The sequence below is a fragment of the Ranitomeya imitator genome, chromosome 6 (assembly GCF_032444005.1).
Source record: "Ranitomeya imitator isolate aRanImi1 chromosome 6, aRanImi1.pri, whole genome shotgun sequence".
Lineage (NCBI taxonomy): Eukaryota > Metazoa > Chordata > Amphibia > Anura > Dendrobatidae > Ranitomeya > Ranitomeya imitator.
Genome location: NC_091287.1, coordinates 572,545,432 through 572,797,109, shown reverse-complemented (window position 1 = coordinate 572,797,109; position 251,678 = coordinate 572,545,432). Strand labels below are relative to the sequence as shown.

The 251,678-nt window shown below is 51.2% G+C and overlaps 4 protein-coding genes across 7 annotated transcripts; 2 read left to right on the top strand and 2 right to left on the bottom strand.

Annotated features, from left to right (window-relative positions):
• The first annotated feature begins 32,401 nt into the window (after nt 1-32,401).
• CFAP20 (cilia and flagella associated protein 20) lies at nt 32,402-70,842 on the top strand. Its single transcript, XM_069732136.1, has 6 exons — nt 32,402-32,606; nt 60,111-60,190; nt 67,059-67,170; nt 67,920-68,108; nt 68,198-68,308; nt 70,677-70,842. The coding sequence occupies exons 1-6, from the start codon at nt 32,523-32,525 to the stop codon at nt 70,680-70,682; spliced, it is 582 nt and encodes a 193-aa protein (XP_069588237.1). The 5' UTR covers nt 32,402-32,522; the 3' UTR covers nt 70,683-70,842.
• A 343-nt stretch (nt 70,843-71,185) lies between these two features.
• Nucleotides 71,186-90,556, bottom strand: DGAT1 (diacylglycerol O-acyltransferase 1). Of its 2 annotated transcripts, XM_069732134.1 has the most exons (17): nt 90,367-90,556; nt 85,238-85,325; nt 82,318-82,358; nt 82,121-82,206; nt 81,742-81,794; nt 78,812-78,917; nt 78,529-78,657; nt 78,288-78,362; nt 78,111-78,214; nt 75,861-75,899; nt 74,948-74,989; nt 74,665-74,709; nt 74,470-74,582; nt 74,274-74,339; nt 73,796-73,883; nt 72,022-72,084; nt 71,186-71,951 (listed from the first exon to the last, which is right to left on the bottom strand). In XM_069732134.1, the coding sequence occupies exons 1-17, from the start codon at nt 90,483-90,485 to the stop codon at nt 71,805-71,807; spliced, it is 1,404 nt and encodes a 467-aa protein (XP_069588235.1). In that variant the 5' UTR covers nt 90,486-90,556; the 3' UTR covers nt 71,186-71,804. The 2 variants fall into 2 exon arrangements, with proteins under 2 accessions (XP_069588235.1, XP_069588236.1); XM_069732135.1 differs by lacking the exon at nt 72,022-72,084 and having other exon boundaries at nt 71,663-71,951.
• A 330-nt stretch (nt 90,557-90,886) lies between these two features.
• Nucleotides 90,887-166,164, top strand: LOC138643249 (TBC1 domain family member 20-like). 3 transcript variants are annotated; one of them, XM_069732132.1, is made up of 9 exons: nt 90,887-91,001; nt 100,414-100,602; nt 117,407-117,487; nt 119,505-119,691; nt 119,762-119,863; nt 123,061-123,202; nt 128,935-129,119; nt 145,099-145,174; nt 166,007-166,164. In XM_069732132.1, exons 1-9 carry the CDS (start codon nt 90,938-90,940, stop codon nt 166,022-166,024), a joined length of 1,044 nt encoding a protein of 347 aa, XP_069588233.1. In that variant the 5' UTR covers nt 90,887-90,937; the 3' UTR covers nt 166,025-166,164. The 3 variants fall into 3 exon arrangements, with proteins under 3 accessions (XP_069588233.1, XP_069588232.1, XP_069588234.1); XM_069732131.1 differs by lacking the exon at nt 166,007-166,164 and having other exon boundaries at nt 145,099-146,631; XM_069732133.1 differs by lacking the exons at nt 90,887-91,001; nt 100,414-100,602; nt 166,007-166,164 and adding an exon at nt 116,534-117,310 and having other exon boundaries at nt 145,099-146,631.
• A 23,654-nt stretch (nt 166,165-189,818) lies between these two features.
• Nucleotides 189,819-250,875, bottom strand: LOC138643248 (cytochrome P450 11B, mitochondrial-like). The gene is made up of 9 exons (XM_069732130.1): nt 250,442-250,875; nt 235,099-235,254; nt 234,092-234,291; nt 199,106-199,309; nt 196,887-197,041; nt 192,277-192,443; nt 191,904-191,982; nt 191,267-191,458; nt 189,819-190,031 (listed from the first exon to the last, which is right to left on the bottom strand). Exons 1-9 carry the CDS (start codon nt 250,723-250,725, stop codon nt 189,921-189,923), a joined length of 1,548 nt encoding a protein of 515 aa, XP_069588231.1. The 5' UTR covers nt 250,726-250,875; the 3' UTR covers nt 189,819-189,920.
• Nucleotides 250,876-251,678: the final 803 nt, after the last annotated feature.

Below are 251,678 nucleotides of genomic sequence, written 5' to 3'. Positions count from 1 at the left end.
GCATCAAGAAGATGGACACTTGACTATGATGGATGAACTATGCCACCCACTGTATGGGAAGAAAATGACTTGGGGCGCCGCTTGTTTCTGTCTGCCAACGCCGGTATGCCTGGTAGCGGTGCCCGACCTGTAGTGCTTGAGAGACATAGACCTGCTCTCCATTCCCCAAGAAGGTGGGGTAGAGCAAGTAATATGTGCTCCAAGACCCGGGACAGAAGAACTTTCCAAGATGACATTTGTCATCGTTTACCTGTCCTGTGTACGGGCCCCTGTGGATTCTCTTCTGAAGTGATCGGACGGGTGACCGTGTATCGTTGGCCTTTGTCTCCCGTCTATGGAGTAGCCTCATTGTGTCAATGAAACAACTGATCATCAGGAGGTAGATCTGCTGGAAAGGCTCGTCTGATGGACCAAGGAGGCTACCAGTTCATGGAGGCTGCCGGCCCAAGGAGGCTGCCGGCCCAAGGAGGCCGCCGGACAAAGAAGGCCGCCGGTTCATGAAGGCTGCCATTCCACAGAGGCTGCCAGTCACCTGAATACCCGTGTCCTTAGGCTGCTGTGCATTATTACCTTTTGAGCTCTGCCCCCTTGCTAAAGACCATAAAAATTAGCACTAAATGATGAGTCTAGACCCGAATGGCAGATTTAGTAAAGGCAAAAATGGCATACTTGGAACACAGGGAGTGAGAACAAAAACTGTCCACTTATGAGCTGGTGGCCACTCCTGCTTACACTTGGGTAAAACTCACTGTTCTCGACAGCACATTGGGGTAACTGTTATGAACTGGTGATTTAGAACCACAATGGACCTGGTGATTAAGAGCACACAAAATGACCTGAAAGTTACAAATAATATAGGACGAGCTCTGAGACGTGGGAACTCTGCTGACCGCAATCCCTAATCCTATCACACCACACTAGAAGTAGCCGTGGAGCGCTCCTGACCAGACCTAGGCGCCTCGGCACAGCCTGAGAAACTAGCTAGCCCTGAAGATAGAAAAATAAGCCTACCTTGCCTCAGAGAAATTCCCCAAAGGAAAAGGCAGCCCCCCACATATAATGACTGTGAGTAAAGATGAAAATACAAACACAGAGATGAAATAGATTTTAGCAAAGTGAGGCCCGACTTACTGAATAGACCGAGGATAGGAAAGATAGCTTTGCGGTCAGCACAAAAACCTACAAACAACCACGCAGAGCGCGCAAAAAGACCCTCTGCACCGACTAACGGTACGGAGGTGCTCCCTCTGCATCCCAGAGCTTCCAGCAAGCAAGACAAACCAATATAGCAAGCTGGACAGAAAAAATAGCAAACAAAAGTAACACAAGCAGAACTTAGCTTATGCAGGGAAGACAGGTCACAAGAACGATCCAGAAAGAGCAAGACCAATACTGGAACATTGACTGGAGGCCAGGAACAAAGAACTAGGTGGAGTTAAATAGAACAGCACCTAACGACTTAACCTCGACACCTGAGGAAGGAAACTCAGAAGCCGCAGCCCCACTCACATCTACCAGAGGAAGCTCATGGACAGAACCAGCCGAAGTACCACTCATGACCACAGGAGGGAGCTTGACCACAGAATTCACAACAGTACCCCCCCCTTGAGGAGGGGTCACCGAACCCTCACCAGAGCCCCAGGCCGACCAGGATGAGCCAAATGAAAGGCACGAACCAGATCGGCAGCATGAACATCAGAGGCAAAGACCCAGGAATTATCTTCCTGACCATAACCCTTCCACTTAACCAGGTACTGGAGTTTCCGTCTCGAAATACGAGAATCCAAAATCTTCTCCACTATATACTCCAACTCCCCCTCAACCAAAACCGGGGCAGGAGGATCAACGGATGGAACCACAGGTGCCACGTATCTCCGCAACAATGACCTATGGAATACATTATGGATGGAAAAAGAAGCTGGAAGAGCCAAACGAAAAGACACAGGATTAAGAACCTCAGAAATCCTATACGGACCAATGAAACGAGGCTTAAACTTAGGAGAGGAAACTTTCATAGGAATATAACGAGACGACAACCAAACCAAATCCCCAACACGAAGCCGGGGACCCACACAGCGCCTGCGATTAGCGAAACGTTGAGCCTTCTCCAATGTCAAATTGTCCACTACATGAGTCCAAATCTGCTGCAACCTATCCACCACAGTATCCACACCAGGACAGTCCGAAGACTCAACCTGCCCTGAAGAGAAACGAGGATGGAAACCAGAATTGCAGAAAAACTGCAAAACCAAAGTAGCCGAGCTGGCCCGATTATTAAGGGCGAACTCAGCCAAAGGCAAAAAGGACACCCAATCATCCTGATCAGCAGAAACAAAACATCTCAGATATGTTTCCAAGGTCTGATTGGTTTGTTCAGTTTGGCCATTTGTCTGAGGATGGAAAGCCGAGGAAAAAGACAAATCAATGCCCATCCTAGCACAAAAGGCTCGCCAAAACCTCGAAACAAACTGGGAACCTCTGTCAGAAACGATGTTCTCCGGAATGCCATGTAAACGAACCACATGCTGGAAAAACAATGGCACCAAATCAGAGGAGGAAGGCAATTTAGACAAGGGTACCAAATGGACCATTTTAGAGAAGCGATCACAAACCACCCAAATGACTGACATCTTTTGAGAGACGGGGAGATCCGAAATAAAATCCATAGAGATATGTGTCCAGGGCCTCTTCGGGACCGGCAAGGGCAAAAGCAACCCACTGGCACGAGAACAGCAGGGCTTAGCCCGAGCACAAATCCCACAGGACTGCACAAACGAACGCACATCCCGCGACAGAGATGGCCACCAAAAGGATCTAGCCACCAAATCTCTGGTACCAAAGATTCCAGGATGACCAGCCAACACCGAACAATGAACCTCAGAGATAACTCTACTCGTCCATTTATCAGGGACAAACAGTTTCTCCGCTGGGCAACGGTCAGGTCTATTAGCCTGAAATTTTTGCAGCACCCGCCGCAAATCAGGGGAGATGGCAGACAAAATTACCCCCTCTTTGAGAATACCCGCCGGCTCAGGCAAACCCGGAGAGTCGGGCACAAAACCCTTAGACAGGGCATCCGCCTTCACATTCTTAGAGCCCGGAAGGTACGAAACCACAAAGTCAAAACGGGAGAAAAACAGAGACCAACGAGCCTGTCTAGGATTCAACACAGCCCATTCCGACGTCTGTGTTCTTGCCGTTCAGCTCTGGTCAAAGTCCTACCACATTGCATAGGCTCAGGTTTATGCTCAGATAATACCGCCAAATGGTGCACAGTTTTACGCTCACGTAAGCGTCGATCGATCTGAATGGCCAAAGACATAGACTCATTCAGACCAGCAGGCATAGGAAATCCCACCATGACATCCTTAAGGGCTTCAGAGAGACCCTTTCTGAAAATTGCTGCCAGCGCACATTCATTCCATTGAGTGAGCACAGACCACTTCCTAAACTTCTGACAATATATCTCTACCTGTTATGAAAGGTAATTCAGTGCCACAATGGACATAGAGGTCAGCGCACATACAGTGACCTGGCAATAACCCAAAAAACAAGAACGAGCTCTGAGACGTGGGAACTCGGCACGGCCTGAGAAACTAGCTAGCCTGAAGATAGAAAATAAGCCTACCTTGCCTCAGAGAAATACCCCAAAGGAAAAGGCAGCCCCCACATATAATGACTGTGAGTTAAGATGAAAAGACAAACGTAGAGATGAAATAGATTTAGCAAAGTGAGGCCCAACTTTCTGAACAGAGCGAGGATAGGAAAGGTAACTTTGCGGTCAACACAAAACCCTAAAAAAACCACGCAAAGGGGGCAAAAAGACCCTCCGTACCGAACTAACGGCACGGAGGTACACCCTCTGCGTCCCAGAGCTTCCAGCAAGCAGTAAAAAACAAATTGACAAGCTGGACAGAAAAAAACAGCAAACAAATAGCAATAGAAGGCCACAGGAACGATCCAGGAGGAAACAGGTCCAATACTAGAACATTGACTGGAGGCCGGGATCAAAGCACTAGGTGGAGTTAAATAGAGCAGCACCTAACGACTTCACCACATCACCTGAGGAAGGAAACTCAGAAGCCGCAGTACCACTTTCCTCCACCAACGGAAGCTCACAGAGAGAACCAGCCGAAGTACCACTTGTGACCACAGGAGGGAGCTCTGCCACAGAATTCACAACAGTACCCCCCCTTGAAGAGGGGGGGTACTGTACCTTCACCAGAGCTCCCAGGATGACCAGGATGAGCCGTATGAAAGGCACGAACAAGATCGGGAGCATGGACATCAGAGTCAAAGACCCAGGAATTATCCTCCTGAGCATAACCCTTCCACTTAACCAGATACTGGAGTTTCCGCCTTGAAACACGAGAATCCAAAATCTTCTCCACAATATACCCCAACTCCCCCTCCACCAAAACCGGGGCAGGAGGATCAACAGATGGAACCATAGGTGCCACGTATCTCCGCAACAATGACCTATGGAATACGTTATGTATGGAAAAAGAATCTGGAAGGGTCAGACGAAAAGACACAGGATTAAGAACCTCAGAAATCCTATACGGACCAATAAAACGAGGTATAAACTTAGGAGAGGCAACCTTCATAGGAATATGACGAGAAGATAACCAAACCAAGTCCCCAACCCGAAGTCGGGGACCCACACAGCGTCTGTGATTAGCGAAACGTTGAGCCTTCTCCTGGGACAAAGTCAAATTGTCCACTACATGAGTCCAAATCTGCTGCAACCTGTCCACCACAGTATCCACACCAGGACAGTCCGAAGACTCAACCTGCCCTGAAGAGAAACGAGGATGGAACCCAGAGTTGCAGAAAAACGGTGAAACCAAGGTAGCCGAACTGGCCCGATTATTAAGGGCGAACTCAGCCAAAGGCAAAAAGGACACCCAGTCATCCTGATCAACAGAAACAAAGCATCTCAGATATGTTTCCAAGGTCTGATTGGTTCGTTCGGTCTGGCCATTAGTCTGAGGATGGAAAGCCGAGGAAAAAGACAAGTCAATGCCCATCCTACCACAAAAGGCTCGCCAAAACCTCGAAACAAACTGGGAACCTCTGTCAGAAACTATATTCTCTGGAATGCCATGTAAACGAACCACATGCTGGAAAAACAATGGCACCAAATCAGAGGAGGAAGGCAATTTAGACAAGGGTACCAAATGGACCATCTTAGAGAAGCGATCACAGACCACCCAAATGACTGACATCTTTTGAGAGACGGGAAGATCTGAAATAAAATCCATAGAGATATGTGTCCAAGGCCTCTTCGGGACCGGCAAGGGCAAAAGCAACCCACTGGTACGAGAACAGCAGGGCTTAGCCCGAGCACAAATCCCACAGGACTGCACAAAAGTACGCACATCCCGCGACAGAGATGGCCACCAAAAGGATCTAGCCACTAACTCTCTGGTACCAAAGATTCCAGGATGACCAGCCAACACCGAACAATGAACCTCAGAGATAACTTTATTCGTCCACCTATCAGGGACAAACAGTTTCTCCGCTGGGCAACGATCAGGTTTATTAGCTTGAAATTTTTGCAGCACCCGCCGCAAATCAGGGGAGATGGCAGACACAATTACTCCCTCTTTGAGGATACCCGCCGGCTCAGATACACCCGGAGAGTCGGGCACAAAACTCCTAGACAGAGCATCCGCCTTCACATTTTTAGAGCCCGGAAGGTATGAAATCACAAAGTCAAAACGGGCAAAAAACAACGACCAACGAGCTTGTCTAGGATTCTACCGCTTGGCGGACTCGAGATAAGTCAAGTTCTTATGATCAATCAAGACCACCACGCGATGCTTAGCTCCTTCAAGCCAATGACGCCACTCCTCGAATGCCCACTTCATGGCCAGCAACTCTCGATTGCCCACATCATAATTTCGCTCAGCAGGCGAAAACTTCCTGGAAAAGAAGGCGCATGGTTTCATCACCGAGCAATCAGAACTTCTCTGCGACAAAACAGCCCCTGCTCCAATCTCAGAAGCATCAACCTCGACCTGGAAAGGAAGCGAAACATCTGGTTGACACAACACAGGGGCAGAAGAAAAACGACGCTTCAACTCTTGAAAAGCTTCCACCGCAGCAGAAGACCAATTGACCAAATCAGCATCTTTCTTGGTCAAATCGGTCAATGGTTTAGCAATACTAGAAAAATTGCAGATGAAGCGATGATAAAAATTAGCAAAGCCCAGGAACTTTTGCAGACTTTTCAGAGATGTCGGCTGAGTCCAATTATGGATGGCTTGGACCTTAACAGGATCCATCTCGATAGTAGAAGGGGAAAAGATGAACCCCAAAAATGAAACCTTCTGAACACCAAAGAGACACTTTGATCCCTTCACAAACAAAGAATTAGCACGCAGGACCTGAAACACCGTTCTGACCTGCTTCACATGAGACTCCCAATCATCCGAGAAGATCAAAATGTCATCTAAGAACACAATCAGGAATTTATCCAGGTACTCTCGGAAGATGTCATGCATAAAGGACTGAAACACTGATGGAGCATTGGCAAGTCCGAATGGCATTACTAGATACTCAAAATGGCCCTCGGGCGTATTAAATGCAGTTTTCCACTCATCGCCTCGCTTAATATGCACAAGATTATACGCACCACGAAGATCTATCTTGGTGAACCAACTAGCCCCCTTAATCCGAGCAAACAAATCAGATAACAATGGCAAGGGGTACTGAAATTTAACCGTGATCTTATTTAGAAGGCGATAATCTCAGTGAATCATCCTTCTTGGCTACAAAAAAGAACCCTGCTCCCAATGGCGACGATGACGGGCGAATATGCCCCTTCTCCAAAGACTCCTTCACATAACTCCGCATAGCGGTGTGCTCAGGCACAGATAAATTAAACAGTCGACCTTTTGGGAATTTACTACCAGGAATCAAATCGATAGCACAATCACAATCCCTATGCGGAGGTAGGGTATCGGACTTGGGCTCATCAAATAAATCCCGGTAATCAGACAAGAACTCAGGAACCTCAGAAGAGGTGGATGACGAAATAGTCAGAAATGGGACATCACCATGTACCCCCTGACAACCCCAGCTGGACACAGACATGGATTTCCAATCTAAAACTGGATTATGGACTTGTAGCCATGGCAACCCCAACACGACCACATCATGCAGATTATGCAACACCAGAAAGCAAATAACCTCCTGATGTGCAGGAGCCATGCACATGGTCAGCTGGGTCCAGTACTGAGGCTTATTCTTGGCCAAAGGCGTAGCATCAATTCCTCTCAATGGAATAGGACACTGCAAGGGCTCCAAGAAAAACCCACAACGCCTAGCATACTCCAAGTCCATCAAATTCAGGGCAGCGCCTGAGTCCACAAATGCCATGACAGAATATGATGACAAAGAGCAGATCAAGGTAACAGACAGAAGAAATTTTGACTGTACCATACCAATGGTGGCAGACCTAGCGAACCGCTTAGTGCGCTTAGGACAATCAGAGATAGCATTAGTGGAATCACCACAGTAGAAACACAGCCCATTCAGACGTCTGTGTTCTTGCCGTTCAACTCTGGTCAAAGTCCTATCGCACTGCATAGGCTCAGGTTTAAGCTCAGGTAATACCGCCAAATGGTGCACAGATTTACGCTCGCGCAAGCATCGACCGATCTGAATGGCCAAAGACATAGACTCATTCAGACCAGCAGGCATAGGAAATCCCACCATGACATCCTTAAGGGCTTCAGAGAGACCTTTTCTGAAAATAGCTGCGAGCGCACCTTCATTCCACTGAGTGAGTACGGACCACTTTCTAAATTTCTGACAATAAACCTCTATTTCACCCTGACCCTGACACAGCCAGCAAATTCTTCTCTGCCTGATCCACAGAATTAGGCTCATCGTACAGCAATCCGAGCGCCAGGAAAAATGCATCGATATTACTTAATGCAGGATCCCCTGGCGCAAGGGAAAATGCCCAGTCCTGAGGATCGCCACGCAAAAAATAAATAACGATCCTAACTTGTTGAACTGGGTCACCAGAGGAGCGAGGTTTCAAAGCCAGAAATAGTTTACAATTATTTTTGAAACTCAGAAATTTAGTTCTATCTCCAAAAAACAAATCAGGAATAGGGATTCTCGGTTCTAACATAGAATTCTGAACCACAAAGTCTTGAATACTTTGTACTCTTGCCGTGAGCTGATCCACACATGAAGACAGACCTTTAATGTCCATTGCTACACCTGTGTCCTGAACCACCCAAATGTCTAGGGGAAAAAAAAGGCAAAACACAGTGCAAAGAAAAAAAAATGGTCTCAGAACTTCTTTTTTCCCTCTATTGAGAATCATTAGTACTTTTGGCCTCCAGTACTGTTATGAAAGGTAATTCAGTACCACAATGGACATAGAGGTCAGCGCACATACAGTGACCTGGCAATAACCCAAAAAACAAGAACGAGCTCTGAGACGTGGGAACTCTGTTGACCGCAATCCCTAATCCTCTCCAACCACACTAAAGGCAGCCGTGGATTGCGCCTAGCGCTCCCTATGCAACTCGGCACGGCCTGAGAAACTAGCTAGCCTGAAGATAGAAAATAAGCCTACCTTGCCTCAGAGAAATACCCCAAAGGAAAAGGCAGCCCCCACATATAATGACTGTGAGTTAAGATGAAAAGACAAACGTAGAGATGAAATAGATTTAGCAAAGTGAGGCCCAACTTTCTGAACAGAGCGAGGATAGGAAAGGTAACTTTGCGGTCAACACAAAACCCTAAAAAAACCACGCAAAGGGGGCAAAAAGACCCTCCGTACCGAACTAACGGCACGGAGGTACACCCTCTGCGTCCCAGAGCTTCCAGCAAGCAGTAAAAAACAAATTGACAAGCTGGACAGAAAAAAACAGCAAACAAATAGCAAAGAGGAACTTAGCTATGCAGAGCAGCAGGCCACAGGAACGATCCAGGAGGAAACAGGTCCAATACTAGAACATTGACTGGAGGCCAGGATCAAAGCACTAGGTGGAGTTAAATAGAGCAGCACCTAACGACTTCACCACATTACCTGAGGAAGGAAACTCAGAAGCCGCAGTACCACTTTCCTCCACCAACGGAAGCTCACAGAGAGAACCAGCCGAAGTACCACTTGTGACCACAGGAGGGAGCTCTGCCACAGAATTCACAACATCTACCTCATCCTGACACAGAGCCAGCAAATTTTTCTCTGCCTGATCCACTGAATTAGGTTCATCATAAAGCAATCCGAGCGCCAGAAAAAACGCATCAATATCACATAATGCAGGATCTCCTGGCGCAAGGGAAAATGCCCAGTCTTGAGGGTCGCCACGTAATAAAGAAATAATTATCTTAACTTGTTGAACTGGGTCACCAGAGGAGCGGGGTTTCAAAGCCAGAAATAGTTTACAATTATTTTTAAAACTCAGAAACTTAGCTCTATCTCCAGAAAACAAATCAGGAATAGGAATTCTAGGTTCTAACATAGAATTCTGAACCACAAAGTCTTGAATATTTTGTACTCTTGCAGTGAGATGATCCACACAAGAAGACAGACCTTTAATGTCCATCACTACACCTGTGTCCTGAACCACTCAACTGTCTAGGGGAAAAGAAAGACAAAACACAGTGCAGAGAAAAAAAAATGGTCTCAGAACTTCTCTTTTCCCTCTATTTAGAAGCATTAGTACTTTGGGCCTCCAGTACTGTTATGAACTGGTGATTTAGAACCACAATGGACCTGGTGATTAAGAGCACACAAAATGACCTGAAAGTTACTAATAATATAGGACGAGCTCTGAGACGTGGGAACTCTGCTGACCGCAATCCCTAATCCTATCACACCACACTAGAAGTAGCCGTAGAGCGCTCCTGACCAGACCTAGGCGCCTCGGCACAGCCTGAGAAACTAGCTAGCCCTGAAGATAGAAAAATAAGCCTACCTTGCCTCAGAGAAATTCCCCAAAGGAAAAGGCAGCCCCCCACATATAATGACTGTGAGTAAAGATGAAAATACAAACACAGAGATGAAATAGATTTTAGCAAAGTGAGGCCCGACTTACTGAATAGACCGAGGATAGGAAAGATAGCTTTGCGGTCAGCACAAAAACCTACAAACAACCACGCAGAGGGCGCAAAAAGACCCTCCGCACCGACCAACGGTACGGAGGTGCTCCCTCTGCGTCCCAGAGCTTCCAGCAAGCAAGACAAACCAATATAGCAAGCTGGACAGAAAAAATAGCAAACAAAAGTAACACAAGCAGAACTTAGCTTATGCAGGGAAGACAGGTCACAAGAACGATCCAGGAGAGAACAAGACCAATACTGGAACATTGACTGGAGGCCAGGAACAAAGAACTAGGTGGAGTTAAATAGAACAGCACCTAACGACTTAACCTCGTCACCTGAGAAAGGAAACTCAGAAGCCGCAGCCCCACTCACATCTACCAGAGGAAGCTCATGGACAGAACCAGCCGAAGTACCACTCATGACCACAGGAGGGAGCTTGACCACAGAATTCACAACAGGTAACTGGAAGCACGGAGAGATCAGAAGCTCAGAGGAGACTACACAGCTATAGGAGACACCACCTGAGGCCATAAATCACATTCTTGGGCTGCCCCATTAAGTCTCCGTTAAAAAGGAGGAAGTATTCCAATGAGCCGAGAAGTCGTAATAAAATCCAAAAATATATTGAGAAATAACAAAAAGTGTGAGAAGACAACCAGCAGCACACTGAGCAACGTGGCTCACATGGCTCTGCCCACAAAGGCTTTTTTAAATGCAATAGCAATAAATGTCTGCAGTCATGTACACAAAGCAAAGAATTTTCCATCTTTTTCTACTGGTCAGATGGTCACCATTCACAATTTTATAAACTGCAGGGGTCCTTTATCTCATTGACTGCACATCCTGCCGCATTCAGTATGTTGGATGCATTATCGGACCTCTCAAAAACCGGCAGCACCTGCTTAGCATGTTGATCTCCACAAGGAGAAACGATACTTCTTGGATAACGGTCGGACGCCTCTCACACAGCCAAACCAGATCTCCGCTTTGCACTGACGAGAGGCAGTACCCCCGAAACACAGTGTCTGCAAGTTGAGATTCTGGTTTGGCTATTATGCTAAGTCATGTGACAAGGCTCGTTAAAGGGTCGACATTGACTTGGATTTCTATCTTCCAATAGGTGGCACTAAAGTTCTAACTCTCTCTTCCTATCTGAAGAGACAATTTGTATAATTAGCATATAACCCAGAGGAGCATTGCGGCTTTAAGTCTCCTCATTTCGGCATGCTTAGCATGTCGATCTCCGCAAGAAGAAACTATACTAGGAAAAGAGCATCCTCTGTCCAGAACATCAACCGCGAGAAGCCAAACGGCGAAGACAGAAGTTCCTGGGATATCCACACTATAGAGCCACATGGGCGTCTCCTCTGGTCTATATGTTACAGGCTTCTGTCTAAAGTCTTCACCAGCTTATGGCTTTACTTTTGAAAAAATGCTTCTGTAATGAAGTTTTCCACAAGCTCGGACATATTCTATTTGTCCAGTTTAGTATCTCTTCTGAGCGGCCAACTCTTCAGATGTCACTCTATCCCGGACAAAGACCTCATCACACAGAACATGGACAAAAGCTTTCCTGGCACCGAATAGTCTACCATAATACAATTATAGAATACTAATAAGACTTGTTTCTCACGAACATTCATCACACCGGTGTCATTGGCTGGTACCATAATCATGTTCTCTCTGAACACTGGTAACAGACTAACTTTAATCACCAGATGTCAAGAGAGTTACAGAGCTAATAAAAACTAGACTGTTACTGTCACATGTCTCTTAAAGAAGTCTTAAAGGGATCTTCAAAGACAGGCTATCTTAAAGGAGTCTTTAAAGACACTACCAATATGGGTTCCTGATGGTCATTTGATATCTTAGCACTACAGCCATGGAAATGCTAGCTCTGACAAAGATTTACAACAGGGCCCAGATTATAAAGGGGAAAGGAGCGGCTAACCAAGCTCAGCTGAGGATTTCCTACATGGCCAATTAACCCGTGTTCTGCCAGAAGAAATAAACACATTTAAAATGAAGGAGAAGTGCTTCTTCTCAGCGCTGGAGTAGGAGCAATGAGACACTGTGGTCTTCTGGCTCCACAATATCGTGGTAACTCCATGACACTCAAAATGTCCATTGCTTCACGGCACCTGTCTAATGCACCAAGTACAATGTACAAAAAAGTTTGCACTGTCATGCTAAAGCATGTCAATGTGAAATACATGAAATATGAATAACAATATGGCTTTTGAATATTAGGAAAAATGAATTAGAAGCTTTGCACAAAATTTGTCCAAATGTCTGCCCATCAACAAACTTCAAGGTGGTCTCATAAGACTGATGGGTCCCCTCCACTTACTGTCAATGTTCCTCAGGGCTCAGTCCTCAGCCCCCTCCTCTTACTGTTGGGGTTCCTCATGTTTTCAGTCCCATGTCCCCTCCTTTTACTGTTGGTATTCTTCAGGGCTCAGTCTTTGGCCCCCTCCTCTTACTGTCGAAGTTCCTCAACGCTCAGTTCTAGGTCCCCTCCACTAACTGTTGGGTTCCTCAGGGATCAGTCCTACGTTCCCTCCTCTTTCTGTCAGGGATCATCAGGGCTCAGTCATTGGAGCCTTCCTCTTACAGCCAGGATTTCTCAGGGTTCAGTACTAGGTCCTCTCATATTACTAACAGTGTTCCTCAGGGCTCAGTCCTATGTCTCCTCCTCTTACTGTTGGGGTTCCTCATGGTTCAGTTTTAGGTCCCATCCAAATACTTTTGGGGTTCCTCAAGACTCTTTTAAGTACCTTCTTACTGTCGAGGTTCCAAGGGCTTAGTCCTAGGTCCCCTCCTCTTACTGTCAGGGTTCAGTCCTATGCCTCTTCTTATTGTTGTGGTTGCTCAGGGTTCTGTGTTAGGTTTCCTCCTTACTGTTGGGGTTCCTTTGGGCTCAGTCCTATGCCCCCTCCTCTTACTGTCGAGCTTAGTCAAAACTCAGTTTTATGTCCCCTCCACTAACAGTCTGGGTTCCTCAGGACTTAGACCTAGGTCACCTCCTCTTACTCTCAGAGATCCTCATTGCTTAGTCCTTGGACCTTTCTGCTTACTGTTGGGGTTCAGTCCTAGGTCACCTCCTCTTACTGTTGGGTTTCCTCAGGGCTCAGTCCTCAGCTCCCACCTCTTTCTGTCGCAGCTCCTCAGGATTCAGACCCAGGTCCCCTCTGCTTACTGTGGGAGGACCTTAGGGCTCAGTCTTAAAAATCCTCCTCTTACTGCTGAGGTTCCAAAGGCTCAGTCCTAGGCTTCCTCCGCTTAATGTCAGAGTTCCCCAGGGATCAGTCCTAGGTGCCCTCCTCTTTCTGTCAGGGATCCGAAGGGCTCAGTCCTCGGACCCTTCCTCCTACTGTCAGTGTTGCTCAGGGCTCCGTCCTTGACCCCCTCATCTTCCTGTCGCGGTTCCTCAGTATTCAGTCCAAGGGCCCATCTGCTTACTGTTGGTGATCCTCAGGACTCAGTCCTAGGTCCTCTCTTACTGTAAAGGTTCTTCAGGGCGCAGTCCTAGGTCCTTTCCTATACTGTTGGGGTTTCTCAGGGTTGAGCTCTAGGTCCACTCCTCTTATTGTTGTGGTTCCTCAGGGTTCAGTCCCACATCACCTCCTCTTCCTGTCGGAGTTCCTCAGGGTTTAGTTTCAGGCCCTCTCTAAATGTCAGGGTTCATCAGGGCCCAGTCCTAGGTCCTCTCCTATACTGTCAGGGTTCACCAGAGTTCAGTTCTAGGTCCTCTTCTCTTACTGTCGGGGTTCCTTACTGCTCATTTATAGGTCCCATAGAAAACAAAAACTAATACCATAAAAATAAGTCTTTATTACATCAAGTTAAAAATCAACCAAAACCAAAAAATAACAAAAACAAAAAAAACAGGCAGCTATGAAAAAAGCCAACCTGCAAAAATATCATAGGTGCGGGGTCTGGAAGAAAGAATAGCAACTTTGAAACTCATCAAAGAGAATGAAGACTTTCTAGACAGAACAGAAGCATCTCTACTGGTCACAGAAGGTGCAAAAAGTGTCAGAGAACCTCCAAAAGCAGATGAGTGGAAGCATGTGACCAAAAGAAGCAAGAAGACCATGGAGAAATCACCAACCACACAACTGAAGAACCGATATCAAATCTTTGTAGAGGATGAAGATGGCACACCTAAGAATGAAGCAATACCAGCAAGCAAAAAAGAAAAGGGCACACAGCAACAAGTGACAGCAAAAAGTACAGCCAAGAAGCAACGAAGAGTGGTGGTGGTGGTGGGAGACTCACTACTGAGAGGCACCGAAGCAGCCATCTGCAGACCGGACATAACCGCAAGAGAAGTATGCTGCCTTCCAGGTGCGATGATCAAGGATGTGACCGATAGGATACCAAAGCTCTTCAGCTCCAAGGACGTCCACCCATTTCTTCTGATACATGTTGGCACCAATGACACGGCAAGGAAGGACCTACCGACAATCTGCAAGGACTTTGAAGAGTTGGGGAAGAAAGTAAAGGAACTGGATGCACAGGTAGTTTTTTCTTCTATCCTTCCAGTAGACGGGCATGGCACCAGGAGATGGAACAGGATCCTTGATGCAAACAACTGGCTAAGACGATGGTGCAGACAACAAGGATTTGGATTCCTGGACCACGGTGTGAATTACTGGTATGATGGACTCCTCGCCAGAGACGGACTACACCTCAACAAACCTGGGAAACACACATTCGCCAGAAGACTCGCTACACTCATCAGGAGGGCGTTAAACTAGAAGAAGAGGGGACGGGAAGAAAAACATTAGACTCGAACAAAGACGACCCAGGAAAACATACTCAGAAGGGAGGTAAGAACATTTCTAAAACAATCCACAGCGAGGAGATTGGAACAAAACAAAATCCTCTAAACTGCATGCTCGCAAACGCCAGAAGCCTGACAAACAAGATGGAAGAACTAGAAGCAGAAATATCTACAGGTAACTTTGACATAGTGGGAATAACCGAGACATGGTTAGATGAAAGCTATGACTGGGCAGTTAACTTACAGGGTTACAGTCTGTTTAGAAAGGATCGTAAAAATCGGAGAGGAGGAGGGGTTTGTCTCTATGTAAAGTCTTGTCTAAAGTCCACTTTAAGGGAGGATATTAGCGAAGGGAATGAGGATGTCGAGTCCATATGGGTTGAAATTCATGGAGGGAAAAATGGTAACAAAATTCTCATTGGGGTCTGTTACAAACCCCCAAATATAACAGAAAGCATGGAAAGTCTACTTCTAAAGCAGATAGATGAAGCTGCAACCCATAATGAGGTCCTGGTTATGGGGGACTTTAACTACCCGGATATTAACTGGGAAACAGAAACCTGTGAAACCCATAAAGGCAACAGGTTTCTGCTAATAACCAAGAAAAATTATCTTTCACAATTGGTGCAGAATCCAACCAGAGGAGCAGCACTTTTAGACCTAATACTATCTAATAGACCTGACAGAATAACAAATCTGCAGGTGGTCGGGCATTTAGGAAATAGCGACCACAATATTGTGCAGTTTCACCTGTCTTTCACTAGGGGGACTTGTCAGGGAGTCACAAAAACATTGAACTTTAGGAAGGCAAAGTTTGACCAGCTTAGAGATGCCCTTAATCTGGTAGACTGGGACAATATCCTCAGAAATGAGAATACAGATAATAAATGGGAAATGTTTAAGAACATCCTAAATAGGCAGTGTAAGCGGTTTATACCTTGTGGGAATAAAAGGACTAGAAATAGGAAAAACCCAATGTGGCTAAACAAAGAAGTAAGACAGGCAATTAACAGTAAAAAGAAAGCATTTGCACTACTAAAGCAGGATGGCACCATTGAAGCTCTAAAAAACTATAGGGAGAAAAATACTTTATCTAAAAAACTAATTAAAGCTGCCAAAAAGGAAACAGAGAAGCACATTGCTAAGGAGAGTAAAACTAATCCCAAACTGTTCTTCAATTATATCAATAGTAAAAGAATAAAAACTGAAAATGTAGGCCCCTTAAAAAATAGTGAGGAAAGAATGGTTGTAGATGATGAGGAAAAAGCTAACATATTAAACACCTTCTTCTCCACGGTATTCACGGTGGAAAATGAAATGCTAGGTGAAATCCCAAGAAACAATGAAAACCCTATATTAAGGGTCACCAATCTAACCCAAGAAGAGGTGCGAAACCGGCTAAATAAGATTAAAATAGATAAATCTCCGGGTCCGGATGGCATACACCCACGAGTACTAAGAGAACTAAGTAATGTAATAGATAAACCATTATTTCTTATTTTTAGGGACTCTATAGCGACAGGGTCTGTTCCGCAGGATTGGCGCATAGCAAATGTGGTGCCAATATTCAAAAAGGGCTCTAAAAGTGAACCTGGAAATTATAGGCCAGTAAGTCTAACCTCTATTGTTGGTAAAATATTTGAAGGGTTTCTGAGGGATGTTATTCTGGATTATCTCAATGAGAATAACTGTTTAACTCCATATCAGCATGGGTTTATGAGAAATCGCTCCTGTCAAACCAATCTAATCAGTTTTTATGAAGAGGTAAGCTATAGACTGGACCACGGTGAGTCATTGGACGTGGTATATCTCGATTTTTCCAAAGCGTTTGATACCGTGCCGCACAAGAGGTTGGTACACAAAATGAGAATGCTTGGTCTGGGGGAAAATGTGTGTAAATGGGTTAGTAACTGGCTTAGTGAAAGAAAGCAGAGGCTGGTTATAAATGGTATAGTCTCTAACTGGGTCGCTGTGACCAGTGGGGTACCGCTGGGGTCAGTATTGGGACCTGTTCTCTTCAACATATTCATTAATGATCTGGTAGAAGGTTTACACAGTAAAATATCGATATTTGCAGATGATACAAAACTATGTAAAGCAGTTAATACAAGAGAAGATAGTATTCTGCTACAGATGGATCTGGATAAGTTGGAAACTTGGGCTGAAAGGTGGCAGATGAGGTTTAACAATGATAAATGTAAGGTTATACACATGGGAAGAGGGAATCAATATCACCATTACACACTGAACGGGAAACCACTGGGTAAATCTGACAGGGAGAAGGACTTGGGGATCCTAGTTAATGATAAACTTACCTGGAGCAGCCAGTGCCAGGCAGCAGCTGCCAAGGCAAACAGGATCATGGGGTGCATTAAAAGAGGTCTGGATACACATGATGAGAGCATTATACTGCCTCTGTACAAATCCCTAGTTAGACCGCACATGGAGTACTGTGTCCAGTTTTGGGCACCGGTGCTCAGGAAGGATATAATGGAACTAGAGAGAGTACAAAGGAGGGCAACAAAATTAATAAAGGGGATGGGAGAACTACAATACCCAGATAGATTAGCGAAATTAGGATTATTTAGTCTAGAAAAAAGACGACTGAGGGGCGATCTAATAACCATGTATAAGTATATAAGGGGACAATACAAATATCTCGCTGAGGATCTGTTTATACCAAGGAAGGTGACGGGCACAAGGGGGCATTCTTTGCGTCTGGAGGAGAGAAGGTTTTTCCACCAACATAGAAGAGGATTCTTTACTGTTAGGGCAGTGAGAATCTGGAATTGCTTGCCTGAGGAGGTGGTGATGGCGAACTCAGTCGAGGGGTTCAAGAGAGGCCTGGATGTCTTCCTGGAGCAGAACAATATTGTATCATACAATTATTAGGTTCTGTAGAAGGACGTAGATCTGGGTATTTATTATGATGGAATATAGGCTGAACTGGATGGACAAATGTCTTTTTTCGGCCTTACTAACTATGTTACTATGTTACTATGTTACATATATTGGGTGGGCCTGATAGCCCTAGTAGCCCCTACCAAACCCTACCTGACAGTGGAGGTCGGCACCCTATTAGATGCAAATGGCGCCCCCGCTCCACGGCGGCTAACCCTAAAGACCCTAAAAATCCCTGCTCAAAAGATTTTTGACAGATATAGATCACTTGGTCACAGGCAATAAACCACAAACAACACCCCATGGGCTATATTGGCCCAACTCGTCAATCCGCCTGCTACTACCAGTCACTGAGCAGTCCTTATAATCAGGCCCAACAATTAGGTCACAACATGGTGATAAATCCTGTAAGAACCACAACAATATGCATTCCTTATATACAGTTAGGTCCATATATATTTGGACAGAGATAACATTTTTCTAATTTTGGTTATAGACATTACCACAATGAATTTTAAACAAAACAATTCAGATGCAGTTGAAGTTCAGACTTTCAGCTTTCATTTGAGGGGATCCACATTATAATTGGATGAAGGGTTTAGGAGTTTCAGCTTCTTAACATGTGCCACCCTGTTTTTAAAGGGACCAAAAGTAATTGGACAATTGACTCCAAGGCTATTTCATGGAGAAGTGTGGGCAATCCCTTCGTTATGTCATTCTCAATTAATAATTAGCAAGAGTCAGGGGTACATCCCAAAAACTTGTTTAAAGCAAATCTCGGTATAGGTACACATATACATATATATATATATATATATATATATATATATATATATATATATATATATATATATATATATAGGCATAAGTATTAAATAACAAATATTGGCAGGTAAATCTGAACGGCTGGACAGCCGGTATAGCAATAGCAACCACCACAAGAACACAAAAAAAACGACCAAAGTCAAGATTAAAAATAATGGTAAAATTACAAAAACTTTATTGAATCACAGATTAAAAACAATACGACCCAATATAAGTATACATATATGTATTAGATATTAAAAATTAAAAACAATTGGTATTTATTATTACAAAGGCAAACCAAGTCCACAGTAATAAAATTGCAGAAAGTTGTGGGAGACACTGAAACCAATATATGGTTATCAGAATAAATCGATCAATGTATCTATAGTGCACATAATGGTTTATAAACCGTGAAAAAATGGTTCATGTGAACAAAGTATACCATTGTGAATCACACAATTTATAAAGTGCAAGAATGAAGAAAATTTTAAAAAAAATAGACAAAAAGTAAAAAATTGCATAAATATATGTAAGAAACAAATGATTGAAAGCGTGTCCGAGTGCAAAATTACAGACAACCACAAGGGGTCAGTGTATGCCCACCCGAAGTAAGAAGAGCGGGATCACAGCATTTCTGTAGGACAGAACAGTCAGAGTCCAATAGAAAATAACAGGATAGTAAAATAGAGAGGAACTTACAGGACAGTATCGTATGTGTGCGGCTCCAGGAGGTCGGCGGATCAACATCCAAATCTACCATAAACTACAGAGGGTTCACTGCACGGTGCAGCCACTCATAAGCATCAAGAAGAAAAAGGCTAAAAAACATCTAAAAAAGCCGCACAGTTCTGGAAGAACATTCTATTGACAGATGAAACCAAGATCAACCTCTACCAGAATGATGGAAAGAGAAAAGTATGGTGAAGGCGCGGTCCAGCTCATGATCCAAAGCATACCACATCATCTGTAACACCCGGCGGAGGCAGTGTGATGGCGCGGGTATGCATAAACACGGCGGAGGCAGTGTGATGGGGCGGGCATGCATAAACCCGGCGGAGGCAGTGTGATGGCGCGGGCATGCATAAACCCGGCGGAGGCAGTGTGATGGCGCGGGCATGCATAAACCCGGCGGAGGCAGTGTGATGGCGCGGGCATGCATAAACCCGGCGGAGGCAGTGTGATGGCGCGGGCATGCATAAACCCGGCGGAGGCAGTGTGATGGCGCGGGCATGCATGGCTGCGAGTGGCACTGGGTCACTAGTATTTATGGATGATGGAAAAGCTCCAGTGACATCTCTTGCACTTTGTCCATATAGTAGATCTATCTGGGTTTATAAAGACCTACTGTTAATCTCAGCCTTAATGATAAGCCACTCAAAATGATCTCAGCAATACCCATAATAAATTGCATGTTACACCTTGCCCAAGACATTTTACGTAGTATATGCACCTGTTAAACCATACTCAATGCAGATCAGCCCTTTACCCCCAAGGGTGGTTTGCATGTGATCCCATTTTGGAAACTACACCCCCAAGGAACTTATCTAGATGTGTGGTGAGAACGTTGCACCCCCAGGTGTTTAACTAAAGTTTACAATGCTCGGGCGTGAAAATTAAAAAATCCTATTCTCTCCACAAACATGATCTTTTAGCCCCTATTTTTTTTTATTTTCCCAAGGGTAAAAGGAGAAATTAGACCCCAAAAGTTGTTGTGCAATTTGTCCCGAGTACGCTGATACCCCACATGTGGGAGTAAACCACTGTGTGTGCACACGGCAGAGCTCGGAAGGGAAGGAGCGCCGTTTGACTTTTTCAACGCAAAATTGGCTGGAATTCAGATCGGACGTGTTACAGAACCCCCAGCACCAAGAATATGTTCTGCAGTATATATTATGTATAATAGGTTCCATGTGAAATGCATCAGTCCACAGGCTGCGCCCCTGGTCAACAAGATATTCTCCTTCTGACCTCCCCCACCTTTGTAATTCCCACAGTAAATATCAGCAGGCTCCGGCCCCCTGCGGCTATTGTAATGTACGTCTGGCCTGCTTTTTCTATTGGCCTGCCCTGTGTATCTGTGTTATATATTTTGTGTGCTGTAAATAAAGTGTGTTCTTTTTAGACTGGAAATACGTGGAGTAGCAGTCAGCTTTTATATGCTCTCACGCAATCAAGGAATACCAGCCAGCGTCCTTCATTCAGAATCCAGCAAAAGCAGAGTGGACCTCCTGAAACACGGGGTGGTACTGAAAGAGGTACCCCAGCTTGGTAGACCCTGTTACACTGGTGGCAGACAGCGGGATGTGATACCCCGTCTACAGGAGGAAAGGAATGAATGGAAGACAACTACCAGAAGTTAAAGAGGACTACATTAAAAGATCTGGTGGAAGCCTGAGGGTTAATCACCAGCAACAAAACAAATGCGGATTTGATAGCAGCCATCATGGAACACGACAGTGCAGCGCCCCCCAATGTGAACGTGGAGGACACTGAATTCCAGAGAGAGGTAAAGAACAGACTGGCGTTCTACGGCCCAAACCCTGCAGTAGAGATCATACGAGAGGTGATGGCTGATGTGCGTACTGATCTGAAGGAAGAGATGGCCGAGCGGACCAGGATAGAGCCAGCCAAGATGGAGATGGCAGAGCGGACCAAAGTGGAGCTGGCCAAGATGGAGATGGCAGAGCGGAGAGAGGAGAGTCAGCGAGCAAGGGGAGCTCTGGCCTCCGCCCAGGTACCTTCAACAGTAAGCCGCAAAAAGATCCAGTATAATGCCTTCCGACAGTTGGGGGAGGCAGAGGAAGACATTGATGGCTTTCTGCAGGACTTTGAGCGGCAGTGTACCCTTCATCAAGTGAAGCCGGAGGAACGGGTTCAGATTCTGGCCAGCAAGCTGACAGGCCGGGCAGCGGACGCCTATCGCACGGTACCTGATGAGGACTGTATGGACTATGAGCAGATCAAAGAAGTGATCGTGGCCCGGTATCCGCTGACACCAGAGGCATACCGCCAAAAGTTCTGCAGACTTATAAAATGAGTAACTGATACCCACACTGAATGGGCCTGTAAATTACGGCGGTCACTGCTACAGTGGGTACAAGGGAGCCAAGCAACCACTAAGGAGGACATCCTCCAGCTCTTCTTGTTAGAACGATTCTTTAATGGACTAAATCCCGAGACACAGGAATGGCTTCGGGACAGGCGGCCAATGACTCTTGAGGAAGCCGCTCGTCTGGCCAATGAACATCATGACGCCAGGAGGCCTCAGTTGTCCGGATCAAAGATGGTCACTAGGGGTCCGCCCATGGACCTGGAGGGCCCCAAACCACCGAAGATCGTAGGGGGACCAGCTAGAAACCCGGCCTACCACAGTTCCCCTGGGGCGCGATGCTACACCTGCCGTCAGCTGGGCCACCTGCAAAGACAATGTCCCAACCGGACACCCAGTGGCCAAAGGTGGGAACAGCTACCTTCCGTCGGGCCGCTGTACACTGCTACCAAGGCGAAGCTGACCCGGCATTGGGGGCTACAACTAACCAAGGGGTGGAAGACATGGAGGAAGTGCTGTATGAAGTAGACCCCGTGCAGGCAGCCCGGGCAGATAATCGACAACCGCATCGACAGGTCGTGTGGGTTAATGGGAAACGCATGCAGGGACTAGGAGATTCCGGAGCAACTTTGACCCTTGTGAAGCCTCATCTCGTCCGGGACCAAGAGAAGACTGACCAGACAGTAGCAGTCCGTGTAGCAGGGGGAGCTATACATCGACTGCCCACTGCCAGGATTCACCTGAACTGGGGAGTTGGGGATGGCCTTGTTAAGGTCGGCTTGATGGAGGATTTGCCTGCAGACGTTTTGCTGGGAAATGACTTGTGAACGCGTTGTGTGAACGCTTTAACGGGACGTTAAAACAACTCATTGGGACTTTTACCAGGACCTACAGGGACTGGGAGAAATTCTTGCCTCACCTCCTGTTTGCCTATCGAGAGGTGCCCCAAGAATCCACAGGGTTCTCCCAATTCGAACTGGTATACGGGAGACGGGTAAGGGGACCCCTAGACTTAGTGCTAGAACACTAGGAAGGGGAGGGCATCATAGAAGGGGTACCTATTGTACCCTATGTGCTGGAATTCCGGGACCGCCCACTGGAGCTGTCCCAGGCTGTACGTGGGAACATGCAAGAGGCTCAGCGGCGCCAGCGCGTATGGTACGATCGGAGGGCCAGAGAGCGCACCTTGGAAATAGGGCACGGGTACACTCACCTGGCACAACACAAGGTTGAGACCCAGGATCAGACCCCCCTGCGACAACCCCCCTTCCGCGTCCCTGAGTCTGTACGAGAAGGGATGCGACAGGAGAAACAAGAGATGTTGCGTTTAGGGGTCATTGAAGAGTCGGATAGTCCCTGGGCATCCCCCGTAGTGTTAGTGCCCAAGAAGGATGGGACTACACGGTTTTGCGTAGACTATCGTAAGCTCAAAGAGAAAACAGTGACGGATGCGTATCCCATGCCGCGTGTGGATGACTTGTTAGACCGGCTGGCAGGGGCAAAGTATTTGACCACCATTGATCTATGCAAAGGCTACTGACAGATTCCAAAAAACCCAATCACAAATATTCCGGAATCTCAGAAAAGTATATAAACCAAAACAGAAAACAGAGATCCCTAAAAAATAACTTTTAATAGTATCATTTAAAAAGACTATATTTATCCAAGATATTAATAAAACAGTATTAAATGTACCTAGTGGACCCTAGAACGAACTACAATGAGTCCTACCTGCAGTGGAGGTTGGCACCCTACTTTTCTGCGGTTGGCGCCCCCACTCCTCGACGACTTACCCTTTCAGGCCCTATTAAGGACCTATAATAAAGGAAAGGCTAAATAGGCCCTATTATCAACACCTAGACTAGTACCCTGCCTACCAGTGGAGGTTGGCACCCTAATTTGCTACGGTAGGCGCCCCCACTCAACGGCGGCTAGCCCTAGGATCCCTAATAATCCCTATAGTTCGGGATAGACAAAAAGATTTTGCCCCACAAACACCACCGATACCCGTAGAAGAAAAGAAAAAAACAGAAAAAAATAATATAATAAGACCAAAAAAAACAATGAACTCAAAAATAACGAAAAAAATGTCACTGTACTCAATAGATGTATCATAGAGGGTAAGCCAAAAATGCTATGATGGAAGCAATGTATTTCCCTCCAACCTCCAATGCCAGGTAGGACTCATTGTAGTTCGTTCTAGGGTCCACTAGGTACATTTAATACTGTTTTATTAATATCTTAAATAAATATAGTCTTTTTAAGGCTACGTTCACATTAGCGTTCCGCTAATGTGCGTCGCTGTTGCGTCGGTGACGCAGCGGCGACGCGCCCCTATGTTTAACATGGGGGACGCGTGCGTTTTTTTGTTTGCGTTTTCCGACACGTGCGTCGTTTCCGACGCTAGCGTCGGACGCAAGAAAATGCAACAAGTTGCATTTTTTGTGCGTCCGATTTTCGTCAAAAAAGGACGCACGCGTCGCAAAACGCAGCGTTTTTGCGTGCGTTTGCGCGCGTTTTTGGTGCGTCGCCGACGCACCGGCGCGCAACGCTAATGTGAACGTAGCCTAAATGATACTATTAAAAGTTATTTTTTAGGGATCTCTGTTTTGGTTTATATACTGACAGATTCACCTTAGTCCTGATGCTATTCCCAAGTCGGCATTTGTCACCCCGTTCGGCTTATTCCAGTTTCGAGTTATGCCATTCGGGATGAAGACTGCCCCGGCGACCTTCCAGAGGTGGCTGACCGGCTTCTGGATGGTCTCCAGGACTATGCTTGTGCCTACCTGGATGACATCGCCATGTACAGCGCGACATGGGAAGAGCATCTAAATCACCTAGAGACAGTATTAGACAGGATCCACAAGGCCGGAATCACCCTGAACCCAAACAAGTGTCACGTGGGCAAAGCAGAGGTTCAGTATTTAGGGCATTGGGTGGGAAGTGGGAAACAGCGACCAGAACCAGCCAAGATTGAGGCCATAGCCAAATGGCCCACCCCACGCACTAAAACCCAGGTCATGGCGTTTCTAGGGACAGCGGGGTATTACAGGAAATTTGTTCCCAATTACAGCAGCGTAGCCAAGCCCCTCACTGATCTGACCCGTAAGAACCAACCCCGCCAGGTAACCTGGACCCCAGAGTGTGAGGAAGCCTTCCGCCAGCTAAAGGACGCCCTCACCAATACCCCAGTGTTGGCAGCACCCGATCCAACTAAAGGTTTCCTTGTTCACACAGACGCTTCTATGTTTGGATTGGGGGCAGTACTAAGCCAAGTCGGGCCGGATTGGCAATAGTATGGGCACTCAAAAAGTTACAACCATATTTGTATGGATGACAGTTTTCCCTCCTAACGGACCATAATCCCCTAGTCTGGCTTAATCAGGTCTCCGGAGACAACGCCAGATTACTGCGGTGGAGTTTAGCGCTACAACCTCTGGACTTCACCATCCACTACCGAGCCGGCAAACAAAACGGTAACGCCGATGGACTAAGTCGACAAACGGAACTTGTACCAACCCCATAAACTTCGGTCATCCCCAAACCAATCCGTTAAGGATCAGACTGTGTATGCCGATCGCGTAGCTGAAAAGGAGAGCCGTGTTACAGAACCCCCAGCACCAAGAATATGTTATGCAGTATATATTATGTATAATAGGTTCCATGTGAAATGCATCAGTCCACAGGCTGCGCCCCTGGTCAGAGGGGACAAGATATTCTCCTTCTGACCTCCCCCACCTTTGTAATTCCCACAGTAAATATCAGCAGGCTCCGGCCCCCTGCAGCTATTGTAATGTATGTCTGGCCTGCTTTTTCTATTGGCCTGCCCTGTGTATCTGTGTTATATATTCTATGTGCTGTAAATAAAGTGTGTTCTTTTTAGACTGGAAATACGTGGAGTAGCAGTCAGCTTTTATATGCTCTTACGTAATCAAGGAATTCCAGCCAGCGTTCTTCATTCAGAATCCAGCAAAAGCAGAGTGGACCTCCTGAAACACGGGGTGGTACTGAAAGAGGTACCCCAGCTTGGTAGACCCCGTTACAGGATGCCTTGTCGCGTTTATACTCGCGAAACGTACGTCGGGTTTGTGGTCACATCGTGTTATCCCACTTGATGATGAGCGTTCAGAAGACAGGACATTTCCTGCATTCTGGGCTCTCGGGCCGTGGATGACAGCGCTTAGACAGGCTTCTCCCCGCGGGATAGCATTTTCCTATTTGTGCGACAAGCTGTGGGACACACCTGGCTACCACTTCAACAAACTGTGGACCCTGCTTTTCAATTATCCTGATAGACTACGCTAGTTGGAACCACATGGACCACGGATTGTTCCGCAGAACACCCGCTCTCCCTTTAACATGGGCATAACGCTACCCAGACAACACAGGGTGAGTGTAAAACAGTGTGGCAATGCTTTATTGAACCACAAAACAGGCAGATAACACATAGAATAGTCCCAGCACAGCACCTAAGATGGTGCACATTACAGAGTCTCACTCTTCCTCTGACTCGCCAGGATAATGGCAGCTGTGACTTGAAATCTTCCAGGGTCGACTACCCCATCTGTGGCACGCACACAGAGAGGAGGTAACGCCAAGCATAGGAAGATGACAGTCCATTGAGTCCATACAAGGTACAAGGCCAGTTGATCTGAAGATCACAACTTGGCTTCTCTAAATGTATCCATGGTTCAGCGATGGTCAATGGAGAAGATCTGTATTCATCCAACCGGGGCCAAAAATATCTAGTATGGTTCCTGTAGAATGATAGATCCGTGTCCCTCGTGATGGAGTCATGATGTAAAATGGCTGCTGTCCTGTTATGACCTGGTGGTTAAGAGGCCACACTGAAATGACCTGGTGGCTAAAACGCAACATGGAACGAGCTCTGAGGTGGTATCTCTACTGACCGCAGTCCCTAATCCTAACAACACAACTAGAAATAGCCGTGGGATGTTCCTGACACTCCCTAGACACCTCGTCACAGCCTCAGATATAACTACCCCTAAAGAAGGAAATAGAAAGCTATCTTGCCTCAGAGAAACCCCCAAAAGGAAAGAGAGCCCCCCACAAATATTGACTGTGAAAGGAGAGGGAAATGACGAACACAGAAATGAAATTAGATTTCAGCAAAGGGAGGCCAAAACTAAACTAGATAGACAGAGAGCAAAGGATACTGTGCGGTCAGTATTAAAAACTACAAAATCCACGCAGAGTTTACAAAAATGAACTCCACACCGACTCACGGTGTGGAGGGGCAAATCTGCTTTCCCAGAGCTTCCAGCTAGCCTGAATAAGACATAGCGACAAGCTGGACAAAAGAGACAAAATGCAAAGCAATAGAGTCCAAGCAAATGGACAAACAAAACTAGCAAAACTTATATTTTGCAGACAAGGACTGGCCATATGAGAAATCCAAGGGAAGAATCAAATCCAACCAAGAACATTGACAGCAGGCATGGACTAAAGCCCAGAGCAGGTTTAAATAACAAACCCAGGCAAGGCGATTAGTGAAGGCAGCTGCTACAGCTACCAAACGGAGCAGCAGTTCCACTTGAAACCACCAGAGGGAGCCCAAGGGCAAAACTCGCAAAAATACCATTAGCAACCACAGGAGGGAGCTCCAGAACGGAACTCACAACACTGTCCTGTCTCTGGTCCTATGGATGTCTTGGCAGAATCTCTCTGGCTGTTTCTCTCAGTCTCTATACAGAGGCATGTAACCTATTTTTAGACTTAATAAGTGTCCCTCATTCAGTACTTACATAAAAAGGTAAGAATGGTCATGAGATCAATTAGCATTACGTGATTATTTACATAGTTTTTTCTTCTCTGCTTTCAAACTGAACAAACTGGATCCATAACACAATGCATAATTAGCATATCAGCAAACACTAGCAATCAAGGATAAGAGCACAATATTAGTCCATATTAAAGGTTGACACAAACAAAAGTCTGTTTTCTTGACCAACCAGAAATCAACACTTAAATTTGAAAGTCAACATACAAATAACATTCTATTTTGCTTGGCTTGCTAAAAACAATTGTCTGGTTAATTAAGATACAATGCTGTGTCTCCACACTCAAGTCCCCGTCCTTGCCCATCACAGGAAAATGATCAGGACGGAGTTTAAAGCAATTCGAGCTGCTGGACTCACTGCTGTATGGGGAAGATCTCTGCCCTGGATTCGGGCTAATTCCAGCTGGTACCGTCTCTCCTCCTGCTCCAGCTCTAACGTGGCCTGGGCCTGTCAGTGTTGCTAAATCAGCTGTAGACGTCCCTCAGGATCGTCTGCGTGGAGTTGCCCCAAGGCTATCTGCAGGAGGGGGTCCACACTACTCTGGTTGCGATTGTGGCTGGCATTCACCGGTTGGACCTCTGCAGCTGCACCACCTGCGTCTGGGCTGGCCTGTCCATCATAAGGGCTTTGGTGACAGACTGGTTCTGCGGCACCTTGCAACAGTTCCGCAATCATTTAGTGCCTGGTTTTGCCCGTGGAGTCTCAGCGCACAGAGGGAAAGAGCATCCTTGGTCTGCTGGTTATACCAGGTGTGGTGCAGTCTGCTTCAAAAATAAAAGCCCTTGCCAGGTTTTCCTGAACATTGCCTTGGTCAAATAGCTTGACCAGGCCCACACTTACTTTTACTTTGCCTTGTGACTCACAGGCATCCTGTGAATATGAGTCGCCCCCAGGGCAGTGGGGTATTCGGTACCGGGTCCGGTCGCAAGGGGGATGTCACGGTGACTGCGACCTGGTACGTGGCCCTGGGCCTCAACGTTACAGGGGAACGGTCTTTAAAGGGGCAAATGTTCAATGTCTGTCATGACGCCACCTGTGGTATTCGGTCAGTAGTGGGACCAGCGCTGCGTTGAAGGGGTGCCCTAGGGGATGTTGTGGCAGCACGGGTGTTACACTACCCACAGGTGAAGCGGGGTCCCCAGGGGTCCTATGTTGTGTGGTCAAGATAATGGTATGTGCCGATGAATTAATTTTAGGAGACAAGCTGTAAGTCTTTACCTGGTTTACTGCAGATGGTAGGCCACAGTCCAGGGTACCAGGCACGGGTGATGGTGGTCCGGCCGACTCAGAGACAATGGAGGATTCCCTTGTTCCAGTAGAGGTCTGTGAGCCTTTCCAACTAGCGCCGTTAAAGGTGAGGTCCCTGTTGCCTGAAGCTTCCTGCAGAGTTCTCTATTGACCCTGTCTTAAGACAGGTACCTGAATGACGGGCAACTTGAACCTTTTTACAGGGATTCTATCATGCCCCGGGCTCATCAGGTGCAGCTGCAACTCAGGTGTGGTGTGGGCCAATCACATAAAGTTCTTAGTCCTCCGGTTCTGCCAAATGTCATACAGTTCCACTAAGGCTTCGGGCTCCCGGTTCCTGGCTGCTGCGCTCTGGCTCAGAGGGTGTCATTCTGCTGTTCCCCTCTAAGCCCTGTTCCTCTCCTTTGCTCTTTCCCTTCCGGCTACTCCACATCCAACACCTCAGGTCTTCGTCCTTCCAGAGGCTGCAGCTCCCTCGTGGTTGCCAGGCCTCTCTGTCTGCACTCAGTTCCAGACTTCCTTCTACTTCAGTGTCTCGCTCAGACTGTTCTAACTCCTCCTCCAGGTCAGGATACATAAAGCCTAGAGAAGATCCCCTGACTCCGGGTGCTGAGCTCCCCCTCCTGGCCTGGATTCAGAATGTGTTGCATGTGTGTGCCTTACCTGGTGAAGAGAACTCCATTGCCTCTGAGCATGACATTACCTTCCCTGAAGGAAAAGCAACATCACTGCAGCAACCGGTCACCTGGGGTGCTGCAAATACAAGGCACACCAGCCTAATAGGACTCGTCCGCATCCTGGGAAATATATATCCACCCTCGCATATGATCCCCCTCCCTGCCTCACATATCCCCCTCTGTTCAAACTTGGGTTGAACACATGTCGCCATACAGGGGGGTCGTGGCAGGGCATCCACATTTCCCTGCGATTTCCCCACCTGATGTTCAATGGTGAAATTAAAATTCTGCAGGGATAGAAACCATCTGGTGACCCGATCATTCCTCTCCTTGGCATTCCTCATCCATACCAAGGGTGAATGATCTGTCACCAAACAAAATGGTTGATCAAGCAAATAATAGCGTAGGAACTCCAAGTTCCACTTTATGGCAAGGCACTTCTTCTCCACTACGCTATCATTTTTCTCGGCCGGGGTGAGTTTGCTACTTAGGTGTCATGGTTCGCCGAGCTTGTGGGAAAAGGTAGGTCTAGGGTTAATCTGGATGGGGTGCAGTGGACCCAATTAGAGGTGCAGTAATACTGATGAGCCAGCCAGCCGCTTGGTACACCAGAGCACAGGAGATACAGTCACACATAGGAGATGCAGAGCATCCGGCTGACTGCTTATTAATGACGCCCATACTCTAAGTCTGTGTACACACGTTGCGGATTGGTGTGCGGATTTCTCCACACCGTTTTTGAAAAAATCACTGCGTTTTACCTACGGATTTCCTGCTATTTTTGTGCGGATTTCACCTGCGTTTTACCACCTGCAGATTCCTATTGTGGAGCAGGTGTAAACCGCTGCGGAATCAGCACAAAGAATTGACATGCTGCAGAAAATACAGCGCAGCGTTTCCGCACCATCTGCACAGCACATTTGGTTTTCCATAGGTTTACATGGAAAACAGCTGTGAATCGGCAGCGCCAATCCGCAACGTGTGCACAGACCCTTAGATCGGGCGGGCTGCCCAGTGCGGACTAAAATGCATCCTGTGTGCACAGTGTACCGAGCCATCTGGGCCCAACTGAACCCTGAAAATATCAAAAAACACATAGCAATAGCCCCTTTCACACATCAGTTTTTTGCTATCAGTCGCAATCCGTCAAATTGTGAAAAAAAAAACAAACAGATCCGGCGACTGATGCCGTCCCCGGTGACGGTCACTATGATCCAGTCCCCAGCAACGGTCTCTATAGTCCGGTCCCCAGTGATGGTTGCTATGGTCCAGTCCCTGGTGATGGTTGCTTTGTTGTGGTCCCCGGTGACGGTCGCTATGGTCCGGTCCTCAGTGACGGTCGCTATGGTCCGGTCCCCGGTGACGGTCGCTATGGTCCCGTCCCCAGTGACGGTCGCTATGGTCCCGTCCCCGGTGACAGTCGCTATGGTCCCGTCCCCGATGACGGTCGCTATGGTCCCGTCCCCGGTGACGGTCGCTATGGTCCGGTCCCTGGTTACGGTCGCTATGGTCCGGTCCCTGGTGACGGTTACTATGGTCCGGACCCTGGTGACGGTTGCTATGGTCCGGTCCCCGGTGACAGTCGCTATGGTCTGGTCCCCGGTGATGGTCGCTATGGTTCGGTCCCCTGGTGACAGTTATATGCTCTGGTCCCTGATGATGGTCGCTATGGTCCGGTCCCTGGTGACGGTTGCTATGGTCCGGTCCCTGGTGACGGTTGCTATGGTCCAGTCCCCAGTAACGGTCTCTATAGTCCGGTCCCCAGTGATGGTCACTATGGTCCCGTCCCCGGTGACGGTCGCTATGGTCCGGTCCCTGGTGACGGTCGCTATGGTCCGGCCCCTGGTGACGGTCGCTATGGTCCGGTCCCCGGTGACGGTCGCTATGGTCCCGTCCCCCGGTCGCTATGGTCCGGTCCCTGGTGACGGTTGCTATGGTCCGGTCCCTGGTGACGGTTGCTATGGTCCAGTCCCCAGTAACGGTCTCTATAGTCCCGTCCCCCGGTCGCTATGGTCCGGTCCCTGGTGATGGTCGCTATGGTCCCGTCCCCGGTGACGGTCGCTATGGTCCGGTCCCTGGTGACGGTCGCTATGGTCCGCCCCTGGTGACGGTCGCTATGGTCCCGTCCCCGGTGACGGTCGCTATGGTCCGGTCCCCGGTGACGGTCGCTATGGTCCGGTCCCCGGTGACGGTCGCTATGGTCCCGTCCCCGGTCGCTATGGTCCGGTCCCTGGTTACGGTCGCTATGGTCCGGTCCCTGGTGACGGTTACTATGGTCCGGTCCCTGGTGACGGTTGCTATGGTATGGTCCCCGGTGACAGTCGCTATGGTCCGGTCCCCGGTGATGGTCGCTATGATCTGGTCCCCGTGATGGTCGCTATGGTCCAGTCCCTGATGATGGTTGCTATGGTCCGGTCCCTGGTGATGGTTGCTATGGTCTGGTGCCCGGTGATGGTCGCTATGGTCCGGTCTCCGGTGATGGGCGCTATGGTCTGGTCCCCGGTGATGGTTACTATAGTCCGGTCCCCGGTGACGGTTGCTATGGTCCGGTCCCTGGTGACGGTTGCTATGGTCCGGTCCCCGGTGATGGTCGCTATGGTCCAGCCCCCGGTGACGGTCGCTATGATCTGGTCCCCGTGATGGTCGCTATGGTCCAGTCCCTGGTGACAGTTGCTATAGTCCAGCCCCCAGTGACGGTTGCTATGGTCCGGCCCCCGGTGACGGTCGCTATGGTCCGGTCCCTGGTGACAGTTGCTATAGTCCAGCCCCCAGTGACGGTCGCTATGGTCTGGTCCCCGGTGACGGTCGCTATGGTCCGGTCCCTGGTGACGGTCGCTATGGTCCGGTCCCTGGTGACGGTTGCTATGGACCTCCCGCCCCTTCTCTTCAGTGGTCAGCAGAGTTCCCGGCCTCCTCATCACGCTCAGGCACTGCCAGCACCAAACATGGCGGCCGCTGCGCTCTTGGCCCCGCCTATTCCGGTCATGTGACGCGGGCGGGTCTCCAGGAGACGGAACTGTGTACTGATAAACACAAGCGCGGCAGTGGGCGGGGCCTGCTGTCATGGCTACGATAAGGGACGGAGGAGGCGTCACCCCGGCAACCGCGGCCTAGTGACGTTATAGCAACGCGGCTGCTGCGGAGGAGACGGGCAGAGCGGAGGCAGCACCATGTTCAAGAACACGTTCCAGTCCGGCTTCCTGTCCATCCTGTACAGCATCGGCAGCAAACCCCTGCAGATCTGGGACAAGAAGGTGAGGAGGAGGAGGAGGAGGGTCCGGTGCTATAAAGTGTGTGCGGTGCTATCCCCCCCCCCCCCCAGAGAGTCCGGTGCTATCCCCCCCCTCCCCCCAGAGAGTCCGGTGCTATCCCCCCCCCAGAGAGTCCGGTGCTATCCTCCCCCCCCCCCTATCCCCCCAGAGAGTCCGGTGCTATCCTCCCCCCCCCCCCTATCCCCCCAGATAGACCGGTGCTATCCCCCCCCCAGAGAGTCCGGTGCTATCCCCCCCCCCAGAGAGTCCGGTGCTATCCCCCCCCCCAGAGAGTCCGGTGCTATCCCCCCCCCCAGAGAGTCCGGTGCTATCCTCCCCCCCCCCCCCCTATCCCCCCAGAGAGACCGGTGCCATCCCCCTCCAGAGAGTCCGGTGCTATCCTCCCCCCCCCCCTATCCCCCCAGAGAGTCCGGTGCTATCCCCCCCCCAGAGAGTCCGGTGCTATCCTCCCCCCCCCCCCCCCTATCCCCCCAGAGAGTCCGGTGCTATCCTCCCCCCCCCCCCTATCCCCCCAGAGAGACCGGTGCTATCCCCCCCCAGAGAGTCCGGTGCTATCCTCCCCCCCCCCCCTATCCCCCCAGAGAGTCCGGTGCTATCCTCCCCCCCCCCTATCCCCCCAGAGAGACCGGTGCTATCCCCCCCCCAGAGAGTCCGGTGCTATCCCCCCCCCATCCCCCCAGAGAGTCCGGTGCTATCCTCCCCCCCCCCCATCCCCCCAGAGAGTCCGGTGCTATCCTCCCCCCCCCCTATCCCCCCAGAGAGACCGGTGCTATCCCCCCCCCAGAGAGTCCGGTGCTATCCCCCCCCCATCCCCCCAGAGAGTCCGGTGCTATCCTCCCCCCCCCCCCATCCCCCCAGAGAGTCCGGTGCTATCCTCCCCCCCCCCTATCCCCCCAGAGAGTCCGGTGCTATCCCCCCCCAGAGAGTCCGGTGCTATCCCCCCCCCCAGAGAGTCCGGTGCTATCCCCCCCCCCCCAGAGAGTCCGGTGCTATCCTCCCCCCCCCCTATCCCCCCAGAGAGACCGGTGCTATCCCCCTCCAGAGAGTCCGGTGCTATCCTCCCCCCCCCTATCCCCCCAGAGAGTCCGGTGCTATCCCCCCCCCAGAGAGTCCGGTGCTATCCTCCCCCCCCCCTATCCCCCCAGAGAGTCCGGTGCTATCCTCCCCCCCCCCCTATCCCCCCAGAGAGACCGGTGCTATCCCCCCCCAGAGAGTCCGGTGCTATCCTCCCCCCCCCTATCCCCCCAGAGAGTCCGGTGCTATCCTCCCCCCCCCCCTATCCCCCCAGAGAGACCGGTGCTATCCCCCCCCCAGAGAGTCCGGTGCTATCCCCCCCCCATCCCCCCAGAGAGTCCGGTGCTATCCTCCCCCCCCCCCTATCCCCCCAGAGAGTCCGGTGCTATCCTCCCCCCCCCCCCTATCCCCCCAGAGAGTCCGGTGCTATCCCCCCCCAGAGAGTCCGGTGCTATCCTCCCCCCCCCCTATCCCCCCAGAGAGTCCGGTGCTATCCCCCCCCCATCCCCCCAGAGAGTCCGGTGCTATCCTCCCCCCCCCCCATCCCCCCAGAGAGTCCGGTGCTATCCTCCCCCCCCCCTATCCCCCCAGAGAGTCCGGTGCTATCCCCCCCCAGAGAGTCCGGTGCTATCCCCCCCCCCAGAGAGTCCGGTGCTATCCCCCCCCCCCCCCCCTATCCCCCCAGAGAGTCCGGTGCTATCCCCCCCCAGAGAGTCCGGTGCTATCCCCCCCCCCAGAGAGTCCGGTGCTATCCCCCCCCCCCCCCTATCCCCCCAGAGAGTCCGGTGCTATCCCCCCCCAGAGAGTCCGGTGCTATCCCCCCCCCCAGAGAGTCCGGTGCTATCCCCCCCCCCAGAGAGTCCGGTGCTATCCCCCCCCCCCCCCCTATCCCCCCAGAGAGACCGGTGCTATCCCCCCCCAGAGAGTCCGGTGCTATCCTCCCCCCCCCCCCCCCTATCCCCCCAGAGAGTCCGGTGCTATCCTCCCCCCCCCCTATCCCCCCAGAGAGACCGGTGCTATCCCCCCCCCAGAGAGTCCGGTGCTATCCCCCCCCCATCCCCCCAGAGAGTCCGGTGCTATCCTCCCCCCCCCCCATCCCCCCAGAGAGTCCGGTGCTATCCTCCCCCCCCCCCTATCCCCCCAGAGAGACCGGTGCTATCCCCCCCCCAGAGTCCGGTGCTATCCCCCCCCCATCCCCCCAGAGAGTCCGGTGCTATCCTCCCCCCCCCCCATCCCCCCAGAGAGTCCGGTGCTATCCTCCCCCCCCCCTATCCCCCCAGAGAGTCCGGTGCTATCCCCCCCCAGAGAGTCCGGTGCTATCCCCCCCCCCCAGAGAGTCCGGTGCTATCCCCCCCCCCCCAGAGAGTCCGGTGCTATCCTCCCCCCCCCCTATCCCCCCAGAGAGACCGGTGCTATCCCCCTCCAGAGAGTCCGGTGCTATCCTCCCCCCCCCTATCCCCCCAGAGAGTCCGGTGCTATCCCCCCCCCAGAGAGTCCGGTGCTATCCTCCCCCCCCCCTATCCCCCCAGAGAGTCCGGTGCTATCCTCCCCCCCCCCCTATCCCCCCAGAGAGACCGGTGCTATCCCCCCCCAGAGAGTCCGGTGCTATCCTCCCCCCCCCCTATCCCCCCAGAGAGTCCGGTGCTATCCTCCCCCCCCCCCTATCCCCCCAGAGAGACCGGTGCTATCCCCCCCCCAGAGAGTCCGGTGCTATCCCCCCCCCATCCCCCCAGAGAGTCCGGTGCTATCCTCCCCCCCCCCTATCCCCCCAGAGAGTCCGGTGCTATCCTCCCCCCCCCCCCTATCCCCCCAGAGAGTCCGGTGCTATCCCCCCCCAGAGAGTCCGGTGCTATCCTCCCCCCCCCCCCCATCCCCCCAGAGAGTCCGGTGCTATCCTCCCCCCCCCCCTATCCCCCCAGAGAGTCCGGTGCTATCCCCCCCCCCCATCCCCCCAGAGAGTCCGGTGCTATCCCCCCCCCCCAGAGAGTCCGGTGCTATCCTCCCCCCCCCCATCCCCCCAGAGAGTCCGGTGCTATCCCCCCCCCCAGAGAGTCCGGTGCTATCCTCCCCCCCCCTATCCCCCCAGAGAGTCCGGTGCTATCCCCCCCCCCCCAGAGAGACCGGTGCTATCCCCCCCCAGAGAGACCGGTGCTATCCCCCCCCCCCAGAGTGTCCGGTGCTATCCCCCCCCCCCCCCGCAGAGTGTCCGGTGCTATCCCCCCCCAGAGTGTCCGGCGCTATCCCCCCCCCCCCAGAGAGTCCGGTGCTATCCCCCCCCCAGAGAGTCCGGTGCTATCCCCCCCCCCCAGAGAGTCCGGTGCTATCCCCCCCCCAGAGAGTCCGGTGCTATCCTTCCCCCCCCCATCCCCCCAGAGAGTCCGGTGCTAAACTCCCCCCCCCCTATCCCCCCAGAGAGACCGGTGCTATCCTCCCCCCCCCCCATCCCCCCAGAGAGACCGGTGCTATCCCCCCCCCCAGAGAGTCCGGTGCTATCCCCCCCAGAGAGTCCGGTGCTATCCTCCCCCCCCCCTATCCCCCCAGAGAGTCCGGTGCTATCCTCCCCCCCCCCCCATCCCCCCAGAGAGACCGGTGCTATCCCCCCCAGAGAGTCCGGTGCTATCCCCCCCAGAGAGTCCGGTGCTATCCCCCCCCCCCCCCAGAGAGTCCGGTGCTATCCCCCCCCAGAGAGTCCGGTGCTATCCCCCCCCAGAGAGTCCGGTGCTATCCCCCCCCAGAGAGTCCGGTGCTATCCCCCCCCCAGAGAGTCCGGTGCTATCCCCCCCCCCAGAGAGTCCGGTGCTATCCCCCCCCAGAGAGTCCGGTGCTATCCCCCCCCAGAGAGTCCGGTGCTATCCCCCCCCCAGAGAGTCCGGTGCTATCCCCCCCCCCAGAGAGTCCGGTGCTATCCTCCCCCCCCCTATCCCCCCAGAGAGTCCGGTGCTATCCTCCCCCCCCCCCCCTATCCCCCCAGAGAGTCCGGTGCTATCCCCCCCCAGAGAGTCCGGTGCTATCCTCCCCCCCCCCCATCCCCCCAGAGAGTCCGGTGCTATCCCCCCCCAGAGAGTCCGGTGCTATCCCCCCCCCCATCCCCCCAGAGAGTCCGGTGCTATCCCCCCCCCAGAGAGTCCGGTGCTATCCTCCCCCCCCCCCCCATCCCCCCAGAGAGACCGGTGCTATCCCCCCCCCAGAGAGTCCGGTGCTATCCCCCCCCCCCAGAGAGTCCGGTGCTATCCTCCCCCCCCCTATCCCCCCAGAGAGTCCGGTGCTATCCCCCCCCCCAGAGAGTCCGGTGCTATCCCCCCCCCCCCAGAGAGACCGGTGCTATCCCCCCCCCAGAGAGACCGGTGCTATCCCCCCCCCCCCAGAGTGTCCGGTGCTATCCCCCCCCCCCCCCGCAGAGTGTCCGGTGCTATCCCCCCCCAGAGTGTCCCGCGCTATCCCCCCCCCCCCCAGAGAGTCCGGTGCTATCCCCCCCCCCCCAGAGAGTCCGGTGCTATCCCCCCCCCCAGAGAGTCCGGTGCTATCCCCCCCCCCCAGAGAGTCCGGTGCTATCCCCCCCCCCCAGAGAGTCCGGTGCTATCCCCCCCCCCCAGAGAGTCCGGTGCTATCCCCCCCCCCCAGAGAGTCCGGTGCTATCCCCCCCCAGAGAGTCCGGTGCTATCCCCCCCCAGAGAGTCCGGTGCTATCCCCCCCCAGAGAGTCCGGTGCTATCCCCCCCAGAGAGTCCGGTGCTATCCCCCCCCCAGAGAGTCCGGTGCTATCCCCCCCCCCCAGAGAGTCCGGTGCTATCCCCCCCCCCCCCAGAGAGTCCGGTGCTATCCCCCCCCCCAGAGAGTCCGGTGCTATCCCCCCCCCCCCAGAGAGTCCGGTGCTATCCCCCCCCCCCCAGAGAGTCCGGTGCTATCCCCCCCCAGAGAGTCCGGTGCTATCCCCCCCCCAGAGAGTCCGGTGCTATCCCCCCCCAGAGAGTCCGGTGCTATCCCCCCCAGAGAGTCCGGTGCTATCCCCCCCCAGAGAGTCCGGTGCTATTCCCCCCCCCCCCCAGAGAGTCCGGTGCTATCCCCCCAGAGAGTCCGGTGCTATCCCCCCCCAGAGAGTCCGCTGCTATCCCCCCCCAGAGAGTCCGGTGCTACCCCCCCCCCCCCCCCGAGAGTACGGTGCCATCCCCCCCCCCAGAGAGTCCGCTGCTATTCCCCCCCCCCCCCCCCAGAGTGTCCGGTGCTATCCCCCCCCAGAGTGTCCGGTGCTATCCCCCCCCCAGAGTGTCCGGTGCTATCCCCCCCCAGAGTGTCCGGTGCTATCCCCCCCCAGAGAGTCCGGTGCTATACCCCCCCCCCCCCCAGAGTGTCCGGTGTTATCCCTCCCCCCAGAGAGTCCGGTGCTGTCCCCCCCCAGAGAGTCCGGTGCTACCCCCCCCCAGAGAGTCCGGTGCTGTCCTCTCCCCCCCCCATCCCCCCAGAGTGTCCGGTGCTATCCCCCCCCAGAGAGTCCGGTGCTATACCCCCCCCCCCCAGAGTGTCCGGTGTTATCCCTCCCCCCAGAGTGTCCGCTGCTATCCCCCCCAGAGAGTCCGGTGCTACCCCCCCCCCCCCCCCCGAGAGTACGGTGCCATCCCCCCCCCCCCAGAGAGTCCGGTGCTATCCCCCCCCCCCAGAGAGTCCGGTGCTATCCCCCCCCAGAGTGTCCGGTGCTATCCCCCCCCAGAGAGTCCGGTGCTATACCCCCCCCCCCCCAGAGTGTCCGGTGCTATCCCTTCCCCCCAGAGAGTCCGGTGCTGTCCCCCCCCCAGAGAGTCCGGTGCTATCCCCCCCCAGAGAGTCCGGTGCTGTCCTCTCCCCCCCCCCCCCCCGAGAGTCCGCTGCCATCCTCCCCCCCCCCCCCAGAGAGTCCGGTGCTATCCTCCCCCCCCCCAGAGAGTCCGGTGCTATCCTCCCCCCCCCCCCACCCGAGAGTCCGGTGCTATCCTCCCCCCCCCCCCCCCCCAGAGAGTCCGGTGCTATGCTCCCCCCCCCCCCCCAGAGAGTCCACTGCCATCCCCCCCCAGAGAGTCCGCTGCTATCCCCCCCCCCCCAGAGTGTCCGCTGCTATCCCCCCCCCCCAGAGTGTCTGGTGCTATCCAACCCCCCCCCCCCCCCCCAGAGAGTCTGGTGCTATCTTTTCTCCCCCAGCGTGGCCGCTGCTATCCCTCCCCTCCCCCCCCCAGAGTGTCCGGTGCTATCCCCCCCCCCCCCAGAGTGTCCGGTGCTATCCCCCCCCCCCCAGAGTGTCCGGTGCTATCCCCCCCCAGAGAGTCCGGTGCTATCCCCCCCCGGAGAGTCCGGTGCTATCCCCCCCCAGAGAGTCCGCTGCTATCCCCCCCCAGAGAGTCCGGTGCTACCCCCCCCCCCCCCCAGAGAGTCCGGTGCTACCCCCCCCCCCCCCCCCGAGAGTACGGTGCCATCCCCCCCCCCCAGAGAGTCCGCTGCTATCCCCCCCCCCCAGAGAGAACGGTGCTATCCCCCCCCCCCAGAGAGTCCGGTGCTATCCCCCCCCCAGAGTGTCCGCTGCTCTACCCCTCCCCCAGAGTGTCTGGTGCTATCCCCCCCCCAGAGTCCAGTCCCCATGTATAATGTACACGTCCCCTATAGCTGTATGGTGAAGCTTTCACGTTGCATTTCTGTACAGTGTGAATTGTGATCTTTAGAATGGATTCACTCGTGTTTGGCGCCTATAGATGTGCAGTGTGACTCCATGTATCATCTATATGGCCCCTATATACCGTGCCTTGTGAAAGTATTCACCCCCCTGGAACTTTCCAACGTTTCCCCACATATCAGGCTTCAAACATAAAGATACAAATGTAAATTTCTGGTGAAGAATCAACAACAAGTGGAACACAATTGTGAACTTGAATGAAATTTGTTTATTTTACTTTTTTATGGAAATTCAAAACCTGAACAGTTGGGCGTGTAATATTATTCGGCCCCTTTCCTTTCAGTGCAGAAGTTCATTGTGGATCTCTGAATGATCCAATGTCGTCCTAAATGCCTAATGATGATAAATATAATCCACCTGTGTGTGATCGAGTCTCCGTATAATGCACCTGCTCTGTGATAGTCTCAGGGGTCTGTGTGAAGACCAAGGAACACAACAGGCAGCTCCGTGATACTGTGGTGGAGAAGGTTAAAGCCGGATTTGGACACAAAATGATTTCCAAAACTTTAAACATCCCAGTGAGCACTGTGCAAGCGATCACATTGAAATGGAAGGAGTATCATACCACTACAAATCTACCAAGACCCGGCCGTCCCTCTAAACTTTCATCTCAAGCAAGGAGAAAACTGATCAGAGATGAAGCCAAGAGGCCGATGATCCCTCTGGATGAACTGCAGAGATCTACAGCTGAGGTGGGACAGTCTGTCCATAGGACAACAATCAGTCGCACACTGCACAAATCTGGCCTCTATGGAAGAGTGGCAAGAAGAAAGCCATTTCTCAAAGATATCCATAAACAACAAGCCACCTGGGAGACACCAAACATGTGGAAGAAGGTGCTCTGGTCAGATGAAACCAAAATCAAACCTTTCGGCAACAATGCCAAACGATATGTTTGGCATAAAGGCAACACAGCTCATCACCCTGAAAACACCATCCCCACTGTCAAACATGGTGGTGGCAGCATCATGGTTTGGGCCTGCTTTTCTTCACCAGGGACAGAGAAGATGGATAAAATCAGGGCCGGCATCAGCACCCGGCACAGCGGGCAAATGCCGGGGCCCTGGGGAGAGGGGGGGGCCCACTCACGCTGTCATAGATACAGCTGGGAGAGCAGAGCAGGAGATAACATGCTCTCTCCCCCCACAAAGTCACTGCTGGCTGCCTTCTCTTAACCCCTATGTGCCAGCTCTGACACAAGCATCTTCTCACTCAGTCAGTGCAGCCAGGCAGGCACACATAGGGGTTAACAGAAGGCAGCCAGTGTGACATTGTGGGATGAGAGAGCAAGTTCTCTGCTCTCCCCCCTGGGTGGCTGCAGACAGTGCTGAAGTTTATCAGGCAGATCCCGGAGGAGCTCCGTCCTACCAGTGCCTGAGTGAGTGCTATGGTATCCAGCAGTGGTTGCAGTTGTGGCTCAGTCTGCTGCTCTCTGTCTCCGCTGCCTAAAAATGTGGGTGATGTCTGGAGGAGCAGCTGGTGGGGTGCAGCCTGTAGCCACCCAGCTCTCCCAGAATACATGCATGCTGCACCAAACCTGCACCAGTGGGGTAGGAAGAAGCTTAACCCCTTCCCATCTGTATGAAGGTTATTGCTGAACCTTAAAGATAACAATCCGACCCGCATAAATGGGGTTAACCAGATGCCAGGAGGAAGGGGAGCTGCTGCCATGTGGGCTGTACGTTGGGGCCCTGTGGCCCCAGGCTGGTGACTGGAGGGACTCTGCCCAGTGCTGGCATGTGGGTGATTTCTGCTCCGGAGTCTCAGCTTCTCTCCTCCACATCACACTGTGCAGTCACAGCAACATTGGTTGTGTCTGTCCAGGTCCCAGCAGCTGCCACTGCTCCCACCACGGATATGGCATCACTTAACCCTTCCCCTGCAGCCACCGGCAACAAATCCACATTATTCCTTGATTAAATCAGGTTCCAACCCAATAGAGGAGCAGACATTTCCTGCTGCCATTAGGGTCCGGGAGGGGGTGACATTGGCTGCCCTGCTACTCTGTAGTGGGGGGTGACAAGTGTAACATGGGGTAACGATGATGGAGAAATGCACAGGATAATAGTGAGAGCGACAGAGGGCAGTGTATGGTATGGAGCAGTCAGGGGGTGGGCTGCAGGATCCCCCCATACTGTACATGACTGCTCGGGACAGGGAGGCGTTTAATGAGCTTCTAATGGCGGGGCACTAATTGGGTCATTAGGGTTTGTGGAAAGGATTCAGCATCAGGTCCCTCATTAATGCCCGAGCCGCCTGTTACTTTGTAGCACAGATCTGTTGGGGCCGCAAAACCAAACAACGTTGTTTATGTAGAAAAGTCTTTGTTTCATAGAAAAACTCAAAACAGAAAAGCACCTCTCCTGTATATATACACTGCACAGCACCTTTCCTCCTGTATATATACACTGCACAGCACCTTTCCTCCTGTATATATACACTGCACAGCACCTCTCCTGTATATATACACTGCACAGCACCTTTCCTCCTGTATATATACACTGCACAGTACCGCTCCTCCTGTATATATACACTGCACAGCACCTCTCCTGTATATATACACTGCACAGCACCTTTCCTCCTGTATATATACACTGCACAGCACCTTTCCTCCTGTATATATACACTGCACAGCACCTCTCCTGTATATATACACTGCACAGCACCTTTCCTCCTGTATATATACACTGCACAGCACCTCTCCTGTATATACACTGCACAGCACCTTTCCTCCTGTATATATACACTGCAGAATCTACAATAGCTGTCACTCATGTAAGAAGTGAAATCTGGCATTGTACTATACATTTCTCTGCCGTATCTGTGCATCATAAATCGGGGTATGTGTTAAAGGGGGGGGGGGGGGGGCCCACTGAGACTCTTTCGCCCGGGGCCCTCGAAAACCTGGAGCCGGCCCTGGATAAAATTGATGGGAAGATGGATGGAGCCAAATACAGGACCGTTCTTGAAGAAAACCTGTTGGAGTCTGCAAAAGGCCTGAGACTGGGACGGAGATTTGTCTTCCAACAAGACAATGATCCCAAACATAAAGCAAAATCTACAATGGAATGGTTCACAAATAAACGTACCCAGGTGTTAGAATGGCCAAGTCACAGTCCAGACCTCAATCCAATGGAGAATCTGTGTAAAGAGCTGAAAACTGCTGTTCACAAACGGTCTCCATCAAACCTCACTGAGCTCGAGCTGTTTGCCGGGAAGAACGGGCGAGAATTTCAGTCTCTCGATGTACAAAACTGATAGACCCCAAGCGACTTGTAATCGCAGCAAAAGGGGCGCAACAAAGTATTAAGTTACAGGGGCCGAATAATATTGTACGTCCCACTTTTCAGGTTTTGAATTTCCACAAAAATCTAAAATAACCAATAAATTTTGTTCAACTTCACAATTGTGTTCCACTTGTTGATTCTTCACCAAAAATTTACATTTGGAATCTTTATGTTTGAAGCCTGATATGTGGGAAAAGGTGGAAAAGTTCCAGGGGGCTGAATACTTTCGCAAGGCACTGTATGTGCAGTGATGTCCCCTCGTGTATAATCTATACGGCCCCATAGATGTGCAGTGACGTCCCCTCGTGTATAATCTACATGGCCCCTATAGATGTGCAGTGATGTCCCCTCGTGTATAATCTACATGGCCCCTATAGATGTGCAGTGATGTCCCCTCGTGTATAATCTACATGGCCCCTATAGATGTGCAGTGATGTCCCCTCGTGTATAATCTACATGGCCCCTATAGATGTGCAGTGACGTCCCCTCGTGTATAATCTACATGGCCCCTATAGATGTGCAGTGATGTCCCCTGTGTATGATGTATACGGCCCCCATAGATGTGCAGTGATGTCCCCCTTGTGTATGATGTATACGGCCCCCATAGATGTGCAGTGATGTCCCTTTGTGTATGATGTATGCGGCCCCCATAGATGTGCAGTGATGTCCCCCATGTATAATCTATACGGCCCCATAGATGTGCAGTGACGTCCCACATGTATGATGTATGCGGCCCCATAGATGTGCAGTGATGTCCCCCATGTATGATGTATACAGCCCCCATAGATGTGCAGTGATGTATACGGCCCCCATAGATGTGCAGTTACGTCCCCCATGTATGATGTATACAGCCCCCATAGATGTGCAGTGACGTCCCCCATGTATGATGTATACGGCCCCCATAGATGTGCAGTGATGTCCCCTGTGTATGATGTATGCGGCCCCCATAGATGTGCAGTGATGTCCCTTTGTGTATGATGTATGCGGCCCCCATAGATGTGCAGTGATGTCCCCTGTGTATGATGTGTGCGGCCCCCATAGATGTGCAGTGATGTCCCCTGTGTATGATGTATGCGGCCCCCATAGATGTGCAGTGATGTCCCCCTTGTGTATGATGTATGCGGCCCCCATAGATGTGCAGTGATGTCCCTTTGTGTATGATGTATACGGCCCCCATAGATGTGCAGTGATGTCCCCCGTGTATGATGTATGCGGCCCCCATAGATGTGCAGTGATGTCCCCCGTGTATGATGTATACGGCCCCCATGGATGTGCAGTGATGTCCCCCTTGTGTATGATGTATACGGCCCCCATAGATGTGCAGTGATGTCCCCCGTGTATGATGTATGCGGCCCCCATAGATGTGCAGTGATGTCCCTTTGTGTATGATGTATGCGGCCCCCATAGATGTGCAGTGATGTCCCCCGTGTATGATGTATACGGCCCCCATGGATGTGCAGTGATGTCCCCCTTGTGTATGATGTATACGGCCCCCATAGATGTGCAGTGATGTCCCCTGTGTATGATGTATACGGCCCCCATAGATGTGCAGTGATGTCCCCCTTGTGTATGATGTATACGGCCCCCATAGATGTGCAGTGATGTCCCCCGTGTATGATGTATGCGGCCCCCATAGATGTGCAGTGATGTCCCCTGTGTATGATGTATGCGGCCCCCATAGATGTGCAGTGATGTCCCCTCGTGTATGATGTATGCGGCCCCCATAGATGTGCAGTGATGTCCCCCATGTATGATGTATACGGCCCCCATAGATGTGCAGTGATGTCCCCCGTGTATGATGTATGCGGCCCCCATAGATGTGCAGTGATGTCCCCCGTGTATGATGTATGCGGCCCCTATAGATGTGCAGTGATGTCCCTCGTGTATGATGTATGCGGCCCCCATAGATGTGCAGTGATGTCCCCTTGTGTATGATGTATGCGGCCCCCATAGATGTGCAGTGATGTCCCCCGTGTATGATGTATACGGCCCCCATAGATGTGCAGTGATGTCCCCCGTGTATGATGTATGCGGCCCCCATAGATGTGCAGTGATGTCCCCTCGTGTATGATGTATGCGGCCCCCATGGATGTGCAGTGATGTCCCCTTGTGTATGATGTATACGGCCCCCATGGATGTGCAGTGACGTCCCCTTGTGTATAATCTATACGGCCCCCATAGATGTGCAGTGATGTCCCCCATGTATGATGTATACGGCCCCCATAGATGTGCAGTGATGTCCCCCGTGTATGATGTATGCAGCCCCCATAGATGTGCAGTGAGGTCCCCCGTGTATGATGTATACGGCCCCCATAGATGTGCAGTGATGTCCCCCGTGTATGATGTATACGGCCCCCATGGATGTGCAGTGATGTCCCCCGTGTATGATGTATACGGCCCCCATAGATGTGCAGTGATGTCCCCCTTGTGTATGATGTATGTGGCCCCCATAGATGTGCAGTGATGTCCCCCGTGTATGATGTATGCGGCCCCCATAGATGTGCAGTGATGTCCCCCTTGTGTATGATGTATGTGGCCCCCATAGATGTGCAGTGATGTCCCCCGTGTATGATGTATGCGGCCCCCATAGATGTGCAGTGATGTCCCCCGTGTATGATGTATACGGCCCCCATAGATGTGCAGTGATGTCCCCCTTGTGTATGATGTATGTGGCCCCCATAGATGTGCAGTGATGTCCCCTCGTGTATGATGTATGCGGCCCCCATGGATGTGCAGTGATGTCCCCTTGTGTATGATGTATACGGCCCCCATGGATGTGCAGTGATGTCCCCTCGTGTATGTTGTATGCGGCCCCCATAGATGTGCAGTGATGTCCCCTCGTGTATGATGTATACGGCCCCCATAGATGTGCAGTGATGTCCCCCTTGTGTATGATGTATGTGGCCCCCATAGATGTGCAGTGATGTCCCCTCGTGTATGATGTATGCGGCCCCCATGGATGTGCAGTGATGTCCCCTTGTGTATGATGTATACGGCCCCCATGGATGTGCAGTGATGTCCCCTCGTGTATGTTGTATGCGGCCCCCATAGATGTGCAGTGATGTCCCCCGTGTATGATGTATGCGGCCCCCATGGATGTGCAGTGATGTCCCCCGTGTATGATGTATACGGCCCCCATAGATGTGCAGTGATGTCCCCCGTGTATGATGTATGCGGCCCCCATAGATGTGCAGTGATGTCCCCCGTGTATGATGTATACGGCCCCCATAGATGTGCAGTGATGTCCCCCTTGTGTATGATGTATGTGGCCCCCATAGATGTGCAGTGATGTCCCCTCGTGTATGATGTATGCGGCCCCCATGGATGTGCAGTGATGTCCCCTTGTGTATGATGTATACGGCCCCCATGGATGTGCAGTGATGTCCCCTCGTGTATGTTGTATGCGGCCCCCATAGATGTGCAGTGATGTCCCCCGTGTATGATGTATGCGGCCCCCATGGATGTGCAGTGATGTCCCCCGTGTATGATGTATACGGCCCCCATAGATGTGCAGTGATGTCCCCCGTGTATGATGTATGCGGCCCCCATAGATGTGCAGTGATGTCCCCCGTGTATGATGTATGCGGCCCCCATAGATGTGCAGTGAGGTCCCCCGTGTATGATGTATACGGCCCCCATAGATGTGCAGTGATGTCCCCCGTGTATGATGTATACGGCCCCCATGGATGTGCAGTGATGTCCCCCGTGTATGATGTATGCGGCCCCCATAGATGTGCAGTGATGTCCCCCGTGTATGATGTATGCAGCCCCCATAGATGTGCAGTGATGTCCCCCGTGTATGATGTATGCGGCCCCCATAGATGTGCAGTGAGGTCCTCCGTGTATGATGTATACGGCCCCCATAGATGTGCAGTGATGTCCCCTGTGTATGATGTATACGGCCCCCATAGATGTGCAGTGATGTCCCCCGTGTATGATGTATACGGCCCCCATAGATGTGCAGTGATGTCCCCCGTGTATGATGTATACGGCCCCCATGGATGTGCAGTGATGTCCCCCGTGTATGATGTATACGGCCCCCATAGATGTGCAGTGATGTCCCCCGTGTATGATGTATACGGCCCCCATAGATGTGCAGTGATGTCCCCCTTGTGTATGATGTATGTGGCCCCCATAGATGTGCAGTGATGTCCCCCGTGTATGATGTATGCGGCCCCCATAGATGTGCAGGGATGTCCCCCGTGTATGATGTATGCGGCCCCCATAGATGTGCAGTGAGGTCCCCTCGTGTATGATGTATGCGGCCCCCATAGATGTGCAGTGATGTCCCCTGTGTATGATGTATGCGGACCCCATAGATGTGCAGTGATGTCCCCCATGTATGATGTATGCGGCCCCCATGGTTGTGCAGTGACGTCCCCCGTGTATAATAATAATAATAATTTTATTTATATAGCGCCAACATATTCCGTAGCGCTTTACAAATTATAGAGGGGACTTGTACAGACAATAGACATTACAGCATAACAGAAATACAGTTCAAAACAGATACCAGGAGGAGTGAGGGCCCTGCTGCTCGCAAGCTACAAACTATGAGGAAAAGGGGAGACACGAGAGGTGGATGGTAACAATTGCTTTAGTTATTCGGACCGGCCATAGTGTAAGGCTCGGGTGTTCATGTAAAGCTGCATGAACCAGTTACCTGCCTAAGTATGTAGCAGTACAGACACAGAGGGCTAATACTGCATAAAGTGTATGAGAACATGATGCGAGGAACCTTTTTTTTTTTTTTTTTTTTTATTTTTTTTTTTTTATTATAAATAGGCCTGATGTATACGGCCCCCATAGATGTGCAGTGATGTCCCCCTTGTGTATATACGACCCCTATAGATGTGCAGTGATGTCCCCTTGTGTATATACGACCCCTATAGATGTGCAGTGATGTCCCCTCGTGTATGTTGTATGCGGCCCCCATAGATGTGCAGTGATGTCCCCTCGTGTATGATGTATGCGGCCCCCATAGATGTGCAGTGATGTCCCCTCGTGTATGATGTATGCGGACCCCATAGATGTGCAGTGATGTCCCCCTTGTGTATGATGTATACGGCCCCCATAGATGTGCAGTGATGTCCCCTCGTGTATGATGTATACGGCCCCCATAGATGTGCAGTGATGTCCCCCTTGTGTATGATGTATACGGCCCCCATAGATGTGCAGTGATGTCCCCCGTGTATGATGTATGCGGCCCCCATAGATGTGCAGTGATGTCCCCCGTGTATGATGTATACGGCCCCCATAGATGTGCAGTGATGTCCCCTCGTGTATGATGTATACGGCCCCCATAGATGTGCAGTGATGTCCCCTCGTGTATGATGTATGCGGCCCCCATAGATGTGCAGTGATGTCCCCCGTGTATGATGTATACGGCCCCCATAGATGTGCAGTGATGTCCCCCTTGTGTATGATGTATACGGCCCCCATAGATGTGCAGTGATGTCCCCCGTGTATGATGTATGCGGCCCCCATAGATGTGCAGTGATGTCCCCCGTGTATGATGTATGCGGCCCCCATAGATGTGCAGTGATGTCCCCCGTGTATGATGTATGCGGCCCCCATAGATGTGCAGTGATGTCCCCTCGTGTATGATGTATGCGGCCCCCATAGATGTGCAGTGATGTCCCCCATGTATGATGTATACGGCCCCCATAGATGTGCAGTGATGTCCCCTCGTGTATGATGTATGCGGCCCCCATAGATGTGCAGTGATGTCCCCCGTGTATGATGTATACGGCCCCCATAGATGTGCAGGGATGTCCCCCGTGTATGATGTATGCGGCCCCCATAGATGTGCAGTGATGTCCCCCGTGTATGATGTATACGGCCCCCATAGATGTGCAGTGATGTCCCCCTTGTGTATGATGTATACGGCCCCCATAGGTGTGCAGTGATGTCCCCCGTGTATGATGTATACGGCCCCCATAGATGTGCAGTGATGTCCCCTTGTGTATGATGTATGCGGACCCCATAGATGTGCAGTGATGTCCCCTTGTGTATGATGTATGCGGCCCCCATAGATGTGCAGTGATGTCCCCCGTGTATGATGCATACGGCCCCCATAGATGTGCAGTGATGTCCCCTCGTGTATGATGTATGCGGCCCCCATAGATGTGCAGTGATGTCCCCTCGTGTATGATGTATGCGGCCCCCATAGATGTGCAGTGATGTCCCCTCGTGTATGATGTATGCGGCCCCCATAGATGTGCAGTGATGTCCCCCGTGTATGATGTATGCGGCCCCCATAGATGTGCAGTGATGTCCCCTCGTGTATGATGTATGCGGCCCCCATAGATGTGCAGTGATGTCCCCCATGTATGATGTATACGGCCCCCATAGATGTGCAGTGATGTCCCCTCGTGTATGATGTATGCGGCCCCCATAGATGTGCAGTGATGTCCCCCGTGTATGATGTATACGGCCCCCATAGATGTGCAGTGATGTCCCCCTTGTGTATGATGTATGCGGCCCCCATAGATGTGCAGTGATGTCCCCCTTGTGTATGATGTATACGGCCCCCATAGGTGTGCAGTGATGTCCCCCGTGTATGATGTATGCGGACCCCATAGATGTGCAGTGATGTCCCCTTGTGTATGATGTATGCGGCCCCCATAGATGTGCAGTGATGTCCCCCGTGTATGATGTATACGGCCCCCATAGATGTGCAGTGATGTCCCCCGTGTATGATGTATACGGCCCCCATAGATGTGCAGTGATGTCCCCTCGTGTATGATGTATACGGCCCCTATAGATGTGCAGTGATGTATGCAGCCCCCATAGATGTGCAGTGATGTCCCCCGTGTATGATGTATGCGGCCCCCATAGATGTGCAGTGATGTCCCCCGTGTATGATGTATACGGCCCCCATAGATGTGCAGTGATGTCCCCCGTGTATGTTGTATGCGGCCCCCATAGATGTGCAGTGATGTCCCCTCGTGTATGATGTATGCGGCCCCCATAGATGTGCAGTGATGTCCCCCGTGTATGATGTATACGGCCCCCATAGATGTGCAGTGATGTCCCCTTGTGTATGATGTATGCGGCCCCCATAGATGTGCAGTGATGTCCCCCGTGTATGATGTATACGGCCCCCATAGATGTGCAGTGATGTCCCCTTGTGTATGATGTATGCGGCCCCCATAGATGTGCAGTGATGTCCCCCGTGTATGATGTATACGGCCCCCATAGATGTGCAGTGATGTCCCCCGTGTATGATGTATGCGGCCCCCATAGATGTGCAGTGATGTCCCCCTTGTGTATGATGTATGCGGCCCCCATAGATGTGCAGTGATGTCCCCCGTGTATGATGTATACGGCCCCCATAGATGTGCAGTGATGTCCCCTCGTGTATGATGTATGCGGCCCCCATAGATGTGCAGTGATGTCCCCTCGTGTATGATGTATGCGGCCCCCATAGATGTGCAGTGATGTCCCCCGTGTATGATGTATACGGCCCCCATAGATGTGCAGTGATGTCCCCCGTGTATGATGTATGCGGCCCCCATAGATGTGCAGTGATGTCCCCCGTGTATGATGTATGCGGCCCCTATAGATGTGCAGTGATGTCCCCCGTGTATGATGTATGCGGCCCCCATAGATGTGCAGTGATGTCCCCTCGTGTATGATGTATACGGCCCCCATAGATGTGCAGTGATGTCCCCCGTGTATGATGTATACGGCCCCCATAGATGTGCAGTGAGGTCCCCCGTGTATGATGTATGCGGCCCCCATAGATGTGCAGTGATGTCCCCTTGTGTATGATGTATACGGCCCCCATAGATGTGCAGTGAGGTCCCCCGTGTATGATGTATGCGGCCCCCATAGATGTGCAGTGATGTTCCTCGTGTATGATGTATACGGCCCCCATAGATGTGCAGTGAGGTCCCCCGTGTATGATGTATGCGGCCCCCATAGATGTGCAGTGATGTTCCTCGTGTATGATGTATACGGCCCCCATAGATGTGCAGTGAGGTCCCCCGTGTATGATGTATGCGGCCCCCATAGATGTGCAGTGATGTTCCTCGTGTATGATGTATACGGCCCCCATAGATGTGCAGTGATGGCCCCTGTGTATGATGTATGCGGCCCCCATAGATGTGCAGTGATGTCCCCCGTGTATGATGTATACGGCCCCCATAGGTGTGCAGTGATGGCCCCTGTGTATGATGTATGCGGCCCCCATAGATGTGCAGTGATGTCCCCCGTGTATGATGTATACGGCCCCCATAGATGTGCAGTGATGTCCCCCTTGTGTATGATGTATACGGCCCCCATAGATGTGCAGTGAGGTCCCCCGTGTATGATGTATGCGGCCCCCATAGATGTGCAGTGATGTTCCTCGTGTATGATGTATACGGCCCCCATAGATGTGCAGTGATGTCCCCCGTGTATGATGTATACGGCCCCCATAGGTGTGCAGTGATGTCCCCCGTGTATGATGTATGCGGCCCCCATAGATGTGCAGTGATGTCCCCTCGTGTATGATGTATACGGCCCCCATAGATGTGCAGTGATGTCCCCCGTGTATGATGTATACGGCCCCCATAGATGTGCAGTGATGTCCCCTTGTGTATGATGTATACGGCCCCCATAGATGTGCAGTGAGGTCCCCCGTGTATGATGTATGCGGCCCCCATAGATGTGCAGTGATGTTCCTCGTGTATGATGTATACGGCCCCCATAGATGTGCAGTGATGTCCCCCTTGTGTATGATGTATACGGCCCCTATAGATGTGCAGTGATGTCCCCCGTGTATGATGTATGCGGCCCCCATAGATGTGCAGTGATGTCCCCCGTGTATGATGTATACGGCCCCCATAGATGTGCAGTGATGTCCCCCTTGTGTATGATGTATACGGCCCCCATAGATGTGCAGTGATGTCCCCCGTGTATGATGTATACGGCCCCCATAGATGTGCAGTGATGTCCCCCGTGTATGATGTATACGGCCCCCATAGATGTGCAGTGATGTCCCCCTTGTGTATGATGTATACGGCCCCCATAGATGTGCAGTGATGTCCCCTGTGTATGATGTATGCGGCCCCCATAGATGTGCAGGGATGTCCCCCGTGTATGATGTATGCGGCCCCCATAGATGTGCAGTGAGGTCCCCTCGTGTATGATGTATGCGGCCCCCATAGATGTGCAGTGATGTCCCCTGTGTATGATGTATACGGCCCCCATAGATGTGCAGGGATGTCCCCCGTGTATGATGTATGCGGCCCCCATAGATGTGCAGTGATGTCCCCTGTGTATGATGTATGCGGCCCCCATAGATGTGCAGGGATGTCCCCCGTGTATGATGTATGCGGCCCCCATAGATGTGCAGTGAGGTCCCCTCGTGTATGATGTATGCGGCCCCCATAGATGTGCAGTGATGTCCCCTGTGTATGATGTATACGGCCCCCATAGATGTGCAGGGATGTCCCCCGTGTATGATGTATGCGGACCCCATAGATGTGCAGTGATGTCCCCCATGTATGATGTATGCGGCCCCCATGGTTGTGCAGTGACGTCCCCCGTGTATAATAATAATAATAATTTTATTTATATAGCGCCAACATATTCCGCTGCGCTTTACAAATTATAGAGGGGACTTGTACAGACAATAGACATTACAGCATAACAGAAATACAGTTCAAAACAGATACCAGGAGGAATGAGGGTCCTGCTGCTCGCAAGCTACAAACTATGGGGAAAAGGGGAGACACGAGAGGTGGATGGTAACAATTGCTTTAGTTATTCGGACCGGCCATAGTGTAAGGCTCGGGTGTTCATGTAAAGCTGCATGAACCAGTTACCTGCCTAAGTATGTAGCAGTACAGACACAGAGGGCTATTAACTGTATAAAGTGTATGAGAACATGATGCGAGGAACCTTTTTTTTTTTTTTTTTTTTTATTATAAATAGGCCTGATGTATACGGCCCCCATAGATGTGCAGTGATGTCCCCCTTGTGTATATACGACCCCTATAGATGTGCAGTGATGTCCCCTCGTGTATGTTGTATGCGGCCCCCATAGATGTGCAGTGATGTCCCCTCGTGTATGATGTATGCGGACCCCATAGATGTGCAGTGATGTCCCCCTTGTGTATGATGTATACGGCCCCCATAGATGTGCAGTGATGTCCCCTCGTGTATGATGTATACGGCCCCCATAGATGTGCAGTGATGTCCCCCTTGTGTATATACGACCCCTATAGATGTGCAGTGATGTCCCCTTGTGTATATACGACCCCTATAGATGTGCAGTGATGTCCCCTCGTGTATGTTGTATGCGGCCCCCATAGATGTGCAGTGATGTCCCCTCGTGTATGATGTATGCGGACCCCATAGATGTGCAGTGATGTCCCCCTTGTGTATGATGTATACGGCCCCCATAGATGTGCAGTGATGTCCCCTCGTGTATGATGTATACGGCCCCCATAGATGTGCAGTGATGTCCCCCGTGTATGATGTATGCGGCCCCCATAGATGTGCAGTGATGTCCCCTCGTGTATGATGTATACGGCCCCCATAGATGTGCAGTGATGTCCCCCTTGTGTATGATGTATACGGCCCCCATAGATGTGCAGTGATGTCCCCCGTGTATGATGTATGCGGCCCCCATAGATGTGCAGTGATGTCCCCCGTGTATGATGTATACGGCCCCCATAGATGTGCAGTGATGTCCCCTCGTGTATGATGTATGCGGCCCCCATAGATGTGCAGTGATGTCCCCCGTGTATGATGTATACGGCCCCCATAGATGTGCAGTGATGTCCCCCTTGTGTATGATGTATACGGCCCCCATAGATGTGCAGTGATGTCCCCCGTGTATGATGTATGCGGCCCCCATAGATGTGCAGTGATGTCCCCCGTGTATGATGTATGCGGCCCCCATAGATGTGCAGTGATGTCCCCTCGTGTATGATGTATGCGGCCCCCATAGATGTGCAGTGATGTCCCCCATGTATGATGTATACGGCCCCCATAGATGTGCAGTGATGTCCCCTCGTGTATGATGTATGCGGCCCCCATAGATGTGCAGTGATGTCCCCCGTGTATGATGTATACGGCCCCCATAGATGTGCAGGGATGTCCCCCGTGTATGATGTATGCGGCCCCCATAGATGTGCAGTGATGTCCCCCGTGTATGATGTATACGGCCCCCATAGATGTGCAGTGATGTCCCCCTTGTGTATGATGTATACGGCCCCCATAGGTGTGCAGTGATGTCCCCCGTGTATGATGTATACGGCCCCCATAGATGTGCAGTGATGTCCCCTTGTGTATGATGTATGCGGACCCCATAGATGTGCAGTGATGTCCCCCGTGTATGATGTATACGGCCCCCATAGATGTGCAGTGATGTCCCCCGTGTATGATGCATACGGCCCCCATAGATGTGCAGTGATGTCCCCTCGTGTATGATGTATGCGGCCCCCATAGATGTGCAGTGATGTCCCCTCGTGTATGATGTATGCGGCCCCCATAGATGTGCAGTGATGTCCCCTCGTGTATGATGTATGCGGCCCCCATAGATGTGCAGTGATGTCCCCCGTGTATGATGTATGCGGCCCCCATAGATGTGCAGTGATGTCCCCTCGTGTATGATGTATGCGGCCCCCATAGATGTGCAGTGATGTCCCCCATGTATGATGTATACGGCCCCCATAGATGTGCAGTGATGTCCCCTCGTGTATGATGTATGCGGCCCCCATAGATGTGCAGTGATGTCCCCCGTGTATGATGTATACGGCCCCCATAGATGTGCAGTGATGTCCCCCTTGTGTATGATGTATGCGGCCCCCATAGATGTGCAGTGATGTCCCCCTTGTGTATGATGTATACGGCCCCCATAGGTGTGCAGTGATGTCCCCCGTGTATGATGTATGCGGACCCCATAGATGTGCAGTGATGTCCCCTTGTGTATGATGTATGCGGCCCCCATAGATGTGCAGTGATGTCCCCCGTGTATGATGTATACGGCCCCCATAGATGTGCAGTGATGTCCCCCGTGTATGATGTATACGGCCCCCATAGATGTGCAGTGATGTCCCCTCGTGTATGATGTATACGGCCCCTATAGATGTGCAGTGATGTATGCAGCCCCCATAGATGTGCAGTGATGTCCCCCGTGTATGATGTATGCGGCCCCCATAGATGTGCAGTGATGTCCCCCGTGTATGATGTATGCGGCCCCCATAGATGTGCAGTGAGGTCCCCTCGTGTATGATGTATGCGGCCCCCATAGATGTGCAGTGATGTCCCCTGTGTATGATGTATGCGGACCCCATAGATGTGCAGTGATGTCCCCCATGTATGATGTATGCGGCCCCCATGGTTGTGCAGTGACGTCCCCCGTGTATAATAATAATAATAATTTTATTTATATAGCGCCAACATATTCCGTAGCGCTTTACAAATTATAGAGGGGACTTGTACAGACAATAGACATTACAGCATAACAGAAATACAGTTCAAAACAGATACCAGGAGGAGTGAGGGCCCTGCTGCTCGCAAGCTACAAACTATGGGGAAAAGGGGAGACACGAGAGGTGGATGGTAACAATTGCTTTAGTTATTCGGACCGGCCATAGTGTAAGGCTCGGGTGTTCATGTAAAGCTGCATGAACCAGTTACCTGCCTAAGTATGTAGCAGTACAGACACAGAGGGCTAATACTGCATAAAGTGTATGAGAACATGATGCGAGGAACCTTTTTTTTTTTTTTTTTTTTTATTATAAATAGGCCTGATGTATACGGCCCCCATAGATGTGCAGTGATGTCCCCCTTGTGTATATACGACCCCTATAGATGTGCAGTGATGTCCCCTTGTGTATATACGACCCCTATAGATGTGCAGTGATGTCCCCTCGTGTATGTTGTATGCGGCCCCCATAGATGTGCAGTGATGTCCCCTCGTGTATGATGTATGCGGACCCCATAGATGTGCAGTGATGTCCCCCTTGTGTATGATGTATACGGCCCCCATAGATGTGCAGTGATGTCCCCTCGTGTATGATGTATACGGCCCCCATAGATGTGCAGTGATGTCCCCCGTGTATGATGTATGCGGCCCCCATAGATGTGCAGTGATGTCCCCTCGTGTATGATGTATACGGCCCCCATAGATGTGCAGTGATGTCCCCCTTGTGTATGATGTATACGGCCCCCATAGATGTGCAGTGATGTCCCCCGTGTATGATGTATGCGGCCCCCATAGATGTGCAGTGATGTCCCCCGTGTATGATGTATACGGCCCCCATAGATGTGCAGTGATGTCCCCTCGTGTATGATGTATGCGGCCCCCATAGATGTGCAGTGATGTCCCCCGTGTATGATGTATACGGCCCCCATAGATGTGCAGTGATGTCCCCCTTGTGTATGATGTATACGGCCCCCATAGATGTGCAGTGATGTCCCCCGTGTATGATGTATGCGGCCCCCATAGATGTGCAGTGATGTCCCCCGTGTATGATGTATGCGGCCCCCATAGATGTGCAGTGATGTCCCCTCGTGTATGATGTATGCGGCCCCCATAGATGTGCAGTGATGTCCCCCATGTATGATGTATACGGCCCCCATAGATGTGCAGTGATGTCCCCTCGTGTATGATGTATGCGGCCCCCATAGATGTGCAGTGATGTCCCCCGTGTATGATGTATACGGCCCCCATAGATGTGCAGGGATGTCCCCCGTGTATGATGTATGCGGCCCCCATAGATGTGCAGTGATGTCCCCCGTGTATGATGTATACGGCCCCCATAGATGTGCAGTGATGTCCCCCTTGTGTATGATGTATACGGCCCCCATAGGTGTGCAGTGATGTCCCCCGTGTATGATGTATGCGGCCCCCATAGATGTGCAGTGATGTCCCCCGTGTATGATGTATACGGCCCCTATAGATGTGCAGGGATGTCCCCCGTGTATGATGTATGCGGCCCCCATAGATGTGCAGTGATGTCCCCTCGTGTATGATGTATGCGGCCCCCATAGATGTGCAGTGATGTCCCCCGTGTATGATGTATACGGCCCCTATAGATGTGCAGGGATGTCCCCCGTGTATGATGTATGCGGCCCCCATAGATGTGCAGTGATGTCCCCCGTGTATGATGTATACGGCCCCCATAGATGTGCAGTGATGTCCCCCTTGTGTATGATGTATACGGCCCCCATAGATGTGCAGTGATGTCCCCTTGTGTATGATGTATGCGGACCCCATAGATGTGCAGTGATGTCCCCCGTGTATGATGTATACGGCCCCCATAGATGTGCAGTGATGTCCCCCGTGTATGATGCATACGGCCCCCATAGATGTGCAGTGATGTCCCCTCGTGTATGATGTATGCGGCCCCCATAGATGTGCAGTGATGTCCCCTCGTGTATGATGTATGCGGCCCCCATAGATGTGCAGTGATGTCCCCTCGTGTATGATGTATGCGGCCCCCATAGATGTGCAGTGATGTCCCCCGTGTATGATGTATGCGGCCCCCATAGATGTGCAGTGATGTCCCCTCGTGTATGATGTATGCGGCCCCCATAGATGTGCAGTGATGTCCCCCATGTATGATGTATACGGCCCCCATAGATGTGCAGTGATGTCCCCTCGTGTATGATGTATGCGGCCCCCATAGATGTGCAGTGATGTCCCCCGTGTATGATGTATACGGCCCCCATAGATGTGCAGTGATGTCCCCCTTGTGTATGATGTATGCGGCCCCCATAGATGTGCAGTGATGTCCCCCTTGTGTATGATGTATACGGCCCCCATAGGTGTGCAGTGATGTCCCCCGTGTATGATGTATGCGGACCCCATAGATGTGCAGTGATGTCCCCTTGTGTATGATGTATGCGGCCCCCATAGATGTGCAGTGATGTCCCCCGTGTATGATGTATACGGCCCCCATAGATGTGCAGTGATGTCCCCCGTGTATGATGTATACGGCCCCCATAGATGTGCAGTGATGTCCCCTCGTGTATGATGTATACGGCCCCTATAGATGTGCAGTGATGTATGCAGCCCCCATAGATGTGCAGTGATGTCCCCTGTGTATGATGTATGCGGCCCCCATAGATGTGCAGTGATGTCCCCCGTGTATGATGTATACGGCCCCCATAGATGTGCAGTGATGTCCCCCGTGTATGTTGTATGCGGCCCCCATAGATGTGCAGTGATGTCCCCTCGTGTATGATGTATGCGGCCCCCATAGATGTGCAGTGATGTCCCCCGTGTATGATGTATACGGCCCCCATAGATGTGCAGTGATGTCCCCTTGTGTATGATGTATGCGGCCCCCATAGATGTGCAGTGATGTCCCCCGTGTATGATGTATACGGCCCCCATAGATGTGCAGTGATGTCCCCTTGTGTATGATGTATGCGGCCCCCATAGATGTGCAGTGATGTCCCCCGTGTATGATGTATACGGCCCCCATAGATGTGCAGTGATGTCCCCCGTGTATGATGTATGCGGCCCCCATAGATGTGCAGTGATGTCCCCCTTGTGTATGATGTATGCGGCCCCCATAGATGTGCAGTGATGTCCCCCGTGTATGATGTATGCGGCCCCCATAGATGTGCAGTGATGTCCCCTCGTGTATGATGTATGCGGCCCCCATAGATGTGCAGTGATGTCCCCTCGTGTATGATGTATGCGGCCCCCATAGATGTGCAGTGATGTCCCCCGTGTATGATGTATACGGCCCCCATAGATGTGCAGTGATGTCCCCCGTGTATGATGTATGCGGCCCCCATAGATGTGCAGTGATGTCCCCCGTGTATGATGTATGCGGCCCCTATAGATGTGCAGTGATGTCCCCCGTGTATGATGTATGCGGCCCCCATAGATGTGCAGTGATGTCCCCCGTGTATGATGTATGCGGCCCCCATAGATGTGCAGTGATGTTCCTCGTGTATGATGTATACGGCCCCCATAGATGTGCAGTGATGTCCCCTGTGTATGATGTATACGGCCCCCATAGATGTGCAGTGAGGTCCCCCGTGTATGATGTATACGGCCCCCATAGATGTGCAGTGATGTCCCCCGTGTATGATGTATACGGCCCCCATAGATGTGCAGTGATGTCCCCCTTGTGTATGATGTATGCGGCCCCCATAGATGTGCAGTGATGTCCCCCTTGTGTATGATGTATACGGCCCCCATAGGTGTGCAGTGATGTCCCCCGTGTATGATGTATGCGGCCCCCATAGATGTGCAGTGATGTCCCCTCGTGTATGATGTATACGGCCCCCATAGATGTGCAGTGATGTCCCCCGTGTATGATGTATACGGCCCCCATAGATGTGCAGTGATGTCCCCTTGTGTATGATGTATACGGCCCCCATAGATGTGCAGTGAGGTCCCCCGTGTATGATGTATGCGGCCCCCATAGATGTGCAGTGATGTTCCTCGTGTATGATGTATACGGCCCCCATAGATGTGCAGTGATGTCCCCCTTGTGTATGATGTATACGGCCCCTATAGATGTGCAGTGATGTCCCCCGTGTATGATGTATGCGGCCCCCATAGATGTGCAGTGATGTCCCCCGTGTATGATGTATACGGCCCCCATAGATGTGCAGTGAGGTCCCCCGTGTATGATGTATACGGCCCCCATAGATGTGCAGTGATGTCCCCCGTGTATGTTGTATGCGGCCCCCATAGATGTGCAGTGATGTCCCCCGTGTATGTTGTATGCGGCCCACATAGATGTGCAGTGATGTCCCCCGTGTATGATGTATACGGCCCCCATAGATGTGCAGTGATGTCCCCCGTGTATGATGTATGCGGCCCACATAGATGTGCAGTGATGTCCCCCTTGTGTATGATGTATGCGGCCCCCATAGATGTGCAGTGATGTCCCCCGTGTATGATGTATACGGCCCCCATAGATGTGCAGTGATGTCCCCTCGTGTATGATGTATACGGCCCCCATAGATGTGCAGTGATGTCCCCCGTGTATGATGTATACGGCCCCCATAGATGTGCAGTGATGTCCCCTCGTGTATGATGTATACGGCCCCCATAGATGTGCAGTGATGTCCCCCGTGTATGATGTATACGGCCCCCATAGATGTGCAGTGAGGTCCCCCGTGTATGATGTATGCGGCCCCCATAGATGTGCAGTGATGTCCCCCGTGTATGATGTATGCGGCCCCCATAGATGTGCAGTGATGTCCCCCGTGTATGATGTATACGGCCCCCATAGATGTGCAGTGATGTCCCCTCGTGTATGATGTATACGGCCCCCATAGATGTGCAGTGATGTCCCCCGTGTATGATGTATACGGCCCCCATAGATGTGCAGTGATGTCCCCCTTGTGTATGATGTATGTGGCCCCCATAGATGTGCAGTGATGTCCCCCGTGTATGATGTATGCGGCCCCCATAGATGTGCAGTGATGTCCCCCGTGTATGATGTGTGTCTTATGTAGTCTTTCAGCAGAGGGTGTATCCCAGTAAGAGCCTCCCCTGACTTTGTTTCCTCTGTAGGTGCGGAATGGTCACATCAAGAGGATAACTGACAACGACATCCAGTCCCTGGTCCTGGAGGTGGAGGGAACCAATGTCAGGTGAGTGTCTGCAGGCAGGTGGAGGTCACTGCTTGCACCCAGGATGTGCGGCTCTACACATCACACAGATTAGGGTCACGAGGAGCCGTGGGTTCTCGGAGGCTGCTACAGATCACTGGAGGAGCGCTGGGTTTTCGGAGGCTGCTTCAGATCACTGGAGGAGCGCTGGGTTCTCGGAGGCTGCTACAGATCACTGGAGGAGCGCTGGGTTCTCGGAAGCTGCTTCAGATCACTGGAGGAGCTGTGGGTTCTCGGAGGCTGCTACAGATCACTGGAGGAGCCGTGGGTTCTCGGAGGCTGCTTCAGATCACTGGAGGAGAGCTAGGTTCTCGGAGGCTGCTACAGATCACTGGAGGAGCCGTGGGTTCTCGGAGGCTGCTACAGATCACTGGATGAGCGCTGGGTTCTCGGAGGCTGCTTCAGATCACTGGAGGAGCTGTGGGTTCTCGGAAGCTGCTACAGATCACTGAAGGAGCTGTGGGTTCTCGGAGGCTGTTACAGATCACTGGAGGAGCGCTGGGTTCTCGGAGGCTGCTATAGATCACTGGAGGAGCTGTGGGTTCTCGGAAGCTGCTTCAGATCACTGGAGGAGCGGTGGGTTCTCGGAGGCTGCTTCAGATCACTGGAGGAGCTGTGGGTTCTCGGAGGCTGCTTCAGATCACTGGAGGAGCGGTGGGTTCTCGGAGGCTGCTTCAGATCACTGGAGGAGCGCTGGGTTCTCGGAGGCTGCTATAGATCATTGGAGGAGCTGTGGGTTCTCGGAGGCTGCTTCAGATCACTGGAGGAGCTGTGGGTTCTCGGAGGCTGCTATAGATCACTGGAGGAGCTGTGGGTTCTCGGAGGCTGCTATAGATCACTGGAGGAGCTGTGGGTTCTCGGAAGCTGCTACAGATCACTGGAGGAGCTGTGGGTTCTCGGAAGCTGCTACAGATCACTGAAGGAGCGGTGGGTTCTCGGAGGCTGCTACAGATCACTGGAGGAGCGCTGGGTTCTCGGAGGCTGCTTCAGATCACTGGAGGAGCTGTGGGTTCTCGGAAGCTGCTTCAGATCACTGGAGGAGCGGTGGGTTCTCGGAGGCTGCTATAGATCATTGGAGGAGCGGTGGGTTCTCGGAGGCTGCTTCAGATCACTGGAGGAGCTGTGGGTTCTCGGAGGCTGCTTCAGATCACTGGAGGAGCGGTGGGTTCTCGGAGGCTGCTTCAGATCACTGGAGGAGCGCTGGGTTCTCGGAGGCTGCTATAGATCATTGGAGGAGCTGTGGGTTCTCGGAGGCTGCTTCAGATCACTGGAGGAGCTGTGGGTTCTCGGAGGCTGCTTCAGATCACTGGAGGAGCTGTGGGTTCTCGGAGGCTGCTATAGATCACTGGAGGAGCTGTGGGTTCTCGGAAGCTGCTACAGATCACTGGATGAGCGCTGGGTTCTCGGAGGCTGCTTCAGATCACTGGAGTAGCTGTGGGTTCTCGGAGGCTGCTACAGATCACTGGAGGAGAGCTAGGTTCTCGGAAGCTGCTTCAGATCACTGGAGGAGCTGTGGGTTCTCGGAGGCTGCCTCAGATCACTGAAGCTGTGGGTTCTCGGAGGCTGCCTCAGATCACTGGAGGAGAGGTGGGTTCTCGGAGGCTGCTATAGATCATTGGAGGAGCGGTGGGTTCTCGGAGGCTGCTATAGATCATTGGAGGAGCGGTGGGTTCTCGGAGGCTGCTTCAGATCACTGGAGGAGCTGTGGGTTCTCGGAGGCTGCTTCAGATCACTGGAGGAGCGGTGGGTTCTCGGAGGCTGCTTCAGATCACTGGAGGAGCGGTGGGTTCTCGGAGGCTGCTACAGATCACTGGAGGAGCGGTGGGTTCTCGGAGGCTGCTATAGATCATTGGAGGAGCTGTGGGTTCTCGGAGGCTGCTTCAGATCACTGGAGGAGCTGTGGGTTCTCGGAGGCTGCCTCAGATCACTGGAGGAGAGCTAGGTTCTCGGAGGCTGCTACAGATCACTGGAGGAGCGGTGGGTTCTCGGAGGCTGCTATAGATCATTGGAGGAGCGGTGGGTTCTCGGAGGCTGCTACAGATCACTGGAGGAGCGGTGGGTTCTCGGAGGCTGCTATAGATCATTGGAGGAGCGGTGGGTTCTCGGAGGCTGCTATAGATCATTGGAGGAGCGGTGGGTTCTCGGAGGCTGCTACAGATCACTGGAGGAGCGGTGGGTTCTCGGAGGCTGCTTCAGATCACTGGAGGAGCTGTGGGTTCTCGGAGGCTGCTTCAGATCACTGGAGGAGCGGTGGGTTCTCGGAGGCTGCTTCAGATCACTGGAGGAGTGGTGGGCTCAGCTGCAGATTTCTGGAGGAGAGGTGGGTTCTCTGGAGCTGGTGCAGGTCACTGTAGAAGCATCGAGATCTGGAGGATTTTCAGTCCCTGGTGGAGGGGGGACAGCAGCAGTCTTGTTTAAATGGTTCTCTGATTTTTGGTTTCTGAGAATCTGCAGTTTGGGGGGGATGTCTGTGTCCTGAGCCTGGGTGCACCCCAGATGTTAATAGAATGGTAGAGTTGGAAGGGACCTCCTGGGTCATCTGGTCCAACCCCCCCGCTCAATGCAGGAGTCACTAAATCATCCCAGATAAAGGTCTGTCCAGCCTCTGTGTGAAAACTTCCATGGAAGAATTCACAACCTCTCGTGGTCGCCTGTTCCACTCATTGATCACCTCACTGTCAAAAAGTTTCTTCTAATATGCAGTCTGTGTCTCCTCCTATTCAGTTTCATTCCATTGTTTCTGGTGTTTCCATGTGCAAATGAGAATGATGATCCCGCTACACTGTGACAGCCCTTCAGATATTTGTAGACAGTTATTAACCCCTTCATGACCCAGCCTATTTTGACCTTAATGACCTGGCCGTTTTTTGCAATTCTGACCAGTGTCCCTTTATGAAGTAATAACTCAGGAATGCTTCAACGGATCCTAGCGGTTCTGAGATTGTTTTTTTTTGTGATATATTGGGCTTCATGTTAGTGGTAAATTTAGGTCGATCATTTTTACGTTTATGAAAAAAATCGGAAATTAGGCGAAAATTTTGCAATTCTCAAATTTGGAATTTTTATTCTGTTAAACCAGAGTGTTATGTGACACAAAAAATAGTTATTAACATTTCCCACACGTCTACTTTACATCAGCACAATTTTGGGGAAAAAAATTTTTTGTTGGGAAGTTATAAGGGTTCAAAGTTTATCAGCAATTTCTCATTTTTTCCAGCAAAATTTACAAAACCATTTTTTTTAGTGACCACATCACATTTGAAATCCCTTTTGAGGGGCCTACATGACCGAAAACACCCAAAAGTGACACCATTCCAAAACCTGCACCCCTCAAGGTGCTCAAAACCATATTCTTTTAGCCTCAATTGTTTCATTTCCACATGGGCAACAGGATAAAATGGATCCTAAAAATGTATTGTGCAATTTCTCCTGAGTACACTGATACCTCACATGTGGGGGTAAACCACTGTTTGGGCGCACGGCAAGGCTTGGAAGGGAAGGAGCGCCATTTGACTTTTTGAATGGAAAATTAGCTCCAATTGTTAGCGGACACCATGTCGCATATGGAGAGCCCCTGTGTGCCTAAACATTGGCGCTCCCCCACATGTGACCCCATTTTGGAAACTACACCCCCTGAGGAACTTATTTAGATGTGTGGTGAGAACTTTGAACTCTCAGATGTTTCACTAAAGTTTATAGCGCCCGGGCTTGAAAATAAAAAAAAAAAGTGTTTTTTCCACAAACACGATCTTTTAGTCTGCAATTTTTTATTTTCCCAAGGGTAACAGGAGAATTTTGACCCCCAAAGTTGTCCAATTTGTCCTGAGTATGCTGATACCCAACATGTGGGAGAAACTACTGTATGGGCACACGTCGGGGCTCGGAAGGGAAGTAGTGGCATTTTGGAAGGCAGACTTTGATGGAATGGTCGGCGGGCGTTATGTCGTGTTTGGAGAGCCCCTGATGTACCTAAACAGTGGAGCCCCCCCTCAATTCTAACTCAAACCTTAACCCCAACACACCCCTAACCACAAACCTAAACCTAACACATCCCAAACCCTAATCCCAACCCTAACTTTAGCCCAACTCTAACCCTAATGGGAAAACGGGGGCGGGAGGGGGTGATCACTGAGGCGGGGGGGCGATCACTGGGGGGGCAGGAGGGGGCTGTCAGGCGCGGGGGGGCTGAGGAGATGCAGCAGCAGCAGATGGAGCAGGCAGCAGCAGCAACGGGGGGGTGATCGGGGTAATCACTGGGGCGGGCGATCACTGAGGGGCAGGAGGGGGCTGTCAGGCGCGGGGGGCTGAGGAGATGCAGCAGCAGCAGATGGAGCAGGCAGCAGCAACGGGGGGGGGTGATCGGGGTAACCACTGGGGCGGGCGATCACTGAGGGGCAGGAGGGGGCTGTCTGGCGCGGGGGGGCTGAGGAGATGCAGCAGCAGATGGAGCAGGCAGCAGCAGCGGGGGGGGGGGGGTGATCACCGGGGCAGGGAGCAGAGGTTGGGGGCAAGGGAGCGGAGGTCAGGGGGGTGGAATCGGATGGCGGGGGAGCAGAGGGGAGTACCGGATGGCGGCAGCGATCATGGTCAGGCAATGATCACAGTCTGTCGGTGGCAGGGCTTCCACGGACGGGATGAAACTGGAGAAAGAGGGCAGCCACAGTTTACTCTGTCCCTCCACATCTGATTGGAGCTAGCGTCCATGTGATGCTCCCTCTCCAGTCAGATCTGGGGGTTGACAAAGAGGTCACCAGCAGTGATCGTAGCCGTGGGGGGCTCAAGTACAAGTCCCCTGTACCTGCAGGTCGGGTGACATTTCAGTTAACCTGACCTGCAGGAACGCGATCCCGCCATGACACCACATGGGCGTCACAGGTCACATTGGCACCGACTTTCATGACGCCTACGTGGTGTCACAGGTCAGGAAGGGGTTACGTCTCCTCTTAGACTTCTTTTTTGCAAGCTGAACATTTCCAGATCCTTTAACCGTTCCTCGCAGGACATACTTTGCAGTCTGCTCACCATTCTGGTCGGTCTTCTCTGAACTTGCTCCAGTTTTTCGATGTCTTTTAAAATGTGCCCGGAACTGGACACAGTATTCGAGATGTGGCCTCACCAAGGAGGAGTAGAGGAGATAATGACTTCATGTGATCTAGACTCTATGCTTCTCTTATACATCCTCGAACTGTTTCTTTTTTTGCTGCTGCATCACACTGATAACTCATGTGCAGTCTGTGATCTATTAGTATACACACGTCTTTTCGCACGTGCTGTTGCTTAATTCTATTCCTCCCATTCTATAGATGTCATTTTCTTGCCCAGATGTAGAATCTTGCATTTCTCCCCTGTAAATACCATTCTATTAGTCACTCCCGATTGTTCAAGCTTATCTAGAGCCTTCTGAATCCTTTCCCTGTCATCTCTACTGTAAAGGTACCGTCACACTGAACGATATCGCTAGCGATCCGTGATGTTGCAGCGTCCTGACTAGCGATATCGTTCAGTTTGACAGGCAGCAGCGATCAGGATCCTGCTGTGCCATCGTTGGTCGGAGCAGAAAGTCCAGAACTTTATTTCGTCGCTGGACTCCCGTAGACATCGCTGAATCGGCGTGTGTGATGCCGATTCAGCGATGTCTTCACTGGTAACAGGGCCGTGCTTAGTAACCCGATGTTTACCCTGGTTACCAGTGTAAATGTAAAAAAACAAACACTACATACTTACATTCCGGTGTCTGTCCCCCGGCGCTGTGCTTTACCGCACTGGCTGTGAGCGCCGGCCAGCCGTAAAGCAGAGCACAGCGGTGACGTCACCGCTCTGCTTTACGGCTGGCCGATGCTGACAGTGCAGGAAAGCACAGCGCCGGGGGACAGACACCGGAATGTAAGTATGTAGTGTTTGTTTTTTTTACATTTACACTGGTAACCAGGGTAAACATCGGTAACCCTGGTGACAGGTTCACTTTAAAGTCTGAGTCTTCTCTGGTCTTCCTCCTCTTCTAATCCAAAATTTGCGGATATCCTGATCGCTGCCTCCTAAATTCCCAGCCACCTTTACTTCCTCAACCATTTCCTTCCAGTTGGTAAGAATTAAGTCCAAGATTGCAGATCCTCTTGTTCTCTCGTCTACCGTTTGAAAGATAAATTTGTCAGCAGGAGAAGATAAGAATTTTCTGGATGCATTACTTTTTCCTGAGAGAGATTCCCAACAAGTATTTGGATATTTAAAATCTTCTATGATCGCTATGTCGTACTTTTTTGAGAACAGACACATCTGATGTAAAAGGCGTTCGTCCCTATCTTCAGTTTGTCCAGGTGGCCTATACTAAACACCTACAATAGTGTTCTTTCCTTGTATTCTTACCCAGTTTCTGCAGAGCTACCATTCTCTGAAGCTTGGATCTCTGCAGCAATATATATTTTCCTAACATACAATGCAACACCTACTCCCTTCCTGTTAATCCTGTTTCTAATGAATAAGTTGCAGCCTTCAATGTTTGTATTCCAATCATGTGTATCATCCCACCAAGATTCAGTGATGCCTATGACATCCCATCTCTATTCCTGTGTTAGCAGCTCCAATTCTCTTTGTTTCCCATGCTCTGTGCATTTGCATAGATACATTTTAGTTTGTAGCCAGCTTCTCTTGCTCCTCTATTTTCTTTGTGTTTGTTGTTTTTGTTCTTCTTTTCCCCTTCTAATAACATGGTTCTCAAAAAAGAATTCATTAGCCGCATATTACTTCTTGGCCGTATATTTCCTATCCCATGTTGCTCCAATTTAAAGCTCTTGTGATGTAGCAAGGCAAAGATATATGTTGTATATGATAAGCTCCGATCTTCCTTTTTCAGCACCACATACATAACATGCCCAGCAGACCCTAAGAAAACCCTGGGCATCAAGCTGCCCTTCCTGGTCATGATCATCAAGAACCTTAAGAAATATTTCACCTTTGAAGTGCAGGTGAGCGGCCAGTGTCGATATATTATGTGGAGTCGTCTCCTCCCACCTTGGGGTGACACTGCCAGAGGATGATATATTATGTGGAGTCATCTCCTCCCGCCTTGGGGTGACACGGCCAGAGGACGATATTATGTGGAGTCGTCTCCTCCCGCCTTGGGGTGACACGGCCAGAGGACGATATTATGTGGAGTCGTCTCCTCTCGCCTTGGGGCGACACGGCCAGAGGACGATATATTATGTGGAGTCGTCTCCTCCCACCTTGGGGTGACACTGCCAGAGGATGATATATTATGTGGAGTCATCTCCTCCCGCCTTGCGGTGACACGGCCAGAGGACGATATATTATGTGGAGTCATCTCCTCCCGCCTTGGGGTGACACGGCCAGAGGACGATATATTATGTGGAGTCGTCTCCTCCCACCTTGGGGTGACACTGCCAGAGGATGATATATTATGTGGAGTCATCTCCTCCCGCCTTGGGGTGACACGGCCAGAGGACGATATTATGTGGAGTCGTCTCCTCTCGCCTTGGGGCGACACGGCCAGAGGACGATATATTATGTGGAGTCGTCTCCTCTCGCCTTGGGGGTGACACGGCCAGAGGACGATATATTATGTGGAGTCATCTCCCACCTTGGGGCGACACTGCCAGAGTGCGATAAGTTGTATAGTGGTCTCTGCCCACCCTGGGGTGACGGTCGGTGCGCCGGCCCCTCCAGGTTATTATAGGCTGTCTTTTTTTTTTTGCAGGTGCTGGATGATAAGAATGTGCGGCGGAGGTTTCGTGCCAGTAACTACCAGAGCACCACGCGAGTGAAGCCGTTTATCTGCACCATGCCCATGAGACTAGACGACGGCTGGAATCAGATTCAGTTTAACCTCTCAGACTTCACCCGCCGGGCGTATGGGACAAATTATATCGAGACCCTCCGAGTACAGGTTCGATTGTCAGCAGCTCCCCGTTGCACCTGGTTACCCCAGCGGCTTACACCCTACCACCCTTGTGATGATACTTATTCTTGTTTTAGATTCACGCAAACTGCAGAATTCGACGAGTTTATTTCTCAGATCGTCTTTACTCTGAAGATGAGCTGCCTGCAGAGTTCAAGTTGTACCTACCCGTACAGAACAAGGCGAAAGTAAGTGCACCCAGACTCGTTGTCTATGCCCCTCTCCCACCCATCCGGCTTGTTCATTGCTGTCCCTCTCCCACATGCCTACCCCCTCGCTCCTCTCCTTTGCGCTGATCTTTTTTATCTTGTCTTACAGCCGTGATTGGCGCCGGCCCCTCGCTTTCCCCACCCCTTGATCTTCCTTCTCGTGTCTTACAGCCGTGATTGGCGCCGGCGTTTCTCCCTTGGCTTTTCCGTCCCAGCCTTGCTTTCCCTGCCCCTCCCGCCACCTCGCTCACATCCTTTTGCACTGATCGTCCTTCTCTTACAGCCGTGATTGGCGTCGGCGTTTCTCCCTTGGGCTTCTCCGCCCCTGCCTTGCTTTCCCTGCCCCTCCCGCCACCTCGCTCACATCCTTTTGCACTGATCTTCCTTCTCTTACAGCCGTGATTGGCGTCGGCGTTTCTCCCTTGGGCTTCTCCGCCCCTGCCTTGCTTTCCCTGCCCCTCCCGCTCCCATGCTTTAGCACTGATCTTCCTTCTCTTGTCTTACAGCCACGATTGGCGCCGGCGTTTCTCCCTTGGGCTTCTCCGCCCCAGCCTTGCTTTCCCTGCCCCTCCCGCCACCTCGCTCCCATCCTTTTGCACTGATCTTCCTTCTCTTACAGCCGTGATTGGCGTCGGCGTTTCTCCCTTGGGCTTCTCCGCCCCTGCCTTGCTTTCCCTGCCCCTCCCGCTCCCATGCTTTAGCACTGATCTTCCTTCTCTTGTCTTACAGCCACGATTGGCGCCGGCGTTTCTCCCTTGGGCTTCTCCGCCCCTGCCTTGCTTTCCCTGCCCCTCCCGCCACCTCGCTCCCATCCTTTTGCACTGATCTTCCTTCTCTTACAGCCGTGATTGGCGTCGGCGTTTCTCCCTTGGGCTTCTCCGCCCCTGCCTTGCTTTCCCTGCCCCTCCCGCTCCCATGCTTTAGCACTGATCTTCCTTCTCTTGTCTTACAGCCACGATTGGCGCCGGCGTTTCTCCCTTGGGCTTCTCCGCCCCTGCCTTGCTTTCCCTGCCCCTCCCGCCACCTCGCTCCCATCCTTTTGCACTGATCGTCCTTCTCTTACAGCCGTGATTGGCGTCGGCGTTTCTCCCTTGGGCTTCTCCGCCCCTGCCTTGCTTTCCCTGCCCCTCCCGCCACCTCGCTCCCATCCTTTTGCACTGATCGTCCTTCTCTTACAGCCGTGATTGGCGTCGGCGTTTCTCCCTTGGGCTTCTCCGCCCCTGCCTTGCTTTCCCTGCCCCTCCCGCCACCTCGCTCCCATCCTTTTGCACTGATCGTCCTTCTCTTACAGCCGTGATTGGCGTCGGCGTTTCTCCCTTGGGCTTCTCCGCCCCAGCCTTGCTTTCCCTGCCCCTCCCGCCACCTCGCTCACATCCTTTTGCACTGATCGTCCTTCTCTTACAGCCGTGATTGGCGTCGGCGTTTCTCCCTTGGGCTTCTCCGCCCCTGCCTTGCTTTCCCTGCCCCTCCCGCCACCTCGCTCCCATGCTTTAACACTGATCTTCCTTCTCTTGTCTTACAGCCACGATTGGCGCCGGCGTTTCTCCCTTGGGCTTCTCCGCCCCAGCCTTGCTTTCCCTGCCCCTCCCGCCACCTCGCTCCCATGCTTTAGCACTGATCTTCCTTCTCTTGTGTCTTACAGCCACGATTGGCGCCGGCGTTTCTCCCTTGGCTTTTCCGTCCCAGCCTTGCTTTCCCTGCCCCTCCCGCCACCTCGCTCCCATGCTTTAGCACTGATCTTCCTTCTCTTGTGTCTTACAGCCACGATTGGCGCCGGCGTTTCTCCTTTGGGCTTCTCCGCCCCAGCCTTGCTTTCCCTGCCCCTCCCGCCATCTCGCTCACATCCTTTTGCACTGATCTTCCTTCTCTTACAGCCGTGATTGGCGCCGGCGTTTCTCCCTTGGGCTTCTCCGCCCCAGCCTTGCTTTCCCTGCCCCTCCCGCCACCTCGCTCCCATCCTTTTGCACTGATCGTCCTTCTCTTGTGTCTTACAGCCACGATTGGCGCCGGCGTTTCTCCCTTGGGCTTCTCCGCCCCAGCCTTGCTTTCCCTGCCCCTCCCGCCATCTCGCTCACATCCTTTTGCACTGATCGTCCTTCTCTTGTGTCTTACAGCCACGATTGGCGCCGGCGTTTCTCCCTTGGGCTTCTCCGCCCCAGCCTTGCTTTCCCTGCCCCTCCCGCCATCTCGCTCACATCCTTTTGCACTGATCTTCCTTCTCTTACAGCCACGATTGGCGCCGGCGTTTCTCCCTTGGGCTTCTCCGCCCCAGCCTTGCTTTCCCTGCTCCTCCCGCCATCTCGCTCCCATCCTTTTGCACTGATCGTCCTTCTCTTGTGTCTTGCAGCAGTGATTGGCGCCGGCTCTTCTTCTCCCAGGATTTAGTGTTTTTCTACGTTCAGCAGTTCCCACTTTGCATTGACTTCTAATGCATTGACTTCTAAGTTATGAAACGTTTTGGGCTGAGAGACTCAATCGCAGATGTTTTTGTAATAAATTTGATCTTGCCTCTTCATGTGTCTCGTTCTCATGTGGTGGGGAAGGGTCGAGCCTAGCCGTGAATGCTGGGCTATGTGCTGGCTCATTGGCTGCAGAGACTGGGGGAGATCCCAAAGAGCAGAACGTACAATCGCTCCTGGGTGGAGGTTGGAGGACGGACCACCAGCGTTTGACGCAGACTGTACAGGGTCAGGAGATTATTTTCTGTCATCGCGCGTTTTAGTGTGTGTATAAAAAACATCACTCATTGAACCAAGTGGCAATCTAAGCCCAGGGGCAACTAGCTATGGCCCGAGCTCAGAATTCCCGCAATTTGTAGAGGAGATGGACAATGGATAAATGAATGTTGCTCGAGGCTGAAACTAAACATCTTTAATTTCTCCATTTGCAAAACTTGATTCACTAAAATCTCGTGAAGCCAAAGCTTCTCCCGAGACCAGAAGAGGCTCAGCCAAACACCACAGACAAGACACACAATTAATATTCGGCCTCAGCACCAATGTCACCTCTGTTCCACCCACCTGGTCAGGAACCTGCGGAGACATCCATAGAGGGTCACCTCCCGTAGGTACCCTGCTTCATGACCGGTAGGCACGAGTGATCATAGGCAGATGGCAGTCACCTGCTGGATGCAGCAGAGGTGATGCAGAGACAGCATACATCTCCCCGGACACCGCGAGTGCTGGATTGTACCTTACAGCGTCAAAACATGAGTGCAAAATCCCTCAGATGGGAAAGATCAAAGGACAGAAGACTGTAGAGGTAGTGGACGGATTTTCTAGAATAAGCAGCAAAATGTATGCTGAAAGCAGCTGGGACGGAGGGACTAGGAGTGGTGCATTGTGGGACAAGGGGGCATCTTTTCATCAATTCCCCGCAGATCCTTGATCTTCATAGTACAGATTCCGAGTGAAGACGCCGACTTCAGGAAAGACATCGGGAGCTCCAGTCCATGGCTCCTTCGTCTCCATGACTCTTATGCGCCAATCCCATAGTTTAAAATGTAGTAGTCATGTACATACATGAGAACCGCTATAGGCTGCCCTATGATCAGCGAAATCCACACTGCTGCGTTGCCATAATTCCCTCGTAGAAACCGACCTACAAACCAGGCCAAAGGGATCTGCAGAAAAGAAAGCAAGCTCAGAGCTAGAGAGGACAGCGGAGAACAGGACAAGACAACGCGTACAAACCTGTGACATCATCCCCATGAACGCCCACAGACGGAACATCTTCAGAGGAACGCTGACCAGGTACTGAGAGGAGAAAGGAGATCCAAATCAGGTCAGCGAGAAGGACCGTGATGCCATATACCACAGCACGGGCTCCTGCCACCGGAGCCAGAATAAGCACCTAGACCCAACCCATCAGGCTGCCGGTCTGAGCACAAGCACTTGCCCAGCACCCAGACACCACCGACTGGGCCGCTGCCCGGCACCCAGACACCAGCGACTGGGCCGCTGCCCGGCACCCAGACACCACCGACTGGGCCGCTGCCCGGCACCCAGACACCACCGACTGGGCCGCTGCCCGGCACCCAGACACCACCGACTGGGCCCCTGCCCAGCACCCAGACACCACCAACTGGGCCACTGCCCGGCACCCAGACACCACCGACTGGGCCGCTGCCCGGCACCCAGACACCAGCGACTGGGCCGCTGCCCGGCACCCAGACACCAGCGACTGGGCCGCTGCCCGGCACCCAGACACCACCGACTGGGCCCCTGCCCGGCACCCAGACACCACCGACTGGGCCACTGCCCAGCACCCAGACACCACCAGTCAGGCTGGCAGCCAGAGATCAGTCACTGCCCAGCACCACTGCTCACCACCCATGGGGCTACCGGCCGGAGCCCAGCACCCAGACACCACCGACTGGGCCGCTGCCCAGCACCCAGACACCAGCGACTGGGCCGCTGCCCAGCACCCAGACACCAGCGACTGGGCCGCTGCCCAGCACCCAGACACCAGCGACTGGGCCGCTGCCCAGCACCCAGACACCAGCGACTGGGCCGCTGCCCAGCGCCCAGACACCAGCGACTGGGCCGCTGCCCAGCGCCCAGACACCAGCGACTGGGCCGCTGCCCAGCGCCCAGACACCACCGACTGGGCCGCTGCCCAGCCCCCAGACACCACCGACTGGGCCGCTGCCCGGCACCCAGACACCACCGACTGGGCCGCTGCCCGGCACCCAGACACCACCGACTGGGCCGCTGCCCGGCACCCAGACACCACCGACTGGGCCGCTGCCCGGCACCCAGACACCACCGACTGGGCCGCTGCCCGGCACCCAGACACCACCGACTGGGCCGCTGCCCGGCACCCAGACACCACCGACTGGGCCGCTGCCCTGCACCCAGACACCAGCGACTGGGCCGCTGCCCAGCACCCAGACACCAGCGACTGGGCCGCTGCCCAGCACCCAGACACCAGCGACTGGGCCGCTGCCCAGCACCCAGACACCAGCGACTGGGCCGCTGCCCAGCACCCAGACACCAGCGACTGGGCCGCTGCCCAGCACTCAGACACCACCGACTGGGCCGCTGCCCAGCACCCAGACACCACCGACTGGGCCGCTGCCCAGCACCCAGACACCACCAGTCAGGCTGGCAGCCAGAGATCAGTCACTGCCCAGCACCACTGCTCACCACCCATGGGGCTACCGGCCGGAGCCCAGCACCCAGACACCACCCATCCGGCCAGTGTCCAGAGACAAAAACAGCACCCAGACACCACCGATGGGGCCACCGCCCGGAGCTAGAAACAGCGCCCAGACACCTCATGAAGCCAGCACCTGATGAAAAGTTTGTCCTCAACCCAGACTCCACCTATCGGGCCACAAACCTGTAACAAAGACACTTTCCGACGAGCCACCACCCTGTCTAGAAACGTTATCCTCCACCCATATGCAGGCTTGGACAATGCCCGGCCTTTCTAATACATTGGATCATAATATTATGTTCTAACCTCATGGAAAAAAGCTGAAGCGAAGAAAACAGCCATCTGTGCGGCCCATCTGGGGACACCACGTCTCATCATTGGCTTGTAAAAGTGTCTGAAAGAAACAAAACAGTCCAAGAACTTTATTATAAGACACCATCAATTCTATCCACTGAACCTCTGCCCCACTCATTCATCTCCTTCACTGCCCTGACTGCTGACCATGTCCTCATTGCTCCAGAGATCCTCCGCCATCCATCTACTGACCACACCACTTATCCTTGTTCTCTTCATGTGCCTGACCCGAGAGCGCTCCACACACTCTCTCCTTGCACCGCCCGACTCAATGGCTACCTACTCACTCGCGCATGGTATCGCCCATCCCGACAGCACGCACACTCCCTACTTGCATCACCTGACCTCACTGCAACACACCGCTCCCTCCTCGCCCCACTTTATAGGACAGCGCCCCAGCCATCTTCACCCTTACTCCTCCTCGTACTACCTGGAGCACCATTTGTGGACGGGGATGTTCCAGTTCTGCCAGAAGTAGGTCACCGTTTCAGAGTTCCTGGAGAATCAGATTAGTAGATCGTTATGGATTTTGGCTCCTGACCATTGAGCCACCCCAGACACCATTATTCGATGAGCCCAGAAGTCGTCTGAAGGACTATGGTTGACTTTCGTCCATTATCACTCACCACCAGTCCCTGTAAAACTCACGATCCCCAAAACGCATCAACTCAGCCACAAAGTTCATGGAAGAATGGAAGAACCAGTAGAAGAAGATCAGCCAGATCAGGTGATTGGGGACCTGCACAGAGCAACTATCAGTGGGCCACAAGAATACACATACAACCTCGGGGGCAGAGAGGGCGGGGGAAGACCACACTCACCGCCAACTTCAGAAGCCGCTCAACGACCCTCGAGTAATCCATATCCTAGAGGAGAGAAGACCATGAGCAAGAAGTGAGGCACAGAGGAGACCTGAGTGGCCAAGGACATAACCCATCTCCTGCTGTCTACAGCTACTAATCCCTACAGAGTGTCAGCTCCTGTGGTTAGGACACTAAAAGAACAGGATCAGGATTGACGTTCATGTAAGTGGGGTGAAATAGACGTCACAAGGGAGAGGTAAGGACACCTCGATAATGATGGAGCAAGAAATGCAAAACTCACCCGGAACGGTTTCATGGAGTTCTGAATTGCAGGAACCATCCACTAAAAGACAACACAAGACAATCACACACCGTGTAAACTCCGGCACTGTCTGTACAACACGGCTCTGCTACATTGCCGCCATAGCCCCCAACAGGCCGACGGCTAGGACCGGCCCCTCCACCTTCACGAATTAGCCCCAACAGCCAGGACCAGCCTTTATTATGAGACCCCCAACTGGCTGACTGCCAGGACCGACACCCCCGCCTTGTGTAACTCACCCCCAACTGGCCGAACGTCGGGACTGACTCCTCCACCTTCTCTAATTACCCCCAACAGCCAGGACTAACCCCCACCTTCTCTATTATAAGACCCAAACTGGCTGACCGCCACAACTGACCCCTTTACCTTCTCTAACCAACCCTCCCTAACTGGTCGAACGTCAGAACCAACCGCTCCATATTATCTAACGACCTTCCAACCGGCCAACTTTAGAACCAACCCATCAATCTTATGTAACCAACCGATCGTCGGGACCAACCCCTCCACCTTCTCTAATTACCCCCAACTGCCAGGACCAGCCTTTATTAGGAGACCCCCAACTGGCTGACTGCCAGGACTAAGACCCCTGCCTTGTCTACTCGACCCCCAACTGGCCGAAAGTCGGGACCGACCCCTCCACCTTCTCTAACCGACCAAACGTCAGGAACAGCCAGGACCGACCCCCTCCACCTTATGCAACAGCCCCCCACTGGCTGAACACCAGGGGCAACCCCTCCACCTTCTCATCAGCCAGAGCCAACCCCTCCATCTTATCTAATCACCCCCAAATCGTCCGAAACCCTTCACCTTCTCTAACCACTCGACTGCCAGGAAAGACACCTTCAACATCAGCCACTGTACGAAATGAGAGGTGATGGGTTCATAAACTCACCTGCTGGATCAGTCCAACCAGGAGCTGCATGATGAATAGCTGGACGTGAGGGAAATAAAAGTCAGAAAGAGTAGCAAAATGAAGGTCAGGAGCGAGGGCGGTAGGCAAGGGCAATAAAGCAGGTGCAATGGGGCAGTAGGCAGGTGTGATAGGGCAGGTGCAGAGGGTGGTAGGAGGTGCGATGGGGAAGGTGCACCTGGGGCAGCAGGCAGGTGTGATGGGGCAGTAGGCAGGTGTGATATGGCAGGTGCAGAGGGTGGTAGGAGGTGCGATGGGGAAGATGCACCTGGGGCAGTCAGTAGGTGTGATGGGGCAGTAGGCAGGTGTGATATGGCAGGTGCAGAGGGTGGTAGGAGGTGCGATGGGGAAGATGCACCTGGGGCAGTCAGTAGGTGTGATGGGGCAGTAGGCAGGTGTGATATGGCAGGTGCAGAGGGTGGTAGGAGGTGCGATGGGGAAGGTGCACCTGGGGCAGCAGGCAGGTGCGATGGGGCAGTAGGCAGGTGTGATATGGCAGGTGCAGAGGGTGGTAGGAGGTGCGATGGGGAAGATGCACCTGGGGCAGTCAGTAGGTGTGATGGGGCAGTAGGCAGGTGTGATATGGCAGGTGCACAGAGGGTGGTAGGAGGTGCGATGGGGAAGATGCACCTGGGGCAGCAGGCAGGTGTGATATGGCAGGTGCACAGAGGGTGGTAGGAGGTGCGATGGGGAAGGTGCACCTGGGGCAGTAGGTAGGTGTGATGGGGCAGTAGGCAGGTGTGATATGGCAGGTGCACAGAGGGTGGTAGGAGGTGCGATGGGGAAGGTGCACCTGGGGCAGCAGGCAGGTGCGATGGGGCAGTAGGCAGGTGTGATATGGCAGGTGCACAGAGGGTGGTAGGAGGTGCGATGGGGAAGGTGCACCTGGGGCAGTAGGTAGGTGTGATGGGGCAGTAGGCAGGTGTGATATGGCAGGTGCACAGAGGGTGGTAGGAGGTGCGATGGGGAAGGTGCACCTGGGGCAGCAGGCAGGTGCGATGGGGCAGTAGGCAGGTGTGATATGGCAGGTGCACAGAGGGTGGTAGGAGGTGCGATGGGGAAGGTGCACCTGGGGCAGTAGGTAGGTGTGATGGGGCAGTAGGCAGGTGTGATAGGGCAGGTGCACAGAGGGTGGTAGGAGGTGCGATGGGGAAGATGCACCTGGGGCAGCAGGCAGGTGCGAGGGGGCAGTAGGCAGGTGTGATATGGCAGGTGCGATGGGGAAGGTGCACCTGGGGCAGTCGGTAGGTGTGATGGGGCAGTAGGCAGGTGTGATAGGGCAGGTGCACAGAGGGTGGTAGGAGGTGCGATGGGGAAGGTGCACCTGGGGCAGCAGGCAGGTGCAATGGGGCAGTAGGCAGGTGTGATAGGGCAGGTGCACAGAGGGTGGTAGGAGGTGCGATGGGGAAGGTGCACCTGGGGCAGCAGGCAGGTGCAATGGGGCAGTAGGCAGGTGTGATAGGGCAGGTGCAGAGGGTGGTAGGAGGTGCGATGGGAAAGATGCACCTGGGGCAGTCGGTAGGTGTGATGGGGCAGTAGGCAGGTGTGATAGGGCAGGTGCACAGAGGGTGGTAGGAGGTGCGATGGGGAAGGTGCACCTGGGGCAGTAGGTAGGTGTGATGGGGCAGTAGGCAGGTGTGATATGGCAGGTGCTCCGAGGGTGGTAGGAGGTGCGATGGGGAAGGTGCACCTGGGGCAGTAGGTAGGTGCGAGGGGGCAGTAGGCAGGTGTGATAGGGCAGGTGCACAGAGGGTGGTAGGAGGTGCGATGGGGAAGGTGCACCTGGGGCAGCAGGCAGGTGCGAGGGGGCAGTAGGCAGGTGTGATATGGCAGGTGCAGAGGGTGGTAGGAGGTGCGATGGGGAAGGTGCACCTGGGGCAGTAGGCAGGTGTGATAGGGCAGGTGCAGAGGGTGGTAGGAGGTGCGATGGGGAAGGTGCACCTGGGGCAGTAGGCAGGTGTGATAGGGCAGTAGGCAGGTGTGATAGGGCAGGTGCAGAGGGTGGTAGGAGGTGCGATGGGGAAGATGCACCTGGGGCAGTCGGTAGGTGTGATGGGGCAGTAGGCAGGTGTGATAGGGCAGGTGCACAGAGGGTGGTAGGAGGTGCGATGGGGAAGGTGCAGTAAGTCTCATGCTTTTCAGGGTGGAGAAGTGATAGGTATGTCTCACGAGGGTGGGGCACAGTGACGGTGGGTGGCCGCTCGCTTCCTCTTGTCATCATCCCCTTCTCACCATCTCCAGCAGTCGTCGGAGAAGGAATCTTTTGCGAATCCTCGGGGAACGTGGGAAGTTCAGCTCGTAGCAGAGAGTTGGTGCGAGTGTGAAGTAATAGATATCTGAGGGGTGAAGAGACGCGGTCAGGACGGGGGTGTCACAGACCCTACAGGTGGAGCGACATCTGGCACCCACCTCGGAGCGTCAGATTGCCTGGATACGTCACCTCCGGCTTCCCGACATCTCCGTTCACTTTTCTCATCAGAGGAGCTGAGAGACAAAATGGATGGGAGTTACAGTGCACAGATAAGGCCTGTGCAGGAGCCTCATGCAGACCAGACACATGCCGAGCCGTGGGGGTCCCACGGGGCCCGTATAGACCCGACACATGCCGGACCCCAGGAAGGCTGTAGCGGAGGTACGAGAGCCATCTCACCAGACTGTGTGCGGCTGAGCGCTCGGACCTGAGCCCGTCTCCGCTCCCGGTTCCAGCGGTTTACATCTTTATAGGAATACAGCTTCAGAAACAGGATGGTGTAAACCATGAGGGCAAAAACGGCGCCCACTGCAAAGAGAGGACAAATTGAAAGATAACAAGGCCCCCGAATAGACTCATCTCCCCTCCATAGCAAGATCCTGCGCTCCCGACCAGCCCCCCCACATTACGACTAATCCCAAACCAGTCTCCTCCGCACACCCCCCGACAGGGGTCTTATTACCTGGAGTTATGGACAGCACCATAAAGACCACCAGCACCGGGATGCACAGGATGGCAGAGAGGAGGACGGTGTACAGTACCAGCCCCACACGTTCCGGGAAAGCTCCCTGCAGGGCACACGAGAGAGGCACATGTTACCCCGGGTCAGGAGGCAGCCCCGCCCACATCCTGCCAGTAAGCCGCACCCACATCCCTCCCCAGAGTCAGCTCTTCCCACCAGGCAGCCCCGCCCACATCCCTCCCCCAGTCAGCCCCGCCCACATCCCTCCCCCAGTCAGCCCCGCCCACATCCCCCCGCCAGTCAGCCCCACCCACATCTCTCTCCACCAGGCAGTCATCCCCGCCCACATCCCTCCCCCAGAGTCAGCCCCGCCCACATCCCTCCCCCAGAGTCAGCCCCGCCCACATCCCTCCCCCAGAGTCAGCACCACCCACATCCCTCCCCCAGAGTCAGCCCCGCCCACATTCCCTCACCGAGTCAGCACCACCCACATCCCTCCCCCAGTCAGCCCTTCCCACCAGGCAGTCCCACCCACATCCCTCCCTCAGTCAGCCCCACCCACATCCCTCCCCCAGTCAGCCCCACCCACATCCCTCCCCCAGTCAGCCCTTCCCACCAGGCAGTCCCACCCACATCCCTCCCTCAGTCAGCCCCGCCTACATCCCCTCCCCCAGCCAGCCCTTCCCACCAGGCAGTCAGCCCCGCCCACGTCCCTCCCCCAGTCAGCCCTTCCCACCAGGCAGCCCCGCCCACATCTCCCGCCAGTCAGCCCCACCAACATCCCTCCCCCAGTCAGCCCATCCCACCAGGCAGTCAGCCCCGCCCACATCCCCCCAGTGTCAGCCCTTCCCACCAGGCAATCAGCCCCGCCCACATCCCCCCAGTGTCAGCCCTTCCCACCAGGCAATCAGCCCCGCCCACATCCCCCCAGTGTCAGCCCTTCCCACCAGGCAGTCAGCCCCGCCCACATCCCCCCAGTGTCAGCCCTTCCCACCAGGCAGTCAGCCCCGCCCACATCCCTCCCCCTGTCAGCCCTTCCCACCAGGCAGTCAGCCCCGCCCACATCTCACCCCAGAGTCAGCCCTTCCCACCAGGCAGTCAGCCCCGGCCACATCCCCCCAGTGTCAGCCCTTCCCACCAGGCAGTCAGCCCCGCCCACATCCCTCCCCCTGTCAGCCCTTCCCACCAGGCAGTCAGCCCCGCCCACATCCCTCCCCCTGTCAGCCCTTCCCACCAGGCAGTCAGCCCCGCCTACATCCCTCCCCCTGTCAGCCCTTCCCACCAGGCAGTCAGCCCCGCCCACATCCCTCCCCCTGTCAGCCCTTCCCACCAGGCAGTCAGCCCCGCCCACATCCCTCCCCCTGTCAGCCCTTCCCACCAGGCAGTCAGCCCCGCCCACATCCCTCCCCCTGTCAACCCTTCCCACCAGGCAGTCAGCCCCGCCCACATCCCTCCCCCTGTCAGCCCTTCCCACCAGGCAGTCAGCCCCGCCCACATCCCTCCCCCTGTCAGCCCTTCCCACCAGGCAGTCAGCCCCGCCCACATCCCTCCCCCTGTCAGCCCTTCCCACCAGGCAGTCAGCCCCGGCCACATCCCCCCAGTGTCAGCCCTTCCCACCAGGCAGTCAGCCCCGCCCACATCCCTCCCCCTGTCAGCCCTTCCCACCAGGCAGTCAGCCCCGCCCACATCCCACCCCAGAGTCAGCCCTTCCCACCAGGCAGTCAGCCCCGCCCACATCCCTCCCCCTGTCAGCCCTTCCCACCAGGCAGTCAGCCCCGCCCACATCCCCCCAGTGTCAGCCCTTCCCACCAGGCAGTCAGCCCCGCCCACATCCCTCCCCCTGTCAGCCCTTCCCACCAGGCAGTCAGCCCCGCCCACATCCCTCCCCCTGTCAGCCCTTCCCACCAGGCAGTCAGCCCCGGCCACATCCCCCCAGTGTCAGCCCTTCCCACCAGGCAGTCAGCCCCGCCCACATCCCTCCCCCTGTCAGCCCTTCCCACCAGGCAGTCAGCCCCGCCCACATCCCACCCCAGAGTCAGCCCTTCCCACCAGGCAGTCAGCCCCGCCCACATCCCTCCCCCTGTCAGCCCTTCCCACCAGGCAGTCAGCCCCGGCCACATCCCCCCAGTGTCAGCCCTTCCCACCAGGCAGTCAGCCCCGCCCACATCCCTCCCCCTGTCAGCCCTTCCCACCAGGCAGTCAGCCCCGCCCACATCCCTCCCCCTGTCAGCCCTTCCCACCAGGCAGTCAGCCCCGGCCACATCCCCCCAGTGTCAGCCCTTCCCACCAGGCAGTCAGCCCCGCCCACATCCCTCCCCCTGTCAGCCCTTCCCACCAGGCAGTCAGCCCCGCCCACATCCCCCCAGTGTCAGCCCTTCCCACCAGGCAGTCAGCCCCGCCCACATCCCTCCCCCTGTCAGCCCTTCCCACCAGGCAGTCAGCCCCGCCCACATCCCTCCCCCTGTCAGCCCTTCCCACCAGGCAGTCAGCCCCGGCCACATCCCCCCAGTGTCAGCCCTTCCCACCAGGCAGTCAGCCCCGCCCACATCCCTCCCCCTGTCAGCCCTTCCCACCAGGCAGTCAGCCCCGCCCACATCCCACCCCAGAGTCAGCCCTTCCCACCAGGCAGTCAGCCCCGCCCACATCCCTCCCCCTGTCAGCCCTTCCCACCAGGCAGTCAGCCCCGCCCACATCCCTCCCCCTGTCAGCCCTTCCCACCAGGCAGTCAGCCCCGCCCACATCCCTCCCCGTTAGCCCTTCCCACCAGGCAGTCAGCCCCGCCCACATCCCTCCCCGTTAGCCCCTCCCCATCACTCCACCCCTGGGAGTAGGTAGTCGGCCCCTCCCCCGCCTCCTGGAGCAGGACACCACATTATGTTGCGCCGGCCCTTTAACTGTGGGAATGTAAGGATGAGCGCCGCTCCACTTACCGATGCCAGACGCCGCTCCAAGTGCAGGGACCCCAATATGAAGAGGTTGGACGCTGCAAGAGAGAAGAAGCCGCATCAGACGGGAGGGGGAGGAAACTGCAGAAGGTGGGGTAACGTGAGAAGAAGGAGGAGACCACCAGGGCGAGAGGATCACAAGAGAAGGGGGAGGAAGACCACCACACAAGGGGGGAGGAAGACCGCCAGACGAGGGGGGAATGTGAGCCGAGGGGAGACCACCAGACAAGGAGGGGGGAAACGTCAGAAGGGGGGGAGACCACCAGACTGGCACAATCAGGAACACCAGACAGGGGGAATGGGGGACCACCAGGCAGAGTGTGTGGGGGGTGTCAGCTGACGTTCCCCCGATCAGACGGCTCACCAACCACCAGCATGAGTGCAGGCCAGCTGTAGGGGTCCTTGAGGAAGAGCGAGACCACCTGGATGGGGTCCACCAGTATGCCATACCTGAGGGGAAAGGGCAGCTGTGGTCAATAGCCCCCCGTCTACGGCTCCGCCGGTCATGTGACCTGCACAGGGCGGAGCACAGACAGGATGGCTGCGGGGGGGGGCACTTACTTAATGATGTTCTCCAGGAAGAGGCGCGCGTTCCCCAATACCTGAAACACAAGGACAGATCCTGACTGGTGGGCACAAGTCACATGACTGGAAACGTAGCCGCTGCCAAAAACCCTCCTCCCCCCACCCCCCTTCCAGAGGTCACATGACCATATGAACGGCAAGGTGACTCGTCTACACATGCATAACTCCGCACAGGAGCTGCAGACTCAGAACGGGAGGCTCCAACGTGTAGCGGCCACCGACCACCATAGGGAGGTCCCGGCCGGGGAGGAAGGCGGGAGGCCCGGGCCGGGGAGGAAGGCGGGAGGCCCGGGCCGGGGAGGAAGGCGGGAGGCCCGGGCCGGGGAGGAAGGCGGGAGGCCCGGGCCGGGGAGGAAGGCGGGAGGCCCGGGCCGGGGAGGAAGGCGGGAGGCCCGGGCCGGGGAGGAAGGCGGGAGGCCCGGGCCGGGGAGGAAGGCGGGAGGCCCGGGCCGGGGAGGAAGGCGGGAGGCCCGGGCCGGGGAGGAAGGCGGGAGGCCCGGGCCGGGGAGGAAGGCGGGAGGCCCGGGCCGGGGAGGAAGGCGGGAGGCCCGGGCCGGGGAGGAAGGCGGGAGGCCCGGGCCGGGGAGGAAGGCGGGAGGCCCGGGCCGGGGAGGAAGGCGGGAGGCCCGGGCCGGGGAGGAAGGCGGGAGGCCCGGGCCGGGGAGGAAGGCGGGAGGCCCGGGCCGGGGAGGAAGGCGGGAGGCCCGGCCCGGGGAGGAAGGCGGGAGGCCCGGGCCGGGGAGGAAGGCGGGAGGCCCGGGCCGGGGAGGAAGGCGGGAGGCCCGGGCCGGGGAGGAAGGCGGGAGGCCCGGGCCGGGGAGGAAGGCGGGAGGCCCGGGCCGGGGAGGAAGGCGGGAGGCCCGGGCCGGGGAGGAAGGCGGGAGGCCCGGGCCGGGGAGGAAGGCGGGAGGCCCGGGCCGGGGAGGAAGGCGGGAGGCCCGGGCCGGGGAGGAAGGCGGGAGGCCCGGGCCGGGGAGGAAGGCGGGAGGCCCGGGCCGGGGAGGAAGGCGGGAGGCCCGGCCCGGGGAGGAAGGCGGGAGGCCCGGCCCGGGGAGGAAGGCGGGAGGCCCGGCCCGGGGAGGAAGGCGGGAGGCCCGGCCCGGGGAGGAAGGCGGGAGGCCCGGGCCGGGGAGGAAGGCGGGAGGCCCGGGCCGGGGAGGAAGGCGGGAGGCCCGGGCCGGGGAGGAAGGCGGGAGGCCCGGGCCGGGGAGGAAGGCGGGAGGCCCGGGCCGGGGAGGAAGGCGGGAGGCCCGGGCCGGGGAGGAAGGCGGGAGGCCCGGGCCGGGGAGGAAGGCGGGAGGCCCGGGCCGGGGAGGAAGGCGGGAGGCCCGGGCCGGGGAGGAAGGCGGGAGGTCCGGGCCGGGGAGGAAGGCGGGAGGCCCGGGCCGGGGAGGAAGGCGGGAGGCCCGGGCCGGGGAGGAAGGCGGGAGGTCCCGGCCGGGGAGGAAGGCGGGAGGTCCCGGCCGGGGAGGAAGGCGGGAGGCTCGGGCCGGGGAGGAAGGCGGGAGGCCCGGGCCGGGGAGGAAGGCGGGAGGTCCCGGCCGGGGAGGAAGGCGGGAGGTCCCGAGACCCCGCAGTAGGACCAATGCTTGTGGCACGTGCTCCCCCATTCTGTGCCCTCGGCATCCCTCTCCTGCAACCTGCGCCTCCTCTGCCTCAGGCGATAACATGATGGGGCTGATAAGAGAGGACTCTGACCGCAGATAGCAGAGCCGCTCCCGCGCTATCAGCCAGGTCAGGGTTATCCTCCGCACGTCACATCTCCACCTGCATTCACCACGAGGGAAGGACACGGCCGCCCTATGTAATCACTGCAAAAGCCCCCAGAAACCCACTCACCCCCACTACAGCGATGGCACAGAGATCTCCCCCCCCGGTCACCTCCAGCGATGGCACAGAGATCCCCCCGGCCACCTCCAGCGATGACACAGAGACCCCCCCGGCCACTTCCAGCGATGGCACAGAGACCCCCCCCGGCCACCTCCAGCGATGGCACAGAGATCCCCCCCCGGCCACCTCCAGCGATGGCACAGAGATCCCCCCGGCCACCTCCAGCGATGGCACAGAGATCCCCCCGGCCACCTCCAGCGATGACACAGAGACCCCCCCCCCCGGCCACCTCCAGCGATGGCACAGAGATCCCCCCGGCCACCTCCAGCGATGGCACAGAGACCCCCCCCCCCGGTCACCTCCAGTGATGGCACAGAGACCCCCCCCCCCGGTCACCTCCAGCGATGGCACAGAGATCCCCCCGGCCACCTCCAGCGATGACACAGAGACCCCCCCGGCCACCTCCAGCGATGACACAGAGACCCCCCCCGGCCACCTCCAGCGATGGCACAGAGACCCCCCCCGGCCACCTCCAGCGATGGCACAGAGATCCCCCCCGGCCACCTCCAGCGATGGCACAGAGATCCCCCCGGCCACCTCCAGCGATGGCACAGAGACCCCCCCGGCCACCTCCAGCGATGGCACAGAGACCCCCCCCGGCCACCTCCAGTGATGGCACAGAGATCACCCCCCCGGCCACCTCCAGTGATGGCACAGAGACCCCCCGGCCACCTCCAGCGATGGCACAGAGACCCCCCCCGGCCACCTCCAGTGATGGCACAGAGATCTCCCCCCGGCCACCTCCAGTGATGGCACAGAGATCTCCCCCCGGCCACCTCCAGCGATGGCACAGAGACCCCCCCCCGGCCACCTCCAGTGATGGCACAGAGATCTCCCCCCGGCCACCTCCAGTGATGGCACAGAGACCCCCCCGGCCACCTCCAGTGATGGCACAGAGACCCCCCCGGCCACCTCCAGCGATGGCACAGAGATCTCCCCCCGGCCACCTCCAGCGATGGCACAGAGATCCTTCCCCTGCCTTCTCTGTCCCGGGGTCCACACTCACCAGCATGACGACGCACCAGTTCAGGACCCCCCGGTAATTGTTGTAGCCACTGGCAGAGCTGAGAAGAGACTCCTGGAGCTTGTGACATCTGGAAAGACAAAGGAGGACGGGAGTCACATACTGCGACCAGGGGGAGAAAAGAGGGGGGGACACACTGCGACCAGGGGAAGAAACGAGGGGGGGACACACTGCGACCAGGGGGAGAAACGAGGGGGGGACACACTGCGACCAGGGGGAGAAACGAGGGGGGGGGGACACACTGCGACCAGGGGGAGAAACGAGGGGGGGGGGACACACTGCGACCAGGGGGAGAAACGAGGGGGGGACACACTGCGACCAGGGGGAGAAACGAGGGGGGGACACACTGCGACCAGGGGGAGAAAAGAGGGGGGGACACACTGCGACCAGGGGGAGAAACGAGGGGGGTCACACACTGCGACCGGGGGAGAAACGAGGGGGGTCACACACTGCGACCGGGGGAGAAACGAGGGGGGTCACACACTGCGACCGGGGGAGAAACGAGGGGGGGACTCACTGCGACCAGGGGAAGAAACGAGGGGGGGACACACTGCGACCAGGGGGAGAAACGAGGGGGGGACACACTGCGACCAGGGGGAGAAACGAGGGGGGGACACACTGCGACCAGGGGGAGAAAAGAGGGGGGGACACACTGCGACCAGGGGAAGAAACGAGGGGGGGACACACTGCGACCAGGGGGAGAAACGAGGGGGGGACACACTGCGACCAGGGGGAGAAAAGAGGGGGGGGCACACTGCGACCAGGGGGAGAAACGAGGGGGGGGACACACTGCGACCAGGGGGAGAAACGAGGGGGGGGGGACACACTGCGACCAGGGGGAGAAACGAGGGGGGGGGGACACACTGCGACCAGGGGGAGAAACGAGGGGGGGACACACTGCGACCAGGGGGAGAAACGAGGGGGGGACACACTGCGACCAGGGGGAGAAAAGAGGGGGGGACACACTGCGACCAGGGGGAGAAACGAGGGGGGTCACACACTGCGACCGGGGGAGAAACGAGGGGGGTCACACACTGCGACCGGGGGAGAAACGAGGGGGGTCACACACTGCGACCGGGGGAGAAACGAGGGGGGGACTCACTGCGACCGGGGGAGAAACGAGGGGGGGGACACACTGCGACCAGGGGGAGAAACGAGGGGGGGACACACTGCGACCAGGGGGAGAAAAGAGGGGGGGCACACTGCGACCAGGGGGAGAAACGAGGGGGGGACACACTGCGACCAGGGGGAGAAACGAGGGGGGGACACACTGCGACCAGGGGGAGAAACGAGGGGGGGACACACTGCGACCAGGGGAAGAAACGAGGGGGGGACACACTGCGACCAGGGGGAGAAACGAGGGGGGGAGAAACAAGGGGGGGACACACTGCGACCAGGGGGAGAAAAGAGGGGGGGACACACTGCGACCAGGGGGAGAAACGAGGGGGGGACACACTGCGACCAGGGGAAGAAACGAGGGGGGGACACACTGCGACCAGGGGGAGAAACGAGGGGGGGAGAAACAAGGGGGGGACACACTGCGACCAGGGGGAGAAACGAGGGGGGGACACACTGCGACCAGGGGGAGAAACGAGGGGGGGGGACACACTGCGACCAGGGGGAGAAACGAGGGGGGGGGGACACACTGCGACCAGGGGGAGAAACGAGGGGGGGACACACTGCGACCAGGGGGAGAAACGAGGGGGGGACACACTGCGACCAGGGGGAGAAAAGAGGGGGGGACACACTGCGACCAGGGGGAGAAAAGAGGGGGGGACACACTGCGACCAGGGGGAGAAAAGAGGGGGGGACACACTGCGACCAGGGGGAGAAACGAGGGGGGGACACACTGCGACCAGGGGGAGAAAAGAGGGGGGGACACACTGCGACCAGGGGGAGAAACGAGGGGGGTCACACACTGCGACCGGGGGAGAAACGAGGGGGGTCACACACTGCGACCGGGGGAGAAATGAGGGGGGTCACACACTGCGACCGGGGGAGAAACGAGGGGGGGACTCACTGCGACCGGGGGAGAAACGAGGGGGGGGACACACTGCGACCAGGGGGAGAAACGAGGGGGGGACACACTGCGACCAGGGGGAGAAACGAGGGGGGGCACACTGCGACCAGGGGGAGAAACGAGGGGGGGACACACTGCGACCAGGGGGAGAAACGAGGGGGGGACACACTGCGACCAGGGGGAGAAACGAGGGGGGGACACACTGCGACCAGGGGAAGAAACGAGGGGGGGACACACTGCGACCAGGGGGAGAAACGAGGGGGGGAGAAACAAGGGGGGGACACACTGCGACCAGGGGGAGAAAAGAGGGGGGGACACACTGCGACCAGGGGGAGAAACGAGGGGGGGACACACTGCGACCAGGGGGAGAAACGAGGGGGGGACACACTGCGACCAGGGGGAGAAACGAGGGGGGGAGAAACAAGGGGGGGACACACTGCGACCAGGGGGAGAAACGAGGGGGGGACACACTGCGACCAGGGGGAGAAACGAGGGGGGGGGACACACTGCGACCAGGGGGAGAAACGAGGGGGGGGGGACACACTGCGACCAGGGGGAGAAACGAGGGGGGGACACACTGCGACCAGGGGGAGAAACGAGGGGGGGACACACTGCGACCAGGGGGAGAAACGAGGGGGGGACACACTGCGACCAGGGGGAGAAAAGAGGGGGGGACACACTGCGACCAGGGGGAGAAAAGAGGGGGGGACACACTGCGACCAGGGGGAGAAAAGAGGGGGGGACACACTGCGACCAGGGGGAGAAACGAGGGGGGTCACACACTGCGACCAGGGGGAGAAACGAGGGGGGTCACACACTGCGACCGGGGGAGAAACGAGGGGGGTCACACACTGCGACCGGGGGAGAAACGAGGGGGGGACTCACTGCGACCGGGGGAGAAACGAGGGGGGGACACACTGCGACCAGGGGGAGAAACGAGGGGGGGGACACACTGCGACCAGGGGGAGAAAAGAGGGGGGGGCACACTGCAACCAGGGGGAGAAACGGGGGGGACACACTGCGACCAGGGGGAGAAACGAGGGGGGGACACACTGCGACCAGGGGGAGAAACGAGGGGGGGGGACACACTGCGACCAGGGGGAGAAACGAGGGGGGGGGACACACTGCGACCAGGGGGAGAAACGAGGGGGGGACACACTGCGACCAGGGGGAGAAACGAGGGGGGGGACACACTGCGACCAGGGGGAGAAACGAGGGGGGGACACACTGCGACCAGGGGGAGAAACGAGGGGGGACACACTGCGACCAGGGGGAGAAACGAGGGGGGGACACACTGCGACCAGGGGGAGAAACGAGGGGGGGACACACTGCGACCAGGGGGAGAAAAGAGGGGGGGACATACTGCGACCGGGGGGAGAAAAGAGGTGGGGAGAAACGAGGGGGGGACACACTGCGACCGGGGGAGAAACGAGGGGGGGACACACTGCGACCAGGGGGAGAAACGAGGGGGGGACACACTGCGACCAGGGGGAAAAACGAGGGGGGGACACTGCGACCAGGGGGAGAAACGAGGGGGGGACACTGCGACCAGGGGGAGAAACGAGGGGGGGACACTGCGACCAGGGGGAGAAACGAGGGGGGGGACACTGCGACCAGGGGGAGAAACGAGGGGGGGACACTGCGACCAGGGGGAGAAACGAGGGGGGGACACTGTGACCAGGGGGAGAAACGAGGGGGGGGACACTGCGACCAGGGGGAGAAACGAGGGGGGGCACACTGCGACCGGGGGAGAAATGAGGGGGGGGCACACTGTGACCAGGGGAGAAACGAGGGGGGGGGGGGAGACACACTGCGACCAGGGGAGAAACGAGGGGGGACACGAGGGGGGGGCAAACTGTGACCAGGGGAGAAACGAGCGGGGGACACATACTGCGACCGAGGGAGAGACGAGGGGGGGCACACTGCGACCGAGGGAGAAACGAGGGGGGGCACACTGCAACTGGGGGAGAGACGAGGGGGGGAGGGCACACTGCGACCGGGGAAGAAGCGAGAGGGGGGGACACACTGCGACCGGGGGTGAAACGTGAACACTGCGACCGGGCGAGAAACGAGGGGGGGGGACACACTGCGACCGGGGGTGAAACGTGAACACTGCGACCGGGCGAGAAACGAGGGGGGGGACACACTGCGACCGGGGGAGAAAGGAGGGGGGACACTGTGACCGGGGGAGAAAGGAGGGGGGGGACACACTGCGACCGGGGGAGAGACGAGGGGGGGGGGGCACACTGCAACCGGGGGAGAGACGAGGGGGGGGGGACACACTGCAACCGGGGGAGAGACGAGGGGGGGACACACTGCAACCGGGGGAGAGACGAGGGGGGGACACACTGCGACCGGGGGAGAGACGAGGGGGGGGACACACTGCGACCGGGGGAGAGACGAGGGGGGGACACGGGGCGAGAGGATCCCGAGGTGAGGAGTTGGTGGTTTCTCGGCGCGAGGAGTGGGATCCCGGGGAGAGGAGTCTGGGGGGATCCCGGGGAGAGGAGTCTGGGGGGATCCCGGAGAGAGGAGTCTGGGGGGGGGGGATCCCGGAGAGGAGTCAGGGAGATCACGGGGAGAGGAGTCGGGAGGGGGGGATCCCGAGGAGAGGAGTCGGGAGGGGGGGATCCCGGGGAGAGGAGTCGGGAGGGGGGGATCCCGGGGAGAGGAGTCGGGAGGGGGGGATCCCGGGGAGAGGAGTCGGGAGGGGGGGATCCCGGGGAGAGGAGTCGGGAGGGGGGGATCCCGGGGAGAGGAGTCGGGGGGGGATCCCGGGGAGAGGAGTCGGGGGGGATCCCGGGGAGAGGAGTCGGGGGGGGGGGGGGATCCCGGGGAGAGGAGTCGGGGGGGGGATCCCGGGGAGAGGTGTCGGGGGGGGGGGGATCCCGGGGAGAGGAGTCGGGGGGGGGGGGATCCCGGGGAGAGGAGTCTGGGGGGGGGGGGATCCCGGGGAGAGGAGTCGGGGGGGGGGGATCCCGGGGAGAGGAGGCGGGGGGGGGGGATCGCGGGGGGAGGAGTCGGGGGGATCCCGGGAGGAGAGGGGGACACGGGGCTTCCGGGGTCTGCGGGGGAGGGGCTGGGTCAGTACCGGTGCTCCGCCTCTCCCCGGCCTCGCTCGGGCTCCGGTTCCCCGGGGCTGTGGTTCGCGCTCTGCAGCCTCTGCACCGGCTTCTTCCTCCGCGCCGCTCCTCCGCCAGCCTCCGCCATCTCCCCACAGCTCCGCTCACCCGGGTCACCAGCCTACTAACTCTGCACTCACAACCCTCAGTCTCCACCCACTAAACTGATCCTCCAATCCCATACAGGACAGCTCCATAAACTCCGCCCCTCAGGGAATCAACAATTGGAGGGCCGCACAAGCTCCGCCCCCAAATCGCGCAAACTTTATATCAACACAGAGAAGGGTATAAACTTTAGACCACACCCATAATGAAACTGGCCGCGCCCACCAACTACTTCCCCCCCTGCCCCGCCCCTGTAATGAGACGTCTCCCAGTGCAGTGCATGCTGGGATAAGTAGTGTGGACGTCACGACAGCCATGTGCGAAGTGACGTATATTCTGGGCGGGGATTGTGGGACTTTAGAGATGTTGATTGGCTGAAAGGTTGTGACGGAAGTGGTTGGTCCGTGTGGTATAATTCCTGCTGCACACTGAGCTATGACTGGAGCCGGTCCGGGAAAGGCGAAACTGCGGCGGAAGGTCCCGTGCTCTGGAGGCGCAGGTCTGAGGCCTTACAGAAAGGGGAACTACAGGTCACAGCGGTGTCACAGAATAATAATACTAATACTAGTGTCATAGGAAGGGAGAACACAGTACAGGAGAGAGAGGAGGGGAGGAGAGCACAAGAGAGGAGAAGAGAGAGGAGAGCAGAGGAGAGCACAGGAGAGGGGAGAGCAGAGGAGAAGAGAGCACAGGAGAAGAGAGGAGAAGAGAAGAGAAGAGAGGGGAGAGCAGAGGAGAGGGGAGAGCAGAGGAGGGGAGAGCACAGGAGAGGAGAAGAGAGGGGAGAGCACAGGAGAGGGGAGAAGAGAGGAGAGGAGAAGAGAGGGGAGAGGAGAAGAGAAGAGAGGGGAGAGCAGAGGAGAAGAGAAGAGAGGGGAGAGCAGAGGAGAAGAGAAGAGAGGGGAGAGCACAGGAGAAGAGAGGGGAGAGCACAGGAGAGGAGAAGAGAGAGGAGAGGAGAAGAGAGGAGAGGGGAGAGCACAGGAGAGGAGAAGAGAGAGGAGAAGAGAGGAGAGGAGAAGAGAGAGGAGAGCACAGGAGGGGAGAAGAGAGAGGAGAGCACAGGAGGGGAGAAGAGAGGGGAGAGCACAGGAGAAGAGAGGGGAGAGCAGAGGAGAAGAGAAGAGAGGGGAGAGCAGAGGAGAGGAGAAGAGAGGGGAGAGCAGAGGAGAAGAGAGGAGAAGAGAGAGGAGAGCACAGGAGAGGAGAAGAGAGAGGAGAGCACAGGAGGGGAGAAGAGAGGGGAGAGCACAGGAGAAGAGAGGGGAGAGCAGAGGAGAAGAGAAGAGAGGGGAGAGCAGAGGAGAAGAGAGGGGAGAGCACAGGAGAAGAGAGGGGAGAGCACAGGAGAGGAGAAGAGAGAGGAGAGGAGAAGAGAGGAGAGGGGAGAGCACAGGAGAGGAGAAGAGAGAGGAGAAGAGAGGAGAGGAGAAGAGAGAGGAGAGCACAGGAGGGGAGAAGAGAGAGGAGAGCACAGGAGGGGAGAAGAGAGGGGAGAGCACAGGAGAAGAGAGGGGAGAGCAGAGGAGAAGAGAAGAGAGGGGAGAGCAGAGGAGAGGAGAAGAGAGGGGAGAGCAGAGGAGAAGAGAGGAGAAGAGAGAGGAGAGCACAGGAGAGGAGAAGAGAGAGGAGAGCACAGGAGGGGAGAAGAGAGGGGAGAGCACAGGAGAAGAGAGGGGAGAGCAGAGGAGAAGAGAAGAGAGGGGAGAGCAGAGGAGAAGAGAGGGGAGAGCACAGGAGAAGAGAGGGGAGAGCACAGGAGAGGAGAAGAGAGAGGAGAGGAGAAGAGAGGAGAGGGGAGAGCACAGGAGAGGAGAAGAGAGAGGAGAAGAGAGGAGAGGAGAAGAGAGAGGAGAGCACAGGAGGGGAGAAGAGAGAGGAGAGCACAGGAGGGGAGAAGAGAGGGGAGAGCACAGGAGAAGAGAGGGGAGAGCAGAGGAGAAGAGAAGAGAGAGGAGAGCAGAGGAGAGGAGAAGAGAGGGGAGAGCAGAGGAGAAGAGAGGAGAAGAGAGAGGAGAGCACAGGAGAGGAGAAGAGAGAGGAGAGCACAGGAGGGGAGAAGAGAGGGGAGAGCACAGGAGAAGAGAGGGGAGAGCAGAGGAGAAGAGAAGAGAGGGGAGAGCAGAGGAGAAGAGAGGGGAGAGCAGAGGAGAAGAGAGGAGAAGAGAGGGGAGAGCAGGGGAGAAGAGAGGAGAGGAGAAGAGAGGGGAGGAGAGCACAGGAGAGGAGAAGAGAGGGGAGAGCACAGGAGAAGAGAGGGGAGAGGAGAGGAGAAGAGAGAGGAGAAGAGAGGGGAGAGGAGAAGAGAGGAGAGGAGAAGAGAGGAGAAGAGAGGAGAAGAGAGGGGAGAGCACAGGAGAGGAGAAGAGAGGGGAGAGCACAGGAGAGGAGAAGAGAGAAGAGCAGAGGAGAGGAGAAGAGAGAGGAGAGCACAGGAGGGGAGAGGAGAGGAGAAGAGAGGGGAGAGCACAGGAGAGGAGAAGAGAGAAGAGAAGAGAGGGGAGAACACAGTACAGGAGAGAGAGGAGGGGAGGAGAGCACAGGAGAGGAGAAGAGAGAGGAGAGCACAGGAGAAGAGAGGGGAGAGCACAGGAGAAGAGAGGGGAGAGCAGAGGAGAGGAGAAGAGAGGGGAGAGCACAGGAGAGGAGAAGAGAGAGGAGAGCACAGGAGAAGAGAAGAGAGGGGAGAGCACAGGAGAAGAGAGGGGAGAGCACAGGAGAAGAGAGGGGAGAGCACAGGAGAAGAGAGGGGAGAGCACAGGAGAAGAGAGGGGAGAGGAGAGGAGAAGAGAGGGGAGAGCAGAGGAGAAGAGAGGGGAGAGGAGAAGAGAGGAGAGCAGAGGAGAGGAGAAGAGGGGAGAGCACAGGAGAAGAGAAGAGAGGAGAAGAGGGGGAGAAGAGAGGGGAGAGCACAGGAGGGGACAAGAGAGGGGAGAGCAGAGGAGAAGAGAGGGGAGAGGAGAAGAGAGGAGAGCAGAGGAGAGGAGAAGAGAGGGGAGAGCACAGGAGAGGAGAAGAGAGGGGAGAGCAGAGGAGAAGAGAGGGGAGAGGAGAGGAGAAGAGAGGGGAGAGCAGAGGAGAGGAGAAGAGAGGAGAAGAGAGGAGGGGAGAGCAGAGGAGAAGAGGGGAGAGCAGGGGAGAGCAGAGGAGGGGAGAGCACAGGAGAGGAGAAGAGGGGAGCACAGGAGAGGAGAAGAGAGGGGAGAGCACAGGAGAGGAGAAGAGAGGGGAGAGCACAAGAGAGGAGAAGAGAGGGGAGAGGAGAAGAGAGGAGAGCACAGGAGAGGAGAGCACAGGAGAGGAGAAGAGAGGGGAGAGCACAGGAGAAGAGAAGAGAGGGGAGAGCAGAGGAGAAGAGAGGAGAGCACAGGAGAGGAGAAAAGAGGAGAGGAGAAGAGAGGGGAGAGCAGAGGAGAAGAGAGGGGAGAGCAGAGGAGAAGAGAAGGGAGAGCACAGGAGAGGAGAAAAGAGGAGAGGAGAAGAGAGGGGAGAGCAGAGGAGAGGAGAAGAGAGGGGAGAGCACAGGAGAGGAGAAGAGAGGGGAGAGCACAGGAGAGGAGAAGAGAGGGGAGAGCAGAGGAGAAGAGAGGGGAGAGCACAGGAGAGGAGAAGAGAGGGGAGAGCAGAGGAGAGGAGAAGAGAGGGGAGAGCAGAGGAGAAGAGAGGAGAAGAGAGGGGAGAGCAGGGGAGAAGAGAGGAGAGGAGAAGAGAGGGGAGGAGAGCACAGGAGAGGAGAAGAGAGGGGAAAGCACAGGAGAAGAGAAGAGAGGAGAAGAGAGGGGAGAGCAGAGGAGAAGAGAGGGGAGAGCACAGGAGAGGAGAAGAGAGAGGAGAAGAGAGAGGAGAGGAGAAGAGAGGAGAGGAGAAGAGAGGGGAGAGCAGAGGAGAAGAGAGGGGAGAGCACAGGAGAGGAGAAGAGAGGGGAGAGCAGAGGAAAAGAGAGAAGAGAGGGGAGAGCAGAGGAGAAGAGAGGGGAGAGCAGAGGAGAGCACAGGAGAGAGGAGAAGAGAGGGGAGAGCACAAGAGAGGGGAGAGCACAGGAGAGGAGAAGAGGGGGGAGAGCACAGGAGAAGAGAAGAGAGGGGAGAGCAGAGGAGAAGAGAGGGGAGAGCACAGGAGAGGAGAAAAGAGGAGAGGAGAAGAGAGGGGAGAGCAGAGGAGAAGAGAGGGGAGAGCAGAGGAGAAGAGAGGGGAGAGCACAGGAGAGGAGAAAAGAGGAGAGGAGAAGAGAGGGGAGAGCACAGGAGGGGAGAAGAGAGGGGAGAGCAGAGGAGAGGGGAGAGCAGAGGAGAGGAGAAGAGAGGGGAGAGCACAGGAGAAGAGAAGAGAGGGGAGAGCAGAGGAGAAGAGAGGGGAGAGCAGAGGAGAAGAGAGGGGAGAGCACAGGAGAAGAGAAGAGAGGAGAAGAGAGGGGAGGGGAGAGGAGAAGAGAGGGAAGAGCAGAGGAGAAGAGAGGGGAGAGCAGAGGAGAGGAGAAGAGAGGGGAGAGCACAGGAGAGAAGAGAGGGGAGAGCACAGGAGAGGAGAAGAGAGAGGAGAAGAGAGGAGAGCAGAAGAGAGGAGAGGAGAAGAGAGGGGAGAGCAGAGGAGAAGAGAGGAGAGGAGAAGAGGGGAGAGCAGAAGAGAGGGGAGAGCACAGGAGAGGAGAAGAGAGGGGAGAGCACAGGAGAGGAGAAGAGAGGGGAGAGCAGAGGAGAAGAGAGGAGAGGAGAAGAGAGGGGAGAGCAGAGGAGAGCACAGGAGAGGAGAAGAGAGGAGAAGAGAGGAGAGAAGAGAGGGGAGAGCAGAGGAGAAGAGAGGAGAGGAGAAGAGAGGGGAGAGCAGAGGAGAAGAGAGGAGAGGAGAGGGGAGAGCAGAGGAGAAGAGAGGAGAGAAGAGAGGGGAGGAGAGCACAGGAGAGGAGAAGAGAGGGGAGAGCAGAGGAGAAGAGAGGGGAGAGCACAGGAGAGGAGAGGAGAAGAGAGGGGAGAGCAGAGGAGAAGAGAGGGGAGAGGAGAGGAGGAGAGAGGAGAAGAGAGGGGAGAGCAGAAGAGAGGGGAGAGCACAGGAGAGGAGAAGAGAGGGGAGAGCAGAGGAAAAGAGAGGGGAGAGCAGAGGAGAAGAGAGGGGAGAGCAGAGGAGAGGAGAAGAGAGGGGAGAGCAGAGGAGAGCACAGGAGAGGAGAAGAGAGGGGAGAGCAGAGGAGAGCACAGGAGAGAGGAGAAGAGAGGGGAGAGCACAAGAGAGGGGAGAGCACAGGAGAGGAGAAGAGGGGGGAGAGCACAGGAGAGGAGAAGAGGGGAGCACAGGAGAGGAGAAGAGAGGGGAGAGCACAGGAGGGGAGAGGAGAAGAGAGGAGAGCACAGGAGAGGAGAGCACAGGAGAGGAGAAGAGAGGGGAGCACAAGAGAGGGGAGAGCACAGGAGAGGAGAAGAGGGGAGAGCACAGGAGAGGAGAAGAGAGGGGAGAGCACAGGAGGGGAGAAGAGAGGGGAGAGCACAGGAGGGGAGAAGAGGGAGAGCACAGGAGAGGAGAAGAGAGAGGAGAGCACAGGAGAGGAGAAGAGAGGAGAGCACAGGAGAGGAGAGCACAGGAGGGGAGAAGAGAGAGGAGAGCACAGGAGAGGAGAAGAGAGAGAGGAGAGCACAGGAGAGGAGAAGAGGGGAGAGCACAGGAAGGGAGAAGAGAGGGGAGAAGAGAGGGGAGAGCACAGGAGAGGAGAAGAGAGGGGAGAGCACAGGAGAGGAGAAGAGAGGGGACAGCAGAGGAGAGGGGAGAAGAGAGGGGAGAGCACAGGAGGGGAGAAGAGAGGGGACAGCACAGGAGAAGAGAGGGGAGAGCACAGGAGAGGAGAGGGGAGAAGAGAGGTGAGAGCACAGGAGAGGAGAAGAGAGGGGAGAGCACAGGAGGGGAGAAGAGAGGGGAGAGCACAGGAGGGGAGAAGAGAGGGGAGAGCACAGGAGGGGAGAAGAGAGGGGAGAGCACAGGAGGGGAGAAGAGAGGGGAGAGCACAGGAGGGGAGAAGAGAGGGGAGAGCACAGGAGGGGAGAAGAGAGGGGAGAGCACAGGAGGGGAGAAGAGAGAGGGGAGAGCACAGGAGGGGAGAAGAGAGAGAGGAGAGCACAGGAGGGGAGAAGAGAGGGGAGAGCACAGGAGGGGAGAAGAGGGAGAGCACAGGAGGGGAGAAGAGAGGGGAGAGCACAGGAGGGGAGAAGAGAGGGGAGAGCACAGGAGGGGAGAAGAGAGGGGAGAGCACAGGAGAGGAAAAGAGAGAAGAGAGGGGAGAGCACAGGAGAGGAAAAGAGAGGGGAGAGCACAGGAGGGGAGAAGAGAGGGGAGAGCACAGGAGGGGAGAAGAGAGGGGAGAGCACAGGAGGGGAGAAGAGAGGGGAGAGCACAGGAGAGGAGAAGAGAGAAGAGAGGGGAGAGCACAGGAGAGGAAAAGAGAGGGGAGAGCACAGGAGAGGAGAAGAGAGAGGAGAGGAAGAGAAGGGAGAGCACAGGAGGGGAGAGGAAGCGAGAGAAGGGGAGAGCACAGGAGGGGAGAAGAGAGGGGAGAGGAAGCGAGAGAAGAGAGGGGAGAGCACAGGAGGGGAGAAGACAGGGGAGAGCACAGGAGAGGAGAAGAGAGAGGAGAGCACAGGAGGGGAGAAGAGAGGGGAGGAGAAGAGAGGGGAGAGCACAGGAGAGGAGAAGAGAGAGGAGAGCACAGGAGAGGAGAAGAGAGGGGAGAGCACAGGAGAGGAGAGGAGAGCACAGGAGAGGAGAAGAGAGAGGAGGGGAGAGCACAGGAGAGGAGGGGAGAGCACAGGAGAGGAGAAGAAAGGGGAGGAGGGGAGAAGAAGCGAGAGAAGAGAGAGGGAGAGCACAGGAGAGAAGAAGAGAGGAGAGGAGGGGAGATCACAGGAGAGGAGAAGAGAGGGAAGAGCACAGAACAGAGGGGAGAGGAGAGCACAGGAGGGGAGAAGAGAGGGGAGAGCACCCGCAACCCCCAGCATCTCGCGTTCATATATATTGGCATTCTGGATGCCACAGTTACATGCGCAATGATGAAAGAGGGAGATTTCCTTTCTTTCCCCATCATTCTTCCTCTACCACTGATGTCCCAGCACAGTGGGTGCAATGACATACAGGAGCTTCTCACAAAATCAGAACATCATCCAAATGTGAATTATTTCAGTTCTTCAATACAAAAAGTGAATCTCATATATTCTATAGAGTCATTACACACAGAGTGATCTATTTCACGTGTTTATTTCTGTCAATGGCCTTTTCTTAAAAATCCTTTCCAGGCTGCGGTTATCCCGGCTGCTTGTGCACCTTTTTCTACCACACTTTTTCCTTCCACTCCACTTCCCATTAATATTCTTGGATACAGCACTGTGTGAACAGCGGCTTCTTCAGCAATGACCTTTTGTGGCTTCCCCTCCTTGTGGAGTGTGTCAGTGACGCCTTCTGGACATCTGTCAGGTCAGCAGTCTTCCCCATGATTGTGGAGCTACTGAAACAGACTAAGAACCTTTATAAACACTTAGGAGCCTTTTCAGGTGATTATTGTTAACTAGATTGTGGCCCGATTCTAACGCATCGGGTATTCTAGAATATGCATGTCCCCGTAGTATATGTGCCCGTCGCTGATTGGTCGAGGCAATCTTTATGACATCGTCGCCATGGCAACCATTATGACATCTACGTCGATACTGTGCCCGTTGCTGATTGGTCGAGGTCTGGCGGCCTCGACCAATCAGACGCGGGATGTCTACGTCCTTTATGACATCATCGTCGTTGGGCCCGTCGCTGATTGGTCGAGGCCTGGCGGTATTCTAGAATATGCATGTCCCCCGTAGTATATGGACAATGATGATTCCAGAATTCACGGCAGATTGTGCCCGTCGCTGATTGATCGAGGCAACCTTTATGACATCATCGTCACCATGGCAACCATTATGACATCTACGTCGATACTGTCCCCGTCGCTGAATCAGAAACGTGGGATTTCTACGTCCTTTATGACATCATCGTCATCGCCATGGCAACCATTATGACATCTACGTCGATACTGTGCCCGTCGCTGAATCAGAAACGTGGGATTTCTACGTCCTTTATGACATCATCGTCGCTGTGCCGGTCGCTGATTGGTCAAGGCCTGGCGGCCTCGACCAATCAGATACGCGGGATTTCCAGGACAGACAGACAGACAGACGGAAAAACCCTTAGGCAATTATATAGATTATTCTAATTTACTGAGATGACTTTTGGGTTTCATTGGCTGTAAGCCATAAACATCAACAATAACAGAAATAAATATGTGAAATAGACACTATAGAAAATATGAGATTCACTTTTTCTATTGAAGAACTGAAATAAATTCACTTTTCAATGATATTCTAATTTTGTGAGAAGCATCTAACTATTTCATGCCCACTGTGCCGAGCTTCAGAGCACTCGCTTCTGAGGCCAGAGCAGCGGGGGAACAAGAATTGGGAGCTAATTATTATTTTTTTTAATGTGGGCCCATTATACTGTAAGGCAATGGAGGGCTCATTATATTGGGGGACCATGTAGGTCCAATATAGGGCTATAGGGGCATCACCGTTGGGGAATCATACTGTCACGGATCCCACTCTGTGGTGTCACTTATTCGTCACGTGCCTGCTCTCAGCACGTGACTTGGGGTTGTGCCGGCAAGGGTTAATCTATCTCCGTACTCTCAGTCCAGCATCCAACCTCTGTGCTATGCTGTAATGGGAGCATAAATCACCCACCGACCCAGGCCACACACCCGCTCATACACGCTGCCACTACTCACCGAATACACGGGCGATGAGTCCCGGAAATATCAATACTAATAATGTCTACCACTCATAAGGCTCACACACCTTAGGTTATGGATTCGTTTAGAACATTCAAGGTTCAACTTGTTAAAGTTTTATACTTTAATACAAAAAGGTTCAATGCTTACAGTAAGAAAATGTATAAAAATATGATAATAAAAAGACATACAGCTATGCAAAACAGTATAAAATAACAGGAGAAAACTTACAGAAACATCTAACTTTGTAGTTTGCTTTCTGCTCCCTGAGGTGGGGGGTGAATATGGCGTTGGTGGAACACATCAGCTTCTCAGGCTGCCCTCACATGTGAACACGATTCTATGTATACAGGCCTAATTTATAGCTTTATTCTGGAGGTCAGATTTCTAGACCAGCCCCTCAGGTTAATATCATAATTGCTTGTTTTTGATTGGACCGCGGCCGCTCCCCCAATGAATATATTATTTGCTCTGAGATTCCCTGTGTAAAAGTTCTCACAGATAGAAAGTGTCAGCTGTAATTGACATCTCTCTTCAAAGAGCGAGGAGGTGTCAAATGTTCCCTGTTTTTCTTGTTCCCAGCATGACCCCCTGGCGAGAGTGGAGACAGTAGTCTGCCTTCTCAAGATATGTATGCTGTGACCTTTGTGAGGCCTGCAGTTTCAGGACAGATGTTCAACTACTGCTAGTTACACATATAACCCTAGACATATGTCACTACACACATATAGATATATACATATTTCACCACACATACCTGTATTATTAATTCGAGGCTTCTTATCCTTTGTTACTACACTTATTTCCAGTAATTGGGCCTTGTGCTTCTCACGGCTCTCAGATCACATTATTCCCGGAGGCCCCATTTCTCATTTCTAGTCAAATCCACTTTCTTCATAGACCGCCCTGATGAGTTTGTTTCCACACTAAAAGCTTCTTTGTTATTTTTGTCGATTAAGTAAAATCTTCCTCAATTGTAAACATTTTGTTATAAGTATCGGCTTCCTGTAAGTTTTCACTTTTGTTCTCTGCGCCCCTGCTGCCCCCCTGGAGCAGAGCGCTGACGTATCGTGTATGTGATGTAGGACGCGTCGCTCCGTCCTTGTGATCTTCCCTGCAGGGCACCGCTTGTCTTGGCGGAAGCAGAAGACTGCCCGGATTCATGACGCTCTGACTTGTGACCCTGTGGATGTGGAGACCCTGCGGGAAGCAGCGGTCAGCGAGGGTGGGCTCCTCAGTCAGGAGGTCCGGCGCAGGGTGTGGCCAAAACTGCTGAGCATCAATGTGTTTTGCCTGCCCCCCAAACCAGGTTTGTCTCTTTGTGATCCCTGAGCTGTGGTCGACCATTACAAGGATTTTGCTTATTTCGGGGGTTTGTGTTGTGCTTCCTTTATTATGGGAGGTCTCGGTAGACATCTCGAGAGTGTACATTGGTGTGTGAAAGTATTCGCCCCCTTGGCTTTTTACCTATTTTGTTACATTACTACCTGTGTGAAAATATTTTTGTAATCTGATTTGTGTGTGACGTATCAGCATCAAGTTAGTGATATGAGAAAAATATAGGCAAAAATTTAATTTATGGATTCAAATGACTAAAAAATTTGTATGTGCATACGTTTTCACCCCTTTTGCTATGAAGTTCCTAAAAAAAACAACTGTGGTGCCAGCAATTCCCTTCATAAGTCCCTTGCTTAGTGACATGATGCCTCCCTTTGTGCAGTCACATGTCGGTCAGCATATACACTTTCAGAAAAGGTAAAGGTCACAGAGGCTGCAACACCATTAACAAGAGGCACCACTGGCTAAACAACACCATGAAGACCAAGGAGATGCCCAACCAACGCCACGAAGACCAAGGAGATGCCCAGCCAACGCCACGAAGACCAATGAGATGCCCACCCAATGCCACAAAGACCAAGGAGATGCCCAACCAATGCCACGAAGACCAAGGAGGTGCCCAACCAATGCCACGAAGACCAAGGAGGTGCCCACCCAATGCCACGAAGACCAAGGAGATGCCCAACCAACGCCACGAAGACCAAGGAGATGCCCAATCAACGCCACGAAGACCAAGGAGATGCCCAACCAATGCCGTGAAGACCAAGGAGATGACCAACCAAGTCTGGGACATAGTTGTTGAGATGTGCAAGTCGGGGTTGGGTTATTAAAAAAATATATCCCAATATGTGATGATCCCTAGAGCACCATTGAATCCATTATCTTCAAATGGACACAACATGGTACCACAACAAACCTGCCAAGAGAGGGCCGCCCACCGAAACTATCAGCCTTGGCAAGAAGGTCATTAATCAGAGAGGCAGCACAGAGACCAAAGGTAACCATGAAGAAGCTGCAGAGTTCCCAAGCAGAGACTGGAGCATCTGTCCATATGACCACAATGAGCTGTACGTACACTTCATAGAGTGAATGCTCATTTTGAGTTTGCCAACAGAGATGTGGGAGACTTCCCAAATGTATGGAAAATGGTGCTGTGGTCCGATGAGAACAAAATTGAACTTTGTGGCCACCAATGTAAACACTATGCCTAGATCCAAACCAACACAGCTCTTCACCCCCCAAAACACCATTCTCACAGTAAAACATGGTGGTGGCAGCATCATGCTATGTGGATGTTTTTCGGCACCAGGGACATGGAAAATGGTCCAAGTCTAGGGGAAGATGGATGGTGCGAAATACAGGGATATTCTTGTGCAAAAGTTGTTTCTGTCAGTGATTTACTTCACCTTCCAACAAGACAATAGCCCAAATCATACTGCTAAAGCAACACTTGAGGCAGGGGCGGACACTGACAGCTTGGTGCCCCTGTGCAAGAAATGTGTCTGGGCCCCTCAACATCTATGGCGACAAAGCTACATTATATATATATATATATATATATATATATATATATATATATATATATATATATATATATATATATATATATATATACATACAGCTACACATACATACATATATTACATAGTCTCCTTCATTATGTTTATTGCCGTCCCTTATTATACAGTGCCCTCTCTTGTTAGGTACAGCACCGTCCCTTACATATAGGATTATATAAAGCCCCGTTTTTATTACATACTGTCCTGTCTTGCTAGCTGTATAATGCAATGATGGCTGATAGAGCATGGGAAAGCTTCCTTTCTAATGGAGGAGCTGATGGACTGATCGTCTGGTCACCGGCTCCTCCATCAGCAGTCATTTTATATCTAAAAAGAGAGGGGACTGTGTAATAAAAGAGGGCGCTGTGAATAACAAGAATACACTATGTAAGAGAAAGCACTGTACATAACAGCAGAGGAAGCTATATAATAAGGGATGGCATCATAAAAAGTGACTACACTATATACTGAGGGATGGCACTATACATAATAATCGAGTATACTATACTAAGTGACTGTGCTATACATAAGTGAGTACACTATATACTAACGGGCTGGTTTAGACATAATAAGCGATAATAACATCTTCCTCCACCTCCCCCTGTTCCTAAATTCATTATAAATCCCCTTTCCTCCCATCTCAATCCCCCACACCCCTCATTGTCCTGCCCCTCCACATACCATTATTGTCCTCTCCCTCACCACCCCATCATTGCTTTCGCCCCCACCACCCCATCATTGCCCATTCCACCACCCTATCATTGCCCATTCCACCACCCCAATCATTGCCCATTCCATCACCTCCACCATTTCCTCCTCCCCACCACCCCCATTATTGCTCTTTCCACCATCATTGTCCTTTCCACTACCACCCTCATCATTGCGCATTCCACCACGTCCATCATTTCCTCCTCCTCCACCACCCGTACGGGCTTCCAATAGGAGTGGGGAGTAAGCCATTAAGTCATTACCAGACACTGATAGTGGATTATCTCACAGGAGAGGAAGAGGATCAGTAGTTGACGTTCAAAGAGCCTGATCCTTTTCTCCACCTCTGGGGAGATTTGGGAGGTCCGGTTATACATTTATTGCTCTCTTGGACCTGCAAGAATGATCAAATTGTGTTGATTTCTCTCTAATGTGCACAGAGACCTTTAGGCCGGAATCACACATGCGAGAAACACGTCCGTGTCTCGCATGTGAAACCCAAGCTCTGGTGCCGGTACTTCGGAGCGGAGCGTGCGGCTCCATGTGTTGCTATGCGTCCGCACGCTCCGCTCCACAGTACCGACGCCAGAGCTTGGGTTTCACATGCGAGACACGGACGTGTTTCTCGCATGTGTGATTCCGGCTTTAGTGTGAGTCTCATAGCTGGTCCAGTGAGTCTCCATTGCCCAAGATCCCAAAAACACCAGGAGCTGTCATTGTTGGGGGTAGATACATGGATAGATAATATTTAGATAGAATAGATAGATGTTAGATAATAAATATATAGATAAATAATAAGTAGATAATATATAGATAGATGATATATAATAGACGCTAGCTAGATAATAGATAGAAATGGGATAGATAATATATAGATAGATGATGAGAGAGATGGACAGACAGATCTATGGACAGATAGTAAAATCCCATTTATTGCGCATCTTGTTCCCTGGTTCCATTGCTGCCATATGAGTGCAGCAGCAGGTCGCAGAGGGGATGCTCTGCAGTGGACTGCACCTATAGCACTGGAGAGACCCTGCACACAGCTCTCCTTGAGGACCTGCTGCCAGCCTCCTCCACAGCTGCTGCGCCTCCTAGAAGGAGCCTGGCCATGCTGCATAGGACGGCTACAAAGCTTTGGATGTAAAGTTTTTGTATGGCAGCAATGTGGCCGTTCTTTGTTATGGCATGCCCCCTGCTCTCCTGACCTCCCCCAGCACATTCTCCTGGGACTATAATGTGACTTCACTGTCCATTGGCTTCAGCACATGCAGGGCAGGAGTGTTGTCTGAGTTGAAGTGAAGTTGGCTGCAGAATCATTAAGCCCCCTGCACTCCGAGGATACAATGACACACGCAGCGTCGGACTGGAGTAGTGTGGGCCCACCAGAGAAAATCATTCTAAGGGCCCATGCTTAAGGGGTACTAGCTGCAGAGTCATCCCTTTTTCACTGGATCCTGCATCAAAAAAACGGTCCGTCGGGCAGAGAAAACGTTCAGAGGAACGTTTTTTGCTAGCTACAAAGAGCATCGCTGCGTGGGAACGCCGGTAGGTGAGAATACCGCGATTTTTTTTTTTTTTTTTTACCTGGTTTGTGTTGTGTATGCGTTTTTGCAGCGGAAAACCGCTGCGAAGACGCATACACAACAGGTGCACACAGCTTCGACGGGTCCGTCAGAAAGACGGGCCCAGTGCACACGTTTTCCACAATCTGCACAGGATCCGTCATTTCAACGTCTTGATGGATCCTGTGCAGATTTTGAAGATGGAAGTGTGAAAGTAGCCTTAGTTTCCATCTAGTTAAGCACCCTTACCGGCAGCAGATAATTTTATGTAAAACCTAGAACAATGATATTCTATAAGCACAGAACATAGTAACATAGTAACATAGTTAGTAAGGCCGAAAAAAGACATTTGTCCATCCAGTTCAGCCTATATTCCATCATAATAAATCCCCAGATCTACGTCCTTCTACAGAACCCAATAATTGTATGATACAATATTGTTCTGCTCCAGGAAGACATCCAGGCCTCTCTTGAACCCCTCGACTGAGTTCGCCATCACCACCTCCTCAGGCAAGCAATTCCAGATTCTCACTGCCCTAACAGTAAAGAATCCTCTTCTATGTTGGTGGAAAAACCTTCTCTCCTCCAGACGCAAAGAATGCCCCCTTGTCCCCGTCACCTTCCTTGGTATAAACAGATCCTCAGCGAGATATTTGTATTGTCCCCTTATATACTTATACATGGTTATTAGATCGCCCCTCAGTCGTCTTTTTTCTAGACTAAATAATCCTAATTTCGCTAATCTATCTGGGTATTGTAGTTCTCCCATCCCCTTTATTAATTTTGTTGCCCTCCTTTGTACTCTCTCTAGTTCCATTATATCCTTCCTGAGCACCGGTGCCCAAAACTGGACACAGTACTCCATGTGCGGTCTAACTAGGGATTTGTACAGAGGCAGTATAATGCTCTCATCATGTGTATCCAGACCTCTTTTAATGCACCCCATGATCCTGTTTGCCTTGGCAGCTGCTGCCTGGCACTGGCTGCTCCAGGTAAGTTTATCATTAACTAGGATCCCCAAGTCCTTCTCCCTGTCAGATTTACCCAGTGGTTTCCCGTTCAGTGTGTAATGGTGATATTGATTCCCTCTTCCCATGTGTATAACCTTACATTTATCATTGTTAAACCTCATCTGCCACCTTTCAGCCCAAGTTTCCAACTTATCCAGATCCATCTGTAGCAGAATACTATCTTCTCTTGTATTAACTGCTTTACATAGTTTTGTATCATCTGCAAATATCGATATTTTACTGTGTAAACCTTCTACCAGATCATTAATGAATATGTTGAAGAGAACAGGTCCCAATACTGACCCCTGCGGTACCCCACTGGTCACAGCGACCCAGTTAGAGACTATACCATTTATAACCACCCTCTGCTTTCTATCACTAAGCCAGTTACTAACCCATTTACACACATTTTCCCCCAGACCAAGCATTCTCATTTTGTGTACCAACCTCTTGTGCGGCACGGTATCAAACGCTTTGGAAAAATCGAGATATACCACGTCCAATGACTCACCGTGGTCCAGCCTATAGCTTACCTCTTCATAAAAACTGATTAGATTGGTTTGACAGGAGCGATTTCTCATAAACCCATGCTGATATGGAGTTAAACAGTTATTCTCATTGAGATAATCCAGAATAACATCCCTCAGAAACCCTTCAAATATTTTACCAACAATAGAGGTTAGACTTACTGGCCTATAATTTCCAGGGTCACTTTTAGAGCCCTTTTTGAATATTGGCACCACATTTGCTATGCGCCAGTCCTGCGGAACAGACCCTGTCACTATAGAGTCCCTAAAAATAAGAAATAATGGTTTATCTATTACATTACTTAGTTCTCTTAGTACTCGTGGGTGTATGCCATCCGGACCCGGAGATTTATCTATTTTAATCTTATTTAGCCGGTTTCGCACCTCTTCTTGGGTTAGATTGGTGACCCTTAATATAGGGTTTTCATTGTTTCTTGGGATTTCACCTAGCATTTCATTTTCCACCGTGAATACCGTGGAGAAGAAGGTGTTTAATATGTTAGCTTTTTCCTCGTCACCTAAAACCATTCTTTCCTCACTATTTTTTAAGGGGCCTACATTTTCAGTTTTTATTCTTTTACTATTGATATAGTTGAAGAACAGTTTGGGATTAGTTTTACTCTCCTTAGCAATGTGCTTCTCTGTTTCCTTTTTGGCAGCTTTAATTAGTTTTTTAGATAAAGTATTTTTCTCCCTATAGTTTTTTAGAGCTTCAATGGTGCCATCCTGCTTTAGTAGTGCAAATGCTTTCTTTTTACTGTTAATTGCCTGTCTTACTTCTTTGTTTAGCCACATTGGGTTTTTCCTATTTCTAGTCCTTTTATTCCCACAAGGTATAAACCGCTTACACTGCCTATTTAGGATGTTCTTAAACATTTCCCATTTATTATCTGTATTCTTATTTCTGAGGATATTGTCCCAGTCTACCAGATTAAGGGCATCTCTAAGCTGGTCAAACTTTGCCTTCCTAAAGTTCAGTGTTTTTGTGACTCCCTGACAAGTCCCCCTAGTGAAAGACAGGTGAAACTGTACAATATTGTGGTCGCTATTTCCTAGATGCCCAACCACCTGCAGATTTGTTATTCTGTCAGGTCTATTATTTAGATTTTATTATTTAGACATCTGCCACATACACACAATAGACACGACACATACACACCAGTCACACGCTAGCCACATGACACACTCACGCACCATACATACACCAGTCACACACTAGACACAGGATTAGAGATGAGCGGACCCCTAGATGTTCGGGTCCGGCCGAACAGTTAAAAATGAGACCAGGTTCAGGTACCAGAACAGTACCTGGACCCTATTCATTTGAATGGGGGGCCAATACATCCAGTGTTTACCACTCTGTCAGATGCAAGACAGAGCAGCAAACACTGCTTCTGATCCGCCAGTCAGACAGCTGATGTTCACACGCTGTCAAATGATGTGAGCCCACAGCTGTGATCGGAGGTATAAAGTTTACCTCCGTCACTGGCGTCGGCTAACCTCATCGAGGTTACGGCAAGTCACTGAGGCTATGTTCTCAGCCAGGCCCCTGAACTGCGGTGACCTTGGTGAGATCCCCACTAGCACAGTGAGAAAGTCCCACAGTGCAGAGGCGGTGAACTCACCAATGGGCTTTTTCTCACTCCCCCCCCTCTTCTCCACACAGCCCTGGATCACCTCTTTTTCCACAAAGCTCATCATCCCCCCTTTTCCACACAGCCTCCTCATCATCCCCCCTTTTCCACACAGCCCCCTCATCATCCCTCCTTTTCCACACAGCCCCCTCATCATCCCTCCTTCTCCACACAGCCCCCTCATCATCCCTCCTTTTCCACACAGCCCCTCATCATCCCTCCTCCACACAGCCCCATCATCATCCCTCCTTCTCCACACAGCCCCCTCATCATCCCTCCTCCTCCACACAACCCCCTCACCATTCCTCCTTCTCCACACAGCCCCCTCATCATCCCTCCTTCTCCACACAGCCCCCTCATCATCCCTCCTTCTCCACACAGCCCCCTCATCATCCCTCCTTCTCCACACAGCCCCCTCATCATCCCTCCTCCTCCACACAACCCCCTCACCATCCCTCCTTCTCCACACAGCCCCCTCATCATCCCTCCTTCTCCACACAGCCCCCTCATCATCCCTCCTCCACACAGCCCCCTCATCATCCCTCCTTCTCCACACAGCCCCCTCATCATCTCTCCTCCACACAGCCTCCTCATCTCTCCTCCACACAGCCCCCTCATCATCCCTCCTTCTCCACACAGCCCCCTCATCATCCCTTCTCCACACAGCCCCCTCATCATCCCTCCTCCACACAGCCCCCTCATCATCCCTCCTTCTCCACACAGCCTCCTCATCATCCCTCCTTCTCCACACAGCCCCCTCATCATCCCTCCTTCTCCACACAGCCCCCTCATCATCCCTCCTTCTCCACACAGCCCCCTCATCATCCCTCCTTCTCCACACAGCCCCCTCATCATCCCTCCTTCTCCACACAGCCTCCTCATCTCTCCTCCTCCACACAGCCCCCTCATCATCCCTCCTTCTCCACACAGCCTCCTCATCATCCCTCCTTCTCCACACAGCCTCCTCATCATCCCTCCTCCACACAGCCCCCTCATCATCCCTCCTTCTCCACACAGCCCCCTCATCATCCCTCCTTCTCCACACAGCCCCCTCATCATCCCTCCTTCTCCACACAGCCTCCTCATCATCCCTCCTTCTCCACACAGCCTCCTCATCATCCCTCCTCCACACAGCCCCCTCATCATCCCTCCTTCTCCACACAGCCCCCTCATCATCCCTCCTCCACACAGCCCCCTCATCATCCCTCCACACAGCCCCCTCATCATCTCTTCTCCACACAGCCTCATCCTCCCCCCTTCTCCACACAGCCCCCTCATCATCCCTCCTTCTCCACACAGCCCCCTCATCATCTCTCCTTCTCCACACAGCCCCCTCATCATCTCTTCTCCACACAGCCTCATCCTCCCCCCTTCTCCACACAGCCCCCTCATCATCTCTCCTTCTCCACACAGCCCCCTCATCATCCCTCCTTCTCCACACAGCCCCCTCATCATCTCTCCTTCTCCACACAGCCCCCTCATCTCTCCTCCACACAGCCCCCTCATCATCTCTTCTCCACACAGCCTCATCCTCCCCCCTTCTCCACACAGCCCCCTCATCATCTCTCCTTCTCCACACAGCCCCCTCATCATCCCTCCTTCTCCACACAGCCCCCTCATCATCTCTCCTTCTCCACACAGCCCCCTCATCTCTCCTCCACACAGCCCCCTCATCATCTCTTCTCCACACAGCCTCATCCTCCCCCCTTCTCCACACAGCCCCCTCATCATCTCTCCTCCTCCACACAGCCTCCTCATCATCCCTCCTCCACACAGCCCCCTCATCCTCCCCCCTTCTCCACACAGCCCCCTCATCATCTCTCCTTCTCCACACAGCCCCCTCATCATCCCTCCTCCACACAGCCCCCTCATCCTCCCCCCTTCTCCACACAGCCCCCTCATCATGTCTTCTCCACACAGCCCCCTCATCATCTCTCCTTCTCCACACAGCCCCCTCATCCTCCCCCCTTCTCCACACAGCCCCCTCATCATGTCTTCTCCACACAGCCCCCTCATCCTCCCCCCTTCTCCACACAGCCCCCTCATCATGTCTTCTCCACACAGCCTCCTCATCATACCTCCTTCTCCACACAGCCCCCTCATCATCTCTTCTCCACACAGCCTCATCCTCCCCCCTTCTCCACACAGCCCCCTCATCATCCCTCCTTCTCCACACAGCCCCCTCATCATCTCTCCTTCTCCACACAGCCTCCTCATCATCTCTCATTCTCCACACAGCCCCCTCATCATCTCTTCTCCACACAGCCCCCTCATCATCCCTCCTCCACACAGCCCCCTCATCATCCCTCCTTCTCCACACAGCCTCCTCATCATCCCTCCTTCTCCACACAGCCCCCTCATCATCCCTCCTTCTCCACACAGCCCCCTCATCATCCCTCCTTCTCCACACAGCCCCCTCATCATCCCTCCTTCTCCACACAGCCCCCTCATCATCCCTTCTCCACACAGCCTCATCCTCCCCCCTTCTCCACACAGCCCCCTCATCATCCCTCCTTCTCCACACAGCCCCCTCATCATCTCTCCTTCTCCACACAGCCTCCTCATCATCTCTCATTCTCCACACAGCCCCCTCATCATCCCTTCTCCACACAGCCCCCTCATCATCCCTCCTCCACACAGCCCCCTCATCATCCCTCCTTCTCCACACAGCCTCCTCATCATCCCTCCTTCTCCACACAGCCTCCTCATCATCTCTCATTCTCCACACAGCCCCCTCATCATCCCTTCTCCACACAGCCTCATCCTCCCCCCTTCTCCACACAGCCCCCTCATCATCCCTCCTTCTCCACACAGCCCCCTCATCATCTCTCCTTCTCCACACAGCCTCCTCATCATCTCTCATTCTCCACACAGCCCCCTCATCATCCCTCCTCCACACAGCCCCCTCATCATCCCTCCTTCTCCACACAGCCCCCTCATCATCCCTCCTTCTCCACACAGCCCCCTCATCATCTCTTCTCCACACAGCCTCATCCTCCCCCCTTCTCCACACAGCCCCCTCATCATCCCTCCTTCTCCACACAGCCCCCTCATCATCTCTCCTTCTCCACACAGCCTCCTCATCATCTCTCATTCTCCACACAGCCCCCTCATCATCCCTTCTCCACACAGCCCCCTCATCATCCCTCCTCCACACAGCCCCCTCATCATCCCTCCTTCTCCACACAGCCTCCTCATCATCCCTCCTTCTCCACACAGCCCCCTCATCATCCCTCCTTCTCCACACAGCCCCCTCATCATCCCTCCTTCTCCACACAGCCCCCTCATCATCCCTCCTTCTCCACACAGCCCCCTCATCATCCCTTCTCCACACAGCCTCCTCATCATCCCTCCTTCTCCACACAGCCCCCTCATCATCCCTCCTTCTCCACACAGCCTCCTCATCATCCCTCCTCCACACAGCCCCCTCATCATCCCTCCTTCTCCACACAGCCCCCTCATCATCCCTCCTTCTCCACACAGCCTCCTCATCATCCCTCCTTCTCCACACAGCCTCCTCATCATCCCTCCTCCACACAGCCCCCTCATCATCCCTCCTTCTCCACACAGCCCCCTCATCATCCCTCCTTCTCCACACAGCCCCCTCATCATCCCTCCACACAGCCCCCTCATCATCTCTTCTCCACAAAGCCTCATCCTCCCCCCTTCTCCACACAGCCCCCTCATCATCCCTCCTTCTCCACACAGCCCCCTCATCATCTCTCCTTCTCCACACAGCCCCCTCATCTCTCCTCCACACAGCCCCCTCATCATCTCTTCTCCACACAGCCTCATCCTCCCCCCTTCTCCACACAGCCCCCTCATCATCTCTCCTTCTCCACACAGCCCCCTCATCATCCCTCCTTCTCCACACAGCCCCCTCATCATCTCTCCTTCTCCACACAGCCCCCTCATCTCTCCTCCACACAGCCCCCTCATCATCTCTTCTCCACACAGCCTCATCCTCCCCCCTTCTCCACACAGCCCCCTCATCATCTCTCCTCCTCCACACAGCCTCCTCATCATCCCTCCTCCACACAGCCCCCTCATCCTCCCCCCTTCTCCACACAGCCCCCTCATCATCTCTCCTTCTCCACACAGCCCCCTCATCATCCCTCCTCCACACAGCCCCCTCATCCTCCCCCCTTCTCCACACAGCCCCCTCATCATGTCTTCTCCACACAGCCTCCTCATCATCCCTCCTTCTCCACACAGCCTCCTCATCATCCCTCCTTCTCCACACAGCCCCCTCATCATCTCTCATTCTCCACACAGCCCCCTCATCATCCCTTCTCCACACAGCCTCATCCTCCCCCCTTCTCCACACAGCCCCCTCATCATCCCTCCTTCTCCACACAGCCCCCTCATCATCTCTCCTTCTCCACACAGCCTCCTCATCATCTCTCATTCTCCACACAGCCCCCTCATCATCCCTTCTCCACACAGCCTCATCCTCCCCCCTTCTCCACACAGCCCCCTCATCATCCCTCCTTCTCCACACAGCCCCCTCATCATCTCTCCTTCTCCACACAGCCTCCTCATCATCTCTCATTCTCCACACAGCCCCCTCATCATCCCTCCTCCACACAGCCCCCTCATCATCCCTCCTTCTCCACACAGCCCCCTCATCATCCCTCCTTCTCCACACAGCCCCCTCATCATCTCTTCTCCACACAGCCTCATCCTCCCCCCTTCTCCACACAGCCCCCTCATCATCCCTCCTTCTCCACACAGCCCCCTCATCATCTCTCCTTCTCCACACAGCCTCCTCATCATCTCTCATTCTCCACACAGCCCCCTCATCATCCCTTCTCCACACAGCCCCCTCATCATCCCTCCTCCACACAGCCCCCTCATCATCCCTCCTTCTCCACACAGCCTCCTCATCATCCCTCCTTCTCCACACAGCCCCCTCATCATCCCTCCTTCTCCACACAGCCCCCTCATCATCCCTCCTTCTCCACACAGCCCCCTCATCATCCCTCCTTCTCCACACAGCCCCCTCATCATCCCTTCTCCACACAGCCTCCTCATCTCTCCTCCTCCACACAGCCCCCTCATCATCCCTCCTTCTCCACACAGCCTCCTCATCATCCCTCCTTCTCCACACAGCCTCCTCATCATCCCTCCTCCACACAGCCCCCTCATCATCCCTCCTTCTCCACACAGCCCCCTCATCATCCCTCCTTCTCCACACAGCCTCCTCATCATCCCTCCTTCTCCACACAGCCTCCTCATCATCCCTCCTCCACACAGCCCCCTCATCATCCCTCCTTCTCCACACAGCCCCCTCATCATCCCTCCTTCTCCACACAGCCCCCTCATCATCCCTCCACACAGCCCCCTCATCATCTCTTCTCCACAAAGCCTCATCCTCCCCCCTTCTCCACACAGCCCCCTCATCATCCCTCCTTCTCCACACAGCCCCCTCATCATCTCTCCTTCTCCACACAGCCCCCTCATCTCTCCTCCACACAGCCCCCTCATCATCTCTTCTCCACACAGCCTCATCCTCCCCCCTTCTCCACACAGCCCCCTCATCATCTCTCCTTCTCCACACAGCCCCCTCATCATCCCTCCTTCTCCACACAGCCCCCTCATCATCTCTCCTTCTCCACACAGCCCCCTCATCTCTCCTCCACACAGCCCCCTCATCATCTCTTCTCCACACAGCCTCATCCTCCCCCCTTCTCCACACAGCCCCCTCATCATCTCTCCTTCTCCACACAGCCCCCTCATCCCTCCTTCTCCACACAGCCCCCTCATCATCTCTCCTTCTCCACACAGCCCCCTCATCTCTCCTCCACACAGCCCCCTCATCATCTCTTCTCCACACAGCCTCATCCTCCCCCCTTCTCCACACAGCCCCCTCATCATCTCTCCTTCTCCACACAGCCCCCTCATCATCCCTCCTTCTCCACACAGCCCCCTCATCATCTCTCCTCCTCCACACAGCCCCCTCATCATCCCTCCTCCACACAGCCCCCTCATCCTCCCCCCTTCTCCACACAGCCCCCTCATCATGTCTTCTCCACACAGCCCCCTCATCATCTCTCCTTCTCCACACAGCCCCCTCATCATCTCTCCTTCTCCACACAGCCCCCTCATCCTCCCCCCTTCTCCACACAGCCCCCTCATCATGTCTTCTCCACACAGCCTCCTCATCATCCCTCCTTCTCCACACAGCCTCCTCATCATCCCTCCTTCTCCACACAGCCCCCTCATCATCCCTCCTTCTCCACACAGCCCCCTCATCATCTCTTCTCCACACAGCCTCATCCTCCCCCCTTCTCCACACAGCCCCCTCATCATCCCTCCTTCTCCACACAGCCCCCTCATCATCTCTCCTTCTCCACACAGCCTCCTCATCATCTCTCATTCTCCACACAGCCCCCTCATCATCCCTTCTCCACACAGCCCCCTCATCATCCCTCCTCCACACAGCCCCCTCATCATCCCTCCTTCTCCACACAGCCTCCTCATCATCCCTCCTTCTCCACACAGCCCCCTCATCATCCCTCCTTCTCCACACAGCCCCCTCATCATCCCTCCTTCTCCACACAGCCCCCTCATCATCCCTCCTTCTCCACACAGCCCCCTCATCATCCCTTCTCCACACAGCCTCCTCATCTCTCCTCCTCCACACAGCCCCCTCATCATCCCTCCTTCTCCACACAGCCTCCTCATCATCCCTCCTTCTCCACACAGCCTCCTCATCATCCCTCCTCCACACAGCCCCCTCATCATCCCTCCTTCTCCACACAGCCCCCTCATCATCCCTCCTTCTCCACACAGCCTCCTCATCATCCCTCCTTCTCCACACAGCCTCCTCATCATCCCTCCTCCACACAGCCCCCTCATCATCCCTCCTTCTCCACACAGCCCCCTCATCATCCCTCCTTCTCCACACAGCCCCCTCATCATCCCTCCACACAGCCCCCTCATCATCTCTTCTCCACAAAGCCTCATCCTCCCCCCTTCTCCACACAGCCCCCTCATCATCCCTCCTTCTCCACACAGCCCCCTCATCATCTCTCCTTCTCCACACAGCCCCCTCATCATCTCTTCTCCACACAGCCTCATCCTCCCCCCTTCTCCACACAGCCCCCTCATCATCTCTCCTTCTCCACACAGCCCCCTCATCATCCCTCCTTCTCCACACAGCCCCCTCATCATCTCTCCTTCTCCACACAGCCCCCTCATCTCTCCTCCACACAGCCCCCTCATCATCTCTTCTCCACACAGCCTCATCCTCCCCCCTTCTCCACACAGCCCCCTCATCATCTCTCCTTCTCCACACAGCCCCCTCATCATCCCTCCTTCTCCACACAGCCCCCTCATCATCTCTCCTCCTCCACACAGCCCCCTCATCATCCCTCCTCCTCCACACAGCCCCCTCATCATCTCTCCTTCTCCACACAGCCCCCTCATCATCCCTCCTTCTCCACACAGCCCCCTCATCATCTCTCCTCCTCCACACAGCCCCCTCATCATCCCTCCTCCACACAGCCCCCTCATCCTCCCCCCTTCTCCACACAGCCCCCTCATCATGTCTTCTCCACACAGCCTCCTCATCATCCCTCCTTCTCCACACAGCCTCCTCATCATCCCTCCTTCTCCACACAGCCCCCTCATCATACCTCCTTCTCCACACAGCCCCCTCATCATCTCTCCTCCACACAGCCTCATCCTCCCCCCTTCTCCACACAGCCCCTTTCAAGTTACATCAAATAAATTCATCCTCTGACCACTCACACTGAGTCCTGGGTCTTCATTCCTGTCTGTGCAAGGATCCATTGTGCAGACCCTCATTCCTCTCCTCCCACAGTTCCATAGTGCAGCCCCCTCGGTCCTCTACTCACAGGGCTCCAGCAGCCTCAGTCCTCAGCACAGCGCTGCTTCCTGCTATCAGGTCACTGGTCTGATGGAGGCCCCGCCCCTTCCAGTGACGTCATGCCCTCAGAAAATCCACTCGGTTCTAGACGCTGTGTGCAGCAGTGTGTCACAGCCTGTGGCTCTGTGCTGTGCGTGGCTCTGTGCTGTGCGTGGCGCTGTGCTGTGCGTGGCTCTGTGCTGTGCGTGGCTCTGTGCTGTGCGTGGCGCTGTGCGGGTTATTCTATACCCGGTGCCGGCCGCCTGCACTGCTCCTCAGTAACATGTGATGTGAGGTGAGAGCTTTCTATCACCTGCGGCTGCCGCTTCTATTGATCTCATGAGCACTGCGCAGCTGGAGAGCGGCACCAACACATCAGTAGAAGCCGCAGCAGGTGAAGAGAAAGCTCTCACCTCACATCACATGTTACTGAGCAGTGCAGGCGGCCGGCACCACGTTATGGAATAACACTCACTGCTGGGTGCATGCAATCATAATACAGGACAGAGCAGGAGTCTGGTGAGGGGGAGGGCCCACCGGAGGATTCTCCGATCTCCCGGTGGGCCAGTCCGACACTGGACACACGCACCTATCTCTCCAGCTTCCTCCGCGCTGCAGACTGACAGACAGGACGGATGGCTCCCTGCCCGCAGCACATGAGGGCAATCTGGCCTGGCGCCCTCCGGAGCCAGATAAACTGGCCAGATTGCCCTCGTTATTAGCCGTCCTGCAGGGCCCCCCTCCTCCTCCGGGCCCCTGTGCAGCTGTCCGCCCCTGAAGTCTCGAGGGGTTAAAGTGGAAACGTGTCAATGTTCTGGAGTGGCTAAGGCTACGTTCACACTAGCGTTATGCTAGTGTGCGTCGGGCGACGCAGCGGCAACGCACGCGTCATGCGCCCCTATACTTAACATGGGGGACACATGCGTTTTTGTTTGTTGCGTTGTGCGACGCATGCGTCTTTTTTGCCACAAGCGTCGGACCAAGAAAACGCAACAAGTTGCATTTTTCTTGCGTCCGATTTTCGGCAAAAAACGACGCATGCGTTGCAAAGCGCAGCGTTTTTGCGTGCGTTTTGCCGCGTTTTTGCGTGCGTTGCATCGCCGACGCAGCGGCGCACAACACTAGTGTCAACGTAGCCTAAGTTACAGCCCAGATCTTAATTCAATGGAGAATCTGTGGTCAGACGTGAAGATCCCTGTTCACCAGAGGAAACCTCTAACCTGAAGGAGCTGGAGTAGTTTTACCTCGAGGAATGGGCAAAAATCCCAGTGGCCAAATGTAGAAACTCATAAAGACTTATCCAAAGTGACGGCAGCGATATTTGCAGCAAAAGGAGGATCTACAAAGTACTGACTTTAGAGGGGTGAATATTTTTGCATATTGACGTTTTCAGTTATTTTGTCATATTTCTTTGATTTGCAGTAAAAATAAATCCAAACTTTGACAGCCGTAGACATGTTCTTTACACGAACTGATGTAAATCCTGAAACAGGAAATTCCAGGTTGTGAAGTGGTAAAACGCGAAAAATGCTAAGAGGGGGGTGAATACTTTCCTAAGACACTGTACATGCCACAGAACGTGATCCTATTCCACATATACAGAGATCACTGAGCACAGAGGGCTATCATCTATCAATTATTTTTTGGGAGTGTGTAGTGAGCATGCTCTGTCTTCTATCTAAAGGTCGCTGTGCAGGGAGGGGAAGAGGTGAGCTGTGATATCACCTATCGACATTTCTAGGAGAATGCAGGTGGCATTGTTCTGTGGAGGGGTTATTGTGCATGGAGTAATCTCTGACATCGGTAATGAGCAGTAGGTGATCTTGTTATACTGGGTCCTTCTAATAAGGTGACATTCTGTAATATTCATGTAATGATAACTATTTCCTGTGTCATAAGGACCAGCCATCCGCACCAATCACCCTGACTATAACCAGGTGCTGATGGACGTCAGACGCTCAGTCAAGAGATTTCCTAAAGGTAAATAGTTGGTCTATTTGCTATTTGCAGGTGGAGGGCAGGCGTGTGTGTGTGATCTTGTTTGTTGGATGAAGGTCTGTCATGTATGTGTAGGGTCTCGTTTTAGTGGAGTATTGGCCTATATATGATCTCGTTGGATGAAGGTCTGACATGTATGTGTTGAGTCTCAACATATTGGGTCTGTTTGGTAAGGTGGAGGGCTGCCGTGTATGTTAAGGGTCTCGATGGTCGAGTGGATGGCTGTCGTGTATGGTTTCGTTAATCTAGTGGAGGAATGTCATGTGTCTAGGCTCTCGTTAGTCGGATGAATGGTTGTCATGTACATGTAGGCTGTTCGTTGGGTTGTGAGCTTTGTTGGATGGAATGGTATCGTGTATGTGTAAGCTCTCATTGGTTGGATGAAGAGCTGTCGTATGTGTAGGCTGTCGGCGGTTGGGTGGAGGGTCTCATTGGTTGGGCAGAGAGCGGTCATGTTTGTGTAGGATCTTGTTGGTCGGCTGGAGGTCTCTTGAGTTTATGTAGGGTCTCGGTCGGAGAGAGAGCTGTCATGTATTGTATGTGTAGGCTGTTGGTGGGTCGGAGGGTCTAGTTAGTGGGATGAAGGGCTGTAGTGTATGTGGATGTTGTTGGTCAGGCAAAATGTCTCATTGGTTGGCAGAGGGCTGTGATGTATGTGTACGCTCTCATTGGTCGGATGGAGAATTGTCTTGCATGTTTAGGTTCTTATTGGTCAGATGAAGGGCTGTCGTTGATTTGGGCAGAAGGTCTCGTTGGTTGGGTGCAGGGCTCTTGTATTGGTTAAGCTGTATATGTGTAAGTTGGTTGTGCGGAGGTTCTCATTTGTCGGATGTAAGGCTGTCTTATGTGTATGCTGTCAGTTGGGTGGAGGAATTTGTTTGGGGGTAGGGCTGTCGCATATGTGTAGCATCTCGTTGGTCAGGTGAAGGTCTAGTGTATGTGTGCGCTCTCGTTGGTCAGAGAGCTGTCATGTTGTGTAGGCTGTTGTTTTTTTGGATAGAGGCTTTTTATGTTTCGGTAGTCGGATGGAGGCTTGTATATGTGGACAGTGTCGTTAGTCAAGCAGAGGGTCTTTTTGGTTGGGTGGAGGGTTGTCATGTATGTGTAGGCTGTTGGTTGGTCGGGGGGTCTCATTTTTTGGATGTAGGGCAGTCTATATGTGAAAGCTGTTGGTTATGTGGAGGGCTGTCATGTATGTGTAGAGTCTCGTTAGTAGTTTTAAGGTCTATTGTGTATGTATAGTCTCTCACTGGTCGGAGAGAGGGCTTTCTTGTATATGTAGGCTGTTGGTTGGGTTGAAGGGTTTTGTTAGTCAGATAGAGAGCTGTAATGTATGTGGACTGTCTTATTGGTCAAGCAGAGAGTTTTGTTGGTGGGTGGGCTGTCATGTATTTGTTGTCTGTCATTAGTTGGCCTGAGGGTCTCTGTGGTTGGATGAAGGGCTGTTAGATATGTGTAGGTTGTTATTGGTCTGGTAAAGGGCTGCCACATATGTATAGGCTGCCGTTAGTTGGACAGATGGTCTCAGTGATTGGTCGGATGAAGGTGTATTGTGTTTATGTAGCTGTCATGTATGTGTAGTCTGTTGGTTGAGCGGAGGGTCTTGTTAGTCAAATGGAGGGCTGTAGTGTTTGTGGAGGGTCTTGTTGGTTTGGCAGAGGGCTGTGATATGCTCTCATTGGTCTGAAGGAGGGTTGTCATGTATGTTTAGGGTCCCGTTGGTCGGATGAAGGGCTGTCGTGTAGGCTGTCATTGGTTGAGCAGAGGGCTCTCGTGTATGCGTAGGCTGTTTAGGTGGAGGCTATTGAACAATTGGAAGATTATCGTGTATCTGTAAGCTGACATTGGTTGGGCGGAGGGTCTCGTTAATTGGGTGGAGGGCTGTTGTGTTTGTGTAAGCTGCTGTTTGTTGGGTGGAGGACTGTCTTATGTGAGTGGTATACACTTTCATCCATTGTGGGCAGCCTGTTTTGATCTTATCCCATGTGACCGCTTTCAGGAATGGCGGCGTCAGAGCGTCGTGTGTTACAAGAGCAGCTGATGGACATGATCCTGTGCGTCCTCCGCTCACACCCTGAGCTGCACTATTACCAGGGCTTCCATGATGTGGCCGTCACTCTGCTGTTGACTGTCGGCCTTCGTTTGGGAATCGCCATGCTGCAGACCCTCTCCATACATCATCTCAGGTACGTGCGTTATTCAGATCACCACAGCCGATGTAGTCAGGATATGACATGCTTGTCTTACTTTTGGCAGAGATTTCATGGACCCCACGATGGAGCGGACCCGCAGTGTGCTGAGCTATCTGATGCTCCTAATCCAGAGTGAGAGCCCTGCACTACACCAATTCCTGCTGAGGTGCGCAGCCTCATGGCTGAGATGGTAGAGACCATCAGCATGTAGGGTAGATGTTGCTGATGATCTCCTTAGCCCTGGGGATTGTTATCTCGTGTCATGCGACCACGCTGAGAGTAGACGTTACATAATCAGGGGCACTGACCTTATCTGGGTGTGACGGGGTTTGCGACAGCAGCAAGAGACACCAGGTAGATAGACAATCCAACAAGATTTATTGGAACAGGGAACTGGGATAACACAAATTAAAGTAATTCTGCAGTGTCCGTAATGAGTCCATAATGAATCCACACAAAGGGAGCAGATCCGGGGGCGCCACCCGGCAATCCGACGCCAGGGAAATAGAAATAGTCCTTGAGTGAATTCAATGGCTTCAGCAGATGAGGGACACAACACAGTCCAACGTGGCAGCTTTTTACCCTCCACACTCTGGCACCAGGATCTCGCCTCAGCATAAGATCCCAGCCCTTCCCAAGTCACCTCACAACTGAATCAGCCAACACATGAGTCTATTGTTCGGTGTCCTGGGATCCACCCTTCCATGGGGGAGCGCTCCCCACACTGGTTGTTGACTCATGCCTGATTACATGACAGGTCGGGGGAGGGACACGCTGTTACAACCCCTTCCTCCCTCAATTTGTGTACAGACTAGTGACCTCTATGCTTGTCAAGTACACGTAAACATGGCCGACATAACTCAGAGCTCCTGTCTGGACAATCCATTAGCGTTTGTGTCGACTGCCTCATCTTTATTGTATGGTGCAGTTGTAGACTTAAAGGCGGGCTCCATTTTACCTCCTCTTTGACTTAAACTCTGCTTCCGGCACCCACAAATCGACACTGTGGCTCTCCCACATCATTTCCTAGGACAATATCTGCAGGCAGGCCCCTCATCACCCCAACCACGCATTGCTTGACCCTAAAGCCCAATTCTACGCTTGCTTTTGGGATATTCTTCCATTGGCCTCCAGCTAATTCAATGGTAATCCCAGGTCCATGATATATTGCCTCTGGCCGAACCACTCTGGGATCAGCTATGGTGAGAAATGCCCCAGAGTCACAAAAGCCAATAACTCTCCGACCATCCAGGGCGACCTCCTGTACGTGCTTTCTTTGAGGATTAGAGGAACAGGTGGCTGTGGCCCGCACCACATAAATCCCTAATGGTCGAACATGCGTTTCTGAGCTGTTAGGCAAATCAATTTGTAGCGGTGGCGAGGTGCTTGGTTGTAAATAATTGATAGGCCGATTTGGTGCAGGGTCATTCCTCAATCGACCCTGAGGGCAGGCGTCTTACAGATGCCCAGGCTGCCCCCATCGGTAACAGCTGAGCTGTATCACACTCCTTCCCATGTGCACTCTGGGGACGGAGGTAAGGGAACCTGGAGGTTGATATCCATGTGAAGGTGCATGAGGGGGTTGTTGGGGTTTGAGACCGATTTCTCCCCTGTATAGCTGGGCATGTGGCCTGCAGATGCCCAGGATGCCCACATCCATAACACCTGCGCTCTACTACTTTCTCTCCTTGTAGCATTACAGGGGAAGAGGCAGGACTAGCTGGAAGGTGAGTCACATGGGTATCAACATGAGGTGGTGGTCTAGTGGGACAGCAAACTTTGGGGACTGAAGGACAAGAGACCACTGGTGGTGGGGTGTTGGTAGTTTTTACTCCATCCACCAGTAAATTTTTCCACTGAGGTTTGATGGTGAGAACCTCATCAGCTAGATCAGCAGCTTGCTCCACTGTCACTGGTTTCCTCTCTCACACCCATTCCCGGATCTCAGCGGGGCATCTGGAGTAGAACTGTTCTTTTTGGATGACCTGGAGGAAGACCTCCCAAGTTAAGGCCCCCTCTCCCTCCAGCCAGCGGTGACACACTTGTTTGAGCCTGTGGGCTTGTATCTTGAAAGACACTTCCCCCTCACAGGCTAAGGAGAGGAACTGCGCTCTGTAAGTGTCTGGAGTTACAGCATAATGTTCAAGAATGGCCTCTTTTATCTCCTCATACTCACTGCACCACCGGGGGTAAATAGATCTGTAGGCTTCGGTAGTTGCACCGTCTAAGAGCCCCACCAGATGTCTGACCCGCTTCTTTTCCGGGACTTCCATTAATCGACATTGATGTTCGAAGTCCTGAAAGAAGCCCTCAATGTCACCTGCAGCTTTGTTAAACGGCTTAAAGCCCTTACGGGACACCCTTGGGAATTTCCTCATGGTGGGTGCTGTGGTTACAGTCTGTCTGGAGCTTCTAGCTGCTTCCACCATGCGCTGTCTCTCTTTAGCTGTGCGAATTGCTTCCCTCTTATCTTCTATGGTGGCCTCATCCCCAAGCAATGCCATCTCCTCCTCGTACCACACAACCCACTGACTTTTTGGGGTATTTACCTGCAGCTCCTGTCTTTCCTCCCTTTGCTGTGGGAATCCTTCGGTTCCATCTTGCAGGTAAACTCCTTCCAAAGCCTTAATTAGTTGGTCCTTGGTCAGTCCTTTATAGCAGACTCCTAATTCACGGGCCTTTGGTTGTAAACTCCCCACAGTCCAATTCCTGTATCCTGAGGTTCCGGTTTCAGACATTGATGGGCCGCTGTCCTTCATTCCCTCTGCTCAGACCCCACTGCTTGCCACCAGTGACAGGGTTTGCGACAGAACAGCAAAAGACACCAGGCCGATAGACAATCCAACAAGATTTATTGGAACAGGGAACTGGGATAACACAAATGAAAGTAATTCTGCAGTGTCCGTAATGAGTCCACAATGAAACCACACAAAGGGAGCAGATTCGGGGGCGTCACCCGGCAATCCGACGCCAGGGAAATAGAAATAGTCCTTGAGTGAATTCAATGGCTTCAGCAGATGAGGGCCACAACACAGTCCAACGTGGCAGCTTTTTACCCTCCACACACTGGCACCAGGATCTCGCCTCAGCATAAGATCCCAGCCCTTCCCAAGTCACCTCACAACTGAACCAGCCAACACATGAGTCTATTGTTCGGTGTCCTGGGATCCACCCTTCCATGGGGAGGGCTCCCCACCGGTTGTTGACTCATGCCTGATTATATGGCAGTCCAGGGGCACAGGTCGGGAAGGGACACGCTGTTACACTGGGGCCTAGCAGTGATGAGGGGGTCGCGGTTGTATGGGGTGGGCGGTGGTATAAGACTATTGCGTTACAGCGACTGATCAGTGATGTCTCCCGCAGGTCGCAGGTCGGCTGCATCTTTGCTCTGAGCTGGTTGATCACCTGGTATGGACACGTCCTGAGTGACTTCCACCAAGTCCTCCGTTTATATGACTTCTTTCTGGCATCTCATCCTCTGACCCCTGTGTATTGTGCTGCACAGGTACTGGGGTGCTCAGGGGTGGGGGTTATTGGGGGTGTAAGGATGAGGTCGCCCCTGTGTGTACAGGGGTGGGGGTTATTGGGGGTGTAAGGATGAGGTCGCCCCTGTGTGTACGGGGGTGGGGGTTATTGGGGGTGTAAGGATGAGGTCGCCCCTGTGTGTACAGGGGTGGGGGTTATTGGGGGTGTATGGATGAGGTCGCCCCTGTGTGTACGGGGGTGGGGGTTATTGGGGGTGTAAGGATGAGGTCGCCCCTGTGTGTACAGGGGTGGGGGTTATTGGGGGTGTAAGGATGAGGTCGCCCCTGTGTGTACGGGGGTGGGGGTTATTGGGGGTGTATGGATGAGGTCGCCCCTGTGTGTACGGGGGTGGGGGTTATTGGGGGTGTATGGATGAGGTCGCCCCTGTGTGTACAGGGGTGGGGGTTATTGGGGGTGTATGGATGAGGTCGCCCCTGTGTGTACAGGGGTGGGAGTTATTGGGGGTGTATGGATGAGGTCGCCCCTGTGTGTACGGGGGTGGGGGTTATTGGGGGTGTAAGGATGAGGTCGCCCCTGTGTGTACAGGGGTGGGGGTTATTGGGGGTGTAAGGATGAGGTCGCCCCTGTGTGTACGGGGGTGGGGGTTATTGGGAGTGTATGGATGAGGTCGCCCCTGTGTGTACAGGGGTGGGGGTTATTGGGGGTGTATGGATGAGGTCGCCCCTGTGTGTACAGGAGTGGGGGTTATTGGGGGTGTATGGATGAGGTCGCCCCTGTGTGTACGGGGGTGGGGGTTATTGGGGGTGTATGGATGAGGTCGCCCCTGTGTGTTCAGGGGTGGGGGTTATTGGGGGTGTAAGGATGAGGTCGCCCCTGTGTGTACAGGGGTGGGGGTTATTGGGGGGGTGTGGATGAGGTCGCCCCTGTGTGTTCGGGGGTGGGGGTTATTGGGGGTGTATGGATGAGGTCGCCCCTGTGTGTTCAGGGGTGGGGGTTATTGGGGGTGTAAGGATGAGGTCGCCCCTGTGTGTACGGGGGTGGGGGTTATTGGGGGTGTATGGATGAGGTCGCCCCTGTGTGTTCAGGGGTGGGGGTTATTGGGGGTGTATGGATGAGGTCGCCCCTGTGTGTACGGGGGTGGGCGTTATTGGGGGTGTATGGATGAGGTCGCCTCTGTGTGTATGGGGGTGGAGGTTATTGGGGGTGTATGGATGAGGTCGCCCCTGTGTGTACAGGGGTGGGGGTTATTGGGGGTGTATGGATGAGGTCGCCCCTGTGTGTTCGGGGGTGGGGGTTATTGGGGGTGTATGGATGAGGTCGCCCCTGTGTGTACAGGGGTGGGGGTTATTGGGGGTGTATGGATGAGGTCGCCCCTGTGTGTACGGGGGTGGGGGTTATTGGGGGTGTATGGATGAGGTCGCCCCTGTGTGTACGGGGGTGGGGGTTATTGGGGGTGTATGGATGAGGTCGCCCCTGTGTGTACGGGGGTGGGGGTTATTGGGGGTGTATGGATGAGGTCGCCCCTGTGTGTACAGGGGTGGGGGTTATTGGGGGTGTATGGATGAGGTCGCCCCTGTGTGTTCGGGGGTGGGGTTATTGGGGGTGTATGGATGAGGTCGCCCCTGTGTGTACAGGGGTGGGGGTTATTGGGGGTGTATGGATGAGGTCGCCCCTGTGTGTACAGGGGTGGGGGTTATTGGGGGTGTAAGGATGAGGTCGCCTCTGTGTTTACAGGGGTGGGGGTTATTGGGGGTGTATGGATGAGGTCGCCCCTGTGTGTACAGGGGTGGGGGTTATTGGGGGTGTATGGATGAGGTCGCCCCTGTGTGTACGGGGGTGGGGGTTATTGGGGGTGTATGGATGAGGTCGCCCCTGTGTGTACGGGGGTGGGGGTTATTGGGGGTGTATGGATGAGGTCGCCCCTGTGTGTACAGAGGTGGGGGTTATTGGGGGTGTATGGATGAGGTCGCCCCTGTGTGTTCGGGGGTGGGGTTTATTGGGGGTGTATGGATGAGGTCGCACCTGTGTGTTCGGGGTGGGGGTTATTGGGGGTGTATGGATGAGGTCGCCCCTGTGTGTACAGGGGTGGGGGTTATTGGGGGTGTATGGATGAGGTCGCCCCTGTGTGTTCAGGGGTGGGGGTTATTGGGGGTGTATGGATGAGGTCGCCCCTGTGTGTACGGGGGTGGGGGTTATTGGGGGTGTATGGATGAGGTCGCCCCTGTGTGTACAGGGGTGGGGGTTATTGGGGGTGTATGGATGAGGTCGCCCCTGTGTGTACGGGGGTGGGGGTTATTGGGGGTGTATGGATGAGGTCGCCCCTGTGTGTACGGGGGTGGGGGTTATTGGGGGTGTATGGATGAGGTCGCCCCTGTGTGTACGGGGGTGGGGATTATTGGGGGTGTATGGATGAGGTCGCCCCTGTGTGTACAGGGGTGGGGGTTATTGGGGGTGTATGGATGAGGTCGCCCCTGTGTGTACAGGGGTGGGGGTTATTGGGGGTGTATGGATGAGGTCGCCCCTGTGTGTACGGGGGTGGGGGTTATTGGGGGTGTATGGATGAGGTCGCCCCTGTGTGTACGGGGGTGGGGGTTATTGGGGGTGTAAGGATGAGGTCGCCTCTGTGTTTACAGGGGTGGGGGTTATTGGGGGTGTATAGATGAGGTCGCCCCTGTGTGTACAGGGGTGGGGGTTATTGGGGGTGTATGGATGAGGTCGCACCTGTGTGTTCGGGGTGGGGGTTATTGGGGGTGTATGGATGAGGTCGCCCCTGTGTGTACAGGGGTGGGGGTTATTGGGGGTGTATGGATGAGGTCGCCCCTGTGTGTACAGGGGTGGGGGTTATTGGGGGTGTATGGATGAGGTCGCCCCTGTGTGTACGGGGGTGGGGGTTATTGGGGGTGTGTGGATGAGGTCGCCCCTGTGTGTACAGGGGTGGGGGTTATTGGGGGTGTAAGGATGAGGTCGCCTCTGTGTGTACAGGGGTGGGGGTTATTGGGGGTGTATGGATGAGGTCGCCCCTGTGTGTACGGGGGTGGGGGTTATTGGGGGTGTATGGATGAGGTCGCCCCTGTGTGTTCGGGGGTGGGGGTTATTGGGGGTGTATGGATGAGGTCGCCCCTGTGTGTTCAGGGGTGGGGGTTATTGGGGGTGTATGGATGAGGTCGCCCCTGTGTGTACGGGGGTGGGGGTTATTGGGGGTGTATGGATGAGGTCGCCCCTGTGTGTACGGGGGTGGGGGTTATTGGGGGTGTATGGATGAGGTCGCCCCTGTGTGTACAGGGGTGGGGGTTATTGGGGGTGTAAGGATGAGGTCGCCCCTGTGTGTACGGGGGTGGGGGTTATTGGGGGTGTATGGATGAGGTCGCCCCTGTGTGTACGGGGGTGGAGGTTATTGGGGGTGTGTGGATGAGGTCGCCCCTGTGTGTACGGGGGTGGGGGTTATTGGGGGTGTATGGATGAGGTCGCCCCTGTGTGTTCGGGGTGGGGGTTATTGGGGGTGTATTGATGAGGTTGCACCTGTGTGTTCGGGGGTGGGGGTTATTGGGGGTGTATGGATGAGGTTGCCCCTGTGTGTACAGGGGTGGGGGTTATTGGGGGTGTAAGGATGAGGTCGCCCCTGTGTGTACGGGGGTGGGGTTATTGGGGGTGTATGGATGAGGTCGCCCCTGTGTGTACGGGGGTGGGGGTTATTGGGGGTGTATGGATGAGGTCGCCCCTGTGTGTACAGGGGTGGGGGTTATTGGGGGTGTATGGATGAGGTCGCCCCTGTGTGTACGGGGGTGGGGGTTATTGGGGGTGTATGGATGAGGTCGCCCCTGTGTGTACGGGGGTGGGGGTTATTGGGGGTGTATGGATGAGGTCGCCCCTGTGTGTACGGGGGTGGGGGTTATTGGGGGTGTATGGATGAGGTCGCCCCTGTGTGTTCAGGGGTGGGGGTTATTGGGGGTGTATGGATGAGGTCGCCCTTGTGTGTTCGGGGTGGGGTTTATTGGGGGTGTATGGATGAGGTCGCCCCTGTGTGTTCAGGGGTGGGGGTTATTGGGGGTGTATGGATGAGGTCGCCCTTGTGTGTACGGGGGTGGGGTTTATTGGGGGTGTATGGATGAGGTCGCCCCTGTGTGTACGGGGGTGGGGGTTATTGGGGGTGTATGGATGAGGTCGCCCCTGTGTGTACGGGGGTGGGGGTTATTGGGGGTGTATGGATGAGGTCGCCCCTGTGTGTACGGGGGTGGGGGTGTATGGATGAGGTCGCCCCTGTGTGTACGGGGGTGGGGTTTATTGGGGGTGTATGGATGAGGTCGCCCCTGTGTGTACAGGGGTGGGGGTTATTGGGGGTGTATGGATGAGGTCGCCCCTGTGTGTACGGGGGTGGGGGTTATTGGGGGTGTATGGATGAGGTCGCCCCTCTGTGTTTACAGGGGTGGGGGTTATTGGGGGTGTATGGATGAGGTCGCCCTTGTGTGTTCGGGGGTGGGGGTTATTGGGGGTGTGTGGATGAGGTCGCCCCTGTGTGTACGGGGGTGGGGGTTATTGGGGGTGTATGGATGAGGTCGCCCCTGTGTGTACGGGGGTGGGGGTTATTGGGGGTGTATGGATGAGGTCGCACCTGTGTGTACAGGGGTGGGGGTTATTGGGGGTGTATGGATGAGGTTGCCCCTGTGTGTTCGGGGGTGGGGGTTATTGGGGGTGTATGGATGAGGTTGCCCCTGTGTGTACGGGGGTGGAGGTTATTGGGGGTGTATGGATGAGGTCGCCCCTGTGTGTACAGGGGTGGGGGTTATTGGGGGTGTATGGATGAGGTCGCCCCTGTGTGTACGGGGGTGGGGGTTATTGGGGGTGTATGGATGAGGTCGCCCCTGTGTGTTCGGGGGTGGGGGTTATTGGGGGTGTATGGATGAGGTCGCCCCTGTGTGTACGGGGGTGGGGATTATTGGGGGTGTATGGATGAGGTCGCCCCTGTGTGTACGGGGGTGGGGGTTATTGGGAGTGTATGGATGAGGTCGCCCCTGTGTGTACAGGGGTGGGGGTTATTGGGGGTGTATGGATGAGGTCGCCCCTGTGTGTACGGGGGTGGGGGTTATTGGGGGTGTATGGATGAGGTCGCCCCTGTGTGTACGGGGGTGGGGTTTATTGGGGGTGTATGGATGAGGTCGCCCCTGTGTGTACAGGGGTGGGGGTTATTGGGGGTGTATGGATGAGGTCGCCCCTGTGTATACGGGGGTGGGGTTTATTGGGGGTGTATGGATGAGGTCGCCCCTGTGTATACGGGGGTGGGGGTTATTGGGGGTGTATGGATGAGGTCGCCCCTGTGTATACGGGGGTGGGGGTTATTGGGGGTGTATGGATGAGGTCGCCCCTGTGTATACGGGGGTGGGGGTTATTGGGGGTGTATGGATGAGGTCGCCCCTGTGTGTACGGGGGTGGGGTTTATTGGGGGTGTATGGATGAGGTCGCCCCTGTGTGTACAGGGGTGGGGGTTATTGGGGGTGTATGGATGAGGTCGCCCCTGTGTATACGGGGGTGGGGTTTATTGGGGGTGTATGGATGAGGTCGCCCCTGTGTGTACAGGGGTGGGGGTTATTGGGGGTGTATGGATGAGGTTGCCCCTGTGTGTACGGGGGTGGGGGTTATTGGGGGTGTATGGATGAGGTCGCCCCTGTGTATACGGGGGTGGGGTTTATTGGGGGTGTATGGATGAGGTCGCCCCTGTGTACGTTCTGGGGTCACATCTCCATGTTCTGTCCTCAGATGGTGCTGATGCGGGAGACAGAGGTCCTCCAGGGAGACTGCGACATGCCTAGCGTCCATCAGCTCCTTTCACAGATCCCCTCAAATTTCCCATATGAGACGCTGATTTCCCGCACCTGCAGCTTATTCAGGAGGTGCCCCCCATCTGAACTGGAGGGGACGACGTCTCTACAGCGGCTGAAGAGGTAGGCATGGTATGGTGGGCTGGGGTGGCCGGGGGGTTGTCGGGATGGGATGGCCCGGGGGCTGTTGGCCTGGCGTGGGTGGGTGGTCTATCCTGTTTTCCAATGACCCCACCTTGCATGCAGTACTGCCAGTTCTGTTAATCACAAAATGTAATCAGAATTCATCATGTGAAAGCCTCAGCTGCCTCAGAGCATCTTTCCATCAAAGCTAAAATATGTCTGTTGGGAATGAAACGGGAGCGCCATTATCGCCTCAGGGCCCGAGCTGATGTGAGCTCTGATCCCTCTCTGTGCACGGGCTGATGTGAACGCTCACTCTGATCCCTCTCTGTGCACGGGCTGATGTGAACGCTCACTCTGATCCCTCTCTGTGCATGTGCTGATGTGAGCGCTCGCTCTGATCCCTCTGTGCATGTGCTGATGTGAGCGATCGCTCTGATCCCTCTCTGTGCACGGGCTGATGTGAGCTCTGATCCCTCTCTGTGCACGGGCTGATGTGAACGCTCACTCTGATCCCTCTCTGTGCACGGGCTGATGTGAACGCTCACTCTGATCCCTCTCTGTGCATGTGCTGATGTGAGCGCTCGCTCTGATCCCTCTGTGCATGTGCTGATGTGAGCGATCGCTCTGATCCCTCTCTGTGCACGGGCTGATGTGAGCTCTGATCCCTCTCTGTGCACGGGCTGATGTGAACGATCGCTCTGATCCCTCTCTGTGCATGTGCTGATGTGAGCACTCGCTCTGATCCCTCTCTGTGCATGTGCTGATGTGAGCGCTCGCTCTGATCCCTCTGTGCATGTGCTGATGTGAACGCTCACTCTGATCCCTCTCTGTGCACGGGCTGATGTGAACGCTCACTCTGATCCCTCTCTGTGCACGGGCTGATGTGAACGATCGCTCTGATCCCTCTCTGTGCATGTGCTGATGTGAGCACTCGCTCTGATCCCTCTCTGTGCATGTGCTGATGTGAGCGCTCGCTCTGATCCCTCTGTGCATGTGCTGATGTGAGCGATCGCTCTGATCCCTCTCTGTGCATGGGCTGATGTGAGCGCTCGCTCTGATCCCTCTCTGTGCACGGGCTGATGTGAACGCTCGCTCTGATCCCTCTCTGTGCACGGGCTGATGTGAACGCTCGCTCTGATCCCTCTCTGTGCACGGGCTGATGTGAGCGCTCGCTCTGATCCCTCTCTGTGCACGGGCTGATGTGAGCTCTGATCCCTCTCTGTGCACGGGCTGATGTGAGCGCTAGCTCTGATCCCTCTCTGTGCATAGGCTGATGTGAACGCTCGCTCTGATCCCTGTATGTGCATGGGCTGATGTGAGTGCTCGCTCTGATCCCTCTCTGTGCACGGGCTGATGTGAACGCTCGCTCTGATCCCTCTCTGTGCATGTGCTGATGTGAGCGCTCGCTCTGATCCCTCTCTGTGCATGTGCTGATGTGAACGCTCGCTCTGATCCCTGTATGTGCATGGGCTGATGTGAGCGCTCGCTCTGATCCCTCTCTGTGCACGGGCTGATGTGAACGCTCGCTCTGATCCCTCTCTGTGCATGTGCTGATGTGAGCGCTCGCTCTGATCCCTCTCTGTGCATGGGCTGATTTGAACTCTGATCCCTCTCTGTGCATGTGCTGATGTGAACGCTCGCTCTGATCCCTCTCTGTGCATGGGCTGATGTGAGCGCTCGCTCTGATCCCTCTCTGTGCACGAGCTGATGTGAGCTCTGATCCCTCTCTGTGCATGTGCTGATGTGAGCGCTCGCTCTGATCCCTCTCTGTGCACGGGCTGATGTGAGCGCTCGCTCTGATCCCTCTCTGTGCACGGGCTGATGTGAGCGCTCGCTCTGATCCCTCTCTGTGCATGGGCTGATGTGAGCGCTCGCTCTGATCCCTCTCTGTGCATGGGTTGATGTGAGCGCTCGCTCTGATCCCTCTCTGTGCACGGGCTGATGTGAGCGCTCGCTCTGATCCCTCTCTGTGCACGGGCTGATGTGAACTCTGATCCCTCTCTGTGCACGGGCTGATGTGAGCGCTCGCTCTGATCCCTCTCTGTGCATGTGCTGATGTGAACGCTCGCTCTGATCCCTCTCTGTGCATGGGCTGGTGTGAACGCTCGCTCTGATCCCTCTCTGTGCACGGGCTGATGTGAGCTCTGATCCCTCTCTGCACGGGCTGATGTGAACGCTCACTCTGATCCCTCTCTGTGCACAGGCTGATGTGAACGCTCGCTCTGATCCCTCTCTGTGCACAGGCTGATGTGAACGCTCGCTCTGATCCCTCTCTGTGCACAAGCTGATGTGAACGCTCGCTCTGATACCTCTCTGTGCACGGGCTGATGTGAGTGCTCGCTCTGATCCCTCTCTGTGCACGGGCTGATGTGAATGTTCGCTCTGATCCCTCTCTGTGCATGTGCTGATGTGAGCGCTCGCTCTGATCCCTCTCTGTGCACGGGCTGATGTGAGCTCTGATCCCTCTCTGTGCATGGGCTGATGTGACCGCTCGCTCTGATCCCTCTCTGTGCACGGGCTGATGTGAACTCTGATCCCTCTCTGTGCACGGGCTGATGTGAGCTCTGATCCCTCTCTGTGCACGGGCTGATGTGAACGCTCGCTCTGATCCCTCTCTGTGCACGGGCTGATGTGAACGCTCGCTCTGATCCCTCTCTGTGCACGGGCTGATGTGAGTGTTCGCTCTGATCCCTCTCTGTGCACGGGCTGATGTGAATGTTCGCTCTGATCCCTCTCTGTGCATGTGCTGATGTGAGCGCTCGCTCTGATCCCTCTCTGTGCACGGGCTGATGTGAGCTCTGATCCCTCTCTGTGCATGGGCTGATGTGACCGCTCGCTCTGATCCCTCTCTGTGCATGGGTTGATGTGAGCGCTCGCTCTGATCCCTCTCTGTGCACGGGCTGATGTGAGCGCTCGCTCTGATCCCTCTCTGTGCACGGGCTGATGTGAACTCTGATCCCTCTCTGTGCATGTGCTGATGTGAGCGCTCGCTCTGATCCCTCTCTGTGCACGGGCTGATGTGAGCTCTGATCCCTCTCTGTGCATGGGCTGATGTGACCGCTCGCTCTGATCCCTCTCTGTGCACGGGCTGATGTGAACTCTGATCCCTCTCTGTGCACGGGCTGATGTGAGCTCTGATCCCTCTCTGTGCACGGGCTGATGTGAACGCTCGCTCTGATCCCTCTCTGTGCACGGGCTGATGTGAACGCTCGCTCTGATCCCTCTCTGTGCACGGGCTGATGTGAACGCTCGCTCTGATCCCTCTCTGTGCACGGGCTGATGTGAACGCTCGCTCTGATCCCTCTCTGTGCACGGGCTGATGTGAGCGCTCGCTCTGATCCCTCTCTGTGCACGGGCTGATGTGAGCTCTGATCCCTCTCTGTGCACGGGCTGATGTGAGCGCTCGCTCTGATCCCTCTCTGTGCATGGGCTGATGTGAGCGCTCGCTCTGATCCCTCTCTGTGCATGGGTTGATGTGAGCGCTCGCTCTGATCCCTCTCTGTGCACGGGCTGATGTGAGCGCTCGCTCTGATCCCTCTCTGTGCACGGGCTGATGTGAACTCTGATCCCTCTCTGTGCACGGGCTGATGTGAGCGCTCGCTCTGATCCCCCTCTGTGCATGTGCTGATGTGAACGCTCGCTCTGATCCCTCTCTGTGCATGGGCTGGTGTGAACGCTCGCTCTGATCCCTCTCTGTGCACGGGCTGATGTGAGCTCTGATCCCTCTCTGCACGGGCTGATGTGAACGCTCACTCTGATCCCTCTCTGTGCACTGGCTGATGTGAACGCTCGCTCTGATCCCTCTCTGTGCACAGGCTGATGTGAACGCTCGCTCTGATCCTTCTCTGTGCACAAGCTGATGTGAACACTCGCCCTGATACCTCTCTGTGCACGGGCTGATGTGAGTGCTCGCTCTGATCTCTCTCTGTGCACGGGCTGATGTGAATGTTCGCTCTGATCCCTCTCTGTGCATGTGCTGATGTGAGCGCTCGCTCTGATCCCTCTCTGTGCACGGGCTGATGTGAGCTCTGATCCCTCTCTGTGCATGGGCTGATGTGACCGCTCGCTCTGATCCCTCTCTGTGCATGGGTTGATGTGAGCGCTCGCTCTGATCCCTCTCTGTGCACGGGCTGATGTGAGCGCTCGCTCTGATCCCTCTCTGTGCACGGGCTGATGTGAACTCTGATCCCTCTCTGTGCATGTGCTGATGTGAGCGCTCGCTCTGATCCCTCTCTGTGCACGGGCTGATGTGAGCTCTGATCCCTCTCTGTGCATGGGCTGATGTGACCGCTCGCTCTGATCCCTCTCTGTGCACGGGCTGATGTGAACTCTGATCCCTCTCTGTGCACGGGCTGATGTGAGCTCTGATCCCTCTCTGTGCACGGGCTGATGTGAACGCTCGCTCTGATCCCTCTCTGTGCACGGGCTGATGTGAACGCTCGCTCTGATCCCTCTCTGTGCACGGGCTGATGTGAACGCTCGCTCTGATCCCTCTCTGTGCACGGGCTGATGTGAACGCTCGCTCTGATCCCTCTCTGTGCACGGGCTGATGTGAGCGCTCGCTCTGATCCCTCTCTGTGCACGGGCTGATGTGAGCTCTGATCCCTCTCTGTGCACGGGCTGATGTGAGCGCTCGCTCTGATCCCTCTCTGTGCATGGGCTGATGTGAGCGCTCGCTCTGATCCCTCTCTGTGCATGGGTTGATGTGAGCGCTCGCTCTGATCCCTCTCTGTGCACGGGCTGATGTGAGCGCTCGCTCTGATCCCTCTCTGTGCACGGGCTGATGTGAACTCTGATCCCTCTCTGTGCACGGGCTGATGTGAGCGCTCGCTCTGATCCCTCTCTGTGCATGTGCTGATGTGAACGCTCGCTCTGATCCCTCTCTGTGCATGGGCTGGTGTGAACGCTCGCTCTGATCCCTCTCTGTGCACGGGCTGATGTGAGCTCTGATCCCTCTCTGCACGGGCTGATGTGAACGCTCACTCTGATCCCTCTCTGTGCACTGGCTGATGTGAACGCTCGCTCTGATCCCTCTCTGTGCACAAGCTGATGTGAACGCTCGCCCTGATACCTCTCTGTGCACGGGCTGATGTGAGTGCTCGCTCTGATCCCTCTCTGTGCACGGGCTGATGTGAACTCTGATCCCTCTCTGTGCACGGGCTGATGTGAGCTCTGATCCCTCTCTGTGCATGGGCTGATGTGTCCGCTCGCTCTGATCCCTCTCTGTGCACGGGCTGATGTGAACTCTGATCCCTCTCTGTGCACGGGCTGATGTGAGCTCTGATCCCTCTCTGTGCATGGGCTGATGTGAACGCTCACTCTGATCCCTCTCTGTGCATGTGCTGATGTGAACGCTCGCTCTGATCCCTCTCTGTGCATGGGCTGGTGTGAACGCTCGCTCTGATCCCTCTCTGTGCACGGGCTGATGTGAGCTCTGATCCCTCTCTGCACGGGCTGATGTGAACGCTCACTCTGATCCCTCTCTGTGCACTGGCTGATGTGAACGCTCGCTCTGATCCCTCTCTGTGCACAGGCTGATGTGAACGCTCGCTCTGATCCCTCTCTGTGCACAAGCTGATGTGAACGCTCGCCCTGATACCTCTCTGTGCACGGGCTGATGTGAGTGTTCGCTCTGATCCCTCTCTGTGCACGGGCTGATGTGAATGTTCGCTCTGATCCCTCTCTGTGCATGTGCTGATGTGAGCGCTCGCTCTGATCCCTCTCTGTGCACGGGCTGATGTGAGCTCTGATCCCTCTCTGTGCATGGGCTGATGTGACCGCTCGCTCTGATCCCTCTCTGTGCATGGGTTGATGTGAGCGCTCGCTCTGATCCCTCTCTGTGCACGGGCTGATGTGAGCGCTCGCTCTGATCCCTCTCTGTGCACGGGCTGATGTGAACTCTGATCCCTCTCTGTGCATGTGCTGATGTGAGCGCTCGCTCTGATCCCTCTCTGTGCACGGGCTGATGTGAGCTCTGATCCCTCTCTGTGCATGGGCTGATGTGACCGCTCGCTCTGATCCCTCTCTGTGCACGGGCTGATGTGAACTCTGATCCCTCTCTGTGCACGGGCTGATGTGAGCTCTGATCCCTCTCTGTGCACGGGCTGATGTGAACGCTCGCTCTGATCCCTCTCTGTGCACGGGCTGATGTGAACGCTCGCTCTGATCCCTCTCTGTGCACGGGCTGATGTGAACGCTCGCTCTGATCCCTCTCTGTGCACGGGCTGATGTGAACGCTCGCTCTGATCCCTCTCTGTGCACGGGCTGATGTGAGCGCTCGCTCTGATCCCTCTCTGTGCACGGGCTGATGTGAGCTCTGATCCCTCTCTGTGCACGGGCTGATGTGAGCGCTCGCTCTGATCCCTCTCTGTGCATGGGCTGATGTGAGCGCTCGCTCTGATCCCTCTCTGTGCATGGGTTGATGTGAGCGCTCGCTCTGATCCCTCTCTGTGCACGGGCTGATGTGAGCGCTCGCTCTGATCCCTCTCTGTGCACGGGCTGATGTGAACTCTGATCCCTCTCTGTGCACGGGCTGATGTGAGCGCTCGCTCTGATCCCCCTCTGTGCATGTGCTGATGTGAACGCTCGCTCTGATCCCTCTCTGTGCATGGGCTGGTGTGAACGCTCGCTCTGATCCCTCTCTGTGCACGGGCTGATGTGAGCTCTGATCCCTCTCTGCACGGGCTGATGTGAACGCTCACTCTGATCCCTCTCTGTGCACTGGCTGATGTGAACGCTCGCTCTGATCCCTCTCTGTGCACAGGCTGATGTGAACGCTCGCTCTGATCCTTCTCTGTGCACAAGCTGATGTGAACGCTCGCCCTGATACCTCTCTGTGCACGGGCTGATGTGAGTGCTCGCTCTGATCTCTCTCTGTGCACGGGCTGATGTGAATGTTCGCTCTGATCCCTCTCTGTGCATGTGCTGATGTGAGCGCTCGCTCTGATCCCTCTCTGTGCACGGGCTGATGTGAGCTCTGATCCCTCTCTGTGCATGGGCTGATGTGACCGCTCGCTCTGATCCCTCTCTGTGCATGGGTTGATGTGAGCGCTCGCTCTGATCCCTCTCTGTGCACGGGCTGATGTGAGCGCTCACTCTGATCCCTCTCTGTGCACGGGCTGATGTGAACTCTGATCCCTCTCTGTGCATGTGCTGATGTGAGCGCTCGCTCTGATCCCTCTCTGTGCACGGGCTGATGTGAGCTCTGATCCCTCTCTGTGCATGGGCTGATGTGACCGCTCGCTCTGATCCCTCTCTGTGCACGGGCTGATGTGAACTCTGATCCCTCTCTGTGCACGGGCTGATGTGAGCTCTGATCCCTCTCTGTGCACGGGCTGATGTGAACGCTCGCTCTGATCCCTCTCTGTGCACGGGCTGATGTGAACGCTCGCTCTGATCCCTCTCTGTGCACGGGCTGATGTGAACGCTCGCTCTGATCCCTCTCTGTGCACGGGCTGATGTGAACGCTCGCTCTGATCCCTCTCTGTGCACGGGCTGATGTGAGCGCTCGCTCTGATCCCTCTCTGTGCACGGGCTGATGTGAGCTCTGATCCCTCTCTGTGCACGGGCTGATGTGAGCGCTCGCTCTGATCCCTCTCTGTGCATGGGCTGATGTGAGCGCTCGCTCTGATCCCTCTCTGTGCATGGGTTGATGTGAGCGCTCGCTCTGATCCCTCTCTGTGCACGGGCTGATGTGAGCGCTCGCTCTGATCCCTCTCTGTGCACGGGCTGATGTGAACTCTGATCCCTCTCTGTGCACGGGCTGATGTGAGCGCTCGCTCTGATCCCTCTCTGTGCATGTGCTGATGTGAACGCTCGCTCTGATCCCTCTCTGTGCATGGGCTGGTGTGAACGCTCGCTCTGATCCCTCTCTGTGCACGGGCTGATGTGAGCTCTGATCCCTCTCTGCACGGGCAGATGTGAACGCTCACTCTGATCCCTCTCTGTGCACTGGCTGATGTGAACGCTCGCTCTGATCCCTCTCTGTGCACAAGCTGATGTGAACGCTCGCCCTGATACCTCTCTGTGCACGGGCTGATGTGAGTGCTCGCTCTGATCCCTCTCTGTGCACGGGCTGATGTGAACTCTGATCCCTCTCTGTGCACGGGCTGATGTGAGCTCTGATCCCTCTCTGTGCATGGGCTGATGTGACCGCTCGCTCTGATCCCTCTCTGTGCACGGGCTGATGTGAACTCTGATCCCTCTCTGTGCACGGGCTGATGTGAGCTCTGATCCCTCTCTGTGCATGGGCTGATGTGAACGCTCACTCTGATCCCTCTCTGTGCATGGGCTGATGTGAACGCTCCCTCTGATCCCTCTCTGTGCACGGGCTGATGTGAACGCTCCCTCTGATCCCTCTCTGTGCACGGGCTGATGTGAACGCTCGCCCTGATACCTCTCTGTGCACGGGCTGATGTGAGTGCTCGCTCTGATCCCTCTCTGTGCACGGGCTGATGTGAACTCTGATCCCTCTCTGTGCACGGGCTGATGTGAGCTCTGATCCCTCTCTGTGCACGGGCTGATGTGAACGCTCGCTCTGATCCCTCTCTGTGCACGGTCTGATGTGAGCGCTCGCTCTGATCCCTCTCTGTGCACGGGCTGATGTGAGCTCTGATCCCTCTCTGTGCACGAGCTGATGTGAACGCTCGCTCTGATCCCTCTCTGTGCACGGGCTGATGTGAGCTCATATCTCTCTCTGTGCACGGGCTGATGTGAGCTCTGATCCCTCTCTGTGCACGGGCTGATGTGAACGCTCACTGTGATCCCTCTCTGTGCACGGGCTGATGTGAACGATCGCTCTGATCCCTCTCTGTGCATGTGCTGATGTGAGCGATCGCTCTGATCCCTCTCTGTGCACGGGCTGATGTGAACTCTGATCCCTCTCTGTGCACGGGCTGATGTGAGCTCTGATCCCTCTCTGTGCACGGGCTGATGTGAACGATCGCTCTGATCCCTCTCTGTGCATGTGCTGATGTAAGCACTCGCTCTGATCCCTCTCTGTGCACGGGCTGATGTGAGCGCTCGCTCTGATCCCTCTCTGTGCATGTGCTGATGTGAGCGCTCGCTCTGATCCCTCTCTGTGCACGGGCTGATGTGAACGCTAGCTCTGATCCCTCTCTGTGCATGGGCTGATGTGAACGCTAGCTCTGATCCCTCTCTGTGCATGGGCTGATGTGAACGCTCGCTCTGATCCCTCTCTGTGCATGGGCTGATGTGAACGCTCGCTCTGATCCCTCTCTGTGCATGTGCTGATGTGAGCGTTCGCTCTGATCCCACTCTGTGCACGGGCTGATGTGAGCTCTGATCCCTCTCTGTGCACGGGCTGATGTGAACGCTCGCTCTGATCTCTCTCTGTGCACGGGCTGATGTGAGCGCTCGCTCTGACCCCTCTCTGTGCACGAGCTGATGTGAACGCTCGCTCTGATCTCTCTCTGTGCACGGGCTGATGTGAACGCTTGCTCTGATCCCTCTCTGTGCATGGGCTGATGTGAGCGCTCGCTCTGATCCCTCTCTGTGCATGTGCTGATGTGAGCGCTCGCTCTGATCCCTCTCTGTGCATGTGCTAATGTGAGCGATCGCTCTGATCCCTCTCTGTGCATGGGCTGATGTGAGCGCTCGCTCTGATCCCTCTCTGTGCACGGGCTGATGTGAGCTCTGATCCCTCTCTGTGCACGGGCTGATGTGAACGCTCGCTCTGATCCCTCTCTGTGCACGGGCTGATGTGAGCGCTGGCTCTGATCCCTCTCTGTGCATAGGCTGATGTGAACGCTCGCTCTGATCCCTCTATGTGCATGGGCTGATGTGAGCGCTCGCTCTGATCCCTCTCTGTGCACGGGCTGATGTGAACGCTCACTCTGATCCCTCTCTGTGCATGTGCTGATGTGAGCGCTCGCTCTGATCCCTCTCTGTGCATGGGCTGATGTGAACGCTCGCTCTGATCCCTCTCTGTGCACGGGCTGATGTGAACGCTCGCTCTGATCCCTCTCTGTGCACGGGCTGATGTGAACGATCGCTCTGATCCCTCTCTGTGCATGTGCTGATGTGAGCACTCGCTCTGATCCCTCTCTGTGCATGTGCTGATGTGAGCGCTCGCTCTGATCCCTCTATGTGCATGTGCTGATGTGAGCGCTCGCTCTGATCCCTCTCTGTGCACGGGCTGATGTGAGCTCTGATCCCTCTCTGTGCATGGGATGATGTGAACGCTCGCTCTGATCCCTCTCTGTGCATGGGATGATGTGAACGCTCGCTCTGATCCCTCTCTCTGTGCATGGGCTGATGTGAGCGCTCGCTCTGATCCCTCTCTGTGCACGAGCTGATGTGAGCTCTGACCCCTCTCTGTGCATGTGCTGATGTGAACGCTCGCTCTGATCCCTCTCTGTGCATGGGCTGATGTGAGCGCTCGCTCTGATCCCTCTCTGTGCACAAGCTGATGTGAGCTCTGATGCCTCTCTGTGCATGTGCTGATGTGAACGCTCGCTCTGATCCCTCTCTGTGCATGTGCTGATGTGAACGCTTGCTCTGATCCCTCTCTGTGCACGGGCTGATGTGAGCACTCGCTCTGATCCCTCTCTGTGCATGGGCTGATGTGAGCGCTCACTCTGATCCCTCTCTGTGCATAGGTTGATGTGAGCGCTCGCTCTGATCCCTCTCTGTGCACGGGCTGATGTGAGCGCTCGCTCTGATCCCTCTCTGTGCACAGGCTGATGTGAACTCTGATCCCTCTCTGTGCACGGGCTGATGTGAGCGCTCGCTCTGATCCCTCTCTGTGCATGGGCTGATGTGAGCTCTGATCACTCTCTGTGCACGGGCTGATGTGAACGCTCACTCTGATCCCTCTCTGTGCACAGGCTGATGTGAACGCTCGCTCTGATCCCTCTCTGTGCACGGGCTGATGTGAACGCTCGCTCTGATCCCTCTCTGTGCACAAGCTGATGTGAACGCTCGCTCTGATACCTCTCTGTGCATGGGCTGGTGTGAACGCTCGCTCTGATCCCTCTCTGTGCACGGTCTGATGTGAATGTTCGCTCTGATCCCTCTCTGTGCATGTGCTGATGTGAGCGCTCGCTCTGATCCCTCTCTGTGCACGGGCTGATGTGAGCTCTGATCCCTCTCTGTGCATGGGCTGATGTGACCGCTCGCTCTGATGCCTCTCTGTGCACGGGCTGATGTGAACTCTGATCCCTCTCTGTGCACGGGCTGATGTGAACTCTGATCCCTCTCTGTGCACGGGCTGATGTGAACGCTCGCTCTGATCCCTCTCTGTGCACGGGCTGATGTGAACGCTCGCTCTGATCCCTCTCTGTGCACGGGCTGATGTGAGCGCTCGCTCTGATCCCTCTCTGTGCACGGGCTGATGTGAGCTCTGATCCCTCTCTGCACGGGCTGATGTGAACGCTCGCTCTGATCCCTCTCTGTGCACTGGCTGATGTGAGCGCTCGCTCTGATCCCTCTCTGTGCACGGGCTGATGTGAGCTCTGATCCCTCTCTGTGCACGGGCTGATGTGAACGCTCGCTCTGATCCCTCTCTGTGCACGGGCTGATGTGAACGCTCGCTCTGATCCCTCACTGTGCACGGGCTGATGTGAACGCTCGCTCTGATCCCTCTCTGTCCACGGGCTGATGTGAGCGCTCGCTCTGATCCCTCTCTGTGCATGTGCTGATGTGAGCGCTCGCTCTGATCCCTCTCTGTGCATGGGCTGATGTGAGCGCTCGCTCTGATCCCTCTCTGTGCACGGGCTGATGTGAGCTCTGATCCCTCTCTGTGCACGGGCTGATGTGAACGCTCGCTCTGATCTCTCTCTGTGCACGGGGTGATGTGAGCGCTCGCTCTGACCCCTCTCTGTGCACGAGCTGATGTGAACGCTCGTTCTGATCCCTCTCTGTGCACGGGCTGATGTGAACGCTCGTTCTGATCCCTCTATGTGCACGGGCTGATGTGAGCGCTCGCTCTGATCCCTCTCTCTGCACGGGCTGATGTGAACTCTGTTCCCTCTCTGTGCACGGGCTGATGTGAACGATCGCTCTGATCTTTCTCTGTGCATGTTTTGATGTGAGCACCCGCTCTGATCCCTCTCTGTGCATGTGTTGATGTGAGCACCCGCTCTGATCCCTCTCTGTGCATGTGCTGATGTGAACGCTCGCTCTGATCCCTCTCTGTGCATGTGCTGATCTGAGCGATCGCTCTGATCCCTCTCTGTGCATGGGCTGATGTGAGCGCTCGCTCTGATCCCTCTCTGTGCACGGGCTGATGTGAGCTCTAATCCCTCTCTGTGCACGGGCTGATGTGAACGCTCGCTCTGATCCCTCTCTGTGCACGGGCTGATGTGAGCGCTCGCTCTGATCCCTCTCTGTGCACGGGCTGATGTGAGCGCTAGCTCTGATCCCTCTCTGTGCATAGGCTGATGTGAACGCTCACTCTGATCCCTCTCTGTGCATGGGCTGATGTGAACGCTCGCTCTGATCCCTCTCTGTGCATGTGCTGATGTGAGCGCTTGCTCTGATCCCTCTCTGTGCACGGGCTGATGTGAACGCTCGCTCTGATCCCTCTCTGTGCATGTGCTGATGTGAGTGCTCACTCTGATCCCTCTCTGTGCATGGGCTGATGTGAACGCTCGCTCTGATCCCTCTCTGTGCATGTGCTGATGTGAGCGCTCCCTCTGATCCCTCTCTGTGCACGGGCTGATGTAAGCTCTGATCCCTCTCTGTGCACGGGCTGATGTGAACTCTGATCCCTCTCTGTGCACGGGCTGATGTGAGCTCTGATCCCTCTCTGTGCATGGGATGATGTTAACGCTCACTCTGATCCCTCTCTGCGCATGGGATGATGTGAATGCTCGCTCTGATACCTCTCTGTGCACGGGCTGATGTGAGCTCTGATCCCTCTCTGTGCATGTGCTGATGTGAACGCTCGCTCTGATCCCTCTCTCTGTGCATGGGCTGATGTGAGCGCTCGCTCTGATCCCTCTCTGTGCACGAGCTGATGTGAGCTCTGACCCCTCTCTGTGCATGGGCTGATGTGAACGCTCGCTCTGATCCCTCTCTGTGCATGGGCTGATGTGAACGCTCGCTCTGATCCCTCTCTCTGTGCATGGGCTGATGTGAACGCTCGCTCTGATCCCTCTCTGTGCATGTGCTGATGTGAGCGCTCGCTCTGATCCCTCTCTGTGCACAAGCTGATGTGAGCTCTGATCCCTCTCTGTGCATGTGCTGATGTGAACACTCGCTCTGATCCCTCTTTGTGCATGGGCTGATGTGAACGCTCGCTCTGATCCCTCTCTGTGCATGGGCTGATGTGAGCGCTCGCTCTGATCCCTCTCTGTGCATGGGCTGATGTGAGCGCTCGCTCTGATCCCTCTCTGTGCATGGGCTGATGTGAGCGCTCGCTCTGATCCCTCTCTGTGCATGGGATGATGTGAGCGCTCGCTCTGATCCCTCTCTGTGCATGGGCTGATGTGAGCGCTCGCTCTGATCCTTCTCTGTGCACGGGCTGATGTGAGCTCTGATCACTCTCTGTGCACGGGCTGATGTGAGCGCTCGCTCTGATCCCTCTCTGTGCATGTGCTGATTTGAGCGCTCGCTGTGATCCCTCTCTGTGCATGGGCTGATGTGAACGCTCGCTCTGATCCCTCTCTGTGCATGTGTTGATGTGAGCGCTCGCTCTGATACCTCTCTGTGCACGGGCTGATGTGAGCTCTGATCCCTCTCTGTGCACGGGCTGATGTGAACTCTGATCCCTCTCTGTGCACGGGCTGATGTCAGCTCTGATCTCTCTCTGTGCATGGGATGATGTGAACGCTCGCTCTGATCCCTCTCTGTGCATGTGCTGATGTGAACGCTCGCTCTGATCCCTCTCTGTGCATGGGCTGATGTGAGCGCTCGCTCTGATCCCTCTCTGTGCATGTGCTGATGTGAGCGCTCGCTCTGATCCCTCTCTGTGCATGGGCTGATGTGAGCGCTCGCTCTGATACCTCTCTGTGCACGGGCTGATGTGAGCTCTGATCCCTCTCTGTGCATGGGCTGATGTGAACGCTCGCTCTGATCCCTCTCTGTGCATGGGCTGATGTGAACGCTTTCTCTGATCCCTCTCTGTGCACGTGCTGATGTAAGCTCTGATGCCTCTATGTGCGTGTGCTGATGTGAACGCTCGCTCTGATCCCTCTCTCTGTGCATGGGCTGATGTGAGCGCTCGCTCTGATCCCTCTCTGTGCACAAGCTGATGTGAGCTCTGATCCCTCTCTGTGCACAAGCTGATGTGAGCTCTGATCCCTCTCTGTGCATGTGCTGATGTGAACGCTCGCTCTGATCCCTCTCTGTGCATGGCTTGATGTGAGCGCTCGCTCTGATCCCTCTCTGTGCACGGGCTGATGTGAGCGCTCGCTCTGATCCCTCTCTGTGCACGGGCTGATGTGAGCTCTGATCCCTCTCTGTGCACTGGCTGATGTGAGCGCTCGCTCTGATCCCTCTCTGTGCACGGGCTGATGTGAGCTCTGATCCCTCTCTGTGCACGGGCTGATGTGAGCGCTCGCTCTGATCCCTCTCTGTGCATGGGTTGATGTGAGCGCTCGCTCTGATTCCTCTCTGTGCACGAGCTGATGTGAGCGCTCGCTCTGATCCCTCTCTGTGCACGGGCTGATGTGAGCTCTGATCCCTCTCTGTGCACGGGCTGATGTGAACGCTCGCTCTGATCCCTCTCTGTGCATGGGTTGATGTGAGCGCTCGCTCTGATCCCTCTCTGTGCACGGGCTGATGTGAGCGCTCGCTCTGATCCCTCTCTGTGCACGGGCTGATGTGAGCTCTGATCCCTCTCTGTGCACTGGCTGATGTGAGCGCTCGCTCTGATCCCTCTCTGTGCACGGGCTGATGTGAGCTCTGATCCCTCTCTGTGCACGGGCTGATGTGAGCGCTCGCTCTGATCCCTCTCTGTGCATGGGTTGATGTGAGCGCTCGCTCTGATTCCTCTCTGTGCACGGGCTGATGTGAGCGCTCGCTCTGATCCCTCTCTGTGCACGGGCTGATGTGAGCTCTGATCCCTCTCTGTGCACGGGCTGATGTGAACTCTGATCCCTCTCTGTGCACGGGCTGATGTGAGCGCTCGCTCTGATCCCTCTCTGTGCATGTGCTGATGTGAGCGCTCGCTCTGATCCCTCTCTGTGCATGGGCTGATGTGAGCGCTCGCTCTGATCCCTCTCTGTGCACGGGCTGATGTGAGCTCTGATCCCTCTCTGTGCTCGGGCTGATGTGAGCGCTCGCTCTGATCCCTCTCTGTGCATGTGCTGATGTGAGCTCTGATCCCTCTCTGTGAATGTGCTGATGTGAACGCTCGCTCTGATCCCTCTATGTGCACGGGCTGATGTGAGCGCTCGCTCTGATCTCTCTCTGTGCACAGGCTGATGTGAACTCTGATCCCTCTCTGTGCACGGGCTGATGTGAGCGCTCGCTCTGATCCCTCTCTGTGCATGTGCTGATGTTAGCGCTGGCTCTGATCCCTCTCTGTGCATGGGCTGATGTGAGCGCTCGCTCTGATCCCTCTCTGTGCACGGGCTGATGTGAGCTCTGATCCCTCTCTGTGCTCGGGCTGATGTGAGCGCTCGCTCTGATCCCTCTCTGTGCATGTGCTGATGTGAGCTCTGATCCCTCTCTGTGAATGTGCTGATGTGAACGCTCGCTCTGATCCCTCTATGTGCACGGGCTGATGTTAGCGCTCGCTCTGATCCCTCTCTGTGCATGTGCTGATGTGAGCGCTCGCTCTGATCCCTCTCTGTGCATGTGCTGATGTGAGCGCTCGCTCTGATCCCTCTCTGTGCATGGGCTGATGTGAACGCTCGCTCTGATCCCTCTTTCTGCATGGGCTGGTGTGAGCGCTCGCTCTGATCCCTCTTTGGGCATGGACTAAATTGATCCCTCTGTGATCCCTTTGTGTATATTTTGGGATTCAGATTCAGCCCTTCTCATCACCTCCTCCTGTTATGTCTTTCAGTATCTCCGCAGCGTCCTTCCGCTCCCTGACGATCTCCAGATCCCAGCAGCGGCCAGACTTTGTGCTTCGTCAGCAGGTGATCCCACCGTCTGATATGCTTCCCACTCGGTCTCAGAACACCCTGCTAAAGCTGGCGGTGTGGGGGATTTCTGCTTCCTTGGGGGCTGCAGCTCTCGCTGTCACTCAGACTGCCCTGGAGTGGGGACCGGATTTATTGCTGGGACTTTTCTGAGACTCCAGGACAAGAATCAATGAGCTTATGAAATGGAAGAAGATACAGTGGGTACAGCAGAGCGCGAAAATGAGAGCGGGACTGTGAGGGCAGAAAGTAAGAGAGCAGGCCGTAGGGGACCTGGAGTGAGGAGGTGGAGGCTATCGGGAACCTGGAGTGAGGAGGTGGGGACCTTTGGGGACCTGGAGTGAGAGAGGGCCATCGGGAGTGAGGAGGGGAAACCCACGGGGACCTGGAGTGAAGAGAGGAGACCCACAGGGACCTGAAATAATGGGGAGGGGGTGTGACGGGGACTTGAAGTGAGGGGTTAGCTGATGGGGTCATGGGGTGAGGAGGGGGGGACCCACGGGGTCCTAGAGTGAGGTGGAGTGACGGGGTCTTGGAGTGAGGGGTCCATGGGGACCTGATCCCTCTCTGTACATGGACTGATGTCAGCACACCATGCTTGGCGTGAGAGAGAGGGGCAGAAAGTAAGAGTGGGGCTGGCGGTGTTCTGGAGTGAGAACGGGGCGCCAACGAGGACATAGAGTGAAGGGTGAAGATGAAGGGTAAGGAGGGAGAAGCAGTGAGGCCTACAGAGGTAGGAGAATGTGTGGGGGACCAATGGAGAAGGGGAACAGTGAGAGAGACTGGGGGAAGGAGAGCGTGAGCAGGGGCGGGTCTTGTGGGGGGTCACATGATCATGTAATATTTATGGTTTTTTTTATAAAAATATTTATATTTTCTGTCCGCTGTAACAGCCTTATTAATCTCTCTTCACTGCAGTCTCTGTGGTCATGGGTGCAAAAGTTTGATTCTTATTGTCAGGTAGCAGCGGTCTTGCAGCGGTACTGTCACGATAATATGAATATGCCAAGGTTTGAGTATATACCTAAAAGGTCCATGGGTTTTCAGACACACGCTGAGGGCTTTTCCGACCCCCCTCTTCTCTCGCTGCCTAGAAAAATGTCCTCACTCTCTTAGCCGGCCGGCAACTCCCCTCCCGCTATATAGTGTAATGTTAACCCTCACTAGCTTCACTAATGAATTTATATGGCTTCGAGCTGCTAAGCCAGACTCTGTGTAAAACCCCTCATCCCCCCCTCCCTCTTCATACTGGCTGAAACTGGTATAGCAAGCATGGGATTCTTTTGTTCTTGTAAAGCTAGGCATACTGGCACTGATCAGGGCTAAAGATATAATGATTATGTATTCCGGATGTCCATCGAGAGATCTACAGCTCATGGAAATCGCTAGGAGCTAAACCCAACGAGTTGCAAGGAGCAGATTTTCTCCATAAGCGGGTTATGTACAGTACAGACCAAAAGTTTGGACACACTTTCTCATTTAAAGATTTTTCTGCATTTTTATGACTATGAAAATTGAACATTCACACTGAAGGCATCAAAACTATGAATTAACACATGTGGAATTATATACTTAATTTTAGTTGTTTCACACTTTTTTGTTATGTCTTATATTCTAGGTTCTTCAAAGTAGCCACCTTTTGCTTTGATGACTGCTTTGCACACTCTTGGCATTCTCTTGATGAGCTTCAAGAGGTAGTCACCGGGAATGGTCTTCCAACAATCTTGAAGGAGTTCCCAGAGATGCTTAGCACTTGTTGGCCCTTTTGCCTTCACTCTGTCGTCCAGCTCACCCCAAACCATCTCGATTTGGTTCAGGTCTGGTGACTGTGGAGGCCAGGTCATCTGGCGTAGCACCCCATCACTCTCCTTCTTAGTCAAATAGCCCTTACACAGCCTGGAGGTGAGTTTGGGGTCATTGTCCTGTTGAAAAATAAATGATGGTCCAACTAAACACAAACCGAATGGAATAGCATGCCGCTGCAAGATGCTGTGGTAGCCATGCTGGTTCAGTATGCCTTCAATTTTGAATAAATCCCCAACAGTGTCACCAGCAAAGCCCCCCCACACCATCACACCTCCTCCTCCATGCTTCACGGTGGGAACCAGGCATGTAGAGTCCATCCGTTCACCTTTTCTGTGTCGCACAAAGACCATGAAGGCCCGCTGCACAAAGTCTCCTCTTAACAGTTGTTGTAGAGATGTGTCTGCTGCTAGAACTCTGTGTGGCATTGACCTGGTCTCTAATCTGAGCTGCTGTTAACCTGCGATTTCTGAGGCTGGTGACTCGGATAAACTTATCCTCAGAAGCAGAGGTGACTCTTGGTCTTCCTTTCCTGGGGCGGTCCTCATGTGAGCCAGTTTCTTTGTAGCGCCTGACGGTTTTTGCCACTGCACTTGGGGACACTTTCAAAGTTTTCCCAATTTTTTGGACAGACTGACCTTCATTTCTTAAAGTAATGATGGCAACTTGTTTTTCTTTACTTAGCTGCTTTTTTCTTGCCATAATACAAATTCTAACAGTCTATTCAGTAGGACTATCAGCTGTGTATCCACCAGACTTCTGCACAACACAACTGACGGTCCCAACCCCATTCATAAGGCAAGAAATCCCAGTTATTAACCCTGACAGGGCACACCTGTGAAGTGAAGACCATTCCCGGTGACTACCTCTTGAAGCTCATCAAGAGAATGCCAAGAGTGTGCAAAGCAGTAATCAATGCAAAAGGTGGCTACTTTGAAGAACCTAGAATATAAGACATAATTTCAGTTGTTTCACGCTTTTTTGTTAAGTATATAATTCCACATGTGTTAATTCATAGTTTTGATGCCTTCAGTGTGAATGTACAATTTTCATAGTCATGAACATACAGAAAAATCTTTAAATGAGATGGTGTGTCCAAACTTTTGGTCTGTACTGTATCTATGCCGTGTTTATACTTAAAAGAATCCCCCCCAACGTGGTGCACCTCCTGATCATTGTGTCGTTCGTATACGAGGTTCATACAGGGAGCTAGGTTTCAAAATGGTTTGCCATAACTCTAAGAAAGGGGAGGATCCAGCCTCTGAGGGAGGTCACCACAGGGGGAGTGCCTTGGGTTTGGGCTCGGAGATAACTGAGTGGGACACGAGTCTTTCGGTTTCTTTTGTCCGAGGTCTAGCTGCTAGACAGATGTGTGTTATGCATCTACAGTGCCTTGTGAAGGTATTCGGCCCACTGGAACTTTTCAACCTTTCCGCACATATCATGCTTCAAACATAAAGATACCAAATGTACATTTTTGGTGAAGAATCAACAACAAGTGGAACACAATTGTGAAGTTGAATGAAATTTATTGGTTATTTTAAGTTTTTGTGGAAATTCAAAAACTGAAAAGTTGGGCGTGCAATATTATTCGGCCCCTTTACTTTCAGTGCAGAAGTTCATTGTGGATCTCTGAATGATCCAATGTTGTCCTAAATGCCTAATGATGATAAATATAATCCACCTGTGTGTGATCAAGTCTCCGTGTAAATGCACCTGCTCTGTGATAGTCTCAGGGTTCTGTGTGAAGCATCATGAAGACCAAGGAACACAACAGGCAGGTCCGTGATACTGTGGTGGAGAAGATTAAAGCCGGAATTGGATACAAAATGATTTCCAAAACTTTAAACATCCCAAGGAGCACTGTGCAGGCGATCATATTGAAATGGAAGGAGCATCATACCGCTGCAAATCTACCAAGACCCGGCCGTCCCTCTAAACTTTCATCTCAGACAAGGAGAAGACTGATCAGAGATGAAGCCAAGAGGCCGATGATCACTCTGGATGAACTGCAGAGATCTACAGCTGAGGTGGGACAGTCTGTCCATAGGACAACAATCAGTCGCACACTGCACAAATCTGGCCTTTATGGAAGAGTGGCAAGAAGAAAGCCATTTCTCAGAGATATCCATAAACAACAAGCCACCTGGGAGACACCAAACATGTGGAAGAAGGTGCTCTGGTCAGATGAAACCAAAATCAAACTTTTTTGGCAACAATAAAGGCAACACAGCTCATCACCCTGAACACCATCCCCACTGTCAAACGATCTCCATCAAACCTCACTGAGCTCGAGCTGTTTGCCAAGGAAGAACGGGCAAGAATTTCAGTCTCTCCATGTACAAAACTGATAGAGACAAACCCCAAGAGACTTGTAATTGCAGCAAAAGGGGCGCAACAAAGTATTAAGTTACAGGGGACGAATAATATTGCACGCCCCACTTTTCAGTTTTTGAATTTACAGAAAAATTTTAACCCCTTCAAGTCGCGGCCCTTTTTCGTTTTTGCGTTTTCATTTTTCACTTCCCTCCTTCCCAGAGCCATAACTTTTTTTATTTTTCCGTCACTATGGTCATGTGAGGGCTTATTTTTTGCGGGACGAGTTGTACTTTTGAACGACACCATTGGTTTTACCATGTCTTTTACTAGAAAACGGGAAAAAAATTCCAAGTGCGGTGAAATTGCAAAAAAAGTGCAATCCCACACTTGTTTTTTGTTTGGCTTTTTTGCTAGGTTCATTAAATGGTAAATCTAACCTGACATTATGATTCTCCAAGTCAGTACGAGTTCATAGACACCTAACATGACTAGGTTATTTTTTAACTAAGTGGTGAAAAAAAATTCAAAACTTTGCTTAAAAAAAAAAAAAAAAAAAAAAAAAAGTGCCATTTTCCGATACCCGTAGCGTCTCCATTTTTCGTGATCTGTGGTCGGTTGAGGGCTTATTTTTTGCGTGCCGAGATGACGTTTTTAATGATAGCATTTTGGTGCAGATACGATCTTTTGATCGCCCGTTATTGCATTTTAATGCAATGTCGCGGCAACCAAAAAAACGTAATTTTGGCGTTTCAGATTTTTTTCTCGCTACGCTGTTTAGCGATCAGGTTAATGCTTTTTTTTATTGATAGATCGGGCGATTCTGAACGCGGCGATACCAAATACGTGTAGGTTTGTTTTTTTTTTAATTGTTTAATTTAGGATGGGGCGAAAGGGGGGTGATTTAAACTTTTATATTTTTTATATTTTTTCATATTTTTAAAAACATTTTTTTTTACTTGTGCCATGCTTCAATAGCCTCCATGGGAGGCTACAAGGTGGCACAGCACGATCGGCTCTGCTACATAACGATCATCAGATCGCTGCTATGTAGCTGAAATGCAGGTGTGCTGTGATCGCCGACCACAGGGTGGCGCTCACAGCAGGCCTGCATCAGTAGCCATAGAGGTCTCAAGGACCTCTATGGTTACCTTCCTGATGCATCGCCGACCCCCGATCATGTGACGGGGGTCGGCGATGACATCATTTCCGGCCGGAAGTGCCGGTTAAATGCCACTGTCTGCGTTTGACAGCGGCATTTAACAGGTTAATAGCAGCGGGTGAATAGCGATTTCACCCACCGCTATTGCGCGCACATGTCAGCTGTACAAAACAACTGACATGTCGCGACTTTGATGTGGGCTCACCACCGGAGCCCACATCAAAGGGGGAGACACGACATGCCCCGTACTAGTACAGGGCAGGGGCATGTCGTGAAGGGGTTAAATAACCAATAAATTTCATTCAACTTCACAATTGTGTATTACTTGTTGATTCTTCACCAAAAATTTACATTTGGTATCTTTATGTTTGAAGCATGATATGTGGGAAAAGGTTGAAAAGCTCCAGGGGGCCAAATACTTTCGCAAGGCACTGTAGATGTGTCCCCCTGAGCACATGGTCAGCCAGGAGATGAAATGATCTGAACGAAATGCAAGTGTTTTTTCAACTTTAATCCCATTTTATTTGTAATTGTACTGTACACACAATACTTGTCTACTTTTTATAATATCCTGTTACCTTTTGTAAACACTGCCTCCCTTTTTTTGGATAAAATATATAAAATTGCTAGTTTTGTTTCTCCTTGCTCTATAACGAACTGTCACGTCCTCTGAAGTGAATTACGTTACTAATTTGGGTTGGTTCCAGACCCGGGTCTAAGTAAGCAATCAGAGCTGGTGGCAGCGACTTTGTCCTGTGCATTTGGGAGGCTGTGTGGTGACTGGCGGCGTTGATAATTATTGTTCCCGCCTGAGTGGGAGTAGTTATATCGCCCTCGCTGCAGTGTGCCCAATAGGCAGTACATAGCAGGCAGCCTTTCTGGTGACTAATTATCCTAGGTGCAGTACCCTGACTGACCTGAGGGTAAGGGGGCGGCAGAGAGCTGCAAGTTCCAAACCGGAACTGGGAAGTGGGATATAGATAAATCCCCTTCAGAAAGAACCAGGGGCAACCAAACAACCCCGGTTAATGACAAATTGGTGTGAGTGGTGGGGACGATAAGGGTATCCTCCCCGTGAACTGTGACAGGTACGGTATGGCACTCTTGGTGCGGTGCTCTCAGAGCGGTGCCGGTGAAGCATCCCTGTTGTGGAGGTTTTTCTTGTGGTGGTGTAGGATGGAGGGGCCAGGGCTGCTGTCATGGCCGTCAGTAATCCCTGTATCACTCCCTGGCCCGCTCCCAGCACACGTTCATGTTTCCTTCTCTGAGTATCTCGGTGCTGCTTCTCTGTGTCATCTGGGATCTGTCGGCATGAGAGTGTATTCCTACAGACGGCTCCGCAATTAAAGAGACACAGTCCGGCTTCACTTTAACTTCAACTTCTTTACTTATCACAGCATTATCCAGGGCACAGTCAATTACAGCACTAGGCAACAATCTCTCTGTCCCTTGCCTCTTCTCTCTGCCACTAAGCTTGTCCCCGGGACAGTTCTTTTCCTCTGGTCCCTCAGTGTCCTCAATGCCCAGAATTCCTGCTTCTCGTGGGGGTATTCTCTGCCGTCTCGCCCCGGTCCTTAGAATAGCAGCCCACACAAAAATCTGCCACATATTGGATACCTTGCTCCCGTTCTGCTTAGCCATCTTCCCGTGGCACTGCAGTCCCAATTATACTGCACCGCTATCTCTAGTGTCGCTGTGCCTCCGTCTGTAGTCTGGCCTCCTGGATACTGACTGCTGGGCCCACTCTTCTGTCAAAAATGTTTCGGGGCACGGTGTTGCCCTGGGCTAGCCAGCCCTGTGCTCCACACGGGTGCCCCGGCCCCAACTGAACTAAAACAGGAAGCCCTCACTATCCTCTCCCCACTGTGCCCCTCCTACAATGAACTATGTGTATGCACTAACTGCACTATCTCTATAATGCCCGATCTAGTGGCCAACCTGTGGTACTGCGCCCCTTACACTATACTGGCCCGGGGCACTTGCTTTCCCTAAGGAACAGTGTAGCAATACATGTGAACTATCAAAAAAAAAAAAATATATATATATATATCAGTACACATAAGGTGTAGCAATATTCTTATACACAGTGGTAGTACACTTTGTGTGGCAGTACCACCGTGTATGAACACATTAATGAAATACAATATATACAAACGGGTTGGGGAGATAAAGGAACAATATAAATACCACATCCCCTGCGGTGGTGCAGTGCTCTTGCAGCAATGTGATGTGGCACCTTTGGTGCGATGCGGTTGTGGCGCGGTGTTAGGATGCAGCACTCTTGTCTTGTAGCATTGCGGTGCTCTTGTAGTAGTGCAGTGTGGCGCTCTTGTCTTGTAGCAGTGTGGCGCTCTTGTCTTGTAGCAGTGTGGCGCTCTTGTCTTGTAACAGTGTGGCACTGTTGTCTTGTAGTGTTGCGGTGTTCTTGTAGTAGTGCAGTGTGGCGCTGTTCTCTTGTAGCAGTGGGGCGCTCTTGTCTTGTAGCAGTGGGGCGCTCTTGTCTTGTAGCAGTGTGGCGCTCTTGTCTTGTAGCAGTGTGGCGCTCTTGTCTTGTAGCAGTGTGGCGCTCTTGTCTTGTAGCAGTGTGGCGCTCTTGTCTTGTAGCAGTGTGGCGCTCTTGTCTTGTAGCAGTGTGGCGCTCTTGTCTTGTAGCAGTGTAGCGTGTTATGATCTGGTGGTTTAGGAACAACATGAGACAAGCTCTGAAGGAGGTGGTATCTGTACTGACCGCAAACCCTGAACCTAGCAGCGCAACTAGAAATAGCCGTGGGGGGTACCTGACGCTCCCTAGACCCCTCGGCACAGCCTAAGATCTAACTTCCCCTAAAGATGGAAACAGGAAACCTATCTTGCCTCAGAGAAAATCCCCAAAGGAAAGATAGCCCCCCACAAATATTGACGGTGAGAGGAGGGGAAAATAACATACGCAGAAATGAAATCAGATTTTAGCATAGGAGGCCAGTCTAGCTTGATAGATAGGACAGGAAAGGATACTGTGCGGTCAGTAGTAAAACTCTACAAAAATCCACGCAGAGTTTACAAAAATCTCCACACCTGACTAAAGGTGTGGAGGGTAAATCTGCTTCCCAGAGCTTCCAGCTAACAGAAAAAATCCATAATGACAAGCTGGACAAATATAGAATGCACAGAACAATAAGTCCACAACATGTGGACTGAAATGAGCAAAGCCAGAACTTATCTTTGCAGAACTGGTCAGGAAACCAGGAGAATCCAAGCAGAGATGTGAATCCAGCCAGGAAACATTGACAAGTGGCACAGGCTGAAGAAAGAGCCAGACTTAAATAGCGGAGCAGAAGAGACGATAAGTGGAGGCAGCTGATGACAGCTAACTCCAAGGAGCAGCCATACCACTAGAAACCACAAGAGGGAGCCCAAGAGCAGAACTCCCGAAAGTGCCACTTACAACCACCGGAGGGAGCCCAAGAGCGGAATTCACAACAGTAGCGCTCTTGTCTTGTAGCAGTGTGGCGCTCTTGTCTTGTAGCGCTGCGGTGCTCTTGTAGTACACTGTGGCGCTGTTCTCTTGTAGCAGTGTAGCGCTCTTGTCTTGTAGCAGTGCAGTGCTCTTGTCTTGTAGCAGTGTCGCGCTCTTGTCTTGTAGCGCTGCGGTGCTCTTGTAGTACAGTGTGGCGCTCTTGTCTTGTAGCAGTGTGGCGCTCTTGTCTTGTAGCGCTCCAGTGCTCTTGTAGTGCAGTGTGGCGCTGTTCTCTTGTAGTGGTGCGATGCTGTTGTGGCGCGGTGTTAGGGTGCAGCGCTCTTGTCTTGTCGCGGTGCTCTTGTAGTAGTGCAGTGTGGCGCTCTTGTCTTGAAGCAGTGTGGCGCTCTTGTCTTGTAACAATGTGGCACTCTTGTCTTGTAGTGTTGCGGTGTTCTTGTAGTAGTGCAGTGTGGCGCTGTTCTCTTGTAGTGTTGCGGTGCTCTTGTAGTAGTGCAGTGTGGTGCTCTTGTCTTGTAGCGTTGTGGTGCTCTTGTAGTAGTGCAGTGTGTCGCTGTTCTCTTGTAGTAGTGTGGCGCTCTTGTCTTGCAGCAGTGTGGCGCTCTTGTCTTGTAGCAGTGGGGCGCTCTTGTCTTGTAGCAGTGTGGCGCTCTTGTCTTGTAGCAGTGTGGCGCTCTTGTCTTGTAGCGCTGCAGTACTCTTGTAGTAGTGCAGTCTGGCGCTGTTCTCTTGTAGCGTTGCGGTGCTATTGTGGCGTGGTGTTAGGGTGCAGCACTCTTGTCTTGTAGCGGTGCGGTACTCTTGTAGTAGTGCAGTGTGGCGCTCTTGTAGCATTGCGGTGCTCTTGTAGTAGTGCAGTGTGGCGCTGTTCTCTTGTAGCAGTGCGGCGCTCTTGTCTTGAAGCAGTGTGGCGCTCTTGTCTTGTAGCGTTGCGGTGCTGTTATAGTAGGGCAGTGTGGCACTGTTCTTTTTAGCAGTGCGGCGCTCTTGTCTTGTAGCGTTGCGGTGCTCTTGTAGTAGTGCAGTGTGGCACTGTTCTCTTGTAGTGGTGCGGTGCTCTTGTAGTAGTGCAGTGGCGCTGTTCTCTTGTAGTGTTGTGGCGCAGTGTTAGGGTGCATTGTTATGAATAGGTAATTCAGAACCACTATGGACCTTGAAGTTCAGAGCACACAAGTGACCTGACAAAAACCACAAAACATAGGACGAGCTCTGAGATGTGGAAACTCTGCTGACCGCAATTCCTAAACCTATCAAACCACACTAGAGGTAGCCGTGGATTGCGCCTAACGCTCCCTATGCAACTCGGCACAGCCTGAGAAACTAGCTAGTCCTGAAGATAGAAAAATAAGCCTACCTTGCCTCAGAGAAATTCCCCAAAGGAAAAGGCAGCCCCCCACATATAATGACTGTGAGTAAGATGAAAATACAAACACAGAGATGAAATAGATTTAGCAAAGTGAGGCCCGACTTACTGAATAGACCGAGGATAGGAAAGATAGATTTGCGGTCAACACAAAAACCTACAAACAACCACGCAGAGGGGCAAAAAGACCCTCCGCACCGACTAACGGTACGGAGGTGCTCCCTCTGCGTCCCAGAGCTTCCAGCAAGCAAGAAAAACCAATAAAGCAAGCTGGACAGAAAACATAGCAACAAAAGAAACACAAGCAGAACTTAGCTTATGCTGAGCAGACAGGCCACAAGACGATCCAGGAGGAGGCAAGACCAATACTAGAACATTGACTGGAGGCCAGGATCAAAGCACTAGGTGGAGTTAAATAGAGCAGCACCTAACGACTTAACCTCATCACCTGAGGAAGGAAACTCAGAAGCCGCAGTACCACTCGTGACCACAGGAGGGAGCTTGATCACAGAATTCACAACAGTGCAGCACTCTTGTCTTGTAGCAGTGCGGTGCTTTTGTAGTAGTGCAGTGTGGCGCTGTGCTCTTGTAGTGGTGCGGTGCTCTTGTAGTAGTGCAGAGGCGCTGTTCTCTTGTAGCGTTACGGTGCTGTTGTGGCGCGGTGTTATGGTGCGGCGCTCTTGTCTTGTAGCAGTGTGGCGCTCTTGTAGTAGTGCAGTGTGGCGCTGTGCTCTTGGAGTGGCGCTGTTCTCTTGTAGTGGTGCAGTGCTCTTGTAGTGGTATGGTGTGGGAACATCATGGTGATCGCCCCGGGAAGCATTTCTAACTTGTAGGTCACAGCTATAAGCAATGTTGTCAGTTTCACGCCATTTTTGCAGGTGCACCAAAAACATACAAAAACTAAACCAAAATGGATTTTGCTGGGAAATATGTTAAGGTCCATCCTTTCCAGGGTAATGACTTGTATATAAGGAAAAATATAAAAGCAAAAGTGTTCCTCCACCTCTTGGGCTCTGTTCACACGCAGCGTTTTTGAAGCTTTTTTCAACTTTAACATTGTGTTCAACCAATACAAATGCATTCACTGGGAAATGTCACTGTAACATGTAACAGCCCTAGCCGGCCATGTGGTGTGTGACACATAAGCAGAGCCATCTTGTTTCATTTATGAAGGGGGGACTCTTAGGCTAAGTGCACACGTTGCAGAATTGCCGTGGAAATTTCCGCGGCAATTCTGCGCCTCCTGCCGTAAGTATATCGCATGCGGAATTGGCATGCATATTCCCGCAGAAAACTAGCGTTTTCCAAGCGATCTGTAGCATCGCTTGGAAAACTGATTGACAGGTTGGTCACACAAACATAGTGTTTGACAAGTGTGACCAACTTTTTACTATAGATGCAGCCTATGCCGCATCAATAGTAAAAGATAGAATGTTAAAAAAATAATTAAAAAAAATGGTTATACTCACCTACCGCAAACAGCCGATCTCCTCAGCGGCTTCCGTTCCTATAGATGGTGTGTGCAGGACCTTCGTCATGTGACTGCGACGTCATCGCAGGTCCTTCACACACCATCTACAGGAACGGAAGCGGCCGCGTGCAGCGCTGAGGGGCAGGAACACTCCGGGGCCATGAAAGGTGAGTATATCACGATTTTTTTATTTTAATTCTTTTTTTTTTTTACCAATTATATGGTGCCCAGTCCGTGGAGGAGAGTCTCCTTTCCTCCACCCTGGGTACCAACCGCACATGATCCGCTTATTTCCCGCATGGTGTGCACAGCCCTATGCGGGAAGTAAGCAGATCAATGTATTCCTAGGTGTGCGGAGTCACCGCGATTCCGCAAATTTAATGAACATTCTGCGTTTTTTTCTGGAATATGAATCTGCTCAGGAAAAAAATGCAGCATGTGCACAAAAAATGCGGATTGCATTCTATTAAATAGGATGCTTAATGTGAGCGTTTTTTTCGTGGTTTTATAGCGTTTTTATAGCGAAAAACCGCAAAAAACGCGAAAAATCTGCTACGTGTGCACACGGCCTTAAAGTCACAGAGCCTATTTATATAGGCCCATCAGGCGCCTTTACTATTCTTAAAGGGCCAGCAGTCGGCCCTCGCTGTTCTTGGGGAGCCATCAGCCGGCCATGCGTTGTTGTTCTCATTATTAAACAGTGGGTCCCTTATACTATTATTGTGAATGCAGTGAGTGGCAGGGCTGCCCAAAATTTGGACGTGTAAGGAGGAAGATTGGGCTGCGGGTACCTGCGTCAGGCCGGGTCTGTATCTGTCGAGGCTGTGTCCAGTGTTGCCGGGGGGAAAGAATGGGGAACCGGACAGGTCCCATGACCCGGGGATAGGTGGCGTGGCTAAGTCGGGCAGTGAGCAGGAAGAGCGTTAACGAGCATTGTTTCCCGCCGGCAGTGAGAGCAGAGAGAGGTGTGCGGTGCGCTCTGCGGTTACAGAGGCAGTGCGGAGACGTGCCGGGCAGCGCTTAGGTGAACCCTCCAGTGAGTGCCGCGCGCCCGGCAGAGTGCAGTGCTCGCACGGAGGAGCGGGTGCCAGTGGCCGGACCTGGAGGTGCGGTCGCCACTGCTGATGGATGCGTGGTGGACAGAGACTCCTGCAGCGCTCCCCACTCCGGCTGCACAGATTTATGGACTACGGGCTCAGCGGGAAAAACCTGTGACCGCCCGTTGCCGCCAGAAGCTGGACTGTGATCTGTTGTAATTCATCTGAGCACACCGCGCCGGCCATTGCTCCAACTCCCATCAGACTGTATGTGGATGAGGCCCAGAGAAGACGACGATGAGTGTGGTTCCAATAACAGACTGTTGTTACTTCCCGTGTTTATTAGCTCCCTGCGCGGAGACCATTGCCATCCTTCTTCAGCTTGCCCACGGCCTCTGCATGCACCATCAGCATCACGTCCACTTCCCCATCCCTTGACACGGTCCTTGCCCATTTTAAATGGACTACTAAAATATTTTCCCCGTTCGCTACAAATGGCTGAATTAGGAGCGAACTTCTGTGTGAGCAGTGAGCGTAAAAACACAGTTTTAATTCTCTGGAAAGTAGGTACTTTCTTCTTTTTTTTTTAAAATGTTGTTAATAACTAGGGTAAGACACAGGAAAACAGTTCAAAGGAGCCCAGAAATGCCCAAATTTGTAGCCCACAGATAGAGAAGGCGCCTGACTGAGATACCAGACTGTTCAATATGTGGCCTGGATTTGTTTTTTTGTTTTTTTGCCGACCAAAATTGTGTCAATAAATTATTTGGAGGACTAAAATTGTAATATATTTAGCGCAATGATATGTGATGCGTGTGGCGGACAAAACACAGTGTTAAATAAATCCACTGTAGCTAAATATTTTTTGGGCAGCTAAATCTTATTTAACATAGTAACATAGTAACATAGTTAGTAAGGCCGAAAAAAAGACATTTGTCCATCCAGTTCAGCCTATATTCCATCATAATAAATCCCCAGATCTACGTCCTTCTACAGAACCTAATAATTGTATGATACAATATTGTTCTGCTCCAGGAAGACATCCAGGCCTCTCTTGAACCCCTCGACTGAGTTCGCCATCACCACCTCCTCAGGCAAGCAATTCCAGATTCTCACTGCCCTAACAGTAAAGAATCCTCTTCTATGTTGGTGGAAAAACCTTCTCTCCTCCAGACGCAAAGAATGCCCCCTTGTGCCCGTCACCTTCCTTGGTATAAACAGATCCTCAGCGAGATGTTTGTATTGTCCCCTTATACAGGTCCTTCTCAAAAAATTAGCATATAGTGTTAAATTTCATTATTTACCATAATGTAATGATTACAATTAAACTTTCATATATTATAGATTCATTATCCACCAACTGAAATTTGTCAGGTCTTTTATTGTTTTAATACTGATGATTTTGGCATACAACTCCTGATAACCCAAAAAACCTGTCTCAATAAATTAGCATATCAAGAAAAGGTTCTCTAAACGACCTATTACCCTAATCTTCTGAATCAACTAATTAACTCTAAACACATGCAAAAGATACCTGAGGCTTTTATAAACTCCCTGCCTGGTTCATTACTCAAAACCCCCATCATGGGTAAGACTAGCGACCTGACAGATGTCAAGAAGGCCATCATTGACACCCTCAAGCAAGAGGGTAAGACCCAGAAAGAAATTTCTCAACAAATAGGCTGTTCCCAGAGTGCTGCATCAAGGCACCTCAATGGTAAGTCTGTTGGAAGGAAACAATGTGGCAGAAAACGCTGTACAACGAGAAGAGGAGACCGGACCCTGAGGAAGATTGTGGAGAAGGACCGATTCCAGACCTTGGGGAACCTGAGGAAGCAGTGGACTGAGTCTGGTGTGGAAACATCCAGAGCCACCGTGCACAGGCGTGTGCAGGAAATGGGCTACAGGTGCCGCATTCCCCAGGTAAAGCCACTTTTGAACCATAAACAGCGGCAGAGGCGCCTGACCTGGGCTACAGAGAAGCAGCACTGGACTGTTGCTAAGTGGTCCCAAGTACTTTTTTCTGATGAAAGCAAATTTTGCATGTCATTCGGAAATCAAGGTGCCAGAGTCTGGAGGAAGACTGGGGAGAAGGAAATGCCAAAATGCCTGAAGTCCAGTGTCAAGTACCCACAGTCAGTGATGGTGTGGGGTGCCATGTCAGCTGCTGGTGTTGGTCCACTGTGTTTCATCAAGGGCAGGGTCAATGCAGCTAGCTATCAGGAGATTTTGGAGCACTTCATGCTTCCATCGGCTGAAATGCTTTATGGAGATGAAGATTTCATTTTTCAGCACGACCTGGCACCTGCTCACAGTGCCAAAACCACTGGTAAATGGTTTACTGACCATGGTATTACTGTGCTCAATTGGCCTGCCAACTCTCCTGACCTGAACCCCATAGAGAATCTGTGGGATATTGTGAAGAGAAAGTTGAGAGACGTAAGACCCAACACTCTGGATGAGCTTAAGGCCGCTATTGAAGCATCCTGGGCCTCCATAACATCTCAGCAGTGTCACAGGCTGATTGCCTCCATGCCACGCCGCATTGAAGCAGTCATTTCTGCCAAAGGATTCCCCACCAAGTATTGAGTGCATAACTGAACATTATTATTTGATGGTTTTTTTGTTTGTTATTAAAAAACACTTTTATTTGATTGGATGGGTGAAATATGCTAATTTATTGAGACAGGTTTTTTGGGTTATCAGGAGTTGTATGCCAAAATCATCAGTATTAAAACAATAAAAGACCTGACAAATTTCAGTTGGTGGATAATGAATCTATAATATATGAAAGTTTAATTGTAATCATTACATTATGGGAAATAATGAAATTTAACACTATATGCTAATTTTTTGAGAAGGACATGTATACTTATACATGGTTATTAGATCGCCCCTCAGTCGTCTTTTTTCTAGACTAAATAATCCTAATTTTGCTAATCTATCTGGGTATTGTAGTTCTCCCATCCCCTTTATTAATTTTGTTGCCCTCCTTTGTACTCTCTCTAGTTCCATTATATCCTTCCTGAGCACCGGTGCCCAAAACTGGACACAGTACTCCATGTGCGGTCTAACTAGGGATTTGTACAGAGGCAGTATAATGCTCTCATCATGTGTATCCAGACCTCTTTTAATGCACCCCATGATCCTGTTTGCCTTGGCAGCTGCTGCCTGGCACTGGCTGCTCCAGGTAAGTTTATCATTAACTAGGATCCCCAAGTCCTTCTCCCTGTCAGATTTACCCAGTGGTTTCCCGTTCAGTGTGTAATGGTGATATTGATTCCCTCTTCCCATGTGTATAACCTTACATTTATCATTGTTAAACCTCATCTGCCACCTTTCAGCCCAAGTTTCCAACTTATCCAGATCCATCTGTAGCAGAATACTATCTTCTCTTGTATTAACTGCTTTACATAGTTTTGTATCATCTGCAAATATCGATATTTTACTGTGTAAACCTTCTACCAGATCATTAATGAATATGTTGAAGAGAACAGGTCCCAATACTGACCCCTGCGGTACCCCACTGGTCACAGCGACCCAGTTAGAGACTATACCATTTATAACCACCCTCTGCTTTCTATCACTAAGCCAGTTACTAACCCATTTACACACATTTTCCCCCAGACCAAGCATTCTCATTTTGTGTACCAACCTCTTGTGCGGCACGGTATCAAACGCTTTGGAAAAATCGAGATATACCACGTCCAATGACTCACCGTGGTCCAGCCTATAGCTTACCTCTTCATAAAAACTGATTAGATTGGTTTGACAGGAGCGATTTCTCATAAACCCATGCTGATATGGAGTTAACCCCTTTACCCCCAAGGGTGGTTTGCACGTTAGTGACCGGGCCAATTTTTACAATTCTGACCACTGTCCCTTTATGAGGTTATAACTCTGGAACGCTTCAACGGATCCCAGTGAATCTGACATTGTTTTCTCGTGACATATTGTACTTCATGATAGTGGTAAAAATTCTTTGATATTACCTGCGTTTATTTGTGAAAAAAACAGAAATTTGGCGAAAAGTATGAAAATTTCGCAATTTTCCAACTTTGAATTTTTATGCAATTAAATCACAGAGATATGTCACACAAAATACTTAATAAGTAACATTTCCCACATGTCTACTTTACATCAGCACAATTTTGGAACCAAAATTTTTTTTTCTTCGGGAGTTATAAGGGTTAAAAGTTGACCAGCAATTTCTCGTTTTTACAACACCATTTTTTTTTAGGGACCACATCTCATTTGAAGTCATTTTGAGGGGTCTATATGATAGAAAATAACCAAGTGTGACACCATTCTAAAAACTCAACCCCTCAAGGTGCTCAAAACCACATTCAATAAGTTTATTAACCCTTCTGGTGCTTCACAGGAATTTTTTGAATGTTTAAATAAAAATGAACATTTAACTTTTTTTCACAAAAAATATATTCAGCTCCAATTTGTTTTATTTTACCAAGGGTAACAGGAGAAAATGGACCCCAAAAGTTGTTGTACAATTTGTCCTGAGTACGCCGATACCCCACATGTGGGGGTAAACCACTGGGCGCATGACAGAGCTCGGAAGCGAAGGAGCACCATTTGACTTTTCAATGCAAAATTGACTGGAATCCAGATGGGACACCATGTTGCGTTTGGAGAGCCCCTGATGTGCCTAAACATTGAAACCCCCCACAAGTGACACCATTTTGGAAAGTAGACCACCTAAGGAACTTATCTAGAGGTGTGGTGAGCACTTTGACCCACCAAGTACTTCACAGAAGTTTATAATGCAGAACCGTAAAAATAAAAAATCATTTTTTCACAAAAATTATCTTTTCACCCCCAATTTTTTATTTTCCCAAGGGTAAGAGAAGAAATTGGACCCCAAAAGTTGTTGTACAATTTGTCCTGAGTACGCTGATACCCCATATGTGGGGGTAAACCACTGTTTGGGCGCATGGGAGAGCTCGGAAGGGAAGGAGCGCCGTTTGACTTTTCAATGCAAAATTGACAGGAATTGAGATGGGACGCCATGTTACGTTTGAAGAGCCACTGATGTGCCTAAACATTGAAACCCCCCACAAGTGACACCATTTTGGAAAGCAGACCCCCTAAGGAACTTATCTAGATGTGTTTTGAGCACTTTGACCCACCAAGGGCTTCACAGAAGTTTATAATGCAGAGCCGTAAAAATAAAACAAAATTTTTTTCCCACAAAAATTATTTTTTAGCCCCCAGTTTTGTATTTTCCCGAGGGTAACAGGAGAAATTGGACCCCAAAATTTGTTGTCCAATTTGTCCTGAGTGCGCTGATACCCCATATGTGGGGGGGAGAACCACCGTTTGGGCGCATGGGAGGGCTCGGAAGGGAAGGAGCTCCATTTGGAATGCAGACTTAGATGGAATGGTCTGCAGGCGTCACATTGCGTTTGCAGAGCCCCATATGTACCTAAACAGTAGAAACCCCTTACAAGTGACCCCATTTTGGAAACTAGACCCCCCAAGGAACTTATCTAGATGTGTTGTGAGAGCTTTGAACCCTCAAGTGTTTCACTACAGTTTGTAATGCAGAGCTGTGAAAATTTAAAAAAAACTTTCCCCCCAAAATTATTTTTTAGCCCCCAGTTTTGTATTTTCCCGAGGGTAAGAGGAGAAATTCGACCCCAAAAGTTGTTGTCCTATTTGTCCTGAGTACGCTGATACCCCATATGTTGGGGTAAACCCCTGTTTGGGCACACGGGAGAGCTCGGAAGGGAAGGAGCGCTGTTTTACTTTTTCAACGCAGAATTGGCTGGAATTGAGATCGGACTCCATGTCGTGTTTGGAGATCCCCCTGATGTGCCGAAACAGTGGAAACCCCCCAATTATAACTGAAACCCTAATCCAAACACACCCCTAACCCTAATACCAATGGTAACCCTAAACACACCCCTAACCCTAATTCCAATGGTAACCCTAACCACACCTCTAACCCTGACACACCCCAACCCTAATCCTAGCGGTAACCCTAACCACACCCCTAACCCTAATCCTAGCGGTAACCCTAACCACACCCCTAACACACCCCTAACCCTAATCCTAGCGGTAACCCTAACCACACCCCTAACCCTGACACACCCCTAACCCTAATCCTAGCGGTAACCCTAACCCTAATCCCAACCCTATTCCCAACTATAAATGTAATCTAAACCCTAACCCTAACTTTAGCCCCAACCCTAGCCCTAATCCTAGCCCTAACCCTAGCCCTAATGGGAAAATGGAAATAAATACATTTTTTAATTTTTCCCTAGCTAAGGGGGTAATGAAGGGGGGTTTGATTTACTTTTATAGTGGGTTTTTTAGCGGATTTTTATGATTGGCAGCCGTCACACACTGAAAGACGCTTTTTATTGCAAAAAATATTTTTTGCGTTACCACATTTTGAGAGCTATAATTTTTCCACATTTTGGTCCACAGAGTCATGTGAGGTCTTGTTTTTTGCGGGACGAGTTGACGTTTTTATTGGTAACATTTTCGTGCACGTGGCATTTTTTGATCGCTTTTTATTCCGATTTTTGTGAGGCAGAATGACCAAAAACCAGCTATTCATGAATTTCTATTGGGGGAGGCGTTTATATCGTTCCGCGTTTGGTAAAATTGATAAAGCAGTTTTATTCTTCGGGTCAGTACAATTACAGCGACACCTCAGTTATATATTTTTTTATGTTTTGGCGCTTTTATACGATAAAAACTATTTTATAGAAAAAATAATTATTTTTGCATCGCTTTATTCTCAGGACTATAACTTTTTTATTTTTTTGCTGATGTTGCTGTATGGCGGCTCGTTTTTTGCGGGACAATATGACGCTTTCAGCGGTACCATGGTTATTTATATCTGTCTTTTTAATCGCGTGTTATTCCACTTTTTGTTCAGCGGTATGATAATAAAGCGTTGTTTTTTGCCTCGTTTTTTTTTTTTTTTTTCTTACGGTGTTTACTGAAGGGGTTAACTAGTGGGGCAGTTTTATAGGTTGGGTCGTTACGGACGCGGCGATACTAAATGTGTGTACTTTTATTGTTTGTTTGTTTTTATTTAGATAAAGAAATGTATTTATGGGAATAATATATATATATTTTTTTTCATAATTTAGGAATATCTTTTTTTAATTTTTTTTTTTTTACACATTTGGAAAAAATTTTTTTTTACTTTTTTACTTTGTCCCAGGGGGGGACATCACAGATCGCTGATCTGACAGTTTGCACAGCACTCTGTCAGATCACCGATCTGACTTACAGCACTGCAAGCTTCACAGTGCCTGCTCTGAGCAGGCTCTGTGAAGCCACCTCCCTCCCTGCAGGACCCGGATCCGCGGCCATCTTGGATCCGGGACTTGCTGCAGGGAGGGAGGTAAGACCCTCATAGCAACGCGATCACATCGTGTTGCTGCGGGGGGCTCAGGGAAGCCCGCAGGGAGCCCTCTCCCTGCGCGATGCTTCCTTGTACCGCCGGCACATCGCGATCATGTTTGATCGCGGTGTGCCGGGGGTTAATGTGCCGGGGGCGGTCCGTGACCGCTCCTGGCACATAGTGCCGGATGTCAGCTGCGATAGGCGTATGACGTACTATCCCGTCGGTGGTCATAGGGGCCCACCCCACCTCGACGGGATAGTATGTCTGATGTCAGAAAGGGGTTAAACAGTTATTCTCGTTGAGATAATCCAGAATAACATCCCTCAGAAACCCTTCAAATATTTTACCAACAATAGAGGTTAGACATACTGGCCTATAATTTCCAGGTTCACTTTTAGAGCCCTTTTTGAATATTGGCACCACATTTGCTATGCGCCAATCCTGCGGAACAGACCCTGTCGCTATAGAGTCACTAAAAATAAGAAATAATGGTTTATCTATTACATTACTTAGTTCTCTTAGTACTCGTGGGTGTATGCCATCCGGACCCGGAGATTTATCTATTTTAATCTTATTTAGCCGGTTTCGCACCTCTTCTTGGGTTAGATTGGTGACCCTTAATATAGGGTTTTCATTGTTTCTTGGGATTTCACCTAGCATTTCATTTTCCACCGTGAATACCGTGGAGAAGAAGGTGTTTAATATATTAGCTTTTTCCTCGTCATCTACAACCATTCTTTCCTCAGTATTTTTTAAGGGGCCTACATTTTCAGTTTTTATTCTTTTACTATTGATTATTATTATTATTATTATTATTAATTACTATTTATTACTTATAGAAACATACAGGCCATTAACACCCAGAAACTTATGATGAACTTGCAGTCCTCATTGGCCCCTATCTCCTCCATCTCATGTCCTGATTCTGCATTGAAGCATTACAATGAAACCCTGCAAAGTGCTCTGGATGAAGCTGCTCCTCCTATACATAAAACAACTCGGCACAGACGGCAACAACCGTGGCACACACTGCAAACACGTTTCCTGCAGCGGTGCTCCAGGTGCGCAGAACGTCTGTCGAGAAAATCTAATCTACCCGAAGACTTCATCCATTATAAGTTCATGCTAAAGACATACAATTCTGCCCTTCACCTCTCCAAACAAACCTACTTCAACACCCTCATCACCTCCCTGTCCAATAACCCTAAACGTCTCTTTGACACGTTCCAGTCCCTACTCAACCCAAGAGAGCAGGCCCCAACCACGGATCTCCGCGCTGACGATCTGGCCAATTACTTCAAAGAAAAAATTGACCACATTCGACAGGAAATCATCTCCCAATCTCTTCATACCATGCACTGTCCTCCCTCCCCCACTGCATCTAGTTCACTCTCTGACTTTGAAGCAGTTACAGAAGAAGAAGTAAGCAGGCTCCTTGCATCCTCTCGCCCGACCACTTGCACCAGTGACCCCATTCCGTCACATCTCCTCCAGTCCCTTTCCCCGGCTGTCACCTCTCACCTAACAAAAATATTCAACCTTTCCCTCACTTCCGGTATTTTTCCCTCCTCATTTAAGCATGCCATCATACATCCATTACTTAAAAAACCATCCCTCGACCAAAACTGTGCCGCTAATTATAGACCTGTCTCTAATCTTCCCTTCATCTCTAAACTCCTCGAACGCCTGGTCCACTCCCGTCTTACCCGCTATCTCTCAGATAACTCTCTTCTCGACCCTCTTCAATCTGGCTTCCGCTCTTTACACTCTACTGAAACTGCCCTCACTAAAGTCTCTAATGACCTACTAACAGCTAAATCTAATGGTCACTACTCCATGCTTATTCTCTTGGATCTCTCTGCAGCATTCGATACTGTGGATCATCAGCTCCTCCTCACTATGCTCCGCTCCATCGGCCTCAAGGACACCGTTCTCTCCTGGTTCTCCTCCTATCTCTCTGACCGATCCTTCACTGTATGTTTTGCTGGTTCCTCCTCCTCTCACCTTACCCTTACTGTTGGGGTTCCTCAAGGATCAGTCCTAGGCCCCCTTCTCTTCTCGTTGTATACTGCCCCTATTGGACAAACAATCAGTAGATTTGGTTTCCAGTACCATCTCTATGCTGATGACACCCAATTATACACTTCTGCTCCTGATATCTCGCCTGCCTTTTTAGAAAACACCAGTGATTGTCTTACCGCTGTCTCTAACATCATGTCCTCCCTCTATCTGAAACTAAACCTGTCAAAAACTGAACTCCTCATGTTCTCTCCCTCTACTAACCTACCTTTGCCTGACATTGCCATCTCCGTGTGCGGTTCCACCATTACTCCAAAGCAACATGCCCGCTGCCTTGGGGTCATCCTTGATTCTGACCTTTCATTCACCCCCTACATCCGATCACTGGCTCGCTCTTCTTACCTGCATCTCAAAAACATTTCTAGAATTCGCCCTTTTCTTACTTTCAACTCTGCAAAAACTCTGACTGTTTCAATTATTCATTCTCGTCTGGACTATTGTAACTCTCTACTAATCGGCCTCCCTCTCACCAAACTCTCCCCGCTCCAATCTGTCCTGAATGCTGCTGCCAGGATCATATTCCTCACCAACCGTTACACCGATGCCTCTACCTTGTGCCAGTCATTACACTGGCTACCCATCCACTCCAGAATCCAGTACAAAACTACTACCCTCATCCACAAAGCACTCCATGGCTCAGCACCACCCTATATCAAATGAAAAAGAGTGGTATTCACCTGCGCTGTCTACAAAAACGAACAATAAAATGAAAAATAGATGAATAAATGAATAAGAGAGCACTTACTTAATGAGTAATCATTGGTTATGCAGTGGATGTTGCAATGGGTCCTTAAAGTACTACCAGAATTCAGATATTAAATGGAAATGTGCAATGAAGAGACGTGATCCCTGTGTATCTGCAATTGATGCGGGTATTGTGATGACCACGGTTGCTTTATCTTCAGAGGTTTATAGTAGATGCCCCTGTGCTGGTGGGAGTAGCGCAGGATTCCGTTAGGTTAAGGTAGTAAGATGACCATCAGATGCTGGCTGACAAGGATTATGTGGTGCTGAGTGCGGAGGGAAGCGGTTCCGGAAAGTCTGAGCCACCGCTAGGTGTACCACTATGACAGAGCGGTGGGTTAAGGAGAGAGTGGCGGCAGAAGCCGTGCGACCGCGAAACCTCGCGTGCCCCGGCCGGATGCAGCGCTGAGGTAGCGGTCGGAGAGGGTGGGCAGAGCTGCTGGTGACGTCACCACGCTACGGGGCTAAAGAGGACAGGTTTGCTAGTATAGCTAGTCAGCAAACCAATGCATTTCAAGGGCTCAGGCCCTCTTCATCAGGGTCTACCTTGTGCCAGTCATTACACTGGTTACCCATCCACTCCAGAATCCAGTACAAAACTACTACCCTCATCCACAAAGCACTCCATGGCTCAGCACCACCCTATATCTCCTCTCTGGTCTCGGTCTACCACCCTACCCGTGCCCTCCGCTCCGCTAATGACCTCAGGTTAGCATCCTCAATAATCAGAACCTCCCACTCCCGTCTCCAAGACTTTACACGTGCTGCGCCGATTCTTTGGAATGCACTACCTAGGTTAATGCGAATAATCCCCAATCCCCACAGTTTTAAGCGTGGCCTAAAAACTCATTTGTTCAGACTGGCCTACCGCCTCAATGCATTAACCTAACGATCCCTGTGTGGCCTATTTAAAAAAAAAAAAATGTTCTCATTCACTTTATGCAGTTATTAGCCCTCTGTGTCTGTACTGTTACATACTTAGGCAGTTAACTGGTTCATGCAGCTTTACATGAACACCCGAGCCTTACACTATGGCTGGTCCGAATAACTATAGCATTTGTTACCATCCACCTCTCGTGTCTCCCCTTTTCCTCATAGTTTGTAGCTTGCAAGCAGCAGGGCCCTCATTCCTCCTGGTATCTGTTTTGAACTGTATTCCTGTTATGCTGTAATGTCTATTGTCTGTACACGTCCTGTCTTTAATTTGTAAAGCGCTGCGGAATATGTTGGCGCTATGTAAATAAAAATTATTATTATTATTATTATTGATATAGTTGAAGAACAGTTTGGGATTAGTTTTACTCTCCTTAGCAATGTGCTTCTCTGTTTCCTTTTTGGCAGCTTTAATTAGTTTTTTAGATAAAGTATTTTTCTCCCTATAGTTTTTTAGAGCTTCAATGGTGCCATCCTGCTTTAGTAGTGCAAATGCTTTCTTTTTACTGTTAATTGCCTGTCTTACTTCTTTGTTTAGCCACATTGGGTTTTTCCTATTTCTAGTCCTTTTATTCCCACAAGGTATAAACCGCTTACACTGCCTATTTAGGATGTTCTTAAACATTTCCCATTTATTATCTGTATTCTCATTTCTGAGGATATTGTCCCAGTCTACCAGATTAAGGGCATCTCTAAGCTGTTCAAACTTTGCCTTCCTAAAGTTCAGTGTTTTTGTGACTCCCTGACAAGTCCCCCTAGTGAAAGACAGGTGAAACTGCACAATATTGTGGTCGCTATTTCCTAAATGCCCGACCACCTGCAGATTTGTTATTCTGTCAGGTCTATTAGATAGTATTAGGTCTAAAAGTGCTGCTCCTCTGGTTGGATTCTGCACCAATTGTGAAAGATAATTTTTCTTGGTTATTAGCAGAAACCTGTTGCCTTTATGGGTTTCACAGGTTTCTGTTTCCCAGTTAATATCCGGGTAGTTAAAGTCCCCCATAACCAGGACCTCATTATGGGTTGCAGCTTCATCTATCTGCTTTAGAAGTAGACTTTCCATGGTTTCTGTTATATTTGGGGGTTTGTAACAGACCCCAATGAGAATTTTGTTACCATTTTTCCCTCCATGAATTTCGACCCATATGGACTCGACATCCTCATTCCCTTCGCTAATATCCTCCCTTAAAGTAGACTTTAGACAAGACTTTACATAGAGACAAACCCCTCCTCCTCTCCGATTTTTACAATCCTTTCTAAACAGACTGTAACCCTGTAAGTTAACTGCCCAGTCATAGCTTTCATCTAACCATGTCTCGGTTATTCCCACTATGTCAAAGTTACCTGTAGATATTTCTGCTTCTAGTTCTTCCATCTTGTTTGTCAGGCTTCTGGCGTTTGCGAGCATGCAGTTTAGAGGATTTTGTTTTGTTCCAATCTCCTTGCTGTGGATTGTTTTAGAAATGTTCTTACCTCCCTTCTGAGTATGTTTTCCTGGGTCTTCTTTGTTCGAGTCTAATGTTTTTCTTCCCGTCCCCTCTTCTTCTAGTTTAACGCCCTCCTGATGAGTGTAGCGAGTCTTCTGGCGAATGTGTGTTTCCCAGGTTTGTTGAGGTGTAGTCCATCTCTGGCGAGGAGTCCATCGTACAAGTAATTCACACCGTGGTCCAGGAATCCGAATCCTTGTTGTCTGCACCATCGTCTTAGCCAGTTGTTTGCATCAAGGATCCTGTTCCATCTCCTGGTGCCATGCCCGTCTACTGGAAGGATAGAAGAAAAAACTACCTGTGCATCCAGTTCCTTTACTTTCTTCCCCAAGTCTTCAAAGTCCTTGCAGATTGTCGGTAGGTCCTTCCTTGCCGTGTAATTGGTGCCAATATGTATCAGAAGAAATGGGTGGACGTCCTTGGAGCTGAAGAGCTTTGGTATCCTATCGGTCACATCCTTGATCATCGCACCTGGAAGGCAGCATACTTCTCTTGCGGTTATGTCCGGTCTGCAGATGGCTGCTTCTGTGCCTCTCAGTAGTGAGTCTCCCACCACCACCACTCTTCGTTGCTTTTTGGCTGTACTTTTTGCTGTCACTTGTTGCTGTGTGCCCTTTTCTTTTTTGCTTGCTGGTATTGCTTCATCCTTAGGTGTGCCATCTTCATCCTCTACAAAGATTTGATATCGGTTCTTCAGTTGTGTGGTTGGTGATTTCTCCATGGTCTTCTTGCTTCTTTTGGTCACATGCTTCCACTCATCTGCTTTTGGAGGTTCTCTGACACTTTTTTCACCTTCTGTGACCAGTAGAGATGCTTCTGTTCTGTCTAGAAAGTCTTCATTCTCTTTGATGAGTTTCAAAGTTGCTATTCTTTCTTCCAGACCCCGCACCTTTTCTTCTAAAAGGGCCACTAGTCTACACTTCTGACAGGTGAAATTTAATTCTTCTTCTGGTCGGTCTGTGAACATGTAGCACATGCTGCAGCTCACCATGTAGGTTGTCACATCTGCCATGTTGCTCCTAGATCCTGCTGACTTGCTGTTTGTCTTCCTTCTTGTGGAATCTGCTGTGCTTTTTCCTTCTTGTGTAATCAGCCAAGCTTTCTTGCAATATTGTCCTAGAAGCAAAATATGTGCACCGTAAGGCGCGCGGTTTGGCGATGCTTTCCAAGCAGCTGGTCCCGGCTGTATCCAACGATGATCTTGCTGAGGGAGACTCTTCGCTTTTCCCAGAAGGCACCTGGAATATGCAAATTATCCTCCTCAAGCTTGAATCCCTGGTTTGGCGATGCTTTCCAAGCAGCTGGTCCCGGCTGTACCCAATGATCTTCTTGCTGAGGGAGACTCTTCACTTTTCCCAGAAGGCACCTGGAATATGCAAATTGTCCTCTTCAAGCTTCAATCCCGGGTTTGGCGATGTTTTCCAAGCAGCTGGTCCCGGCTGTACCTTTCTGAGGGAGACTCTTCACTTTTCCCAGAAGGCACCTGGGAAGCTAAATATTTTTTTGGAGCAGCTAAATATTTTTGGGGGCTGATATTTTTTTTGGTCAGCAAAATGGTGTCAAAATTTTTTTTATAAGACACTCCAAAAAATACTAGAGTACCACAAAAAATGCCACAATTTTCTGTAAACTCAGATGTGATGCCTGGGACGGGCAAAGCCATTTAAAATTGCTGGATTTTCACACTGTAGTATTAAAGGGAACCTGTCACCCCCAAAATCGAAGGTGAGGTAAGCCCACCGGCATCAGGGGCTTATCTCCAGCATTCTGTAATGCATTCTGTAATGCTGTAGATAAGCCCCCGATGTTACCTGAAAGAGGAGAAAGAGGTTAGATTATACTCACCCAGGGGCGGTCCCGATCCGATGGGTGTCTCAGGTCCAGAACAGCGCCTCCCATCTTCATTCCATGACGTCCTCTTCTGGTCTTCATGCAGGCGTAATTTGTCTGCCCTGTTGAGGGCAGAGCAAAGTACTGCAGTGCGCAGGCGCCGGAAAGGTCAGAGAGGCCCAGCACCTGCGGACTGCAGTACTCTGCTCTGCCCTCAACAGGACAGATAAAGTACGCCTGCGCTGGAGCCGTGGCTGAAGACCAGAAGAGGACATCATGGAATGAAGATAGGAGGCGCCGGAGCGGACCTGAGACACCCATTTGACCGGACCGCAGCGGGACCGCCCCTGGGTGAGTATAATCTAATGTCTTTTTCTCTTTCAGGTAACATCGGGGGCTTATCTACAGCATTACAGAATGCATTACAGAATGTTGAAGATAAGCCCCTGATGACGGTGAGCTTGCCTCACCATCGATTTTGGGGGTGACAGGTTCCCTTTAAAATGACCTGGCTGTATTCTGCAGTGTCAACAAGCAAATGGAGAAAAAAAGGGGGTCTGGATTGCTTTGGAATAAAATAATCAGGATTAAGGTGCAAAAAAAATTATTCCTAGCCACTGATACCTGGACCTAGATATATATATGTAATAGGAAGCAGCAGCAGACAGTAATGGACCCTCTTGATGTATGCAATATCTATATAGCCACATACACTCCCCTGCCTACCTAGCACTGCAATCTATAGACCAGTAATTAGTCGTTAGAAGGAATGTTGGTTTAGCTGGATATGTGGACTCAATGATGGTAGACCCACACTAACTAATAAAAGCACAAATCTGACCCTAACTCGGCAGCACCTGTCCCTACACTGTCTGATTCCGGAGCTGAATGCGCCAAGCCAGGATGCGTCCGGTCCCTTATAGACCTGATGACGCTGTGCGGCCAGCCAATCACTGTAATACCACAACAAAGATGGCTGCGCCATTACAGTGCATGGCAGACAATCCCTGCATGTTGATTGGCTCTGTAAAGAGCGCCAATCATGCAGGGCGGAGACCCGAGCTCCCTCCGAGCAAACCCAGAAATGCTCGGTGCTCACCGAATACCGCGAATACAGCGATGCTCCCAGGATACTCAGATAACACCCAGGATGCTCAGATAACACCCAGGATCCTCAGATAACTCCCAGGATACTCAGATAGCCCCCAGGATGCTCAGATAACTCCCAGGATGCTCAGATAGCACCCAGGATGCTCAGATAACTCCCAGGATACTCAGATAGCACCCAGGATGCTCAGATAACTCCCAGGATACTCAGATAGCACCCAGGATGCTCAGATAACTCCCAGGATACTCAGATAGCACCCAGGATGCTCAGATAACTCCCAGGATGCCCAGATAACACCCAGGATCCTCAGATAACTCCCAGGATACTAAGATAGCACCCATGATGCTCAGATAACTCCCAGGATGTTCAGATAACTCCCAGGATGCTCAGATAACTCCCAGGATGCTCAGATAACACCCAGGATGCTCAGATAACACCCAGGATCCTCAGATAACTCCCAGGATGTTCAGATAACTCCCAGGATGTTCAGATAACTCCCAGGATGCTCAGATAACACCCAGGATGCTCAGATAACTCCCAGGATGCTCAGATAACACACAGGATGCTGAGATAACACACAGGATGCTCAGATAACACCCAGGATGCTTACATAACTCCCAGGATGCTCAGATAACACTCAGGATCCTCAGATAGCACCCAGGATGCTCAGATAACTCACAGGATGCTCAGATAACTCACAGGATGCTCAGATAACACCCAGGATGCTCAGATAGCACCCAGGATGCTCAGATAACACCCAGGATGCTCAGATAACTCCCAGGATGCTGAGATAACTCCCAGGATGCTCAGATAACACCCAGGATGCTCAGATAACTCACAGGATACTCAGATAGCACCCAGGATGCTCAGATAACTCCCAGGATGTTCAGATAACTCCCAGGATGTTCAGATAACTCCCAGGATGCTCAGATAACTCCCAGGGTGCTCAGATAACACCCAGGGTGCTCCGATAACACCCAGGATGCTCAGATAACTCCCAGGATGTTCAGATAACTCCCAGGATGCTCAGATAACTCCCAGGATGCTGAGATAACTCCCAGGATGCTCAGATAACTCCCAGGATGCTTACATAACTCCCAGGACGCTCAGATAACACCCAGGATCCTCAGATAGCACCCAGGATGCTCAGATAACTCCCAGGATGCTCAGATAACACCCAGGATGCTCAGATAACTCACAGGATACTCAGATAGCACCCAGGATGCTCAGATAACTCCCAGGATGTTCAGATAACTCCCAGGATGCTCAGATAACACCCAGGGTGCTCCGATAACACCCAGGATGCTCAGATAACTCCCAGGATGTTCAGATAACTCCCAGGATGCTCAGATAACTCCCAGGATGCTCAGATAACTCCCAGGGTGCTCCGATAACACCCAGGATCCTCAGATAGCACCCAGGATGCTCAGATAACACCCAGGATGCTCAGATAACACCCAGGATGCTCAGATAACACCCAGGATCCTCTGATAACTCCCAGGATGCTCAGATAACACACAGGATGCTGAGATAACACACAGGATGCTCAGATAACACCCAGGATGCTTACATAACTCCCAGGATGCTCAGATAACTCCCAGGATGCTCAGATAACACCCAGGATGCTCAGATAACATCCAGGATGCTCAGATAACTCCCAGGATGCTCAGATAACTCACAGGATCTTCAGATAGCACCCAGGATGCTCAGATAACTCCCAGGATGCTCAGATAACACCCAGGATGCTCAGATAACATCCAGGATGCTCAGATAACTCCCAGGATGCTCAGATAACTCCCAGGATGCTCAGATAACACACAGGATGCTCAGATAACTCCCAGGATCCTCAGATAACTCCCAGGATCCTCAGATAACTCCCAGGATGCTCCGATAACACCCAGGATCCTCAGATAGCACCCAGGATGCTCAGATAACACCCAGGATGCTCAGATAACACCCAGGATGCTCAGATAACACCCAGGATCCTCTGATAACTCCCAGGATGCTCAGATAACTCCCAGGATGCTCAGATAACACCCAGGATCCTCTGATAACTCCCAGGATGCACAGATAACACACAGGATGCTGAGATAACACACAGGATGCTCAGATAACACCCAGGATGCTTACATAACTCCCAGGATGCTCAGATAACTCCCAGGATGCTCAGATAACACCCAGGATGCTCAGATAACATCCAGGATGCTCAGATAACTCCCAGGATGCTCAGATAACTCCCAGGATACTCAGATAACTCCCAGGATGCTCAGATAGCTCACAGGATGCTCAGATAACACCCAGGATGCTCAGATAACTCCCAGGATCCTCAGATAACTCCCAGGATCCTCAAATAACTCCCAGGATGCTCCGATAACACCCAGGATCCTCAGATAGCACCCAGGATGCTCAGATAACACCCAGGATGCTCAGATAACACCCAGGATGCTCAGATAACTCCCAGGATGCTCAGATAGCTCACAGGATGCTCAGATAACACCCAGGATGCTCAGATAACTCCCAGGATCCTCAGATAACTCCCAGGATCCTCAGATAACTCCCAGGATGCTCCGATAACACCCAGGATCCTCAGATAGCACCCAGGATGCTCAGATAACACCCAGGATGCTCAGATAACACCCAGGATGCTCAGATAACACCCAGGATCCTCTGATAACTCCCAGGATGCTCAGATAACTCCCAGGATGCTCAGATAACACCCAGGATCCTCTGATAACTCCCAGGATGCACAGATAACACACAGGATGCTGAGATAACACACAGGATGCTCAGATAACACCCAGGATGCTTACATAACTCCCAGGATGCTCAGATAACTCCCAGGATGCTCAGATAACACCCAGGATGCTCAGATAACATCCAGGATGCTCAGATAACTCCCAGGATGCTCAGATAACTCCCAGGATACTCAGATAACTCCCAGGATGCTCAGATAGCTCACAGGATGCTCAGATAACACCCAGGATGCTCAGATAACTCCCAGGATCCTCAGATAACTCCCAGGATCCTCAAATAACTCCCAGGATGCTCCGATAACACCCAGGATCCTCAGATAGCACCCAGGATGCTCAGATAACACCCAGGATGCTCAGATAACACCCAGGATGCTCAGATAACACCCAGGATCCTCTGATAACTCCCAGGATGCACAGATAACACCCAGGATCCTCAGATAACTCCCAGGATACTAAGATAGCACCCATGATGCTCAGATAACTCCCAGGATGCTCAGATAACACACAGGATGCTCAGATAACACCCAGGATGCTCAGATAACTACCAGGATGCTCAGATAACACACAGGATGCTGAGATAACTCCCAGGATGCTCAGATAACACACAGGATGCTCAGATAACACCCAGGATGCTCAGATAACACCCAGGATGCTCAGATAACTCCCAGGATGCTCAGATAACTCCCAGGATGCTCAGATAACATCCAGGATGCTCAGATAACTCCCAGGATGCTCAGATAACTCCCAGGATGCTCAGATAGCTCCCAGGATGCTCAGATAACTCCCAGGATGCTCAGATAACTCCCAGGATGCTCAGATAACACCCAGGATCCTCAGATAACTCCCAGGATGCTCAGATAACTCCCAGGATGCTCAGATAACACCCAGGATCCTCAGATAACTCCCAGGATGCTCAGATAACACCCAGGATGCTCAGATAACTCCCAGGATGCTCAGATAACTCCCAGGATGCTCAGATAACACCCAGGATGCCCCGATAACTCCCAGGATGCTCAGATAACACCCAGGATTCTCAGATAACTCCCAGGATGCTCAGATAACTCCCAGGATGTTCAGATAACACCCAGGATGCTCAGATAACTCCCAGGATCCTCAGATAACTCCCAGGATCCTCAGATAACTCCCAGGATGCTGAGATAACACCCATGATGTCCCAATAACTCCCAGGATGCTCAGATAACACCCAGGATCCTCAGAAAACTCACAGGATCTTCAGATAGCACCCAGGATGCTCAGATAACTCCCAGGATGCTCAGATAACATCCAGGATGCTCAGATAACTCCCAGGATGCTCAGATAACTCCCAGGATGCTCAGATAACTCCCAGGATGCTCAGATAACTCCCAGGATGCTCAGATAGCTCCCATGATGCTCAGATAACTCCCAGTATGCTCAGATAACACCCAGGATGCTCAGATAACACCCAGGATCCTCTGATAACTCCCAGGATGCTCAGATAACTCCCAGGATGCTCAGATAACACCCAGGATCCTCTGATAACTCCCAGGATGCTCAGATAACACCCAGGATGCACAGATAACACCCAGGATCCTCAGATAACTCCCAGGATACTAAGATAGCACCCATGATGCTCAGATAACTCCCAGGATGCTCAGATAACACACAGGATGCTGAGATAACTCCCAGGATGCTCAGATAACACACAGGATGCTCAGATAACACCCAGGATGCTCAGATAACACCCAGGATGCTCAGATAACTCCCAGGATGCTCAGATAACTCCCAGGATGCTCAGATAACATCCAGGATGCTCAGATAACTCCCAGGATGCTCAGATAACTCCCAGGATGCTCAGATAGCTCCCAGGATGCTCAGATAACTCCCAGGATACTCAGATAACTCCCAGGATGCTCAGATAACACCCAGGATCCTCAGATAACTCCCAGGATCCTCAGATAACTCCCAGGATGCTCAGATAACTCCCAGGATCCTCAGATAACTCCCAGGATCCTCAGATAACTCCCAGGATCCTCAGATAACTCCCAGGATGCTCAGATAACTCCCAGGATGCTCCGATAACTCCCAGGATGCTCAGATAACACCCATGATGCCCCGATAACTCCCAGGATGCTCAGATAACACCCAGGATGCTCAGATAACTCCCAGGATGCTCAGATAACTCCCAGGATGTTCAGATAACACCCAGGATGCTCAGATAACTCCCAGGATCCTCAGATAACTCCCAGGATCCTCAGATAACTCCCAGGATGCTGAGATAACACCCATGATGTCCCAATAACTCCCAGGATGCTCAGATAACACCCAGGATCCTCAGAAAACTCACAGGATCTTCAGATAGCACCCAGGATGCTCAGATAACTCCCAGGATGCTCAGATAACATCCAGGATGCTCAGATAACTCCCAGGATGCTCAGATAACTCCCAGGATGCTCAGATAACTCCCAGGATGCTCAGATAACTCCCAGGATGCTCAGATAGCTCCCATGATGCTCAGATAACTCCCAGTATGCTCAGATAACTCACAGGATGCTCAGATAACTACCAGGATGCTCAGATAACTACCAGGATGCTCAGATAACACACAGGATGCTGAGATAACACACAGGATGCTCAGATAACACCCAGGATGCTCAGATAACACCCAGGATGCTCAGATAACTCCCAGGATGCTCAGATAACACACAGGATGCTGAGATAACACACAGGATGCTCAGATAACACCCAGGATGCTCAGATAACTCCCAGGATGCTCAGATAACTCCCAGGATGCTCAGATAACATCCAGGATGCTCAGATAACTCCCAGGATGCTCAGATAACTCCCAGGATGCTCAGATAACACCCAGGATCCTCAGATAACTCCCAGGATCCTCAGATAACTCCCAGGATGCTCAGATAACACCCAGGATGCTCAGATAACTCCCAGGATGCTCAGATAACTCCCAGGATGCTCAGATAACTCCCAGGATGCTCAGATAACACCCAGGATCCTCAGATAACTCCCAGGATGCTCAGATAACACCCAGGATGCTCAGATAACTCCCAGGATGCTCAGATAACTCCCAGGATGTTCAGATAACACCCAGGATGCTCAGATAACTCCCAGGATCCTCAGATAACTCCCAGGATCCTCAGATAACTCCCAGGATGCTCAGATAACTCCCAGGATGCTCAGATAACACCCATGATGCCCCGATAACTCCCAGGATGCTCAGATAACACCCAGGATGCTCAGATAACTCCCAGGATGCTCAGATAACTCCCAGGATGTTCAGATAACACCCAGGATGCTCAGATAACTCCCAGGATCCTCAGATAACTCCCAGGATGCTGAGATAACACCCATGATGTCCCAATAACTCCCAGGATGCTCAGATAACTCACAGGATGCTCAGATAACACCCAGGATGCTCAGATAACACCCAGGATGCTCAGATAACACCCAGGATGCTCAGATAACACCCAGGATGATCAGGTAACACACAGGATGCTCAGATAACACCCAGGATGCTCAGATAGCTCCCAGGATGCTCAGATAGCTCCCAGGATGCTCAGATAACACCCAAGATGCTCAGATAACATCCACGATGCTCAGATAGCTCCCAGAATGCTCAGATAACACCCAGGATGCTCAGATAATACCCAGAATGCTCAGATAACACCCAGAATGCTCAGATAACTCCCAGGATGCTCAGATAACACCCAGGATGCTCAGATAACACCCAGGATGCTTACATAACTCCCAGGATGCTCAGATAACTCCCAGGATGCTCAGATAACACCCAGGATGCTGAGATAACTCCCAGGATGCTCAGATAACTCCCAGGATGCTCAGATAACACCCAGGATGCTGAGATAACACCCAGGATGCTGACATAACTCCCAGGATGCTCAGATAACTCCCAGGTTGCTCAGATAATACCCGGGATGCTCAGATAACACCCAGGTTGCTCAGATAACTCCCAGGATGCTCAGATAACTCCCAGGTTGCTCAGATAACACCCAGGATGCTCAGATAACACCCAGGATGCTCAGATAACACCCAGGATGCTGAGATCACTCCCAGGATGCTGAGATCACTCCCAGGTTGCTCAGATAACTCCCAGGATGCTCAGATAACACCCAGGATGCTTACATAACTCCCAGGATGCTCAGATAACTCCCAGGATGCTCAGATAACACCCAGGATGCTGAGATAACTCCCAGGATCCTCAGATAGCTCCCAGGATGCTCAGATAGCTCCAAGGATGCTCAGATAGCTCCCAGGATGATCAGATAACACACAGGATGCTGAGATAACACACAGGATGCTCAGATAACACCCAGGATGCTTACATAACTCCCAGGATGCTCGGATAACACCCAGGATGCTCGGATAACTCCCAGGATGCTCAGATAACTCCCAGGATGCTCCGATAACTCCCAGGATGCTCAGATAACACCCAGGATGCTCAGATAACACCCAGGATGCTCAGATAACACCCAGGTTGCTCAGATAGCTCCCAGGTTGTTCCGATAACTCCCAGGATGCTCAGATAACTCCCAGGATGCTCAGATAACACCCAGGATGCTCAGATAACACCCAGGATGATCAGGTAACACACAGGATGCTCAGATAACACCCAGGATGCTCAGATCGCTCCCAGGATGCTCAGATAACTCCCAGGATGCTCAGATAACACCCAGGATGCTCAGATAACTCCCAGGATGCTCAGATAACACCCAGGATGCTCAGATAACTCCCAGGATGCTCAGATAACACCCAGGATGCTCAGATAACTCCCAGGTTGCTCAGATAACACCCAGGATGCTCAGATAACTCCCAGGATGCTCAGATAACACCCAGGATGCTTACATAACTCCCAGGATGCTCAGATAACTCCCAGGATGCTGAGATAACACCCAGGATGCTCAGATAACACCCAGGATGCTCAGATAACACCCAGGATGCTCAGATAACTCCCAGGTTGCTCAGATAACTCCCAGGATGCTCAGATAACACCCAGGATGCTCAGATCACTCCCAGGTTGCTCAGATAACTCCCAGGATGCTCAGATAACTCCCAGGATGCTCAGATAACACCCATGATGCTAAGATCACTCCCAGTTTGCTCAGATAACTCCCAGGATGCTCAGATAACTCCCAGGTTGCTCAGATAACACCCAGGATGCTCAGATAACTCCCAGGTTGCTCAGATAACACCCAGGATGCTCAGATAACACCCAGGATGCTCAGATAACACCCAGGATGCTGAGATCACTCCCAGGATGCTGAGATCACTCCCAGGTTGCTCAGATAACTCCCAGGATGCTCAGATAACTCCCAGGATGCTCAGATAACACCCAGGATGCTGAGATAACTCCCAGGATCCTCAGACAACTCCCAGGATACTCAGATAACACCCAGGATGCTCAGATAACTCCCAGGATGCTCAGATAACTCCCAGGATGCTCAGATAACACCCAGGATGCTCAGATAACTCCCAGGATCCTCAGATAGCTCCCAGGATCCTCAGATAGCTCCCAGGATGCTCAGATAGCTCCAAGGATGCTCAGATAGCTCCCAGGATGCTCAGATAACTCCCAGGATGATCAGATAGCACCCAGGATGATCAGATAGCACCCAGGATGCTGAGATAACACACAGGATGCTGAGATAACACACAGGATGCTCAGATAACACCCAGGATGCTTACATAACTCCCAGGATGCTCGGATAACACCCAGGATGCTCGGATAACTCCCAGGATGCTCAGATAACACCCAGGATGCTCAGATAACACCCGGGATGCTTACATAACTCCCAGGATGCTCGGATAACACCCAGGATGCTCGGATAACTCCCAGGATGCTCAGATAACTCCCAGGATGCTCAGATAACACCCAGGATGCTCAGATAACACCCAGCATGCTCAGATAACTCCCAGGATGCTCAGATAACACCCAGGATGCTCAGATAACACCCAGGATGCTCAGATAACTCCCAGGATGCTCAGATAACTCCCAGGATGCTCAGATAACGCCCAGGATGCTCAGATAACGCCCAGGATGCTGAGATAACTTCCAGGATGCTGAGATAACTCCCAGGATGCTCAGATAACACCCTGTTATGATCTGGTGGCCTAGGAGCAGCATGTGATGTACTCTGGAGAAGGTGGTACCTATACTGACCGCAGACCCTGAACTTAGCACCGCAACTAGAAGTAGCCGTGGGATGTACCTAACACTCCCTAGACACCTCGACACAGCCTAAGGACTAACTTCCCCTAAAGATAGAAACGGGAAAACTATCTTGCCTCAGAGAAAATCCCCAAAGTTTAGATAGCCCCCCACAAATATTGACTGTGAGAGGAGAGGGAAATGACATACGCAGACTTAAATCAGGATTTAGCAAAGGAGGCCTTGCTAGCTAAAAAGAAAGACTAGTACAGAGCAATATGCGGTCAGTATTAAAACACTAGAAAATATCCACCACAGAAAATACAAATCTCCACATCTGACTAAAGACATGGAGGGTATATTTGCATCTCCAGAGACACAGCTTGGCTGCAAAAAATCCTAACACAGACAAAGCTGGACAAGACAAAACATGAAAATGCACAGAACTATACGGTCCACAACAGGTGGACAGCAAAAACAAAGCCAGAACTTATCTTTGTTGAAAAGAACAGCAAACAGGAGAGACCAGTCAGGGATGTGAATCCTCCAAAAACAATGGACAACTGGCACTGACTAAAGGATAAAGCAAGACTAAATAGCCCAGTCCAAATTGCAATTTGTCCAAGTGGACACACCTGATAAATGCTGCGATCCAAAGACAGCAGCACTACCACTCATAACCACCGGAGGGAGCCCAAGAGCAGAATTCACAACAACACCCATGATGCTCAGATAACTCCCAGGATGCTCGTATAACTCCCAGGATGCTCAGATAACTCCCAGGATGCTCAGATAACTCCCAGGATGCTCAGATAACACCCGAACCTGATCAGATAACACATACTCCGGGTATGCTCGCTCATCTCTACTCGGTACAGAAGAGATGAGGGTCATAACATTCCCGTTTTTCCCCTTCTTTCTCCGCCAGGATCTTCAGAAATTGATTTAGGGTCCCATTACACATTCTCGTAGCCTGTTGGTCTGAGGGTGATGGGGATCAGCTACAAGATGCTGCATGTGTATTTTCTTGCAGAGACTTTTCATCAGCTCAGATATAAATTGGGTCCCCTGTTTAGTTAACATCTCCCACATGAGACAATACAGTCCGTAGGGCATCGGCCACTTTATCGGCCACTGCTCCTGGATATAGCACAGCATAGTCAACAACTGTGAGAATGAAGCCATTGCTAGATGCCCTTTAGTATCCGCAGCCACTCGCTGGGAAAGCTCCTCAATCACTGGCAGTGGTATCAATGGGACTTTTTGGATGTTCCAAGTCTCTCCAACTTTTTGACAAATTGTGCAAGATCAACAGTAATTGGCTATGTCTGTCTCTATATTGGGCCAATAAAAGTTGTATCAAACAGGCGTTAGTCTTTTGTACTCCAAGGTGCCCGGCCAGAGGAATTTCATGAGCAATTCTTAATAACAGCTCCCTGAATAGATAGGGGACAACCAGACGCTTTCCCTGGTCCCAGTGTATTGTCGCCTGGTCAGACCCAGCTGAGATGCATCTCAGCTTCTCCAGACTGGTATCTGTTAGCTTTCTGGAAACCCTGCTATCAGTCTGTAGGCCAAACCATGGTCAGATGCTGAGTCAGCTATTGGGGCCTTCAGTAGGTCTGCCACGTGGGGAGCCTCCTGGGCCATAGTAGACAGTTCTAGCAGTTCTTCCTGAGACTTATCCTCTAATCTAGTCACAGCGGCCACAGTTATAACTAAAAAGGAGAAATGCCAGAAATACCGATTATCCTTCTGTTTCCTTGAGGGAAGGAGAAAATGGATTATGGATCACAAGCAACATCAGCATCCCCCACATGTGAACAACTTTCTTTTGTGCCACCCAGCTTTTTATAGTCCTGACTGTAGGCTGATATTTCCAGGATGACCCAGATTGGTCTGTGACTGGACGATGGGCTTTGTTGTGGCCTTGCATTTCAAGTATCCTGTGTCTCCCCCACTCCTCACTATACAGTCAATAGGAAATATTCTGCCAAGTTACAGATTATTTGCTAGCTCATTTGAAGCACTTAGTCCAGGAGCAGAGGTGCCATGTTTGACAGCTCTCAGTATTCTTCCAGGAGATCCCCCCTCTGGTTCTGAGTTTGTGCTATAAGAATAGGCAGATGTTATGTCCTTTGTGTAGACTGTCATGTGGATGCAGCCTGGACTTCTTATTTTAATGATATTATATATTATAGTTTCCCTGACTATTATAGATTTTCTTTACAGATAGCCCTGGCTTAATAGCGCCACAGGAGTCCAGAGATGGAGGGATGACCATGATGCACGGAACACATGGACTGGGTGTGAACTGTGCTCTATGCTGACGGGCCAATTAAACTTTCTGCATGGGGTTGGACCTGTGCCTGTGAATGGGCAGTAATCCTAGACTGTCAGAGTTGGAAGGGACCTCCTGGGTCATCTGGTCCAACCCCCTGCTCAAAACAGGATTCACTAAATCATCCCAGATAGATGTCTGTCCAGCCTCTGAGACTTCCATTGAAGGAGAACTCACCACCTCTCCTGGCCGCCTGTTCCACTCATTGATCACCATCACTGTCAAAAAGTTTTTTCTAATATCTAATCTGTGTCTTCTGCTTTCAGCTTCATCCCATTGCTTCTAGTCTTTCCTTGTGCAAATGAGAATAATGATGATCCATCTACACCAGGGGTGGGCAATTAATTTTTCAAAGGGGCCACATAAGAAATTTGGACTGTTTATGGAGAGCCGAACCAACTGGCTGATCATAATTCTTAGGCTACAGTGGGGAAAAAAAGTATTTAGTCCGCCACCAATTGTGCAAGTTCTCCCACTTAAAAAGATGAGAGGCCTGTAACTGACATCATAGGTCGACCACAACTATGAGTCAAAATGAGAAAACAAATCCAGAAAATCACCTCGTCTGATTTGGGAAGATTTATTTTGCCAATTATGGTGGATAATAAGTATTTGGTCATTAACAAAAGTTCATCTCAATATTTTGTTCTATATCCTTTGTTGGCAATGACAGAGGTCAAACGTTTTCTGTAAGTCTTCACAAGGTTGCCACACACTGTTGGTGGTATGTTGGCCCATTCCTCCATGCAGATCTCCTCTAGAGCAGTGATGTTTTGGGCCTGTCGCTGAGCAACATGGACTTTCAACTCCCTCCAAAGGTTTTCTATGGGGTTGAGATCTGGAGAGTAGCTAGGCCACTCCAGGACCTTCATATGCTTCTTACGAAGCCACACCTTCGTTGCCCTGGTGGTGTGCTTGGAATCATTATCATGCTGAAAGAGCCATCCACGTTTCATCTTCAATGCCCTTTCTGATGGAAGGAGGTTTGCACTCAAAATCTCACGATATATGGCCCCATTTATTCTTTCATGTATCTGGATCAGTCATCCTGGTGCCTTTGCAGAGAAACTACCCCAAAGCATGATGTTGCCACCCTCATGCTTCACAGAAGGTATGGTGTTCTTTGGATGCAACTCAGTATTCTGTCTCCTCCAAACACAAGTTTTGTTTCTACCAAACATTTCAACTTTGGTTTCATCAAACCATATGACATTCTCCCAATACTCTTCTGGATGGTTATAGGATGTTTCGCCCCCAGCAGTTTGCCCCCGGGTACATTTCGCCCCCAGCAGTTTGCCCCCGTTTGTCCTTGTGGTTCATGAATTCCCATTTGTCATCAATCCAAGTGTCACAAAAGTACTGTACAGAGTGCTGCACTTTTGTGACATGTTAAATCAACTGTTTCCATCTGATGTCACGGGGTACTGCTAGACTGCACTCCGTGACCCAAGGAGCTGCAGCTGTGACAGGTAAGTATCATCCTGGGGACCAAATGCTGGGGATGAAATGTGCGGGGGTGAACTGTACCCAAGGGTGAACTGCTGGGGGTGAACTGCTGTGGGCCAAACATCCAAATCCCCTTTTGGATAATCGAAATGCTCTCTAGCAAACTTCAGACGGGCCCGGACATGTACTGGTTAAGCAGTGGGACACATCTGGCACTACAGGATCTGAGTCCCTGGCAGCGTAGTGTGTTACTGATGGTAGCCTTTGTTACGGTGGTCCCAGCTCTATGCAGGTCATTCACTAGGTCCCCCCGTGTGGTTCTGGGAATTTTGCTCACCGTTCTTGTCATCATTTTGACCCCACGGGGTGAGATCTTGTCTGGAGCCCCAGATCGAGGGAGATTATCAGTGGTCTTGTATGTCTTCCATCTTCTTATTGCTCCCATAGTTGATTTCATCACACCAAGCTGCTTGCCTATTGCAGATTCAGTCTTCCCAGCCCGGTTCAGGGCTACAATTTTGTTTCTGGTGTCTCTTGACAGCTCTTTGGTCTTCACCATAGTGGAGTTTGGAGTCAGACTGTTTGAGGTTGTGGAGGGGTGTATTTTATACTAATAACAAGTTCAAACAGGCGCCATTAATACAGGTAATGAGTGGAGGACAGAGGAGCCTCTTAAAGAAGAAGTTACAGGTCTGTGAGAGACAGAAATCGTGCATGTTTTTAGGTGACCAAATACTTATTTTCCACCATAATTTGCAAAATAAATCTTACCAAGTCAGACAAGGTGATTTTCTGGATTTCTTTTCTCATTTTGTCTCCCATAGTTGAGGTCTACCTATGATGTCAATTACAGGCCTCGCTCATCTTTTTAAGTGGGAGAACTTGCACAATTGGTGGCGGACTAAATACTTTTTTCCCACTGTATGTTCACACGCAGCGTTTTTGCAGCGTTTTGTTTCTGAAGCCAAAACCTGCTCTGTGGGCAGTAAAATTACTACTACTCGTTTGCTGCATTTTATTGGGTGTGGATTACACGTGTGCTTTGTCTACATAACTTGTTTAATAAAGTTGGTTTTATTTTCCAGAAATGCTTTAAAAAGCTGCAAAAACAGTTATTGCATATTTCCAGTATTTTTGCACTTTCTCATCACTTTTTGTGGGTGACAGTGGAAAACGCCGAAAGATCTGAAATGCTGCAGACTAAAAAATGCTGCCGCTCTCAGATTCTCATCGCTTCAGCTCGGACTGGAAAATGTAGCTTTTAATTTGCGTTAAAAAATCCCCCTGCATCTGAACACAGCTTATACTGAGGTTATCAGTTTATGAAAAACAGAAGCCGCTGAGCTCAGGTATTGGATCCAGTAGACATGGCGTCAGTCCACGTGAAGCTGCTGAGCTCAGGTATTGGATCCAGTAGACATGGCGTCAGTCCATGTGAAGCTGCTGAGCTCAGGTATTGGATCCAGTAGACACGGCATCAGTCCACGTGAAGCCGCTGAGCTCAGGTATTGGATCCAGTAGACATGGCGTCAGTCCAAGTGAAGCTGCTGAGCTCAGGTATTGGATCCACTAGGGATGTCGTCAGTCCACGTGAAGCTGCTGAGCTCAGGTATTGGATCCAGTAGACATGGCGTCAGTCCATGTGAAGCTGCTGAGCTCAGGTATTGGATCCAGTAGGCATGGCGTCAGTCCACGTGAAGCTGCTGAGCTCAGGTATTGGATCCAGTAGACATTGCGTCAGTCCACGTGAAGTTGCTGAGCTCAGGTATTGGATCCAGTAGACATGGCGTCAGTCCATGTGAAGCTGCTGAGCTCAAGTATTGGATCCAGTAGACATGGCGTCAGTCCACGTGAAGCTGCTGAGCTCAGGTATTGGATCCAGTAGACATGGCGTCAGTCCACGTGAAGTTGTTGAGCTCAGGTATTGGATCCAGTAGACATGGCGTCAGTCCATGTGAAGCTGCTGAGCTCAGGTATTGGATCCAGTAGACATGGTGTCAGTCCACATGAAGCTGCTGAGCTCAGGTATTGGATCCAGTAGGCATGGCGTCAGTCCAGGTGAAGCTGCTGAGCTCAGGTATTGGATCCAGTAGACATGGCATCAGTCCACGTGAAGTTGCTGAGCTCAGGTATTGGATCCAGTAGACATGGCGTCAGTCCATGTGAAGCTGCTGAGCTCAGGTATTGGATCCAGTAGACATGGCGTCAGTCCATGTGAAGCTGCTGAGCTCAGGTATTGGATCCAGTAGACATGGTGTCAGTCCACATGAAGCTGCTGAGCTCAGGTATTGGATCCAGTAGGCATGGCGTCAGTCCAGGTGAAGCTGCTGAGCTCAGGTATTGGATCCAGTAGACATGGCATCAGTCCACGTGAAGTTGCTGAGCTCAGGTATTGGATCCAGTAGACATGGCGTCAGTCCATGTGAAGCTGCTGAGCTCAGGTATTGGATCCAGTAGACATGGCGTCAGTCCATGTGAAGCCGCTGAGTTCAGGTACTGGATCCAGTAGGCATGGCATCAGTCCATGTGAAGCTGCTGAGCTCAGGCATTGGATCCAGTAGGCATGGCGTCAGGCCACGTGAAGCCGCTGAGCTCAGGTATTGGATCCAGTGGTGTTGACATGAAGTCAGTTGTGCAAACAATTACCGTTGTCAGAATTGGCGTCTAAACCTGGGAAGAGCTCATTCAGATGGAAGGAATTTTCATGCATGAGAAGAACAGTCCTTGTTTCATCTAAGTTTGGTCAGCGTTTCATCAGTTTTTTCCAATGAAAAAAAAAAAAGTTTCTCCATGACGTCTCTGTGCTGGCCGATTTTTATTTTTTTCTCACAGATTTGCATTGCTGAGTTTGATAAGACACTTGGAGCAATACCAGACATGTCTGTGATTTTACAAAGACCACCCAGTCTGCAAAAATAAAAATAAGACATGTGAACAGCCCCCCACAGATGATACTAGGTATGAGTGCTGTCTGTGAAAAACCAGGAGAGAACTCGTACGTGAAAAACTGACGTATGATTAAGCCCTTAAGCAGCTAGGTTTTTATTAAAAAAATTTCATTCGGAGAACAGTGGGTTTTCTAAACCCTCCGAGAGCCATCCCCATCTAGGCCATATCTACTCCCTCCCGCATCTGCTTGGAGCCATCCACCTAGACCTTTGCCAAGAGCTATCCCCACCCCTTCTGAAAGCCATCCCCACCCAACCTCCACCTGGGCCATCTCTACTCCCTCCGGGAGGCATTCTCCCACACCTGGGCCATCTCTACTTTCTCTGGGAGGCATTTTCTCACCTTTCACACCTGGACCATCTCTACCCCTGCCCTGACTCATCCCACATCCACCGTTAGCTATCCCTCCAGACCTTCGCCAAGAGCTATTGCCATCCCTTCTGAGAGCCATCCCCACTCAACCCCCAACTGTGCTTTCTCCACCCACTCTAGGAGCCATCCCGCCAACACCACTGCCTCAGCCATCTCCACGGCTCTAGGAGCAGTCCCCCCCATACCTCCGCCTGTGCCATCTCCACCCCCTCTAAGAGCCCCTTCCCCACCTGGGCCATCTCTACCCCTGCATGGAGCCATCCCAATCTTGCATCTTTCAGGAGCCATTCCACCTTGCCTAGGCCACCCCACCCCATTTACGAATGGGTCTTGTCCACTTGTGGGTATTATGGCCTGACCTGGTTCCTTCCGCTATATCCACCTGTGTGAGGTGTAGGAGTATTCAGGCTCATCACGCTCCTCATTCCGGGTGGAATAATCAGGCAGGATGCACGTCTTATTCTTTATTTATGAGTACGCACTTTCACATACTGGATGTAGGAGCTTACAATGCACCTTCATCGCATGGCTGTGCAGCGAGGGTCGTGGGATCAGATTGGGCGGAAGGTCAGCAGCGGTGGTTTTTCTGGCATCAGGATGAATCTGAAAACTGTGTTTAGGTCATGTTTACACACCGTGTCAATCTGGAAGTTCTTCAGCATCTGGAGGGTGAGAAAAAAACAGGTTACCCTCAAACCCGCAAACTACCTCTCATGACCCAGACATCCATTACCTGCCTGTCATCACTCTTATACCCATCACCCAGACACCCTCGCCCCAGACAATCATCACCAACCTGTCCTCACCTGCCACTTGTCCTCATCCTGGATCCAATTCCACCTCAGCCCGACACCTGTCAAAAGCCAGACTCTTCATCTCAAATTGGTCGCCTGGGCACCCACCTGTCACCTGAAGCCATCTTGATCTTACCCCGAACACCTGTCCTCAGCTGTACTGCTAGCCCCTACAACGCACCTGCCCCATCACCTGCTGCCCTGTAACTTCCTTCCCCTGTGCTGCAGCCACTGTATGCATATACTATATACAATGGACATAAAAGTCTGCACACACTCTATGCCTCACTGTGATAAGGGGTGGTGATGACCGGTGTCTGCTTTACACCTTCTGGGATTATGGCCACAGAGTTCCCCATCGGTCTCGTCCGACAGATCACGTTTCCTACTTTTGGCCGATGTGATGGAGTATTTGGCAGAACATCGCCGACTTATATGTAAGAAAAGGCTACTTCTCCGCCCAACCCAACAGGCCAGAGATTTGAGGAATACGGGAGATTGTGGTCATCTGTAAGACACCACCAGGACTGGCCAGAAATCCCTGCAGCTCCTCTAATGTTGCCATCGGCATCCACTGACAATGTCCTTCTTGTCTTTTCCCCAATATCTAAGGGAAGTCCAGTTCTCGGTAATGTCGCTGTGTTGCCAGATTTCAGCTCTTTCTTGTGACATCTTCACAGTGTCTATGGTAGATCTAATCCCTGTATTTGTCCCTTCTCCTGGCTGACAACTTTCCACACTGAGAACCTTTGCTGTGTTGTCAGCTGTTTACAGGAGAATCCACCGAGAGCAGTGACACTTTCTCTGGGGCCGATCAAAATCACTGGAAATGATGGTGGCCGAGCACTGACTACTATGTAACATGAGGGGATAAGAGGGTGTGTGCACTTTTACAACCACAGTATTTTGGTTTATTTTTGTTTTCCCCTCAGAATGATTTTAGCTTTTCTCACTGAATTTGTACTGATTGTGGGTGATGTTAAAAGGGAAAAAGTTTGGAGATTCTTCTGGCATTTATTGTACATGGCAAAAACCTGGTATTTTATTAGAGGTGTGTAGACTTTTTATATCCACTGTATTCTGTGAGTGCTGCATGGACTTACGTGCATCAGGAAAAGCATCATTTCTGTCTCCGCAATCCTTCTACCAATGCACTGTCGCGATCCAAAGCCAAATGCCAGCGCCTTAAAGTTTGTGTCATCTCGACGCATCCAGCGACCAGGATCGTAACGTTGGGGGTCCTGAAAGATGTGGGAGCTGCGGCCCATGGGATACAGACCTACCTGCACCAGAGTCTGCAAAAGAGGACAGACTATGGCATACAGTGAAAGAAGTGGGTGCTAGATGGGACAGAATTCGGGGTACAGTGCAAGACACTTGCGGGTAAGTGGGACACATGGGGTACAGAGCTAGACGTGGGGTTAGGGGGGAAAGAAGATAGGGCACAGAACAAGATAGGAGTGGTATAGGGGACAGAATATGGAGTAAAACGCAAGTCGCGGGGGTAGAGGGGATGGAATATTGGGGTACAAAGCGAGACATGGAAGGTAGATGGGACAATATGGGGGTGCTGTATGGTGGTTGTGGGGTTGCTGAAGCCAAGATGGATGAGGTGTCTTTAGGATCATATCTTGTAGTGTAGACAGGTCCATGTGGGATTTGGTCTGTATTTGTAGAGTATTTATAGAAGAGCTCTGATTATTTTGGGTATCCCTAATAAGAGAATGGGCAAAGTCTCACCCCAGAGGGAATGTGGTAGTTGTGCAGCGTGATGTCCTTGGTCAGATATCTCTGGACTGTGATCCCCACAGGATACAACCTGAAGACAACCGAGAGCAATAGATTAAACATCTCCATAGCAGGTGCCATCTAGTGGTTATATTATCAGGAAACTAAACTTCTGCTCATGCTCGGGTAGAGGATGAGTCCTCATGGCGTGTGCCTTCTGCTTATATCATGGCATGAGACTCTCCAGCTTTTATTACCTTTAGGACGGGCCACAGGACATCGAGCACTGCAGGACATGGCCTTAACTCCAAGACTGTTTTGCAGGGTTGAGGATACTTGGAAGGAAGACAAGAGTCATCTGTCGAGTGGTAGAGCTGGCACTTACCGCAGCGTCTCCTTGATCGCCCCCTTCAGTAGAGGCATGAGGTTCAGTAGCTGGTTCAAGTCTTGAGGGTTTTGGGCCTCTGCTTTGCGAACCTCATCCCTGAGTTCTCTCTGTACAGATGGATTTCTGGCCAGTTCAAAGAGGGTGAAGAGTAAGGGCATGGCTGTCTGCAGGGGCAAGAAGGCAAAAGTCAGACAATATATTCCCAGGATTGGAGATAAGATGACGGGGAAGAGTAAGGGCATCAGCATCTGTGAGAAGAAGGAAGCACACGTCAGACACAGTAGATGCCCTTGAAACGGTGAAGAGTTAAGGGCAAGGGCATCTGCAGGAGCTAGAAGACTAAAGTTAAACACAACAGATGATGAGTAAGGGCATAGCCATCTGTGAGGATAAGTAGACAAGAGTCAAACACAAGACCCTAAGAAAGGGGATAGGATAAAAATTAAGAGCTTGGCCATCCGTTAGGGCAAGTACATACAACAAGACCCCAAAAAGGGGATAAAGAGTAAGCGCTTCGCCATCTTTGGGGACAAGTAGATACAACAAAACTGCAAAAAGAGAATGAAGTGTAAGGGTATGGACATCTGTGAAGACAAGTAGATAAAACAAAACTCCAAGAGAAGGATGATGTGTAAGAGCTTGGCCATTTCTGAAGACACGTTGATACAACAGAACTCCAAGAAGAGGATGACATGTAAGCGCTTGGCTATCAGTGGGGACAAGTTGATAGAATAAGACCCCAAGAAGAGGATGATGTGTAAGGGCTTGGTCATCTGTGGGGACAAGTAGATACAACAAGACCCCAAGAAGAGGAAGATGTGTAAGGGCTTGGTAATCTGTGGGCTTGGTCATCTGTGGGGACAAGTAGAGACAATAATACCCCAAGAAGAGGATGATGTGTAAGGGCTTGGTCATCTGTGGGGACAAGTGGATACAATAAGACCCCAAGAAGAGGATGATGTGTAAGGAATTGGTCATCTGTGGGGACAAGTAGATACAACAAGACCCCAAGAAGAGGATGATGTGCAAGGGCTTGGTCATCTGTGGGCTTGGTCATCTGTGGGGACAAGTAGTTACAATAAGACCCCAAGAAGTGGATGATGTGTAAGGACTTGGTCATCTGTGGGGACAAGTAGATACAACAAGACCCCAAGAAGAGGATGATGTGTAAGGGCTTGGTTATCTGTGGAGACAAGTAGATACAACAAGACCCCAAGAAGAGGATCATGTATAAGGGCTTGGCCACCCCTGGGCGGTCAAGTAGATACAACAAGAATGAACCCGGGGGAAGATAGAAGAGAAGGCACATCCAAGGTAAACACAAGTCAATAGTTCTTTAATCTGTAAATCTGTATCCATTAAAATGACAAACAAGGGATTTATAACCGACACGTTTCTGCAGAGTCACTCGCCCTTAATTAGGGTATAACACATAATGATTTTATTTAACCCCTTCATGACCCAGCCTATTTTGACCTTAAAGACCTTGCCGTTTTTTGCAATTCTGACCAGTGTCCCTTTATGAGGTAATAACTCAGGAACGCTGTAACGGATCCTAGCGGTTCTGAGATTGTTTTTTCGTGACATATTGGGCTTCATGTTAGTGGTAAATTTAGGTCAATAAATTCTGCGTTTATTTGTGATAAAAACGGAAATTTGGCGAAAATTTTGAAAATTTCGCATTTTGAATTTTTATTCTGTTAAACTAGAGAGTTATGTGACACAAAATAGTTAATAAATAACATTTCCCACGTGTCTACTTTACATCAGCACAATTTTGGAAACAAAATTTTTTTTTGTTAGGAAGTTATAAGGGTTAAAATTTGACCAGCGATTTCTCATTTTTACAACGAAATTTACAAAACCATTTTTTTAGGGACCACCTCACATTTGAAGTCAGTTTGAGGGGTCTATATGGCTGAAAATACCCAAAAGTGACACCATTCTAAAAACTGCACCCCTCAAGGTACTCAAAACCACATTCAAGAAGTTTATTAACCCTTCAGGTGCTTCACAGCAGCAGAAGCAACATGGAAGGAAAAAATGAACGTTTAACTTTTTAGTCACAAAAATTATCTTTTAGCAACAATTTTTTTATTTTCCCAATGGTAAAAAGAGAAACTGAACCACGAAAGTTGTTGTCCAATTTGTCCTGAGTACGCTGATACCTCATATGTGGGGGTAAACCACTGTTTGGGCGCACGGCAGGGCTTGGAAGGGAAGGAGCGTCATTTGACTTTTTGAATAAAAAATTGGCTCCACTCTTTAGCGGACACCATGTCACGTTTGGAGAGCCCCTGTGTGCCTTAAAATTGGAGCTCCCCCACAAGTGACCCCATTTTGGAAACTAGACGCCCCAAGGAACTTATCGAGATGCATAGTGAGCACTTTGAACCCCCAGGTGCTTCACAAATTGATCCGTAAAAATGAAAAAGTACTTTTTTGTTTCACAAAAAAATTCTTTTAGCCTCAATTTTTTCATTTTCACATGGGCAACAGGATACAATGGATCCTAAAATTTGTTGGGCAATTTCTCCTGAGTACACCAATACCTCACATGTGGGGGTAAACCACTGTTTGGGCACATGGTAAGGCTCGGAAGGGAAGGAGCGCCATTTGACTTTTTGAATGAAAAATTATCTCCATCATTAGCGGACACCATGTCGCGTTTGGAGAGCTCCTGTGTGCCTAAACATTGGAGCTCCCCCACAAGTGACCCCATTTTGGAAACTAGACCCCCCAAGGAACTTATTTAGATGCCTAGTGAGCACTTTAAACCCTCAGGTGCTTCACAAATTGATCTGTAAAAATGAAATAGTACTTTTTTTTCACACAAAAAATTCTTTTCGCCTCAATTTTTTCATTTTCACATGGGCAGTAGGATAAAATGGATCATAAAATTTGTTGGGCAATTTCTCCCGAGTACGCCGATACCTCATATGTGGGGGTAAACCACTGTTTGGGCACACGGCAGGGCTCGGAAGGGAAGGCGTGCCATTTGACTTTTTGAATGGAAAATTAGCTCCAATTGTTAGCGGACACCATTTTGGAAGATGGCGGCGCCTGGGGAGAAGACGGACGGACCCCGGCAGGATCGGTAAGTATGATGGGGTTGGGGGGAGCACGGGGGGGTGAATCGGAGCGCGGGAGGGGTGGAACGGAGCACGGGGAGGGTGGAACGGAACACGGGGGGGGGGGGTGGAACGGAGCACGGGGGGGTGGAACGGAGCACCGGGGGGGGGTGGATCGGAGTGCAGGGGGGGTGATTGGAGCACGGGGAGGGTGATTGGAGCACGGGGGTGAGCGGACAAGAGCACGGGGGGGAGCGGAGCACAGGACGGAGGGGAGCGGGGCAGTGTACCGGACAGATCGGAGGGCTGTGGGGGCGATCGGTGGGGTGGGGTGGGTGCACATTAGTATTTCCAGCCATGGCCGATGATATTGCAGCATCGGCCATGGCTGGATTGTAATATTTCACCCGTTATAATAGGTGAAATATTACAAATCGCTCTGATTGGCAGTTTCACTTTCAACAGCCAATCAGAGCGATCGTAGCCACGGGGGGGGTGAAGCCACCCCCCCTGGGCTAAACTACCACTCCCCCTGTCCCTGCAGATCGGGTGAAATGGGAGTTAACCCTTTCACCGGATCTGCAGGGACGCGATCTTTCTGTGACACAGCATATGCGTCACAGGTCGGATTGGCACCGACTTTCATGACGCATACGCTGTGTCACAGGTCGGGAAGGGGTTAAAGCACAAAAAAATCATATGGTGGACAAGCACATGATGTAAGTGCTATTTACAGGGAAAAACGTCAGAAATGCGTCGGTTTTAAATCCCTTGTTTGTCATTATAATGAATACAGATAATAGAACTGTTGACTTTTATTTACCTTGGATGTGCCATCTCTTCCGTTTTCTGCCTGGTTCGACATTGCTGCGCTACACAAGCCTCAGACATGGCACGCTTTGGTCCGATCCTCTTGTCTACATTTGAACTGGTGTGATCAAGGTCCTTCACCCCCTTCATTCCCCCTTTTTTACTAGATACAACAAGACTCCAAGAAGGAGATGAAGAGTAAGGGCTTGGCTATCTGTGGGGACAAGCAGATACAAAGAGAATTCAGGAAAGTGATTCCAAGTAAGGACATGATCCTCTGTGGAGGCAAGTAGACTAGAGTCAAACACGACCCCAAGAAGGGGATGAAGAGGAAGAACATGGAGACCATAATATATTATGTTTGAGACAGGTTACTGTTAACGTGTTCACAATTGTACCTTGAGGTGGCCACATACTGCAGATGACAGAATATCTCCCCCCAAACCACCCAGTGCACATTTTGGGAGGGGAAAGTCCCATCAGCAGCTTCTCTCCATGGAAACAGAGTATTAGGCATGTTTAAAATCAACATGCCTACCCCCATATTTGCCATCGGGGAGAATTGAAACATTACCGTACGCATTAGTCTGCAGAATGTACAATTCATCCTCGCCCCCATGAAGAGCTGCATAGCACCAGCATTGTAAGATGTTAGCTGGTGATCCACCATCATGTTCAACCACCACATAACCAGTTGCAGACCACTAGACCATGAACCCCTCTCACCGTGTCCACTCCTCCAGCCATCAGCTCGGTGATATTGGCTTTTATAGAGTCCAGTGGAAGTTCTCCTTGTAGCAGCAGCTCTGCCATTATCCCGGAGTATCCACGCTCCTGACCCAGACAGAACTCCTGGTAAATGTTCTGGATGCACCGATCCGCTGCAGCGACATCAGGAAGAGGAGAGTGAGATGAGGTGAGGAAAGGTGAGATGGTGCATTCCAGGCAGAGGATGATCTCCAGGACCAGGCAGAGGATGATCTCCAGGACCAGGCAGGGGATAATCTCCAGAACCAGGCAGGGGATGATCTTCAGGACCAGGCAGGGGATGATCTCTAGGACCAGGCAGGGGATGATCTCCAGGACCAGGCAGGGGATGATCTCCAGGACCAGGCAGGGGATGATCTCCAGGACCAGGCAGGGGATGATCTCCAGAACCAGTTAAAGGATGATCTCCAGGACCAGGCAGGGGATAATCTCCAGAACCAGGCAGAGGATGATCTCCAGGACCAGGCAGGGGATGATCTCCAGGACCAGGCAGGGGATGATCTCCAGGACCAGGCAGGGGATGATCTCCAGGACCAGGCAGGGGATAATCTCCAGAACCAGGCAGAGGATGATCTCCAGGACCAGGCAGGGGATGATCTCCAGGACCAGGCAGGGGATGATCTCCAGGACCAGGCAGGGGATGATCTCCAGGACCAGGCAGGGGATGATCTCCAGGACCAGGCAGGGGATGATCTCCAGGACCAGGCAGGGGATGATCTCCAGGACCAGGCAGAGGATGATCTCCAGGACCAGGCAGCGGATGATCTCCAGTACCAGGCAGGGGATGATCTCCAGGACCAGACAGGGGACGATTTCTAGGACCAGGCAGGGATTGATCTCCAGGACCAGGCAGGGGACGATTTCTAGGACCAGGCAAGGGATGATCTCTAGGACCAGGCAGGGGATGATGTCCAGGACCAGGCAGGGGATGATCTCCAGAACCAGGCAGGGGATGATCTCCAGGACCAGGCAGGGGATGATCTCCAGGACCAGGCAGGGGATGATCTCCAGAACCAGGCAGAGGATCTCCAGGACCAGGCAGGGGATGATCTCCAGGACCAGGCAGGGGACGATTTCCAGGACCAGGCAGGGGATGATCTCCAGGACCAGTTAAAGGATGATCTCCAGGACCAGGCAGGGGATGATCTCCAGAACCAGGCAGAGGATGGGGTCCAGGACCAGGCAGGGGATGATCTCCAGAACCAGGCAGGGGATGATCTCCAGGACCAGGCAGGGGATGATCTCCAGGACCAGGCAGGGGATGATCTCCAGAACCAGGCAGAGGAGGATGTCCGGGAACAGGCAGGGGATGATCTCCAGAACCAGGCAGCGGATGATCTCCAGGACCAGGCAGGGGATGATCTCCAGGACCAGGCAGGGGATGCTCTCCAGAACCCGGCAGGGGATGCTCTCCAGAACCCGGCAGAGGATGATCTCCAGCACCCGGCAGGGGACGATCTCCAGGACCAGGCAGGGGACGATCTCCAGGACCAGGCAGGGGATGATCTCCAGGACCAGGCAGGGGATGATCTCCAGAACCAGGCAGAGGATGATGTCCAGGACCAGGCAGGGGATGATCTCCAGGACCAGGCAGGGGATGATCTCCAGAACCAGGCAGAGGATGATGTCCAGGACCAGGCAGGGGATGATCTCCAGAACCAGGCAGGGGACGATCTCCAGGACCAGGCAGGGGACGATCTCCAGGACCAGGCAGGGGATGATCTCCAGGACCAGGCAGGGGATGATCTCCAGGACCAGGAAGGGGATGATCTCCAGGACCAGGCAGGGGACCATCTCCAGGACCAGGCAGGGGACGATCTCCAGAACCAGGCAGAGGACGATGTCCAGAACCAGGCAGGGGACGATCTCCAGGACCAGGCAGGGGATGATATCCAGCACCAGGCAGGGGATGATCTCCAGGACCAGGCAGGGGACCATCTCCAGGACCAGGCAGGGGACGATCTCCAGAACCAGGTAGAGGACGATGTCCAGGACCAGGCAGGGGATGATCTCCAGGAGCAGGCAGGGGATGATCTCCAGGAGCAGGCAGGGGATGATCTCCAGGACCAGGCAGGGGATGATCTCCAGGACCAGGCAGGGGATGCTCTCCAGAACCAGGCAGGGGATGATCTCCAGGAGTAGACAGAGGATGATCTCCAGGACCTAGGAGGACTCACCCTGCTCGAATATAATGTCCCAAGACTTCATATGTTCCCTCCATATGCGGCTGTCTGACAGTCTCATCAGCTGGTAGGGGAAGTAGATCAGTGGGAGCGTGGTCTTTATCATCATCTCCACCGCGCTAATAAACCGCAGGGACTCCTGGTTTGGATGTTCCTCCAGAAGTCCAAGACGTTGCCCATACAAGACGTAACTGCTGGCTGCAAAATCCAATACATGGTGAGAGCCATACATTCACAGGTTATACCAGCTGTATCTATATTTATACATCATGTGATGCCCAGACTATACCAGCTATACCCATATTTATATACTATGTAATGCCCAGGTTATACCACCTGTATCTATATTTCATACACCATGTGATGCCCAGGTAAGGTTATACCAGTTATACCTACATTTTATACAGCACGTGATACCCAGGATATATCAGCAATACGTATATTTATACACCATGTGATGCGCAGGTTATACCAGCTGTATCTATATTTTATCCACCAGTTGATACCTAGGTTATACCAGCTGAATCTACATTTTATACACCATGTGATGCCCAGGGTATACCAGTTGTGTCTATATACACAATGTGATGCCCAGGTTATACAAGCTGTATCTATATTTTATACACCAGGTGATGCCAAGGTTATACCAGATGTATCTATATTTCATACACCTTGTGATGCCCAGGTTATACCAGCTGTATCTATATTTAATACACCAAGTGATGCCAAGGTTATACCAACTGTATCTATATTTCATACACCATGTGATGTCCAGGTTATACCAGATGTATCTATATTTATCACCATGTGATGCCCAGGATATACAAGCTGTATCTATATGTATACACCATGTGATGCCCAGGTTATACCAGCTGTACCTGTATTTAATACACCAAGTGATGCCAAGGTTATACCAGCTGTATCTATATTTATACACCATGTGATGTCCTGGTTATACCAGATGTATCTATATTTATACACCATGTGATGCCCAGGTTATACCAGCTGTACCTATATTTCATACACCATGTGATGTCCTGGTTATACCAGATGTATCTATATTTATACACCATGTGATGCCCAGGATATACCAGCTGTATCTATATGTATACACCATGTGATGCCCAAGTTATACCAGCTGTGAGATATGGGAAAATGATATATAATTGATATCATTTTGAAATTTAATGGAATTCCTATCAAATACAGTTTGGCCCAATATACATGCTCCAAACTCAGCCCCCACCTTTAGCATTTCCCTCTGGCCAAAAGGGAAGTCAATTACACACCAAACATTGGGACCTCATCATCCAGGGAGGGCACTTCCTTGGACAGGGCAAACCAATGGCTTTTTTTAATTAGCTCAAGCAAATAGGCCTTTGAAACTCTCTCGGGAGGGGGGGGGGCAAAATGCATAGACCCTGTGCCCCCCAGCACCAATTCCAGCAAGTATCACAGGGGTGTGAACTCTTGTGCAGTTATCAGCCAACTGGCTTCCTTTGTTGGACTGAGGCTGACAACGCAGATATATATTGGCACTGCAGATCCCAGCACAAGGCTCTGAGATGTTGAATCTAGAAAATGACTTATAATAAAAGAATGCAATATCTCTGAACCTAGCCGAGCACATAATCAGAATCTGTATTCCTTTCCCCACAAGCCCATACCGTGTAGCCACCTCTAGAATTCTGCATTATTGAGTCCTAAAGCATAGCTACCAGAAATTAAATATGGTAGCCGTATTTGGTCTCCCTGCACAGATACAATCCAGCAGAACCCAGTCTGTCTCATTTAGAGCATCGGGAGGAAAGTTATGGGCATCCATGGTTCTGGCCAGAAACCATGCTCTCAGATGTGGGAGGAGAGAGGCTGCACAGCCCAGGGGTTGGCACAGCGTGTGGGAGGGGGCAACCTAGGGGATAATAGGCAGCTCCTCATTTTGGACTGTAGATTATTTCTACTGGCAGGAGACCCATTAGCGGACGCGGCCAGAAAATTATGTAACAAAGATTTGGACCTGTAATTCATCAACGCCTCCCTATGGTCACATGCTACATAACACGGCTATTGTAATCTATCTGCACCCTACTCCTGTACTACACTCCTGACTGTATACTTGTATATTGTTCTTGTATATATATCTGTATCTTTCTAGTGCGCCTTTCCGCGATTAAATATAAAATTAATCTTGGGCTGCTCTTTTATCTCGAATCCCCATGTCTGCATGCTCAGTTGATTATTATATGCTACCCAGGTGTTGGTTTCTGACTCGATATAAGCCTGTTGTTTCACGGGGCTTGTATCTAACTAGCAACAGGTGGCAGCATACCGTCCTGTGTTAGTGAGGAACTCTGACAGTGACGGCCAGGAGGTTTACATATATATCCCCAGCCTGGACTGGTGATATATATCCCCCTCACTGGGGACTCCTCAATAACTCGTATCTATAAGGTAAGCCTCTCTGGCGTCTATTTGAGCTCGGTGCAGTTCCCTGACTGACGGTTTTACGTGCGGTTATAAGATATGGGTGGGAATGACCACTCACATATCCCACCCCAGGGACGTGGTTTGGCAGACAAAATAGAGGCTAGGTCTTGCATTCAGTGTCTGTGGCTGGAGGTGAGGAGACCTCCAGTGTGTGTTGTTAAAGACACCGACCTGAGCGGGTGGACCCGCAATACCATATGGACTATTTGTTTTCAGTTTGTTTTTCACTTTGTGCCTGACGATGCTCTGTTTTATTTTGCCACCCGGAGCCGTTTATGTAGTGAAATAAATTTGCCTGGTCTTTTGCATGAAAACTGTCTCCTGTGCCAACCTCGAGCAGCTCAGTGAGCTCCCTACAATTGGTGCTAGAAGCACGGGCACGAATCCCCAGGGGCAGTGTGACTGCCGCACAGATATTGCATGTCCTGGGTGAAAGCAGCTGCAGGAGAAAAATCTGACAACATGGAGGAATTGATAAGGCAACTCATGCAGGTTAATCTCCACCAACAACAGATATGGCAGCAACAACACGAGCAGCATAGAGAACAGCAGCAGATACAGCAGGAGACAAATAAACTCCTGATGCAACAAATTCAACAGCATCACCGGCAGCAAATAGAACTACTGGCGGGAAACATCCATAGCAGAGAGACCGTCCCAAACCCAAATCGAGGTGATGACTCTCATGTGAAGAAGAAAGTAAGAAGAGCATTAAAAATGATGACCCCTTTGATGACGTTGAGGCATTCCTAGCGGTGTTTGAAAGGGTGGCGCAACAGTAGAAATTGCTTCTGGAGCAGGAGGCGGAGGTTCTGGCACCATATCTAATGAGGCAACCACAGAAAGCTTACTATGACTTGGCGTTGCAGGACGCAAAAGATTACGGCAAGTTAAAGGCTGAGATCCTGGCATGTTTAGGAGTGACTCTAATTGTCAGGGCACAATGGGTGCACGAGGGGGCATATCACAGTGACAAACCTCCCTGGTCCCAAATGTTCGATCTCCTACATCTGGTCCAAAAATGGTTGCAACCTGAATCCTCCTCCCCAGCACAGATGGTGGAGAAGTTTGTCATGGACAGGTTAATACACTCCCTACCAAGGCCGGTGCAATCCTGGGTTGCCCAGGGAGATCTCCGTAATGCCGATGACCTAGTGAGCCAGGTGGAGAGGTATCAGGCCATCGAGAGGTCCTTGAGGAAGCAAGAGGTTGTAGCATCCCCATACTGGGGTTCCCAAAGCGGGGCTGACGCCCAAAAGAGGGGAGCTAGAGCCACACCTGGGGGTGGCCAAGAGCACCAGAGTTAGTGGCCAAGATCCCTTCCCATAGTGTATTTGTTGGAAGTGTCATACCCCTGGCCACATAGCCGCCCGTTGTCCCATAACCACCAAGCTACTGGACTGCAGCACAGGATGGCGCTGCTCATATTTTGCATATCCGGCCTCTAATGTTGCTCCCCAAACGGGAGAGGGACTGCAGGCATGCCCCATGATAGTAAGCAGGGTGCAAGGACTGGTCTGCTGGACTCACGGAGTTTGGTAACCCTAGTGAGGGCCACAATTCCTCATGGGCTGATTCCTGGACAGAGGGTAGGCGTCCGCTGTATCCATAGTGACATGAAGGACTACCTTGTGGCCCAGGTGGTCATAAACAAACAAACTGTGGCACCGAGTCCCATGAGGTCGGCATGATCATGGACCTATTGCACCCTATTATAATAGGGTGGGACTTTATGTTATTTTGGGACTTGTGGGGAAAAAGAAGGACGGCTGGTTGCCCAGACGTCAGCCAGGTTGCTCCGGGAAAAACCTTGTAGCAGGCTGTGAATAACAGGTTTCCCATTTGTGTGCTTGTTATCGATGAGTATGAGGCCCAAGAAAAACGTTGTAACTGCCAAAATCAAGGATTTAACTCTAAAAGGGGCATTTAACAATATAACGGTACTGAATGGGGTAGCCCAAGAGCCGGGGGCTGACACTCGATACCCACATTTTGACCTGAATGGGGAGGTGATACTGTATATTGCATTACCAAGCTGAGAAGGGAGGCAATTGAGCAGTTACTGGTGCCAGGGCCATACAGACGCAAAGTGTTAGGCATGGCCCATACCCATGTGTTAGGTGGTCATCTGGGCATAGATAAAACCCAGGAAAAGATCCTCCAGAGGTTCTACTGGCGTGGTTGTCACCGTGATATTGTGAACTTCTGTAGGTCCTGTCCCACCTGCCAGCTAACCTCCCCAGCGGCCCACTTTCATAGTCCTTTGGTGCCTTTGCCCATTATTGAGGTTCCGTTTGATTGCATAGCCATGGATCTAGTGGGACCCCTGGTCAAGTTTGCCAGAGTGCATCAGTATATCGTGATGATACTGGACGATGCTACGTGATACCCGGAGGCCATTCCACTACGCAACTCCTCCGCCAAGGATATCGTCCAAGAGTTGGTTCAGGTCTTCTCTAGGACGGGGTTGCCAAAAGAGATCCTGATGGACCAAGAAACCATATTTATGTCAAATGTGATGAAGGAGTTGTGCAAAACCCTGCAAATCACACAACTCCGGACCTCAGTCTATCATCCACAGATGGATGGCTCGGTAGAAAGATTCAACAAAACCTTGAAAGCCATTTTAAAGGAGGTCATGGAGAAAGACGACCAGGACTGGGACTTGTGGGGAAAAGGAAGGACGGCTGGTTGCCCAGACGTCAGCCAGGTTGCTCCCGGAAAAACCTTGTAGCAGGCTGTGAATAACAGGTTTCCCATTTGTGTGCTTGTTGGCGATGAGTATGAGGCCCAAGAAAAATGTTGTAACCGCCAAAATCAAGATTTAACTCTAAAAGGGGCATTTAGCAATATAACGGTACTGAATGGGGTAGCCCAAGAGCCGGGGGCTGAAACCCGATACCCACATTTTGCCCTGAATGGGGAGGTGATACTGTATATTGCATTACCAAGCTGAGAAGGGAGGTAATTGAGCAGTTGCTGGTGCCAGGGCCATACATACGCAAAGTGTTAGACATGGCCCATACCCATGTGTTAGGTGGTCATCTGGGCATAGATAAAACCCAGGAACAGATCCTCCAGAGGTTCTACTGGCCAGGTTGTCACCGTGATATTGTGAACTTCTGTAGGTCCTGTCCCACCTGCCAGCTAACCTCCCCAGCAGCCCACTTTTATAGCCCTTTGGTGCCTTTCCCCATTATTGAGGTTCCGTTTGATTGCATAACCATGGATCTAGTGGGACCCCTGGTCAAGTTTGCCAGAGTGCATCAGTATATCCTGATGACACTGGACGATGCAACGTGATACCCGGAGGCCATTCCACTACGTAACTCCTCCGCCAAGGATATCATCCGAGAGTTGGTTCAGGTCTTCTCTAGGACGGGGTTGCCATAAGAGATCCTGATGGACCAAGAAACCATATTTATGTCAAATGTGATGAAGGAGTTGTGCAAAACCCTGCAAATCACACAACTCCGGACCTCAGTCTATCATCCACAGACGGATGGCTCGGTAGAAAGATTCAACAAAACCTTGAAAGCCATGTTAAAGGAGGTCATGGAGAAAGACGACCAGAACTGGGACTGTCTACTACCGTACCTTCTATTCTCCATCAGAGAAGTCCCATGTGCCTCTACGGGGTCCTCCCCGTTTGAACTGTTGTATGGCCGACACGCTTGTGGACTCCTCGATGTAGCCAAACAGACGTGGGAGGCGGAGTCTACACCCTACCGGAGTGTGATTTAGTATGTGGCCCAGATGCAACAGAGGATTGCTAAGGTGATGCCCTTTGTGAAAAAACACCTCATAACACAAGAGGCACGGTCGAGGATATACAATAGTTCGGCAAGGGTGAGACAATTCAACACTGGCGATCGAGTACTGGTGCCCACGGTGGAGACCAAATTCCTGGTCTTGTGGCAGGGTCCCTATGAGGTAGTGCAGAAAGTTGGGGAGGTCAACTACAAAATCCACCAACCGGGGAAGTGGAAGCCTTACCATGTGAACCTAATCAAGCCATGGCAGGGCAGAGAACCTGAAGAAAACCCTTGTCTGCTGGTCTAGTCCAAGGTCAGGGTGGAGGATGTTAAGGTGGCAGATGCCTTATCCCGCTCGCAGAGGCAGCAGTGCTGGGAGGTACTGCAGCGGAACAGAGACCTGTTCTCAGAACTCCTGGGGTGTACGAAGATTATAGAGCATGAGGTTCTGACAGAGCCTCATGTCCAGGTCAACATGAAACCATATTGGATTGCTGAAGCTCTTAGAGAGGTAATCTTGAAGGCGGTAAAGCGGATGCTGATCCTGGAAGTCATCGAAGAGTCCAAAAGTGGCTGATCCAGTCCAATAGTCTTAGTGCCAAAGCCAGATGGAGAATGGCGGTTTAACAACGACTATATGAAGCTGAACAAAGTCTCTAAGTGCGATGCTTACCCAATGCCCCGGGTCGATGAACTGATTGAGAGGCTAGGGCTGGCTCTGTACATTACTAACCTTGACCTCACAAAAGGGTATTGGCAAATCCCTATGTCCCAAGATGCCAAGGAGAAGACTGCCTGTTCAACGCCAGATAGATGATTCCAATACACAAGGATGCCGTTTGGGTTATAAGGCACTCCAGCTACATTCCAGAGAGCCATGGACAGGATCCAGACCCCCCACAAAAGGTATGCAGCGGCCTACCTGTATGACATTGTAATCTTCAACCAGGATTGAGGAAGCCATCTGAACAAGGTCCAGGCCATACTGGATGCTCTATGGAAGGCGGGGGTTTTCTATAAAACCAAAACAAAATGTGCCTTGGGAATGGAGGAAGAGAAGTACTTGGGCTATGTTGTAGGCTGGAGTGAAATGAAGCCCCGGATAAATAAAGTTGAGGCGATCCAGGGCTGGCCACAAATTCTCTCAAAGAAGCAGGTCAGGGCGCTCCTGGGCATTCTGACCTATTACCGCCGGTTTATTCCAAACTTCGCCATGATAGCTACCTCTCTGACAGACCTCCTTAAAGGGACAAAGTCGGTTATGGCTAAGTGGTCTCCAGAAGCTGAGACAGCCTTCCAGGAACTGAAGCTGGTCCTTTGGAAACAGCCGGTGCTGGTAACACCCGATTTCTCCTAAGAAGTTTGCTGTCCAGACGGATGGGTCAGATGTTGGGCTGGGCATGATCTTCTCTGAAGAGGTGAATGATGAACAGCACCCCATCGTGTATCTTAGCCAAAAGTTGTTATCCTGCGAGAAAAACTATTCCATAGTAGAGAAGGAATGTTTAGCCATCAAGTGGGCATTGGACTCTCTAAGATACTACCTCTTGGGCAGGAAGTTCAGACTAGTGTCAGACCATGCCCCACTGAAGTGGATGAGGGAGAAGAAAGGGAACAACACCCAAGTGACCAGGTGGTTCCTAGCACTTCAGGATTTTAACTTCCATGTAGAGCATAGGTCAGGGAAACAGCATGGCAATGCTGACGCTCCCTCGAGAGTCCACTGTTTATTGGCAGAAGGTGCCAAGTCCACCCCAGGTTTGGGCAGGGGGTATGTGAGAGGGTGGCCAGACAAGTCCTTGAGGGGAGATATGTGTAATAGCGGCTGTTAGCAGCGGTGATGTGAACTTGGAAGCATCCTCCAGCACATATAGTGCTTAGAGAGTAATTTGGCCAATCCAGGGCCGGGTTTTACGAGCGGTCATAAGAGATGGGTGGGAATGACGGCTGTTATGTAGGCAATCCAGTGACACAGTGTGCCAGCAATCAGAGCACATACAGTGATCTGACAACAACCCAAAAACAATAGAACGAGCTCTGAGACGTGGAATCTCTGTAGACCGCAATACCTAAACCTATCCTAAGCACAACTAAAGGCAGCTGTGGATTGCGCCTGACACTACCTATGCAACTCGGCACAGCCTGAGGAGCTGACTAGCCTGAAGATAGAAAAACAAGCCTGACTTGCCTCAGAGAAATACCCCAAAGGAAAAGGCAGCCCCCCACATATAATGACTGTTAGCAAGAAGAAAAGACAAACGTAGGGATGAAATAGATTCAGCAAAGTGAGGCCCGATATTCTAGATAGAGCGAGGATAGCAAAGAGAACTTTGCAGTCTACAAAAAACCCTAAAGCAAAAAACCACGCAAAGGGGGCAAAAAGACCCACCGTGCCGAACTAACGGCACGGCGGTACACCCTTTGCGTCTCAGAGCTTCCAGCAAAACGAATTGACAAGCTGGACAGAAAAAGTAGCAACAAAAGCAAAAAAGCACTTATCTAAGCAGAGCAGCAGGCCACAGGAAAGATCCAGAAGCTCAGATCCAACACTGGAACATTGACAAGGAGCAAGGAAGACAGAATCAGGTGGAGTTAAATAGCAAGGCAGCCAACGAGCTCACCAGAACACCTGAGGGAGGAAGCTCAGAAGCTGCAGTACCACTTGTGACCACAGGAGTGAATTCAGCCACAGAATTCACAACAGTACCCCCCCTTGAGGAGGGGTCACCGAACCCTCACCAGAGCCCCCAGGCCGACCAGGATGAGCCACATGAAAGGCACGAACAAGATCTGGAGCATGGACATCAGAGGCAAAAACCCAGGAATTATCTTCCTGAGCATAACCCTTCCATTTAACCAGATACTGGAGTTTCCGTCTAGAAACACGAGAATCCAAAATTTTCTCCACAATATACTCCAATTCCCCCTCCACCAAAACCGGGGCAGGAGGCTCAACAGATGGAACCATAGGTGCCACGTATCTCCGCAACAACGACCTATGGAATACATTATGTATGGAAAAGGAGTCTGGGAGGGTCAGACGAAAAGACACAGGATTGAGAATCTCAGAAATCCTATACGGACCAATAAAATGAGGTTTAAATTTAGGAGAGGAAACCTTCATAGGAATATGACGAGAAGATAACCAAACCAGATCCCCAACACGAAGTCGGGGACCCACACGGCGTCTGCGATTAGCGAAAAGTTGAGCCTTCTCCTGGGACAAGGTCAAATTGTCCACTACCTGAGTCCAGATCCGCTGCAACCTGTCCACCACAGAATCCACACCAGGACAGTCCGAAGACTCAACCTGTCCTGAAGAGAAACGAGGATGGAACCCAGAATTGCAGAAAAATGGAGAGACCAAGGTAGCCGAGCTGGCCCGATTATTAAGGGCGAACTCAGCCAACGGCAAAAAGGACACCCAATCATCCTGGTCTGCAGAAACAAAACATCTCAGATATGTTTCCAAGGTCTGATTGGTTCGTTCGGTCTGGCCATTAGTCTGAGGATGGAAAGCCGAGGAAAAAGATAGGTCAATGCCCATCCTACCACAAAAGGCTCGCCAAAACCTTGAAACAAACTGGGAACCTCTGTCAGAAACAATATTCTCAGGAATGCCATGCAAACGAACCACATGCTGGAAGAACAAAGGCACCAAATCAGAGGAGGAAGGCAATTTAACCAAGGGCACCAGATGGACCATTTTAGAAAAGCGATCACAGACCACCCAAATGACTGACATCTTTTGAGAAACGGGAAGGTCAGAAATGAAATCCATCGAAATATGTGTCCAAGGCCTCTTTGGGACCGGCAAGGGCAAAAGCAACCCACTGGCACGTGAACAGCAGGGCTTAGCCCTAGCACAAATCCCACAGGACTGCACAAAAGTACGTACATCCCGTGACAGAGATGGCCACCAGAAGGATCTAGCCACTAACTCTCTGGTACCAAAGATTCCAGGATGACCAGCCAACACCGAACAATGAAGTTCAGAGATAACTTTACTAGTCCACCTATCAGGGACGAACAGTTTCTCCGCCGGACAACGATCAGGTTTATTCGCCTGAAATTTTTGCAACACTCGCCGCAAATCAGGGGAGATGGCAGACACAATGACTCCTTCCTTGAGGATACTCGCCGGCTCAGATGAACCCGGAGAGTCGGGCACAAAACTCCTAGACAGAGCATCCGCCTTCACATTTTTAGAGCCCGGAAGGTACGAAATCACAAAATCGAAGCGGGCAAAAAATAACGACCAACGGGCCTGTCTAGGATTCAAGCGCTTGGCAGACTCGAGATAAGTAAGGTTCTTATGATCAGTCAATACCACCACGCGATGCTTAGCTCCTTCAAGCCAATGACGCCATTCCTCGAATGCCCACTTCATGGCCAGCAACTCTCGGTTGCCCACATCATAATTACGCTCAGCAGCCGAAAACTTCCTGGAAAAGAAAGCACATGGTTTCAACACTGAGCAACCAGAACCTCTCTGTGACAAAACCGCCCCTGCTCCAATCTCAGAAGCATCAACCTCGACCTGGAACGGAAGAGAAACATCTGGTTGACACAACACAGGGGCAGAAGAAAAACGACGCTTCAACTCCTGAAAAGCTTCCACAGCAGCAGAAGACCAATTAACCAAATCAGCACCCTTCTTGGTCAAATCGGTCAATGGTTTGGCAATGCTAGAAAAATTACAGATGAAGCAACGATAAAAATTAGCAAAGCCCAGGAATTTTTGCAGACTTTTCAGAGATGTCGGCTGAGTCCAATCCTGGATGGCTTGGACCTTAACCGGATCCATCTCGATAGTAGAAGGGGAAAAGATGAACCCCAAAAATGAAACCTTCTGCACACCGAAGAGACACTTTGATCCCTTCACAAACAAAGAATTAGCACGCAGGACCTGGAAAACCATTCTGACCTGCTTCACATGAGAGTCCCAATCATCTGAGAAGATCAAAATGTCATCCAAGTAAACAATCAGGAATTTATCCAGATACTCACGGAAGATGTCATGCATAAAAGACTGAAACACAGATGGAGCATTGGCAAGTCCGAACGGCATCACTAGATACTCAAAATGACCCTCGGGCGTATTAAATGGAGTTTTCTATTCATCTCCTTGCCTGATTCTCACCAGATTATACGCACCACGAAGATCTATCTTAAGGTACCTTCACACATAACGATATTGTTAACGATATCGTTGCTATTTGTGACGTAGCAACGATATCGTTAATGAAATCGTTCTGTGTGACAGCGACCAACGATCAGGCCCCTGCTGGGAGATCGTTGGTCGCTGAACAAAGTCCAGAACTTTGTTTCGTCGCTGGATCTCCCGTGGACATCGCTGGATCGGCGTGTGTGACACCGATCCAGCGATGTCTTCACTGGTAACCAGGGTAAACATCGGGTAACTAAGCGCAGGGCCGCGCTTAGTAACCCGATGTTTACCCTGGTTACCATGCTAAAAGTAAAAAAAAACAAACACTAGATACTTACCTACAGCCGTCTGTCCTCCAGCGCTGTGCTCTGCTCTCCTCCTGCACTGGCTGTGAGCCGGAAAGCAGAGCGGTGACGTCACCGCCAGTACAGGAGGAGAGCAGAGAAGCAGAGCACAGCGCCGGGGACAGACGGCTGTAGGTAAGTATCTAGTGTTTGTTTTTTTTTACTTTTAGGATGGTATCCAGGGTAAACATCGGGTTACTAAGCGCGGCCCTGCGCTTAGTTACCCGATGTTTACCCTGGTTACCGGCATCGTTGGTCGCTGGAGAGCGGTCTGTGTGACAGCTCTCCAGCGACCAAACAGCGACGCTGCAGCGATCCGAATCGTTGTCGGTATCGCTGCAGCGTCGCTTAATGTGAAGGGGCCTTTAGTGTACCAACTAGCCCCCTTAATCCGAGCAAACAAGTCAGATAACAATGGCAAGGTATACTGAAATTTAACAGTGATCTTATTAAGAAGGCGGTAATCAATACACGGTCTCAGCGAACCATCCTTCTTGGCTACAAAAAAGAACCCTGCTCCCAGTGGTGATGACGATGGGCGAATATGTCCCTTCTCCAGGGATTCCTTCACATAACTGCGCATAGCGGCGTGTTCAGGCACGGATAAATTAAATAATCGACCTTTAGGGAATTTACTACCAGGAATCAAATTGATAGCACAATCACAATCCCTATGCGGAGGTAGAGCATCGGACTTGGGCTCTTCAAATACATCCTGATAATCAGACAAGAACTCTGGGACCTTAGAAGGAGTGGATGACGAAATAGACAAAAATGGAACATCACCATGTACTCCCTGACAACCCCAGCTGGTTACCGACATGGAATTCCAATCCAATACTGGATTATGGGTTTGCAGCCATGGCAACCCCAACACGACCACATCATGCAGATTATGCAACACCAGAAAGCGAATAACTTCCTGATGTGCAGGAGCCATGCACATGGTCAGCTGGGCCCAGTATTGAGGTTTATTCTTGGCCAAAGGTGTAGCATCAATTCCTCTCAATGGAATAGGACACCGCAAAGGCTCCAAGAAAAACCCACAACGTTTAGCATAATCCAAATCCATCAGATTCAGGGCAGCGCCTGAATCCACAAACGCCGTGACAGAATACGATGACAAAGAGCATATCAAGGTAATGGACAGAAGGAATTTGGATTGTACAGTACCAATGACGGCAGACCTATCGAACCGCTTAGTGCGCTTAGGACAATCAGAAATAGCATGAGTGGAATCACCACAGTAGAAACACAGACCATTCAGACGTCTGTGTTCTTGCCGTTCAACTCTGGTCATAGTCCTATCGCACTGCATAGGCTCAGGTTTAATCTTAGACAATACCGCCAGATGGTGCACAGATTTACGCTCGCGCAAGCGACGACCGATCTGAATGGCCAAAGACATAGACTCATTCAAACCAGCAGGCATAGGAAAACCGACCATGACATGCTTAAGAGCCTCAGAGAGACCCTTTCTGAACAAAGCTGCCAGCGCAGATTCATTCCACAGAGTGAGTACTGACCACTTCCTAAATTTCTGACAATATACTTCTATATCATCCTGACCCTGGCACAAAGCCAGCAAATTTTTCTCAGCCTGATCCACTGAATTAGGCTCATCGTAAAGTAATCCGAGCGCCAGGAAAAACGCATTGACATTACTCAATGCAGGGTCTCCTGGCGCAAGAGAAAATGCCCAGTCCTGAGGGTCGCCGCGCAAAAAAGAAATAATAATCAAAACCTGTTGAATAGGATTACCAGAAGAATGAGGTTTCAAGGCCAGAAATAGCTTACAATTATTTTTGAAATTAAGAAACTTAGTTCTATCACCAAAAAACAAATCAGGAATAGGAATTCTTGGTTCTAACATAGATTTCTGATCAATAGTATCTTGAATCCTTTGTACATTTATAACGAGATTATCCATTGAAGAGCACAGACCCTGAATATCCATGTCCACACCTGTGTCCTGAAACACCCAAATGTCTAGGGGAAAAAAAAGACTGAACACAGAGCTGAGAAAAAAAAATGATGTCAGAACTTCTTCTTTCCCTCTATTGAGAATCATTAGGTTGGCTCCTTGTACTGTTATGTAGGCAATCCAGTAACACAGTGTGCCAGCAAACAGAGCACATACAGTGATCTGACAATAACCCAAAAACAATAGAACGAGCTCTGAGACGTGGAATCTCTGTAGACCGCAATACCTGAACCTATCCTAAACACAACTAAAGGCAGCTGTGGATTGCGCCTGACACTACCTATGCAACTCGGCACAGCCTGAGGAGCTGACTAGCCTGAAGATAGAAAAACAAGCCTGACTTGCCTCAGAGAAATACCCCAAAGGAAAAGGCAGCCCCCCACATATAATGACTGTTAGCAAGATGAAAAGACAAATGTAGGGATGAAATAGATTCAGCAAAGTGAGGCCCGATATTCTAGACAGAACGAGGATAGGAAAGATAACTTTGCGGTCTACACAAAACCCTAAAGAAAACCACGCAAAGGGGGCAAAAAGACCCACCGTGCCGAACTAACGGCACGGCGGTACACCCTTTGCGTCTCAGAGCTTCCAGCAAAACGAATTGACAAGCTGGACAGAAAAAGTAGCAACAAAAGCAAAAAAGCACTAATCTAAGCAGAGCAGCAGGCCACAGGAAAGATCCAGAAGCTCAGATCCAACACTGGAACATTGACAAGGAGCAAGGAAGACAGAATCAGGCGGAGTTAAATAACAAAGCAGCCAACGAGTTCACCAGAACACCTGAGGGAGGAAGCTCAGAAGCTGCAGTACCACTTGTGACCACAGGAGTGAATTCAGCCACAGAATTCACAACAGTACCCCCCCCTTGAGGAGGGGTCACCGAACCCTCACCAGAGCCCCCAGGCCGACCAGGATGAGCCACATGAAAGGCACGAACAAGATCTGGAGCATGGACATCAGAGGCAAAAACCCAGGAATTATCTTCCTGAGCATAACCCTTCCATTTAACCAGATACTGGAGTTTCCGTCTAGAAACACGAGAATCCAAAATTTTCTCCACAATATACTCCAATTCCCCCTCCACCAAAACCGGGGCAGGAGGCTCAACAGATGGAACCATAGGTGCCACGTATCTCCGCAACAACGACCTATGGAATACATTATGTATGGAAAAGGAGTCTGGGAGGGTCAGACGAAAAGACACAGGATTGAGAATCTCAGAAATCCTATACGGACCAATAAAACGAGGTTTAAATTTAGGAGAGGAAACCTTCATAGGAATATGACGAGAAGATAACCAAACCAGATCCCCAACACGAAGTCGGGGACCCACACAGCGTCTGCGATTAGCGAAAAGTTGAGCCTTCTCCTGGGACAAGGTCAAATTGTCCACTACCTGAGTCCAGATCCGCTGCAACCTGTCCACCACAGAATCCACACCAGGACAGTCCGAAGACTCAACCTGTCCTGAAGAGAAACGAGGATGGAACCCAGAATTGCAGAAAAATGGAGAGACCAAGGTAGCCGAGCTGGCCCGATTATTAAGGGCGAACTCAGCCAACGGCAAAAAGGACACCCAATCATCCTGGTCTGCAGAAACAAAACATCTCAGATATGTTTCCAAGGTCTGATTGGTTCGTTCGGTCTGGCCATTAGTCTGAGGATGGAAAGCCGAGGAAAAAGATAGGTCAATGCCCATCCTACCACAAAAGGCTCGCCAAAACCTTGAAACAAACTGGGAACCTCTGTCAGAAACAATATTCTCAGGAATGCCATGCAAACGAACCACATGCTGGAAGAACAAAGGCACCAAATCAGAGGAGGAAGGCAATTTAACCAAGGGCACCAGATGGACCATTTTAGAAAAGCGATCACAGACCACCCAAATGACCGACATCTTTTGAGAAACGGGAAGGTCAGAAATGAAATCCATCGAAATATGTGTCCAAGGCCTCTTTGGGACCGGCAAGGGCAAAAGCAACCCACTGGCACGTGAACAGCAGGGCTTAGCCCTAGCACAAATCCCACAGGACTGCACAAAAGTACGTACATCCCGTGACAGAGATGGCCACCAGAAGGATCTAGCCACTAACTCTCTGGTACCAAAGATTCCAGGATGACCAGCCAACACCGAACAATGAAGTTCAGAGATAACTTTACTAGTCCACCTATCAGGGACGAACAGTTTCTCCGCCGGACAACGATCAGGTTTATTCGCCTGAAATTTTTGCAACACTCGCCGCAAATCAGGGGAGATGGCAGACACAATGACTCCTTCCTTGAGGATACTCGCCGGCTCAGATGAACCCGGAGAGTCGGGCACAAAACTCCTAGACAGAGCATCCGCCTTCACATTTTTAGAGCCCGGAAGGTACGAAATCACAAAATCGAAGCGGGCAAAAAATAACGACCAACGGGCCTGTCTAGGATTCAAGCGCTTGGCAGACTCGAGATAAGTAAGGTTCTTATGATCAGTCAATACCACCACGCGATGCTTAGCTCCTTCAAGCCAATGACGCCATTCCTCGAATGCCCACTTCATGGCCAGCAACTCTCGGTTGCCCACATCATAATTACGCTCAGCAGCCGAAAACTTCCTGGAAAAGAAAGCACATGGTTTCAACACTGAGCAACCAGAACCTCTCTGTGACAAAACCGCCCCTGCTCCAATCTCAGAAGCATCAACCTCGACCTGGAACGGAAGAGAAACATCTGGTTGACACAACACAGGGGCAGAACAAAAATGATGCTTCAACTCCTGAAAAGCTTCCACAGCAGCAGAAGACCAATTAACCAAATCAGCACCCTTCTTGGTCAAATCGGTCAATGGTTTGGCAATACTAGAAAAATTACAGATGAAGCGACGATAAAAATTAGCAAAGCCCAGGAATTTTTGCAGACTTTTCAGAGATGTCGGCTGAGTCCAATCCTGGATGGCTTGGACCTTAACCGGATCCATCTCGATAGTAGAAGGGGAAAAGATGAACCCCAAAAATGAAACTTTCTGCACACCGAAGAGACACTTTGATCCCTTCACAAACAATGAATTAGCACGCAGGACCTGGAAAACCATTCTGACCTGCTTCACATGAGAGTCCCAATCATCTGAGAAGATCAAAATGTCATCCAAGTAAACAATCAGGAATTTATCCAGATACTCACGGAAGATGTCATGCATAAAAGACTGAAACACAGATGGAGCATTGGCAAGTCCGAACGGCATCACTAGATACTCAAAATGACCCTCGGGCGTATTGAATGCAGTTTTCCATTCATCTCCTTGTCTGATTCTCACCAGATTATACGCACCACGAAGATCTATCTTAGTGAACCAACTAGCCCCCTTAATCCGAGCAAACAAGTCAGATAACAATGGCAAGGTATACTGAAATTTAACAGTGATCTTATTAAGAAGGCGGTAATCAATACACGGTCTCAGCGAACCATCCTTCTTGGCTACAAAGAAGAACCCTGCTCCCAGTGGTGATGACGATGGGCGAATATGTCCCTTCTCCAGGGATTCCTTCACATAACTGCGCATAGCGGCGTGTTCAGGCACGGATAAATTAAATAATCGACCTTTAGGGAATTTACTACCAGGAATCAAATTGATAGCACAATCACAATCCCTATGCGGAGGTAGGGCATCGGACTTGGGCTCTTCAAATACATCCTGATAATCAGACAAGAACTCTGGGACCTTAGAAGGAGTGGATGACGAAATAGACAAAAATGGAACATCACCATGTACCCCCTGACAACCCCAGCTGGATACCGACATAGAGTTCCAATCCAATACTGGATTATGGGTTTGCAGCCATGGCAACCCCAACACGACCACATCATGCAGATTATGCAACACCAGAAAGCGAATAACTTCCTGATGTGCAGGAGCCATGCACATGGTCAGCTGGGTCCAGTACTGAGGTTTATTCTTGGCCAAAGGTGTAGCATCAATTCCTCTCAACGGAATAGGACACCGCAAAGGCTCCAAGAAAAACCCACAACGTTTAGCATAATCCAAATCCATCAGATTCAGGGCAGCGCCTGAATCCACAAACGCCGTGACAGAATACGATGACAAAGAGCATATCAAGGTAATGGACAGAAGGAATTTGGATTGTACAGTACCAATGACGGCAGACCTATCGAACCGCTTAGTGCGCTTAGGACAATCAGAAATAGCATGAGTGGAATCACCACAGTAGAAACACAGACCATTCAGACGTCTGTGTTCTTGCCGTTCAACTCTGGTCATAGTCCTATCGCACTGCATAGGCTCAGGTTTAATCTTAGACAATACCGCCAGATGGTGCATAGATTTACGCTCGCGCAAGCGACGACCGATCTGAATGGCCAAAGACATAGACTCATTCAAACCAGCAGGCATAGGAAAACCGACCATGACATGCTTAAGAGCCTCAGAGAGACCCTTTCTGAACAAAGCTGCCAGCGCAGATTCATTCCACAGAGTGAGTACTGACCACTTCCTAAATTTCTGACAATATACTTCTATATCATCCTGACCCTGGCACAAAGCCAGCAAATTTTTCTCAGCCTGATCCACTGAATTAGGCTCATCGTAAAGTAATCCGAGCGCCAGGAAAAACGCATTGACATTACTCAATGCAGGGTCTCCTGGCGCAAGAGAAAATGCCCAGTCCTGAGGGTCGCCGCACAAAAAAGAAATAATAATCAAAACCTGTTGAATAGGATTACCAGAAGAATGAGGTTTCAAGGCCAGAAATAGCTTACAATTATTTTTGAAATTAAGAAACTTAGTTCTATCACCAAAAAACAAATCAGGAATAGGAATTCTTGGTTCTAACATAGATTTCTGATCAATAATATCTTGAATCCTTTGTACATTTATAACGAGATTATCCATTGAAGAGCACAGACCCTGAATATCCATGTCCACACCTGTGTCCTGAAACACCCAAATGTCTAGGGGAAAAAAAAGACTGAACACAGAGCTGAGAAAAAAAAATGATGTCAGAACTTCTTCTTTCCCTCTATTGAGAATCATTAGGTTGGCTCCTTGTACTGTTATGTAGGCAATCCAGTGACACAGTGTGCCAGCAATCAGAGCACATACAGTGATCTGACAATAACCCAAAAACAATAGAACGAGCTCTGAGACGTGGAATCTCTGTAGACCGCAATACCTGAACCTATCCTAAACACAACTAAAGGCAGCTGTGGATTGCGCCTGTCACTACCTATGCAACTCGGCACAGCCTGAGGAGCTGACTAGCCTGAAGATAGAAATACAAGCCTGACTTGCCTCAGAGAAATACCCCAAAGGAAAAGGCAGCCCCCCACATATAATGACTGTTAGCAAGATGAAAAGACAAACGTAGGGATGAAATAGATTCAGCAACGTGAGGCCCGATATTCTAGATAGAGCGAGGATAGCAAAGAGAACTTTGCAGTCTACAAAAAACCCTAAAGCAAAAAACCACGCAAAGGGGGCAAAAAGACCCACCGTGCCGAACTAACGGCACGGCGGTACACCCTTTGCGTCTCAGAGCTTCCAGCAAAACGAATTGACAAGCTGGACAGAAAAAGTAGCAACAAAAGCAAAAAAGCACTTATCTAAGCAGAGCAGCAGGCCCACAGGAAAGATCCAGAAGCTCAGATCCAACACTGGAACATTGACAAGGAGCAAGGAAGACAGAATCAGGTGGAGTTAAATAACAAAGCAGCCAACGAGCTCACCAAAACACCTGAGGGAGGAAGCTCAGAAGCTGCAGTACCACTTGTGACCACAGGAGTGAATTCAGCCACAGAATTCACAACAGACGGCTCACATATTCCAACCCCAGGGGCGTGGTTTGGCAGATTAAATGGAGGCTAGGTCGCTCATTCAGTGTCTGTCGCTGGAGATGGGGAGACCTACAGTGTGTGTTAAAGACACAGACCTGAGTGGTCGGACCCACAGGGCTATATGGACTACTTACCTGCAGTTCGTGTTTACCTTCAATGTGTGTTGCAAAAGCCACTGACCTGTGCAGGCGGACCCGCAATACCATATGGACTATTTATTTTACGTTTTGTTTTCACTTTGTGCCTGACAAGGCTTTGTTTTGTTTTGCCACCCTGTGTGGTTTATGAAGCTAAATAAACCTGCCTGGACTATTGCATGAAAACCGTTTCCTGTGCCGACCTCAAGAGCAGCTGAGTGGGTGCAAACCTCTACAATATATAATTATATACAGGAGATGCCCAGGTTATACCAGCTGTAAATATATAATTATATACAGGAGATGCCCAGGTTATACCAGCTGTGTATATATAATTACATACAGGAGATGCCCAGGTTATACCAGCTGTATATATATAATTATATACAGGAGATGTCCAGGTTATACCAGCTGTAAATATATAATTATATACAGGAGATGCCCAGGTTATACCAGCTGTAAATATATAATTATATACAGGAGATGCCCAGGTTATACCAGCTGTAAATATATAATTATATACAGGAGATGCCCAGGTTATACCAGCTGTGTATATGTAATTATATACAGGAGATGCCCAGGTTATACCAGCTGTGTATATATAATTATATACAGGAGATGTCCAGGTTATACCAGCTGTGTATATATAATTATATACAGGAGATGCCCAGGTTATACCAGCTGTGTATATATAATTATATACAGGAGATGCCCAGGTTATACCAGCTGTATATATATAATTATATACAGGAGATGTCCAGGTTATACCGGCTGTACATATATAATTATATACAGGAGATGCCCAGGTTATACCAGCTGTGTATATATAATTATATACAGGAGATGCCCAGGTTATACCAGCTGTACATATATAATTACCGTATATACTCGAGTATAAGCCGAGATTTTCAGCCCACTTTTTTGGGCTGAAAGTCCCCCTCTCGGCTTATACTCGAGTCATATACCCGGGTGTCGGCAGGGGAGGGGGAGCGGGGGCCGTGTAATCATACTTACCTGCTCCCAGCGCGGTCCCTGCAGTCCCTGGCTTCTCCGGCGCTGCAGATTCTTCCTGCACTGAGCGGTCACATGGCACCGCTCATTACAGAAATGAATAGGCGGCTCCACCCCCATAGGGGAGGAGCCGCATATTCATTGCTGTAATGAGCGGTGCCATGTGACCGCTCAATTACAGGAAGAATCTGCAGCGCCGGAGAAGCCAGGGACTGCAGGGACCGCGCCGCAGCAGGTAAGGGGAGCGCAGCGCTATAATTACCTGCTCCTCGCTCCGGCTCCGTCTGCAGCGTCCTCTAGCAGTGACGCTCAGGTTAGAGGGCGCGGTGACGTAGTCAGTGCTGGAGACGGAGCCGCACGAGGAGCAGGAAATTATTGAAAGCGCCGGCGTCCTGAGAAGAGAGGTGAGTATGGGATTTTTTTTTTTTTATAGCAGCACCAGCAGCATTATAAGGAGCACCTATGGGGCCATAAAGGTGCAGAGCATATAAGGGGCACAGCATTATAAGGGGCACCTATGGGGCCATAAAGGTGCAGAGCATATATGGGGCACAGCATTATAAGGAGCACCTATGGGGCCATAAAGGTGCAGAGCATATAAGGGGCACAGCATTATAAGGAGCATCTATGGGGCCATAAAGGTGCAGAGCATATAAGGGGCACAGCATTATAAGGAGCATCTATGGGGCCATAAAGGTGCAGAGCATATATGGGGCACAGCATTATAAGGAGCACCTATGGGGCCATAAAGGTGCAGAGCATATATGGGGCACAGCATTATAAGGAGCACCTATGGGGCCATAAAGGTGCAGAGCATATATGGGGGCAGCATTATAAGGAGCATCTATGGGGCCATAAAGGTGCAGAGCATATAAGGGGCACAGCATTATAAGGAGCATCTATGGGGCCATAAAGGTGCAGAGCATATATGGGGCACAGCATTATAAGGAACACCTATGGGGCCATAAAGGTGCAGAGCATATATGGGGCACAGCATTATAAGGAGCATCTATGGGGCCATAAAGGTGCAGAGCATATAAGGGGCACAGCATTATAAGGAGCATCTATGGGGCCATAAAGGTGCAGAGCATATATGGGGCACAGCATTATAAGGAGCACCTATGGGGCCATAAAGGTGCAGAGCATATATGGGGCACAGCATTATAAGGAGCACCTATGGGGCCATAAAGGTGCAGAGCATATAAGGGGCACAGCATTATAAGGAGCACCTATGGGGCCATAAAGGTGCAGAGCATATATGGGGCACAGCATTATAAGGAGCACCTATGGGGCCATAAAGGTGCAGAACATATATGGGGCACAGCATTATAAGGAGCACCTATGGGGCCATAAAGGTGCAGAGCATATATGGGGCACAGCATTATAAGGAGCACCTATGGGGCCATAAAGGTGCAGAGCATATAAGGGGCACAGCATTATAAGGAGCACCTATGGGGCCATAAAGGTGCAGAGCATAAATGGGACACAGCATTATAAGGAGCACCTATGGGGCCATAAAGGTGCAGAGCATATAAGGGACACAGCATTATAAGGAGCACCTATGGGGCCATAAAGGTGCAGAGCATATATGGGGCACAGCATTATAAGGGGCAGCTATGGGGCCATAAAGGTGCAGAGCATAAATGGGACACAGCATTATAAGGAGCACCTATGGGGCCATAAAGGTGCAGAGCATATATGGGGCACAGCATTATAAGGAGCACCTATGGGGCCATAAAGGTGCAGAGCATATAAGGGACACAGCATTATAAGGAGCACCTATGGGGCCATAAAGGTGCAGAGCATGTATGGGGCACAGCATTATAAGGGGCAGCTATGGGGCCATAAAGGTGCAGAGCATAAATGGGACACAGCATTATAAGGAGCACCTATGGGGCCATAAAGGTGCAGAGCATATATGGGGCACAGCATTATAAGGAGCACCTATGGGGCCATAAAGGTGCAGAGCATAAATGGGACACAGCATTATAAGGAGCACCTATGGGGCCATAAAGGTGCAGAGCATATATGGGGCACAGCATTATAAGGAGCACCTATGGGGCCATAAAGGTGCAGAGCATATATGGGGCACAGCATTATAAGGAGCACCTATGGGGCCATAAAGGTGCAGAGCATATAAGGGGCACAGCATTATAAGGAGCACCTATGGGGCCATAAAGGTGCAGAGCATATATGGGGCACAGCATTATAAGGAGCACCTATGGGGCCATAAAGGTGCAGAGCATATATGGGGCACAGCATTATAAGGAGCATCTATGGGGCCATAAAGGTGCAGAGCATATATGGGGCACAGCATTATAAGGAGCATCTATGGGGCCATAAAGGTGCAGAGCATGTATGGGGCACAGCATTATAAGGAGCACCTATGGGGCCATAAAGGTGCAGAGCATATAAGGGGCACAGCATTATAAGGAGCACCTATGGGGCCATAAAGGTGCAGAGCATATATGGGGCACAGCATTATAAGGAGCACCTATGGGGCCTTAAAGGTGCAGAGCATATAAGGGGCACAGCATTATAAGGAGCACCTATGGGGCCATAAAGGTGCAGAGCATATAAGGGGCACAGCATTATAAGGAGCACCTATGGGGCCATAAAGGTGCAGAGCATATAAGGGGCACAGCATTATAAGGAACATCTATGGGGCCATAAAGGTGCAGAGCATATATGGGGCACAGCATTATAAGGGGCACCTATGGGGCCATAAAGGTGCAGAGCATATAAGGGGCACAGCATTATAAGGAGCACCTATGGGGCCATAAAGGTGCAGAGCATATATGGCACAGCATTATAAGGAGCACCTATGGGGCCATAAAGGTGCAGAGCATATATGGGGGCAGCATTCTAAGGAGCACCTATGGGGCCATAAAGGTGCAGAGCATATAAGGGGGCAGCATTATAAGGAGCACCTATGGGGCCATAAAGGTGCAGAGCATATATGGGGCACAGCATTATAAGGAGCATCTATGGGGCCATAAAGGTGCAGAGCATATATGGGGCACAGCATTATAAGGAGCACCTATGGGGCCATAAAGGTGCAGAGCATATATGGCACAGCATTATAAGGAGCACCTATGGGGCCATAAAGGTGCAGAGCATATATGGGGGCAGCATTCTAAGGAGCACCTATGGGGCCATAAAGGTGCAGAGCATATAAGGGGGCAGCATTATAAGGAGCACCTATGGGGCCATAAAGGTGCAGAGCATATAAGGGGCACAGCATTATAAGGAGCATCTATGGGGCCATAAAGGTGCAGAGCATATATGGGGGCAGCATTATAAGGAGCACCTATGGGGCCATAAAGGTGCAGAGCATATAAGGGGCACAGCATTATAAGGAGCATCTATGGGGCCATAAAGGTGCAGAGCATATATGGGGCACAGCATTATAAGGAGCACCTATGGGGCCATAAAGGTGCAGAGCATATATGGGGCACAGCATTATAAGGAGCACCTATGGGGCCATAAAGGTGCAGAGCATATATGGGGCACAGCATTATAAGGAGCACCTATGGGGCCATAAAGGTGCAGAGCATATATGGGGCACAGCATTATAAGGAGCACCTATGGGGCCATAAAGGTGCAGAGCATATATGGGGCACAGCATTATAAGGAGCACCTATGGGGCCATAAAGGTGCAGAGCATATATGGGGCACAGCATTATAAGGAGCACCTATGGGGCCATAATCAAAGGTGCAGAGCATATAAGGGGCACAGCATTATAAGGAGCATCTATGGGGCCATAAAGGTGCAGAGCATATATGGGGCACAGCATTATAAGGAGCACCTATGGGGCCATAAAGGTGCAGAGCATAAATGGGACACAGCATTATAAGGAACACCTATGGGGCCATAAAGGTGCAGAGCATATATGGGGCACAGCATTATAAGGAGCACCTATGGGGCCATAAAGGTGCAGAGCATATATGGGGCACAGCATTATAAGGAGCACCTATGGGGCCATAAAGGTGCAGAGCATAAATGGGACACAGCATTATAAGGAACACCTATGGGGCCATAAAGGTGCAGAGCATATATGGGGCACAGCATTATAAGGAGCACCTATGGGGCCATAAAGGTGCAGAGCATAAATGGGACACAGCATTATAAGGAACACCTATGGGGCCATAAAGGTGCAGAGCATATATGGGGCACAGCATTATAAGGAGCACCTATGGGGCCATAAAGGTGCAGAGCATATATGGGGCACAGCATTATAAGGAGCATCTATGGGGCCATAAAGGTGCAGAGCATATATGGGGCACAGCATTATAAGGAGCACCTATGGGGCCATAAAGGTGCAGAGCATGTATGGGGCACAGTATTATAAGGAGCACCTATGGGGCCATAAAGGTGCAGAGCATATATGGGGCACAGTATTATAAGGAGCATCTATGGGGCCATAAAGGTGCAGAGCATATATGGGGCACAGCATTATAAGGAGCATCTATGGGGCCATAAAGGTGCAGAGCATATATGGGGCACAGCATTATAAGGAGCACCTATGGGGCCATAAAGGTGCAGAGCATATATGGGGCACAGCATTATAAGGAGCACCTATGGGGCCATAATCAAAGGTGCAGAGCATATAAGGGGCACAGCATTATAAGGAGCATCTATGGGGCCATAAAGGTGCAGAGCATATATGGGGCACAGCATTATAAGGAGCACCTATGGGGCCATAAAGGTGCAGAGCATAAATGGGACACAGCATTATAAGGAACACCTATGGGGCCATAAAGGTGCAGAGCATATATGGGGCACAGCATTATAAGGAGCACCTATGGGGCCATAAAGGTGCAGAGCATATATGGGGCACAGCATTATAAGGAGCATCTATGGGGCCATAAAGGTGCAGAGCATATAAGGGGCACAGCATTATAAGGAGCACCTATGGGGCCATAAAGGTGCAGAGCATATATGGGGCACAGCATTATAAGGAACACCTATGGGGCCATAAAGGTGCAGAGCATATATGGGGCACAGCATTATAAGGAGCACCTATGGGGCCATAAAGGTGCAGAGCATATAAGGGGCACAGCATTATAAGGAGCACCTATGGGGCCATAAAGGTGCAGAGCATATATGGGGCACAGCATTATAAGGAGCATCTATGGGGCCATAAAGGTGCAGAGCATATATGGGGCACAGCATTATAAGGAACACCTATGGGGCCATAAAGGTGCAGAGCATATATGGGGCACAGCATTATAAGGAGCACCTATGGGGCCATAAAGGTGCAGAGCATATAAGGGGCACAGCATTATAAGGAACACCTATGGGGCCATAAAGGTGCAGAGCATATATGGGGCACAGCATTATAAGGAGCACCTATGGGGCCATAAAGGTGCAGAGCATATATGGGGCACAGCATTATAAGGAGCACCTATGGGGCCATAAAGGTGCAGAGCATATAAGGGGCACAGCATTATAAGGAGCACCTATGGGGCCATAAAGGTGCAGAGCATATATGGGGCACAGCATTATAAGGAGCATCTATGGGGCCATAAAGGTGCAGAGCATATATGGGGCACAGCATTATAAGGAGCACCTATGGGGCCATAAAGGTGCAGAGCATATATGGGGCACAGCATTATAAGGAGCACCTATGGGGCCATAAAGGTGCAGAGCATATATGGGGCACAGCATTATAAGGAGCACCTATGGGGCCATAAAGGTGCAGAGCATATATGGGGCACAGTATTATAAGGAGCACCTATGGGGCCATAATCAAAGGTGCAGAGCATATATGGGGCACAGCATTATAAGGAGCATCTATGGGGCCATAATGAAAGGTGCAGAGCATATAAGGGGCACAGCATTATAAGGAGCATCTATGGGGCCATAAAGGTGCAGAGCATATATGGGGCACAGCATTATAAGGAGCACCTATGGGGCCATAAAGGTGCAGAGCATATATGGGGCACAGCATTATAAGGAGCATCTATGGGGCCATAAAGGTGCAGAGCATATATGGGGCACAGCATTATAAGGAGCACCTATGGGGCCATAAAGGTGCAGAGCATGTATGGGGCACAGCATTATAAGGAGCACCTATGGGGCCAAAAAGGTGCAGAGCATATATGGGGCACAGCATTATAAGGAGCACCTATGGGGCCATAAAGGTGCAGAGCATATATGGGGCACAGTATTATAAGGAGCATCTATGGGGCCATAAAGGTGCAGAGCATATATGGGGCACAGCATTATAAGGAGCATCTATGGGGCCATAAAGGTGCAGAGCATATAAGGGGCACAGCATTATAAGGAGCATCTATGGGGCCATAAAGGTGCAGAGCATATATGGGGCACAGCATTATAAGGAGCACCTATGGGGCCATAAAGGTGCAGAGCATATATGGGGCACAGCATTATAAGGAGCACCTATGGGGCCATAAAGGTGCAGAGCATATATGGGGCACAGCATTATAAGGAGCACCTATGGGGCCATAATCAAAGGTGCAGAGCATATAAGGGGCACAGCATTATAAGGAGCATCTATGGGGCCATAAAGGTGCAGAGCATATATGGGGCACAGCATTATAAGGAGCACCTATGGGGCCATAAAGGTGCAGAGCATAAATGGGACACAGCATTATAAGGAACACCTATGGGGCCATAAAGGTGCAGAGCATATATGGGGCACAGCATTATAAGGAGCATCTATGGGGCCATAAAGGTGCAGAGCATATATGGGGCACAGCATTATAAGGAGCACCTATGGGGCCATAAAGGTGCAGAGCATATATGGGGCACAGTATTATAAGGAGCACCTATGGGGCCATAATCAAAGGTGCAGAGCATATATGGGGCACAGCATTATAAGGAGCATCTATGGGGCCATAATGAAAGGTGCAGAGCATATAAGGGGCACAGCATTATAAGGAGCATCTATGGGGCCATAAAGGTGCAGAGCATATATGGGGCACAGCATTATAAGGAGCACCTATGGGGCCATAATGAAAGGTGCAGAGCATATAAGGGGCACAGCATTATAAGGAGCATCTATGGGGCCATAAAGGTGCAGAGCATATAAGGGGCACAGCATTATAAGGAGCACCTATGGGGCCATAAAGGTGCAGAGCATATAAGGGGCACAGCATTATAAGGAGCACCTATGGGGCCATAATGAAAGGTGCAGAGCATATAAGGGGCACAGCATTATAAGGAGCACCTATGGGGCCATAAAGGTGCAGAGCATATATGGGGCACAGCATTATAAGGAGCACCTATGGGGCCATAAAGGTGCAGAGCATAAATGGGGCACAGCATTATAAGGAACACCTATGGGGCCATAAAGGTGCAGAGCATATATGGGGCACAGCATTATAAGAAGCATTTATGGGGCCATAATCAAAGGTGCAGAGCATATATGGGGCACAGTATTATAAGGAGCACCTATGGGGCCATAATCAAAGGTGCAGAGCATATATGGCACAGCATTATAAGGAGCATCTATGGGGCCATAATCAACGGTGCAGAGCATTCTATGTAGCACAGTTGTATATGGAGCATCTATGGGGCAATAATGAACGGTATGGAGCATCTATTTTTATTTTTGAAATTCACCGGTAAATGCTGCATTTTCTACCCTAGGCTTATACTCGAGTCAATAAGTTTTCCCAGTTTTTTGTGGCAAAATTAGGGGGTCGGCTTATACTCGGGTCGGCTTATACTCGAGTATATACGGTAAGTGATTTTTCTACGTTAATCCCATTTTATTTGTAATTGTATTGTACATATGATAATTGTCTTTATAATATCTTTTTATACTTTGTAAACACTGCCTACCTTTTTTTGGAGTAAAATATAAAATTACTAGCTTGTCTCTCCTTGCTCTATAACAAACTGTCAGGTCCTCTGAAGTGAATTGTGCTACTAATCTGGGTTGGCTCTGGACCCGTTAATAATTATGAAATCGAAGCTGCTAGCAGCGGAATTTCTCCTGTGCGATCGGGAGGCTTTGTAGTGGCTGGCAGCATTGAAAATTATTGTTTCCGCCTGAGTGGGAGTAGTTATATCGCCCTCGCTGCAGTGCGCCCATTAGCCAGTACAAAGTAAGGCAGCCTTTCTGGTGACTAATTATCCTAGGTGCAGTACCCTGACTGACCTAAGGGTAAGGGGGCGCCAGAGAGCTGCAGGTTCCAAACCGGAACTGGGAAGTGGAATATAGATAAGAAAAAAGGAGGAGAAAGCACTACTGTATTGCCTGCACACTATACCACACAAATATATGCAAAAATATCAAATTTTATTTGGTACACTATGACAAAAGAATAAAACATAAGTAAAATACACAAGCACCCCACTCATGAACCCCCCATCATATATAACATAGAGTCCTTAAGATGCCAACAGGAGAATAATAACTCACATGAATACAAAATAGATAGTTATAATGCACAAAATAGTATATATATATATATATATATATAGAAAAATATCCAACGCACCTAAGACAATAAAGAGATGTAATGATGGGGTGGAAACCCCTAAATACCCCTGAATAGTCAGAGCAGGTATTATCCAACAAATGCCAAAATAGACAAAGCCCCCCAATCAATATAGCCCAAGCTCGATCATAGCCTTCAGATAACAAGCCGTATATAATAAGCCAAAAGCCAGCAGGTCACAACATGTGTGTAATACAGTAAAGGCTGACCAGGGTTAGTTACCCTGTCAACTTTTTGAGGCACACATTCATTGTGGCTTATCCATATTTGGCCCTGGCCAGCCTTTACTGTATTACACACAGCTTGTTATGTGAAGGCTATGATCGAGCTTGGGCTATATTGATTGGGGGGCTTTGTCTATTTTGGCATTTGTTGGATAATACCTGCTCTGACTATTCAGGGGTATTTAGGGGTTTCCACCCCATCATTACATCTCTTTATTGTCTTAGGTGCGTTGGATATTTTTCTATATATATATATATATATATATATACTATTTTGTGCATTATAACTATATCTATTTTGTATTCATGTGAGTTATTATTCTCCTGTTGGCATCTTAAGGACTCTATGTTATATATGATGGGGGGTTCATGAGTGGGGTGCTTGTGTATTTTACTTATGTTTTATTCTTTTGTCATAGTGTACCAAATAAAATTTGATATTTTTGCATATATTTGTGTGGTATAGTGTGCAGACAATACGGTAGTGCTTTCTCCTCCTTTTTTCTTAAATTGTTATTTACTACCGGCTTTTTGCACCTCCCCTTTACTATATCTATTATAGCTGTGCGCTTTTTCCTCAAATTACATGTGGAATATAGATAAATCCCCTTCAGAAAGAACCAGGGGCAACCAAACAACCCCGGTTCATGACAAATTGGTGTGAGTGGTGGGGATGTTAAAGGTATCCTCCCCGTGAACCGTGACAGATTATTGGTGGGATTCCTGACAGAGGGGGAAAATGAGAGGCGTGATGGGAAAATGAGAGAAGTGATGGGAAAATGAGAGAAGTGAGGTGCTGCTGCAGTATGAGGCTGTGTATAGAGAAGAGTGAGGCGCTGCAGGTGGAGGCTGTGTATAAGGTCGCATTCACACGTTCAGTATTTGGTCAGTATTTTACCTCAGTAATTATAAGCCAAAACCACGAGTGGGAGAAATATACAGAAGTGGTGACGTGTTTCTAATATACTTTTCCTCTGATTGTTTTACTACAAGTTTTAGCTTACAAATACTGAGGTAAAAATACTGACCAAATAACGTGTGAACGAGGTCTAAAGGAGAAAAGTGTGGTGCTGCAGAAGAAGTAGGCTGTGTATACGATACGCTTTATTGCAATGGTAAGAAAGGACGTTGAGAAGGCCGAACTTTTAAATTCCTATTTTGCATCTGTTTTCTCTCAGGAAGGAAATGTAACATCAACTGATCTTCACTGTCCTATTAAAGGAATAGAAGATTCCACAATATTTATAAACAGATAGTGAGGAAACATTTACCTAACATAAATGAATTCAAGTCTCCAGGTCCAGATGAATTACACCCCAGAGTACTGAAGGAGATAGCAGAAGAAATTTTTGAACCACTCTCCATAATCTTTGAAAATTCTTGGAGAACAGGAGAAGTCACTGAAGAATGGAGAAGAGCAAATGTTGTTCCTATCTTCAAAAAGGGGAACAAGGTGGACCCAGGGAACTATAGGCCGGTGAGTCTGACATCTATACCAGGAAAGATCTTTCAACAATTTATTAAACAACATGTATGTAAGTACCTGGATAAGAATGAAGTGATTAAGCAGAGTCAGCATGGGTTTGTAACCAATAGGTCATGTCAGACTAACTTAATTTCCTTCTATGGCAGAATCACTGACTGGGTGAATCAGGGAAATGCTGTAGGTATAGTATATCTTGACTTCAGCAAAGCATTTGACAAAGTATCTCACACTATCCTTATTGAAAAAATGACTAAGTATGGAATGGACAAGGCAACTATTAGGTGGATTCATAACTGGCTTAGTGATTGGACCCAAAGAGTGGTCGTAAATGGCTGCACATCCAGTTGGAAGAATGTCTCAAGTGGGGTACCACAGGGATCTGTCCTGAAAAATGCAAAGTACTACATCTGGGCAATAAAAATTAAAAAAGCATATACAGAATGTGAGGAATAGGGCTAAGCAACAGCATATGTGAAAAAGACTTGGGTATACTAATAGATCACAGACTGAACATGAGTCAACAGTGTGATGCAGCAGCAAAAAAGGCAAATGCAATTCTGGGAAGTATTAACAGAAGCATACAGTCTAGATCACGTGAAGTCATTTTTGCCCTCTACTCCTCTTTGGTCAGACCTCATCTGGAATACTGTGTCCAGTTTTGGGCACCACATTTTAAAAAAGACATCAACAAACTGGAGCAAGTTCAGAGAAGAGCGATCAGAATGATGACCGGTCTGCAAACCATGTCCTATGAGGAACAGTTACAGGATTTGGGAATGTTTAGATTGCAAAAAAGAAGACTGAGAGGAGACATAATAGCTGTCTACAAATATCTCCAGGGCTGTCACATTGTAGAGGGATCATCTTTATTCTCATTTGCACAAGGAAAGACTAGAAGCAATGGGATGAAACTGAAAGGGAGGAGACAAATTAGATATTAGAAAAAACTTTTTGACTGTTAGGGTGATCAATGAGTGGAACAGGCGGCCACGAGAGGTGGTGAGTTCTCCTTCAATGGAAGTCTTCAAACAGAGGCTGGACAGACATCATTCTGGGATGATTTAGTGAATCCTGCTTTGAGCAGGGGGTTGGTACAGATGACCCAGGAGGTCCCTTCCAACTCTGCCATTCTATGATTCTAATTAGAGCAATTTTTATCGGTATCAAGTGTTTGCAATTGTATATGGTAGAGGAGTGTGAGGTACTGCCGGAGGAGGCGACTATAAAGGAGAAAAGCTGTGTTGAAAAAAAAATGCTGTGTATAAAGGAGGAGCGTGAGGTGCAGGAGGAATAAGGCCGCCGTTAGAAGTCGTATCGGCAGTCGTTAAGGAGTTAATATTGTGCTCTTAAAAACCTTTTGCTTCAACAAAATGGCTCCGGTTGTGTTCCTTGTACCAGTGCGGGAGCGTTGTTATGTTCAACAGCGACAATTTGTTTTTCTTGTGCGTGTTCCCACACTGGTCCTTGGAACACAGTGGGCCGCGCATGTGCAGATTGAGAGCATTGCTTGCCGATATATGCTAACGCCAGCACCGTTTTATTGAAGCAAAATTTTTCTTTTTTGAAGACCACAATATTTGTTAACAAGATCAATCTTCAAAATGTAAGTCTCTTTCCAGGTATGTGCATGGCCAGCAAGTCAGTGGATAAGGAACAGACCCTGATCAAGCATTATTCTAGCCAATAGAGTTCCACAACACCTTGGAACCACAAGGACTTCCTACGCATAAACTCTTTCTAAAACCTGGAGCACCTATTCTGCTGTTGAGAAATTTAGATCCACCAAAGCTGTGTAATGGAACAAGACTCTTGATTAAGAACCTGTTTACACATGTAATTGAAGCAACCATTTTGACAGAATGTGCCAAAGGAGGGGACATTTTCATTCCAAGAATTCCACTAATTCCATCTGATTTGCCTTTTGGTTTTAAATGCCTCCAGTTTCCAGTTGGACTGGCATTTGCAATGTCCATTAACAAGGCTCAGGGACAGTCCTCGAATGAAATAGGGATCGATTTGCAATCTCCATGCTTTTCTCATGGTCAACTTTACGTGGCCTGTTCAAGAGTTGGAATTGCCAAAAATCTGTTCATCTTTGCACAGGAAGGAAAACTAAAAATGTTGTTTATCAAAAGGCTCTTGAATGAGTTGAAAATAAAATGCTATCAATACTTAGGTAATCGTTTAGTTAATTTGTGTTGCAAATCTGTAGTGTTGAATATATGATGTGAAATGTGTTTATGTGCAATATTATCATTATAATTTGTTATAGCTAACCACAGTTAGGTACTATGCCCGGGCAACGCCGGCCTTTTCAGCTAGTATATAATAATACACAGGAGATACCCAAGTTATACCGGCTGTACATATGTAATAATACACAGGAGATACCCAGGTTATACTGGCTGTACATACAGTTGGGAAAAAAAGGATTTAGTCAGCCACCAATTGTGCAAGTTCTCCCACTTAAAAAGATGAAAGCGGCATGTACTTGACATCATAGGTAGACCACAACTAGTAGAGTCAAAATGAGAAAAAAATCCAGAAAATCACCTTGTCTGATTTTGAAGATTTATTTTGCAAATTATGATGGAAAATAAGTATTTGGTCACCTAAAAACATGCAAGATTTCTGGTTCTCACAGACCTGTAACTTCTTCTTTAAGAGGCTCCTCTGTCCTGTCCTCCACTCATTACCTGTAGTAATGGCTCCTGTTTGAACTTGTTATCAGTATTAAAGACCCCTGTCCACAACCTCAAACAGTCACACTCCAAACTCCACTGTGGTGAAGACCAAAGAGATGTCGAAGGACACCAGAAACAAAATTGTAGCCCTTCACCAGGCTGGGAAGACTGAATCTGCAACAGGCAAGCAGCATGGTGTGATGAAATCAACTATGGGAGCAATAATAAGAAAATGGAAGACATATAAGACCACTGATAATCTCCCTTGATCTGGGGCTCCATGAAAGATCTCATCCCATGGGGTAAAAATGATCACAAGAACGGTGAGCAAAAATCCCAGAACCACAAGGGGGGACCTGGTGAATGACCTGCATAGAGCTGGGACCACCGTAACAAAGTCTTCCATCAGTAACACACTACGCTGCCAGGGACTCAGATCCTGCAGTGCCAGATGTGTCCCCCTGTTAAAGCCAGTACATGTCCGGGCCCGTCTGAAGTTTGCTAGAGAGCATTTGGATCATCCGGAAAAGTATTGGGAGAATGTCATATGGTCTGATGAAACTAAAGTAGAACTGTTTGGTAGAAACAAAACTCGTATTTGGAGGAGACAGAATGCTGAGTTGAATCCAAAGAACACCATTCCTACTGTGAAGCATGGGGGTGGCAACATTATGCTTTGGGGCTGTTTCTCTGCAAAGGGACCAGGACGACTGATCCGTGTACATGAAAGAATGAATGGAGCTATGTATCCTGAGATTTTGAGTGCAAACCTCTTACCATCAGCAAGGGCATTGAAGATGAAACGTGGATGGCTCTTTCAGCATGATAATGATCCCAAGCACACCACCAGGACATGGAAGGAGTGGCTTCGTAAGAAGCATATGAAGGTCCTGGAGTGGCCTAGCTACTCTCCAGATCTCAACCCGATAGAAAACCTTTGGAGGGAGTTGAAAGTCCGTGTTGCCAAGCGAAAAGCCAAAAACATCACTGCTCTAGAGGAGATCTGCATGGAGGAATGGGCCAACATACCAACAACAGTGTGTGGCAACCTTGTGAAGACTTACAGAAAACGTTTGACCTCTGTCATTGCCACAAAAGAATATATTACAAAATACTGAGATGAACTTTGGTTAATGACCAAATACTTATTTTCCATCATAATTTGGCAAAATAAATCTTGCCAAATCAGACAAGGGGATTTTCTGGATTTGTTTTCTCATTTTGACTCTCATAGTTGTGGCCTACCTATGATGTCAATTACAGGCCTCTCATCTTTTTAATTAGAAGAACCTGCACAATTGGTGCCTGACTAAATACTTTTTTCCCTACTTTATATAATAATACACAGGAGATACCCAGGTTACATCGGTGGTGTTTCCAGGGTTACTGACCCTCCAGTGTGAATCTGAACAGGTCGGCATACAGGTCCACAGTCAGGGCGCCTCTTGTGTTCTTGTTTATCCTCCGTTGCATGAGGGACACAAAGTCGGAGGCGACCTCATCCAGGAACGGCAGAAACTTCTTCACCCCCTTCAGGTTCAGAACCTCCTTGTTCATTATTATGCGGTCCGATCTCCAGGCTTCTCCGTTCCTGTGTAGACACAGAAACCAACACTGACAACCTGCCACAGATCTGACCGCTGACCACCCACCACAGATCTGACCACAGACAACCCACCACTGATCTGACCACTGATGACCCATCATAGATCTGTCCGCTGACAACCCACCACTGATCTGACAGCTGACAACCCACCACAGATTTGACCACTGAGAACCCACCATAGATCTGACCAAGAACAACCCACCACAGATCTGACCATGGACAACCCACCACAAATCTGACCATGGACAACCCACCAAAGATCTGACCACGTACAACCCACCACAGATATGACCAAGAACAACCCACCACAGATATGACCATGGACAACCCACCACAGATCTGACCATGGACAACCCACCACAGTTCGGACCAAGAACAACCCACCACAGATCTGACCATGGACAACCCACCAAAGATCTGACCACGTATAACCCACCACAGATCTGACCATGGACAACTCACCACAGATCTGACCATTGACAACCCATCACAGATCTGACCACTGACAACCTACCACAGATCTGACCACTGACAACCCGTCATAGATCTGATCGCTGACAACCCACCACAGATCTGATCATTGACAACCCACCACAGATTTGACCACTGAGTTCCCAGATCAGATCACTGATAACCCACCACAGATCTGACTATTGACAAGTCGCCACAGATCTGACCATTGACAACCCACCACAGATCTGACCACTCACAACACAGACCTGAATCCTGACAACCCACCACAGATCTGATCACCAGATGGTCGGACCAACCCTTCCGAGAGCAGGTACTCACAACAGAAACACGCCGGACTTGTGGTTCCTCATGTCTCTGTGGATGGCCCACGGCTCAATGCTCATCCTGCGGGGAAAGACACCCTCAGACTGGAAGAGTCGCGCCACGTCCTGAGGAAGCAGAATATTAACGGAGCTGTGCGTGCCCAGGTTCTCCCTGCAGAGGAGGAGACAGGGAGGAGGATTAAACACATCTCATGGGGGTCTGGGCCCCAGCACAGGGGCCCTCAGAACTAGTCACTGCCATATACTACGCACACCTCCCATCAGAAGGATGGGCAAAGCCCAAAAGTCTGATGGCCATGATTTATCTGGTGATGGGGATATGTATTCCACTATTTGGCATTAGGAGGGACTTCCAAATGTAAAAGGAAAAACTAAAGCCAAAACGCTCCGTGTGAACTTATGCTAAAGGGGAGGCATCAGTTTTATTTATTTTTTGTTATATACATGTAATTATGAAATAAATAATGTTTCTTAACATTATTCCCTTTAAAAAACTTAGGTTTGGTTTGGTAGGTCCTTTTATAAATCCATAAAACCGGCGCAATAGTCTGACAGCATTATTCCCAGATACCACATGAGTCGGAAAGACCTGCGGCATCTCCGCCATGCTGGTCCCATTTTGTTTTAGCTCTTTCCATCCATTTCATCCTTTTTCTCGGGCCCCCAGACCTGTGTGTTGGGTCCAGCAGAAAAATATTCCGCTTTCCCATTGACTTGCATTGGATTCATTATTCAGTACGAATACACAGATATTAGAAATTATTCATGGCAATTTTCCCGAATCCAAACATTTCACTATTCACTCATCACTAGTCATTATCTCAGTAAATTAGAATACTTTATAACATTAGCTTGAAAAATGATTGTAAAATCTGAAATGTCGTCCTACTGGAATGTCTGTCCAGTAAATGCACTCAATACTTGGTCGCGGCTCCTTTTGCATCAACTACTGCATCAATGTGGCGTGGCATGGAGGCGATCAGCCTGTGGCGCTGCTGAGGGGTTATGGAAGCCCAGGTTGCTTTGACGGCAGCCTTCAGCTCCTCTGCATTGTTGGGTCTGGTGTCTCATCTTCCTCTTGACAATACTCCACAGATTCTCTATAAGGTTAAGGTCAGGCGAGTTTCCTGCAAATCAAGCCCAGTGATACTGTTGTTTGTACACCAGGTATTGGTGCTTTTGGCCGTGTGGACAGGGGCCAAGTCCTGCTGGAGAATTTTTGGAAGTGCATTGAACAGCAAGGTTGATTGCTGCTGAGGGGAAAAAGAAAAAAAAAATTCTTTAAATCTTCAGCAGAGCGAGTGTGAACGGCGGTAAGTGTGACTTGTGATTCAGTGATTTTGGAGTCAGGGAGTTTCCAAGGGAGGAATTACTGAATTGCTGTCTGTATTTTATTAATACTTTGCTATTATTTTTATTTAACGTTTCTGTGTGGTGCAATCCCCATTAGGAAATGTGCTCCACTCTTGTTAATGCCTCCAGTGCACATCTTGCCACATGTATGCAATCCTTGAGCAGCCGGTCGAGGGTGCACACTGCTGTGCGAGATGTGAGCACGTTGTGCATTTGGAAGCCCAGATTCTGGATCTAAATGTGCAGCTGGCAACACTGAGATCCATAGACAATATGGAGAGAAGTCTTCTGCTCACAGAGCAGACGCTCAATGGGATAGGTGAGGGGGGGGATGGTGGGATGGAGCTGCAGGACGGTGAAGTAGCAAGCTGGGTGACAGTTAGGACGCGGGGTAGAGTGAAGAGTGCCAGGGAGGCTAGTCCTGATCTGTTGGCAGATGAGGGGGTGCCAGTACAGGGGTAGCACTGCTGCAGCCAGGCATGTCCTCTGAAAGCCGGAGGAGTGACTGCTCCAGTAAGGAGGGAAATAGGAGAGCAGGGCAGGCCAGACAGGTGCTGGTAGTGGTGGACTACACTATTAGGGGAACAGATAGGGCAATCTGTCACAAAGACAGGGATCGTCGAACGGTGTGCTGCCTACCTGGCGCTCAAGTCCGACACATCGCTGATCGGGTGGACAGATTACTGGGAGGGGCCGGTGAGGACCCAGTGGTCATGGTGCACATTGGCACACATGACAAAGTTAGAGGTAGGTGGAAGGTCCTTAAAGATGATTTCAGGGAATTAGGCTGCAAGCTGAAAGCAAGGACCTCCAATGTGGTATTTTCCGAAATACTGCCGGTACCACGTGCCACGCCAGAGAAGCACCGGGAGATTAGGGAGGTTAATAAGTGGCTCAAGAATTGGTGTAGGAAGGAGGGGTTTGGGTTCCTGCAGAACTGGGCCGACTTCTCAGTTTGCTACAGGCTCTACGCTAGGGACGGGCTGCACCTCAATGGGGAGGGTGCAGCTGTGCTGGGGGAGAGAATAGCTAGAAGGTTGGAGGATTGTTTAATCTAGGGATTGGGGGGGGGGTATTCAATTTATAGGAGGGGAAGATAGTGAAGATAGAGACCTGGGCACAAATAAGGAAGATGGGGGTGGCGGTGGCATGGGGGGTGGGGTCAGAACAGTTAATAATTTAAGAAAGAATAGAGGTACAGAGAGGAACATCAAGTGCATGTATACTAATGCCAGAAGCCTCGCCAACAAAATGGAGGAATTAGAACTAAATGTTGTTGGAGCATAATTATGACATGGTGGGGATATCTGAGACGTGGCTGGATGAGAGCCATGACTGGGCTGTTAACTTGCAGGGCTATAGCCTGTTCAGAAATGACCGTACAGATAAGCGAGGGGGAGGGGTGTGTCTGTATGTAAAATCGTCATTAAAACCCATCCGGCGTGGTAATATAGGGGAATCTAATGAAAATGTAGAATCCCTGTGGGTGGAGATAAGGGGAGGGGGAAAAAATAATAAATTACTGATAGAGGTTTGTTATAAATCTCCAAAAATAATGGAAGCAATGGAGAATATCCTCGTAAAGCAAATAGATGAGGCTGCGACTCAAGGAGAAGTCATTATTATGGGGGACTTCAACTACCCTGAAATAGATTCGGGAACAGAAATCTGCAGTTCCAGCAAAGGTAATCGGTTTTTGACAACTATGAGAGACAATTACCTCTGACAACTGGTTCAGGACCCAACAAGAAGGGGGGCACTGCTAGACCTAATATTAAGCAACAGGACAGACCGCATAGCAAATATAAGGGTTAGGGGTCACTTGGGAAATAGCGATCACAGAATAATAAGTTTTCATGTATCCTTTAAAAAGATGTGTAATAGAGGGGTTACACGGACACTAAACTTCAGGAGGGCAAATTTCCAACGGATGAGAGAGGATCTCGGTGCAATTAACTGGGACGATATCCTGAGACACAAAAATACACAAAGAAAATGGGAGACGTTTATTAGCATCCTGGATAGGACCTGTGCACAGTATATACCGTATGGGAATAAACATACTAGAAATAGGAGGAAACCAATATGGCTAAATAGAGCTGTAAGGGGCGCAATAAGGGACAAAAAGAAAGCATTTAGAGAATTAAAGGAAGTAGGTAGTGAGGAGGCATTAAATAAATACAGAAAATTACATACATTCTGTAAAAAGCAAATCAAGGCAGCAAAGATTGAGACAGAGAGACTCATTGCCAGAGAGAGTAAAAATAATCCTAAAATATTCTTTAACTACATAAATAGTAAGAAACTAAAAAATGATAGTGTTGGCCCCTTAACAATAGTCTGGGTGAGATGGTGGATGAGGATGAGGAAAAAGCCAATATGCTAAATGACTTTTTTTCATCAGTATTTACACAAGAAAATCCCATGGCGACAAAATGACTAGTGATAAAAATTCCCCATTAAATGTCACCTGCTTAACCCAGCAGGAAGTGCGGCGGCGTCTAAAAATCACTAAAATGGACAAATCTCCGGGCCCGGATGGGATACACCCTCGAGTACTGCAGGAATTAAGTACAGTCATTGATAGACCATTATTTTTAATCTTTAAAGAGTCCATAATAACAGGGTCTGTACCACAGGACTGGCGTATAGCAAATGTGGGGCCAATATTCAAAAAGGGGACAAAAACTGAACTCGGAAATTATAGGCCAGTAAGCTTAACCTCTACTGTGGGTAAAATCCTGGAGGGCATTCTAAGGGACGCTATACTGGAGTATCTGAAGAGGAAGAACCTCATGACCCAGTATCAGCACGGGTTTAATAGGGACCGTTCATGTCAGACTAATCTGATCAGCTTCTATGAAGAGGTAAGTTCCGGATTGGACCAAGGGAACCCAGTGGACGTAGTGTATATGGACTTTTCCAAAGCTTTTGATACGGTGCCACACAAAATTTGATACATAAAATGAGAATAATGGGGATAGGGGAAAATATGTGCGAGTGTGTTGAGAGCTGGCTCAGGGATAGGAAACAAAGGGTGGTTATTAATGGAGCACACTTGGACTGGGTAGCGGTGAGCAGTGGGGTACCACAGGGGTCAGTATTGGGCCCTCTTCTTTTTAACATATTTATTAATGACCTTGTAGGGGGCATTCAGAGTAGAATTTCAATATTTGCAGATGACACTAAGCTCTGCAGGGTAATCAATACAGAGGAGGACAATTTTATATTACAGGATGATTTATGTAAACTAGAAGCTTGGGCTGATAAATGGCAAATGAGCTTTAATGGGGATAAATGTAAGGTCATGCACTTGGGTAGAAGTAATAAGATGTATAATTATGTGCTTAATTCTAAAACTCTGGGCAAAACCATCAATAAAAAAGACCTGGGTGTATGGGTGGATGACAAACTCATGTTCAGTGGCCAGTGTCAGGCAGCTGCTACAAAGGCAAATAAAATAATGGGATGCATTAAAAGAGGCATAGATGCTCATGAGGAGAACATAATTTTACCTCTATACAAGTCACTAGTTCGACCACACTTAGAATACTGTGCACAGTTCTGGTCTCCGGTGTTTAAGAAAGACATAGCTGAACTGGAGCGGGTGCAGAGAAGAGCGACCAAGGTTTTTAGAGGACTGGGGGGTCTGCAATACCAAGATAGGTTATTACACTTGGGGCTATTTAGTTTGGAAAAACGAAGACTAAGGGGTGATCTTATGTTAATGTATAAATATATGAGGGGACAGTACAAAGACCTTTCTGATGATCTTTTTAATCATAGACCTGAAACAGGGACAAGGGGGCATCCTCTGCGTCTGGAGGAAAGAAGGTTTAAGCATAATAACAGACGCGGGTTCTTTACTGTAAGAGCAGTGAGACTATGGAACTCTCTGCCGTATGATGTTGTAATGAGTGATTCATTACTTAAATTTAAGAGGGGACTGGATACCTTTCTGGAAAAGTATAATGTTACAGGGTATATACACTAGATTCCTTGATAGGCCGTTGATCCAGAGAACTAGTCTGATTGCCGTATGTGGAGTCGGGAAGGAATTTTTTTCCCCAATGTGGAGCTTACTATTTGCCACATGGGTTTTTTTTGCCTTCCTCTGGATCAACATGTTAGGGCATGTTAAGTTAGGCTATGGGGTGAACTAGATGGACTTAAAGTCTTGCTTCAACCTTAATAGCTATGTTACTATGTTACTATTTCCATCTCTAAAATGCTTGCCGGCAGAGGAAGCATGAAGTGCTCTACAATGTCCTGGTAGACGGCTGCGCTGACTTTGGTCTTGATAAAACCCAGTGGACCTACACCAGCAGATGACATGGCCCCCAAACCATCACTGATTGTGGAGACTTCACACCAGACCTCCAGCAGCTTGGATTGTGGCCTCCACTCTTCCTCCAGACTCTGGGACCTCGATTTCCAAATGAAATGCAACATTTACTGTCATCTGAACACAACACCTTGGAGCACTGACAACAGTCCAGTTCTTCTCCTTGGCCCAGGTAAGACGCTTCTGGCGCTGTCTATTGGTTTTGATGATATTCTAATTTTGTGATAAGCACTTGTATATACAGTACAGACCAAAAGTTTGGACACACCTTCTCATTTAAAGATTTTTCTGTATTTTCATGACTATGAACATTGTACATTCACACTGAAGGCATCAAAACTATGAATTAACACATGTGGAATTATATACTTAACAAAAAAGCGTGAAACAACTGAAATTATGTCTTATATTCCAGGTTCTTCACAGTAGCCACCTTTTGCTTTGATGACTGCTTTGCACATTTTTGCATTCTCTTGATGTGGGGGTGCACACAAGCAAGTGGGGGTGCTACTTCATTGGTATAATTAATTCGGTGCATTGTACTTAATACTCACTGTTGCTCACTGGTGGTGGAGTCGGCATACTCCTCACCCTACAATGCACCTTCCAGATCATCCCCCCAGCTCCATCCCTCTCATTCCTTTCTTTTGAGGTCCACACCATCAGGCTCTTTTGTCCCCTCTCCCTCACAGTAGCAGTCATATACCGGCCCCCAGGCTCACCCACGCACTTCCTGGACCATTTCTCTGCTTGGCTGCCGCACTTCATGTCCTCCGAACTTCCAACCCTTATCCTGGTAGACTTCAACATCCCCATTAACAGCCCCACTTCTACATCTGCATCCCAGCTTCTATTACTAACCACTTCTCTCGGCCTCTCACAGCTCTCAACCTCTGACACACACAAGGACGGTAACACCCTGGACCTGGTCTTTGTTCGGCTTTGTTCAATCTCCTTCCTAGATAACTCACCGCTTCCCCTCTCTGACCACAACATTCTCTCATTCACACTCACAAATCCTTGCTCACCCCAGCACCCTCCTACCTACCACATATTCAGAAATCTACATGCTATTAACCCTCATACACTTTCAGACTCCCTACACTCATCACTGTCCCCAATCTCTTCCTTTTCCTGTCCTGATCTGGCGGTACATCATTTCAATGACACTCTTAGAAGCCCCCTGGACCAAGTAGCTCCCCTCACCCTCAGAACCTCCAAAACAGAGTGAAACAGCCCTGGCTCACAGCGCAAACCCGATTTCTCCAGCGATGCTCTAGGTGTGCTGAACGCTTATGGAGGAAAACACACACACCAGAAGACTTCATACACTTCAAATTTATGTTAAGGACCTATAACTCTGCCCTTCACCTCGCCAAACAGACCTACTTCACCACCCTGATCTCCTCACTATCCAACAACCCCAAGAAACTTTTTGACACCTTTCACTCCCTCCTCAGGCCAAAAGCACAAGCCCCTATCAGACATTTGTGCTGATGATCTAGCCTCTCACTTTATAGAGAAAATAGATAATATCCATCAGGAAATACGCTCCCAGACACTAAGTTCAGTGACTCCCATCCCTCCCTGCATCTCCCCTGGCTCACTCCCCACATTCGATCCCATCACAGAAGAAGTCTCCAAGCTCCTCTCCTCTTCTCGTCCGACTACATGCACCACCGACCCCATTCCCTCACACATCCTGCAGTCTCTCCAGTCGTCACATCTCACCTACCTACAATCTTTAATCTCTCCCTCTCCTCTGGTATTTTTTCCCTCCTCCTTCAAACACTATCATTACTCCATTACTAAAGAAACCCGCCCTCGACCCATCCTGCACAAACAACTACAGACCGGTCTCCAATCTCCCCTTCATCTCTAAACTCTTGGAGTGCCTACTCTACTCCCGCCTTACCCGTTACCTTTCCACTCACTCCCTCCTAGACCCTTCACAGTCCTGTTTCTGCCCCCTACACTCGACAGAAACTGCACTCATCAAAGTGACCAATGACCTGACAGCAAAACGTAATGGTGACCACTCTCTGCTCATTCTTCTTGACCTTTCTGCAGCTTTCGACACTGTTGACCACCCTCTCCTATTCTCTAGGCATTAAGGACACTGCTCTCTCCTGGTTCTCCTATCTTTCTGACCGCTCCTTCAGTGTTCTGTTCTCTGGCTCCACTTCATCTCCTCTTCCTCTCACTGTCGGGGTACCTCAGGGCTCAGTCCTTGGCTCCCTTCTCTTCTCCCTCTACACGGCCCCAATTGGGCAGACCATCAGCAGATTTGGCTTTCAGTACCATCATTATATAAACTGATGATGACCTTTGACACACTCAGTGCAGGAATGAATGTGTGGCATGGATTTATGTCTTTTTACATCAATGAAGGAATTTGCTCCTCAGACTATGTGTGGGCATCACACCACAGAACCAGACCCATTCAGAGGACAGTAAAACATTTAGACTTCCTTATCTATGAACTTTTCCAATATTTATGGACACAACTGTTTATCACTCTCACATAATGGTAGTTCTGCTTATCGTCACCTGTCTTATCTATGGCATTTCTGGGCTGTATTGTGCATAAATATGTGAATCTTCAAAATGTCTATTAGTCTATGCCTGATGAAGGGACCTGGGTAGTCTGGAAAGCTTGCAATTTGTTACCATCTTTTCAGTTAGCCATTAAAAAGGTATCAACCACTGAGGAATCTCAATTCTAAACGTGAAAAAAACAAATCCAGAAAATCACCTTGTCTGATTTGGCAAGATTGGTTTTGTAAATTCTGGTGGAAAATAAGTATTTGGTCACCTAAAAACATGCAAGATTTCTGGCTCTCACAGCTCTGTAACTTCTTTAAGAGGCTCCTCTGTCCTCCACTCATTACCTGTAGTAATAGCTCCGGTTTGAACTTGTTATCAGTATAAAAGACACCTGTCCACAACCTCAGTCACACTTCAAACTCCACTATGGTGAAGACCAAGAGCTGTTGAAGGACACCAGAAACAAAATTGTAGTCCTGCACCAGGCAGGGAAGACTGAATCTGCAATAGGCAAGCAGCTTGGTGTGAAGAAATCAACTGTGGGAGCAATAATACGAAAATGGAAGACATGCAAGACTACTGATAATCTCCCTCGATCTGGGGCTCCAGACAAGATCTCACCCCGTGGGGTCAAAATGATGACAAGAACGGTGAGCAAAAATCCCAGAACCACACGGGGACCTAGTGAATGACCTGCATAGAGCTGGGAACACCATAACAAAGGCTACCATCAGTAACACACTACGCTGCCAGGGACTCAGATCCTGTAGTGCCAGATGTGTCCCTCTACTTAACCCAGTACATGTCCAGGCCCATCTGAAGTTTGCTAGGGAACATTTTGATTATCCAAAAGGGATTTGGATGTTTCGCCCCCCAGCAGTTCACCCTTGGGTACAGTTCACCCCCGCACATTTCATCCCCAGCATTTGGCCCCCAGGATAACACTTACCTGTCACAGCTGTAGCTCCTTGGGTCACAGAGTGCAGTCTAGCGGTACCCCGTGACATCAGATGGAAACAGTTGATTTAACATGTCACAAAAGTGCAGCACTCTGTACAGTACTTTTGTGACACTTGGATTGATGACGGATGGGAATTCATGATCCACTAAGACAAACGGGGGCAAACTGCTGGGGGCGAAATGTACTTGGGGCAAACTGTTGGGGTGAGAAACATCCTATAACCATCCAGAAGAGTATTGGGAGAATGTCATATGGTTTGATGAAACCAAAGTAGAACTGTTTGGTTGAAACAAAACTCGTTGTGTTTGGAGGAGACAGAATACTGAGTTGCATTCAAAGAACACCATACCTACTGTAAAGCATGGGGGTGGCATCAATATGCTTTGAGGCTGTTTCTCTGCAAAGTGACCAGGACGACTGCTCCGTGTACATGAAAGATTGAATGGGGCCATGTATCGTGAGATTTTAAGTGCAAACCTCCTTCCATCAGCAAGGGCATTGAAGATGAAATGTTGATGGGTCTTTCAGCATGATAATGATCCCAAGCACACCGCCAGGGCAACAAAGGAGTGGCTTCGTAAGAAGCATATGAAGGTCCTGCAGTGGCCTAGCCAGTCTTCAGATCTCAACCCCATAGAAAACCTTTGGAGAAGAAGAGTTACAGAAAAGTTTGACCTTTGTCACTGCCAACAAAGGATATATAACAAAATATTGAGATGAACTTTTGTTAATGACCAAATACTTATTTTCCAACATAATTTGCAAAATAAATCTTGCCAAATCAGACGCGGTGATTTTCTGGATTTGTTTTCTCATTTTGACTCTCATAGTTGTGGTCGACCTATGATGTCAATTACAGGCCTCGCTCATCTTTTTAAGTGGGAGAACTTGCACAATGGGTGGCTGACTAAATACTTTTTCCCCATTCCCCACTGTAATATACCGTGCCTTGCGAAAGTATTCGGCCCCCTGGAACTTTTCAACCTTTTCCCACTTATCATGCTTCAAACAAAGCTGCCAAATGTCAATTTTTGGTGAAGAATCAACAACAAGTGGAACACAATTGTGAAGTTGAATGAAATTTATTGGTTATTTTAAATTTTTGTGGAAACTCAAAACCTGAAAAGTGGGGCGTGCAATATTATTCGGCACCTGTAACTTAATACTTTGTTGCGCCCCTTTTGCTGCGATTACAAGTCGTTGGGGTCTATCAGTTTTGTACATGGAGAGACTGAAATTCTCGCCCGTTCTTCCTTGGCAAACAGCTCGAGCTCAGTGAGGTTGATGGAGATCGTTTGTGAACAGCAGTTTTCAGCTCTTTCCACAGATTCTCCATTGGATTGAGGTCTGGACTGTGACTTGGCCATTCTAACACCGGGATACGTTTATTTGTGAACCATTCCATTGTAGATTTTGCTTTATGTTTGGGATCATTGTCTTGTTGGAAGACAAATCTCCGTCCCAGTCTCAGCTCTTTTGCAGACTCAAACAGATTTTCTTCCAGAATGGTCCTGTATTTGGCTCCATCCATCTTCCCATCAATTTTACCCATCTTCCCTGTCCCTGCTGAAGAAAATCAGGCCCAAACCATGATGCTGCCACCACCATGTTTGACAGTGGGGATGGTGTGTTCAGGGTGATGAGCTGTGTTGCCTTCACAATGCACTGTATAGATAATAGATGATAGATAATAGATAGATGATAAATAATAGATAGATGATAGATAATAGATAGATGATAGATAATAGATAGATTGATGATAGATAATAGATAGATGATAGATAGATAGATGATAGATAATAGATAGATGATAGATAATAGATAGATAATAGATAAATAATTGATAGATAATAGATAGACAATAGATAGATAATAGATAGATAATAGATATATAACAGATAGATAATAGACAGTAACAAAGACCAGGAGCAGCACTGAACAGCAATAATGGCTGCCCGGCTCCACACAACCATCCCGTTGTTGTCTCCAGTAATGTTGTGATGACAGCAGTGCAGTGTGTCCCCGCGTGGGGCGGCCATGTTTCTTAGCATTTCTGTTGCAGTGAGGGGTTTATACTGCAGCGATACATAAGATTCCATTACGAGGTGGTCAGTGAGAATGCCAGTGACAGCAGTGATAACAGAATGCATGGTATGATAAGTGACAAAGCCTGAAACCCATGCAGAGTGGTGCTAGTGTGTACAGTGACAGAGTGTGGGGCAGTAAGTGGGAGACATTAACACTGACTCACTGCGGCCATTATAGTAAGCATGTATATTTGTATATAGCACCGAACACCGGCATCCAGAAGAACACTGGTGCGCTTGTCCATGTGCGTCATGTAGCGATCGAGGGGGCTCATGGTACAAGACAAATTGTTAGTGAAGGTGCAGGAGATGAGGAACAGATTGAGGAGGATGAGGAGGAAGATGTGAAGGACGCGCAACAGTCAGGAGATGAAGAGGATAATGATCCCCTCTCTGTTGTCTGTGGTTGGCTGAGACGGAGGAAGCAACCTTGAGTGTTACCCCGCCACCAGCACACCATGGATTTGGACCTCATGGAAGAGTAAATTTAGCCAGATGCTTCCTCCCGGAAAGGGACGTGCGAATGCTGGAGTATAGAAACACGCTTGTAGAAAATCTTTAGACGGGTTTTCCCAAGACAGCAGTGAGGCTCACGGTGTGCATCCCAGTTATAGACTTCCAACCCCGGGAAGTCGAGTCGTCAATGTTATAACATTAGCAGCAGTTTAAGGGGCAGAAGCAATATCTGTGAGACATTTCACACATTTTTTACACCGGCCTGTACACCAGCAGAACAGAATACAAATCTGACACGTTGTGAACATCTGGAGAGGATGGTGCAGGAGTATCTGGAGTTCACTATCAATACCATCAGGGGGTTTGGACCCTTTTACATTTTGGTCTTCAAAAATGGAAGAGTGGCCTGAGCTCGCCTCACACGCCTTGGAGGTTTTATCATGCCCGGCAGCCAGCGTTCTCGCAGAACGTGTCTTCAGCGCTGCTGGTGGTGTCCTGACGGATAAGAGCATCCGGCTTTCCCCTGAAAGTGTAGACCGCCTAACTTTCTTTTTCAATAGTCTTTATTATAATTTTAAGACATTTAAGACAAGATGGAAGAGGGAAAAGGGTAACATGGGGAAAAGGGAGAGGGGGATAACACACACTACAAATATAGAGAACTCAATTACAATGATGTCTAAAGTAGCCAAAGTCGTACACTACAGACATAAACAATCAATAAGATAAAACCATCTCTTTAACCTAAAACAATAATCTAAAATGTTGATATCAGATACTAAATCTGAACCGAATCTCAACCGGACACCCAAAGTAACTAATTGCTGGAGTGTACAGGGGGAGAGTGCTTTGACTTCAATTTCAAATTCCAGGAATCCCATTTATTCGTATATTTTGGAAGGAAATGAATATTTATCGCAAATCTCCATTCCAAAGCACTGTGAATCAGAAGGGAGTCAAGAATCTCTGAAAATTTTGGAGGGTCCTTTTTTTTCCACCGTGCGGCCAGGGTGTTCTTTACCACCAACAGGATATGTATAACAATCTTCCTGGCAGCAGGATCAATTTCATCCACTTCTAAGGACAAAAGCGCCATCTGTGGAGAAATACTAATATTTCCATCCGAGAAGAAACTGATGTGATCACTTGTTTCCCCAAGTATTTTCCTTTAGGACAGCTCCAGAACCAATGGTTCCCAGGTCGGCCTCATTGTCTCCAGCACAGAGTGGAGTTCTCTTGGTTCATATGATGCGGCCTGGATGCTGGAGAACACCACCTCGCCATCATTTTATAGAATCGTTCTTCAAGAACCATTGAAACCTTTGAGGTATAAGAAAGTTTTATAGCTTTTTCCCAGTGTTTTAGTTGAGGAGTAACATTAAGCTCAGATTCCCAACGTTTTATCTAAGCATTTTTTTATAATTTTATCCTTATTAAAAATCTTGTAAATATTTGTTAAACTCCATACATTTTTATTCCCTGAATTATCAATGAATCAAGAGATAGTATTCATGCTAAGTGCTCTTGAACTTAAAGTTCCCCCATTTTATCCTTCAATATGATAAAAAACAGAACTCCGGAGCCGGTATATTGTATTTGCATTTAATTTCACTAAGGGTAAATGAGTGTCACCGGAGTATAAATCACCTACTTTTCGAACCTTAGATTTGAGCCAAATATCTGGGATTATTACATCGTAAATACACGAAATGAATGAGAGCAGAACCTTTTTAAAAGTAAGGCTAGGGTCACATTGCGTTAGCAGCAGCCCGTTCAGCTCATACGCTAACGGGCTGCTGCTAACGCAAGTGCCGGCGCTACATCACGCTAGCGCAGATGGAGCTTCTGCTAACTCCATCTGCGCTAGCAGTGACGGACCCGGAAACGCTGCAGCCCGCATCTCAGGTCCATCACTCAATGACGGCGCATCACTAGCACACGCCCATTCTGGGCGTGCACTAGGCGATGCATCCGGCATTGCATTCAATGGCGGCGTTAACGGAGTACGTTATGCCGTGGTGTAACGTACTCCGTTTAACGTTGCCCCTGAACGCAATGTGAACCAAGCCTAAGTAGTCAGACCACCTAACTTTCATCAAGATGAACAAGTCATGGATCTCCAAGGACTTTTGCACCCCAATCGCAGACTGTACAGACTAGGCGATGGTGTCGCTTTAGGGTCATGCATTGATCTGAGCCATCTTTGTGTCTTCTGTGCCTGCTGTTGCTACTGAAGTTACAAACAATTATTTTAAATGAAAAAAAATAAAAAATATGGCTATACTCACCCCTCCGAAGAACCCTGGCTGTCACCACTGCGAGCGTCCGCCTCCGTTCCTGAGAATGTAGTGAGTGAAGGACCTTCAATGACGTCGCGGTCAGGTGAGCGGTCAAGTGAGCGGTCAGACCGCGACGTCATCGAAGGTCCTTCACTCTCTGCAATTCTCAGGAACGGAGGAGGATGCTTGCAGTGGTGACAGCCAGGGTTCTTCGGAGGGGTGAGTATTTCCATATTTTTTATTTTTATTCTTTATTTTTTACATTAATATGGATCCCAGGGCCTGAAGGAGAGTTTCCTCTCCTCCAGACCCTGGGAACCATCCAGGATACATTCCGATATTTGTGTCCCATTGACTTGTATTGGTATCGGGTATCGGGCATCGGCGAGATCCGATATTTTGCCAATATTGGCCGATACCATCCGATACCGATGCTTTCAAATATCGGAAGGTATCGCTCAACACTAATGGGGACATGTTTTATTGATGAGGATTGTGGGCTGTAGGTGGAAATTGATGTCATTTGAGTTTTGGGAAAAATCTTTCCTTTTCTCCCGTCTGATGTCCGATCCGGGAGTCTCATTACTGAGGCGTCTGCTCGTCCACTTGGGAGATTGGCGGGCCTGTACGTTTCATACATTTGGCTTCTTTGGAGTTTTGATTCTAGCAGTGTTCCTCTTCACCTATTGGAATATTTGTGATAACTTGTCTGGCAGGGTGGGATTTCCAGCCACATCTTTCCCCTAATTGTGATATTTGTACAAGTATCATTAATAAGTGTGATATGCCTGATATTTGTAAACTGTGGGTAAATCTCAAGTTCATCTCATTATGATTGATGTATTGTCCACAATCTGCTACCAGTTCCCAGGGTCCCTCCGAAATCAGGAGGAGATCGTCAGTGAAACGTCCGTACCACCTGTTATGGGAGAAGTCGGCCTGCTCGATTCGATCCCCGAACACAACAGCATTTTAGTGCTCGATCACCACTAGTCAAGAGCAATCAGCCTGTGATTACATTGACCGCACAAGTCGTCATCTCACATCTCACAACTTCTTAATTACAAAGTTGCTGAGAAGTAAAACAAAAAGGTAAAGGAGGAATAATCGAATGATACGCCTCAATTCTCTTTTTATTCACATCTTCATACTAACATCACATCTGAGCTTCAGTTGCTCTTTGCGGCAGATTTGACAGGAAGAACAAGGTCATATTCTTCAGCTCAAAGTGATGAAGCAACAGTAGCTTCCGTCATCAAACATCAATGGTAACCAGAACACAGATGTAAGCACAGAGGTCCACCACTTACCTGTATATGGGTCCTAGGTGGTGGAAGTTCTCCTCCATGACTTGGTGCATGCGCAGGAAACTATTCCTTCTCCATGACTGGAAGAGGTTAAACCAGGCATTGCGTCCAGTGCTGGGGATGGAGTGGAAAGGCAGAACTGAGCTACTGGAGGAGACATCTGAGGAGGCTTCATGGACCACCTGAGCAGTGGACATGCATGATGTCCCTGAGAGGATGATGCACGGATCCCATGGATGGTGTCCCAGCAGACATGAGCCAATCTGTCTCAGGACCTTCCTCTTCATCTTGAGCTGCTCTTGGTACTAACTTGCACCTGAAGTGGCTCAGTCTTTCATGGCGTGTTCTATCTACCCTAGTGAGAAGACAATGTCTTGCAGACCTTAGGGTCACTTTCTGCTACGTGTCGCTTCGCTCTCAATCGCCTTCTTGTTTCTGCAGTGACTTTCTCATATACAGCTGTTATCACCAGATCTTTCCATGACACACGATGCCCCCTCCCTGGCTCGGACCACCCAGCCTCCCCACCCTGACCTCCTTCAGCTTAGATGTTTGATCATGGAACATGTAAATGATGGCTTGAATTTAGTGGATGTCATGTTAATTAGCAACATCGTCCATCACAGAAGTGGCAGCAAATCTAACAGCAGGGACGTGTATGAAGTATGTGACCCCCAGGTACCCTACCACTGCCTGCCCCATAAATCACTCAGGAGTCAACGTCCCAGAGGACAGAAAAGCCCACCAATGTCATCTAACTGTAGAGAAGACACCAAACTCAATAATACGAAGGAGGGGAAGAGCGGCTACTATCATCATGTGCAGACAGAAATGTTCGGAGCCCACTGTGTCACCGTCCCACCAAGGTGCGAAGAGATGCTGTGGTGTGGGTAAAGTGTCCAGAGGGGTACAAGCCCCCAGTGGCTGAGTGCTCTCTGGCCCTTTACAGACTCAGGGGAGTCCCAGTCCCAGTGTGCTGTAGGATGTGGGGTGTATTAGGCCGGCGTCACACAAGCGAGTTTTACGGACATAAGAGCGCATAAAATACGTCCGTAAAACACGCCTAACAAACGTCCCAATTATTCTCTATGCCCCTGCTCCTATCTGCCATATTTTACTGATCTGTATTATACGGCTTTCTACGGCCGTAGAAAATCGCAGCATGCTGCGTTTGTCACCGTATTGCGCAAAAAATACGCCAATGAAAGTCTATGGGGGCCAGAAAAATACGGATTACACA

Excerpts from the sequence above, each read along its gene's own strand:
- LOC138643249 (XM_069732131.1), top strand. The coding sequence starts at position 90,938 with ATGACTGGAGCCGGTCCGGGAAAGGCGAAACTGCGGCGGAAGGTCCCG. Across the intron at positions 117,488-119,504 it reads AGTCAAGAGATTTCCTAAAG|GAATGGCGGCGTCAGAGCGT; the intron begins GTAAATAGTTGG and ends GACCGCTTTCAG. Across the intron at positions 123,203-128,934 it reads CTGTGTATTGTGCTGCACAG|ATGGTGCTGATGCGGGAGAC; the intron begins GTACTGGGGTGC and ends TTCTGTCCTCAG.
- CFAP20 (XM_069732136.1), top strand. The coding sequence starts at position 32,523 with ATGTTCAAGAACACGTTCCAGTCCGGCTTCCTGTCCATCCTGTACAGC. Across the intron at positions 67,171-67,919 it reads ATTTCACCTTTGAAGTGCAG|GTGCTGGATGATAAGAATGT; the intron begins GTGAGCGGCCAG and ends TTTTTTTTGCAG. Across the intron at positions 68,109-68,197 it reads TCGAGACCCTCCGAGTACAG|ATTCACGCAAACTGCAGAAT; the intron begins GTTCGATTGTCA and ends TTCTTGTTTTAG.
- DGAT1 (XM_069732134.1), bottom strand. The coding sequence starts at position 90,485 with ATGGCGGAGGCTGGCGGAGGAGCGGCGCGGAGGAAGAAGCCGGTGCAG. Across the intron at positions 74,710-74,947 it reads ACTCCATGAAACCGTTCCGG|GATATGGATTACTCGAGGGT; the intron begins GTGAGTTTTGCA and ends TCTCTCCTCTAG. Across the intron at positions 74,583-74,664 it reads AGCGGCTTCTGAAGTTGGCG|GTCCCCAATCACCTGATCTG; the intron begins GTGAGTGTGGTC and ends TGCTCTGTGCAG.
- LOC138643248 (XM_069732130.1), bottom strand. The coding sequence starts at position 250,725 with ATGAAGAGGAAGGTCCTGAGACAGATTGGCTCATGTCTGCTGGGACAC. Across the intron at positions 234,292-235,098 it reads AAGTCCGGCGTGTTTCTGTT|GAACGGAGAAGCCTGGAGAT; the intron begins GTGAGTACCTGC and ends GTGTCTACACAG. Across the intron at positions 197,042-199,105 it reads GGACATTATATTCGAGCAGG|CGGATCGGTGCATCCAGAAC; the intron begins GTGAGTCCTCCT and ends ATGTCGCTGCAG.